The 288,358-nt window shown below is 40.3% G+C and overlaps 3 protein-coding genes and 1 non-coding gene across 6 annotated transcripts; 3 read left to right on the top strand and 1 right to left on the bottom strand.

The window, feature by feature from the left end:
* Positions 1-3,198: 3,198 nt before the first annotated feature.
* On the bottom strand, positions 3,199-3,304 carry LOC118909949 (U6 spliceosomal RNA). Its single transcript, XR_005023783.2, has one exon. It is a non-coding gene; the product is annotated as a U6 spliceosomal RNA (small nuclear RNA).
* Positions 3,305-66,529: 63,225 nt separating this feature from the next.
* Positions 66,530-198,704, top strand: RAB31 (RAB31, member RAS oncogene family). Of its 3 annotated transcripts, none has more exons than XM_036880700.2 (7): positions 66,530-66,856; positions 114,843-114,922; positions 122,475-122,556; positions 143,670-143,741; positions 144,792-144,898; positions 176,980-177,089; positions 195,299-198,704. In XM_036880700.2, the coding sequence occupies exons 1-7, from the start codon at positions 66,818-66,820 to the stop codon at positions 195,394-195,396; spliced, it is 588 nt and encodes a 195-aa protein (XP_036736595.1). In that variant the 5' UTR covers positions 66,530-66,817; the 3' UTR covers positions 195,397-198,704. The 3 variants fall into 3 exon arrangements, with proteins under 3 accessions (XP_036736595.1, XP_057360023.1, XP_057360022.1); XM_057504040.1 differs by lacking the exon at positions 66,530-66,856 and adding an exon at positions 93,643-93,735; XM_057504039.1 differs by lacking the exon at positions 66,530-66,856 and adding an exon at positions 111,936-112,121.
* A 16,510-nt stretch (positions 198,705-215,214) lies between these two features.
* Positions 215,215-215,866, top strand: TXNDC2 (thioredoxin domain containing 2). Its single transcript, XM_036880734.2, has one exon. The coding sequence runs from the start codon at positions 215,270-215,272 to the stop codon at positions 215,864-215,866; it is 597 nt and encodes a 198-aa protein (XP_036736629.2). The 5' UTR covers positions 215,215-215,269.
* A 22,493-nt stretch (positions 215,867-238,359) lies between these two features.
* Positions 238,360-287,488, top strand: VAPA (VAMP associated protein A). The gene is made up of 6 exons (XM_036880680.2): positions 238,360-238,695; positions 261,970-262,122; positions 265,075-265,178; positions 265,553-265,633; positions 277,193-277,366; positions 284,124-287,488. Exons 1-6 carry the CDS (start codon positions 238,617-238,619, stop codon positions 284,280-284,282), a joined length of 750 nt encoding a protein of 249 aa, XP_036736575.1. The 5' UTR covers positions 238,360-238,616; the 3' UTR covers positions 284,283-287,488.
* The last annotated feature ends 870 nt before the right edge of the window (positions 287,489-288,358 follow it).

Raw genomic sequence — 288,358 nt, 5'->3', positions numbered from 1 at the left:
ATTTTGGTGTAATTGTGGAAATGTGAATATAGGCTGAGAATTAGTTGATTAGAGGGAAATTACTGCTAATTAGTTTGATGTGATAATGCTGCTACAGTTACATACAAAACCATTGTTTTTCAGAGATACATTCCAAGAATTTAAGACAAAATGAGATGTCTATAATAGAAAACTTCTCAACAAAAGAAAAGAAAGAGATGAAGCTATGTGTTGTGTATTAATTGTTATATCTAAGTAATGAATAGGTTACATTGTATTCTTCTCTGTACTTTTCTGATGTTCCAAATTTTTCAAAATAGAAGGTTAATAATATATTAGATTTCAAATGTATGTTTTAACAGTTTCCTGGCTTTCTCATTTATTAGCTATATAAACCTATGCAAGTCATTTAAATTCTCTGAGCCTCTGACTCCTCAATTGTAAATTGGTGATAACAATAAACTCAAAGTTGCATGAAGATTTAATAATATGCATGTGAAAATGCTTCATAAACAGGCAAAGCTCACAAGTTCTGCACCTCCTTGTTTAAATGCATGACTTTATAAGGACTTGAAATAACTCAGGATTGCAAAGAGTGTTTTTTTAATTGAAGTATTGAGACAGGGACCATGGGTTTAAGCAGAGTAGGGTGAGGACCTCTGGAGAAAAAGCAGAGCAAGATAATTACAGTCAGAACAATGTAAGATGTGCAAAGGAGTCCCTATCGAAATTCTGTGTTAAGCATTACGCAAAGTCACACTAATTCTCTAGGGTAAAGATACCAGACCAGGAATATAGACATCTTCAGTGAGATCAGTTAAAGCTCAAAAGGCCAGGAGCAACTTGGCCTGGAATGCTTGAGTGTTCTGCAAATAAAGAACGGCATCTCAGCCTAACCAGTGACTTCACTGTATCAATTAGATTATGACAACATAAAATTTACCTTAGCCTGCTAAAAGACCCAGTTTATTTTAATTGTACCTATGTGCTGTTTTCCCTTCTCTAATCCTAATCAAGTAATCTGCAACCTAGGCAAAAGACTAATTTGGTAAGCAATCCCAACTGTAAACAGCTCTAGCAAACAGACAACAACCCAGCCCACCTTGGGGGCAGGGCAGGTGGTACAAATCTGCACCTCTTTACCCACATTCCTGAAAATCCTCAACTGACTATAAATCCCCTAGACAATGCACCACCCTGGACTCTCTTGTGCCCTCCTGGCATGAGCCAGGAGTTCTGTCCTCTCACTTTCTCCCTAAATAAAAGTCTCTACCTGGCTCCTCCTACCTTGAGTGTTTGCAAAGTTCACTCTTCAGGTCCGTGAACAAGAACCCCGGCATCAGTATCATTGATATACAATCTTATATTGGTTTCAAATATACAGCACAATGGTTCAACAGTTACCTATATTATTAAATCCTCACTCCCACTAGTGTAGCTACTATCTGCCAATACAGGAAGATGTTAAAGAATCATTGACTATATTCTCCATGCTGTGCTACATTCCTGTGAACAACCTACATCATGACTGAGAATTTTTGTGCCACTTTACCCCCCTCAACCTTCCCATCTGCCCACCCCAACATCTCCCCCATGTAACCACCAGTCACTTCTCAGTGTCTCTGAGTCTACTGCTGTTTTGTTCATTCTGTTTTGCTTTGTATTTATATTCTACAAATAAGTGAAATCATATGGTATTTTTCTTTCTCCACATGGTTTATTTCACTGAGCATAATACCCTCTACATCCATGTTGTTGCAAATGGCAGGATTTCTTTTTTTATGGCTGAATAATATTCCATTGTGTATATGTACCATATCTTTATGCATTCATCTATTGATGGACACTTAGGTTGCTTCCATGTCTTGGCTATTGTAAATAGTGCATATATTTTACAATAGGGGTGCATATATTTTTTCAAATCAGGGATTTTGTTTTCTTTGGTTGAATTCCTAGAAGTGGATCACTGGGTCAAATGGTATTTCTATTTTTAGTTTTTTAAGAACCCTCCATACTGCTTTCCACAGTGAAGAGTGCAAAGAGTTTAATCATCCCTCAAAATAATGTAGATGCTTGTATTAATCAGAATTCTCCAGAGAAGCAGAACCAGGAGGATACATATATGCACATATGTATATTTTTCATCAGTCCTTCTAAAGTCAAAACCATGTATGTGTGTGCGTGAGTATGTGTGTGGGGTGGGGTATGTATAAAGAGGGAGAGACAGACAAAGAAAGAGATTTTTTTTTAAGGAATCGGCAGTTGTGGAGGCTGGCAAATCCAAAATGTGCAGGGCTGGCAGGCTAGAGGCTCAGCAAAGAGATGCCACTGCAGTTTGAGTTGGAAGACAGTCCGCTGGCAGAATCCCTTCCTCTCCAGAGGACCTCAGTCTGTTCTATAAAGGCCTTTAACTACTTGGATGAGGCCACCCACATTTTGGAGGGTAATCTGCTTTACTCAGGTGTACTGATTTAAATGCTAATCTCATCTAAAAAAACAGTTTCTAAAATAATGCTTGACCAAATATCTGGGTACTGTGACCTAGCCAACTTGACACAGAAAATTAACCATCATGATGTTTAATAAATACATGGTTAATGGATATATAGTGTTTTGCTCTGTAGAATAATGCACAGTTGCACAGAAGTGACCTGCGCCTGGTGCCATTCTGAGTCATTTGATGGCATAGCTTTCCAATCAACAAGACATAATTAGGGTTTCAAAAAAATGTGTCTAAGTTTAACTGGTGTCTTTCCTATCTAAACAGAATATAGTAAATCCCTTATTTTCCATTATAGTAACAGTGTAAGACCATGGGAGCAAGGGGCTTACTATCCCCTTACTGTTGCAGCCATGGGAACTTGGGCGGTCCCTGGCAGAGGCTGAGCACTCCAGGAAATCTTAACAGATGAATCCATGACGATTGAACTGAGCAGATATTAAAACTGCAGTAAGTTAAGTGTGACCAAGCTATTACATGTATATATTCTACAACAAAATTTAGCATCAGTACACATGCATAGGAGAAATTCCATTTCAATTTAATCTGAAACATTATACTTTTTGCTTGAACATTTGGAGAACAGGTTTATTGAAGTAGCCATTGTTAAGTAAAATATGAAGATCATGCCCAATTATATTCTGCATGGAATCTTTCATATGGATGAAATATTGTGTCAAACATTGAAATATTTTTTTTATGACTGCTACCTTGTTTTTAAAAATATGGAATGCTCACGAATTTGTGTGTCATCCTTGTGCAGGGGCCATGCTAATCTTCTCTGTGTCGTTCCAATTTTAGTATATGTGCTGCCGAAGCAAGTACCAAACATTGAAATAATTTAACTTTATGGTGAGACTTCTCAGTGGAGCCAGTCCTAGGGCTTATTGGTGGGTAACCGTACAGGGTGTGGGATTGCCTTTCCCAAAATATCTCCCTAACTGTCATCTCAGGGCATAAAATGCCCAAAGTGTCACCATTTGATCTGTATTCCTTTGTGTACTGAGGGGATTTTAACTTTCCAGCATTCTCAATCAAAACAGTAATACCTCACAAAGGATAATGTTAAAACTATCATTTTATTACTTCAGCGGGGAATCAACTCAATCTATCAATCAATTCATCAATGAATAGGTGTTCCATGTTTCTTTTCCCTATTGATGACTTTTTCCAATTTTGAAAATTCAGAAATATCCATAATCAATTGCACCCTTATAATAGTAGAGGGGTCAAATCCCACAAAAGCCATAGAGTTTATATTTAGTGTCTTTCTCTTTTTCTCCCCTTTCTATATTTAGTTAGCTTTACATTAGAAATAATCTGAGTGTTTCCACATTTACAAAAGGCAAGAGAAATGTTCCAAGCTCCTGATACCGTGGGAGGAGTAATGGCTGTGGGATGCTGTTGGAGGACTTCCTGCTGACATGCTCTTGGTGGTGGCTACGGTACTCACGCATCTGTTCATACACTTACAGAAAGATGACCTACGGGCTGAAGGATGAACAAAAGCACCTCAGTGATTTGGTGATGGTTCTCACAAACTATTAGATTTTTCTTTCATTGGCTTTTCCAAAGTCAAAATCATATATTTAACAGAAAACACCCAAGAAATCTTTTTATAAATTTATAGTTGTACTATTGGATTCTGATAGAATATTATCACTTCAGCAAATAGTATGCTGGGAAATGTCATTTTAAAAATAAGCCAAAAATCTATAGGAATTGTTAAACGCTCCCCAATTGTGTGTGAAGTTCTGTTATGAACATACCTACCTCACAATATCTGTTGTTGAAGTTGTAATTTCAAGATGATACCCAAAAAGTACTAGTTGCTCTGACTTATCCTAAGGGATTTTTAATTTATATATATATAATTTGAAATGTAAAATGATTATATAGATGGAATATTTATGAATCAGGCAAAATTCTGCTATTACAGGTCAAGTAGCTTTCTGTGTTTATATTTTACATCAAAGCCTTTAAAACATTTTCTATGAAGAGACTGAAACCCTTTCCCTCTCTCTTCTAAGAAGGCCAGCCTCTTCTGAGAAAGTACAACCTTGCTGTAGGTATTGCTGCCCAAGATAAAGAATACATTATATACCTCATGTTCAAGGGTGCATCTATAAAGCAAATGAGCTGCTAATCAGTGACAAACATTCGTTAGGTAGAAATACTATTTTCTCTGATACTCAGTTGTTTTGGGAAATGATGCTTTTAGAAGGCAAATAAATCACGCACAGAATTAGGTATCCATCACAAGTCAAGCCAACAAGTTTTCTTTGACAATTAAAACAATTGTAGAGTAGCAGATTTCCTTGTTATATAGTCATACACAAAGCCACAGGTATTTGAGGATATCTCTTGCCCTTTGGAATTCTCTTCTCTTAGTTCTTTTTCTTTTTTTTCTTTTGGTATCATTAATATAAAATCACATGAGCAACATTGTGGTTACTAGATTCCCCCCATTATCAAGTCCCCACTGCACACGCCATTACAGTCACTGTCCATCAGTGTAGTAAGATGCTATAGAGTCACTACTTGTCTTCTCTGTGCTATACTGCCTTCCCCGTGCCCCCCCACCCCCATGGTATTCTTAGTTCTTTTTCTACTACATTTTTGGTGTGGCTCTGTTCTGATGGATGTGTAACCTCATAAAAACCTACTCTGGGTTTCCTAACAATTCCTTTTATGAATTAAAGGTTTGAAACTTTATCAGTCAACATGGTTGGCCTCCTGTTATACAGACATTGAGCCACCCATGCCTTCTTTTTCACAGATGACCATTTTCTCTTGCTAACCAGCCCCCAACCTCTACTTCCAGAATTCAGGCCCAACAATGTCAGAACTGTACTTGCTGGTAGTTACCTAGGTAATTTCAAGATGCCCATCTTTTAGAATGTTCAAAAATGGAAGTTCCCAATGTGAGAGTCTCTCAAATAACAGATAAAGAAAATTAGGCAAGATACCACTGTCTCAATTTCGTTAAGTTAAAACCAAGACACTATCACAGTTGATAGACTGGCACCAAAATGCTGTAACTTGGGACACCAAAAATAAGCCACTTATATCACACTTAAAAAAGAATGTTGACTTTTGTCCATTTAAAACGTGTGATAGTATTTAGCATTCACAATTATCTTTCCTGATTTGTCCTTTGTATTGAATTTTTCCTTTGGCCTATTTATTGCACTGCTAATACATCATCATCTCTTCTAAGAACCTGGTTGATAATGATTCTTTGCACAATTGTATAAGTTTTTGCTGTGCCAGTTACATCAGTAACTCAAGTTTGCAAAAGCCCACCAAGCTTGGGCACCAAGGACAGTTAAGTTGGTGGATATCTCTTGTGCCTCATTTACCCCCTTACATCCAGTACAACATAAATGCTTGGCACTAAGTGTGTTTAGGAAATTTCACTGTGTTAGGAGCAGTACTGAAGGCCATTAGTCTGGGCCATGTGTTGCTGCCCTGTCAAACTGCAAAGTCTAGGGCAAATAATATGAATGAGCATGTTATTGCTCTCTCATCTCTTAACAGAAAGTCAAACTTGAAGCAACTCAGGATTGGCAATGAGCAGTGAGTGAAGCTAAAGGGGCTGCTGGAAAGGGGGTGAAGGGGCTGCTGGAAATGAAGGAGAAGTCACTGCAGATGTTTTCAGTTCCCTCCTTGTCCTCAAATGGCAGCTTTTACAGATGTAAAGGAGGAAGTGATTCTGGGACTGCCCATCACTTCTGATAGCCTGGAACCAAAGATCCTTCAGACTAAAGACTCAATAAGAAATATACAAAGCTGGATATTGGAGAAGGTACTGTGCCATTGTGGAATATGGATATGGAAGAAAAGGAATATATTTACTGAGTGTCTATGAGTAACTCAGATTTTATGCACATTCCATGTAGTGCGCAGAACAATACTGTAAGGAAGTACTATCATCAATGATAGAATGTTGATGAGAAAATTGAATCTTAGAGATTAAATAGCTTGCCCAAGGTTGCTGAATTAACATGAGGCAAAAGTAAGATTCTCACCCAAATCTGCCTGATTCTGAAGTCTTTAATAGTTTTAATCACCAGGAGCATGAAGAGGAAATGAAAAAGGCAGATGACATCCATGGGTAAAATTTCAATATTTCCAGAACCTCTCGCCTGGCCTTAGTGCATCTCCATATCAATGGGTAATTACCTGGGTGAGCAAGGGTATATCTGGACCTGAGAGGCTGGGTGGGGTTTCTTCTTCTGCAGTTAGGTTGAGAGAGACATGGGACGACTGCCTGTTAGAAATAAATGGGTTTCTCCCACTTTATTTCTCCCTTTGACTGATTTCAGTTTCAAAGGTATTTTGCCCTGTATTTCTCCCCCAGAGTTGCAACCTCAAATGGACAGCATGGAGGTGGAGCTCCAAATCCCTCACCCATCTTCCTTCCTTGTTCCCCATTTTTTCTTTCCCCTCCGTAGCATTTACAGTGTTCACACAAGATCTTGAGCTGTCCACTCAGGTCTCCGGGCCTGACTTTCCTCATCTGTGAATAGGGGTGACAAGATGGTGTCACTGGCCCAGTGTCAGCCTGTTGTGACAGGGCCCACGCATAGCTCTGCTTTGCTGTGGACAAGCTTAGTGCTCCCACTCTCTCTGTGACCCTGACTCAGTGTTTCTTGTTCTGATTTGACTTCTTAAAGACCTTCCCTTGAGTCATCAGTTGTAACCCCAGGAACAGCGTACAATACAATCTGAAGTGGCTAGTTGTTTATCTCACTCTTATCATGTCCTTCAAAATGTATGGAATTTCTCCCTTGTTTATCAAGTGTCATTTCATTTCAGACCACTTTAAAGCAAAAAGAATGTTCTTAAAATGGCTTAGAGAGAAAATGACCCAGCCCTGTGGTCAGGAGTCCTGTGGTGCCCTTATCTTGGCATTAAAGTTATCCCTGAGCCACACCTGTCCATACCTAGTAGGAGGGGCCTCAAGCAAGGAGCAGAACTCCCTGTAAGATCTATGGGGATCAAAATTCAGGGTACCCATTCTCTACCAGAGAAGTACCAATTCCCTATGTGAAGTTTCCAGACTAAATAATGACATAGACCAAATACACTGTTCTTTTGGTTTTAGTTTTTTGATATTGGATTTTATCTGATTTTTTTCAGTTTCAATTCATTTTGAAAGTTGAAGGAGTTACTATTTTATTAGCAGTTCAAGGGATTTCAGGGCAACTTTGCTCTAGTCCTGGTAGTAAAGATATTTAAGTAGAATAGGGGTGCTGTCTGTTTGCTGATTAGTATTAAATCTCTAGTAGCTTATTTTTTCCTGAGAGTGAATGAATGACAGATACATCAAGACCTATTTATGTTAAATCACTGAGTGATCCTACATAAAGTGCTTCTACCTGAAGTTTAATCATTCATCCAACCAGTATTTACTAAGCTCCTATTCTGTGCAAGTCCCATTGTTCATTACTATAGAGACTTCTTAAAGACCTTCCCTTGAGTCATCAGTTGTAACCCCAGGAACAGTGTACAATACAATCTGAAGTGGGTAGTTGCCTGATTCAGAAATAAATGTGTTGGAATTTCAGAACACAAAGGCGTAGCTCAGCTTGGAGCCAATCCAGGAAGGTTTGTAAAGAAGATATTGAGACTGAGCCTTGAGAATGGGCAGGATCTGCACATGTGGAGTTGATTAAAATCACTTCCGTCAATGGTACATGGACAATTTCTTTTCAAGTTGCCCACTTGTATCTGGAACTTATTTTGTATATCTGGTCTTTGGTCTTCCTGGTCTGTCCACAAAATCTCACTTAACACACAATGTGCCTGAGGAACATTATAAGTATATTCTTTCAACTACACATAAATATTATGTCAAGGTTCCTATGGGAAAAATTCAGGCTATTGTAGTGTTTGTTACAAATTCCTGCTGCCCCACCTTGGGATCAGGGACCCCCTCCCATCCTCCCTTCCTGGCTGTAGCTGCCTCCGGCCTCAAGCCAACACCCAAGGACAGTGAAGACCTCTGTGGTGGGGGAGACCTGCAAGGGAGGATTGATGTTATGGAACCTGGTGTTCCTAGGACTCTGGGGACTCTAAATAAGAAAAAGAATTTAAAAATCTCTTACTTTTGTCAATTTTACAGAAACATGAGTATATGTGAATAGGTTGCTAGGGTGCCTCCCAGAGCCCTAAGAGAGTCTCAGCAAGTGGAGTTCAAGATTAATTAACTTTCTAGAAAATCAGTCTCTGAGATATGAAATGCTTGGAGACCAGGAATCTGTTCTTCACTGAAATATGGTGAAGTGTTTTGTATTAGGGGAGAGACCAGAGCCCCAGTAGCCAGCTCCCCTGCTGCCCTTGCGGTAGAGGGAAAGGGTGATGACCTGTGAGGGAAGGAGGGGGTGATGCAATGCAGCCTGGTGTAGCCCATCACAGTGCCTGTGTACAAGTCAGACAGACCTGGGCTGGTATGTTCCAGAGCTGACCCTGAACAAGTGACTCCACCTTTCTGGTCCCGAGGTTTCTCATTTGTTAAAATGGGGAAATTGTGGTTATCATTGTGACAGTGCCACTTTCTGAGGACAGTGAAACAACATGTCTGAGATACCTGACCCAATCCCGGACTCTCCACAGGTGTTTGACAATGTGGAGGGACCAGTCATCTGGAATGTGATGCCACCTGCTGCACATAGTGTTGCAAAACTCCACTCCTGCCTATGACTCTAGTTTGTTGTCTCTACACCTGAAATGAAGAAGGGACTGCAGGAAGTGCTGTCACTGCTGGCAGGATGCAAAGCACCTGGAGATGATGGATGTACATATGCCTAAGTCCTTTGTAAATTCTAAAATCCAACGCACCTGGGAAAAAGTGTTGCTAAGAGTTTGGCTGTCAGAGACGGTCCACTGCTTTCCCAGCCACTAGCCAAATACACAGTTTCCAGAGAACAAAGGTAAGTTAGACTAGGAGAACAGACTGGAGAAGCAGGTTGGGCAAGGGAGTCTGTGGAGAAAGTGAAGGTTCCTGTGGCCAGGATGCTCACCTGGCCCTGGTCGGCTCACTTACTACACAGGTGTGGGCAGTAGGTTGTTATTGACTCTATATAAAGAGCTCGGCCCAGTGCTCTGGGCTGCTGCACGGCTGCAGGGCTGCAAGGCTACAGGAGAGCAGAGACTGAGATGGCTGTGGGGGCAGAGAGGCCCAGAGGCTGAGACCGGCTTGGGGCATGCACACAAGCTCTGAGTAAATGGGATTTTAGTGACTGAACTGCCACCTGGAAATAAAGTTGAGTATAACCCTTTCACCCCAAAGAACGTTTTGATGTCAATTTCTTTGGTCACACTGATTCCATAGCGAACTTGCCTGGAGCTGAAACCCATCGGCAAGACAGAGACAAACACTGATATGTTTATAGATGAAGTGATATGATGGCTGGGACTTTCTCCTTAGAGCAAGTAGTTGATGGTGCTGATAAAACTGGCTGTCTGTCTTCCTTGTTGTATGTCTGTGATTTTTCACAGTAAAAAGCTTAAAAAATGACCAGATAAATAAAATCACATGTTCTGTAATTGGGCAGATACCAAAATGTGTCCTTTGCTGTGGTCCCATATTCCCTGCCAGCAAGGCTAACCTAACCAGCATCTCCCTAACATATCCCACCCAGTTCTACCTCTGTGCCTCCAGAATGGCTTCTTGGCTTATCAGGTGCCGGGAGCCATGCTACTCAAGCTGTGTAGCGAAGCTCAGGCTGGAAGAAGACCCCCATAAGGCAGGGGCCTTTGCAGCTGGCTCCCTCTATTACCCACCTTGATTTTGTTATTTTCCATTATACTATTGGCTTTGTTTTTACTTGCATTGTTGCCAAAGATTAAGCTAACCTTTGCTAAGCAGCACAGAAATGATGAGAACATAAACTTCCCAAAAGCTTTTCAGGACAGCACTCCTGAAGAATAGAACATGCAGGGCCAAATAGCGATCTTAGCATAAAGTACAGAAACCTGCTGTTAGTCAAACATTGACCACCCCATTTCCACTGAGAATGCCCCCCTTGTTTACAATGCTAGTGAAACTAGTGATGGAAAGTTTTATAGAAATAGAGTCATGAGAAAATATTAAATAGAATAACCCTGTTGACAATCATCTCATGTTTTCTTCCCTCTACTACTTCTATAGTTTGTTTTTCTTCTTTCCTAATCACAGTGCTTTACTAGAATTTGTGCCTCATATGTGAAATTACCAAGTACCATATTCCAGGAAGTAAAGATACCTCAAAACAAGTGCTGGGCACAGAAGCCACAGAGCATAAATCTGCAAAGAAGTGAAAAACTAACCTTTTCAAAGAATATTCTCTCTCACTTACCAGCTTTACATCTCCCTGTATGGCCCTGTAAGATGGCTGGTTAGCCAGAGACAGGTAAGATTCCTCAAGGGAGGAACAACCTAAGATAGGCACAGTCGCAGGGGGGCCATCAGGTGAGAAAAAGGGGGCCAACAGAGGTGAGGCTTAGAACCTCACCCCCACCCCCAGTTTTGAGAGAAATCTTCTACACCTGTGGATGTTTTGTTGCCCTTGTTCAGCTTGGATTAAGACCTGGTCTGTAGGCACAAACCTGATCATCTACACCTGCCTTCTTACAGTTCTAAATCATGCTTTCTATCTATATCTTGCATTTACCTACTACATTAACATTTTATTAGATTCACATATAAAGCATAAAAATCAAATGAATAATCATACATTATATTTGACGTGATTGTTTATAGTTTAAGGTTTGTAGTTAAAACAGAAACAGTTTCTATGATATGAATGCCCTTGCATTGTTCATCATGTAAGAACTTGTTTAGTCCCTGCAGTAGTGGAGTCATGGAGACCTGTGTAGCATATGTCAAGGAGATTTTGGTATCCACATAGAAGAAAGAGAAATGTAGATAAAAAGGGGAAATTTAGTTTGCTGCCTACTGTGCCCTATAAAGGAGTATAAGATGAAGATATGAGTTTATGATTTTAGATTGATTATAAATTCATTAAAGCCTCTAAGAATATTTTTGTGAGAAAGAATCCTAGCTAACTGTGGCACTAGGTGACCTGTATTACACCCTGAGCTGATAGACTCCATAGTCGCTGCTACATACTGCATGCTCCTATGGTCACATGCACTTCTTAGAAACTGTGTTGCATAGAAACGTAAAACACAATAGAGTACATGTTAATGGGAAAAGTTTTGGTCAAAGAACAGAAAAACAATCACCTAACGCTTGACCAACCATGAATAGATTAGAAAGTAAAAGAAAAAAGCTTGCCTATACTTATTAACCAACTGTGTATTCTAGTTAATCATCAAAATAATAAAAAATAATCATATGCTTGTGCAAAATAGTATAAATAAAGCTGTATTTGGCACTTTGTCGAGAGACCACCTCCATCTGACTCCGTGTCCTGTCTCTCCATACGCCGACTCCGTCCTGCACCTTCGGGCATCCCACCCCTAGGCTGGAGCTGGACTCCCGCAATCAGGGAATGCATAAGTGGCTGATGCAACAGTGCCATATTTTAAAGGTTTCCCTCCTGTGGTGCTGTGTTGGCTGTCTGCATCTTTCTCCTAGCTCTGGCCCTGCCTTGGGCCTCAGTACGCCTGTATGATCTGGTTGCTGGTCTCCCACACCTGAGTGGCCAGCTGCCTTGCCGAGATCTCCAGTACCCAGGGGTTTCCAACCTTCTGATTTCCCTTTTAAATTTGGGACCTGATGTCTGAGCAACTACCAGGTTCAAGCCAGTTTCATACTTGGTGCTTTGTTTCCCGCCTTTCTGTCAGTTTGGGTACCTCACCTTGTCTCTGTGATCAGTTGGTGCTCACAGCCCACAGTGGCGATGAAATATGGAACAATTGTATCTTTTCAATTCAGAAGGATTATGTACATTTCATTTCCTTGTAGTTTTATTCTGGCATGTCTTGCCAATGGTTTTCAGCCCCGGGGAAGTTCGCTATGGATTCAGTGTGACCGAAGAAATTGACAGCAAACCGTTCTTTGGGGTGAAAGTGTTATACCCAGCTTTATTTCCTCTGGGCCTCTGCACAGTCGTCTTGCACAGCTGTCCTCGGTGCTGCCACCACTCCAGCCTCTGTTCTGCTCTCCTGCAGCCTTACAGCCCTGCCACCGTGTTGTGCCCAGAGCACTGGGTGGAGCTCTTTTTATAGAGTCAACAGCCATGTATTGCCCACAGGTGTGCAGTGAGCTAGTCAACCAGGGCCAGGTGAGAATCCTGGCTACAGGAACTCTCATTTTATCCACATGACATTTTTAATTTACTATTTATTTTGTCTTAAATTTATCAACTTTCAGCCATCTTAATGAAATCATCATAGTGAATCTCTGAAGCATTAGAATACATACCACCTGTTAGTTTTCTATTGCTGCTAGTACAAATTACCACAAACTGAGTGGCTTAAAACAACAGGCATTTATTCTCTTACAGTTTTGGAGGTCAGAATTCTGACCCGGTCTTAATGAATTAAAATGAAGGTGTCAGCCGGGCTGCATTCATCCTGAGGCTCTAAGGGAGAATATGTTTCCTTGCATTTTCCAGCTTTTCACAACCACCTGCATTTTTAGCTCTTGGTGCCTTCCTCCAACTTCAAAGTCAGTAGCATAGCATATTCAAGTATCTCTCTGACTCCCACCCCTTCTTCACCACTCTTTCACTTTAAAAGGTTCTTGTGATTACACTGGACCCACCTGGATAACACAGACTACACTCTTTAAGGCCTGTGCTGGTTAGCCATCTTGATTCCATATGTAATCTTAATACCCCATTGCTATGTAACCGAACCTACACACAGGTTCCAGGGATTAGGATGGGGACATCTTTGGGGGAGGCATTATTTTGCCAACCATGTGCCATATTAGAGACTGAATGTCACCTTGAGGAGATCCATGGCAAAAGTTATTCCAATAATGAAGTGGTTGGTTTAATCACAACCGTACAGAGAACCAAGATGCTGTTCAGTTAAAAAACTGGTGACTGACCCACTTGTGTTCCCAACACCATTGGTTTCCAGCTCAGCTTTTCCATAGGCTTTAGATTTCCAGGAAGGACACTTGGTAATTTTAAGTGAACTCCTGATCTTTATGATACTGCCTTTTTGATAACAGAATAAATGACACACACACTTATCATTTATTGCTGTTAACTCAGCATAACCCTGGACTTGTTCTCAGCTCAGCCCCAGGGCAACAGCTGTGCGACATGAGGCCACGTGTCCCAAGGACATGACCTCAATGTCCAACTTGGGTGGCACTGTGATGAGTGCAGGAGACTCACACACAGAGGAGAAAATTCTGAAGCTGGAAGGGAACCTAGAGGTTATCTATTTTTTTTCTTCAGCTTATGTTATAGATGAAGAAAATGAGGTCCAGGATGCCAGGTGACTTGAAAAAGACTTAAGTAGTGTCAGAGACCAGGACCAGAAGCAGATCTTTGAGAGGCCAAACAGAACCAACCCTGTTTTCTTCCCAAATCACCAACAGTAACATCTCTAATTTTTTTAGAAGAATACTTGTGTTTAACAAAATGGTCAATGTCACTTATATGTTATAAGACTAGAACCCTAATAGAAGAATGAATATTCATTGTTCCAAAAGTATAACTGAGATAAGATGTGGTAAAATAAAGTGAAGATAATGGTTAAGCCTGTATTCACAAGTTATTTCCATATGCTCAGGCCAAACTTAGGGAGGTGGAACATCCTCCTAAGAGTTCTGCTGATGTGGTAGTGGAGCCAAAAAGGGGTGTGTCCCTGGTCCTAGATCCTGGTGTGAGGTGGGAGACTCACGCATGGGTCCATGTGCACCCCAGACTCTCCAAGTATGTCTCTCCAGGCCCTTGCTCGTGTGTTCTAAGGTCACTCATTCACGTATTCACGTATTCATTTATTCCCAGTAAACAAATATGTAAGGAGTGGGTTCTCCTGTGATCAGGCATCTAAGCAAGCTGTGTGTTATACAGAGGAATACATTTCCTGCATAAAGGATATTGAGATGATTTACATGTTTTAACGCATAAAAGCATTGTCTAGTTGAACAATGAATCATTTTATATATCAATTCAAAATGAATTCTGACAAGTAGGTGTCAGATTTAAAAAATAGGTAGGCTATTTAATTCACTTTTGTATCACTTCACCTTATATTCTAATCCACATGAATAAAATGAGCATTCATGAGAGGGATTGATTTATTACTATTACTTTTCCTATTTCCTTTTCTGACTTTTCTTTTTTATAGTACTCCTGAAATATGGCTAAATAATTATTTTTAAAAACATGCTTTTTATGTGTGTCTGATCAACAGCAAAATAATTCAGAATTTTAAATAAAGTAAATTTGAGGGTCCTTATAAACCTCACCATGGAGACCAGAGAGTGAATTGTTACCATGGAGAGATTTGTAAGTTCACTATGCCTGGTGTTATGATGAGCACACTTGCAGATATTCACATGAATGGGATATCCCATGTAAAGCATTTTAAGTGAAAGCATGGTAATGAATGAAAGGAATATTAAACAGATTCCAGTGCACTAGAAGTCTCCTGATCCCTGGCACATGCATGGCTCCTAGACATCATCCTTATTCGGTTTGGAGTAGAGGCTGAGCAATTCATATTTTAAAGAAGCTTCTTAGAAGACTTTGAGAATCAGCCCAATGTGAGACTCTCACAAACAGGAGTTTCTGGACAGTTAGTCATCAGGAATGGTGTCTTGGTTTGGTTTTTACTTATCTTTCAGGAGTTTGTTTCGATGTTGAAAATTAATTGCAATTAATTAACATTTGTAAAAACTGAGTTCTTTCTTTTTTTATTTTGGTATCATTAATGTACAATTACATGAGCAACATTATGGTTACTAGACTCCCTGCATTAACAAGTTGCCACCACATATCCCATTACAGTTACTGTCCATCAGCGTAGTAAGATGCTATAGAATCACTACTTGTCTTCTCTGTGTTATACTGCCTTCCCCGTGCCCCCGCCCTACTACCTTATGTGTGCTAATCATAATGCTCCTTTTTCCCCCTTAACCCTTCTTTAAAACCTATCCTCTCCATTCCCTTTCCCTTTGTTAACTGTTAATCCGTTCCTGGGTTCTGTGAGTCTGCTGCTGTTTTGTTCCTTCAGTTTTTTCTTTGTTCTTATACTCCACAGATGAGTGAAATCATTTGATACTTGTCTTTTTCCGCCTGGTTTATTTCACTGAGCATAATACCCTCTAGCTCCATCCATGTTGTTGCAAATGGTAGGATTTGTTTTCTTCTTATGGTTGAATAGTATTCCATTGTGTATATGTACCACATCTTCTTTATCCATTCATCTATACTGATGGACACTTAGGTTGCTTCCATTTCTTGGCTATTGTAAATAGTGCTGAGATAAACATATGGGGGCATATGTATTTTTCAAACAGGGCTGCTGCATTCTTAGGGTAAATTTCTAGGAGTGGAATTCCTGGATCAAATGGTATTTCTATTTTGAGATTTTTGAGGAACCTCCATACTGCTTTCCACAATGGTTGAACTAATTTACATTCCCACCAGCAGTGTAGGAGGGTTCCCCTTTCTCCACATCATTGCCAACATTTTTTGTTGTTTGTCTTTTGGATGGTGGCCCTCCTAACTGGTGTGAGGTGATATCTCATTGTGGTTTTAATTTGCATTTCTCTGATGATTAGCGATGTGGAGCATCTTTTCATGTGCCTGTTGGCCATCTCAAGTTCTTCTTTGGAGAAGTATCTCTTCAGCTTCTCTCTTTATTTTTTAATTGGCTTATTTTTTTCTGTTTGTTGAGATGCACGCGCTCTTTATATAATTTGGATGTCACCCCTTTATCAGATATGTCATTTATGAATATATTCTCCCACACTGTAGGATATCTTTTTGTTCTACTAATGGTGTCCTTTGCTGTACAGAAGCTTTTCAGCTCGATATAGTTCCACTTGTTCATTTTTGCTTTTGTTTCCCTTGCCCGGGGAGATATGTTCATGAAGAAGTTGCTCATGTTTATGTCCAAGAGAGTTTTGCCTGTTTTCTTCCAAGAGTTTTATGGTTTCATGACTTACATTCAGGTCTTAGATCCATTTCGAGTTTACTTTTGTGTATGGGGTTAGACAATGATCCAGTTTCACTCTCTTACATGTAGCTGTCCTGTTTTGCCAACACCAGCTGTTGAAGAGGCTGTCATTTCCCATTGTATATCCATGGTTCCTTTATCGTATATAAATTGATCATATATGTTTGGGTTAATACCTGGACTCTCTATTCTGTTCCACTGGTCTGTGGCTCTGTTCTTGTGCCAGTACCTAATTGTCTTGATTACTGTGGCTTTGTGGTAGAGCTTGAAATTGGGATGCAAGATACCCCCTGCTTTATTCTTCCTTCTCAGGATTGCTTTGGCTATTCAGGGTCTTTTGTGTTACCATATGAATTTTAGAACTATTTGTTTCAGTTCGTTGAAGAATGCTCTTGGTATTTTGATAAGGATTGCATTGAATCTGTAGATTGCTTTAGGCAGGATGGCCATTTTGACAATATTAATTCTTCCTAGCCAAGAGCATGGGATGAGTTTCCGTTTGTTAGTGTCCTCTTTAATTTCTCTTAAGAGTGTCTTGTAGTTTTCAGGATATAGATCTTTCACTTCCTTGGTTAGGTTTATTCCTAGGTATTTTATTCTTTTTGATACAATTGTGAATGGAATTGTTTTCCTGATTTCTCTTTCTGGTAGTTCATTGTTAATTTATAGGAATGCAACAGATTTCTGTATATTAACTTGGTATCCTGCAGCTCTCCTGAATTCAGAGATTAGTTCTAGTAGTTTTGGAGTGGAGTCTTTAGGGTTTATTATGTACAGTATCATGTCATCTGCAAACAGGGACAGTTTGACTTCTTCCTTACCAATCTGGATGCCTTTTATTTCTTTGTTTTTGTCTGATTGCCATGTCTAGGACCTCCAGTACTATGTTGAATAAAAGCGGGGAGAGTGGGCATCCTTGTCTTGTTCCTGATCTTAAAGGAAAAGCTTTCAGCTTCTTGCTGTTAAATATAATGCTGGCTGTGGGTTTGTCATATATGGCCTTTATTATGTTGAGGTACTTGCCCTCTATACCCATTTTGTTGAGAGTTTTTATCATGAATGGATGTTGAATTTTGTCAAATGCTTTTTCTGCATCTACAGAGATGGTCATGTGGTTTTTGTCCTTCTTTGTGTTAATATGGTGGATGATGTTGATGGATTTTCGAATGGCATACCATCCTTGCATCCCTGAGATGAATCCCACTTGATCATGGTGTATGATCTGCTTGATGTATTTTTGAATTCAGTCTGCTAATACTTTGTTGAGTATTTTTGCATCTGTGTTCATCAGGGATATTGGTGTATTGTTATCTTTTTTTTGTGGTGTCTTTTCCTGGTTTTGGTATTAGAGTGATACTGGCTTCACAGAATGAATTTGGGAGATTTTGCTCCTCTCCTATTTTTTGGAAAACTTTAAGGAGAATGGGTATTATATCTTCTCTAAATGTCTGATAAAATTCAGTGGTGAATCCATCTGGATCAGGGATTTTGTTCTTGGGTCATTTTTTGATTACTGATTTAATTTCTTTGCTGGTAATTTGGTCTGTTTAGATTTTCTGTGTCTTCCTTGGTCAGTCTTGGAATGTTGTTTTTTTCTAGAAAGTTGTCCATTTCTTTTAGGTCATCCAGTTTATCAGCACATAGATTTTCATAGTATTCTCTAATAATTCTTTGTAATTCTGTGGTGACCGTCATGATTTTTCCTTTCTCATTTCTGATTTTGTTTATGCGTGTAGATTCTCTTTTTCTCTTAATAAGTCTTGCTCAGAGTTTATCTATTTTGTTTATTTTCTCAAAGAACCAACTCTTGGTTTCATTGATTTTTCTATTGTTTTATTCTTCTCAATTTTATTTATTTCTTCTCTGTCCTTTATTATGCCCCTCCTTCTGCTGACTATGGCTCTCATTTGTTCTTCTTTTTCCAGTTTCAGTAATTGTGACTTCAGAGTATTCATTTGGGATTGTTCTTACTTCTTTAAATAGGACTGGATTGCTATATACTTTCTTCTTAGAATTGCTTTTGCTGCGTTCCGCAGAAGTTGGAGCATTGTGCTGTTATTTTCATTTGTCTCCATATATTGCTCAATCTCTGTTTTACTTTGGTCACTGGTCCATTGATTATTTAGGAGCATGTGTTAAGCCTCCTTTTTGTTTTCTTTGTACAATTTATTTCTAGTTTTATACCTTTGTGAACTGAGAAGTTGGCTGGTAGAATTTCAATGTTCTTGAATTTACTGAGGCTCTTTTTGTGGCCTAGTATGTGGTCTATTCTGGAAAATGTTCCATGTGCACTTGAGAAGAATATGTATGCTGCTGCTTTTGGATATAGAGTTCTGTAGATGTCTATTAGGTCCATCTGTTCTAGTGTGTTGTTCAGTGCCTCTGTTTCCTTACTTATTTTCTGTCTGGTTGATCTGTCCTTTGGAGTGAGTGATGTGTTGAAGTCTCCTAAAATGAGTGCATTTCATTCTATTTCCTCCTTTAATTCTGTTAATATTTGTTTCACATATGTTGTTGCTCCTGTGTTAGGTGCATATATATTTACAATGGTTATATCCTCTTGTTGGACTGACCCCTTTATCATTATGTAATGTCCTTCTTTATCTCTTGTTACTGTCTTTGTTTTGAAGTCTATTTTGTCTGATACAAGAACTGCAACACATACTTTTTTCTCCCTATTGTTTGCATGAAATATTTTTCCATCCCTTCACTTTTTGTCTGAGTGTGTTTTTGAGTTTGAGGTTAGTCTCTTGTAGCCAACACATACATGGGTATTGCTTTTTTAACCATTCTGTTACTCTGTGTCTTTTGATTGGTGCCATCCATCCATTTACATTTAGGGTGATTATCTATAGATATGTACTTATTTCCATTGCAGGCTTTGGATTCATTGTTAGCAAAGGTTCAAGGGGAGCCTCTTTACTATCTAACCATCTAACTTAACTCACTTATTATGCTCTTATAAACACAGTCTGATGATTCTTTTTTTCTCTCCCTTCTTTTTCTTCATCCTCCACTCTTCATATGCAAGGTTTTTTTTCTTTACTCTTTTGTGTTTCTCTTGACTGATTTTTGTGGACAGCTGGTTTTATTTTGCATTTAGTTAGTATTTGGTTGGTCTACTTTTTTTCCTGTGGTTTTATTTTCTCTGGTGACATCTATTTATACTTAGGAGCACTTGCATCTAGAGCAGTTTCTTTAAAATACACTGTGGAGATGGTTTGTGGGTGGTAAATTCCCTCAACTTTTGCTTATTTTGAATTGTTAAATCGCTCCTTCAATTTAAATGATAATCTTGCTGGATACAGTATTCTTGGTTCGAGGCCCTTCTGTTTCATTGCACTGAATATATCATGCTATACTCTTCTGGTCTGTAAGGTTTCTGCAGAGAAATGTGATGATAGCCTAATGGATTTTCTTTTGTAGGTGATTTTTTTTCTCTCTCTGGCTGCTTTTAATACTCTGTCCTTGTCTTTGATCTTTGCCATTTTAATTATTATATGTCTTGGTGTTGTCCTCTTTGGGATCCTTGTGTTGGGAGATCTGTGGACTTCCATGGTCTGAGAGACTATTTCTGTCCCCAGATTGGCAAAGTTTTCAGCAATTATTTCTTCAAAGACACTTTCTATCCCTTTTTCTCTCTCTTCTTCTTCTGGTAACCCTATTGTGTGAATATTGTTCTGTTTTAATTGGTCACATAGTTCTCAATATTCTTTCATTTCTAGAGATCCTTTTATCTCTCTCTGCCTCAGCTTTTCTGTATTCCTGTTTTTATTTCTATTCCGTTAACAGTCTCTTCCACCTTATCTAGTCTGCTCTTAAATCCTTCCATTGTTTGTTTCATTTTTGTTGTCTGCCTCCAGAATTCATCCCTTAGCTCTTGCATATTTCTCTGTAGCTCCATCAGCATGGTTATGACTTTTATTTTGAATTCTTTTTCAGGAAGATTGTTGATTTCAGTCTCACCAGGCCCTCTCTCTGGCATTTGAGGGATTTTGGACTGAACAAGTTTCTTCTGCCTCTTCATGGTGATGGCAGTCATCTCCTGCAAGTGGCACATGTGTCAGCTGGGAGAACAAAGTCCCTTCCTGCTTTCTGGTCACCTTTTCCATTCTCCACTGTCTGTGCCAGTCAACCACACACAGGTAGCAGCCTCTGGGTTGATCCCTTGTGCTGCGGTGGGTGGGGCGGCCATTGGGATGGCCAAGGGCATTGGTGGTGGTTGCAGGAAAGCAGCGCATGTTTGCCATGAGAACAGAGCCCCTATGTGCTTCTCCGACTCTGCTCTGGTTTCCACTGCCTGTGCTGGTCAACCAGGTGCAGGGGCCAGCCCCTGGATTAATCCCATGAGCTGCTGTGGTCAGGGCGGCCCTCAGGATGACCTAGGGCACTGGTGGTTGTTGCAGGCAATCAGTGCATGTTCGCCACAAGAACAGAGTCCCTTTGTGCTTTCTGGACTCCACACTGGTTCCTCTGCCTGTGCCAGTCTGCTGCGCACAAGGGAAGCCTCTGGGTTAATCCCCTGAGCTGCTGTGGGCAGGGCAGCTCTCAGGATGGCATAGGGTTCTGACAGGGGTTGCAGGCAGCAGCAAATGTTTGCCATGAGAATAAAGCCCCTTTGTGCCTTCTGGACTCTGCGCTGGTCTCTTCTGTCTGTATCAGTCAACTGTGGGCAGGGGGCAGCCTCTGGGTCTGGCTCGGGTAGCCACGCTCTGGGAGAAGCCTCTTGTAGTTGCTGTGGGTGGGGCTACTCCCCGGTTGCTCCACAGCAATGGTGGGTCAGCCAGTTCACTTGCAGTGCTGACGGAGGGAATAAACAGCAGGCTGCTTATCGTGCTAGGGGCTTCGGTGTTGCATTGCCACCCAGGGGGTTAGGGCACCTGAAGTTCCTTAAAGTTTCCAGCCTGCTGGGCTGAGTGTGCCAGGATGATTTTATCCACCTGTTAAACCCTTGTCCCTTTTAGACTTTTAAAGTACCCACTTTTCTTTTGTCCCAGGTCAGCTGGCTATGGGAACCTTTTTGCAGTCTTAGTCTCGGATTTTGCCTTTCCATTTCTCTAATATCCAGTAGACCATACAATATGTGTCTGTGCTCCTGATGCAGATTACTAGGGCTGGTTATTTAGCAGTCCTGTGCTTCCACTCCCTCCCCACTCTGATTCTTTTCTTCCCTCTGGTAAGCTGGGGTAGGGGCAGTGCTTGGGTACCGCCAAGTCATGGCTTTGTATCTTACCCTTTTCGTGAGATGCTGAGTTCTCACAGATGTAGATGTAGCCTGGCTAGTGTACTGTATCTTCTGGTCACTCTTTTAGGAATAGTTGTATTTGCTGTATTTTCAAAATATATATGGTTTTAGGAGGAGATTTCCGCCACCCTGCTCACGCCGCCATCTTGAGAATCTTGTCCTGAGTTCTCTCTTAAACATTTCCAATTCACATATCTCACTCTATTTGCTAATTTGACCATTTTAGCCATCACTTTTACAAGGGCTTTTACAACTTGGATTCCCTTAGATATTTCAAACTGTATAATTATAATATACTTGATTTTTTTAAGTACCTCAAACTTTAACGAAACAAAGCTTTCTCAAGTCCTTAAATAGCTGATAAAACTTTAAAAATTAAACTTATATTCTGCTCAGTATTATACTAAAAGCATAATGGGATTTCAACTAAATAATTAAAAATCAAATAGTTACACATTTTAGATTTGAACCACTATGCTTACTTCTCTGACTCTAATAAGCTAAATTATAAAACATTGCAAGTATATGCAATTCAAATTCACAAATTCATAACAAAAATATATTTATTAAACTCCACAGATTTGATTTTGTTAAACATTTTTAGACTTAACTCTAAATATTCTTAGGGAGAAAATTTCCCTCTTGTTTATCAGTCAGAGATTTTGGAAGAGACACTGATGGAGGCATCATACTGGGGATTTAGAATTTTATCTAGAACTCTTTGGCTATTGCTGAAGATGTTGCTATAGAGACTGAGAGCCCAGAACCTGGATACACCAATTAGTGGTAGGGCTATACGTCTGAGCCACCTGATCTAGGCACCAGAGTTAATATGTGGGTAATTTTACCTTTTTATTTTGAAATAATTTTAGATGTAGGGAAGTGGTATTGTAATTTAAAGTCAGAACTCCTTAATATAGTTTTCCATCTGAATGCATGCCTGGGACTGAGATGGGGGAATGCATGAAAAGGGGAAGAAGTGGACAGGATACTAAGGGTCTCACTTGGTAAAGGCATCTTTTAGGAGAGGATAATCATAAAGGATTTCCTTATTGGGAGGACAGGCAACTGAGTCCATGTAATGAGGATCTGGGAAGTGGCTCCCCACTGAGATTGGGTGAAAGAGGGTCTTAAGTTTATGAATTCACCTAATGGTGGTCTTCATTAGTTAAGGTAAAACCTTGGCTGCTATAACAAAGAACCCCCAAATAGAATGGCTCATCAAAAATAGGGTTTATTTTACTCTCACTTTCTCACTTAACAGCCCTGTGGAAAATGGGAAGATTGATTGGGAGGCCCTGGTCCACATGGTCATTCTGTGACCCAGATATCTCCATCCTGTTGATCCACCATGCCACAGGGTTTTTTAACCTTGGTTCTTGGACCTCTAAAGAGTCCATGGTTAGACTTCAGAGGCTGCATAAATTTGAATGGGAAAAAAATTGTATCTCTATTTTATATCTAGCATTTCCTTCAATTGTGAATGTAGGCAACAACTCACAGTACTATTAGCAGTGCCTATGAGTTAATCACCAATACAAATAAATAATAGATATTTTATATCAATTTCAACTGTCTTGAAATATATTTGTATTTAACATTACTTTGAAATTATGGTAATTGTTAGCCCTGCTGTTATTCTTATTATTTGATGCATCACTAAAGAAACATATATATTACTATATCACAAATTTGTTTTTTAAACATTTGTAATATTTTAACAGTGTATTTCTTTGTACTTTTTTACAAATATAATTTCTTTGTAATCTTTAGAATTTTATTTTCTACTTATAGTATCCTACTCTTCCCTGAGTTACAATATGTGCACATTAAGGTGAATAAAATACACACAAATTTTAAGTGTATGGCTAGATGAGATTATACATTTTAATGGTGTCAAAATAGAGAACTTTTTCATCTCCCCAGAAAGTTTCCTTGGGGGCCTTCTCAGTTCTTTTGTAATGCTTTTCTTGCAAAGGTAACTATTATCTGGACTTCTGTTACCATTAATTAGTGTTATCTATTTTTAACATTCATATAAATGGAATCATATAGAATGTACACTTTTTTTTACATAAAAAATTTTAAGAGAGTTTTAGGTTTACAACAAAATGAAGAGGAGGAACAGAGAGTTCCCATTTGCTACCTGTTCCTCCACATGCACAGCCTACCCAATTATCAGTATCATTCTCCAGAATGGTACATTTTTCACCAAGGATGAGCCTACCTGGACACATCATGATCACCCAAAGCCCATAGTTTACATTAGAGTTCACTCTTGGTGTTGTACATTCTATGGATTTGGACAGATGTGTAATGATGTGTATCTTATCACTGTAATATTAACAGTGTTTTCACTGCCCTAAAAGTCATCTGTGCTCTGTCTATTCATCTCTGCCCAGACCCACAATTAAACAAAAAATTTAGATATAATTGACACATAACATTAATTTCAGGTGTACAACATAATGACTTAAAATTTGTATGTATTATGAAATGATCACAATAAGTCCAATTAATATATGTACACACTAACTTCTTTTGTGTTAACTTCTTTTACTCTGCATGTCTACGAGATCCATTCAAGTTTTTATGTGTACTGATAATCCGTTCCCTCTTTGTGTAGTATTTCATTTTAATGAATAGAAATAGTAGATTTAACTATTCTCCTGTGAATGAACATATGAGTTATTTCCTGTTTTTAGGCTATTATAAATAAAGCTACTATGTACATTCTTATATATATAGAATCTTTGGTATGCATATGCACTCATTTCTCTTGGGTATAAATCTATAGGTGGGCTTGCTGGGTCACAGGCTAAACATACATTTAGCTTTAATAGATACAGTGTAACTATTTTTCAAAGGGGTTGAATGAGATTATACTCTTATTAGCAAGCAATGTATAAGAGTTTCAGTTGCTCCACATTCTCATGAGTATCAGAGATGACTAGATTTTAAAACTTTAGCCACTATAGTAGGTATTTTGCGTTGTACTTTATTTTATGCAGTTAAAAATATTTTTCTTAGGAGGGGCCTTAGGTGTCACCAGACTCTCAACAGGGTTCATGGCACAAAACTTCTTAAATTCCTGCATTAGATCACAGTCCTGACCAAACTGTGACCTGGTCAAATGCCAGGTCAAAACTGGGCATTTTGGCTTTCCAGCTAGCTAGAGGGAAGGGCAAAAAGCAAAAGTTCAGGACAAGCAGTTTCCTTTCAAGCAATGAGGAGGAAGTTGCTCAGTACCTAGTCACTACTTAGTCACTCGGCCACACCTCACCCTGCAGGTATCTGGGAAATGTTGTCTATAGATGGGAAGCCATGTGCTCCATCTAAACTCTGTTAATATGGAAGAAGGAGTAAAATGGACTACTAGCAGTCCCCACCACAAGACACTTTGGCAGACCTGGTGATTTTTGTTGGGGGGGTGGGGAGTGTTGGGGTAGACTTTTGCAGCAGCAATAATGGCCCTCCACCCAGGATATGGAGCTGCTGAATCACCTAGCTGCCCTGACCTGCCTTTTAGCAGCCTCCTGGGGAAGCCAGGCAGTGCTCTCAGACCACATGCTGAGCTTGCCCCCCAGACAAACATGTAGGGTGGTTAAGTCAGTGAGCTTCTCCAACAGTGGCTGTATAAGAGATGATATTTTAGATATGTCAGTATGTAACTGCATGACCCAAGGCTGAGGTGGGTAGTTTTATTTGGGTCTTGGAGGAGAATAATGAAGGTGTTAGTGTAAGAGTGGCCTGAGTCACACCTTTGTCAAATACCTTGCCCAGCACTTCACTCTTAACAGAATTGCCAAAAATATGTTGAAATTTTTCCAGGAAGTTGTCATAGTATCTCAGCCAAGGCCTCTTGGGTCATCCATGAGTGTGCTTTTTACCCACTTCTTGGATTTGGTACAGTGGCTACCCAAAGGCATCTGTTGGCCTCTGAGTTAGCTGCCCAACTTCTTTGCTTCACACATTTAAACAGCAGTTAAAGAGGGGAGCAAGTGTTGTGGTGGGGAGATGTGAGAACATGTCTACCTTTGGAAATACATAGCATCAAAAATATGTGGTTGGATTACTCAGGAATTAGGGAATGCCAGATTGAAGGAAGAGGCTTTGCCATGTAATTCAACATCAGAGTGGAACCAATACAGTTTTTCCATAATAAACTCACACATGCCAGCAGGGGTTGGGATGGAGATTTGAGTCCACCTGAAACCCAAAAGAGACAATGATAAAGAGATTAAATCAGTGTGAGCTAAGGGTAATTTTAAAAATATATACTTGGAAACAACCAAAGAAAAGCAAAAGCCAGACTACATCTGGAAGCAGACGCACTCAGACCTCTTCCTCTCCACCCCATCTGTCTCACTGGAGGGTTTCAGCCCCAGGCAAGTTCATTCTGGATTCAGTGAGACCAAATAACAACAATGCAATGTTGGGGATAAAGGGTTTATAACAAGCTTTATTCTCACAGTGGCAGGTTAAGCACTAGAATCACGTCTGCCTCTGTGGCAATCTGCACTCAGCAAGTCCACCTCAGTCTCTGCCTCTGCCTCTGAGGAGAGCACTGGGCAGAGCTCTTTACATAGTACCACCAACAATAATGGCTCATTGCCAATAGGTGTGTAAGCGTGCATAGTAGTAGGCCAATTACATCATCAAGAAGATTAGGGTCAGGTGAGTGTCCTGGCCATGGGTAACTTCCATTTTCCCTACACCATCTAATCTTGGGCTCCTGTATTGGAACCCCTTCAACACACACACACACACACACACACACACACACAATTCACACTATTCAGCAGCAAATACAAGCAGTGATGAGAATAGCTTTGATTTATAACTCAAGGATGGGGCTGGGAAAATTTCTAAGACACCAGAGAAGGTTTGGGATCTGCTCGCCTTGCAGGTGTGTGTGTGTGTGTGTGCAATATGGTATGACCAAGAAATTGCAGAAGCAGGAATTTGAAGAGAGGAAAAGGAATTAAAAAGGCATATAGTACTTGGGGAAGAAAAAGTGGTGCTCCAGGAAGAAAGTGTCTTTTCCCAATGAATTTCTGTTAGGGAAAGCTTGGGAAACAGGGCCAGGCCTTCTAGTACATGCAAAGGGAAGCCTTGGTGAGAATAGGAAGCCCAAAGGGCTGGCTTCATCACCCCTTCCCTAATGCCTCCAAACTCTGTACCTTGTGGGTTTTGATGCTGGCGACCTTGAATTGCTTGAAGTCCTGTACGATGTGTATGAATGACTGGACATCCACCCCTGCACTCCCACCCCCACCCCAACCCAGAAGCACTAAGGACTTATTCTGTGGGTTCCACAGGTAGACACAGTTCCTCAAGGGGGCTTTGTGGAAAAGCACACTCTCTGAATGTTATGGTTCCTCACTTGGTTACAGGGGTTATTTAGACTGCACCTGAACTTTAAACGTGTGAATTCCACTCAGATCTGTTCTGAAATTCTATTTGGGAAAAGTTATAAATAGGTTTCTCAGGAATAGTTATGAGGAAAAAACACACAAGTAAAACATACTTACTGGCGAGGGCTCTGCAGACAGATCTGAATAAACATTTCTTGGTTGGCACAAAATACACTGGGATCTTTTGAAATAAGCCTCATGCCTGCTTGGCAAAAAATGAATGCTGACTGTGTGTTAAAAAGGCATATTATTCTCACTTGGCTGTACATGAAATGTGTCTCCTGGACAATAAAATTCTGACATTAATACTCTCATTTACAATGTCAGTTTAATTGAGAAGTACAATTATGAATGTTTTCATGGCAATTTGGCAATAAACATGGACATCAGTATTGAGTGTTCAATTTGGTAGTTGGGGACAAAGTTACCAAGTCATTCATATATGGGTAAGTTTCTTAAAAAGTGGAGAAGGATCAGTTTGGGATCCAGTCTTTTTAAACATGGCAACCTGCTGGGCTGTGCTGAAGGGGAGTGGAGAGGGGAAGTTGGTCAAAAATCTTCATTCACTGGGCAAGAATGCTTAGAACTCTCATGCACTGGGATGAAATTATTGATAGCTTCAATAATCATTTCCAAACGGTTCATCAGCAGGCTTCTTATAGCTACAGAATATGCTAAGAACACAGTTTCCATTTAAAATGTAGTGGAGACATCACACATAATGAGGGGAGGAGAGGCATAGTTAAATGGCATTTACTCATTTGCTTCAAATCCTTCACTAAAACTAAATTCTTTAGAATTAGAAGTTAAGAATAAAATGAATAGAAGAAAATATAACTGAATTAATCAAGCCTCTGATGTGTGTGGAGGTCTTTTATGTTTAGAAGAAATCACGTAGGAAAAAGATAGATGTGAATGTATGCATTTTGAAATTCAGTATCTACAAAGAACAAAAAAGGCAAAAAAAAAAAAAAAAGAAGAAAAGATGGGGAAATAATATCACAGGTCAGTGAGAAACAATTGTTGCCTTAGATCAGGTTCCCTGGCAATAGGCTCAGATGAAGCTTTGTTAAACAAGAAGTGTTGTGGCTCTAATGTCTGTCAACAGAAAAATGGATCAAGAAAATGTGGTAGTGAAATATTATTCAATCTTAAAAATGAAGGAAATCCTGCCATTTGCAACAACATGGATAAACCTGGAGGGCATTATGTTAAGTGAAATAAACCTCACAGAGAAAGACAAACACTGCGTGGTATCATTTCCATGCGGAATCTAAAAAAAGTGGGACTCATAGAAACAGAGAGTAGAAAAGTGGTGCTGGGGCAGTGGGGTGGAGGAAACAGGGAGAGGGTGGTAGAAAGGTAGAAACTCTCAGTTATAAGAAGAGTAGCATCTGAGGATATAATGTACAACTCGGTGACTATAGCTGATAACATTGTATTGTAAGATGGAAATTTGCTGAGAGTAGAATTTTAGTGTTCTCACCAGAAAAAAAAAAAAGGTAAATACATGAGGTGATGGATGTGTTAATTCAGTGAGGGAAATCCTTTCATAATGTATCCATATATCAGGTGAGGTTAATGTTGTACACATTAAACATCTTACAATTTTATTTGTCAATTATATTTCAATAAAGTTGAACAAGAAAAGGAGTTTATTGGGGAAAGTACTGGAAAATAGCACCCATTGTAAGGAAGGCGGCAGGGCTGGACAGTAGGAGAGGCTGAGCAGCGATGCTGCAGCACCTGAAGTCTCAGGGGACCCTCTGTAACTGTCTCAGATTGATTCAGGGGGGCTGGTCTCCACTGGCCTCCTCTGTGGGTGCCCCCCCGCATCCCCTGGGAGCCTAGTGCTGGGAAATATGCTCCCTTTCATGGACACAATTACCAGAAAGGAAAACAGTTGCAAAACGTCAGCAGTTAGCTTGCCTGGCAGTGGGGGAAATTCTAGGTGGCAAACATGGCCTTCACTACAAAGAGCTAAACACTAAGGAACTCACCATGTTAATAGGAAAGACAATGACTTCAACACATAAATTAATAAGGATGTGAATAGAAAATCCATAGAAGGGGAACATGTCTAGCATCACTAGTAATCAAAGTTCAAGTCAAACAAATAATAGAATGTAATTTTCTGCCAATTAAAATATACAAAATATAATAGGCAGTTCTAGAGGAATGGCAGTGCTCTCTCTATGTTATGGTGGAGAGTGTGAATTGTTATAACCTTTTTGCAAAGCAGTTTGGAATTCTAGTATCAAACTCCTAATAATGCTCCTATTCCTTTGACCCAATAATTTCCATCTCAGAAAAGTTACCCTGGATAGTCCATATTTGAAAATATTATATGCATAAGGGTATTTGTTATAGAATTATTTATAAGCATGAGGAAAAGAAGATATAATTTAAATGTCCAATAATAGAGACAAAATTTAAGTAATATAATTACGAAGCTACGTAGCTATAGGGAAAAAGGTTTTACATATACTATTTAAAAGATGATGAAATTCTATATAGACATTGTTACAATTAGAATTGAGTCCAAGAGAAGAAAAAGAAGGAAGTAGGAATGTGATCAAATAATTCAAAAATTTACAGAAAGAAAAATAGACGAAAATAGTAATGACAATTTTGAAAAACAAAAGTGGCAGGACTACCCAAAAACATAAGGTATTCTGGTGGCCTATTGCTGTATGGTACATTACCCCAAACTCAGTAACTCAAATAACAACCGTCATTTCATTCTCTCTCATAAGACTGGGGGTTGACTGGGCTCAGGTAGGAGGTTCTTGGGGTTCCACATGGTGTTATAGTCAGGTGGCAGCTGGGGCTGCAATGTCTAAATGCACTTGTGCTGGCAAGTCTCGTATTGCTGAGACTGGAACTATGTGGCTTCTGGGCATCCCCAAGTGTTCTCTCCAACATAGTGGCTTCAGGGTGGCTGTGCTTGTACCTGTGGCACAGGACTCTCAAGGCCAGTGTCACTCAGGGTCACCTCCCATTGAATAATATTCCTCAAGGAAGTTACAAGGGTCCACCCAGTTTCAAGGTGAGGGAACAAAACTTCTACATCTTAATGGAGGAGTGCTAAGGTTTTAGAAGACCACGTAGGGTGGGAAATATTGCAGCCATTTTTTTTCTTTTTGCAACATATACTCTGCCACATAAATTGCATTAATTAAATAGGATTGTGGCAATGAAAAACAAAACATCCTGATCAATGGCACAAAACAGGAAGCCAAAAAAACAGATTATTATTTTAACTTCTAATATATGATTAAAGAATCATCTTAACATAATGAGAAAGAAAAACGAGTCAGTTAATTATATTGCAACATCCGGTGAATTAAATAATTAATTTAAAAAATAGAAAAACTGAAAAAATATTAAAACACTGTGGGGGAGGAGAGACTTCCAAAGCATAAAGGTGTGGGAGGAATCCTAAGGAAAATATTTTTCAATGACTACATAGTTATGATAAACTTCTATGTTTCAAAAATTTCCCATTTTTCCAAATAAAAAAGGAAACAAATGATACATTTTGAGATATAGTCTAAATACAAAAGAAAAACAGTTAATATCTTCTAATACATAGAGTTCGTTCAAATAAATAAGCTAGCAATAAAGGACAAGAGACAATTCACAACAGAGAGAATACAAAAAGAACATTAAAAAATTGTAATAAAATGATTGATACATAAAGTACATAACATAAAATATACCTTTTATCATTTCTAAGTATACAGTTCAAGTACTTCAAGCATATTTACATTGTTGAGCAACCATCAACACCACCATCTCCAGAACTTTTTCATATTCCCAAACTGAATCTCTGTCCCCATCAAACACTAACTCCCCATTCACCCTCTCTGGCCCCTGGTGCCCACCACTCTACTTTCTGTCCCTATGAATTTGCCTGCTCTAGGGACCTCATGTAAGTGGAATCATATAGTATTCCTCTTTGGTGATAGTTTACCTCACTTAATATAATGTATTCAAGGTTCATCCATGTTGTAGCATGTGTCATAATTTCCTTCCTTTTCAAAGGCTGAATAATAGTCTATTGCATGTATATACTGTATTTTGCTTATCTGTTCATTGTTTAATGGAGAAACTTCTGTTAAACTGGATGATATGAGGATGCTCATATCAAAGATAACTAACTGCAATCAGGTTAATTCTGGAGTTAGGCAGTGGGTCCTAACCATCACTTGTCCAAATAGAGTGATGTTTGCAGGAGGGACATGATGATGGTTCCTTTGAATTAGAAGATGCAAAAGCCACAGGGCTTTTTCAGGCTCTTTTTATACCCAGGGGTATCATAGGTTTGGCTGAAGAGCTAGATCCTAAGCAAGGTTTAGGCCTCCTCAGCCAAAAAGTAACCCAGTGAGCTAAGGGTGGGCCATAGCCAAGGGAAAGACAGACTATGCTCTAGGAGATGGAAGCAATAAATACCAGCTGTACTAGTTTGCTAGGGCTGCAAAGTACCCTATGCTGAGTGGCTTAGAACAGCAGAAATTTCTTGTCTCATGGTCTGGAGGCCACAAGTCTGAAATCAAGGTGTCAGTCAGGCCGTGCTCTGTCTCAAGGCGTTGGGGAAGGATCTGACAGGCCTCTCACTGGTTTGTTGATGGGCATTTTCCCCTGTGCCCTCACATTGTCTCCCTCTCTGTAAGTCTGTCTCTGTGCCCAAATCTCCCCTTTTTGTAAGGACACCAGTCACATTGGATTTGAACACACTCTGATGACTTCATTTGACAGGCACTTTGATATATCTTTCTGAGGGGACACAGCTCTCAACCCATGACACCAGCTTAAAGCCAGTTGCAGAAAAATAGATGAAATGCTTCTATTTGTATTTTATTGCTTAGTGCCAGAACAAATTACCACCTTTTTCACTTTTTAAGAGAAATTATCATAATTTGCTCATTTTCTTTTATTTCTTCTGCTTGATATTGTTGCCTGAATGGACCAAAGCTTCTAAGTAAAGAACACTGAAACAGGATCTCAGCAGAACTAGAAAAATGTGGGCCTGGCCTGTGATCCTAGCCCCTGGGAATGTGGTTCCATGAAATGACTTTTGCAGGGAGCTGCTGAGTTTAACTTGGGGTTCTGTCCTCTTGGGGCAGGAGGCGTGCATAGGAGGCTAGCTCAGTTGTGTTAGACAGGAGCATCTCAAAGTGAATGGGAAGAGGTGTGTATGTAAGCTACTATAGAAGACTCCTTAAGGTCTTTTTCCAGTGGCTGTGTGTGAACCACATGATTTTATATAAGCTGGACTAGTCAGTTTCTGTTTCTTGTGTAACTTTAAACTTGGAATGGAGAAACCCAATGTGCAGTGAAGAATTAACCTTACCCAAACAGAGGGCTGGCCTTTGTCCTCAGCTACTCAGGAGAGGTGATCTCCTGGCCTTGGAATGTCTTGCCTCATGGGAGTGTCTTTGTTTGCCTGAGCACTTTGGCCCCTGTCACTCTAACACTGTGATTTATGACAGGGGCTTTGGGCTACATAGAACCAGATGTGCTTCTGGAAAGGACTGGAGATGAAAGGTGTCAGCCGGAAGCTCAAGGAGGGGCTAGAGGCTAAAGGCTGGCCATGTGGACAGAACATGATGGAGCCCAGATAATCCTGGACACCAAAGGCTCTGGTCAGCTTCCCTGGTGGGCAGCCCTCCACGTGTAATGTATCCCACCGGGAGGAGTTGACACCACCCATGGCAAATGTGGAGGGTATGATCAGTTAGGAGCGCCATGTCTGGATGCCTCTGGATTCTGCCCTATGTGTCTGCATCAGCTAACTTCAATCTGTTTCTTTTTTCTGTAGTAAACCATAACCATTAGGATTATATAAAACCGAGGGCGGTTTTGGGAACACCTTCTGCCCCAAACTTGCAATTGGTGTCAGAAGAAAAGGAAGCCTTTTGTAGGAACTGTTCTGTCTAATTGGACAGTGTGCTGACCTTCTGCACCTGGATTCTGGGAGTCAGTGTTGCTGCATCACAGAAGTGGTGACTCCTTAAGGAGAAAGTCCACAAATGCCTGCCGCTGGGGTGCTCAGGGCTGGCCTGACTCCTCTTCTTGGATTAGTTCTTCCTTTGAGTCTGCAATAATCAGTATCTTTTCCAACAAATTATATGCTTTTCTCTTAAGCTTTCCCAACTTAGATTGTGTTATTTGCAACCCAAAGAATTCTTAACTGCTATAGAACAGGTAGTGGGTGCTATAAGAACATATGGTAGTGACTTGGCCAACAGGCTTCCCAAGGAGTTCCTCTGAAGGGTAGCCAAAGGTTGGCTTAGGTTAAGAGGGGACAGCAGAGAGAGCACAAGAGGAGGGATGCCCCTAGGTGTGACATGGCACCAATTCCTTATTTTAGAAATTGGGGCATATAGGGAAAGGGTCAAGCATTTATTGTGCCTCTGATGGGTTTTGTTTCAGAGTAAACAACACTGTTGGGAGAAGTTCTTTATAGAAGGATGAAAGTTAATGATTGTCGGGGGAAAGATGGAAATAGAAAATCACAGGTGCCTCCTCTAATGAAATAATAGGTGCAGACAAGGAAGAATGGCCTCTAAAGCCAGGAGGTGGAGAGCGGACGGGAACGTTCCACTGGATGGTCAGGCTGAACCACTTACTGTCTTGATTTGACCAGATCAGACAAAAGGACCTGAGGACATATCCTCATGAGACACAAAAAACAATTTGTTCATTTTTTTCCCAGTAGTATCCAGTGAATTGTTGAGGGCTTTTTGTTTTTGTTTTTTTATTTTAGAGTCGTGATGAATTACTGAGTTTTTAATTAATCAATGTGTTTCAACCGTCCCTTCAAGTTGGTTCCTGTGTCCTTTGACACTAACCTCAGTCTATGATTGCGTCCTTGCTTTCTGAACTAAGTTGTTTGGGGGGCTCATCTTATACTTTTTCTGCCCCAAACATATAAACAGCCATTTATCCAAGAAGCTTTGGTTCCTATTAGTAAGAAATAGTCTTTAGAGACCACAAAATGGATGCCAGGAACACCCATTGTAACTGCGGTGTCATTGCTTCAAGGCCTTTGCAGTTTAGAGTTAGGAAAAGCATATTAATTTATTTTTAAAAAAGAAAAATACATCATGAGTTCATACTTATTTTTCAATTTAAATTAAATATCTCATGGACTTCTTGATTTTGTGTTTCTATCTTTTTCTTCTTATATCAAATAGCTTCGTTCCTAATAAAACTAATATGATGACTTTATATATGTATACATATATACATAAATAGTGTGAGTGTGTGTGTAAGAGTATGGATGTGTATATAGGGGTGGCTTCATAACATGTCATCTCGGCTAAACAGAACCACATTTTCCGGAATTCCCTTCCCAGTAGATCTCTGCTTGGGGTTGGACATAGAGAAATTTGTGACAGATTCTGAAGTAGCCATGTTTGTTCTCTGAAAGTCGGTGTGGGCTATGCCCTGTTAGAGCTTCAGCACATTTTTGTGGATCTTCCAGCTCATCTGTTGGTTTGGACAGAGTCTAGACTCAGAGTCCTCCAGTTCCTGTGGGATCTCTTCTTTCTGCTTCTCCAAATTTCGTGCTGGGTGTGAGAAGAAGAGGGCATCGGGGGTGGGGGATGGGGCACAGTGGGCAGTCCCCATTCTCTACCATCTGACATTCATCTTTCCTGTTCAGCCATCGCCCTGTATCTTCAGGCTTAATACCAGGTGCAGACTAAAAAGCTGAATGGAAACTGTTTAATCATTTCTACAATTGTGTAAGGTCAAATCCCTCTACATGAATCCTTTGTTCTACATCATTTCTTGTGGTTCAGCTTCTCTGATTGATTCCTGACTGATACATTCATATACCACCATACATATATATGTAAGTGTACATGCATATGTGTATACATATATGCATATAGGTATATATAGCCCACTATGTATATGAAATAATTTCAAACCAACACTAACATTATTACTATCAATATCAATTTAGTTTAAGTTATCTTTGTGATTCTTTTTGTCCCTAATATTATGTATTGGACAAAACATCTTTCCTCTATGATTTGAAATGCCACTTGTTTCTTACGCAAATTTTTATATTTCTTTGAGTCCAGTCTGGACTTCATGATGCTCCAGTCTATTGATCTCTCTATTTGAGTGTCAGTACCATACAATTTTAATTGCTGTAGCTTTTTTATATATTTTAATTCTTGATAGGATCATCCTCCTCTTACATTACTTTTTTTTCCAGACTTTTCTTGGCCACTATTGTTTATCTTTCCTATGAAATTTAGAATCAGCTGTTTACTTTTACTTATTTTTTATTGTATAGTTGATACACAATATTATATTGACTTCAAGTATATAACATAGTGATTTGACAGTTATCTACATTATTAAATATTAACCCCAACTAGTGTAGTTACTATTCATCAACATAGAAATATATTACAGTATTATTGACTATATTCTCTATGCTGTACTTTCCTCCCCATGACTAATTTATATTATAATTGAGATTTTGTGCCTTTTTATCCTCTTCACCTATTTCACCCACCTACTCCAGCCCCTCCCCGATGGTAACTACCAGTGTTTTCTCTGTGCCCATGAGTATCTTTTGTTCATTTGTTCTGTTTTGTTTAGATTCCACATATAAGTGAAATTGTATTGTATTTGTCTTTCTCTGCCTGGCTTATTTTATTTAGCATAATACCATCTAGGTCCATCCATGTTGTTCCAAATGACAAGGTTTCTTTCTTTTTTATGGCCAAATAATATTCCATTGTGTATATGTACCACATCTTCCCAATCATCTATTGATGGACATTTTGATTTCCTCCATATCTTGGCTATTGTAAATAATGTGGCAATAAACACAGGAGGGTATATGCCTTTTCAAACCAGTGATTTTTTTTTTTTCCTCTGGGTAAATTTCCAGAAGTGGAATTGCTGTGTCATTAGGTATTTCTATTTTTAGTTTTTTGAGGAACCTCCATACTGCTGTCCACAGTGACTATACCAATTTACATTCTCACTAGCAGTGCATGAGGGTGCTTTTTTCTCCACATCCTCACGAACACTTGTTATTTCTTATCTTCAGGACAGTAGCCATTCAGACTAGTGTAAGGTAACATCTCATTGTGGTTTTGATGTACATTTCCCTGATGATTAGTGATGTTGAACATCTTTTCGTGTGTCTGTTGGCCATCTGTATGCCTTCTTGGAAAAATGTCTATTGCAGTCTTTTGACCATTTTTTAATTAGGATATTTGTTTTTCTGGAGTTGAGTTATATGAGTTCTTTATATATTTTGGGTACTAGCCCCTTATTGGATATATTATTTGCAGAAATGTTCTCCCATACAGTAGGTTGCCTTTTTATTAGTTTACTTTTAAATAATATTTGTATTGGTTTGATCAGTTTTGACCATTTACATTTTCTTAGAAAATTATACCATGTACATTAACATTTTTTTACAAAAATAACATGGCAGTATTTTCTTACTCTTTCCTAATGAACAGGTGTTGAATTGCCCCTTCTTTTCTTGCTTACATTTGTCCACTTTATCTGTTTCTTTCAGAGCTCATGGATTTGTCTATCAAATGTATTATTTTACATTTCTTAATTTACTCATTTTTGTTTTTGACTTTACAATTTCTTTCTCCTTAGAGAAAAAAAATTAGAAGTGATTACATATGAAAAGTAGATTAAAGTAAAAATAATTTTTTATTCATTCACTAAATAATTGTTAATGTCTGCTATGTTCTGAGTTAGATAGTAGACAAGAAGAAAATAAAAGTATCTTTTTTTATGGGAAAGAGAAATATTCCAGCATATAAACACTATCAGATTCACAGGAATGCTTCTCTGGAAATTCTAAACCCGAACTGATGGGCCCTGCCTTTCCTTTGGCTCCATTTATCATCACCTGGGTTTTTCCCCTGGTTAATGGCCTCTCCATCTTTAGTGGAATAACAGAGTTCTTAGACTTGCAGGGGATCATTTACGTGTTTTGTCCTGAGGTACCTTGGTCATACCTGCCTCACACTGGTGTCTGCAGACCCTTGCCACCTCTAAAACCATGCCTTTGTGACACAAGGGGCCTCAGGATCAACAGACCTCGTGGTTCTCTAGCTACCAAGGAAAGGTAATTGGATACTAATTATGGAAACATTTCATCCAAACGGCTGTCTCTTGCTTCTATGTAAGTATCATGCTATTTTAGTATACACTTCCTCAAGCAAATGAACCATTTTCCTTATGTCTAGTAAATGGATATCAACCAGAAAGAAAATTTCCAACCTGAGCAGGTCATAAGGCAGTAAAAGATGTTCCTTTCATCTCTGAGTTTCTGAAACACAGATGCTTCCTTTTCATTCCTTAATAAGAGAATAGGGAACCTACAAGGGTGTGTTAGCTTAGAGTCACTGCCATCTAATGTTAAAGGTTGGAAACCACACACAGGCTAACACAACCCTTTTGCAGAGGGAAAGCCAGTGAACTGCCTGAGGGCATGGGGAATTAGGAGAGGAGTGTGGTTCCAGTCTCAGCTCTCCAAGCCTCTGAGCCATAAAGTCTCATTTCCTCATCTGTAAAACCAAGGCAATCATCGCATTGGTAGAGACTGTTAATTGTAACATTAAAGGAGAAAACACAATAAAGTGCTCAGTGCAGAAACTGGTATATCACATTTTGGAAGAGTAAGCTTAAATTTTTAAAACTTTTAACAGATACCTGGATACTTGGAATCTTCAACACTTCAAAGGTTGGGCTGTTCCTGGGTTCCTAAGAATTAGATGGTAAAGAAAATAGAAGAGTCTGAGATTGCAGAATTTAGGTGCTTTTTAAAATTGAAGTATAGTTGACATAATGTCATATTGGTTTCAGGTATGCAACATGTGACTCAACAATACATACATTACTAAATGCTCACCATGTAAGTGTAGTTACCTTCTGTCACCATATAAAGATATTACAGTATTATTGACTATATTCCCTATGCTGTACTTTTCATTCCTGTGACTAATTTATTTTACAGTTGGAAGTTTGTATCTCTTTATCTCCTTAACCTAAGTACTTTTAACTTATCTCATGAAACCAACTGGCTGGCTGCAGCATTTCTGCATAAGAAATGTTTGGAGGTAGCAATCTGGCTGAAATCAGAGCAATAGTTCATAGTAAACCCACAGTTTTTACTTAGATATCATACGTATCTGCACATTACTTAAGATGGCATAGAGTTTATTCAGTTCATACAATATTGAGAAGAAGGTCAATTTTCCATACAAAAAATATCATTTTGTGGGTTAACTGATGAGGAGACACTATGAAGGTAATAGGGCACTCAAAGTCGCCACTGAATGTCATCTTTGTGAATTCTTTTATAACAATTCAAAGCAGCAAACTTATTTTTAGCCAAAGTTTTAAATAAGTTACACTTTTTTTTTTACTACCAATATTTTTACTCCCCACCCCCAAACATCAGGTTAGCAAGAGAATTTTAAGATCAAGGTGTTAGGGCTTTTACCTTGGGGTATCTATTGGTGATCTTTCCATATTCATTTGGCAGACAGCTTTAAAGCCCCGGCAAGGACAGTGGGATTTTTTGGCCTCAGGGAGTTTTCCTTTCCAAAAATAATAAATTTGCCACAGTCTATTGAAAATATTTGGAGAAAATGAATTTCTGCTGGAAAAGGGTATGTTACGTACTAGGAAGGGATACAAGTCCTATCTTAAAATGATGCGAAGTGGAAGACTGGCCCTGGGGAACTTGAGATAGCTTTTGATTACCAACTTATCCTTAAAATGGTTGCCCAGTGAGGCATACCCTGATGCTGTTTAAATATCCTCTTTTTCCACATAAATGAAACTCCGAAAGGGTTTGCACCTGATTTATGGCATGAGTAGACAGTGCTGTGTGCCTCTGTGATCACATCGGGTGAATAATCAATCTTGGTTGCTTGTATATGAGGTAGGAGGGAGGGGGAAGGGCAGTACATTTGGCAGATACACAAATCACTGGGCACATCTCTACTGCCCCCTTGCACTTCTGCTTGCGGAGTACTTCTGTAGCTCCACACTACTTCACTTCTCAAACTTGTGGCCACCAACTCGGGGGGTGTTTTTCCCACACTAATTCTCTGATACCAGCTGTGTGTCCCACAATTTAACTCGGTTCTGACACTATCCACCTGGAGACAGCATCAGATCCCAGAGGCGAAGGGCTCAGCCCCGTGAGATTGCCTCCACTCAGACACTGATGGCAAGTCCAGGTTTCACCTAAGCTTTTGACCTACCGGTTATAAATCAGAGGTTCCTAGGACCCTGTACTTAGGTTCAATTATTTGCTGGAATGGCACACAAAACTAAGGAAAATACTTTACTTACTATTGTCAATTTATTACAGAGAATATTTCAAGGATACAAATGACCATCCAGATGGGAGGAATGTGTAGGGCAATGTATGGGGGAAGAGGCTAGAGATTCCATGCTCTCTCCAGAAACACTACCCTCCCAGCACCTTGTGTTCATGAGCCCAGAAGCTCCGGGTAATCCTGTCCTTTTGGGGTTTTCATGGAGGTTTCATCACATAGGCATACTTGACTAAATCATTGGTATTGGTGATTAAGTCGACCTCCAGCTCTTCTCCCCACACCGGAAGTGGATTGAGGGTGTGGGTGGGGTAGGGCTGCAAGTTCCAACCCTCTAATCACATGGTTGGTTACCCTGGCAACCAACCTCATCCTGCGATTGGTTATCCAGGGGTTTTCAAAGAATCATCTCACTATCATAAACTCAGATATGGGGCTTGTTATAAATAGCAAAAGACTTCTTTCACCTTTAAAGCTCTTATTACTTAGGAAATTCAAAGGGTTTTAGGACCTAGGAACAGGGATGAAGAGCAAATACATATATCTTATTATAAATAACAACACCACAACCACAAATTGTTTATCCATTCACCTTTTGATGGACTTGGGGTAGTTTCCAGTTTGGGCCAATTACAAATATAGTACTATGGACATATATTTTCATTCCTCTTAGTAAAAACTTAAAAGTGGATGTCTGTGATAGGTAAATGTTAAAAAACTGCAAAACTCTTTTCCAAAGAGTTTTACATTCCCACCAGCAGTGTATGAGGGTTCTGTCTGCTCCACATCTTCACCAACATTTGGAATGATCGGTCTTCATTTCAGTCAGGCTAATAGGTGGGTAGTAGTCTCTTACTGGGGTTTTAATTTGCATTTCCCTGATATGTTATGATGTTGAATATCTCCTCATATGCTAACTTGTTATTCACATCTTCTTTGGTGAATGTTTATTCATATCTTTTTCCCATTCTAAAATTGTTTTATCATTGAACTTTGGGAGATCTTTATATATGCTACATACAAGTCATTTATCAGATACACAATTTGCAAATATCTTTTCCCAGTCTGTGTCTTATCTTTTTATTTGCTTAACAGTGCCTTTTCAAGAAAAGTTTTTAATTTTGAAAAAATCTAATTTACCAATTTTTTCTTTAGTAGGTCATGCTTTTGGTATTGCATCAAAAAAGCTTCAATTAGCCCAAGGTTATGAAAGTTTTCTTCTAATTATTCCTAGAATTTTAATAATTTTAGGTTTTACATTTAGGTCTATGACCCATTTTGAATGGATTTTTATATATGGGGTGAGGTATGAAATGAAGTTAATTTTTTCATATCAGTCCAATTGTTTTGATACCATTTGTTGAAAAGATTATTTTCTTCTCTGAATTGCCTTTCTATCTTTGTCAAAAATCAGCTGTCTATATATGTGGGTCTATTTTTGGACTCTCTTTTTTTTTTTCTATGTGCTGTTTGTCTATATTTATGCCAGTACTATGCTGCTTTGATTGTAGCTATAAAAGAAGTCTTCAAATCAGGTAGTATTAGGCCTCCAACTTTCTTTTTCTTTTTAAAGTTGTTTTGGCTACATAGGCTGTCTGTATTTCCTGTCAATTTTAAAATCATCTTGTCAATTTCTACAAAAATTTCTGTTGGAATTTTGACTTGGATTGATCAAATGTGGAATTGATAAATCAATTTGAGGAGGTTTGACATCTTAACAATATTGTTTCTTTCTTCAGTTAATGAACAAAGTTTATCTCTCCATTTATTCAGGTCTTATTAAGTTTCTCTCAGCAATGTTTTACAGGATCCAGTGCATAGGTCTTACACATCTTTTGTCAGATTTGTCCTTAAGAATTTCATAATTTTTTATTTAATTACAAATGGTATTTTAAAATTTCAACTTCTGATTATTGCTAGCACAATAAAATTTTTAATATCAGTCTTATAGCTTGAAAGTTTGCTAAATTTACTCATTAGTTCTAGTAGATTCTTTCTAATTTTCAACATAGACAAGTCATTTAAAGAAAGAGTTTTACTTGTTGCTTTCCAATTTGGTTATGTTTATTTTTATTTTATACTTTTCCTTTATCACACTGGCTTGACTTTCCATATGCTTGTTGAATAGAAGTTGTAAAATCATAAATTTGTTTTTTGCCCTAATCTTAGTCTTCAGTTTTTGCCCTAAAGTCTTCAGTTTTTCACATTACATACAGTGTTAGTTATAAGTTTTTGTAGATGTCCCTTGTATTCCTAATTTATCAAGAGTTTTTATCAGGAATGGATGTAATATATTATTACTTGAAGGTGACTGTGATGAGTTTAATATGTTGAGTTGGTTGATTGTGTTTTTTAAGTCTTCCATATCCTTACTGATTTTCTATTTACTTGTTCTACCAGTTATTGAGAGATAGTATTGGAATCTCTGACTATAATTGTGGATTTATCTATTTTTCCCCATAAATCTATCAGTTTTTTCTTCATGTACCTTCCAGCTCTGTTGTTAGGCACCTCAGTGTTTAAGAATATTCTGTCCTTTTTATGAACTCATCCCTTTATCATTACAAAAAGAACTTCTTTATCCCTGGTAATATTCTTTGCTCTGAAATCTTCTTTGTTTAATATTAATATAGCCACTCCATCTTTCTTTTGACTAGTATGGGATATCTTTTTCCATTATTTTACTTTTAAATCTTTTTTGTCTTTATATTTTGAGTGTGTTTGTTGTAGGTAGCATATAGTTGAATCTTATTTTTTAAAATATCTCTGCCTTTGAATTAGGGTGTTTAGACCATTTACATTTAATGTGATTATTGAAATGAGTTGACTAAATTTATTGTCATGCTATTTGTTTTCTATTGGACTCATTTTTCTTTGGTCCTTTTCCCTCTCATCTGCCTTCTTTTGAATTGAGTATTTTTTATGATCCCATTTTATCCTCTTTATTGGTTTATTACCTATAATTCTTGTTGTATATTTAAATGATTGCTTTAGGGTTTATGGTATACATTTTTAACTTACCACAATCTACCTAAAAGTGATATTGTACCACTGCGTATATAGTCTTACAAGAGTATACTTCTACTTCCATTTCTCCCCTTTCAACCTTTGTACCATTGCTGTCATACATTTTGTTTTTATATATATTTCCTTCACTACATTTTTCTTAGTTTTGTTTAAATAGTCAATTTTCTTTTGTCCCAGGGGGCCGGTTGTGTGTACCTGTTCTCCACAAGTGGCTATATTCTCAGTCTCACCGAGTATTCTGCCTGTCTTTGCTTTCCAACCCCACTAATCTCCAGAGCACCATGTAATGTGGGTTCATGCTCCTGGAGCAGATCTCCAGGGCTAGGTGTTTAGCAGTCCTGGGCTTCTACTTCCTCCCTGCTCCGTTCATTTCTCTACCTCCTGACTGTGGTCTGGGGTGGGGGAGGACATGGGTCCCACTGGATCATGGCTTTGCTACTTTACCCTTTTCTGTGAGATCTCCTCTTTTCCCCAGATGTAGGCAGTCTGTTCTGCAGTCCTTGTGTCGCTCTTTCAGGATTAGTTGTATTTGCTGTATTTTCGTGTTATATGTGGTTTTGGGAGGAGGTTTCTGTCTCACTTCTCATGCTGCCATCTTTTTGCAATTCTGTCTAGTCAATTATCTTTAAAATATACTTCAATAGTAAAAAAAAATTATATATTTACTCATGTGAGAAACCATATCTGGCACTCTTCATTACTTTGTGTAGATCCAAATTTCTACGTGGTAACAGTTTGAATATATTTTTACCTTAAAAAAACTTTTTATTATGAAAAATTTCATAGTATACAAAAGTAGAAGGAACAGTATACTGAATCCCCCATGTATCATTACCCAGCTGCAATGATTATAATTTCATACTATTTATGTTTTATCAAATGTGCATGAGTTATATATTAAAATAAGTAAATAAAATTATGAAAATAAAATATGCATGTTCAAGCCATACTGCAGAACTATGATGTGGGGATAAAAATCTGTGGGTCAAAGCCTAGGAATCTGCATTTTAAAATACTTCTTGCCTAGATGGTATCATTGAAAGACTTCCTTTAACATTTTGTGTGCTACAAATGTGCTAGTGATGATGTCTTTCAGCCCTTGTCTGTCTGAAGATGTCTTTATTTCATTTTAAAAGCTATTACTGAATATAGCATTCTAGGTTGGCTACTGTTTCTTTATTAGACATTACTCAACTTTCTTCTTGCTCACATTGTTTACCACAATCAATCTCATCTTTGCTGCTCTGTATGGAATGTCTTATTTTTCTTCTGGCTCTTTTTACCAGTATGTATGCTTTTGCACTTTATTTCTGGTTTGACCAATTTGATTATGATGTGCATAATCATAATCTAAACCATTGACTAACACAGAGTCACAAAATATAGGAGTATAGATTTAATCTTACATATTTTTCTAAGAGTTTTGTATTTTTAGCTCTTACGTTTAAGTATATGATACATTTTTTAGTACGTTTGTGAGTATAGTATGAAGAAGGGGCCCAATTTCATTCTTTTGCATATGGATATCCAGTTGTCTCAGGACCATTTGTATTCTTTTTCCATTGAGTTACCTAAGCACCTTTGTTGAAAATCAATTTACCATAAATATGAGAGTTTATTTCTCAACTCTTGATTTCTAACCTATTGATGCACATGTCTATCCTTATGCTAGTCCACACTGTCTTAATTTTTGTAGCATTGTCATAAGTTTTAAAATTAAGAAGTGAGATTGCCCCCAAATTTTTCTTCCCCCACCAAGACTATTTTGGCTATTCAGTATTACTTTGAATTTCTGTATAAATTTTGAAATCACCATGTTAATTTCTACAAAGAAGCCAGCTGGGATTTTGATAGACATCACAACATATCTATAGATCAATTTAAAAAATAATTTCTCTTTATTTATATTATCTATTTGATGAGATATGGTCATCAGACCTTTCTACATCTCTAAACAGAGTTTCCTTTCGTTCTTTAAATATATTTATAATGGCTGCTATAAATTTCATCTATTAAGTCTGACATTTGAACCTCCTTGGGGGTAGTTTTTGTTGTCTGCTTTTTTTCTATGTATGATTTATATTTCACTGTTTCTTTGCATGTGTTATATTTTTTTGCTGAGAAAATGGATTTTTTTTGGATATTATAACAACCCCAGATACTGCTTCCTCCCTTTTCACTTCATAACTTTTATACCACCAGGCTTCCTGCTATTATCTTATTTATTTGTTTAGTGGTTTGATTATATTATTTTACTGAAGTCTATTTCCCATACAGTGAAGTTTATGATGTCATTCTTCAGAGGATGCAGCTTTGGGCATGTACACAGTAACCCTGGAATTACAGTGGTTTTAGCAAAGCTCTCTTTCTTTAGTATTTCTCTTAAGCTGTCTGCTTCTATTGGAATCACAACCAGCTCTTAGGTTCAACTGATCACCATTGATTGCTCTATTGTGGATTAATTTCTCTATTGTCTGATCAAACTGAATTCAGACCTTTTTGCAGGGGGGTAGTTTTTGAGGCCAGTCTTTGAGGTTTGTTCTGATCCTAGGAGGGTTCTTCTTAGCTATCTCTTCTTTTTTAGTCTTCTCTGTAAACTAAATGGTCTATAGTTTAGCTTGCTACTTTTGTAAAGCTACCAGCTTTCTCTTAATTGCTAACCACCAAAATTTCCATTGTTCCTAAGGGTGCTGTTTAGGCTTGAACTTCCTCACACTGTGTTCCAAATAAAGTCAGTTCCTTTAGGAACAGTTTCAGAGTTCTTTATCCTTATGGCTTGCCTTTCCCTCTGAGCAAAATCTCTGAGACCCTGCTCCAGAGCTGGTGCAGGGACAGTGATTGCTTTCCTTATAGCAGGCTTCTGGACAGAGGTGGTAGCTTCGGTGGCAGCCTCTGGTCTTCTCAGCTGGCATCAAAGCTCTGCCCTATGAGCAAATAAAGGAAAGGATCTAGTGTTTTCAGCCTGCCATGCCTATAGTAGAGTCTCTGTCCTATGAGTGGGGATAGGGGAGAGGAAGGGAACCCCTAACCACTTGGCTGCATTCACATGGAATTTTGCCTTTGTAATATGGCACTAGGGGGAAGGGGATGAGAGTGCTGGCAAGCCTCCTCTCCCAGAGAGATACCATAGCCCTTGCCTGGGAGCTCCTTGGCTGTACCTGTTCAGGGCAGAGTATCCATCAGGCTGAGCTGCTGGGAACAGGTTCTCGCTCTAATGCTGCAGGCTCTCACTCTTCTTACTGAGGCTTAGTGGATTTTCTTGAATAAGTAGTTTTTAGTTTGTTGTATGCCCTAAAGACAATTTTCAGAGACTTTAAATGGTCATGGAAAACAATAATTTTCACTCTTGTGATTGTTTCATCAGGAGTAGGTTCATGGAGCAACTCGTGTCGCCATTCTGGGAGTCATCCCACTCTGTTTATTTTCTTAAATTCTTTTCCTCTGTTTTCATTTTTGATGGTTTCTATTGCTATGTTTTCAATTCAGTAATATTTTCTTATGTAATGTCAAACCTGCCTTTAATCCCATTGAGTGAAATGTTTTTGTTTTAGAAATTGCAGCTTTCATCTGTAGAAGATTTATTTGGCTCTTTTTGATATCTTCCTTGTCTCTATTTAATTTTTTGAACATATACAATACAGTTGTAATAGCTATTTTAATGTCCTTGTCTTCTAATTCTAACATCTGGGTCATTTCTGCATCAATTTTAATTGACCGATTTTTCTCCTCATTATAGGTTGTATTTTCCTGGTTCTTTACTTAACTGGTTATTTATTTATTGAAGTACATACAATAAAACACACAATTTTAGTGCACAGCTCAATTAATTTTGATGTATATAAACTTGAATAACCATTACCCTGATCACAATGTCAAGTCTCACTAGATTTTTTTCTCCTCTTTACCTATTTTACCTATTCTCTCATCCTCCTCCCTTATGGCAACCAGCTTAACTGATAATTTTTTATTGGATGTCAGGCTTTATGAATTTTTCCTTATTATTTTTGTATTACCTTGAATATTTTTGAGCTTTGCTCTGGAGCACAGTTAAATTACCTGGAAATAATTTAATCCTTTCAGTTCTTGCTTTTGGGATTAATTACACAGGGCCAGAGTAGTGTTTAGTCTGATTATTCCCCTTTAATAAGTACCCTACCCAGTGTCCCATGAATGAGAAGGTTTTCTGCTCTGGCTGGTGGGAAGAAGTACTATTCCTGGCCCTGAGGGAGCACCAAACACTGTTCCCTCTAATCCTTCCGGGTGGTTCTTCTTCTGGTCTCTGATGATTTCCTCACATGAATGTGCTGGTGTTAAGTTCTGGCATTCAGTCCTATGAACTCCAGCTTCCTTGGTCTCCCAAGACTCTTGTCTCTGTCTCTACAACCCAGGAACCCACCAAGCTTCGCATGTGCTCCCTGCTCTGCACTGCATTCTGGGAACTGCCTCAAGGCTACACGATGGGTCAACATAGGGCTCACCTCATTTGTTTCTTATCTCTTAGGGGTCATTGACCTTTGTTACCTAAATCTAGTGTCTCAGGACACTTTTTTCAAAAGTACAGTTTCTTTTTTCAGGGGGTAGGGGTTGGAGGTGTTTTAGGCAGGAACATTAACCTGATTCCTGTTACTCCATTTCAGCAGAAGCACAAGTCTAGAACTTTCTGTATTTCTATCTGAATCCAGTAAAATGAAACCATATTAATCTACATACTAGTAAGAAATTTCAAAAGTGTACATAGTAAGGGTCTTTTATGTATGAATAGGAAAAATATCTGGACACACACATTATTTAAAGACATTAAAAATTAAATGCAAAGAGCTGCTCCAGATAATTCTAACCTCTCCTAGTAGGTTGCATGCTGAGGAAAGGTCTCCATAGCCAAAGGAAGAAAAGGAATATGGTGATCACTTGGAACCTTTATGTAACCTTCAGTAAGAACACACATAACTGTCTCAAATTTCCTCTTTTGTGGGGTGTTCTTTCTTTTTCTCTCGTCTTCTTTTCCTTTCTTCCCTCCCTTCCTCTAAAACTGTAATATCTGGAAATGGCTTTAGTGAAAAAAGAAAGACTAAAGTGTTTGTTATTAGCTAAAAATTTTGTACCTCTCAAGTTAAAAAATTATATGAAAGTAACATATTGAGTATTTCAAAATGTTCCTGTTTCAAAACCCAAACAAAAGTCTTTAAATCCTTAATGTTCATAGTTCTGTTTTTACCAGACACTGGAAAACATTGAAACCAAATCAGTCCCTCAGAAATGTGTTCCTAACCATAGCTCCATGTAGGCAGGCAAGCAGAATTCATGTTGGTTCCTGGAAAAGAAAGGCTTGAGAGCACATTGAACTGTTTCACACTTCCTTGTGCATTTGTTCTCAGTCTGGCTCCCTTCCTCAGAGGTGGTGAGGCGAGTGGCACACCTGTCAGGTCTCTTCCACCTCTGTTCTGGTTGTGCTGCTGGGCTTTCACTGGGCTGTCCTGGATTTCCTGGGGGCCTTTCTCTCCTTATCCCTTCCCAACTCTGTCTAGAAAAATTGAATCTCCCTAAGTTCTTCTCATGACAACATGATTTAAGCTGAGATAGAGGTTGTGGAGTAGGCACTGTTCCCTTCATGCTGTGTTTTGGGGCTCCTGTCTCATTACTCCCTGTCTTGGTGCCCTGTGCTGTAGGTGCCCCATTATGGAGGATTCCTTCTTCCAGTACAGTCAACTGGCAATTCAGGGGAGGTTGACACCCAACATCTCAGTGTATATGACTTTCATTGTTTCACTTGTAATTTACCTATTACAAGTACATTTCAGGGGTGGTGTGTGGGTCAGGTCCTGCCATGGGGATGGGGTAGGCAGAGAAGCCCAGCCTGCAGAGAGAATTAACAAAGCAGATGGGTCAACAGAAATAAAATGGAAGGTCCAGATGACTTTGCTCTTCCAAGTACAGAGCCTTCCTGAGTCCCATATGTGTTTTCCATCTGGACTTTATGTGATACCTTTGAGGCCATTCAATCAATATCTCTCCCAACTACCAGTTTTCTTCTGGCCTAAGCTAGCTCCAGAAGAGAAGCTTGGTTCTTACTATAGGACACAAAACTGCTCCCAGATCTGTTTCATTTCAGTGTGACCCTGGGTTATTTAAAAACAAAACAAAACAAATAAACCTTGGTAATTGCTCAGGGGATAATGTAGTAATTTTTATATTTTGAAAGTTACAGGCTAGAGAAGTGCTGTCCAATAGCACAATAATGTGAACAATGTATGTAATTTTAAATGACCTAGTAGTTACATTTGAAAAAGGAAAAATTCATTTTAATTATACATTTAACCAACTATATCCAAGGTGTTAGGCTGGAGGAAGGAAAAACAAGGACATACAAACAGAACAGACAGATACCATAAAAGGAGAACAGACCAGACCCCAAGGTCCGTGCCTTATATGGAAAGGGAACAGCTCTTCCTGAATTCCATCCTTCTGATGTGCCAACTAAGACCCGGATGTCAGCCTCCTCCCTCTTGGAAGGAAAAAAGTTTCTAGTTGTCTATTATGTCACCTTTAGCCAATCATACCTCTCCATGCCCCCTAAGATAGCTTGCCCACTCCTCCCCCTCCTAACCCTTTATAAGCCCCCACCTCCCTGACAGGGTGTGACTTCCCATCCTGTAATACCCAGACTGGGGAACATCACCCGGGAATTGTGCTCAAATAAACTGCCTGGCCCTTTGTTGTCTCTCGTCACCTGCTTATTTTGGCTAGAATTTATCTTACACAAGGTATTATCATTTCAACATGCAATAATACAAGAGTCTTCAGAATCTTGTATATTTCACATTTGGAGCAAATTCGGGCTATCCACATTTCACACACTCATCTACCACATGTGATTAGTGGCTACTGAACAGCATAGTCTGGTGGTTTTAACTAACCAGAATGACTTTAATCGTGGCAATCTAAAATGCCATAGTAAACTGATAGACATTATGTAAGGGAAGTGGGATCCTATGGTAACATTCACAGAATACCATACTGCAAAGGCAGGCACCTATCCTCCTTCATAAGAAGAGAAGACTTATCTAAAACTAAGAAGATAACTGAGGATAGCAACAAGGATATTCATTATTGGTTTGAAAAATGTCATTTTCATGTTTATTATCTAGGACCCTGCTGGGAGGTGGAGTTATAAAAACAGAAACATTTTCTGCATTTAGATACCACTGTCTCTGGAGGAAGAGAATATTTAGCAAAATCACACAGATGTGCTGTGTCATGGAGGAAGGCAGTCAGAGTGATGAGAGCAGACCCTGGGACTTGATCTAGTCTGGAATCTGGGTAAGGATGTGTGAGCTGAGATTTGAAAGATGTGTAAGTGTTTATAGGCTAAAAGGAGGGGGCAATCCCAGGAGAAGAAAGGGCATGTGTCAAGGTAGCAGGAAGCATGGCACCTTCAGGAATGTGGAAGAAGACCCTGGGACTGAAGCACAGAATGGGACTGTTCAGCATGGGCAGAGATGCAGGCAATGGCCAAATGACACCCAATGTGCTAGACGAGGTCACAAAGTTGGTCTTTATCCCAAGAGCATTGGGAAAACGTTGGGTTTTAAGCAAGGGAGATGATGTAACCAGGTTTAAGTTTTGAAAATCATACTGATCAGTGTGGAAAATGTCCTGAGGAGGTGAGCAGTGTGTGTGGGAGACCAGTCAGGATGCTAGCGCAGTAAGCTCCACAGACCACAGCAGCCCACATCATCGGGGCAGTGTAGAGATGAGAGAAGCGGATATCTCTGAGAAATGTCAGGAAGGTAAGAGACAGGTCTTGGTCAAGGAGGGCAGGGGGTGATTTCAATGATCGCACCAGAACAAGCAAAAAGAAGACCATGCTTGAAGAGGATGATCATGTAGAGTTCTAGGTGCCCAAGAGACACTCCGTGTGGAAAAGTTCAAACTGAAGATGATTTTGAAATAATCTGTGTACATTCTGTTCTCTGGCCATCTTGGCCTTTTAGTTGCTCAGAGATGTCAAGCTTGAGTGCCTTTGCTTATGTTGCTCCATGTGCCCCAAATCCTTCTCCCTTTCCCCTTTGCCTAGTTTTCCTTTAGTTTCCAGATTAATTGTCATTTTTTTCAGGGCTACCTTTCTTGACCTCCATGCCTATAACAAACCCTCACAACACCATATACCTCACCTTTGTGGTGCTTGGAGAAATTACCAATTGCAGTTCAACATTTATTACATTCTTATTTGATTAGTAACTGTCTCTGTCATTAGAATGCAAGAACAAGAGTAGGCCTTTTCTGTATTAGATTGGCATTATATACATACATTTTTTAGTTTTAAAAAAATTTCTATTAAGGTATTATTGATATATACTTACAAGGTTTCACATGAAAAAACTATGTGGTTACAACATTTTCGCATATTGTCAAGTCCCCACCCATATTCTACTGCAGTCACTGTCCATTAGTGTAGTAGGACGCTACAGATTCACTATTTGAGTTCTCTGTGCTACACTGTTTGACCCATGACCCCCACACCATGTATACTAAACATAATACCCCTCAACCCCCTTTTCCCTCCTTCCCCACCTGTCCTGCCACACCCCTCCCCATTGTTAACCACTAGTCCCTTCTTGGAGTCTGTGAGTCTGCTGCTGTTTTGTTACTTCAGTTTTGCTTCATTGTTATACTCCACTAATGAGGGTAATCATTTGGCATTTGTCTTTTGCCACCTGGCTTATTTCACTGAGCATAATGTCCTCCAGCTCCATCCACGCTGTTGCAAATGGCAGGATTTGTTTCTTTCTTATGGCTGAATAGAATTCCATTCATACTTGTATATGTACCACCTCTTCATCATCCATTCATCTACGATGGACACTTTGGTTGCTTCCGTATCTTGGCTATTGTAAATAGTGCTGTGATAAACATAAGGGTGATATGTCTTCTTGAATCTGAGAACATGCATTTTTTGGGTAAATTCCAAGGAGCGGGACTCCCGGGTCAAATGGTATTTCTATTTTTAGTTTCTTGGGAGGAACCTCCATATTGCTTTCCACAATGGCTGAACTAGCTTACATTCCCACCAGCAGTGTAGGAGGGTGCCCCTTTATCCACATCCTTGCCAAAATTTGTTGTTCTTAGTCTTTTTGATGCTGACCATCCTTAATGGTGTGAGGTGATATCTCATTGTGGTTTTAATTTGCATTTCCCTGATGATTAGTGATGTGGAGCATTTTTTCATGTGTCTGTTGGCCATCTGAGTCTCTTCTTTGAGAATTGTCTCTTCAAATCCTCTGCTCATTTTCTAATCAGGTTATTTGCTTTTTGGGTGTTGAGGCATGTGAGTTCTTTATATATTTTGGATGTTGACCCCTTGTTGGGTATGTCATTTATGAATATATTCTCCCATACTGTAGGATGTCTTTTTATTCTGTTGATAGTGTCATTTGTCATACAGAAGCTTTTTAGTTTGATGTAGTCCCATGTGTTCACTTTTGATTTTGTTTCCTTTGCTAAAGGAGATGTTTTCAGTAAGAAGATGCTCATGTTTATATTCAAGAGATTTTGCCTATGTTGTCTACAAAGAGTTTATGGTTTCATGACTTACATTCAGGCCTTTGATCCATTTCGAGTTTACTTTTGTGTATGGGGTTAGACAATAATCCAGTTTCATTCTCTTACATGTAGCTGTCCAGTTTTGCCAACACCAGTTGTTGAAGAGGCTGTCATTTCCCCATTGTATGTCAGTGGCTCCTTTATCGTATATTAAGTGATCATATATGGTTGGGTTTATATATGGGCTCTCTAGTCTGTTCCATTGGTTTATGGGTCTGTTCTTTTGCCAGTACAGAATTGTCTTGATTACTGTGGCTTTGTAGTAGAGCTTGAAGTGACATGCATAATCCCCTCAGCTTTATTCTTCCCTCTCAGGATTGCTTTGGCTATTCAGGGTCTTTGGTGGTTCCATATGAATTTTGGAATGATTTGTTCTAGTCCACTGAAGAATGCTGTTGGAATTTTGATAGGAATCGTATAGTATCTGTAGATTGCTTTAGGCAGGCTGGCCATTTTGACAATGTTAATTCTTCCTATCAATGAGCATGGGATGCGTTTCCATTAATTGGTGTCTTCTTTAATTTCTCTCATGAGTGTCTTGTAGTGTTCAGGGTATAGGTCTTTCACTTCCTTGGTTAGGTTTATACCTAGGTATTTTATTCTTTTTGATGCAATTGTGAATGGAATTGTTTTCCTGATTTCTCTTTCTGCTAGTTCATCATTATTATATAGGAATGCAACACATTTCTGTGTATTAATTTTGTATCCTGCAACTTTGCTGAATTCAGATATTAGATCTAGTACTTTTGGAGTGGATTCTTTAGCATTTGTTATGTACAATATCATGTCATTTGCAAACAGTGAGAGTTTAATCTCTTCCTTACCAATATGGATGCCCTTTATTTCTTTGTGCTGTCTTATTGTTATGGCAAGGACCTCAAGAACTATGTTGAACAAAAGTGGGGAGAGAGGGCATCCTTATCTTGTTCCCAATCTTAAAGGAAAGGCTTTCAGCTTCTCGCTGTTAAGTATGATGTTGGTTGAGGGTTTCTCATATATGGCCTTTATTATGTTGAGGTTCTTGCCTTCTCTACCCATTTTGTTGAGAGTTTTTATCATGAATGGATGCTAAATTTTGTCAAATGCTTTTTCAGCATCTATGGAGATGATAATGTGGTTTTTGTCATTTTTGTTTATGTGATGGACAATGTTGATGGATTTTCTATTATTGTACCATCCTTGCATCCCTGGAATAAATCTTACTTGATCATGGTGGATGATTATTTTGATGTATCTTTGAACTCGGTTTGCTAATATTTTGTTGAGTATTTTTGCATCCACGTTCATCATGGATATTGGTCTGTAATTTTCTTTCTTTGTGGTGTCTTTGCCTGGTTTTGGTATTAGAGCGATGCTGGCCTCATAGAGTGAGTTGGAAGTATTGCCTCCCCTTCTACTCTTTGGAAAACTTTAAGGAGGATGGGTATTAGGTCTTCACTAAATATTTGATAAAATTCAGCAGTGAAGCTATCTGGTTCAGGAGTTTTGTTCTTAGGTCGTTTTTTGATTACCAATTCAATTTCATTGCTGGTAATTGGTTATGTTCAGATCTTCTGTTTCTTTCTGGGTCAGCCTTGGAAGGTCTTGTTTTTCAAGAAAGTTGTCCATTTCTTCTAAGTTATCCAGTTTATTGCCATAAAAATTTTCATAATATTCTATCATAATTCTTTGTATTTCTGTGGTGTCGATAGTGATTTTTCCTTTCTCCTTTCTGATTCTGTTTATGTGTATAAACTCTCTTTTTTTCTTGATAAGTCTGGCTAGGGGTTTATCTATTTTGTTTATTTTCTCGAAGAATCAGCTCTTGCTTTCATTGATTCTTTCTATTGTTTTATTCTTCTCAATTTTATTTATTTCTGCTCTAATCTTTATTATGTCCCTCCTTCTACTGACTTTGGGCCTCATTTGTTCTTCTTTTTCTTGCTTTGTTAATTGTGAGCTTAGACTGTTCATATGGGATTGTTCTTCTTTCCTGAGGTAGGCCTGTATTGCAATATACTTTCCTATTAGCATGGCCTTCACTGCATCCCACAGATTTTTGCTGTGTTGAATTATTGATTTCATTTGTCTCCATATACTGCTTGATTTCTTTTATTATCTGGTCATTGATGCACTGGTTATTTAGGATTATGTTGTGAAGCCTCCATGTGTTTGGGATTTTTCATTTTCTTTGTGTAATTTATTTCTAGTTTCATACCTTTGTGATCTGAGAAACTGGTTGGTACAATTTCAATCTTATTGAATTTACTGAGGCTCTTTTTGTGGCCTAGTATATGGTCTATTCTTGAAAATGTTCCATGAGCACTTGAGAAGAATGTGTATTCTGCTGCTTTTGGGTGTAAAGTTCTGTAGATGTCTGTTAGGTCCATCTGTTCTAATGTGTTGTTCAGTGCCTCTGTGTCCTTACTTATTTTCTGTCTGGTTGATCTGGCCTTCAGAGTTAGTGGAGTGTTGAAGTCTCCTAGAATGAATGCATTGCATTCTATTTCCCCCTTTAATTCTGTTAGTATTTGTTTCACCTATGTAGGTGCTCCTGTGCTGGGTGCATAGATGTTTTTAATGGTTATGTCTTCTTGTTGGTTTGACCCCTTTATTATTATGTAATGTTCTTCTTTGTCTCTTGTGACTTTCTTTGTTTTGAAGTCTATTTTGTGTGGTACAATTACTACAACTTCTGCATTTTTCTCCCTATTAGTTGCATGAAATATCTTTCTCCATCCCTTTACTTTTAGTATGTGCATGCTTTGGGTTTAAAGTGAGTCTCTTGTAGGCAGCATCTAGATGGGTCTTGTTTTTTTATACATTTAGTTACTCTATATCTTCTGATGGGTGCATTCAGACCATTTACATTTAGGGTGATTATCGATAGGTATGTACTTATTGCCATTGCAGTCTTTAGATTCATGGTTACCAATGGTTCAAGCATAATTCCCTTAATGTTTAACAGTCTAATTTAACTCACTTTGTATGCTATTACAAACACAACCTAAAGATTCTTTTTTGTTTTTATTTTTCCTCCTTCTTCTTCCTCCTCCATTCTTTGTATGTTATGAATGACTTGCGGTGTTAAAATATGTACAGTCCCAAGCAAATTGGGACAGTGAATCATCTAGGTTTGTGTACACACACACACACATCTAATTTAATCTTCCTCCAAAATAAAACAATGACTTTGTTACATCCACCTTTGGCAGAGTATGAAACTGCAAGTCTAGGAGATTTGAAACTTCCTTAAATGCACTCAAATTGGCAATGAAGGGTCGAGATTTGAACTTTGTTCTGTCTGATGTCAGTGCCCTTTCTACTTGACACCCTTGATCTCAGTTATCTGTTGTGCAGATACACTTGCTCTTTCATCCACTTACTCAAACACCAGAGTGCCACATATGTGCTGTGCTAAGGACTGGATTATAGATGATTTACAACAGCCTCTGTCATATTGGTAAATCAAGCAAGTCAATGAATAACAATGGGAGCAATAGTTCAATAATAAGAACCACAACACAACAATAGAAAAAAAATAGCAAGAGTTCTAATATGATTGGAATCTTAAGGCAACTCAGTCAACCATTAAACTAGGTACTTAGATCTTCTGAGACGCACTTGAAATTAGGAGATTGTTAGCATCAGGCTTTTTCTAGACGTGGGCTGTGTTAGGAATCCACATGGAACAAAGATCTCTGTCTATTGTGTCTGTCCATCTGTCACAAATACTTTCAATTCCTGCTTGATTAAGTTCAAACTCCAGCCATCTTGATCATCTTCCCTCACTTGAGGGCTGGGAAGGATTGCAATCAAGGTTTGCTGAGGGTAAAAGTTATACTAATTTTCTTAATTGGAAGAGAGAAAAAAAGTTGATGTACAAAACCTAACACATTTAACAGAACATTATAGTTGCCTGTTTATTTGTACACCTGCTTCCATTGTAGGCTCCATGCCAGTTGGTGTCCTCTTGTCTTGTTTGGTCACACATCCAGTGTTTAGCACATAGTCAGCATCTACTGTTTGATGAATGAGTGTGTAAACTATTAAAACCAGAAATTCCTGTAGATGAGAATTGTTTCTAACATCTAAAATCAGTTTTCTAGTTTGATAACAAATAATGGTAAAGGACAAAAAATGTTAAACACAACCTCTTTTAAGAAAAAAGTATCTCCTAAACTCCCTAGTACTGCTGACAGAACAACTTTGATGGTCGAAGAAATGAAACTGGGTAGGGTTGACTTAGATCGGCATTATTTTAATTTCATTTCACTGTTTTAAAATTAAGCAATAAAAATGAACAGGATTGGCTTGGTTATGAATTGTTTATGACCTTTGGGAGTGGTCTCCTATCTGAATGCATTCATTTACATTTTGTGGGAGGTGGTAGTACTTATCTGGTATCTTCTTTTAACTCAACCCTTTCAGCTCAGCCAGGGATTGGAAAGACAATAGAGGCTGATGGGCACAGTGTCTGTGAAGAGGCCAGTTAGCTGACAGACTGACATGGTGCCCATTGTTGAGACCCAGAAAGGGGTGTTTAGAGAATCTAAAAATTATCACCTGACACCAATCCTTTGTGAGAGCCCAACAGAGGCCTCTCTTGTTTTAGGTGAGGGCAACCCGATTGTTCTTGAACACTTCTGAGTGCTTCCATTCAGGTGGTGATGGGAAAATGAAGACGGTAGGTCCCCACCCTCCTCTGCTCCTGTCCATCTGTTCCCAAGTGCTGACTGTTCACTGACTTCTCGGTGCTGCTCCTGAACTTCTAAGGGATGTCCCTGTCCTTTCCACAAAAAGAAGACAACCAGAGTGGCCAAGGGAGGACAGCCATTCACAAAGATAACCACTTACCTCCCCTGCCTTCCACCTCTCCACCCCATTCTCAGGTGTCTGGGGACCATCTGATCCCCCAGAAATGAAAGTTCCTCTTGTTCTGAGATGTCTCCAGTAACTTGGAATCCCTTATAGGCTGCCTTCTTCTCCAAGTCTGTGGGTGAATTGTGGGGTACATTCACCTCTGCTTTTTTAAATCCTACAAATCCCTCTCTTAGACCTGGCATGTTCAGGATTCAGCCCCTCAAATTTTATTTAAAGGGTCTGAGTTACAAATAAGAGGAGGAGCACATGCTAGGCAGCACATGTCTGAAACTTAAGGAAGAGAGGAGATGATAGAAGGAGAGAAAGGAAAGTAGGGAGGGACGGAGGGAAGGAAGAAAGGAGTTGTTTTAGAAAATGAGAAATATTAAAAGGCTATTTAACTGATATTGCAGACACTAAAGTTACATACAAAAGATATAATTATGAAAAATAAGATTGTGGGTAAAATTGCAATATTTCTAGAATCTCTCGCCTGGCTTTAGTGCATCTCCATATCAACAGGCATTTCCAAGGGTTGAAGAGAAGTAGTTCATCTCCATATCAGTGGATAATTACCTGGGCAAGAGGGCTTATCTGGACCTGAGAAGTTGGTGGGGGGGGGGAAGTATTCACTCACTTTTGCTGCAGCAAGAGAGAGAGAGAGAGATGCCGGATGGCTGTTTGTAAGGAATAAATGGGTTTTAAACTTTATTTCTCCCTTTGACTGATTTCAGTTTCACCTAGGCATTTTGCCCTGGGATTTCCCCTCCCTGGATTTACAAAGATTCATAAACATTTTTATTTTTCTTTAATTGGCCCCTGAGCAGACCAGATGACTCACCATTGGTCTGCTGAGATCAGCCTACAGTCTGGGAGCTGTAACAAATGTGTGGCTTATAGTGTTTAACATGCAGACCCAATTTTGTGTCATATTCTCACAGAAACTTATTTATTACAAGCTTCTCTATAAATCTACATAGTATGCACATTTCATTTAATACGTAAATGACATATACAATGATGCCCTAGCAAGGACACCAGAGTTTGTTTACTCATTCCCCAAACATTAAGAGATTTCAGTTGTTTCAGCCCTTAAATGCTACAGTTAAAGCTGCTCTACTTTATCTCAGGAGAGATGATTTTTTGTTTCTCTAATGTATTTCTTTGTTTCTGTGTGTGCTTGCTTGTTCACAAACAGGCAGCCTTTATATTTATTCCTTTTTTGTGTCTGTTACTATGTTATTGTCCCTCCCCCCAAAATAGTCAGCATTATTGGCATTTCTAGATTTTAAAAGAAGAATGGGGTGGTTTTCCCAGGCACTTTCTAGTTACTTGGTAGGCTTTTACTAAATACCCATTGGTGAATATCTCTTTCCTTTTAAAAGAAATCCCCATACAGAACCTTCTGAGATGAAGTCCAAGGATGAGGAGTATCACAACTCAGGCATCCTATTGTATGGATGGCCCCTGAATCCTGGGCCATATCAGGAAGATGACTCTAGTCTCCCAGATCTAAAGACCCACAACTACATCACCCTCCTTCCTGGGTGGGAGCCTTCTGCAGCACCTTGGGCTGATCATGGGGACCAGGTTTTTCATGAGGCCAGTTTTGAAGCCCCCAAGTGTGACCTGATTGAGGAAGGGATGTAAACCAGCAAAGTGGTCTGGTTGGTAGACCAGGATTGCCTTTATAAAGCTGGGCACTTGGGCTGATCAGCTGAGACACAAATGTGGGGATTTTTAATGTGGTTGGTGGTGGGGAAGAGGATTATCAGACTGGGGTGATTTTCATAGGTGAAAGCCTGGATAACGGACTATTTTGGAAACCTAGGAAGTGCACAAGCATCCTGGACACCTAAACTATTGAGAAGAATCATGAAAAAGGGTAATAGAGAGAGAGATTTTTGCCAGCTCATGTTTTTCTGGGGGATGGATGGTCCTGTCCTCAGTGACCTACTGCAATTTTATGAATTCCCACACAATTCCACAGGTGTAAAAATGGAAATGGCAGAGATTTATGAAGATGGCAGCATGAATAGGGTGGCGGAAATCTCCTCCCAAAAGCATACATATTTTGAAAATACAGCAAATACAACTATTCCTAAAAGAGAGACCAGAAGATACACTACAACAGCCAGGCTACATCTACATCTGTGAGAACTGGGCATCTCATGAAATTTTAAGGAAATTCAGGCGCCCTAATCCCCCAGTGGCAATGCAGCTTTGAAGCCCCTCACAGCAATAAGCAGCCTGCTGTTCATTACCTTCCACACTGCAAGGAAATCAGCTGACCCGCCATTGCTGTGGACCAGCTGGGGAGCAGCCCCACCCACAGCAACCACACAGAGTCTTCTCCCAGTGCACAGCTAACCGGGCCAGACCCAGAGGCTGCCACCTGCATGTAGATGCCCGGAACAGGCAGAGGAAGTTGGCGCAAAGCCCAGAAAGCATGAAGGGGGGCCATTCTAGCTGGAGAACACATGCTGCTTGTCTGTGACCCCTGCAAGTGCCCTAGGCTATCCCGAGGCCCGCCTTGCCCATGGCAGCTCAGGGGATTAACCCAGATACAGCTCCCTGTCTGTAGTTAACCAGCACAGGCAGCAGAGAAGGGCAAGGTGACCAGCAAGCAGGAAGGGACTTTGTTCTCCCAGAAGACATACATGTCACTTGCCAGCAATCACTTCTATTGCAATGAGAAGGCAGAAGAACCTGGTCTAGTCCCAAATCACTCAAACACCAGAGAGGGCCTGGTGAGACAGACATAACCAATCTTTCTGATAAAGAATTCAAAATAAAAGTCATCACCATACTGATGGAGCTGCAGATAAATATGCAAGAGCTAAGGAATGAAGTCTGGAGGGAAATAACAGAAATGAAACAAGCGATGGAAGGGCTTAAGAGCAGACTGGATGAGATGCAAGAGACTGTTAATGGAATAGAAGTCAGAGAACAGGAATACAGAGAAGCTGAGGCAGAGAGAGAAAAAAGGATCTCTAGGAATGAAAGAATATTAAGAGACCTGTGTGACCAATCCAAACAGAAAAATATTCGCATAATAGGGCTACCAGAAGAAGAAGAAGAGAGAAAAAGGGATAGAAAGTGTCTTTGAAGAAATAATTGCTGAAAACTTCCCAAAGCTGGGGAAGGAAATAGTCTCTCAGACTATGGAAGCCCAAATATCTCCCAACACAAGGGACCCAACACCAAGACATATAATAATTAAAATGGCAAAGATCAAAGACAAGGACAGGGTATTAAAAGCAGCCAGAGAGAGAAAAAAGATCACCTGCAAAGGAAAACCCATCAGGCTATCATCAGAAGCCTTACAGGCCAGAAGAGAATGGCATGATATATTTAATGTAATGAAACAGAAAGGCCTTGAACCAAGAATACTGTATCCAGCAAGACTATCATTTAAACTTGAAGGAGGCATTAAACAATTTCTAGATAAGCAAAAGCAAAGGGAATTTACATCCCATAAACCACCTCTACAGGGTATTTTAAAGGGACTGCTCTAGATGGAAGTACTCCTAACGCTAAATAGATGTCACCAGAGAAATAAAATAACAGCAAAGAAAGCAGACCACCCAAATACTAACTAAAGGCAAAAAATAAAATCAGCTATCCACAAAATCAGTCAAGGGAAACACAAAAGAGTACAGAATAAAACACCCAACATATAAAGAATGGAGGAGGAAGGAAAGGAAGGGAGAGAAATAAAGAATCATCAGGCTGTGTTTATAATAGCATAATAAGGGATTTAAAGTTAGAGGGTTAGATAGTAAAGGAGCTCCCCTTGAACCTCTGGTAACCATGAATCCAAAGCTTGCAATGGCAGTAAGTACATATCTATTGATAATCACCCTAATGGAAATGGACTGGATGCACCAATAAAAAGACACAGAGTAACAGAATGCATAAAAAAGCAAGACCCATCTATATGCTGCTTACAAGAGACTCAACTCAAACCCAAAGACATACACAGACTAAAAGTGAAGGGATGGAAAAAGATATTTCATGCAAACAATAGGAAGATAAAAGCAGGAGTTGCAGTACTTGTATCAGACAAAATAGATTTCAAAACAAAGAAAATATGATGAGATAAAGAAGGACAATACATAATGAGAAAGGGGTCAGTCCAACAAGAGGATATAAACATTATAAATATCTATACACCAAACACAGGATTACTGACATATGTGAAACAAATACTAACAGAGTTAAAGGAGGAAACAGAATGCAATGCATTCATTTTAGGAGACTTCAACACATCACTCACTTCAAAGGACAGATCCACCAGACAGAAAATATAAGTAAGGACACAGAGGCACTGAACAACACACTAGAACAGATGGACCTAACAGACATCAACAGAACTCTACACTCAAAAGCAGCAGGATACGCATTCTTCTCTAGTGGATCCTTTTCCAGAATAGACATACTAGGCCACAAAAAGAGCCTTAGTAAATTTAAAAAGTTGGAAATTGTACCAACCAACTTCTCAGCTCACAAAGGTATAAAACTAGAAATAACTTGTACAAAGAAAACAAAAAGGCTCACAAACACATGCAGGCTTAATAACATGCTCCTAAATAATCAATAGCTCAATGACCAAATTAAAACAGAGATTGAGCAATATATGGAGACAAATGAAAACAACAGCACAACACCCCAACTTCTGTGGGACGTAGCGAAAGCAGTTCTAAGAGGAAAGTATATAGCAATCCAGGCATATTTAAAGAAGGAAGAACAATCCCAAATGAATAGTCTAAAGTCACAATTATTGAAACTGGAAAGAGAAGAACAAATGAGACCCAAAGTCAGCAAAAGGAGGGGTATAATAAAGGTCAGAGAAGAAATAAATAAAATTGAGAAGAATAAAACAATAGAAAAATTAATGAAACCAAGAGCTGGTTCTTTGGGAAAATAAACAAAATAGATAAACCCCTACCTAGCCTTATTAAGAGAAAAATAGAATCTACACACATAAACAGAATCAGAAATGAGAAAGGAAAATTCACTATGGACACCAGAGAAATACAAAGAATTATTAGAGAATACTGTGAAAATCTATATGCTAACAAGCTGGATAACCTAGAAGAAATGGACAACTTTCTAGAAAAATACAACCTTCCAAGACTGACCATGGAAGAAACAGAGAATCTAACCAGACCAATTATCAGCAACAAAATTGAATCGGTAATCAAAAAACTATCCAAGAACAAAATCCTGAGGTCAGAAGGATTCCCTGCTGAATTTTATCAGTCATAGACAAGACGTAATACCCATTCTCCTTAAAGTTTTCAAAAAATAGCAGAAGAGGGAGTACTTCCAAACTCATTCTCTGAAGCCAGCATCACTCTAATACCAAAACCAGGCAAAGACACCCCAAAAAAGAAAATTACAGAGCAATATCCCTTATAAACATAGATGTGAAAATACACAACAAAATCTTAGCAAACTGAGTTCAAAAATACATCAAGAGGATCATACACCATGATCAAGTGGGATTCATCTCAGGGATGCAAGGATGGTACAACATTAAAAAATCCACCAACATCATCCACCACATCAACAAAAAGGATGAAAACCACATGATCATCTCTATAGATGCTGAGAAAGCGTTTGACAAAATTCAACATCCATTCATGATAAAATCTCTCAACAAAATGCATATAGAGGGGAAGTACCTCAACATAATAAAGACCATATACAACAAACCCACAGCCAACATCATACTTAACAGCGGGAAGCTGAAAGCTTTTCCCCTAAGATTGGGAACAAGATAGGGATGCCCACTCTCCCCACTGTTATTCAACATAGTACTGGAGGTCCTAGCCATGGCAATCAGGCAAAACAAAAGAAATAAAAGGCATCCAGATTGGCAAAGAAGAAGTCAAACTGTACCTGTTTGCAGATGACATGATATTGTACATAACAAACCCTAAAGAATCCACTCCAAAACTACCAAATCTAATATCTGAATTCAGAAAAGTTGCAGGATACAAAATTAATACACAGAAATCTGTTGCTTTCCTATACACTAACAATGAACTAGCAGGAAGAGAAATCATGAAAACAATTCCATTCATAATTGCATCAAAAAGAATAGAACTTCACCTAGGAATAAACCTAACCAAGGAAGCGAAAGACCTATATCCTGAAAACTACAAGACACTCTTAAGAGAAATTGAAGAGGACACTAACAAATGGAAACTCATCCCATACTCTTGGGTGGGAAGAATTAATATTGTCAAAATGGCCATCCTGCCTAAAGCAATCTACAGATTCAATGCAATCCCTATCAAAATACCACCACATTCTTCAACGAACTGGAACAAATAGTTCTAAAATTCGTATGGAACCACAAAAGACCCTGAATAGACAAAGCAATCCTGAGAAGGAAGAATAAAGCAAGGAGGATCTCACTTCTCAACTTCAAGCTCTACTACAAAGCCACAGTAATCAAGACAATTTGGTACTGGCACAAGAACAGACCCATAGACCAGTGGAACAGAATAGAGAGTCCAGATTTAAACCCAAGCATATTTGGGCAATTAATATATGATAAAGGAGCCATGGATATACAATGGGAAATGACAGCCTCTTCAACAGCTGGTGTTGGCAAAACTGGACAGCTACATGTAAGAGAATGAAACTGGATCATTGTCTAACCCCATACACAAAAGTAAATTCAAAATGGATCAAAGACCTGAATGTAAGTCATGAAACCATAAAACTCTTAGAAAAAAACATAGGCAAAAATCTCTTGGACATAAACATGAGTGACTTCTTCATGAACATATCTCCTCAGGCAAGGGAAACAAAAGCAAAAATGAACAAGTGGGATTATATCAACCTGAAAAGCTTCTGTACAGCAAAGAACACCATCAACAGAACAAAAAGACATTGTATAATATGAGAAAATATATTCATAAATGACTTATCCAATGAGGGGTTGACATCCAAAATATATAAAGAGCTCACACACTCAACAAACAAAGAAAAATAATGCAATTAAAAAATGGGCAGAGGAGCTGAACAGACAGTTCTCCAAAGAAGAAATTCAGACAGCCAACAGACACATGAAAAGATGCTCCACATTGCTAGTCATCAGAGAAATGCAAATTAAAACCACAATGAGATATCACCTCACTCCAGTAAGGAACACCACCATCCAAAAGACAAACAACAACAAATGTTGGCGAGGATGTGAGGAAGGGGGAACCCTCTTACACTGCTGGTGGGAATGTAAATTAGGTCAACCATTGTGGAAAGCAGTATGGAGGTTCCTTAAAGACTCAAAACAGAAATGCCATTTGACCCAGGAATTCCACTCCCAGGAATTTACCCTAAGAATGCAGCAGCCCTGTTTGAAAAAGAAATATGCACCCTTATGTTTATCACAGCACTATTTACAATAGCCAAGAAATGGAAGCAAACTAAGTGTCCATCAGTAGATGAATGGATAAAGAAGAGGTGGTACATATACACTATGGAATATTATTCAGCCATAAGAAGAAAACAAATCCTTCTATTTGCAACAACATGGATGGAGCTCAGTGAAATAAGGCAGGCAGAAAAAGACAACTATCAAATGATTTCACTCATCTGTGGAGTATAAGAACAAAGAAAAAACTGAAGGAACAAAACAGCATCAGACTCACAGAACCCAAGAATGGATTAACAGTTACCAAAGGGAAAGGACTGGGGAGGATGGGTGGGAAGGGAGAGATAAGTGTGAAAAAGGGGCATAGCAATTAGCACACATAATGTAGTGGGGGGGGGGGATGGGGAAAGCAGTGCAACACAGAGAAGACAACTAGTGATTCTGTAGCCTCTTACTATGCTGATAGACAGTGACTGTAATGGGGTATGAGGTGGGGACTTGATAATGGGGTGAGTCTAGTAACCATAATGTTGCTCATGTAATTTTACATTAATGATGCCAAAAGAAAAAAAAATAAGAAAAAGTGGCAACGGCTTCCACTCTGGTTTGACCAGCTTTGGGGAAGTAAGAAGAAAGGCCAAAGGTAAACAGTTGTACGTGAAGAGTCAAGTCATACTGCTGGCGACAGCCTGGGGTCTGGGGAAGGCCACTGAAGGCCTTGGTCAAGAAGCTGCTTTACCATGATGTGTCTGCAACTGTGTAGCAGTTGTCTTTGCTCAGCAAATCTGAGGACAGTATGGTGTTGTGATCAGGGCTGGGTAAGTCTGGGCAGGTTTCTTTTTATCCCGTCCACATAGAAGACTGTCCTCACTTTAGATACTAAACCAAGGACAGATACTGATACAATAATTTCCATGTTGAACAGGACCTGTATCCTTTCCATGGTCACTGTGGAATGATTTAATCCAGAATTTTGTAAATGCTTAACAATCTACAAGTCTGCACCTAGCCAGAGAGGACCCCCTGCTGCTCTGGGAAACTTAATTGAATTGCCAGTTGTCTGTTTTGGGGCCTTTTTGACTCTGGCGTTCTAGGATTTTCTTCTCTGGAGGTCTTGATTTGGAAGTCCCCTTTGAATGGGACTACTTCGGTCCTGGGTTCCTTCCACAGGGGTTTCAATAGGAACAAAGCCAGATAATCAAAATGGGTTGGCTGGAGGAATAGAAATGTTATTGATTAATATTGGCAAGTCAGGAGACAGGCCTGAGCGTATGAAATAGGGGATGACACTAAAAAGAAGGACAAAAATAACCCATACTATTTCCAGTCTGAAATGCCAGTGAATGATTCAGGGTGGATGTGTCCAGAAAGCTGACATTTCTATAGCAGCAGCAAATGAAGTTGTCTGAGGGATGAGGGTGAGGTATACAGGGACCGTGTACAGAGAAAGGCAGTTCCCACCAGCTTCCCTTGACTGTGTCAAGCCAGAGCCTCTTTTGATGTCCTGGTTAAGGAAGGATGCAGGTTGCCCAGAGCTGCACATTTCTAGCCATAGCTCTGAGAGCTGCGTGTCTCTGCCCAGGCAAGTCGTAGCATTTTCTATACCGAGCCAGGCAGCTTCCTCTGTAGAATGCTGCTTCCTTTCCCAGAAGGACACACGTGTTTTGGAGGGAGGAATATACTTGCCTCCTAGAACCATTTTCAAAGACGTAGAAAAATGAACTCAGGGCCGAGAGTGAAGCCCAGGTTTTAGGAACTGCAGAAGACCCCTCAAGGCTAACCCCTGCCTCTCTTCCTCACGGCTCTCTCTCCTGGTTTCTGTCAGGAACCTAGAGTGTCATTCAAAGAGGGGACTGCCCACAGACTTCGAAGTGTTCCCATATATATGACCTCAGTTGCGGGCACAGCTTTTCAGATGAGGAACGGAGTCCTCAGCGATGCAGCCGGCGGTGGGCCGGTCTCCCACGGCGGACCGAGTACTCCTCGCAGCCCACGGGGCCTTCGCCAGGCGGGGCTGGAGGGGCAGACACCCGCGGGGCTCCGGAAGCCCAGTCCGCCTGCCGCGCTCGTCGGAGGGAGGAGACCGTCTGCCAGGTCCGGGGAAGACCAGGGGCTGACGCCACCCTGGGGCGGTTCTGGGAGCCGGGGGCCGACGGGGTTAGGCCCGAGGTCCCGGGAGGAGCGGCCAGCGGCCACGTGACCGAGGGCGGCAGGGCCCGCAGCCCAGGAACAGCAGCAGCCGCGGTTCCGCCCTGGGCTGCGGCGGGGGGGGAAGGCGGGGACTGGAGACGCCGGCTGGGCGCGGCGCGGGTCGGTCCTGGAGGATGCTGAGCCCCTGCGCGGCCCGGCCCCGAGCACATGATGGCGATACGCGAGCTCAAAGTGTGTCTTCTCGGGGTGAGTCCTGCGCCGCCATCTACCGGTGACTGCCCTGTTGCCCCTTGTCCCTGCACCCCCTGATCCGCACGTCCCCTGGTATGTGTGCCCCCTCGTCCTCGTGCCTCCCTGGTCCCGCGCCCCCAGTGCCTGGGCGCCCCTGGTCCGTGCACTCCCCTGATCTGTACGTCTGCAAGTCCCCGCACCGCCGGTTCTGTGCGTCTGCTAGTCCCCCTGTCCGTGGGGCGCGTCGCCCGTCTCAGCCCTGCTGGGCCCGGGTCCGAGCCTGCCGAGGATCAACCCCGCCTGGCTTCCCCCAGGCATTTTCAAGGGATACGCGCGGGCCTCGCAGCGCCCCGGGCAGGGCCGGGGTCCGGCGCCCGGGACTCCTGGGCGCGGAGGGCAGAGCGGCGGCGGGTGCTGTTGGGGCCGCGGTTCCTCCGAGGGCTTTCTCCTTCGCCTTTGATAATTTCCTTCCGGAGGAAATTTTAAGTTACTCTGTCAAGGCGCTGAATCCCTTCTGCCTTCCTGGGGCACTTGGTTTATTTACTTGGAAAAAAAAAAAAGAAAGCAAGCCCAATCCATGGTGAGAAAACGCGAGGGATGAAACGGGTGGAAGGTGACAGAAGAAGGTATTGTGCCTAGAAAACTGGTGCTCTGGACAAAGGCAGGATGAGAAAGCCCTCCCCGCCCCCACTTCCTCTCCCAGAGTGGGTCTTTCTGAGCCTGAAGAAACGTGAAAGAAACAGAAACAAACACCGCGGTGGGCGGCTGGGCAGACCTGTCAGATGACTCCTGAAAACCTATCTGGAGTTCAGATAATGCTAAGGGTCATTTCCTTTGGGGTCCACGTCAAATTCCAGAATTACTTACGAAAGGGCTGGTTTTAGGCCGTGTCTTCAGCAGCCCTTGACATCCTTGTCTGGGGAACAGCGTTTGGCAAGTCTCTCCCAAGAAAACCATTTCCTAAAAAAAGTGCAGTGGTAAGGCAGATCCATTCTTACTTGTCTCAAAGAAATGCCAACTGGTCTGTCCAGATGGATGTACAAGAAGTGCGTAAAGAGGAAATGCTGCTGGGTTAGAATTGTATGGTACTAGAGCAAGGGGGTGCCCAGGCTCCACCGAGGCTCTTCTGGAACTTTGGCAGGACAATGCCCTTGACTGTTTCCCATCACTGCCCTTTGCCAGAGCTCCCATTTGCAGCAGGTTGTCTGGTTGGCCTGAATTCCAGGGGATCTGGCAAAGGCCCTTCCTGCCCTGTATGTTCCTGCCCTCCTGGCTCGCTGAGCCACAGTGGGCTGTAGATGGGATGCTGTTCTGGTCTACTTCTAATCACCCTTATTAGTGTTGCAGGGGTGGGTTTCACTGTCTGCCAGGCTCTGTAACATAGCCCAGACGTAAATTCTAGGAACCCCATGTTTTTCTTGTGAGGAGTCACTTCAGCCTCACGCAAGGCCTTCAAAGACTTAGAAGGAATGTTGTGTCCCAAGGAATCAGGAGGCAACTTTGCCATGCATTGTGGGGGTCAGGACCGGCTTTGGGAATTAACAAAGTAGGAAATGTTCTGCCATTTTCTCCCCCTCCCCCCCATGCTTTGTCCCTTGCCATCTGTGCCAGGTGGCACAAGCTCTGACCATCCCATGAATTATTTGCAATTTCACTATTTAGGGATGAGTCTTTGTATCCTGCAAGGAGAGAGATCAGGTGGGGAGCCCTCCCTCAGGGGGCAGCAAACCTGGGTTCCTGTTCTTTACCACTCACTGGCTGTGTACTTTTGGACAGACACCTCAGTCACTTCATCTGTAAAATGAACACGATAGCATCTTCCCTTTTAAGGGAGAGGGTTGTACCAGATGATCTCCTGAGATATATGGCACCATTTCCTCTTAACCTGTGATTCCAGGGTGAAAATTAACAAGGCTGGGCGGTGAGAAAGCTGGAGGAAATCCCTTTGCTGCTTCTCTTATCTCTAAGAATGAAACATTCCTTCAGTGACTTCCTGAAGGCAACACCTCATGCTTGTCTGCTAGTTTTTTGCAGTGGTTCTGATGTAGAAGTTTGGGCTTGGAAGGGAAGAGCGGTGCCAAAGCAGAGCAAGAAGATATTTCTGGGCAGATGGGGGCTTTGAAGCATCAATCGTGTCATACCATGTTTGTGGCCTTCTGTTTTGGAAAGTGGATATAGGTTGTAGTCTTACTTAGGTCAGAAGATACCTTGTTTGAAAGGGCCAATGATCTTATTAGCTACACTGAGTAGTATTTTTTATTTTGGACCAGTTTGGCTGGTCCTGTCCTGGGCAAGATGTGTGTGACAGGCTGTGTTCTGAGCTGCTCAGCCAAACAGGGCTTTTTTCTGGCTGAGACAGCATTTGGCTGAGGTCAAAGCCATTTTAACTACCGTGGGTTTACTCTGTTGATTTGAGAGTGAACCCCGTGGGTCAGTGGCTGGAAGGGTCAATGCCAAGCCCAAAAGTCCTCTCCAAATTTTCCCAGAGTCCTGAGCTCCTTTGTTCCTTTGTCAGGAGGTTTAACTTTGCTAGATGAAGCCTTGCCTGTGGCGGGCACTCAACTTCCTGTTTTTTTCAGCCACACCTTCCTGATGCCTCAGTGTGACCAAGACCCTAGCAGCTCCACCCACTGTTGGGATCACTTTCTGTTGAGCCCCCTCTAGAAGGCGATAGAGAATTTGGACTTCCTACCTCAAGTCTTGCCATCTCAGTAGAGAGGCTGAGGGGCTAGTAGTCTGTGTCTGGTCGTTTGCCTTAATTGCTCAGTGATTACCTGGGGACCTGCTGCCCATTTAAGGCATACAGTTGTTCTGGCACCAGCAGGTCAGACTTTTATCCTTCTTGGGAGGTACTATTCAGCATCCTCTCTGGGGTCGGAGGTTCCCCATAGGAGGGTCATTTGCAACAGGTGGAAGTGAGAGGGTAATTTGATGTCTTCTGTCCCTGTCCCTGTGCCTTTCAGAGCCCTGAGGTTAGGCATGTCAGATCTTAGTTCTTTTGGTGAATGCGTCTACGTGGAACTGACTAGTCCCTGGAGCCTTCTCTGAATACTTGTGCTCTTGGAAAAACCAAGGACTCAAGAGCTTTGGGTTTACTTAGGCTACCTGTTATAAATTCTTGGCTGTTGTTATTTTCATGACTGGACTTTCTCATGTTTATCCCAAGCCTTTGTGAATGCCCTTCCCTGGGATAAGAGGGCCATCCTTGGAAACTAGCCATTTAGGAGGGTGTGTTTGACAGGGGTATAGACTGGGAAGGGGTCCTTGTGGGACAACTGGGACCCCATGAGTCTGGTTCTTGCCAATAAAGTGCCACTGTGTAATCTCAACTAGTATTATGAAACATGTAGCTTAAAAACAACTAGCTTGAAAACAGCAAAGTATGTTAAAAAAAAAAAAAAAACAATATTGAGGCAGCAGCTGTTCTAACCCCAAAGGTGGAAAGTTTCCCAGTATGCATTTTTAGCACACATCACCACGTGGCAGAGAGCAAGAGGAGAGAGGGGGGAGGGGGAGGAGGGGGAGCTTTGGGGCAGCGGGGAGGAGCGATCTTTCTTTTATTATTTTCTCTGGGTGTGTACACTTAAAAACTGCTTCCTGATAGAATCCCAAAGAGATTTGTATTTGGACTTTGGTTGTCTTGACAGCAGTTTAGAGATTTCTGCCACTTCCTCAATGGCCAAGTGGCATGGTTAAAAGTCTGCTTCTGGTAGGAAGCTTGGTGAGCCCCTCCTCTTGGCCTTTGTTAGAATCCGCATGGTGGTTCATCACAGAGCGGGCAAATACCAGGGATTCGGTGTGCTATCTGGTCAGTGGGGACTTGAGATTGTACAGTGCCTTCCCATGAAAGGGTTGTGTGGTCCCCAAGAGTCTATGACCCAAAAGAGCAACAGATTTCTGCTCACAATAAAGCAGATCAGAATCAGTCAGGGCTGTGGGACCTCAAATAGACTTCTTTGAGCCATAGGGAATGCTCCCTTATGGAAAGTATTCAATAAGTTTTATGATCTTTTAGAGTCATTATGGAAGGATTGAATACATAGGATAGGGTGGAGTGGGCTAGGCAACCATGAAAATGGATTTCCGAGTCTGAAATTCAGTTACCATACAGGCAGACCTTGGAGGTATTGTGGGTTTAGTTCCAGTCCACTGAAATAAAGCAAATATCACAACAAAGTGAGTCAAATGAATATTTTGGTTGCCCGGTGCATATTGCATGTGCAAGGTCCCTATTCACAGTAAGGGCCCACTCACAGGTACCAGGAGTTAGAACAGCAATACATCTTCAGGGAGACACAGTTTCACCTACAGCAAGAGCTTCACGCCAGTCAGAAGAGGTGAACCTGAGTGCGGGAGGCCATAAATTAATGAGGTAGTTGTGGAAACCAGAGCCCCCTGCTGTGGGCTCATGGTCTCCCTGGTGTATGTGTGTTGGCTGTTTGATAAAATTACCAAATATTGGGTATTTGGGTAAAAGTTATGTTTATACTGTAATCTATTAAGTATACTATGGCATTATATCTAAAAAAAACATGTACTCCCCTTCATTAAAAAATATTGCTAAAATGCTAGCCACCATCTGAGCTTCAGTGAGGCATAATCTTTTTTTGCTGTTGGAGGGTTTTGCTGTGATGTTGAGGCTACTGATTGATCAGGATAGTGGTCGCTGAAGTTTGGGGTGGCTGTGGCAATTTCTTAAAATAAGACAAGATGAAGCTTGTCATGTCAGTTGGCTCTTCCTTTCGTGAGTGATTTCTCAGTGGTATGTGATGCTGTTTGAAACTATTCTACCCATAGTAGAACATCTTTCAGAATTGGAGTCAATCCTCTAAAACCCTGCTGCTGCTTTATCAACTAAGTTTATGTAATATTCTGAACCTTTATTATCATTTCAACATTCTTCACTGCATCTTCCCCAGGAGTAGATTCCATTGCAAGAAACTACCTTCCTCATCCATTAAAGTTTTATCATGAGATTGCAGCAATTCAGTCACGTCTTCAGATTCCACTTCTAAATCTAGTTCTCTTGCCATTTCCATCACATTGCAGTGGCTTCTTCCATGGAAGTCTTGACCCCCCTCAAAGTCATCCAGGAGGATTGGAATCAACTTCTTCCAGATTCCTGTTAATGTTGCTATTTAGACCTCTTTGTATGAATCACAGATGTTCTTAATGGCATCTAGAAGGGTGAATCCTTTACAGAAGGTTTTCAATTTCCTTTGCCCAGATCCATCAAACGGATCACTATCCATGGCAGCATAGCCTTGTGAAATGTATTTCTTAAATAATAAGACATGAAAGTTGAAATTACTCCTTCATCCATGGGTTGCAGAATGGATGCTGTGTTAGGAGGCACGAAAGCAGCGTGAATCTCAGTGTCCATCTCCATCACAGCTCTTGGTGACCAGGTACATCATCAATGAGCAGTGATATTTTGAAAAGAATCTTTTTTCTGAGCAGTAGGTCTCAACAGTGGGCTTAAAATATTTAGTAAACCATGTTGTAATCAGATGTACTGTCATCTAGGCTTTGTTGTTCATTTACAGAGCATTGGTGGGGTAGATAAAGCATAATTCTTAAGGGCCCTAAGTTTTTCAGAAAGGTAAGTAAGCCTTGGCCTCAGCTTAATGTCACCAGCTGCATTAGCCCCCGATGGGAGAGTCAGCCTGTCCTTTGAAGCTTTGAAGTCAGGCATTGATTTCTTCTCTCTAACTATGAAAGTCCTAGATTCTTCCAATACAAGGCTGTTTCATCTACATTGAAAATCTCTTGTTTAGTATAACCACCTTCATTAAAGATCTTAGGTGGATCTTCTGGATAACTTGGAGCAGCTTCTACATCAGCACTAGCTGTCCACTTTGCACTTTTATGTCACGGAGATGGTTTCTTTCCTTAAACCTCATGAACCGACCTCTGCTGACTTCCCATTTTCCTTCTGCGGCTTCCTCACCTCTCTCGGCCTTCATAGAATTGAAGAGAGTGAGGGCCTTGCTCTGGGTTAGGCTTTGGCTTCAGGGAATGTTGTGGCTGGCTTGATCTTCTAGCCAGATCCCTGAAGCTTTCTCCATATCAGCAGTAAGGCTGTTTTGCTGTCTTATCATTTGTGTGTTCTCTGGAGAAGCACTTTAAATTTACTTAAAGAACTTTTGCTTTGCATTCACACTTGGCTGACCACTTGATGCCAGGGGCCCAGCTTTGGCTTGGCTTTTGACATGCCTTCCTAACTAAGCTTAGTCATTTCTAGTTTTTGATTTAAAGTCAAAGATGCTTCTTTGCACTTGAACAGTTAGGGCCATTGTAGGGTTATTAATTGGCCCAATTTCAGTATTGTTGTGTCACAGGGAATAGGGAGGCCAGAGAGGGAAAGAAATGGGGAACGGCTGGTCGGTGGAGCAGGCAGAACACACACATTTATCGATTAAGTTCACTGTCTTAAGTGGGCGGAGTTCGTGGTATCCCCAAAACACAATAGTAACATCAAAGATCACTGATTGACATAACAAATATACATAATGAAAAAAGTTAGAAATACTCTGAGAGTTACCAAAGTGTGACACAGAAACACAAAGTGAGCAAATGCTGTTGAGAAAATGCTGCCGACAGACGTGCGCAGTGCAGGGTTGTCACAATCACAAGCCTTCAATTTGTTAGAAACACAGTATCTGGGAAACACAATAAAATGAGTTATGCCTATACTCATTTTTTTTCTTTCCCCAAAACTAACATTTCTCTTGGGGTGGAGGAGGATGCAGAGAGGCTAGGAACATAATTCACTTCTTACCTAACCTAACCTGATCTATTAAATTGAACCCCTTGTGGAAAGTGTGGTTCAACACTGGTGACTCTGGGTTTAGATTAAATATGAATGATAGAGTGTGATGCCTTCCCAGAAGTGCCTGGCATAGCGACACTGAGCTCCTGGGCCAGCCTGTTGGAATCCGCCAGGGTCCCTTGTTCCCCTTTTGTTCTGGGTCAGGGTAGCTGCATCCCTCTCTCAGCTTTCAGAGCTCAGGTCCCTCTGGTGTGTACATCAGAATCATTTCAAAATTCTTGGGTCCCTTCCCACCCCCGGTCTATAGCTTCCAGGTGTGTGGCCCCCCACCGCTGCCCCAGTGTGACTGTTTTAGTAAGTGTGTTGCACCCCTGAGGACCATTGCCATTGGAAAATGGAAAACTTCATGGTGCTAGGACACAGAAAGATTTTGAGCTCATGAATTAGATAAGATCTTCAAATTTAACTGTGTCTGGCAGGTTAGACTAATTTTGGTGCTTGCATATCTATGAATATGTTACAGTTTCATTTGTCTTAGTTCTTATCATTTGTAGTATGTGTTTGAAAATGGAATAGGCATTCATTCACTCAACCTCTCACCATTTATTAAGTACTTCTTTTGTGCCAGAAGCTGTGGGTGGCTGCAGATAGATAGGACAGCCCCACAATCCCTGTCTTCAAAGAGTGTAATGCCTTTCCTTCTGTGTGGACACACCAGCAGTGAACTAAATGACAACCCTGTGTTCCTGGGACAGCACCTACAAGAACCACGCACAACAGAGTAATAGAATATGATGATGCAAAGTATTGACTGTCGTCCCTTATATTAGACATGAGGATAAGTGAAAGAGAGAAGATTTGTGCTCAAGGCCTGCGGATGTCATGGTGGTATTTTCTGGAGGGCTGAGATGGTTGGCTGGTGTGGAAGGTGAGGAGCCCAGCCCTTCCCATCCCAGGCTGAAGCTCTCCGGTTGACTCCACTGTCTCTTAGGCACGGGGTCTTTTATTTTTAACCTCTTTTCCCCTATGTTTTATTCTGAACGATTTCTAACCAGTTGAACAAAACAATGGCACGAGTAGTACAGTGAATGTCTGTAAACCTCCCACCTAGATTCAGAGGGGAAAGCATTTTGCCGCTCCTGTTTTATCTGTCTTTTTCTTGTTCTAATGTGCATAAAGGACACTAATTTTTTTTCTGAAACATCTGAAAGTACATTGCAGACATCATGACACTTTACCCCTAAAGAATCCATACACATCTTTTTGGGAGAAAGGACATTCTCCTGGTCCACCATAATACCATTATCTCACCCCCAAAATTGAACACAGGTATTACATTAGTATCAAGCATTTAATTCATATTCAGATTTCCCAATTGTCCCCAAATGTCCTTTGTAGCAGTTTAAACGTTCAGGATCCAGATATCGTGCATGGCATTTACTTGTCCTGTCGTCATCTAAAGCAGTAACCCCCCCTTTTTTCCACTGTGGCATCAGCATTTTTGAAGAATCCAGGCCAAGTTGTCCTGTAGAAAGTTCCAAGATCTCAATTTGTCTGATTATTTCCTCATTGCTTCTTCCGGGTTAAGCTTTTTGGCAAGAAGACAACATTTAAAAAAACAACAACAGAGTAATAGAATATGATGATGCAAAGTATGTCTTTTTTTATGTCTTTTTTAAAAAATGTCTTTGTATAATATTAAAATATTCTTTCTCATTTACCTCTATGGCACTCATTCAAAAAACATCTCTTAGCTTCTACAAGTTCCAGGCAGTGGTGTGTCTCGACACAACAGACAAAGAAAGGGCTTTAACCTTGTGGGGCTTACATGGAAGGTAGCAGGAAATTGGGAAAAACAAAATACAGTGCCCGCTAGAAGGTGGTAAGTGCTGCATGGGAAACATGCATGAGCCAGAGCCAAGCGAGGGAGGGGTGCAGGGACCTGGGACGTGGGGAGCCTGTGGGTCAGGACCGGGTGGGGGCATCCACCTCTCCTTTGCCTGGGGTTGACTTTGGTGCTGCAGCTTCAGTCCCATGGTATGGCCGCTGCGCTGCTCAGGATCACTAGGTCCTGAGGAGCCAGAGTCGTCTTTCTTATTGCCTAACTTTGTCAGCAGAAATAAGTAACAGAGAAGTGGGACTGAACATCCGGGTGATTGAATTGAGGTTCTCTCTGTGGAACCCTCACTCTGACCCGTCTTTTTCCGAGGCATTTCCTTGCTCTTGCTGCCTTAGACCTGCTCTGATTTCTCTGCAGGTCGTGAATGTGGCTTCTGCTTGCTCAGGATTCAGCCCAGAAGGTGGCCTGGGTTAGTCCCAGTTCCCCCAGTGGCGCCTAGAGGACTTGGGTTATCGGAAAATGGAATGGGCCTGAAGGAGAACAAGCAGAACCTCAGGGAAATCATTTCCCTCCTATTTTATTTTCTTTGAACAAGATATTAGAATGCTGGATCCCTTTGCTTAACAGTCTTTGTTTTTCCAGAAGAAAAGATACCTGCATTTTTCAGTAAACTTCCTTTCTGCTCTCATGGAGCCACTGTTCTAACCAGGATCCTCAAATAGAAGGCATATTCCTAAAAAGTGACTCTTCCAAAGATTCCCCTGGAAGGGAAGGAGTGAGGGAGAGGGAAGTGGGGGTGGGCAACTCTGAGGTTATTGTATAAAACTTGCCCTCTACTGGCAAGGGAAAAGAGAGAGGTGTTCCTGACTGTTTATTTGTTTATTTATTTCCTAGTCAAACTGTCAGCCAGGGCATTTACATTTATGGCAAACGTAATAAAGAAAAAAATTTTTTAAGAACATCTCAAGGCATCAATACCTCATACTTCGTATCTTTCATTTCAGGAGCTAAAACTTTTTCATACAAACTTCTGAAAAGCTGTTTTTAAATTATAAAGTAACATATGCTGATCTTAATTAAATTTTCAATCTAGATTATATGGTAGGAGCTATGATTAAGTAGTGAAATGATAAATGCTGATTGTAGCTTGAGACGGCAAAGGTGAAGGAGGGCTACAGAGTGACGCCTGTGAACTGTATTTCTTTATAATGACATCCAGCTGTCGGAACTTGCTGAAGTCTTGTTCCCTCGAGTTATTTGGAAATCCTGCAGGTGTGAAGAAATCATCCTGTCTGCCCTCCTCTGCCTTGTGGCTCACCTTCCTGTAGCTCTTCTTTTCCTGTATTTTGTTTTACATTCTGATGACTGCTTTTTAATTTTATGATCAGCATCAAGTTCTCTATCCTGCTCCATATTTCTCCTGTTATATTCTTTTCTGTCATCATTTTAATTTGTTTTCTTATTCTCTCTGCTTCTCATCGATGAATCATCAGGCTGTCCTCTAAACAGGCATCCAGGGCTTATCTCCTAGAGGAAAATGTTTCTAGCCCAGAAGGTCTCTTGTTCCCCCAACAGTCCCTCGAGGGGGAGTGACGTTTCCTTCTGCCCCGGGGTAGACCAGAAAACCCGGGAAGCTTGGCCAGGCTTACCCAGTGGGAAATGATACAGGCATTTCCTGAGTCTTGTTTTGTTTCAGAAATAACAAAAAGGGGTCTGTATAAAGTAAGTGAGACTTTAACTAATAGGTTGTGTGCTGTGAGAGAGGAACAGAGATGCTTACCGGAGACGTGTTGTGTGGCTGCTAGTTTCTGTAGAGAAAAGGTCTCTGTCTAGCGGTTTACAATCCAGCAGTGTGGTGCCTGGTCTGATAGGGCATCAATGGCGAAGGTCAAGTAGCAATACCAGACACCCTGGGGGATGTCACAGGAGGCTCCACTGCCAGATGCTCTCAAGGTAAGGACTGGGGAGTGTGGCAGTGACCATAGGCTGGGGGCAGAGGAGGGAATGTTTGGGAGGAGCAGGAGTGGCTTTGTTTACATTATGCCCACCCAGACAGGAAGGAGCTCTGAAAAAGTCCAAGTGGTTATATCCTTGGGCAGGGGCTGATTTGCACTTATAAATAATGTATTCTTTCTCTTGGGCTTCTCTGCTTTGGTTTATTTAATGGGCACGCATTACTTGTGTAATTAATTAAAAACCTATACAAATTTGCTATAGGACCAAGGAGATGTTTGTTGGACAGTAGAGATCCATTTGGTTGTTACTAGAAATAACTGATAAACTAATTAACAGAATTGGAAAGTAAATTTGGGTCAGACTGTAAAAGGTCTTGAACTGTGACAGTTTGTGCCTTCGGGCAGTGAAATGAGCATCTGTCATCTATGGACTAGAGTCTGAGTGGCTTTTCAGGGAGTGCTGGTCTTTCCTGGTGCAGGCCCTTGCTTGGCCTCCCCATTCCACCAGAGTGGGGGGCCTCTGTTCAGGGCGTGGTGAGTGACCTCTTTACTGAGAATACCTTGGTCTCCCCACCATCCTCTCTTCTAGTGCTTCTCAAAATGGAATTTGGGAAAGTCATGGTCCGTCAGTCCCTCCTGTGGGGTCCCTCTTCATGTTGATGCTGTTCTTTAAAAAATAAAGAAAACTACATCCTGGATCTTCCAGGTGATAATCACAACAAAACTTGGTGTCACAGCTTTAATTCTCATTAAAACTGGCTAATGAGAAAAGAACCCAGACAGAATTCATACAGAAACAATGTCCTGGGGCCGCATGGAGACCATGTGAATACACAGCCCAGGCCATGGAGAGACTCAGGCTGTTCCAGGGGCTGGGCACCCAGCAGGTAGGAAGACAGACCATGGTCCCTGTCCGTGTGGAGCCAATGTTCCCATAGGAGTGGCCGAGGGCACACAGTATCTAGTGTGACAGATGGTGACTTGTGCTGTGGAGGGAAAGAACGCAAGGAGGGGGCCGTGCTTGTGGGGAGGGCGTAGTTCAAGTAGGGCCCTGACAGAAGCCTCACGGAGAGGGTGAGTGAGTGAAGACGGGGAGGTGATGTCCACGGCTGCAGTGGGAGGGGGCCCCACGGCTGCAGTGGGAGGGGCATGCCTGGTGAGTCTGAGGCCCGGGGTGGCTGGGAGAGAGACCATGGGGAAGAGGGCAGGAGGAGCTTGGGGGCCTGACCATGCTGGGGACACTGGGTTTCCTTTGAATCCAGTGGCGGAGCCGTTGAAGGTTTTGTGCAGAGCAGTGACAATGATCTGACTCACTTTTTATAAAAATTGCTCTAGCAGCCACGTGGAGGGTGGCCTGTGACCCCGGGAGGATGTGTGCAAGGGGGCTGGTGGGAGGTGAGGTACGAGACTCCAACCAAGGCCAGCAGCCTAGGTGGTGCGTGGGGTCCCAGCCAGCAGATTTGAAGGTGGAACTGAAAACTTTGCTGACAGACTGTGTGTGGAGTACAAGGGAATCAAACTGTCACATGGCACACGGGCACAGCCTGACCTCAGTCCAACCAGAGCCCTGGGCTGTTTCAGTGCAGCCAAGCAACGTTATCCATCACGTTAGACTAATGTTCATTTGAATGTTATTGGTTTTATAGTTTAATCTGTGCTTAATTAATACATTTGTCTTTATTTTCAGTTTTAGAATAGCATAAGCAGTTCATGTGTTATTTACATGATAATGTCTACATTGGGGTTCCTGGGATTGCTTTTTCCCCTAAAAAAGCCTGTAGAGTTTTAAAAGGGTCTGAAAAACACTGCTCTAATCACTACAGCTGGCCTGGGGCTGCTGAAAGCTTTTGTTCCCTATGAAGTGTCGGAGTGTTGGCAGTACTCCGGGAAAGGAAGACTGCTGGCCGGTGACCACCGGCCCCTGGGCACCACCAGGTGGAATGCGGAGGTATGGTCCAAGGCCTGCTCAGTGTTGGCCTAGGATGCTGTTGCCAGAGTAGCAGACCTCCAGCCTCCAGTCTTACTTTTTCTGATGAGGCACAACTAATGGACGTCTTTGGAAATCCTAGCTCCTCCCCTGGGTTTACACAGATTCTGCTGAAACTTCAAAGTGTGTGTGACAAAATAAAACAAATAATGCTTTAGGCTTTTTAAGAATGCTCTTCTTATAAAGACATTATATAAGCATGTGAATCATAACTCAGTCATTTAAAGATCTTCCACAATAACAGAATTTAAAGGGAACTATTAATAAATATATCAGTTTTTAAAAGAAAGACCTCTATTTAAAAGATGAGTTGTATTATCTCTAGACTGTCACCTTATATGTTAATCTTAGTAAGATGACTTAGTATGTAACATTATACAATAAAAATAGAAATATTTTTAAAAATTATTGTTAATATTTTAATTGATACAATTTACTGATTTGAATATGTTGCTGCTATTAATGTGAATAGCACCATTGCACATTTCACTGGCATGAACCCTGTGCTGCTGATTTGCTAATCATAACCTTTGTGTTGCAATTAACCAAATGTACACATCTGTGCTCTTGCTTATGGACCATGTAGGTAGGGACAGCCACTGTGCTTGTGTCTTTTTTTATATGTCCTTGACTTCTTCCTTGTTAAAAATATCCATGGGTAAAAGAAAAACAGTAATTATAAGATCACAAGCACTGTTAGTTTGTAATTGCCCCAACCCCAGTCACAGCAGCATCAATAATAGTTGAGAAAGATTGGTGCCTGAATTTACTCCTTCCTTTCCCAGTCAGGGAGGCACTTCCGAGTGACTTTGATTAAGAGTGATGTGGCTGTGTGGGTGAGCTTAACATTGCCCTAGTTTATGAATATCACCACAATCACAACAGCTGACATGTACCGAGTATATCAAACGTGCCCCACACTCTACTGAGTGTTTCAGTTATCCATTGCTGTGTAACAAACCACCCGAACCTCAGTGGCTTAAAAGAAAAACTTCTGATTCTTTCTCCCTGCTCTGTCGGTTGACTGGGCTCAGATGGGCGGTGCTTGCTTAGGATTTCTAGTTTCAGTGAGACGGCAGCTGGGGCTGGAGACATCTGCAGGCTTGTTCACTCACATGTCTGGGGCTGCAGCTGGGCTAACAGGCACCTCTCTCCACGTGGCCTCTGCAGGCAGTTAACTTGGGCTCCCTCACAGCACAGAGCCTTGGGGTAGTCAGACTTGTTACATAGTGGCTTCAGGTGGAAGTTTAAAGGCTTCCTGTGACCTAGCCTCACTGATCACAGAATATCATTTCTGCCACATTTTATTGATTGAACCAGTCACTAAAGGCCAGCCCAGGAGCAAAGGGAAGAGAATTAGACTCCACCTATTAATAGGAGGAATAGCAAGAATTTGTGGCTATCTTTAATCTCCCCTACTGAGTAAGTGCTTTACACAAATTATGGCATTAAAGGGCTGTGCGAGTGGTCTTGTTCTTATCCCCATCTTACTGATGAGGAAACTCAAGCCCAGGAAACTGATGTGCACAGACTCATTGCTAATGAATGAGTTTTCGTGGATTGGAGCCAGCCTTGTGTGACTGACTCCAGGACCCCATGCACGTAGCTACTTTGCTGAGCTGCAGATTTTATTAGTCACCAATCACTTGTTTACAACTGTTACGTAGTAGGGAGAGCACACTGGTTCCATAGGATGGAGTTGAAAAATAATGCTTCCTGAAAATGGCACTTCCTGGGCTCAGAGCTGTCCCATTCCTCAGTATCCACAGCGACTGTAGGGGCATGGGTTTTGCTCCATTCTGAGTGCTCAGCCTAGCATTCTGATTGCTACTGTCTGCCTGGGGTTCCATCCAAACCCCAAGGCCCACCCTGTTTTCCTGGGCCCTCATTACCTCCAAGAGTCTGCCAAGTGGGGTGGGCAAGACTCCTGGGACCACAGGCTGCTGCCTGTGCCCAGCCCCTGCCTGTTTGCCGCTCCTTTGGTCGCACTCACATGCCCTCAAGTATGGCTTGAAGCCCTTCTGTGCCCGGCTTCCCCTTATCTTTAGACTCTGACCCACCATCCCTCACAGACCAAGAGCCTCAGACCACAGTCGTCCTGTGTTCCTCTAGAGAAGTTAGGTCCTGAGGTTTGAGGTGGGAGCTACTAGAAGGAAGAGACTAGAGTAGCATATTTTTGGGGGTTAAGGAGGGAACAGTTGGTAAAATGAAGTTATTATTTTTAAAAACGTGTAAATTGTTAAAAAATAAATTTGTTTCATATACCTCTGCTGACAAAAATAGGTGAATTTTGCTGGCATGGATCTAGTTCTTCCTAATGAAAAGAGTGGCATGTCTAAAAATGTGGAGGGGAAGGACTGTTCTGGCTTATGTGGCAGGATTGTCTGTAGCAAGAGCTCTGGAGCCAGTTCACTGGTACAGACAGGGAAGGAGGGTGGGTGGGAAGTGGGGCACAGCCCCTGGGTCTCTCAGGATGTGTAAGAATTAATGACAGTGTGTGTCTGACTCTGTGGGCTGAGTCAGCCCAGGGAGGGCTGGGTGTCCAGTTGAAGTGGAGCCTAGAGGAGTTAAAACTGTGCTCAGGGTCCCACAGCCAGACAGCAGCAGACCTGTGTGCTCTCCAGGCTTGTAACTCCAGTTACTGTGCACATTGCCTGCTGTAAAGGGCAGGAAGAGGTGACCCTCTGACCAGGAGTGGTCAGAGCTTGAGGTTGAGGTTTAAGATGAGAGTGGCTGAGGCTGATCTGCCCTCGGGTTTGGTGTGGGAGTGCTTGGGTGCCAACACGGAAGGGGTCACCGTCACCCCTGCCACCAGGTTTAGCCAGAGGGCAGGGCTCACTCTGGGGTCTGTAGTGTTGTGTGGGATGGAGCCTGTTCAGATGAGGGTGGTGGCCGTGGTGACATGAGGAATGGCTGAAGGAGTTTAGAGGACAGCCTCTGAATTCTTTGTCCTAGGAGGTGTTTGAACAGAGCTGGTGACCATGCTGTAGGGGCACGGACATGCTCACGAAGTATTTTCTGAAGCCCAGGAGAGCATTTTGTACAGGCAGATTTCTGGTCAGTGGTGCAGAGCAGAGGACCACGGTTCTGGCCTGAGAGGTCTGCCAGGAGCCTTCTAGAAGCTGCTGAGGAGGAAGCTGTCCTCCTCGTGGCCTTCCCATGCAAACTGGAGCAGTCATTGTTCTGTCTTTCCATTGTTGACCCCTTTTACGAGTTAGTTTATTGGGCTTGGAAATGTGATGCTGAAGGTATTTTGAAGCATTCTTTTTTGAGTATATAGAAACTGCATACATTTGTTCAAATTTCTTGGAAGGAATTGTTCAAAATAGCCATTTAAAAAAATGTGAGTCAGTTTAAGGCTAAGTGTTTGTAATTGGAAAGATAAATCAGAAGGGTCTGGCCTAAAAGCTCTTTTACAACAGGCTCAAGCCTGCTGCAGTAAGGGCTTGGGTTGGGGTCTTTTCTTTCAGCCTTAGTGGCTCAGTTATTTATCAAGAAGGTAACTTTATATTTGCTGTGGGACTCTCTTGTGTAAGTGGAGGGGAAGTGGACTCACAGTGTTCTTGGACATGTGTGACTCTGTGCCCAGAATGCCACATTTCGCCATTCAGTTTCATCACCCACACATGTGGATTCACAGGAATGGTGACATTTCATATACATGACATGTGCTCAGTGCTCTCTAATTGGCAGAACTTAGGTAAAATGTTGATGTTCTCATAGCCTGTAACCCTCAGAGATCATGGAATGGGAGATCTCCTTGTTCATTTCCAGATCAAGTGTAGAGCATGCATGTCAGAGAACCTAAAAAGTGTCCGAGCAAAGAGCTGCTTATCCTTTTGAACTAAACTGCATTTTGCTGGGGTTGGGAGCAGTACCAGGCGCAAGTTGTACAAACCACACAATTAGACGAAAGGAACATGGTAGATGTTTGTCTTTTATTTTTGGAAATCCCTTACAGCATTAATTTTGGAGGCCAGCTGATCTTGCCTTCTGAATAGAAGCTGAAAGGTCAAATACCTCTTGGCAGCTCGGTTGTGGGCACATGACTTGGTTCGAGGAGCGGGAGGCACATGCCCTGGACATTGCTCCAGAGCCGGGCCTTTAGGAGCTGGGACAGGTAGTGACCGAGGCAGGCAGGCCGTGGTGCACATGTCTGCAAGACTTACCTGGCCAGCCTGACATCGTGCTGTGACTTTGCCTGTGGTCACCATCTGTTTTCCCAGTCCAACCCTCCAATTCCCAGAAATCCTGTGCGGTAGCCCAGGTTTTGGTTTCACCGCACCCACGTGTGTTCTTCAGGTGTGGAGATTCCTCATCATCCCAGGCCCATGCACACCCTGCTCTCTACTAAATTTGTTGCTGTCTCTTTGCTTCACTCCCGGCCCTCTACCCAGGTCAGACCACTGTTGTGTTTGTTGTGTGTCTTTGTTTCTGTGCCAGTATCTTTTCAGCAAATTCCCTTCTGCTTAAGTCTCCAGCCTAACTTGTTGGTGTGGCAAGGGTGCCGGGCCAGGTGGGAAGTGCAGCAAAAGGCTTGAAAACTGCAGCCAGACACCAGGTGGCAGCTGGCGCATGTGCAGGGATGTCACATTACCTGGAGTTCATGAGCAGCGGAAAGGAGAGGTAGGTGGGGGTGGAGAAAGGACCACAGATAGGATGTATGAGGGAGGCTCAGACAGCCATCCCCATGCAGGAGGTGTTCATGAAAGCCTTGACCACATGGCACCTCCAGATGCCATGGTTCCCAGCCAGCTCTGTGGGCCCCGCCAGCTCACATAGGGGTATGCAGTGTGCAAGGTGAACACATGCAGGGCTTAGGGCCCGAAAGCCATGCAGCCCTCTGCAGACTGGCTTCTGTGACTGATGCAGAAGACACAGTGTACACAGTGTGGGATGCCAGAGTTCTTAGGTTAGATGGGCACGGGGAGGCAGCCCTTGGCTTTGGTGACCGAAAGTTCCTGGGATGGCAGCTGCTCGCCGTGCTTGGCTCTAGGACTAGGTCACCATGTCTGTGAGCTGCATGCAGGGAAGGACGTGATTGAAAAGCTGTTTCTTTTGCCTCAGCATTGTGTGTTGTGTATGATTCTATTTTCTCAATATCTGTTCTTCTTTTAAAAAATGTTTTTTTTTTCCTCACCCTTTACCGTCTTGCTGTAGAAAGTAAATTATATCTTCTTTGCCATTATTAGAACAGTGAATTTTGATTCAAGATGCTAAACTGAGAGCTGATGCTCTAGAAGCACTCTGCCACTGTTGCTACTGATCCTTCTCCCTGTCGGGACTGGACAGGACCTGAGCTGACTCCGGGTCTCCTTCTAGGTGGCACCCAGTGATGCTGGAGGCTGCAGTGGGGAGCCTTCTTGGTTACGGAGGGGGGACCTCCTGGTTTCCTCTTGCTCATTTGTTGATTGGCAGTGCTGAAATCCCCCAATGTGAGGGGAGTTGTATCTGTTCATTTATAAATTCCTTGATGACTCAGAACATCAAAATAGTGACATTCATTGTGGTAATTCTCTGTAAATATTTGCTGATTGGGTTAATGTGATATCATGCATCCAAAGCCAATTCAGTAAATGTTTATAAATAATAATATTTGCCAGGAAACAATTGCATTCACAATTGCTTCAAAAAGAATAAAATACCAAGGAATAAACCTAACCAAGGAAGTGAAAGACCTATATCCAGAAAACTACAAGCACTCTTAAGAGAACTTAAAGAGGACACTAACAAATGGAAACTCATCCCATGCTCTTGGGTGGGAAGAATTAATATAGTCAAAATGGCCATCCTGCCCAAAGCAATATACAGATTCAGTGCACTCCCTGTCAAAATACCACTAGTGTTCTTCAACGAACTGGAACAAATAGTTCTAAAATTCATATGGGACCACAAAAGACCTCAAATAGTTAAAGTAATCCTGAGAAGGAAGAATAAAGCAGGGGGGATCTCACTTCCCAACTTCAAGCTCTACTGCAAAGCCACAGTAATCAAGACAATTTGGTACTGGCACAAGAACAGACCCACAGACCAGTGGAACAGAATAAAGAGTCCAGATATTAACCCAAACATGTATGGTCAATTAATATATGATAAAGGAGCCATGGATATACAATGGAGAAATGACAGCCACTTCAACAGCTGGTGTTGGCAAAACTGGACAGCTACATGTAAGAATGAAACTGGATCATTGTCTAACTCCACACACAGAAGTAAATTAAAAATGGATCAAAGACCTGAATGTAAGGCATGAAACCATAAAACTCTTTGAAAAAAACATAAGCAAAAATCTCTTGGACATAAACATGAGCAACTTCTTCATGAACATATCTCCTTGGGCAAAAGAAACAAAAGCAAAAATGAACAAATGGGACTATATCAAGCTGAAAAGCTTCTGTACAGCAAAGGACACCATCAATAGAACAAAAAGGCATCCTACAGTATGGGAGAATATGTTCATAAATGACATATCCGATAAAGGGTTGACATCCAAAATATGTAAAGAGCTCATACACCTCAACAAATAAAAAATAATCCAATTAAAAATGGGCAGGGGATCTGAACAGACACTTCTTAAAGAAGAAATTCAGATGGCCAACAGGCACATGAAAAGATGCTCCACATCACTAATCATCAGAGAAATCCAAATTAAAACCACAGTGAGATATCACCTCATACCAGTTAGTATGGCCACCATCCAAAAGACAAACAACAAAAAATGTTGGCAAGGATGTGGAGAAAGGGGAACCCTTCTACACTGTATGTGAGAATGCAAATTAGTTCAACCATTGTGGAAAGCAGTATGGAGGTTCCTCAAAAAACTCAAAATAGAAATACCATTTGACCCAGGAATTCCACTCCCAGGCATTTACCCTAATAATGTGGCAGCCCAGTTTCAAAAAGACATGTGCACCCCTATGTTTATCGCTGCACTATTTACAATAGCCAAGAAATGGAAGCAACCTAAGTGTCCATCAGTAGATGAATAGATAAAGCAGAGGTGGTACATATATATAATGGAATATTATTCAGCCATAAGAAGAAAACAGATCCTTCCATTTGCAACAACATGGATGGAGCTAGAGAGTATTATCCTCAGTGAAATAAGCCAGGCGGAAAAGGACAAGTAACAAATGATTTCACTCATCTGTGGAGTATAAGAACAGAGAAAAAACTGAAGGAACAAAACAGCATCAGACTCACAGAACCCAAGAATGGACTAACAGTTACCAAAGGGAAGGAGACTGGGGAGGATGGGTGGGAAGGGAGGGAATGGGGGAAAGGGGGCATTAGGATTAGCAGACATAATGTGGTGGGGGGGCACAGGGAGGGCTGTACAACACAGAGAAGACAAGGAGTGGTTCTATAGCATCTTACTATGCTGATGGACAGTGACTTTAATGGGGTATGTGGTGGGGACTTGATGATGGGGGTAGTCTAGTAACCATAATGTTGCTCATGTAACTGTAGATTAATGATACCAAAAAAAAAAATTTGCCAAATGCAAGAGAAGTCTTACGTGGGTCATGCTTTCACTTTCTAAAAAGCCTTCAGACTATGGTGGTAATACATTTACTTTGAAAATTGTGTAAAATTTGTGTTAGAATACACTACTTTATTTTGAAGCAAAGCACCCTTAGAGGTGAACTATGAAGTTTTTCCCAGTGCTGAAAAGGTTTTGGTGCCAGTGTTTTGAGGTCTTGTTGGATGAGAGGGACAAAGGCTCATAATTTTTGTTTTTAAATCTGCAGTGGCTCTGGCTTACTTTTCCAAATAACTATTAAAATGTATTCTCTATTTGCATATATAAATGTTTTATATACCAATTTTAAGAGTGGATCAATGGATTTATGAGTCTAGCAGAAGATCAGTTAATTAGTTTTGAAAAGTGTGCCAAGATGACACTCAGTTTTTGACTTTCCATAGATGATGGATTTTACTACTGCAACAAGGTCAAGCATATAAGATTTCCAACCAAATGCCATACATAGCATAGTTTCATATATCAATTTAATTCTGTAGCAGTCTTTCTGTCAGCATAGCTGGTGATTCCATCTGTTTCAATTTAAGATTAGTCCTAGTCATGTTTCTTTAGCAGGTGATCACACACACACAGTTTCCTTATGTAATATTTGTACTATAAACATATAGCACATATAATATAAATATGTTATATGTAATGTAAATAAATAATCTATTTATTAGGTTGTAGTAGAGGCTTTGTGGGTGGTAGAGTATAGCATTCATAATTTAGTATATAGAGAATGATGCTGTTTTCTCTTTGTGAAACAATTTGTTTTCTGAATACTGCTTGGTATGGGGTGGCTAAATAATCCTGTTAATTATGTGCTACTGTTAATGGGCAGGCATATGTCATCCCTACTGCAGCTCTTCACAGATGTAGTGGCCTAAGTGAATTGCTTATGTTTATTATTCTAGTCATGGAATAGCAACAGGTGTCACAGCAGATCAGTCTTGGGTTGCTTATATAAGTTGTCATGAAGGCAGAAAATGGAAGACTAGAGCAGATTGACCTGTATGCATTATATTATCAAAAGAAAATATGTTGGTTGGTGATATGTGGAGGGGCTGAAATGCCACATTGCATAAGACATTCAATCTAGGGTCTCTAAAAGGGTCAGAGAGCTCTAACAGATGCCCCACCCGCTTCTGCTTCTTCTGAAAGCTCTTCTTACTGACTGGTCATAAATGGAATTTTGTCCACCCTAATGCTAACCAACAGGACAGGATTACCAACAAGTAGGTCCTGGCAGGCAGCCAGCCTGCCAGCATTTAAATGATGCTCGCTGCCGTGGCAACCCCACTGGGCCTTACACATGTGAAAGCAGAGGCAGCTGCTGAAGAAGGCAAGTGCGTCCTGGCAGAGCAGTGAGCACAGCCCTGGTTCACATGACATAATGTCCACCTGGGCCACTGGGAAACCATGGTGGCAGACAGACCACCTGCCTGATAGCTAAATATGGGTGGGTGGCATTTTCCAAATAAGGACATTGGGAAAAATATGGGTTTAAAGGAATGGATTGTAATACCTGGTATAGTGTCATACTGTCCAAGTAAATCTCATAAACTAGCATTTAGAATGTGTGAGAATTCAGATACAGGGCCCAGGATGAATTTTCTTTGTTGTATCCCTCCTAAAGAAGTGGTGTGCTAAGCAAATGAATAGGTATAACAAGCTATAAGGATAATGCCTAGCCTATTTACAGGAAGTGGGTTTTTCATAGATGTACTGTGTTGATTAGGATACAGGCTAAGCTGCCTAAGCAAGGTATCCCAAACTAGTGACTTCAGCAGGATGAAATAATTTCTTCTTTATCAGTCCTGGTAGCTGGTTCAGGGCTGGTTTGATAGCTTATGTGGTCAAAACATTGCTTCTGCTCCCATCCTGTTTGCCAAAACCCAGTCCCATGGCCTCTTCTACCAGCAAGGGTGTCCAAGTGCCAGCTAAAATTCAGGATTCTTTCCCTAATGGATGAAGGGGAGAGTGGCTATCACAGACTCCCGCCTCCCCCATTTTCTCCCATAAACACATTTTATATTTCAACAAGGTCACTTCCAGAATATGAGTTTATGTACTGACTGAGGCTTTGAGTGGATTCTTCTCTTAGACTCTGGTCTCTAAGGAGGGAGAAGCAAGATGGGGTCGTGGATAAGCATGAAGATTCTAGTTAGACCAAACTGACTGAATCCTGGCTTTGTCACTTGCTATGAATTTGGCCTTAAGTTGGGTTGTTGTAAGATCCCTGGCTTGTAAAATGTTGCTAACACTATCTCACAGAGTTGCAACAGTTGATAGCATGATTAATACAAGAAAATTCAGGATCATGCTTGCCATATGATAGGCTCTCAGTAAAAGCTAGTTTATTGTTCCCCTCTACAAAGAGTTGTACAAGTCACCTACTTCCCTAATGCTTCTAGAAAAGCAAGTTGATCTGCTCAGAAACTTGATTTAATTTGCATGATTGCACCAGAATTACACCACTTTACAGTAAAGGTATTTTTACTTCTCTAAATGCAAATTGTAAAATTCTATTGATGACCTGATGTTCACCAGGCAACTAATGCTATCGTGACACATCTTCTGGTCTTGCCATACCAGTGCAACAATAAAGGGGGTTAACAAAACGCAGGCTTCCTTGGGAATGATGTGTGCATGCTGCCTCACTGCCTCACAGGTCTGCAGTGGCAGCATGTGGCCTTGAAGGAGGCTTGAGGCTGTCTTGAGTGGCAACGCTCACCTCGGTGCAGGCATGCCTCCTGGCTTATAGCCTGTGGAGCCTGTGTCGTAAACCCAGACCCTGTCAGGCAAGATGATGGACTTGGGCAAGTCCCTGGCAGGTGATGCTTCAAAGCAGGTGAGACTCCTGTTGGGGCATTGTGTGCTGTGAAGTGTGAGAGGTGGTTAATGGCACTCCTGAGATGTGGCAAATGAGGTCCCTAGGGAGGCAGCTCTAGGATTGGATTCCTGTGCTAAGTGACGAATATGTACTCTGAGGACTGGAGTGTCTGAGTCAGAATGTTTTTTGCTTTGCTTTGTTTTGATGAGAGCTCTACTGAGACATAATTCACAGACCATACAACTCACTTATTTAAAGTATACAGTTCAGTTCAGAGTTGTGCAATCATCATGTCAACTTTAGAACATTTTCATCACCCCCCAAAGAAACCCAGTACCCATTAGCAGTCACTCCCCTTTTCCCTCAGCCACCAGACTTAAGGTACCACTAATTTTTCTGTCTCTATAGATATGCCTTATTCTTGAATTTCATGTTAAGTATATGGTTTTTGTAATTGGATTCTGTCACCTATTATGATGTTTTCAAACATCATCCACATTATAGTATCTATCAGCACTTTTTATTCCTTTTTCATTGCTGAATAATACTCCATGTATGGATATACTACATTTTGTTTATACATTCATCACTTAATGGTCATTTGAGCTATTTCCACTTGTTGACTGTTATGAATAATGCTGTTTTCTACATTCATGTACAAGTTTTTGGTGTGGATGTAAGTTTTCAGTTCTCTTGGGTATATACCTAAGAGTGTAATTGATGGGGTATATGGTAACTATACATTTAACCTTTTGAGGAACTGTCTAACTTATTTCCAAAGCTTCTGCACCATTGTACATTCCCACCAGCAGTGTGTGAGAGGTCCTTATTTTCTTGCATCTTCACTAACACTTGTTATTATCTTTTTTATTATAGCCAACCTAGTGGGTGTGAAATGGTATTTCACTGAGGCTTTGATTTGCATTCCCCTAATGCTGACTCCTGATGCATTCTTTTTAAATTACAAAATAATTTTTATTTCACTTTTAAATTGTTAATAAAAAATTTTTATCTTGAGGTGCATACAGTAATATGCACAAATCTTCATGTACAGCTTGATGAATTTTGACATGTGTATACATTTTTGTAATAATCATCTAGATCAAGATAGTAAACATTTTCATTAATTTGTTTTTCCCTTTCACCCATTCCCCTATCCTCCTCCCTATGGCAATTACCAGTCTGTTCTCTGTTCTTATGAGTCTATTTCAGTTTTGTTTGTTTTTCAGAATCACTGTATAAGTAAACTCATATGGTATTTGTCTTTCTCCTCCTGGCTTATTTCACTTAGCATAATACCCTCTGGGTCCATCCATGTTGTCACGAATGCCAAGATCTCATTCTTTTTTATGACTGACATCTTTTACATCCATTCATCTATCAATGGACATTTAAGTTGTTTCCAGTGGTAGAGTCAGAATTGATGAGGCTTTACTTGTGTTAAAAAAAGAGGTAACAGGCCCAAAATGGAGTTACTTGTGCTAAGCCCCAAGTCAGCAAACCAAGGCTTACTGCCTAAACTGATTGCAGTTTCATCCTCTCCCTTTAACTGTCAATCCGGAATTACCTAGTCAGCACTAGTGAGGTAATCTGCCCCATAGACCTCCTTCTGCCCTCCATAGGAAGGTGACCTTGCTTGAAACAATCCATAATTAGTTAGGAAGTTCCTTTTCCAGCCCCATTCAGCTTATAAAAGCCTTTCATTTTTTTCAACTCTTTGGAGCTCCTTTCTGTCTGCTGGGTGCGATGCTGCCCAATTCATGAATCCTTGAATAAAGCCAGTAAGATCTTTAAAATGTACTCAGTTGATTTTGTTTTTTAACACTGGGAACAGCACACTGTTTGTCCAGTGGGTCTGCTTTCTCCAGTCCTGGGCTGCAGCCCAGTAGGGATTCGTGCCCCCTCAGGCAGCCCTTGGGGCAAGCCACATTCTTGCTCATCAGTGCTGTTCTGGAGGGGAGCCGGCACCTCTCCCCAGGTGGGCTCGCTCACATGCATGCACAGGCAGCTAGCTCTCCGGGGCACTTTGTTGGCTCTTGAGGGGCTGTTAGAGGCAGTGGAGGTTACTCTGCCCTGGCCTGGGTTTCCAGCTGTGGCAACTTGTGGTTTCATCATCTGCCTCACTGCACACTGGCAGCCCCTTGGGAAGCAGCAGGGGCCTATTAGCTCCCTCTGGTGTGGTTACTTTTCATTTGAACCCTGAAGTTGCCATTGAGGGGAATTTCATTTGGAAATACTTGCCTCGTTTTCCCACATGGCTCCTTCATCTTTTATGCACCAAACCTAATCCTTATGCAAAGCCCACAGGCTTCCTGAGGCTACAGGGGTCCTCAGTGCAGGTAGGGAAAGTGAGTCAGTGACCTCAACAAGTGGCTCCCAGGCTTGTGGTGTTGTGGGGGCCTCTGTCCTGTCAAAACCTGTCCCCAGATTTTGCCAACGGCTTGCTGATAAGACAGAGCTGAGTTCTTTGTTGACCACCTAGCAAAGTCAAATCTCGGCAGCGGCCCAGAGCAAGAAGGCAAGATATGATGATTGAGAAATACAAGTTTGATTTTAGGTGGTCTTTCAAAAGAGGAACTTGGGTGGGATTTGGGTAAGAATCATGCCATCCTGGTGCAGGATTGGTGTAAACAGTAAGGTGAGATTTTTGAGGGGTTCAAAGAATCCAAGAGTGCAGTCTGTTGAGGTTGCCCATTGGAGAGTTCATGCGCCTTCTGGGACGTTCTCATCATGAACAATCGTCCCATTCCAGCAGGAAGAGTAAAGAAATGCTAATGATTCAGGGGAACAGCCAAGTCCTGTTAAAGCAGCCGGCAGGGGAGTGTGGGCCAAGTCTTTGCTCTGCAAGTTTACATGCTAAGGACATTCTCGGTGTTTCTCTGAGAACTTTTTGTCTTCTATAAAAAGATAACTTTTATTCATAAATGTAGACGGGATAAATGACCATTTGCAAAGCAGTTGTAAACAGGCTTTGACATGCTTATGAGTGAAATGAGGACCTGTGACAAGGCTTTAATAATATTCAGCCTCTAAACCTACTTTTGATAGATGTGGTTTTCTTTGAAGTCATTTTTTTGCCTTGAATTTTACTATTTTTTTTTCCAGTTCTGTGTGCTAACTTTTCCTATATACAGGCATTACTGGCATATGAGGAGAATGATTAACAGATTTAAAAGTAACTTTCATATGCTTGAAAGCTATAAAACAATATGTTTGTTACAAAAAATAAGCAGGATAGATGCCTTGATCACTTGAAAATGAAATATTGCCTTAAGTTAAATAATAGAATCTGAATGTTTATGTAATGCCTATCGGAAAAGTATTTGAAAGTTACTATTTTTTTCTTAATTTCTATTAGGGCTGACTGGTTAGGAAGGCAGCCCCAACCCATTGGATGGATGTCCTGTGAGACCCTGGGTGGCTTTGGGAAAACTTACGGGTTTCTGTGCTCATTGCTGACACTCTCTGAGACACCCTTCAGCTCCCTCTGGGAAGAAGTGATGGACCTCACTGGCACTGCAGCGCCAGGTTTACTGCTTTGCAACGCAGAGCAGTTTATCTATCCTGTATCCAGTGCCTTTGGGCCCTGCTCTTTTAGGCCTGGGCCTCATTTTGCACAGAGATCTCGACATTAGCCTACCACTTGTGGACTCCTAAAGTATTGCATGGCCCATGCCAGTGGGGCATCAGACTTACTTCACTGTCAGGGCCTGGGGCTCCCCCATTCCCAGATGGTCACCTCCCCCATTCACTGAAGGTTTGGACCTCATGGTTTACGTAAGCTCACTAATGTTTTTCCGCTTTAGTTCTAATTTTTCTTTATTGATGAAGTTGCCTTGGCTAAGTCCTTTTCTCTTCCACACCTTTAGCTCTTCTCTCTTTATTTTCTATGTCATATGGTCATATGAGGAACTATGGAAGAAGCAAAAATTGGGTGTCTGCAGTGGAAAAGTATGCACTGTGGAGAGAATGGAATTCCAAGGTACCTGATTGTAGCCTTTTCTTGCCTTTGATGTGTTTCATACGTCTGTAACTTGTAGATAACTGGTAGCAATGCAAAATCACTGCTGTCTATAGACAGGGAAAAATCTATTTTTTTTTAATGTTAAAATAACCTCCTACTCCCTCATTAAAAAAGTCAGTGTGTTGTCTATTTGTAAATTATTTTAACCTTTAATTCAATCATTTCTTTAATCCATATACATTTATGCTCCTCTGACTTCTTTTAACTGGTTGTAACATCTTATTAATACCTTCCTTAATAATGAGGTCAATAAAATCTTTAACCACATGTTCATTTTATATCTTATGAAAGTCATGATTTAACCTTCAGTAATTATTCTTTAACATAACATTTTATGATCCCATCCCTATTAAACATAACAGAGGTGTTGTGCTTTCTGTAGTCAGTGACAGGAATGGACCCTTGTAAGTAAGAGGAACTTGGATCCAAAAAGCTAAAGGACTAGTTAATCCTAAGGGATTAAAGACACTGGAAGATTTTCTCTTAGTATTGTAAAAATGCATGGAGATACATAACCAATGGGTTGAATTTGGAATTGCAGTGGAATTTAGAAAATAAGTTGAGACAAATGAAAATGAAAACACAACATGCAAAAATTTTGGTATGCTGTCAAAGCAATGCTCAGAGGGAAATTTATAGCTGTAAATGCCTATATGAAAGAAGGAGATTTTAAATCAATAACTTAACTTCAGTGAAATAGAGACTAGATAAACAATAGGGAAAATCAATGAAACCAAAAATTGGTTCTTTAAAGATAAACAAAATTGACAAATCTTTAGCTAGGTTATTAAAAAAAAGAATAAGCAAATAAATAAAAAAATGGAAGTGAGGACCTTACTACCAACTTTACAGAGATGGAAAGGATTGTAAGAGAATACCATGAGCAGTTTTATGGCAAGAAACGATAATCTAAAATAAATGGACAGATTCCTAGAAACACCCTAACTACCAAAACTATATCCCTAAAAGAAATAGACAATCTGAACAACTAAAGAGATTGAGTCAATTATTGAAAACCTCCCAACAAAGGAAAGTTCAGGACCAGATGGCTTTATTGGTAAATTCTACCAAACATTAAAAACATTATCAATCTCTCTCAAACTCTTGATCATCTCAATCAGTGCAGAAAAGGCATTTGCAAATACCAACACCTTTTCATGACAACATTCAACACATGAAAACACTCAAAATACTAGAAATCAGAGAGAACTGCCTCCACATAATAAGATGCATTTATGAAAAACTAGTAACATTATACTCAAAGATGAAAGATTGAGAGCTTTCACGTGAGATCAGGAACAAATTTAATGCATACTTGAATTCCAGGGTTCAAGATAAACACAGAAAAGTCAGTTGCATTTCTATATAGCAGCAGTGGAAATTCTGAAAAGAAAATTAATGAAACAATCTATTTATAAGAGCATCCAAAAGAATAAAATGCATAGGAATAAATTTAACCAAGGAGGTTAAAGACTTTAATACTGAAAACTAAAAATATTGCTGAAAGAAATCAAAGAAGACCTAAGTAAATGGAGATATACACCATGTTTATGGACTGGAAGACTTACTATTGTTTAGATGGCAATTCTACCCAGAGTGATCAACAGAGTCAAAGCAATTCCTATTAAAATTCCAATGGTTTGTTTTGCAGAAGTAGAAAAGTCAGTTTTCGAATACACATAAAATAGCAAGGGACACCAAATAGCCAAAATAATCTTGAAAAAGAAAAAAAAAGTGGAGGACCCATACTTTCTGATTTCAAAACTTATTACAAAGCTATTAATAATCCAAACAGTGTTGTCAGTAGACATACTGACCAATAGAATAGAACTGAGATTCCAGGAATAAACTCATTCATCTGTGGTTCATTGATTTTTGACAAGAGTGCCAACATCAGTGGGGGAAAATAGTTTCTTCAACAAATGATGCTGGGACAACTGGATATCCACATGGTTAATCAGACCCTTATTTCATACCATATACAAAAATTAACTCAAAATGGATTATGGATGGCATGCTCTAGAAGTTCCCAGGATCATGTGCAATTTCCAGTGAGTTTCTTGGAATTCTACTTAATCAGCCTTGTTACATTAACTCTGATTAATACAAATTACTCTTGGCATACATCACAGAGGCAAGAATCTGTGATTTGGGCAATGGTCATTTAAAATCTTTATCATATGAAGGTAGGGGGACAGGAGTGTGGAGAGGAAGTGTTAGTGTCAAATGTTATATTTATATAGAGAAGCTCAAAGAAGAATACAAAATTTATATCCTAATCCCTCCACCTAGATCATATTTAAAAATAAATACAAGGAATACTTTGTATAGGATTATGAAATTCAAGTGATACGAAAGTATTGAATGGAAAGGAAAGGCTTCTCTACCTTGGGCAATCACTGTTAATCTGTTCTTGTGATTTTTTTTTTTAAGGAAGTGTTTTCATTCTTGTGTTTGTGCCCACATATGCTTTTTTTTTAAATGAAAAAGTCATTACAGACTTGCATATGACTTTTTACTTTTTTTTCATTGGACTATAATTGACATACAGCACTGTAATAGTTTTAGGTGTACAATGTAGTGATTTGCTATATGTATATATTATGAAATGATCACCACAATAAGTCTGGTTAACATCCATCACCACACATAGTTACAAATTTCTCTTTCATGTGATGAGAACTTTTAAGATCTATTCTTTTAGCAACTTTCAAATATATAATACAATATTAATTGTAGTCACTATGCTGTACATTATATCCCCTGGACTTATTTATTCTATAATAACTGGAAGTTGTACTTTGTGACCCCTTTCACCCACCCCCCCTTCCCCACCACCTCTGACAAATGTCAGTCTGTTCTGGTTTTCATTCAATCAGTGTATCTTGGAGCTCTTCCCATGCATATCAGCACCTATAGGAGTAGTTTTTACTTTAAAATGGCTGAATAAACACCATGATAATAATTAGCATATTTCAGACATTTGCAGTCTGCTAGCACTTGTCTAAGTGCTGTAGATGTATCATCTCATTTAATCAAAAATCCTATGAGATAGGCCCTCCTGTAGCCCTTCTTTTAGAGATGAGGGAACTGAGGCACTGACTCAGTAAGATATTAAAATTCCTTGCAATTGATCCCAGATCCACAAAATTCTGCTCCCCTGCAGTTCGTTTGTGGAGTGCTAGGGTTTATCATTATTTACAGTTTCCATACACCCTGCTCCTTGCCTCCTGTTTTCTGCTCCCACTTGGTCAGTGTTCCCTAGGAAGCATGCACGGAATCTCACACTCCATGACCTCTTGGGATCTCTGTTTTTCTTTGGCTCTCTTAATGCTGTCTTTCTCCAGTTTAAAGAGGGAAGAGTTAAGAAAGTAATGCTTATCGTTTGTAAAATTGTTTCCAAGAACGGCTACCTGATCCTCATCAATTAGCCAGGAAAAGAGAGTGTCTATAATTTTCATAGCTTAGTGGGCACAGAAAAGAAATATTTAGAGATGCTTGCTGTCTCCTGTGTGGGAGGCAAGTCCTAGGCATTCCTCTGGGGTGCCACAGGGAAACACTCTCAGACTTGTGGGTCTCCTCTGCTGGCCTGCCGTGCTGGGCCAGGCTGGGCCGAGGAAGCTCTTGACCCTTGGGCTAGTGGGCTCTGCTGTTCCTTTCTTTCTTGTCTTCACACTAGGTCACTGTTTCTCCCCAAACTGAGCTCCAGATTGAAATGTAGCTGGGAACCCAGCTAACAGAAAGCATGACTTGAACAGGTCAGAGGGTAGGGGGTAAGGATGCTCTTTGAATTTGTGGCGTGTTATCCAATGAGGGGATATTTTGAGATGTGTGTGGGTGAGAGCAGTTGTATGCTGGGGATTTGTGTTCTTGCTTTTGTGGAGAAGGAATGGTAGCTCGATAATACCAGCTGACCTTGTTGCTACTGCTTTGAGGGAGCGTAACAGCTAGGTGGTTTGGATCTAGAATCAAGAGTAAATGTCAGAAACTTAAAGCTCCCCAGTTTTTCCCTCTGGTCAGCAGAACGGCAGGAGGCGGCTGCCGTCTGTGTCCTGGCTGAGCCTGTGTTCCTGGCCGCCTGAGATACAGTTCACCATTTAGATTCATTTAACAGAAAATGATCCTGTCTTCTGGTAAAAATGCAGGCTTGGCATGTTCTGGGACTCTGGGAAGTCATTCTGAAATACATTAATTCTTTCTTGGGAGCCGGGCAGGCACACAAAATAGGGGACTCTGTAGGCAGATTTACCAGCAAGTGTTCATATGGGTCAGACACTTGGGAAAGTCCATTTTGTGCCAGTTTGGGTAAGACACCAGATTTATGGATAGGAAGCCAAAGTTTAAAATTAGCTGCTAAAGTCGTATGGTCAGACCGTGGCAGAGCAGAAGCCTGTACTGAGTTCAGAGAAGGTCTGCAGTATCTTTCTTGGCCTCTGAGGTTAATCCAAACCACTAAGTGAAGAAACATACTTCCTTCGGTTCATCTGACCAAATTATTATCTGGAAACATTTGGCCTGGTTGCCTCAGTCTAACTGCAATCTTCCTGCATACTTGAGAGAGACTTTGGTGGAGGAAGAGGGAGCAGTGTATCGTTGCTCCACAGAGTCAAAACATGGACAGCCCAAAGAGTCCTAATTGAAACCAGAATGATGATTTCACTCCTGGAGCAAGTAATCATCTTTCCTAGCACATTTATTTTTCTTTTGTCTTTCTTCTTTTTTTAAAAAAAATAAAATCAGTCAGTTGTATTTTTTTAAAGCTAGATTATAGAAATAAACATTCTCTGACAAATTAGAGGATGCACATGGCTCTCTGTAACTTAAATTCTGAGTGCATGCATAGCAATACGTGACTAGGGCCCACAATGCAGATGAAATATGCTCGAGCATAAAATGTAGCTGAATGAATGCTCCTGATGCTTTGGCCAGACACACATGGATTTTACTGTTGGCAAGGCCTGGACATCAGGCAGTGGAGATCTTTTACAGGCTCTGCAGGTCGATTTTTTTCTAGGTGGGAGAAACTGTTATTTTGATGTGTCACTCTCCAGCCACAGTGGTAGAGCAGCACATATTAAGCTATGGTTTGGATGTAGTAAATGATACTTGTAGCTGAAACCAGCCTGAGCTAGTGCCTATAAAACAAATGGCATGAGGATGTGATGGCCAAGCAAAGGGGCCTGGCGATGATGTAAAACGCCCAGGGCTCAGCTGTAAGTCCTTTTGAGTGTTTCCTTCTGGGGAGTCAGGCTTCTGCTGGGCCAGCCTGCCACTCTGCTTCTGGTGGGTGTCAGGGGGCCCAGCAGGCCCCATGGCCCAGCGGGGGCCAAGGAAACCCAAAGGTGGGAATGCAGCTGGGCCTCAGACAGAGGGGGAGTGGACCCAGCCATTTGTGGTCCTGGGAGTGCTCTCTCAGGCTGCTTGGCTGAATCTCTCCTCTTCCCCTCGGATGGAGTTGAAAGATGGCTGCCTCCAGCCTGTGCATCCTGTGTTACGTTCTAGCTTCAGGGAGCTTTGTCCCTGTGTGTGTGTTTCCCAGCCCCTGTGTGGAAGGGCACATTGAGCATCCTCCCTCCAGGGCTGGCATGGATTTATTACCAGTCTGTTTGTGGCACCAGCAAAGCCTTTTGATGAACAGAAATGTGAAATCTAGAGGCATTGGTAGTATTAAGTATTGAAAAGACCCTGACCGACACAGCGTTCTTTTAAATTTTCTTTTCTATTTTTGTACATGTTTTATTGTATAATACCTTAGCACAATAATACATGTATACAGTTTATAAATAAATATGCACATAGTAAAGGATGCACACAAACTTTTTTGTGTGTGTAATCAAAGCAGTATTGAGACCCTTACTTTTTGGAATATTTACACTGCAAATGGGATGTTTACCCAAAATCTCTCTGAGAGTATTCAGTGATTAATACCAGGGACAATTCATTTTTGAGAAGCATAAACTACACATTTTTTCCACCCTAAAATAAACTCCTTAAAGAGATGTATATTCACAGATTTTGAAGTATCTCAAAGCAGAATTTCATGATGTTAGTACGTGAAGTTCAGACACATACTGATACCTTTACCTTATCATAAGGACAAAGGTGGCCAGCACTGTAGTATTGTTATCAAGTTGCCTATACTTATTTGCATACAATTATTTCTTATTATTAAAATAACCAAAGGTGTTCATTTACAAGTTACAAACTGCCTGTTTTGTCACTTTTAGGTTTCTTAGCTCTGGCCTCTATCTTCCCCAGCTTTTAGGGCCCCTCCTGGTCCCACATGCTGAAGTTCTATAAGGTTTTGTTGGCAACTTAGAGTCAAGATGTGCACTGAAGATCATTTAGTGATGAGGAAAGAACAGACTAGGAGATGGAGGTCTGCAGTTGACTCTTCCCCATTTCCATGAGCAGTGTGACTGACGTGCACTGGGCCTTAAGTTGTCCATCTATAAAGTGGAATAATGAGACCTCAGAGTCACCCTGAAGACCAAATACAATAAGGAATGTGAGTGTGCTCTGTAAGACATAAAGCCTTTAGAACATAAATTAAAGACTGGCCATTGTTTTCATGTCTCATGAATGTTTGGTGAAGGGCATGTTCTAGCATATCTTGTAAGGAGAATTGCAGGATACCAAGGAGATCCCTGGGCCTGAGCCCTCAGGGAGGGAGGGAATTTGTTCCTGGGTGTGGTGCATGACTGCTCATCCTTCTGTGTCATGAAGATGAATTCAAGACTGAACTCCACTTCTCTGGGTTGTTAAAACCTTGAGGCCTGGCTGCTCACTTGTTCCTGTGTGTGTATCTTAATGCATTTACGGGATAAGAGAGATCCTATTCACACTGTGGTGTCTAACCCAGTGCCTGGTATGGCTCACACACGCAGGATGTGTTTGGGTAGTAAAAGATAAATGCATCACCACACCTGTTCATATCTCCAGGACTTTGTTTCAAAATGAGGGGCCCAGGCCTTGTCCATCCAAGAGGCAATAGGCATAGGATGGAGCTCAACAGCTTGACCTTCTTAGGCCAGACCACGTTCAATTGCTGATGCTCCCTGAGCCTGTGTTCCCAACAATGAGGGGTAATAATAGGATGTCTCTCATAGAATTTGGTTGCAGATAAAATGAGATGATGCCAGTTAACCCAGAGTCTAGATTAACAAGATGTTAGGTGTCATCATCATTGTGAATAACATGATTAGCATAATTTAATAGCTCATTGATAATTGTGATTTGGAACTTGGAAACTCAGAAGCAACATTTGGCCTTGACATCTTTTTTTTATCACTATCTAATTCCAGAACATTTCATCACCCCCCTCAAATAACCCTGATTCCCATATCCATTAGCAGTCTCTCCCTATTCCCCTCCCCCAGCCCCTGACAACTGCTAACCTCTTTTCTGTCTCTGTGTATCTGCCCATTCTGGATTCATAGAAACGGAGTCATACAATATGTGGCCTTCTGTGTCTGGCTTCTTTCACTTAGCATGTTTTTAACATTCATCCACAGTGTAGCATGTATCAGTACTTCATTTCTTTTTATGTTTATCCATTTGTCCGCTCATGGACATTTAGATTCCACTTTTTGGCTATTATGAATAATGCTGCTTTGAACATTCATGTAAAAGTTTTTATATGAACATAGGTTTTCTAGATATGTATATCTAGGGGGGAGATTGCTGGGTTATATGGTAACTTCTATGTTTAACTTTGTGAGGAACTGCCAGCCTGTTTTTCAAAGAGGCTATACCACTTTCCTTTCCCACCAACAGTGTATGAGAAATTGGTCTCCATATCCTGGCCAATGTGTGTCACTATCTTGTTGATTGTACCATCTTGGGGAGCGAGAAGTGCTACTGCGTTGTGATGTTGGTTTGCGTTTCCTTGCTGGTCAGTGAGGCTGAACACCTTCTCATATGCTTGTTGGTCTTCCATCCATCTTGCCTTGCTGTGTTTTTAACTGCCTTCTCTTTAATTTTCCTTAGTCACCGGCTTTGCTGCCGTTCAGCCTAACTGGCCACATGCACTTACTTTTTACGCCAGGCTGACCTCAGTGCCCTTGATTTTAACCTCTGCCAGCAGGAGCTTCTTACTTTCTGGCAAGGTTTCAGATTAGTTTTCCATGCTGGAGGGGCTGGTTGCAGGTAATTTTTTGGACCAGGATTGCCCCTTGGCATGAATGACATGAGGTTGGCTCTACATTTGAAATCCATCCCAGGCATGAAGAGCAGATCTGCCGCAACTTCCTTTCCTCTTTGACCGTCAGTGGGTCTTTGGCTGGGGAGCAGTTTAGGACACTGTATAGAAATCAGAGAGTGTATTTCCATGGCTTTACTGCTTCATCTGCAGCACCAGCAGCCACACCCTTTGGACAATGCTGGAACAAGGATGCCTTGTCTTTGACCCTGGAGGCTTGGGTGGTGGAGGTCAGGTGGGGGCTTCTGTTGACATCTGCCCAGAGGCTGCAATGTGGGGTAGCTTCTTCAGGTAGCTGGAATGTAGGCAGCTTCTGTTTCCTGGTCAAATTTCTTAAACTAAGTAATATATTAGCATTTATTTGTAGAGATTAGAAGTGAAAAGTGATGGTGGTAGAAATTTTCCTCAAGTTGGAAATTCATTGATGACTATATTTTGTAAAGCCTCTTAAATGCTTGCAGAAGTGCCAGACAGCCATAACTACTCTAACCCAGGAGAGTCAGGTTTGCATGGTCACTGGGGGGATGTCTTTTCCCTCACTCTGCAGGCCCCCTTCCTCAGACACACTTCCTCCCTTTCTTATAAGTGCCTTTCCTGGTGCTAATGTGATCATCAAGTCTAGGCCTTGTGATACAGTTGACCTTCATAATTATAGGGTGATTCCTAATATATCATGTGTCAGAACTATTATTATTTACTGGAACAATGATCGAGTAAGAGAGGTGGATAAATTGTGAGCTTACTGAAATATCCCCAACTTACAAATGATGTGAGACTGTCACAACTGCCTGCTCTTCTCTGTGTGGTCTGCAGTGTGCACATGTCTCATTTAACTCACATTTGCTGTAATCCAGCATCTTGAATAGAGGATTACAACAGTTATGATACCACTGTGGACAGCTGGGGAAGGGTAAGTCTGGAAGGAGGAGCTGGAAGATCAGAGGAAATGCCTCAAACCAGAGAAGCACCAGCATGGTGGGGGGGGCTTTCACGGAAGCCCTGAGAAGCTGGCTTTGCTCGCAGCTAGTGGCCCATAGAGGGGCTGGGGTAGTTGACCGGGGACGGCTACTGCTTCTGCCTCTCACCTACATCTGGAGGGGGGCCTGACCCACTATGGGGAGAAGAGGACACAGAAGTGGGCTCTCATCCTACCTGCCTACTGAAGACCTTCATTGTAATAGCTCTACTTCTTGCAAGTTCCTCTTTCAGTCAACTCTAACCCAGAACTCTGTGGAGAAGGGGCTCCTGGGAAATGTACCTGCTTTAGCCAAGCTGATGATAGGATAATCCAAAACAGTGCATAGCTGGCCAGTGTAGCTGTGTCCATGAGGGGTGTGTGCACGTGTGCGCACATGTATGTGTATGCATGCACCACATGTGTGTTTATGTGAACATGTATGTGTGCGTGTGTATGCATGCACAAATGTGCATGTGTGTTAATGGGCATGCATGTGTGTCTGTGCATGTATGTGTGGTGCATGCGTGCATGTGTACACATGTGCTTCAGATCCCCTGCAGGGAAGTGTGCAGGAACATCAGCAGTGGGGAGAGACAGCCTGTGGGTGAGAGAGCCTCTTTTAATGCCAGTTTGTGCCAGTCAGAGTGGGATCTCAGGAGGGGGCGGAAGGGGTAGATACCAGCCCCGGTCCATCCATCCATGTTCATATGGAGCTGCTGGCATTTTTGCCTTGAACTTCCACTGAACTGAACTCTTGGACACACTTTCCCCCTTGGCCTCTGCTCAAGTTGCTGGCATTCACTTCTCCTTCCCTTCCCTCCCTCTCCAATCCTGCTTCCCGTCCCGGAGCTAATGTGTCCTTTTGGTTTCAGATTTAATGCCCTGGCCCTCAGAAAGCCTTCCTGACCTGAGATGTGGGTCAGATGTCCTTTGTTTCCCCTCATAGCACTTAGCTCAGTATATGATACCCTCCAGTTTACTTCTCTGTTCTTCTCTGGACCAGGCATTCTGTGGGCTTGGGGATGTATGATCTTGCTGGCCGTTTACTTCCCTTCCTGAAGTCATACAAGTGAAGAGCAGTCTGGCCTTTCTGATTCCAGTCTCCAAGCTGTGTGTGCGCGTGCGCGTGCATGCATGTGCGTTGATGGTTCACCCATCCCTCCTCCCAGGTCTGAGGGTCCAGATGACCACCACTGCTGGGACCTGCTCTGAAGGAGCCACTGGAGGTTTGACCCTCAGGACAGTGTATCTTATAACATGGATGGGAACGGGAAATAGGGGGTGGATCTGAGACAGGTAAGCAGTAGTAGCTTGTGGCCTTGAACATGTCAGTCAGAGAGGGCGTCCGCGTGCTCATTGGATCTTACAAATAATGTCAGGGTGACACTGAAAATCTGATGAGGGACGTTCTCATCAGAAAAATGTACCCATCCAGCAAGGTTATGTATGATTTGGGGCCATTATTAGATGCCTGATATCTGTGATCTATTTCCGACCCCTCTTAACAGACGTGGCCACGGGACCAAAGAGATGCCCTCGCCTGCGGCCCAACGGCTGTTGCCGGCCCAGGGAGGTTGGAGGGAATGGTGTCTCCCCGCCCTACCTCGGAACTCTTTGAGTTCATAGCCGCACGTTTCGCTTGAATGGGAAGTTTGCTTTGTTCATGGCTATGGGAGAAACAGTGGCAAAGCAGACCAATTCCAGTAAGGGTCCCAGCGCCCAGAACGGCCTGTGGGAGCCGGGCCGCGGCGGCGCGCGGTGACGGAGGGGCCACGGCCCGAGCCGTTACGCGGGGAGCGCGTTCGCGGGCGTCCCGGCCGCAGACCGCTGGGCCCGCCTCTGCCGCACTGCCTTTCATCCAAGACTGTGCTGGCAACATTTTCTCCGCAGAGATTTAGGATCGATGCAATGAGCTGTTCTTTAGCACAGGCTCCTGAGGTGGGATAATAGGATTACCTAAGGCCGAGAGAGGAGGAGGCGAAGCCGGGCCGGCCCTTCCCGCTCGTCTCCCGGCTCTGAGCACCTGCCGTCGCGGCTGCGCCCGGGCGCCGCGAGGGACATTCCTGCTTGGCCTCTGGCCGCCCGCTGCTTCCTGAGGCCAGGAGTGTGGGTGGAGGGAAGAGGGGAGAGAGGGGCCAAAGCAGCCCCGTCGCGTGTGGATTCCCTGGGGACGCAGCAAGTGGAAATGATACCGAAGAAGGAGAGTGCGTCTAGTGAGATGAAAATGCACCTAATCAAACGGCGCTACTTCACAGGGGGCTGCCTGAACAGTGACTCAAAGCCGAGCTGAAATGCCCAGGAGCAAATTCTGAAATCTCCATTTCGCTGCTTTCTGATCTCCAATGCTGTGATGTCTTCCCTAGAGGTTTACCCTTAGGATTGAATTATTGCTTTGCTTTGCAGCTTTTTATCTGTGATAACTACATTTGCTGACTTTAGTGCTTAAAGCACTGTAAGTCAGCTTTGTCAGTTAAAGGAATGGAGTATCTTTTCTTTTTCACGGCATGGCCCTAAGAGTGGAATCCTGGAGGGATAGTCAGAATCACCCCTAAGTCCTGTACAACTTTGCCTCCATCATCCGCCTAGGGCCAACCTCTCACACCCCAGAGCTGCCCTCACTCTACTTCCTACTCTGCAAAATGGGGAGAGCCCTACTTTATTAGGGTAGCTGCACGGATTAAATAAAATGGGTTCAGGGTCAGTACTTAATAAATGTTGTTCACTACATCTGTATTAGTTATCCATTGCTGTATTAACAAGTTGCCCAAAATTTAATTTTACTGTCTCATGGTTTTGTGGGTCAGGAATCTGGGCACAGCTTCATGGGTTCTCTGACCTAGGGTCTCTTACAAGACTGTAGTCAGGTGCCAGCTGGGGTTGCAGACACCCTCAATGGAACTGGGACAGGTCTGCCTTCAAGCTCCCCAGTGGTTTCTGGCAGGATGCAGTTGCTGGGATTCTGTTGTAGACGTACCCTGAGACCTGGGTGGCTGTTGGCCTGAGCCCTTTTCATGAGCCTCATGGCCTCCGTGCATGTCGGCTTGCTTCGTGAGAGCAAGCAGGTGAGAGGGCAAGCAGATGTGTGAGAAAGAAGTCATTCCTGGTGTTTTACAGCCTAACCTTGGGGGTGACATCCATCACTTTTACCAAAAGATCTTTTTTAGGAACAAGTTGTTAGGTCCAAGCCACACACAGGCAGCCAAATACCAGGGGGTAGGGATTATTGGAAACCATTTTAGAAGCTGCCTACTGCAATTAGTCATTATTATTATGACATTAATTGCTAGATCTGCAACTTGGCAACAGTACAGGTTGAGTGTTTTGTAAAAAAAATAATACAACAATAAAATCCCACGTTTGGTGCTCAGTGCCCACATAGGCCAGATATTTCATTGAATCAGTTATTTTCCCTCTAGGATGAGGGGAGCCTGTGTCTCTTGTCATTTGTGGAGTGACACTCTTGCGCAACCAAGAGTCCACACTCATGTTGCTTGTACTGAAAGAAAGGTGGCAAAAGAACGGTTGGTTCCTTTGGCAGGAAGTGTGACTTAAGTAAAAAACTGTTATATTTTTTAAAAAACAGTTAAGGTCACACCTTCCAAGAGTCACTGGATAAACTGAAATTTCTGCCTAGCTGCAGAGTCTGCACTTCCGGACAAACTGGTCTCTGAAAATGCCATGGAGCAGTGGGGCTATTATAAGAATAACGGAAGTGAGGAGTTCAGGAACTTGTTCTTCCCCATTTACAAATTGTCTTCCTTCTTCTTTTCCATCTTCAAGAGATCTGAGACCTAAGGCAGGAGGAGAGATGGTGGCCAATGGGACCTTTTTTTTTTAAAGAGCTAGGGCAAGGAGAGGGACTGGGCACTCATCTTTTACCACTCCCGATATGTCGGGGTCTTTGGCTTCCCTAGAATTCCTGGGACATTCCTTTGCCATCAGCAGGGTCGAGAAGCCACTCTGCCACCAAGGGCCAAAGCCCTCCATGACTGAAAGATTGCTGAACTTTGGAATCAAACAGATCTGCCAACTTTGGAATGACAAGAGGCAAATATATTTAGCAACAGTAGGAAGAGACAGTGTTTTTTAATATTATAAATATTTTCTTACTAGCATCAGTTTCTTTGAGGATGATGTCTTAGAAACAAGACCATCTCTTCTTTATAAACACTCATGTAAAAGTCAGAGAACACCTAGGGTGGAGTCTCAGCTTTGACCCCCATGTCTTGGGACAAGTTGCTCTGGTTTCCTCCTCTCAAATAATGATGCTAAGACTTGAGCAAACATGACCAGAGATATGAGGAGTAAGGCAGTTTGACTAAAAACCTTTCCACAGACAATAAAAACAGAGCCACAGAGGATGCAGATAATGGACTTATCAGACAAGGACTTTAAAATATGTTTAATATGTTCAGGGAAATAGAGGTCATGATTTCAAAAACTGGCAAGCAACTGAAAACTATAAAATGAAAAGTTTACAACAAAAAATATAATAATTGATATTAGGTAATCAATAAATGGGATTACCATCACATTAAATGCATCTGTAGGAAGAACTAGAAGATGGTTCAGAAGATCTCCAAGCTGAAACTAAAACAAAAAGATGGAAAATAATGGAAAGAATATAGAAATATGTATGATAAGGTACATAAGTTTAATACAGGCATAATTGTGGTCCCAGAAGGATAGAGATATAATGGAGCAGAAGATATACTTGAAGAGATAGTAGCGGATACTTTTTCATATAAAATGCCTAGCTTGCTGCCTGGAACTCTGCGTGCTCATTAAACGTCAGCTTTTGTCATTGCCCATGTTACCGTTTTGCTCACTCCTGCTTCTCTGAAAAAATCTGTGCTATTGGCAATATTCCTGGAGTCCAAACCTGCTAGACCATTTGTTCACCAAAGATCTCCTTACTCCCCCAGGGTGTTTAGCTTGTACTGAAGGCCTGGGCAGTTCCCACTGGCTGAAGTCCCCAGTTTGAGATTGGAGTAAGTTTTTCTGTGGAAACAACCAGTCATCCCATGGATATAAATAGACATTGGGTTCTTCTGTTGGACAGTGCTGTAGTTCAGTGGGAAACTTGGGAAGTAATCAGTGGTTTACAGCATTATTCTAACAGAAAAATGTGCATCTGAATTTCAAATGATGAGCCAACAAATGCACTCTGGGAACACGGCTGTGAGCCTTTCAGTTGATTTGCTGGGGATTTTCCGTGCAAAGGTCTCAATCGCAATCACTCTGACCTCCTGTCTTGGATCTCTTGGTAAAGTTTATGTCTGATGTGTAAGTGTCCTAACTGCAGGAGTCAGGATTAATCTCCTCATCGCCTGTCCTTGCATGTTGCTGACATCACAGGAACTGGGTAAGTGGATGAACGTGTGGGTGGACACCAACCTTTTGGAGAGAGAGATTTTGATCAGTGAGTGGAGCCTGGATATGGGGAAGAGAGGCCTGCATCGTGATGAGGCTTGAACTAGATACAGGACTACAGGCGATTCACATAAACTGTTAGCCCATGGTTTCCTTACATGGGAAATGGGGTCAGTGCTGTCTGTCTTCCCTTTCACAAAGGGTTGTTGTGAGGACCATGTGGGATAAAGTAAGTGATGACATGTCCCTCTCTTCCCTTTGGAACCACCTAGTCATCTCTTCCTTGTGGCTTTCATGCTCCTCATTTCTGTTTATTTCTTCATATTTCTTAGTAGGATTTTTTTACATCTCTCCTGGTCATTTTTTGCAACTAAATCATGTCACTTTGTTCTTTGAATATTTTAATATACATCTAGAGGATTGTGGACATTTCCAAACTATGTTCATTAGTGCCCACGGGGCACAGATCTAAATGCATAAACTCACTCATGCTATTTAGTACTTAAAATCTGGTCTGTATGCAATTTTTTCCCCTGTGAGGTAGAGAAAACAGTTTAGTAACTCTCAGATGCAGGCCAGAAACCCACCTTTTCAATATGAGATAATTCAGTCCCATTTTTATCATATTTTTAGCTAGTGCCTCTTTGTGAATGGTTGTTAAGACATTTGACATAATATGCACCTTTGACATGTTTCCCATCACAGAAGGAATGGCAGAGTTGTTTCTGGGAATGCTCGATAGCTTCTTATTTATATTGTGTTTTCCAGAATAATTTTGTGGTATAGTATGGTTTCCTAAATACAGTAAGATGCCTGGAATTGGATTTTCTTACATTGCCACCTCAGTTTCCCTAAAACATAGTGTGAAGGCTGATGGTAACTGTGCTTGGACAGAGGTTGCACCACCACCAAAGGAAATCTTGTAGATTGTGTAGTAATTGAAAAAGCATATTATGGACTTGAGTTTAATGATTTTTTTGCTTTTATGGCACAATTTTTGGGGTAGTGTTTACTGTGATTTATAAATATTGAACCCTTTTCAGTGCCAAAGAATCTGGTAAAAAGTGCTTAGGATATATAGGAGTTATTTGATAACAGAAGATATTATTTAGGGTTCAGGGGTGGACAGGCCTATTAAGTCTGTAATTCCAGTAAGTCTTTGAATGTCATCCAGGAACAAGGTACTTCAGTTCTCCTTTGGAAAGGGAGTTGTAGACACAGAATCAGCGTTGGAGATCTCCGGAGAGCTCAGTGGGCACTCTGGAATGATGCACTGTTTGACCCTGAGTCCTTAGTTTGGCCCATTTAGGTTCTTCATAAGCAGTGACCTACCACTCTCACAAGGGGTGTGTGTGATTGGGGTTCTGTAGGTTGTTTTGTCATAAATCCTGTACAGAGGAGCAAATGGGGTGTGTATCCTCTCCCCCTTAGCCAAAGCTTTAAAAAACACTTAGTAGGTTCCTAATTGTGGTGCATTTCTGTGGGGGCTTGGGAATCTCTAAGTGAAGCTGCAAGGCCCCTGGATTGGGCTATGCTTGGTATGGGTGGACCCCTTTGTGTGGCTCCTGTTCTATTTTCTATTCGGTGTGGATGCAGGGTGGTGGGAGGGCACGTGGTGCCACCAAGAGGCCCTGGCCCAGATGGCTGGGACCTGGCCATGGTGAGGAAGCTCGGGCCGGCACCCTCCAGCCAGAGGGACTGGAAACTCTTCCTTCCTGACCTCACCTCTCTAGCATAAGCACACACTTCCTCCAGACATTTCTCCCCCATCCTCCCCAAAGTGGACTGAGAACCAGGCATGCGGCATGCGCAACACTGCCCCAAATTACCGGCCACTGCTCTCAGCGTCTGCCTGCATTTTGGCTCCACACAAGGCTGTTGTGTGCAGGGCAGGGGTGCATGTGTCCCGTGTCTTGGACCAGACCTTTACTCCACTGCGTCAGACTCCCCCGTGCTCTGGCCTTCCCACACCCTTGGGGTCAGGAGAGCAAACCATTGGCCATCCCACTGCTCTGCCTGTTTCTCTCCACCCACAAGATCTGGCTGGCCCTGCAGTCCTCCCAAATCACTAACTGAACTCCTTATCAGTGGGAAACACACTTAAGACTCTTTAGTATGTAAGGCCCAAAGTTTAAACACTTAAATACATGAATGACCTAATGAAACAAAGAAGTAAATTCAAAAATCCTGGCCGTATGGGTGCTCCCTGATTCCTAGAACATAGAAGATGCTGGAATGATCATTTCCTTTGTCTGCAGTATGGGCAAATCATATTCTGCCTCTTTGACATTTTGGTAGTCATAAAATTAGAACTTAAGAAGTTACTGTCTATGCCGTACTTGTTTAACTTGTATTTTTTAGGCCACTTATAATTTTTATAAATACTAGTTCAGTGATCTTTTTTTTTGCTCATTTTCTCCTTTTAACTGTATTCTTAGGAATGGGATTCCTGAGTCTTGTTATATAGTTTGTAATTTCCTTTTCATGAAAGGCATATTGATTTGTAAAGTTATCAACAATCTCTACTCCTATTAGTTTCCTAAAAATCCTTACCACCTGTGAGCAGGATTAGGGGTAGTGATATGTTTGCCTAGGATTTACTGTTCTTTATCTTGAGAGGTAAGAATGCCCTGCTTGCGGCCCGTTGTAATAGTCCAGGAGTGAGTCAAGTGATGCTTCAAGGTTTACATGACAGCAGCTGAAACTCTGTGGTTCGTGATTTCATAATTACAGATTTACATGCCATTAATAAATTTGACAGTGATTGTCATGTCCGAGGAATGACTATTTTCAGAGAACTGTATCATTAGCTCCAAATAAGAACCTGCATGGGAAGAATATCAGGAGGGATCCACTTCACAGTAACTAGGTAGAGCTGAAGTCTGGGCCTCAGCCTGTGTCTGGGATCAGCCCCAGGAATGAGCTACAGGGAAACACTCTTCAGTCCCCAGGGAGGATTTTACCCGACTTCATTCTTGCTTTGTGGAATCAGAACCAGTTTTTTTCTAATGTCTCCCTGGTCATTGGTACTATCCCTCTCTTTCATCACCAGTGAAAGTTGATCAAGTGTAACGTGAGGACACATGATCCTGCTGTGGACAGTGGGGTGGAAAGCAGTAATCAAGGCAACCCTGTGAGTTCTAGGAGATAGGCTTTGCTCTTATTGCAGGAAGTTTACATTGGGCAGAGAGGTCGATTTAGCATGGTAAGAGCCTGAGGAGGATTTCCCTGGGACTCAGAAAATTTGGTTCTGATTCTCCCAGCCCAGCAGCTGTGTGGCCTTGAGGAAGTCATACAGCTTCCTCTTTTGCAAAACTAGGAGAGTGGACAAGATGGACTATGATCTTCTCAGAATCGTGTGAAATGCAACAGTACATGCACAGAGGAGCTTCCTTCCACCCGTGTGAATCCACCACACTGAAGTGCAGAATGGCGAGGCAGCCCCCAGCCCCCTCACCCATCCTTTCTCTTGCTTCACAGGCTCCTTTATTCATCCAGATGCTTTCTTTTCTCTTCCTGTTTTAAACCTTTAAGTTTTCCTGTGCGATAGTCATGACTCACTGGTGTTTTCCTCTTGTGGCTGTGTGTCACCGTCCGAATGAGGTTCCTGCAGGAAAAGGAAATCACAGAGCCAAGTGATTCATGAAAACCTCCCTAGTGCTGGCGCCTGGCTGCGGCTCTCCCCAGCAGTCCTTGGGCAGGCCTTTCCCCTCGTGGCCGGCGGGGCAACTGCAGCCGTCTGCGAGCAGGAGGCCCCGGGTCGCTCTGAGCTGTCACAAGGCCGCGGCCAGAGATCATTTGAGGCAGTCCTCTGTAAGAGTATTTTCTTTTCTAAGGCAAACTGAACTGTTTACTGTCTTTTTGTTCTGTTATTTCTTTCCTATCAAATACGTCAGAGAGAGAAGTGTTGAGAATGAAATTGTAAAAAGGAAAGAAACCCTGAGTGTATTTAACTAAAGAACTAACTGTTAAGTCTCTGCGTGGGCCGGCCTGTTGCCTTCACCACTCAGACAGCCGGGGTGCGAGCTGGCGTGATCTGCAGGAGTTGATAAGTAGCGATGGATGATTTCAAGACGGCTTTTGAACTGTTTATCTTCCAAAACATTTGGAGGGTCAGCCTTGCAGGATCCATGGGACTCTCTGTTTCTGAGGTTTGGAGCCAGTTGTTTTGAGCAGATTGAGGATTGCTTGCTGGACCAGGGAAGAATGGATGAGAGGAGAGCCCTGAGAAAGATCATTCCTCAACTGCGCCCCCCAGAGAGGGACAGGACAGGCGCTTGCGCTGTCTTCCCATGATGGGAATGGCTTCAGTGGGTGCAGAAAGGGCGGAGAGGAATCATTTAGTATTTCCTATGGGATGATAAATTTGAATATGTTATTTACAGGAGGGGGGCGTTGCACCCCATGAATCTGTGCCATAAAAACAAAACTTAGTATGGCCCCCACCTGGCAGTTCGCAGAGAGCAGTCCACCTGATGCAGGTGTGCGGTTCCCTCGGCCTCAAGGGCAGGGCTGCACAGTTCAGCTTTCAGTTTCTCTGGGGTTGCGTGTACTAAAGGATGGCGAGGATGTACTCACGCATGAGGAGTTTTAAAAGCAACTGAGATGAAAATAACTGAGCTGTAGTCTGGGAGCCATGGGGAACATTAGCCTCAATCCACACTGCAGGTGCCATGCAGAAGTAGCAGCGGCAATGATTGGGAATCTTTTCAGCTGACGATTTAATGATTTAATTCTGCCGTTACCACATCAGTTTGCGCACTGTGGGTAAGCGGCTCTTGGTGCTTTTGTTCTGTTATGGCTCAGAACAGTGGTGGCCACCCTCACTGGGAGAGGAGACCTGGAGAATGACTTCTGATGAGCATCACAAGCCGGGGCCCCTCCAGCCCCTGATTTGCTGGAATTGTCCCCTAAACACATAGTAAAAATTACTCAGATTACTAGTTGGTATTTCAAATCTCATTTCATATTTCAGTGTCTAAAGAAAAACACTTTTCTCTGTATTTCAACATTTTCTCCCAGATCCTTAGGTTTTTAAAATGCCTTAATATAAGAAAGCTATTTTTCTTCCTTCTTGGGCTAAATAGGGCTAGTTTCCTGTTCACTTACAGATCTCAGCATGCCTCGCTGGCTCTCTCAGATGAGCAGTAGCTGGCAGCTCAGGGCGGATGCTTTGTGCTACTTTGTTCTACTTTGTGGGCAATCTCCTGTCTTTACTTTATAACTCTTCCTTTGAAATTTCCATTTCTACCATCTTATTTTTAATTTCCAAAAGGTCAGTATTATTTTCTGAATGATCTTCTAAAACAGCATCCTGCTCTTTTTATGAAGGTATAAAATCTGGTATTTCTTAACTCAGTGTTTTTTTTCAGAAGATTAAAATGTGTCCTGAAAGCTGTCTTTGTGCTGGGGCTTGTTGACTGGTGCACATGGGGCCCATAGCTGCGGGATTCCAAACAGCACTGTCTGCAGGTTTTTCCCTCTTACCCAGAGAGGGATCCTTGCCTTTTCTGTCTCGGCTTATGCAGGGCAGGGAGTACCACTGGGTGCCCAGCCCCTGAATGATACAGTTTTTCAGGAGAGTCAACCTCCATCTCTCCCTGGAAGGCGGGAGGGTCTATGCTCTGGTTGTATGGTCTGAGCATCGAAGTGTATGTTTTGTGCAGCTTTTCAGCTGATGGTGATCTCAGCCGTGTCTTCCACTTCATGACATGTTCATGGCACCATGGCGTGGATTGACTCGCTTCTCCTTGGTTCTCTTAAGGCAGCCCTTAAGGCTCCAGCACCTTCTTTCTCAGTGTCCACTCAGCCAACTACTTTCTACTGACATCATCTGTCAGGTGTTGTCTCCCATCTCTCTGTCCTTGTGAATTTGTGTCTTTTATTTCTTAAGCTATTTGACAATGGTTTAGGAAGGGAGAGGGTAGAAACACATATATTTATTTCATTTCCAGTATGTAACTGGACCTCTATTCTAATCATCTTTAAAAAATTATTTAACAGAGAAAGAGCTTAGATGAGACCTTTGTATAATTAGGCAAAAATGGAGGTTGTTATGCAGCTGTCAGATTCTAAAGAGAAAATGTAAGAAATGCAGAAGTTAGAATTCATTATGGTCTTACAGGGTGATACGTAGAAACATAGATGATACATTTTTTGAGTGCTAAGGTTTGCAGTAAAGTCACTTCTAGGTCTATTAAAGCAATGCAGTTTGTCACCAAACTTCTCCTCTAGACCCCTCCAGAACTTTCCAAATTTCTGGAAATATGTATATTGTGAGCATGCCTATGCTAGGTTAAGTATGATGTATATGTGGGACATGGCTCTAAAGCTTATTTCTACCATACTTTTCTTTCCATGAAGGCTACACTTTCATTGTAGAAAGCACTGATGAGAGATAGAAAGAGGTATTCTCCTCTGCCTCCCTGACTCCCATCACACAGAAATAACCCCTCCAGTCCTCTGGTTCTATGTTTATACTAGGTCAAAATTGGCATCCTTGATCTTCATGGCTGTGTCCTCTTTCCTTTCCAGGACACCGGTGTTGGGAAATCGAGCATTGTGTGTCGATTCGTCCAGGATCACTTTGACCACAACATCAGCCCGACCATTGGGTAAGTCCCTTATGTTCTTTTCCTTTACATTTCTTGCTTTAAAGCCCTCAGAGAGGTCACTTTGTGGCTGAGTCTTAAGTGGTTTTCATTCCAGCCAGGGAGAATCAATTGCAAACTGTAAGGATTTTGACAGAACTTCAGGGACTTTCAAGCATTATGTCTGGGATTACTGTCCCTGCCAATAATTTTTTTCCTAGCCAACTGTCCGCATGTCATAGCCTAAAGCCATTTCCTTGATCTCCAAGAGCATTATTCGGCAAATCATGCCAGCTTTATTTCCAGATGAAAGATGAGACCCAGGACAAATTCCTGAAGGCTCTGCTTTAACTTGCCTGCCAGTAAACCTGGAAATGCTGTCTACTCACACAGCATAGCTGTCTGCAAGGAAGATTGATTTTCCTTTTCTGGATTAATCGAATGTCAGCCTTTCCATTCTTACCCTGAGGAGGGGAGGGGTGGGTGTTTCACTTCTAAGCCCCTGACTTTGGATGTAGCAGCATTTTCTTATTCTGTTTTCCTCTTTCCTAGTGATACTTTCTCCAGATGTGCTTTAGCCCTGCTGTGCCTTGCAGATGCTTGCTTCTTTACTTTCTCAGAACTTGGACTTACTAATTTTTTCTCCTGAAGAGATCATGCTCTTTGTAGAGAATTAGGTTTTGCTTTCTTCAGAAGGGAAACAGTGTGCACATTTTGGGAGCCCTGTAGGACTGCTGAGGACAGGGGCAGTTGTTTCCATCAGGGGTTGGTGGAGAAGAGTCACGGCAGGACCTAAGTAGGTGCTCCAGCAGTTGGTTAGAGGTCAGTGGTTGGAGTGGTGTAGGTGAGAAAATCCACCACATTTTGTAGTTTAAAAATGGCTTAAAGAAACAGGCTGACAAAATGTGTCAAGAACTGTGAAGGGTCTACAGGCTACTGAGTCAGCTGTGCCCAATTCATAGATGCTAGCAAAGGATGTGCAACTCCTGGGTCAGAGACAGAGGAAATAGCAGTTGTTGGAGTATTACTGTTTTTGACTGGTTTCCTGAGACCTAATTTTCCATAGTATGACTTGAAAAGGGTCAGATGACACCCCAAATGCAGTGGGTTGTGTTACTGGATTATAGGAGAGGAACCCTGAGCTTAGGGAACCAAATCTTTTATAATGGGCAGTTACCATGTCTGCGCTTTGCTCCAAAGGGAGACTTATTTCTCCCTTCCAAGGCTGTTTGCTATACAAACATCCTTAAAAACAGTCTGGGAAAAAAACACTGCTTCTGCTTCTGTGCACAATGTTAGAGACCTGTGGAGAGCTGTCTCCCCACACAGGCACTGCCATCTACTAGGAACAATTGTATAGAGGAAATGTACTTTCTTTCCTCCTGAATTTTCTTCTTTGTGTGTTTAATAAAAGCAAAACACATAAATGTGATTAACTGTACTGTGTGGTTCTGTAAGATGGAGGAGAATTTCACCATCAACTTTCAACTAAAAAAATGTTTTAATAACAAATTTGTATTCCTTTTGTAAAATAAAAAGGCAGTGCATGTTCCTATTACAAATTACGGTAAATACATAAAAGTGTTAATCATAACTGTCACGCATAGGTATAAGCCTCAGTATGCCTCTAATAGGTATATCGTTTTGGTCACAACCTCTTGGGCAAAACAAGTGGCAATGCCAGCCCGGACTGAAGGGAGGGGAAGTAACTCCACCTCATGGTGGGAGGGGCAGCATTTGGAAGGGGGTCCGTGTGGATCACTGGGAGCCATTTTGGAGATGACCAATCCGACACTGTCAACAGTACTCTGCTAGTAAATGCCTTGTGGTGGTTTTCAGTTTTTAAAATTTATGTATTATATGGGGACTCTGTACTTTCTGCTCAGTTTTTCTGTCCACCTGAAACTTCTCTAAAAAATAACCTATTATAACTTTTAAAATCATGCATTCTTTAAATTATAATGCTCATTATGAAAGCCTCAGACCACACAAAAATGTATAAAGTAAAAAGTGAAGTCGGAGGATTTTACTAGCTCTTCAATCCTGTATTCTTCTATTTATATTACCGATATTTTAGAAGCCAAAGTGTGTTTCATGTATTTCTCATAAGTATCCTCTGTTTATATGCAGGTATACAAATACATAATTCCTAAAAACAAAAACAGTATTACACTCTACCCAATATGCTACAGCACACTCCCCATCTATGTGGATCTTCCTTGTTCTTCATGAATACAGGTTTCTTGGAATATGGCATAAACAGAATACTTTAAAGGCTGTGTGTGCATTTCTTTGACAAAGTCAAGACTAAAGTCTAATTTTTCTGATTACAAAAGTTCATGTTCATTCTAAAGAAGGTACAAAAGCACAATTTATAAAAATAGAAATCAAAGTATACATACAATTTTTGTCCCATTTTCTACTTAATATATTTTGAATGTCTTCTTATATAATCTTCAGAAAATATGATGGATATAATATTTTCTCTGATTATGAGTATTATATGCTCATTATAAAACTTGAAAATGAAAAAAACCCTGAATAAAAATTTAAAAATTACCCACCCACAATCTACCTCCTGTGGCAGCTACTATAAACATTTGGTATATTTTGTTCAAGTTTTTTTGCTAAGTATATATAAAACCTTTTTTTCTTTTTTGGTATGACATTATATTGTGAATTTCATGCTGTTACATGGTCTTTAAAAACAATAATTTTTCCCCCAGTTTTGTTGTGTTGTAATTGACTTCCAGTGCTTTTTAATGGCTATCTTTTCCATTTAAGGCATTAGGTCTTTGAAAAATATTTTTACTATTTTAAATAACATATGATATATGTCCTGGGGCATAAATACTTCCATGTAGCTCTTATTTCATAGCAATGGTATAATTTAGTCAAAGAATAATAACATAGTTAAGGTTCTTGATGGATATTGCCAAATTGTTTTTTGGAAAGGTTGTCCTCATTTTTCTGTATGCTCATGAGCTTTAGGAGTTATTAAAAAATTTTTGTATATGATTTTGAATTCTGTTCTTTTTCTCTAAACTGCAAATGTAAGAATTTTCTCATGCTTTAAAATTTCTTTATAAGCACAATTTTAAGTGATTGTAGCATTAAATTACATCCTGTTCTGCTTTCCACCAACTTCATTCCTCACTTGTCTTCTGGAGTCACGATTAAGCTTAACTCTATCCATTCTTATCTGTTCTTTTCCTGATCTAGCTTAATTATCCAGTTTTAAAATCACTCAAAATGTTTCCTCTCTTCCGGGATTTTGAGAAAATGTTTCCAAACTCCAGCTTCAGAAAGATAAAGCTAGTAGGAACATACAGATTTCTCAAAAGATAGCATAAATGGACTAGAATAATTATCCCTCAGCTGGTAGATTTTGTAGGCTGGAAATCTGCCTTAGAGATGTGTTTTTATTTAGCCTTCTCAGTGCTTTGAAAATTTAAGGCAATAATGAAGAATCAGGAGATTTTTACATAATGTGCATTTCTGGCTTCTCTTTTAAAATCAATAGACTTGAAGCATTAGATACACATGCCCCATGGCAGAAGTTGGCTGGACCTGGGCACAGATGATCCATGTGGGTAGGCAGGCTCTCTCCACTCCACATTGCCCCTAGTGTTATTACTAGTATTATTTTTATCAGTACTACTTTTATACCCAGCCCACTTGCCTCATTTATATGTTCTGTCTGGTCCCATAGATGTCTCAATTCATATCCCTGGCCCAAGAGTAAACACTTGGTATATTTTCAGAGTTAACATGCTGGCCATAAGGGTCAGAGCAGTTAGGTGACTTGTTTAGGCACACACAGCCAGGGAGCAGGAAACTTACAACTTAGACCAAGTGAGTCCACTTGCAATTTCCACCCTGTTCTTCCAACTGTGATCACACTATCACTGGGGAAAGGCCATATACTGTAAAATATCATTGTTTCAGCATTGAAAGAGTTCATTCTTATCATCTCCTGTGACTCATGATGAAAAATCTTGGCTCTGCCCTTCAGGCAGAGTGTGTCAGCATCTTCAATATCTTTGTCTGTGTGCATGTGTGTGCCTCCCTTTCTATTTTGACTTTTACAAGGAAACTGTGTTGCTTCTTTGCCAGAATTTGGTTCCCACAGATAATGAAGTCAACTCAACATTGCTGATGTAACCCTCCCCACTCCCCACCCACCTCTCTGGAAGGTAATTGAAGGAGAAGAAAAGATGCCTGAGATTTTTAAGATTAAAATATGGTAAAGAGACTCTAAAAAAAACTTCAACAACCAAAAGAGCAATGATTGTCAGTCCTCATTTCGAATACTGGCAGTCTTTCTCCTAGTGGTAAGAAATAGGGAGCAGAGAGGGCGTGTGTGTTTGTGTGTGCATGTGCACACACATGTGTGTATTTTATGCATCACCACTGTTCCTGAAGCTTTTCCTCATGGGCTCACTGTCTGTCAAGGCCTTTGCAGGTGTCATTTCCTCATTTGGTCCTCCAGCAGCCCTCTAGATAATGCAGAGTGGATATTGGTTCTGTTTTACAGATGAGACTGAGGGGCTTTCTAAGCACTCACCCACCTAGGCTGGCAGTGAAGGCCTCTGAATTCTCTTCCTCACTGTGCCGCTGGACTTGACCACAACCAAGGAAGTCTTTCGGGTGTCATAATTTTTTCTCTCTTATCTGTAAAATGAAGGGGTTGGCCTGGATATTTTATGTCTTTTTCCTGTGCTGAAAGTCTATAATTTTAAGATTTTAAAGGTATGGGCTTAGTTTTTTAAGCTTGGGAACTTTTTAAGGGCAGGGTTGATTTATTATTTATCCCAGGACTTAGAATATATTGAGGAGTGAATGAAAATCTGGCTTACATCAAAGTAACAGAAAAAAAGTAAAAACCAAAAATGAAATATTGATATAGTTGTCTGCATAAAATTTTAAACAGCTTCTATGGAAAAAATTCCTAAGTTAAAGGCAAAGATTAAACTGGAAAAATATTATTTAAAAAATACTATTACAGAGGTTAGTATAAAATCCTCAAAAAGTAAATAGGGAAAAGATGAACACCTCCAGGAAAAAGTGGGGAAAGTTCATGAACTAAGAAGTTAGAAAAGAAAAATACAAATGTAACAATAAATGATGACCAAACTTATAGTAAGCATAAGAAAAATAGGAATAATATATCATTACCTATGTACTGGAAAAAAAGTTGGAAGATCAGTATTGGTTGGGGAAAGTGTTATGTCACACATTGTCATGGGCATGTAGGTTGGTATAGCCCACAGTTTGGCAAATGTAGTGATTAAGGAACATGTCTACATCTAAGAATAAGTTTAAGGAAATAGTTGTACAAGGACACAATGGTTTAAGTACAAAGGTATTCATTTAATCCTTGTCATAATGGTGAAAAATAGGTGACCAAAATGTCTATCAATGGGGTAGTGAATAAATCCATAACATCGTGTTTAATATTCAGTCATTTCAGATAATGTTGATCTATATTTATAAAAATGGAAAGATGTCTGTAGTATATGAAGTGGAGGAAAAACAAAAATTATGCAGAGTATGATCATTTTTGGAGATAAAAGTTGTGTAAAAATAATTTGGAAGGACCCAAACCAACAAGCAGTGACCAGGGCTAGGAGGTGAAGTTGCAACTGATTTCCATTTCCTTCCTCATTTTCATTTTTTGTATTTCTTTTTTTTGTAAAGTATATATATATTGTTTTTATAATGGGAAAAATAATAAAGATATTTCCATTTTTGGAAGGTATTTACTTTTATCAGTAGTCTGGGACACATATTTTAAGCACTTTAATATCATGTGATTTCATTTATTCGTGGGATATAAAAACAAAGCAAAACAGAAGGAAAAAAACAGCATTAGACTCATAGACACTGAGAAGTGACTGGTGGTTACCAAGGGGAAGTAGTTGGGGCCTGGGCGGTGGGGAGAGGGAGGGAGATAAAAGGGCAAAGTAATTCGCAATCACAGTGTAAGTTTATCACGGGGACTGTTGAACCATTGTGATGTACATTTGCAACCAACCTGAGATTGTATAGTAATGATACTTTACTTTTTTTAAAAAGTAAGTTTTCCCAACAACTTAATTCAAAGCAAATATTTTTGAAAACAACTTTAAAAAGAAGAAAAAATAAACTAAAAGTTTACCTTTCTTCTCAGTCTAAAAGATAAATGAGACAGGTATGGTTTTGATAATATTGGGCTCCATCACTTAGAAAAATTTTTTAGAGTTTCCATTTAGTACAATTGTAGGCTGAGTGTTAGAACTCCCTATTAACCTTTGGGGTGTGTATGTCTGTGGTGTGGGAGTGAAGAAACTGATGGGACATACACTTTTCCACCTGGGACTTCAGTAGTTTGCCTCTTAGTCTTGGGGAGAAGTAGTAGAAATTGAACAGGTGAGGGCTGGACCCTACTGGGTGGGTGGGCCGGCTGGGCCGTGTGAAAGTGAGGAAACACATCTGGACACTTTACCCCTCCCTAAACACTGAGTGTGCATCTCCTAACTATAGAAACATGACGAGGCCACCATTATCATACCGTGAAAATTAATTTTGATTCAATGATGTCTGCTATTTAGCCTAAATTTAAATTTCTCCAGTTGTCTTCAAAATGTCTTTTAAAGCTGTTGTCCTCCTAATCCCATATCCAGTTCAAATAATGCATTGGTTGTTTTATCTCTTTCTTCTCTTAATCTAGATTCTAGAACAATCTTGCCTTTTGTTTTGTTTGCTTTTCATGACATGGACTTATTTGAACCCTTCAGGCCAGTTGTGATGTCAGGAGGCTGTCATGGCTGGTTGTCCCACTACCTTGCTGTATTTTAATGAATGGGAAGCTTTATCTCACAGGGAAAAAAAAGTCAAGGGTGCAAGCATTACTTGTATTGGATTTTTATATCTTTCATGAGCACAAAGAGAAAGCTTATTAAGAGGAAATATACAAAAAATAAAATACCAAGTGTTTCATTATCCACTGAGAATTTCAAATTCTTCCTTTTTTAATGGAGAAAATAGAAATATGTGTTAAGCACCAGCCCTTATCCCGACATGTGTGCAGGCAGGATGGGGATTAGACAGAGTGAGTGCCCTGTCAGTTGCTACTAGTGTTGGGTTCGTAGCACAAGTGAGTATGTCAGGCAATTTGTATCTGTGCCATTGCAAGTGCTAATCGTAAAATGCCCAATACTAGCTTCCCTTGCCACTCTTAATTGTCATAATAAGAAGTTTTTTAAACTGTATTTTCTTTCCTGAGATTCGGAGGCAAATTATTTAGAACAATTGAACATGTTGTATTAGAACAATGTGTTTTGGAAACAGTGTTTGGAATGCATTTTTGGATTTTTTTGTCGCCTTAAAAAAGTTTCCTCCAGTTGTACTAAGAGAGAATGCAGCATATTGTCTTTTGGGTGACAGGACCCTCACAACCTTGCCTGTTAGTGGCCCCCCAGGAGGGAGCTTGTGGAGTCCTGCTGAGGTATAATGTGAACTTCTTTGAAGCAGGAGTCTTTGTGAAGGTTGAAAGGGCAATTGGTAATGTGAAGATGCTGATTCTCTTTTTCAGGGCATCTTTTATGACCAAAACTGTACCTTGTGGAAATGAACTTCATAAGTTCCTCATCTGGGACACTGCTGGCCAGGAACGGGTAAGTGTACACTGCAGTTGGCTTTCTGGGGGAAAACACTGAGATCTGTTGCTGAAAGTTTCTTTGTATTTGGCAAGACTCTTATTGGTTGCAAGTGACAGAAATCCAGCTTGCAATGATTTAAGCAATGAAGGTAATATACTCTTCCGCTATGTAAAATATGTAAAGGGGTGGCTATCTTAAGGCAGGGCTGAGTTCGAGTCCTCCAAATGTATTATCAAATGCACCCATCTCTATTCCTTTCTCTGCTTGCTGACCTTTAGATTGGCTTCATTTTTAGGCAGCCCACTTCCTTCCTTTTCCCAAGATGGTCCAGATGGCCCCAGAAGCAACTCCAGGACTACAGTCTCCCTTTAGCCACCTCGCGAAGAAGAGCATTCTTTACCACGAGGCCCACCTCACATCTCAGTGCCCATGGTTCTTAGTGGCCTGGTTTGGGTCTCATGTTACATGCCTGAATGTCATGCTGTCTAGTGTTCAAGGGGGATTTGGTGCTCGTACTGTAGGGCCAAGTGATACGCTTACCCCCAGAGGTAGGGCTGCTTCTGCCCCACCTGAGCCACAATGGCTGGAAGTCCAGTAGGCTTAGTTCCCCGAGGAAAATCTGGGTTCTCAGCTAGAATATGAGGGAGTGGACGTTGGGTTACCAGAAACAGCTGATGACTTCTCTCTGACTGATAATGCTTTTTATTTGCTGAAAATATTTATTGAGAAGGTTATTCAAGAACTGTGTCTTTAGATTTTAAAAGTGAAATAATACCAACACAGACTGTGTCTATAACAGGATATTTGTATGATAACTAGAGTATGTGTTACCAACACTGAAAGGGGTGGCCAGGATAAATGATGCACAGGGATCACCGGCACCTTGTTTTAACCAAGAACTTCAATCTGCTCGCAACTGTCATCAAAGATGAAAGATGGATTGAACTTCCCTTGTCTGATTCAAGCTCACATGTCACTTTCTCTACCCACCTATTTAAGTATCAGCATGTCCTCTTTTTCCTCTCTACTCCACTCACATCATTTTTCTCCATAGCTCTTATCACTTTCTGATATACAGTTCATTTCACTTACTGATCCTGTTTGTTGTCTCTCTCTTTCTCTCAAGGGAAAAAAATCCAGGGTCCAGGGTAATCCATAATTTTCATTATCATCTCCTAACAAATCAAGTGTGTGCTTATATAATTTTCATTTTATATAAATCCCCTTTTACAATGAATGTTCCAGGGTTTGTAGGTTAAGGCATTTTAAAGATTTCTTTTCTTTTTTAAATGGGACAAATCTTTGGCCAACAAATGCCAACCTCATTAGACTGTCTTCTATCTTGATGTTCAATTGAAAGCACAGACTTGCACGCATGAAGCCATTGCCAGGAGCACCTCTAACTGTGAGGCAGCTGTGCATGCTCACTCCCGAGATGAGGTGATAGGTCCAGGGAAAAAGTGTCTACTTAGGGACCTCTTCTTTACATATCTTCTCTACATACTTACAGTATCTCTTCCTTACATACTACATATGTATGTATGTAGTGAACAGATCTGCTAGGTTTTTGTTTTTAATTGTTATTTAAACTTAGGCAGAGAGGTTTCCTCCTTTCCCTTTTTACATTTAGCCATGAAGTAGTTGCTTTTGCAGTGCTTTCAATGAGCACAGTAACTCTCTTTTACAAAGAGCTGGCTTAGGATTCACAGTACCACTGACATGTTTTACGAGAGCTTGCTCTGTTCCATGCATGCATTGTTCTGAGTGCCTTCAGCATGCTATGCATTGGGTTCTCTCACAGCACTCTGAGGAAGGGCCTATTTTTATTGCCATTTACGGGTGAAGCCACCAAGGCACAGAGAGGTTGGGTCACTTGCTCAAGATCACACAGCCAATAAAATATAAAGCTGAAAGTTGAATCCAGCAGTCTGAGTCCTGAGCTTTATAGTTCTGTTCTGCTAGAAAAATTACATAAAAGCCATAAATTTGAGAGTAAAATGATCCAGAAATCCTGCCACCAAGATATTTCCACTGTTAAAATTTTTTTTTATTGAAGTATAACTGATGGACAATATCCCGTTAGTGTCAGGTGTACATATAGTGATTTGATGCTTTAATCCATGAGATGGTCCCTATGTTAAGTCTCATTTCTGCTATTGATATAAAGTATCTGCTGTTGATACCATTCTTCAGTTATTTTACTCTGTATATTAATAATTTCATATCAGTGGGATCATGATTCTTTATACCCTGCTATTTTCACTTGATACTTGATAATATCATGTTCCTAAGGGGAGATTTCTATCTGATCTAAACAGAGTATTTGACATTTACTTGTATGTTTTAATAAAATATTCATGGGGTTGACTGCTTTTGATGGAATTTGATACCCCAAAGTGACTATTGTAGTTTGTAGCTTGGCCCACTTACCTTCTCAAAGCAAAATAGTAATAGAAAAATTTTCAAAGGACCATATTTCTAAGTATTCAAATTGTTTTTCTTAAAATTTCACTAGTAGAGGTTATGGACATCTGTGACTATATTGCTATGTCTGCTTTAAAAGCATAGTATATATATATTATATAGTATTATTATAATAGTGTAATATATATTACATATATGTATTGTATATTATTGTGACTATTAGCATCATGTGTGCAAGGCATGACTCCATGGTAGTGCTTCAGGGAGGAGGGGTTGAGTTTTCAATGATAATTTCAGGTGAATGCTCTTTGGAATTTAGATGTGTGAGGTGTGTGAAAAATATCTGGACAGCCTTTGTGGTCATCCTATCCTAACTCTCAAAGGCCTGATTTTGTTATTCTCAGGCTGTCCTTGTCTGGTGTTCCCCTGTGCAGTCTCACATCTCTCTAGTGATAGTAATTTTTCAGTCATTTTGGCAGCTTGTTGCTGGACTTAATTGTGCTTGTAATGACGTTGCCTAATGTTTGAGCTAAAAATAAATTCCCTGCTGTTGCTTGTGCCGATTGCTATTTGTTCTGTCTCATTAATCACTGGAGTCCAGTGCATTTTATTACCCTCCTTATTGTTGTAAGAATCTGTTACTGCTCTTTTCTTTTTCATAGTTTTAAACAAAGTTTGTTTGGATTTATGATTTGACAATAAAAAGACATAAATTTCTGCATCCCCAAATGGGGCTCATGCTCAACTTACAGGTGTTAATTACTCAATATTTGTTTATTTGTGGAACTGTTGAGCCAAGTTCTGCTTAGCATACGCAGCATTATAGTTAATGCCTTACTTACTGCCCAGTATTAATTACGTATTAATTTTGTAACAAATTCATGATCTTAAAGGATTATTTTCCCTCTGAGCACTGGAATATAAAAGGATCCTCTCCTCTTCCCTCTGTGTATAACAGAATATTCATTCTTGATATGCTGTCTTAATTGTGCTTTTCATTCAGCTAGATCGGATGGACGTCTTTTGATTCTTTTTGATTGCAAATGTTAATCCATAGAGTGCCTCTTGTAAAAAAGAGAGCTTTAAGAAACTTAACCATTTTCCAACCGATTGTTGAATCCATTTTGTTAGAAGCTTAACCTTTCCAAGATCACTGTGTCGCTTCCGAGAGGAGTGTTGAGGGGGTGCCGTTGGAGTGCCCACGTTGGAGCGTCACGTGGGTTTGTGGCAGTTTGTATCCCGTCCTCTTCAGGCAAGCTGTGCTAGTTTCTGCTTCATGCCCAGCTGGGAGAACGCAGCAGTATGTCAGCAGACACCTCTGGGAGGATGTATGCAGGAGCTTGGAGTGGTCTCCAGAGGGGAGAAAGGAATTTATCTACTCAGCTCCGTCCTCCTGTTTCCCGTTGGTCAGGATTTGTGATGGGAGATGAGATTTCTGCTCTAATGCGTCCACTTGTTATTCTTTTCCATTGAGTTTCCTTTTCATTTCCTTCTTTGTTTTTCTTCTTAAACTGGGGACTGGAATGTCCTCACTGCTATTAAAAATGTCCCATCAATAGGAAACGCAAATTTCATGTCTTTCTAGATGTGCGCTTCCAAATCATTGTTTCTGCTTTAAAACAGTCACAGTCCATGGGATGACTCAATTAAAATGTCAGTATCTAGGAAGAATTTCAGCCTTCATTCTCTTGGTCTGACCCATCAGAGCAACGTTATTCCAAGAATCTAACATGAAAAAATGTTATTGTCACCTTATTCTTTTGTTTTGCTTTGACTGGTGTCTGTCATAGCCGCCTGTCTTTCCTACTGCCTGAGTTGTAATGATTGTGTTTATAAAATTTGGGTTTCAAATGAACCACAGTCACAAACCCCACATGGTTATTTTATTAGAATAAAAACTCTCTACTACTTACTAACACTTCTGAAGTTGAGTAGATTGACTTGAATGAATAACTCCTTGAGGAAAAAAAGAGAACAGGAGAAAGCAAAAGCAGCCCCCCGTTTTCTCCCCAAGGACCCAGCCTAGACTGCATTCTGCCTCTAGATTTGCCTAATCTGGACATTTCATGAAAGTGGAATCAGACAGTCTGTGGTCTTTTGTGACTGACTTCCTTTATTTAGCACAATGTTATCAATATTCATCTGTATTGTAACATGGGTCTGTGCCTCCTTACTTTTTATGGCTAATTTCGATTGTATGGATGTACCAGATTTTATTTACCCTTTCATCACTGTATGGACATTTGGGTTGTTTCTTCTTTTTGGCTCTTATGAATAATGGTGCTATGGACTTGCATGTAAAAGATTTTGTACAGATTTAGTTTTTTTTTGTTGATGTTTAATCTCTTAGGTGTACATATCTAGGGTGAAACTGATGGGTCATATGATCTGTGTTTAGCATTTGAGGACCCACCAAACTGTTTTCTAAATTGGCTGCACCGTTTTTTATTTCTACCAGCAATATATGAGATTCCAATTTCTCAACATCTTCACCAACACATGTCTGTCTAATTCAAGGCCACAAAGATTTACTCCTATATGTTCTTCAAAGAACTTTATAGTTTTAGTTCTTTCTTTAATTTTTGTGATTCTTGTAAGGGAAGGATTCAACGTCATTCTTTATTTCTTGATATCATACAAAATCAGTTGTCCCAACATGATTTGTTGAAAGGATTATTCTTTGCCCAATTAGTTGTCTTGGCACCTTTGTTGAAAATCAGTTGACCACAGGTGTGAGGGTTTAATTCTGGACTCTCAGTTCTATTCCTCTGTTCTAAATTTTTATCCATATGCCAGTTCCATAATACCTTGATTGCTGTAGCTTTGTAGTGGTAACGTTTGAAATTGGGATATATGAACCCTCTTTGTTCTTCTTTTTCAAGATTATTTTGGCTGTTCTGGGTCCCTTGCATTCCATGTGAATTTTGGGATCAGCGTGTACATTTTACAAAAACATCCAGCTAGGTTAGGGATTGTGCTGGATCTGCAGATGAATTTGAGGTTATATACTCTTTAAACCTTTAAATTACAAGTGATAAGCAGAATGTCTCTTTGGAGATTACTCATATATTGGAAATGCAGCCTTGACCTCAGAATGGTACCTAAAGAAAAATTCTGAATAAAGTATTAAAATCTCTTAAATGTTAAAATGTGTTCCCAGGGAACTATAGAAACAATATTATAGTTGTGAAGTCATCACTTAGAATTTACCAAGTCATTATTAGACTTTAAACTTATGATATTTGACAAAATTATGTTTTTAAAAGAAGGAACCTATCTTCAAAATAGTATTATTTACAGCTGATTTCATTTTTTCAGCACAATTATCTAACCCAGAGCCAGACATTATTACCTAAATACACATACTGCTAAAGATAATGTGATAATACTCTGAAACCCATTGATTCAAAAGGCTTACAGTTTCCTAGTGAGTACACAAACCTTTTTTTTCAATTGTGATATATTTCAAACATTCCGCATAGTAATAAAATAAACATCTATACTTGCATCACCCAGGTTTGTTTAAACTTTACTTGTTCCTTATGTCAGGAGTTTTCTTTGAGCCCTGGGTGCCAGAATAAGGAAAAGTTAAGCCTATGCCCCCAGGAGCTGACAGTTTAATGGAGGCAGTCATGAAATTTGTGCACCCTGTGCTGTTTAGTCATACTGCTGGGTCACCTAGTTAGTCCTAATTTTGCAAGTGTTTACCCATTCACCATGATCTGGAAAGTTAGCTGACTGGGGAATGTGTGCTAAGAGCACTCAAATTTAACCGAGCAAAGCTGTGGCCTAAGAGCTTGGGTACATGGTCCTTGAGAAGGAAGGGAATGGGAGTTGGCCTATATCAAAGGTCAAATTCATGCTGGGCAAACATCAAAGAAACTTTTTTGCTCTTTCCTTCTTTCTTCAGAACCCTGGAGTCTATGGTCTAGACAGTGGTTCACTTTTCATAGACTGTTGCTGAAGTCAGAGGAAGTTTTGACCTTTGGAAGTCCTTGAAGAATGGGGTCTCTTTCAAGCTCAGAATGAGCTGTTCTTTGTTTTCTCCTCTGCTTTTTGTGGAGCCTACAGCCACTGGAAATACAGACCCCACTTCTCCAAACACCACCAACAAATAGCAGATACTCAGAAACTACTCCTACCCCCATTGGAGGGGAATTACACCTTCCCCCAAGCCCACTGGAGAACTGTTTCCATAGGAATTTCCCTTTAGTGGGAGAGGGTAGAGTAAATACATGGTTTTGCTCCCTGCCCTTCAAAAAGAAACAGTGCTTTTTATTAGTGCAAATTGAGATCCTGATAAGGGAAATAGTCCCTCTCTTCACTGACCCCCTCCCCACACTCCCCCAAGGAAAACTGAATGAAGATGTGTGGTAAGGAGCCAGATCAGCAGAGTGCAGATCTGGTATTGCTATTAAAAATGCGATAAATAGCTGCTGATGGGTCTGTGCCACCCTGTCTCCTTTTAGAAGATGCCCCCAGGAATCGGCATGAGTTTAAAGTGGTACAGCTGAGGAGACTCCATGATATTTAAAAACTGGTGACAGAAACTACAGAGGGTGAGGGTGACAGTGTATATGAGGAGGGGTCTCTAATGGCAGCCATGTGTGCAAAAGCAAAGCTAGGGCCACTATTGCTGGCCGACCTGGTTCCCAGAGTTATTCTGTTTGGGGTCATTGGTGTCATTTAGGAAATTAGTACTTTAGGATGCAGGATTGCCCTCGTGCGCGTTCTAATGCCACCAACTGGAGAGAAAGAGGAAGGACATGTGCATATATTAAAATAGATATACTGAGTCCTCAGGGAAACACTGTGAACATTTCTGCCCTCAGTGAGTAAAGGCCAAGCTGGCAGTGAGGGGAAGGGAATGGGAAGTGCGCAGGCAGGAGCAGCAGAGAGGAATGTCTGGCTGTGAATTAATCTTAAAAAGCAAGGCTCAGCTTCTGCTGCCTGAGAGCAGCCCCAGCCCAGGGCCCCTGTACATTCTCTCGGTCACAACAGACCCCACGGTCCTTGCCCCCACGCACCTCCCCACTCTGTGGGCCTCCAGGCCTGCCTGCAGCATGCTTCTCGGGAACAGGCGTGCTCTGGGAGGGATGGTGACTCCTCACGATGGAGATTCTTCACAGGGGATGCAGCAGCACCTGCCTGCTGTGCGTTTTGGTCAGGAACCCCTAAGTAACTTCTAACTATGATGCATTGTCTGTGCCTCTTTGGTTAAGGCCAGTTTCCCTTCTACCGTTCTCAGAGGGTAAGGATTACAGGTGTTTGGGGTGCTGCGCTGCATTTAATCAGAGTTGAAGAAACACTTTATGTGACTGAGTTTCCTCCTGTCCCTTTGCTCTCCTCTCCTCTCCTCTCTCTTGATCGTCTGTGCAGCTAATTCCCTAAGTCTGGTTAAAATACAGACCAAAGGGCCTGTGAAGCCCATGAAGGTCATTCTTGATGAGGAAATTATGTACAGGGCCTCCATTTAATAACAGAAGGGTGTGTCCAAGGCACTGAAGGGCCTGTCTAGTGGGAACAGCTGAAGTGTCCTCAGAGCACCGACCTCACTCTTGAGAGGCACTGACTCCCACAGTGGCCCCTGAGGGTGGCCTGATTCCCCCTTCCCGAGGCAGTGTACTCTTTGAGGGCAGGCATCTTGTTTGCCTTCTTTCTATTTGTTTCCTATGGCTTCTGTGACACATTACCCCCCAGTTAGTAGCCCAGAACAACCCAAGTTCACTGTCACAGTCCTGAAAGTCAGAAGTCTAAAATGGGTCTCACCAGACCAAAACCAAAGTGAAGGCAGGCTGCATTCCTTGCTGGAGGGCAGAATCCCTTTCCTGACCTTTTCCAGAGATGCCCTTGTTCCTTAGCTTCTGCGGATTAGACTCTCTTGCCTCTGTCATCCTAGTAATGGCACTGGGGCCCCTTGAACAATCCAGAGTAACCTTCCCATCTCAAGGTCCACTGGTGAGGAACCTTATCCCATCCACAGTCTTAATCCCCCCTTGGCGTGTACACGTTCACAGGCTCCAGGGATTGGGATGTGGACATCATTGGGGCTGTTATTCTCTCTGGCAACTCCTGTGCTCAGTACCGTCATGTGTCAAGTGTTCAGTAGATACTTGCTGAGTGAATGAATACATTTAGAGTAACCCTGTATCTTATATCTCAAGCAAGGTTTCATTTCAGAGAAGCAACGGAGTGCAAAGAGCATGGAATTGTGAGTCAGAAAACCTACATCGAAGGTCTAGGTCCACCATTTAAAAGCTGTGCGTCTGTGGCCACCAATATATGTAACAATTCGGAGCCCATTTTCTCATCTGTGAAATAGGAACAATCCCATCTGCACCTGCCCTTACAGGGTTATTGATTCGTCACATGTGTTCAGTCATAAAGTATTTGTGGCCGTGATAGGGGGTCAGGGAAGGGTTCTTGGATGAGGTGGTAGTTGAGAAAGGGTGTGAATGAGGTGAGGGAGAGCCTTGTGGATGTCTAGTGAAGGAGGGTCCCAGGCAGGGGGGAGGTGCATGGGAAGGCCTGGTGGCTCCAGATGGCTGCATGGTTAGGGAGCAGCGAGGAGGCCAGGTGCTGGGGCGAGAGAGACCTAGTGCCCGAGCTACTAGAGCCTAAGACACCTCTGTACAGGGTTGAGATTTTCTGCTTGGTAAGCTACAAGGATTTTGAACAAGAAAGTAGCACAATTTGACTTAAGTTAGAAGAAAAAAAATTACTCTCCTTTACAGTTAACATAATATGACATTAAGTGTTTGCTTCGGAAGACTGCAGTGGGGGTGTGGGGGGGGGTTGGAACACACTAGGGGGCCTGTGTGAGGGCTGGTCCTGAGGCCAGGGGGTGGGAACCCAGAAGTGTGTACTCTACCATGTGTTTTTCTTGTGCATATGTTTGAAGATTTCCATAATAAAAAGTTAAAAATAGATTCGATGATATATGTATGTAAGTATCATAATCCAGCGATTAAACAGAGGATCCTTCTGTCTGCTCTGTGGCTAGTTAGTAGAAAAATGATGGAATTGGGAGTGCAATATCCAAATGCTCTGATGGAAACAACCAGTCAAGGGATGGTGACCTGGCTCAGGAAAGGAGGTGGAGTGGCCGAGGCTGCACACTGGCTGGAGGCACCTGGGGAACCCAGCGCAGATGCCTGAGCACCTGACATGCTGGGGGTGAATGAAGGCACATGCTGGCAAGTGTTTTTATGTGATTCTGATCCCTTCCTACATGGGCCTGTCACAGCTGTGGGCAGGCGGTTCCTGGTGGCTGCCTGGTGGGGTGGGCCTCCCCAGAGAGGGAATTAGAGCTCAGGTTCCCCGCAGTGTGGTATTTCCCCGGGTGGGGATGTGTATTTCTGCGGTGTTTGCAAATTGTGACTTCTGTTTATGCATTATTTTAGGGATCAGCATATGCCAGTTCATTACCATATCTTGTAAAAAACACTTATCCATGCCCTCCTTCCAACATCTCTTCTGTGGTTTGTGTGGTATAATTTTCTGCGAAAGAAGGTTTGCACCTTGTCAGAAAGGAGTCAGCTTCCTCCTGGTATTTTTGCTTCAACCCTGAATGCTGAAGGAAGCTCTTTGACTTAGACTGGCACATTAAAAGAAAAAAAAGAAAAATGGAAGGGGAAAAAAGATCCCTTCTCATTGCAGAAATAATGTATGCTGTTAAGCATTTTCAAAAAATAATTCAGAAAGATTGAAACAAATGGTGGTCTGCCCACAGTGACATTATTGAGAAACAACCATTGTTAATAATTTGATATAGTCTTCTAGCCCCTTTTCTATTCAACTTTACATACTATTGGGTTTTAGGCTCTCTGAGTAGGCATGTTAAATAGGCCCTCTGCTTTCCTGCAGAGAGAAAGAGTCTGTGTAAAAATCAGAAACATTCTTCTGAATGATACAGAAAGAACATTCAGTAATAGTTTTTCCATTCAGTTTTTGCCAGCTGAGAATGTTTGGAATGTCAAGAATTTTCCTCTACCACTTGCCTCTTTGTTTGAATCCAAATGGGCCTCTGGATATGTTTTGGCTTCTGCTCTTGACAGTCCATACAGGGGTTCTGTGGGAGGGCGAGAATTTCTCACTGTGTGCTGGCACCTGAGACAGACCAGCATTGGTCTGCGCTGAAGTAACTCACCAGGGACAGAGCGTTCTGTGAAAATCGTAATACATAACCAATCCCTGCAAGTTCCTGGGGCTGATGCCAGAGCATTCTGGCTTGGATAATTCTCACCAGGAGAGGCAGAGCCCAGCTGGAGCCTGTCCTTGTTTGGAAACTTCGTGTATTTGCCACCACTGCTCATTCTTGACTTGTAGAATTTTTGCTGCTAGGAAATTTATGATGCCACAAACCTGCATTTAAAGAATTTTTGCGTGAAGCAGACTGGGTGGTCTGAAGGATTAGGAGATTTCCTGGAGTAATACTTTCCACTGCGTGCTGAGTGGTGTGCTAGTGCGTGCGAGCATACACACACACGCACGCACACATGTGCAAACACACACATGATAGGAAGAGGAGGTTTGTGCTGCAAGTAGGGAACTCAGAGGAATCAAGAACAGGGCAAGGGAAGGAGGTTCCATCCAGAGCCTGTCTTACCTAGGCCGCGAGTGTCTTACTCTGTGTCATCACAGAGCTGGAAAGACCTTAGCCATCACCACTGACCCCACAGAATATAAAATACAAAAACCAGAACAGAGCCAGGCTCAGCTTTCCAGACTTTATTAAATCTAGAGCTCTTCATGGTCCTCAGGTGAGTTCTGAGCATACTAGGTCCCTAAATATTAATAAATACAGCTTGAAAATATGGAAAAAATATTTGGGAATTCTGCAACTAAAATAAGTAGGTTTCTGTACTATAGAAATTTTCAGACCTTCAGTGTGCTAATAATACTTTGTAAGCCTCTAGGGAATTATTATTATATGCAATGTCCCTTGAACTTATTTGGCCAAGAAACCTTTTTTAATTTTTAGTATTATTAATGTACAATTACATGAGCAACATTCTGCTTACTAGACTCCCCCTATTATCAAGTCCCCCCCACATACCCCATTACAGTCACTGTCCATCAGTGTAGTATGATGCTATAGAATCGTCACTTATCTTCTCTGTGTTATACTGCCTTCCCCATGTCCCCCAGACTACATTATGTGTGCTAATCATAATACCCCTTTATCCCCCTTATCCCTCCCTTCCCACCCATCTTCCCCAGTCCCTTTCCCTTTGGTAACTGTTAGTCCATTCTTGGGTTCTGTGAGTCTGATGCTGTTTTGTTCCTTCAGTTTTTTCTTTGTTCTTGTACTCCACATATGAGTGAAATCATTTGGTACTTGTCTTTCTTCGCCTGGTTTATTTCACTGAGCATAATACCCTCTAGCTCCATCCATGTTGTTGCAAATGGTAGGATTTGTTTTCTTCTTATGGCTGAGTAATATTCCATTGTGTATATGTACCACATCTTCTTTATCCATTCATCTACTGATGGACACTTAGGTTGCTTCCATTTCTTGGCTATTGTAAATAGCGCTGCAATAAACATAGGGGTGCATCTGTCTTTTTCAAACTGGGCTACTGCATTCTTATGGTAAATTCCTAGGAGTGAAATTCCTGGGTCAAATGGTATTTCTTATTTTGAGTTTTTTGAGGAACCTCCGTACTGCTTTCCACAATGGTTGAACTAATTTACATTCCCACCAACAGTGTAGGAGGGTTCTCCTTTCTCCACATCCTCACCAACATTTGTTGTTGTTTGTCTTTTGGATGTTGGCCATCCTTACTGGTATGAGGTGATATCTCATTGTGGTTTTAATTTGCATTTCTCTGATGATTAGCTATGTGGAGCATCTTTTCATGTGCCTGTTGGCCATCTGAATTTCTTCTTTGGAGAAGTGTCTCTTCAGCTTCTCTCCTTATTTTTTAATTGGCTTATTTGCTTTCTGTTTGTTGAGGTGCGTGAGCTCTTTATATAATTTGGATGTCAAGCCCTTATCTGATATGTCATTTATGAATATATTCTCCCACACTGTAGGATGTCTTTTTGTTCTACTGATGGTGTCCGTTGCTGTACAGAAGCTTTTTAGTTTGATATAGTCCCACTTGTTCATTTTTGCTTTTGTTTCCCTTGCCCGGAGAGATATGTTCATGAAGAAGTTGCTCATGTTTATGTCCAAGAGAGTTTTGCCTATGCTTTTTTCTAAGAGTTTTATGGTTTCATGACTTACATTCAGATCTTTGATCCATTCTGAGTTTCCATTTGTGTATGGGGTTAGACAATAATACAGTTTCATTCTCTCACATGTAGCTTTCCAGTTTTGCCAACACCAGCTGTTGAAGAGGCTGTCCTTTCCCCATTGTATATTCATGGCTCTTTAATTGTATATTAATTGACCATATATGCTTGGGTTTATATTTGGGCTCTCTAGTCTGTTCCATTGGTCTATGGGTCTGTTCTTGTGCCAGTACCAAATTGTCTTGATTACCGTGGCTTTGTAGTAGAGCTTAAAGTCAGGGAGCTTAATGCCCCCCACTTTATTCTTCCTTCTCTGGATTGCTTTGGCTATTCGGGGTCTTTTGTCATTCTATAGGAATTTTAGAACTATTTGCTCTAGTTCATTGAAGAATGCTGTTGGTATTTTGATGGGGATTGCATTGAATCTGTAGATTGCTTTAGGCAGAATGGCCATTTTGACAATATTCTTCCTATCCATGAGCACAGGATGTGTTTCCATTTATTGGTATCTTCTTTAATTTCTCTCATGAGTGTCCTGTAGTTTTCAGAGTATGTCTTTCACTTCCTTGGTTAGGTTTATTCCTAGGTATTTTATTCTTTTTGACGCAACTGTGAATGGAATTGTTTTCCTGATTTCTCTTTCTGCTAGTTCATCATTACTGTATAGGAATGCAACACATTTCCAGGTATTAATTTTGTATCTGGCAACTTTACTGAATTCAGATATTTGATCTAGTAGTTTGGAGTGGATTCTTTAGGGTTTGTTATGTACAGTATCATGTCATTTGCAAACAGTGACAGTTTAATCTCTTCCTTCCAATCTGGATGCCCTTTAGTTCTTTGTGCTGTCTAATTGCTGTGGCAAGGACCTCCAGAACTATGTTGAATAAAAGTGGGGAGAGTGGGCATCCTTATCTTGTTCCTGATCTTAAAGGAAAGGCTTTCAGCTTCTTGCTGTTAACTATGATGTTAGCTGTGGGTTTATCATATATGGCCTTTATTATGTTGATGTACTTGCCCTCTATACCCATATTGTTGAGAGTTTTTTTCATGAGTGGATGTTGAATTTTGTCGAATGCTTTTTCAGCATCGATGGAGATGATCATGTGGTTTTTGTCCTTCTTTTTGTCAATGTAATGGATGATGTTGATGGATTTTCGAATGTTGTACCATCTTTGCATCCCTGGGATGAATCCCACTTGATCATGATGAACGATCTTTTTGATATATTTTTTTTTGAATTCAGTTTGCCAATATTTTGTTGAGTATTTTTGCATCTATGTTCATCAGGTCTGTAATTTTCTTCTTTTGTGGGGTCTTTGCCTGGTTTTGGTATTAGACTGATTTTGGCCTTGTAGAATGAGTTTGGAAGTATTCCCTCCTCTTCTACTTTTTGGAAAACTTTAAGGAGGATGGGTATTAGGTCTTCAGTAAATGTTTCATAAAATTCAGCAGTGAAACCATCTGGTTCAGGCGTTTGGTTCTTAGGTAGTTTTTTGATTACCAGTTCAATTTCTTTGCTGGTGATTGGTCTATTCAGATTTTCTGTTTCTTCTTGGTCAGCCTTGGAAGGTTGTATTTTTCTAGGAAGTTGTCCATTTCTTCTAAGTTATCCATTTTGATAGCATATAATTTTTCACAGTATTTTCTCATAACGCTTTGTGTTTCTGTGGTATCCATAGTGATTTTTCCTTTCTCATTTCTGATTCTTTTTATGTGTGTAGACTCTCTTTTTTTCTTGATAAGTCTGGCTAGAGGTTTATCTATTTTGTTTATTTTCTTGAAGAACCACTCCTGCTTTCATTGATTCTTTCTGTTGTTTTATCCTTCTCAATTTTATTTATTTCTGCTTTAGTCTTTATTATGTCCTTCCTTCTACTGACTTTGGTCCTCATTTGTTCTTTATTTTCTAGTTTCATTAATTGTGAGTTTAGACTATTCATTTGGGATTTTTCTTCTTTCCTGAGATAGGCCTGTATTGCAATATATGTCCCTCTTAGAATGGCCTTCGCTGCTTCCCATAGATTTTTGCAGTGTTGAATTATTGTTATCATTTGTCTCCATATATTGCCTGTTTTTTTTTATTTGGTTATTGATCCATTGATTATTTAGGAGCATGTTATTAAGCCTCCATGTGTTTGTGGGCTTTTCATTTTCTTTGTATAATTTATTTCTTGTTTCATACCTTTGTGATCTGAGAAGCTGGTTGCTACAATTTCAGTCTTTTTGAATTTACTGAGGTTCTTTTTGTGGCCTAGTATCTGATCTATTCTTGAAAATGTTCTGTGTGCACTTGAGAAGAATGTGTATCCTGTTGCTTTTGAATGGAGTGTTCTGTAGATGTCTGTTAGGTCCATCTGTTCTAATACATTGTTCAGTGCCTGTCTCTTTGCTTATTTTCTGTCTGGTTGATCTGTCCTTTGGATTGAGTGATGTGTTGAAGTCTCCTAAAATGAATGCATTTGCATTCTGTTTCCTCTTTTAATTCTGTTAGTATTTGTTTCACATATGTAGCTGATCCTGTGTTGGGTGCATGGATATTTATAATAGTTATATCCTCTTTTTGGACTGACCCCTTTATCCTTATGTAATGTCCTTCTTTGTCTCTTGTTACTTTCTTTGTTTTGAAGTCTATTTTGTCTCATACAAGTACTGCAACTCCTGCTTTTTTCTCTCTGTTGTTTGCATGAAATATCTTTTTCCATCCCATTCTGTGTATTTCTTTGGGTTTGAAGTGAGTCTCTTGTAGGCAGCATATATAGATGGGTTTTGTTTTTTTATCCATTCAGTGACTCTCCATCTTTGGATTGGTAATTCAGACCATTTACATTTAGGGTGATTATCAATAGGTATGTACTTATTGCCATTGCAGGCTTTAGATTCGTGTTTCCCAAAGGTTCAAGCATAATTCCCTTACTATCTAACAGTGTAATTTAACTCACTTCGTTTGCTATTACAAACACAACCTAAAGATTCTTTTTTGTTTTTTTTCCTCCTTTTTCTTCCTCCTCCATTCTTTGTATGTTATGAATCATATTCTGTACTCTTTGTCTATCCCTTGGGTGACATTTATTTAGACTTAGGAATACTTCCATCTATGGGAGTCCCTCTAAAATTCACTGTAGAGGTGGTTTGTGGGAGGTAAATCCTCTCAGCTTTTGCTTATCTGAAAATTGTTTAATCCCTCCTTCAAATTTAAATGATAACCTTTCCAGGTGGAGTATTCTTGGTTCAAGTCCCTTCTGCTTTATTGCACTAAATATATCATGCCACTCCCTTCTGCCCTGTAAGGTTTCTGTTGAGAAATCTGATGATAGCCTGATGGGTTTTCCTTTGTAGGTGATCTTTTTTCTCTCTCTAGCTGCTTTCAAAAGTCTTTCTTTATCCTTGATATTTGCCGTTTTAATTATTATATGTCTTGATGTTGTCTTCCTTGGGTCCCTTTTGTTGGGAGATCTGTGTACCTCCATGGCCTGAGAGACTTATCTCCTTCCCCAGATTGGGGAAATTCTCAGCAATTACCTCCTCAATGACACTTTCTATCCCTTTTTCTTCTTTTTCTGGTACCCCTATAATGTGAATATTGTTCCGTTTGGATTGGTCACACAGTTCTCTCAATATTCTTTCATTCTTAGAGATTCTTTTTTCTCTCTGTGCCTCAGCTTCTTTGTATTCCTCTTCTCTAATTTCTGTTCCATTTACCATCTCTTCTACTACATCTTGTCTGATTTTACATCCCTCATTTATATGTTTCATTTCAGATATGGAATTTCTTAACGATTGAATCTCCTTCTTAAATTCATTCCTGAGTTCTTGAATATTTTTCTGTATCTCCATACGCATGTTTATGATTTTTATTTTGATCTCTCTTTCAGGAAGAGTGGTGAGTACAGTTTCATTTGGCCCTTTTTTCTGGGGTTTGTGAGATTTTGGTCTGAACCAGGTTCTTTTGACATTTCATATTTTTGTGTGGTGCCCTCTAGTGCCTAGACGCTCCAGTCTCTGGAGCTGCTCAGCCCCTAGAGTGAGGTTTGGGGTCATAGGGGAGCAGAGCTGGTGCCTGGGGGGAGGAAATATCTCTTTCCTGACTCCCGTCTGCCATGCCTGTCTCCAGTATCAGAGCCACTGGGCCAATCACACAGGTGTAAGCCTCTGTGCTTTGCATCTCTAGCTGTTGTAGGCTGGGCCTCCCTCTGACTGCCCTGATGCCAGTGCAGTGACTGCCAGTTTGCGAGCTGGTGCTGTCAGGCCAGGAGAAAGGCTCAGCAGACTGCGTATCACAGTGAGGGGCCTCAGAGCTGAGTAGCCAGCCAGGGGGATGGAGCACCTGAAGCTCCTGAAAGTTCCCAACCTGCTGGGCAGAGCGCACCCAGACAACCTTGTCCCCCTATCCCTTCTCCCGCGCAGCAAGCTCCTTGCAAACCCTGCCCCTTCAGCAGCCCTCTTGTCGCTAGGAAGCCTCTCAGACCGCCTGCATTTCCCTTGTCCCAGAGCGGCTGGGTGTGGATCTCATCCTCCACAAACAGCCGGTATCTGTCTCTCAAGCACTCTGTCTGTCCCAGCTCCCCATCCTCCAGAGCACCACACAATGTAGGTCTGTGTTCCAAAGCAGATCTCCAGGGCTAGGTGTTAAGCAGTCCCAGGCTTCCACCCTCTCCCCACTCCATTTCTTTTCCTCCTGCCAGTGAGCTGGGGTGGGGGAAGGTCCTGGGTCCCGCTGGATCAAGGCTTTGGTATGTTGCCCTGTTTTGTGAGGTCTGCTCTGTTCATGATGTCTGTATGCAGTCTGGTTCAGCCTTCATTCCTGTTGCTCTTTTAGGGTTAGTTGTATTAACTATATTTTCACACTATCTGTGGTTTTGGGAGGAGTTCTCTGTCTCACCTCTCATGCCACCATCTTGAATCTTCAGCACTGCCTCCCAAGAAACCTTTTTTCTAAAACCACTTCAAGGGCACAGGGCTCTGCAGAAGGGACTTGGGAAATACTTAACTATGCCATCTTGCCTCATGTGGCATTGTTTATATTTTCAGAAACTTGAGTTTAATTGCTGCCCATTAGATGGTTAAGCCAAATTTGTGTTTCCTGTCTTCAGTGGTTAGATATTGAGGTTGGTTCCAATTTTTCAGCCTTACTGATAATTCTAGAATGCATTCTGGTTACTTTGTGACCATCTCTGATTATTCGTTTCAGAGGTGGAATTATTGAGTCAAAATGTCTAAACATTTTCAGAACTCTCCATATACATGGTCCAGTTGCTTTCCAGAAAGGTTGTGCCCACTTATCCTTCTGCTGGTTGCTGAAAGTGGAGGTAGGGTTAGTATCCATCTGTGGAAGGTGAGAAATCTGAGAAGCTTGAAGACCATTCCCTTCCCTCTTATCCTGTGCACAGCCAGCAATTAAAAAACAGAGTCACACACACTAATGACTTACACAGCCATTTATTTTGAGGGGACATACTGACTTTTCACAAATCCCTATGCTTCTTCTAAATAATTAAATGTCACCTGAGCATTATCTGAATACTTTAATTTGGTATTCTAGATGCTTTGTTGGATAGTTAGGGAAGAAGAGGTTTTCAGTTGGTTTCTGTTGTGCTGATTTTCAAAGAGCCTTGCAAGATGAGATTTTTAAAAGTTGTGTCAACCTCCTGGGATTGTGCACTTTGTTTTTAGAAGAATCTTATATGTGAATTTTTCATCAGTCTTATTTCTGACCCCACGGGAAATGAGTTATGTAGCTTTGAGTATTGAGGCCAATTGTGCTGCTTTGTTTTATATTTATATGGGGAAAAGTATGCACATTGTAGGTTAGAAGTGATTTACCTTTATGTCCTCCACAAATATTATCCTTTGGTCAATGCATTATTGGGTTTTGGAACTGAGATGTGAACTTCTAACTCATTAAAACTCCCAAGTCCCCGGCAATGAAGTCATTAAATGGTTTCACCAACAGATTTATTTCAAAATGATTCCATTTGGAGGAAGGAAAGAACAAGTAATGCATTATATACAAAGGTCTATTCAATAATTAATGAGACCTGTACTCCAGTGATCATTTTAAATTCAGTTCATGGTGTTACAGCTAAAAATGAACTCTGTCTTAGATGTCCACAATTTGCTCTTCTTTGTGCTAGGTCCACAAGTATCTTGATTTTTGAGATATAAATTTTGTATCTGCTTGATGTGTTTAAGTGGACCTTTCTAATATGGAGGCGATTTTGAAAAGAATGGGTCTTTTATGTAATTGGGACAAAAGGACACTTTATATGCATTCCTTACCCTTTGCAAAGCAGGAATGTTTCAAAATACATTGCATTTTCCTCCCTTTGGGCAGGAATTCTGATTTTGTTTTCTGCATGTGGAGGGAATTGCCAAAGGATGGATTAAAAATAGATTTATTGATGCCTGACAATTACAGCAAGCCCTGTTAGGCAGTTGGTGGATATGGAAAGGCTCACATGGTAAATGGCTTGCTGTCCTCCAGTGAGTCCTGGCGAGCGACCAGGGCCCTTCAGGGGGAACTCCTGGGTTCATCCTGAGTTCCATTCAACGCATTCCCTTTTCTGGAAGCCGCAGAGGCACCAGAGCCATTTTTCTTTAAGGCGGAGGCATGCACACAGACCCTGAGCTGGTGAAGAGCAGACCCCTTCCTTCCACACCCCTTTGCTGTGCCTGATTCTTCAGTGCTCTGGAAGGGAGAGCTCAGGAGTGATGTGCTTCAGATTTCCAAACAGGCTCCTTTCAATTTGGCAAGCATTTATTCAATGATAAGTACTGGGCAGGAAATAAAAATGAATGAGTGATGGCTTTTTTGTTTGCTGAAAAAGCTTCAGAATCCATCCTTCCTGCCTTGCTCACCCCTCCTCCACTCCCCAGTAAAAATGGCTGCTTTTCTAAAACTTAAAGGCCATTTTATTTACAAAAATCACTGAAAAAGTTAAACATACAGGCTCTTATCATATATAAGTATCATAAGGAAAGTGTACACATCACTAAAAATTTCACTGTTAACATTTTGAGAAACATGTTTTACTGACACAGACACATTTTACCCTGAATAATATGCTCTTCTGAGGCTAATTTTTTCATTTAACAGAATGTCAACGATACCTTCTCTTATAAATAAAAGTCCTCACTATCATTTTAATGGTTGCAGAATATACCACTATATGTATAATTTCTTTATCCATTCATTGATGGACACTGAGGTTGTTTCCATGTCTTGTCTGTGGATAATGCTTCAGTGAACATGGGAATGCAAACATCTCTTTGAGGTACTGATTTCATTTCATTTGGGTATATACCCCAAAGGGGAATTGCTAGATCATATGGTAGTTATATTTTTAGTTTTTTGAGGAACCTCCATACTGTTTTCCATGGTGGCTGCACCAATTTCGATTCCTACCAATAGTGCACAAGGGTTCCCCTTTTCTCCACATCCTCACCAGCACTCACTGCCTTTTATTTACTTATTTTTGGATAACAGCCATCCTGTCAGGTGTGAGGTGACATCTCTTGTGGTTTTGATTTGCATTTCCCTGATGATTAGTGACACTGATATCTTTTTTTGAAGTTTTAGAATACATTCCCACATGGTGTATGAGAGTGCCTCCCTTCCCAAATACACACCAACACTGGACATGAGAAATCTTTTTGATATTTAAAAATTAATACATACCTTATCATTGATTTTATTTTCATTTATTTTACCATTGTTGAGCATGTCTAAAATTATTTATTGGCAATTTATAACTCTCCCTCTGTGATTTATTTACGTATATCCTTTGTCTGTGTTTCTATTGAACTTTTTCTGATTTTCAAAACCCTTCCATGATGTATTCTTCAAATATATTCAAAGATATACTCTTCAAAATATACAAAAAATGTGTACGTATCAGAGTAATTATCTATCCTGCTTAGGGATAAATGATTCTAGAGACCAGTGAGATCTGCTTTGTTTACATTTGGGAGTGAAGCTCGCCTATCTCCCCATGTGTTGTGACCAGAGGGACAGCAGCCACCCAGACCTGAGGGTGGGTTGTCGAGGTGCCCGTGCTCTGGTGTCCCTCCTTAATGGCTCAGCCAGGGTCATGTGATCTCTGCTAGTCTCCTGTTATTCTCCCCTTGGCAAACATCTTTTTTTACCACTGTGTAATTCTAATGAGATTGCCCTGGGTTAGTCATATTTGATAAGTGATGAGCAGTAGAGGAAAGAAAATTCACAGGAGAGCAACATTTAAAATAAAATTTAGTTTGGCCTTCGCCCAAGAGTGAGTTTCATGGTCTGTCAACCACAAGTGTATGTGCAGTCAAGGAGGAAATTTTATTGCCTAATATGAACCCTGGGAAAATTCTAGGGGAATTCAGGAATCCTATAAGGATAATGTAGGATAAAAATTTTATATTTAATTTGGGGTTGCATTAAATATGTTCACTTTGGCTTCAAACTATTCATTGTCCAACAGTTTCATTCACTGGCTCCCATGTACTACCGTGGATCTGCTGCAGCTGTCATAGTATATGATATTACCAAACAGGTAAGAATGTTTGTTCCCTTTATACTTAGAAGTAGATGCCCTATATGGTGATTCTTTGCATTAGAAAGACAAAAGCAGAGACTTTACTGCTCCAGTCTTGACAATAGCCTGGAAGGAGATTTCACTGTATGGTGGTCAGGAATAATGAATACTATATATTGAATTTATTTCACCTATATGTAGAAAAGCATTTCAAATTTATCTGCTAAGTTAAATAAGCAACAATGATCATTCATATTTAAAATTGACTATCTATAGGGACAAGTTTATGCCTGCTAGTGCTATTCTCCAGAATATCAGCTTTTTTAGGAAAGGAAAATTATTTTTAAGTTCTGTACATTTTATAATTATGGAATATTTATTTCCTATTCATGTTTCAACCACAGTCCTTAAAATGCCAAGGATAATGTTTCTGCATGTACAGCGTGTTTGCCCGAATATAATAAACATATTTTTAGTTACCACGATGAGGATCTAGGACATCTGTCAGCATGTCGCTGCAGTGGTTTGCTGACATTTTTCTTTCCACTCCTGGAGTGCTGACTCAGGGTGTGGAACTACTAGTTTAATGATCCATCACTTACTATCCATGTATTCCTGATGATTTCTGTGCTGACTGTCTTGGCTTGCTTCCTGGAGAATGGCTCTAAGTCAAGGGCATAAAGGAAAACAGGACTCTGAAGTGTGTGTGTTTATTTTTTTTCTCTTTTTCTTTCCTGAAGTAAGCATGGATATTGTCTTAGTCCTGTGACTTGGTCCGTTTTTGTGTTGAGTCAGGCTATAATTTTAAGTTAATGTTGTTTATAGAAGAAAATGACCAGTATGATTTTCTTAGCTTCAAAAAATTTTTAGTTTTAGGAAAGGAACTTCTATGGCTATCTAAGTATAATTAGCTAATATTAAATTTTGTGCCCAGATAGGGGTAATATGTTAAACTATGTGAGTCTCCTGAAAAATGTTTTCCTTTTTTAAATATGTTGGTTTTGTTCTTCTACTTGAAATATTATATTGGTGGATCTCTCCAATGATTGATTTACACTTTTGGTTTAGGATTCATTTCATACCTTGAAGAAATGGGTGAAAGAACTGAAAGAACATGGTCCAGAAAACATTGTAATGGCTATTGCTGGAAATAAGTGTGATCTCTCAGATATCAGGTAAGAAGCATGAAATATTTTGTGGTTAATATCCTCCATCGCTGAATGCCCATGTGTAAAAAGCTGTCATGCCTATGTTATGTGTGCTCTGAGTGTAATTGAATCAATGATCATTCTCTTGTGGTTAAGGTGGTATTATACAACCACAGTAGAGGTAAGGGAAAAGAATAGGGAAATGCAAGTTTTATGGACCACTGAGCAATGACTATTAAAACCAAATCTCCTATACAGGGCACAGTAACATTCTGACTCTAGATGTCTTTCCGTTGAATAGTTTTATTATTTTTATTGTTGCCTTTCCATTATTGTTGTCATTACTACTATCACCATTTTAGTAACATTTTCATATGGAAAGGCAGATTAGAATTCTTAACATTCTCCATAGCATCCCTGTTTGTTTTAGTTCTAGACTTTAGCTTCAGGGTGAAGTCAAATCTATGTAATCTCACACTTTTGGTCTAAGATCTGTATGTGATGCATCATACATGAACACTTTGGTTTCTCCCAGAGACAGATTGTTGAACTTCCTTTACCTGGAGAGAGGTCTGTAGGGACCTAGGCCACATGGGCTAGAGATTTGATGACAGCTTTATATAGCTTGATCAGCTAGCTGTTTTTACTAAATAAAAATGTTGCAAAAAAGGAAATAGTGAATTTATGTTGTCCCCATTCCCATGGTTAATTATCAGCAATTCCAGTAGTTAATTTTCGTAAAGATGACACCATGCTTCAAGTTCTGCTAATCCAAATGTGATTAAGCCAAAGTTTAATGAACAATGAAAATAGATCTTTCAAAAGCTCTTAACATGGCCTTTGACAACTTGCTCTGTTTCTTTGGGCTTTCAGAAGTTTTATATCACGTTACATCAGGTTGGTTTATAATAACAGCCATAAACACCACTTAGTCTTTTGTTTTTCTGGGGGCTCGACAAATCTTTACGTTTCCTGGACTTAGTTCAGATCTCTACCTTCTTTACTGTAATCCTCAAACAGCTTGCTCGTCTAGTATTGCTAGCAGAATCCCTTTAACCTTTGTCATGGGAGGGTGGGGGTGGGGAGAGAGTCTTTGATGAGAGAAGGTGCTATCATCTGACACCATGGAATTACCGCAAAGGTGCGACTTTGGGTGAAACTAAGCCTTGTATGTCGTGGGAGAGCTGGTGGACTAGAATTTAAGCAGAAAATGATTTAAAGGTGAATGGAATTAGTCAGGACTCTTGGTGACATGGAACTGACACTTAATTGAAATTAATTTCAGGAAAAAGGGGAATTTGTTGGAAGGTACTGGTAAAACCTTTTTTTTACCACATGGTTAAAAAAACAGGGCTTCCTTTAGCTCTGGTATTTGATATGTTCTGTCTTTAGTCTCTGGAAAGATGTTGGCTTGGCATTCTCTTTGTTTCTAGTCTTAATTGCCATGAAAGGACTTCCCCACATCATCACAAGGCATTTGTGGCCAAGGCTGGGGATCTGAATGGTACAAAATGATTTTTGCCACTATAACCATAGGAGAAGGAGGGTGGGTGGTCTTGAAGAGAGAAAGTGCCTAGGAAAGTACAGCCTGGCCAGACAAAACATGTATGCACCATGTGGGTTTAGCTGCCAGCACCTGAAGACATACCATTTCTCAGGGTAGAGTTCACCTGTTATACACTGGTGTGGCATTCTCCTTAGCATGCGTTCTGATTTGTGCCCAGCCAATTCCTATATATACAGTTTCCAAATGCCCCAGCTAACACAATTTATCCATCTCACTTCAACTAAATTCACTCACTGCTGCTCCTTTCCCAATGGGAGACAATCCAAGACACCTGGTGGTGACATCATTGGACCACTGTCCCACGAGTCCAAGTTCTTTGGTTAATACCCTTTCCCCTCTAGGTTGGTCTCTGTGAAGTCTGCATGTGGCTTCCTGAGATCTTGCAGCTGTGATTTAAAGAGTGGGATATATACATTTTGTTACACACGAAGTTATTTTAGATGGTACTTGTTACTGTATCTTGCAGCAAGGAAATAATTCCCTTTGCAATTTTTCTTTGAATGTCTGATTAAGTTAGAGAGAAAGACTACTTTGATTAAGTTAGAGAGAAAGACTAGTTTGATGCTAGTAAATTTTTAATTTTAAAGCATTTATTCTATAATTCAAAATTTCACTGTATTTGTAAATATATTCTACTGAGATAATTTTGCATACTGTAAAATCCACCTGTTTTAAGTGTATAGGGCAATGAACTTTAGTATATTTATAGAGTGGTACAGTCATCATCACATCTAATTTTAGAACATTTCCGTCACTGTACAAAGAAACATCATGCCAATTTACAGTCATTCCCAATCTCTGTCCCCTTCTAACCCTGGCAACCACTAGTCTACCTTTTTGTTTTTACAAATTTACTTTTTTGGACATTTTGTATAAATGGAATCATGCAATATGTGTGGTCTTTTGTGACTGGCTTCTTTCACTTAGCATGATGCTCATCCATGTTGTAGCATGAAGTAGTAAGTACTTCATTCATTTTTATGGCTGAATCTTTTTCCATGTGGATATCTAATTTTCAGCATCATTTTGAAAAGATAATTTTTCCAATTGAATTTTCTTGGCATTTTTGTAAAAAAATTAATTGACCATAAATGTAGTCTTATTTTGGGGCTCTTAATTCTTTTCAGTTGATCTATTCATCCTATGTCAACACCACATTATTTTGATTGCTATAGAGTTATAGTTTGAAATTGGGAATTGTTAATCTTCCAATTTACTTCTTTTTCAGGATTGTCTGACCATTCTGGGTCCATTAGATTTCCATATGAATTTTAGGATCCACTTCTCAATTTCTGCAAAAAAAGGCAGCTGGAATTTTAATAGGGACTGTTGAATCTTTGGAGCAATTTGGAGATTATTTCCAATTTAACAATGTCAAGTCTTCTAATCCATAAATACGATTCTTTCCATTTTAGTTATTCTTTAATTTCTTTTAGCAATGTTTTATAATTTTCAGTATACTAGTCTTACATTTCTTTTATTATCTATTCCTAAGTATTTGACTTTTTCTTGATATTATTGTGATTGGGATTGTTTGGTAATTTCATTTATGTCATGTTCATTGCCAGTGTATTCACGATTATGTTGTCTGTGGATAGAGACAGTTTTACTTCTTCCTTTCCAATCTGGGCGCCTTTTATTTCTTTTTCTTTTCTAGTTATTCTTCCTGGATCCTACAATACAATGTTGAATAGAAATGTTGAGAGCAGACATTGTTGTATTCTTTCTGATCTCAGGGCCAAAGCATTTAGTCATTCTCAGTAACTGTGATGTTAGCTATATGCTTTTTTATATAGATCTGCTTTATCAGCTTGAGGAATTTCCCTTTTATTCCTTGTTTACTGAGTTGTTTTTTAAATCATGAATGAATTTTGGATATTGTCGAATGCTTTATCTGCATATTTTGAGATGATCATGTGGGTTTTATCATTTATTCTGTTAATATAATATATTACATCTGTTGATTTTTGGATGTTAAACTAGCCTTGCATTCCTGGGATTCCATGATGCACAATCCTTATTATATGTTGGTGAGTTCATTTTGCCAGTATTTTGTTGAGGATTTGTATGTCTTTATTCATAAGGGATATTAGTCTGTAGTTTTCCTTTGTCTGGTAATGTCTTTGGTGTTAGTATCAAGGCAATTCGACCTTACAGAATGAGTTGATGAGTGTTCCCTCCCCTTTGTTTTCTAGAAGAGTTTATGAAGCACTGGTGTTAATTCTTCTTTAAGTGTTTGATAAAATCACCATTGAAGCCATCTGGACTCAGGCTTTTCTTTCTGGAAGACTTTAAACTACTAATCAGATCTCTTTACTTGCTATGCATATACTCTGGTTTTCTATTATTTCTTGAGTTTGAGTAATTTATGTATTTTTAGGAATTCATCCATTTCATCTAAGTTATCAGATTTGTTTGTGTGGCTCATAGTATTTGCTTATAGTTCTTTTCATTTCTGTAAGATTAGTAATGACATCTACTCTTTCATTCCTGATTTTAGAAATTTTAGTCTTCTTTCTATTTCCCTGTAGAATTTGTTGATTTTTTCAAAGAATCAAAATTTAGTTCCACTGATTTATTTCTATTGTTTTTCTGTTTTCATCTATGTCCTCTCTGTTCATTATTTCCTTCCTTCTGTTTGGTTTAGGTTTACATTGCTCCTCTTTCTCTAATTTTTTAAAGTAGAAGGTTAGCATATTTATTTAGGAGAGAGAGAGAGAGTGCAGGCCGAAGGTTAAGGACCTTCTGCAGACAACTGTATATAGCTAGAATTTAACTCTATTTTGTCTTTATTATATTATTTTTTATAATTACATTCTTTTTATGACAACTGGCACTAGTGTTACATTTGTTATAGGGATATAAAATTATTTCAAAATATTTAAAAAGTTGATTTATGCACATGACATGATTGTCTACAAAGAAAATCCCAAGGAATATACCAAAAAACTCCTAAAACTAATAAGTAGGTTCAACAAAGTTGCAGGATACCAGATCAACACAGAAAAATAAGTGACATTTCTATATACTAAAAATGAATGTGCAGAAACTGAAATTAAAAACACAATACACTTTATAATTGCTCCAAAGAAAATGAAATACTTGAGTATCTACTTACCAAAACATATACAAGATCTGTATGCTGAAAATTATAAGATCTTTATGAAAGAAATCAAATAAGACTTGAATAAGTGGAGGGACATACTGTGTTCATGAATTAGAAGTCTTAACATAGTAAAGAAGTCAGTTTTCCCCAAATTGATCTGTAGGTTTAATGCGGTGCCTATTACCAATTTAGCAAGGCTTTTTGTAAATATAAATAAGCTTATCCTAAAGCTTATATGGAAAGATGTAGGCAGTAGAATAGTGAAAACAGTATTGACAAAGAAGAATATAGTGGAAGAGTTCACTCTGTCCTATATTAAGACTTACTAGATAGCTACAGAACTCAAGACAGTATGGTATTAGAGTAAGATGGACACACAGGTCAATGAAACAGAACAGAGAACCCAGAAATAAATCCACACAAATATGTTCAACTGATTTTTGACAAAGATGAAAAAGCAGTTCAATGGAGAAAGAAGATATCACCCAAGAGAATATCAAGATGGTGAGCAAAGGAATGAAAAGATGTCCAATCATGATCAGATTGGTCAGAGTGGCTAAAATAAAAAAGAGTAATAACCCCTATGCTGACGAGGATGTTGAAAAACTAGATCACTCATCCATTGCTGGCATGGATGTAAAATGGTTCAGTTACTCTGGAAAACAGTTTTACAATTTTGTTTAAAGCTAAATATGCAATTACCATAAGCCCAGTGGTCACACTCTTGGGTATTTTTGCTAGAGAAATGAAAACTAACACCAAACCTGCACATGAATCTTCATAGAAGCTTTATTTGTAATAGCTCCAAACAGGGATCAGCCCAGATGTCCTTCAAAAGGTGAATGTCTAAACAAGCTATGCTGCAGCCACACCAGGGAATACTACACAGCAATAAAAAGAAACAACTTCTGATACATGCAACTTGGATGAGCCTCTGAGGGAATTATGCTGAGTGGATAAAGCCAATCCCAGAAGTTTCATAGTTCTGATTCCATTTACATGATATTTTGAAGTGAAAACATTTTAGAAAGAGAGGACATATTAGTGGTTTCCAGGGGCTTATGTAAAGGGTGATGTGGGCAGGGGACAGGGAGGAAGTGGGCATGGCTATAAAAGGGGCAGCCAGGGATGCTTGTGGTGTTGGAACTGTTCAGTGTCTTTTTGGTGGGGGTATAAATGCAAACCTACACAGGTGCTAAAATTGTGTACAACCTGACTACACACATATACACTCTCTCATACACACAATGTGTACCAGTAAAACAGGGTAAACCTAAGTAAGATAGAGTGTATCAATATCCATATCCTATTGTGATATACTGTATTTTCATAAAATGCTACAATTCAGGGGACCTGGGCAAAGTGTACAAGGAACCTCTTGGTATCATTTCTTACAGCTACACATGGATCTGTAATGATCTCAATAAAGATTTTAATTAACAAAAAGTTGGTTTAGATAAAAATAAGTAAATATTATATGGGTATATATGTATATCTATACATATCCCTCAACCCTTACATATATTATATCTGATTGACAAAGGTTTTATAAACACAGTAGGCCAATTGATGAATTTAATGCTCTTCAGCACACACAATATACAAAAGAAAAACAGGATAACTTACAAAACTCTCTTTTAGGAAAGCAGGGGAGGGGAAGCCTAATGTATTGGTCCTTGCCCAAGAGTATCAACTGTCCCGCACTAGACAGGAATAGTCTGGTAAATGACAGGGGCTGTGAGCCTCATGGGCATTTGCTGTTGCCCCCTTTCCATGGCAGTGGAATCAGGTCGTTGGTCAGCCAGTCTGGCTGCTCCAGATTCTGCCTGCTGGTACAATTTTTCTGGGGAGTTAGCCAAATCTCTACACCCAGACCTTATTTAGAGCTTGACCTTCTTTTACTCTAATCTTAAAACACTTGGCTCCTCTGTAATTGCCAGAAGACTATATTTTATTTTTCACTGGGGCTAGAGAGGGACAATATGTAGATTTGGCACGTGTGTTTGTGTGTGTGTGTGTGTGTGTGTGTGTGTGTGTGTGTGTGTGTGTGTGTAGGTGGAACCAATCTCATCTAACAGACTTTGGTTGTGTAAACTTGTAATCCTTAAGAAGAGCTATACCTGGTATACTTTGAGGGTGTCCTGGAATTTATGTGAAATTAACTCCCTGAAGTGTGCATCAGAGTGTAGAAGAGCTTTATAGAGGATATGCCATCAGGTTAGCATGTTTCATATCTACACACGTTCCAGAAGATGGCATGAAGAGTGAAGAGTCCCCAGAGTGAAGGCATTCCAAGGTGTCTGGTCAGGTGAAGGCAGGACTTCTAGTTTGGACTTGCATTAGGACCCTCATTTTGGTGAGAGATTTTCCTAAATGTCTTGAAGAATTCTAGACAGAATCTCCTTGTGCTCAGGTTATTGTGAAATTGAGTAACATGTCGTGTCTCTGAGTCTGAGGCAGGGAAACTAACTGGAACTGGCAATGTTGAGTTTGCACACAGTAGGTGCCCAGTGGACGTCATTTCTTTCCTGCCACTTGTGTCTGTCTCCAGTGAAGATGTGCCTTGGAGAGAAGTTCTGATCACAGCTTCCAAGGAGGACAGTGTGCAGTTCCTGAGAGGCCTGGGAAATGTCCCTGCCGTGTGCTGATGCTGAGGTTGGAATGGCCCGGCTGGGGTCATTTAGGGACATACAGGATGGAAAGAAAATATGAGAACCTCCACTGAGCTGATCATGCAGGACTTGATACAGCCGATTTGAAGCATGTGGACGGCTCAGAGCAGAGAGCGTAAATGGTGAGGTGTGGCCAACCCAGGGGGAGGAGCTGATGTGAGGGCTGAGCTGCCGAGGGGCCTGACTGAATGAGTAATGTGTGGTATGGGACTCATTCCCCGTGGTTCTGAGGAGGGCAGATTTGGCCTGGGGTCTGGCTAGAAAAGAAACCTCCGAAAGTCTGGGAACCCACAGAGACTACATGGCCTGTCCTGGGCTTGGCAGGGAACTGGGGCAAACAGCTTTGTGAAAAAGGAAATGGGTCACCTAGCTTCCGTGACTTTAAAAATTCTATGAACATAAGAATCACAGAGGTCACTTGTTAAAAATGCAGATTCCAGGATCTGGCTCCTGAGATTCTGGTTCCATAGGCAGGAGCCCATGGGGATATATGCGCTTTTAAAAAGTGATTCCTTTACAAGTGGTCCAAGGGCCATGCTTGGCAAAGCTCTGCTGTAGGTGATGGGAGTGGATGGCAAGGAAGAATGAAGACATCCTGGAACCAGCTGGGCATCTGCCCAGGTCTCTGACTGCAGGGCACGCCTGTGGGGCCTTCCCTCTCATCCTGAGTTCATGGAGAAGGGAAACCCTGGCTCACCACCTTTCAGGATCCAGGAGTAGTGTCCCTCACCACGTGAGCCTTCAGAAGCACTTTGAGCCTCCTCAGCCCCTCTCTCTAGCATCTCACACTGATCGTTATCAGGAGAAAAGATGCAGTTGGGTTGGTTTGTCTGCATCTATCTGGCTCCCCTTGGGGCCAGCCAGCCCCCTGTATTCAGCTACCTCCTGGAAAGGGGACTCCCTCAGATCTGTCCTGTGCTTGGGGGCCTTAGCTGGACAAGGGATTAAGGTCACCTGGCAGTGGTGATTCCGTGAGAGGGGCTGCAGGTATTTCAGGAACCATCTACTTTAATCAGCAATGGGGCAGGATCCCCCAGATGTCAAGGACAGAGGAAGAAGCTATCTTATTGAGACAGGGACCATAGATGTAGTCAGAGTAGGGTGAGGGCCTCCAGAGGGGGCAGGGCAGGATATCTGCAGTCAGAGCAATGTAACTACATGCAAGGAAACCCCCCCTGCTAAAACTCTATGTTAAACATTGAGCTCTGGAATCATTCTTCAGTGAGATCAGTTAATGTTCCCCAGATAAAGAAGAGTAGCACATGTTTTGTTATGCTAATCATTTGTAACCATGTGTAAGATTCACTTTAGCATGCTAAAAGGCCCAGGCCTATGTGCTGTCTTTCCTCCTTCAGATCTGACAAGGTGATTTTGCAAACTGAGCAACTAACTTAGCATGCAGACCCAGCTGTAGACGGCATGGTAAAAGGCAGGAAGAATTCCATCTTAAAGACAAGATTGCATTTTAACACCCAGGAAGTTCAAGAGGCAAGATTCTTTAGCAAGTAGACAACACCTCAGCCCATCTTGGGGGCTGGGCAGGCAGCCTTTTGATATGCTCCCAGACCAAGGCGCCAGTGTCCCAGAGAGAAATCAAGGCAGGAAATTCCTTACAGTTAAGTTAATTTTTAATATTCAGGGACCACTTAACAAGTCCCCACCCCTAAGTTTTTTCATGTTCTCGAAAAATCCTCAACTGCCTATAAAACCCCCTAGACAACACACCACTACGGACTCTCTTGTCCCCTCCTGGTGTGAGCCGGGAGCTCTGTCCTTTCACTTTATCTCTAAATAAAATCCTGTACCTTGCTCTCCTACCTTGACTGTTTGTGAAGCTCATTCTTCGGCTCCGCAAACAAGAACCCCAGCATCACTATCTTGCCCTGACCCTTATGCCAGAACTACCCCGTTCACATTTCCCCATCAGCCTTGCAAGTGGGCTTGACCGGTAGCCGTTATCATAAGTATTTTCTTGGGAGGACTCACTCCCACCTTACCGTTCCTTCATAGCAGGTGCCAGTTCTGTTTCTTTTGCTGAATCTGCTTTTCCTGATTTTGAACTCCTGACACTGTACACATATCCCCTTTGACCTCGCCAAATTTGGGACTCTTCCTGCCTCTCTTAATTATTCGGACATTGGCCTTCCTCTGATGGCTTCTAACTGGACCTGCTCTTCAAGCTCAGGGCTCTCCTTTGGGCTTGGCCTGGAGTGCTACCCTTCCACTGGTCTGTTGGGGCTGTCAGAAGATCAGAAAGGGTGAGGGAGGGATTGTGTAGAAGTGCTATAGGAGAAGGCCCCTCAGGCTGAACTGATTTTATCTTGCAAGAGGTAGCAGCAGGAAGGGACCAACAAAAGTGATAATGGGGAGGAGGGGTCGGAGGGGCTGGGGCCCCCTACTCAGGGGTGGCTTGGGAATGGCTGTTCTCTAGCTGGCCCCTCCAGGGTTCCTCCCATCCCCCATACAAGCAGCCCAGGAGAGGTCAGGGACTATGAGTGCTTCCTGCCTGCCTGAGGGAAGGGTCGCAGTCTCTGAGGTGTGACATCCCAAAGAGGAATGCAGAGAGAGAGGTTGGGAGGGCTGCTGCCCAGGGGTCAATAACTTTTTCCTGAAGTAGAGGTTGTGCTCCAAGAAAAGAACATCCCGGAGTAGAAGGGAAACTCAGTGTGGTGGAGGAAGGACATTTGCCCTGTTAGTTTTTAGTCATTTGATTAACAAATAATTGTTGGTAATTCTTTTGTGGGCAGCAAAGTACCACGGGAAGGATAAGAATAGAGAAGAAAGTATTTTTCTCAGAGCTGTTTACTTCTGTTTAGGGAGTCAAGAGTAGTATACAGAGGAGGAAACTACCTAGTGAGCCATACAGGACTGTATTTAGTAAAGCTACTGGTGTCACAGTGCAGAAAGGATAAATGAATTCTAGAAAGGGAAGTCAGGATCATCTAGAGTGATCTGGAAAAGCCCAGGGATAAAATGTGTCATAGGCGGGGCTGTTCAGGATCAGTCTGTTGGAGGAAATTCCTGGAAGGGAAGACAATGGACAAAGGCCTGGGGGTGGAAGGGAGTTTGGTGCGGTTCCAGGAGAGAGCAGCGGAGCAGCTACCTGGGGAGTTTGCCCTGGGGAATGTTGGAAAAGAGTGGAGTTTTTGGGTGGCTTAGAAGTCCACAGTCCACAGCAGCTTGGGCTCGATGTGCTGGGCCAGGATGGCAAACACTTGGGGCCCCTGCCTCCCAGGCCCTGCTCTCTTACCCAGGGCACCACTGCTAAAGTCACAGCACTGCCGCCTGAGCCTTATTGGGGGCTCAGGCTCCTTCCTAACACAGTGCTTCCTGTAGTCACCCCCAGTTAAAGAGATGCAGCTCATTCGCCAACCTCATGGTAGGCTAGGGGAACCATTCTAGATTCTTGAAGTGAGTGATTCATTCAATTTCCTGTGCAATCTAGAGCTAGAAACTGGAGAGGGAGCTGGATTTTGCAACGTATGTGCCCCTTCTACAGCTTCCCAAAATACACACTGACCAAGTCAGAGGACCAGGAATCACTTGTTTCAAATTTTTGGATAAAGTGGAGGTCTGTAACAGGTTAAAAGTATATTTAGCAATAAATATTTTTTTAGTAATTCTGAAATGAAAAGTTGCTTTCTTTCTTACATTGACTCCAAAATTCATTCCATTCTTGATAGTGAGCTGAAAATGAGTATAGGTGTTTCTTTAAAGTTATACAAACCAAATAGAACACAATATTGAAATGCTGGATAATAACAATCCAGCTTATTCCAAACACTAAAAGCACAAAAGCCAACATACATCAAAAGCCACCAGAACGGTCCAGAAATATGCAAATGCACAGAGCGTTTTCTCTACATGAGATGAGGAGGCAGAGAAGAGTCTGTGCTGTGAGGCTGTGTTTTGTGCTCTGAGATGCACGTTCCCATGTTTCTACCTTCTGGTGCTGATGGGGGGCTGAGCGAGCTTCATGGGCTGTTATCCAGGCGGGAAGGAAGGGATTCGATTGCGCTCCCCAGGGAGCCAAGTGAGGGCATCTGGACTCTCTTTCTTTTTCAATTGTAACATTTTCTTAATGAAGAATATATAAAACATTTATGTACTTTTAAAAAATAACAGGAACTTTAAAGAATAAAATGAGCCATGTAACTGTGAGTGAGCCTTCCTCCCTGGAGATGTCCCCTTCTCCCCACCCAGAAGTCAACCATACCCTGACTTTTGTGATTATCATTTCTGTTACTATCCATGTTTGCATTTCTAAACAAATAGAATTAGGTTTGCCTGTTTTTGAACTTTATACAAATGGGATATCACTGTATGTATTATATGATGACTTGTCTCTTGCAGTCAGCCAGGGACAACCTTGGAGATTCATCCCAAGGAATATTCACTGGACTTTGTCCACTGCCCTTGATGTATACTGTTTTGATTTGTGAGTATAGCACAGTTTACCTAGCTACCCTACCGTGGATGGATATTTGAGTTATTTCTGGCTTGGTGGTATTGTGCGCCTGGCTCCTAGAGCGTTCTTGTGTACCTCGTAGTGCCATGGTAAGCCTGTCCTTAGATTTGGGCATGTTAGAGTTTAATTGCTGAGTCACAGGGTGTGTGCAGTTTTCATAGGTAAAACCAGCATTTCCCAAAGTTGAAACCAGTGGCATGTGAGGCTGCCCGTTGCTCTGTGCCCTGCCCAGTCCTCATCCTGTAGGGCATTAGGGTGTGGGGTGATATCAGAGTGCGTTCAGATTGCATTTCCCCATTTACCAATAAAGTTGGTATTTTTTTACATATTTATTGGCCATTCAAGTTTCCTGTTACGGGAGGAGTCTATTCAAATCTTCACCACTTTTTGTATTGGGTTGTTTCCCTTAATCTTGTTTATTCATAAGATTTGAAAGATGTATATATTTGATGTTATTCCTTTGTTACATGTATGTGTTAAAATGCCCTCTGCAAATGTATGTCTTACCTTTCCACTCTTCATGCTGTCTTTTCGTTATCAGAAATCCTTAATTACATGTAATAGAACTTGTGATTTTTTTTCTTTGTGCTTTGTTTTTGGGGAGATGGTAGTGGTCGGGGGAAGGTGAGACTTTAAGAATTCTTTCCACACCCTGCAGATAATGAAGATATCCCCTATGTTGATTATCTTTAAAAAAAAAAAAAAACCCTGCAGTTTTTTCCTCCTATCTCTAAATCCTTTGAATTTATTTTTATATATGCTGCCTAATTTTTCCCAGCTAGGTATCCAGTTGTCTCAGCTGTGCTGGTTGTAAAGCCCATTCTCTCCACACTGACATATAGTGCCATCTGACTCATAAACACGTGTCATAGGTGCTTGGGTCTGTTTCTGGGGCTCTCTATTCTGTTCCATTGGCTGCCTAATCCATCCATACACCAGTGCTACACTGACTGAGTGATTACTCCTTTATCACAAGTCTTGATAAACGGTCCTGACTTACAGTCTTTAACCAATATCTGTTGGTCCCAGAAGAGATTTCATGAAGTGTAATGGTGTGGATGTAGATGTACGATGGTCTGGTGGCAGTGAGGGGAGAGTTGTGGGCATGTGTGCTGGGGGTTGTGTGTTTATTTTCATGGCTGATTTAAAAAATATATTTAAATAACCTTTTTATTTTTTAACAGTTTTGTATTTATAGAAAAGTTGCAAAGACAGTACAGGCAGTTCCCATATATTCCACACCCAGTTTCCCCTATTGTTAACTCCTTCTAGTACATCTACTATGGTATGTTTATAACAGCTGAGAAACCAATGTTGATACTTCATTTTAAAAAATTATTTATATATTTAATTGAAGTTTAGTTGATGTACAATATTATAATGGTTTCAAGTATACAACACAGGATTCAACAGTTACACCCATTATTGAATCCTCACCCCAACAAGTGCAGTTACTATCTATCAACATAGAAAGATGTTATAGAACCATTGGCTATATTCTCCATGCTGCCCTACTACCCCTGTGACCAACTTATATTATGATTGAGATGTTGTGCCTCTTTATCTCTCTCACCCTCCCCACTCACCCACCTCAACCCTTCCCCCATAGTAACCACCAGTCACTTCTCAGTGTCTGTGAGTCTACTGCTGTTTTGTTCATGTTGTTTTGTTTTGTTTGAGATTCCACATGTAAGTGAAGTTATATGGTTTATTTCACTGCCTGGCTTATTTCACTTAGCATAATATACCCTCTAGGTACATCTATGTTGTTGCAAATGGCAGGATTCCTTTTTTATGGCTGAATAATATTTCATTGTGTATATGTACATTTTCTTTATCCACTCACATATTGATGAACACTGATTTCTTCCATATCTTGGCTATTGGAAATAATGTGGCAATAAACATATCTTGATACTTCATTGTTAACTAAAGTCCGTGCCTTACTCATATTTCATTAGTTTTCCCCTATGTCCTTTCTAGGATTTTTTTGTTTTAGGATCCCACCCAGAATATCCTATTACATTTAGTTCTTAAGGCATTTGAGGCTTCCCTGGGCTGTGACAGTTTCTGATACTTCCTTTGTTTTTTATGGCCTTGACAGCTTTGAGGAAGACTGGTCAGGTGTTTTGCAGGATATCCCTCAGTTTGGGTTTGTGTGATATTGTTCTCATGATTAGACTGGCTTATATGTTTTGGGAGGAAGACCACAGAAGTAAAGGGTTATTTTCATCATTTAATTATTAATTAAACATAGCAAGGGACAATGCATCAAGGATTCATGCTGTCAAAATGACTTCCCATTGGTGATCTTGACTCAGATCACCTGGCAGAGGGAGTGATTGTTAGTTTTCTGCACTGCAGTCTCACTCCCTCTTGCCTTACGGTACTCTTTGGAAGGAAGTACTGTGCACAGCCCACACTCCAGATGTGGGGATTGTACTCTACCTCCTTGGGGGAGGGGTATCTACATAATTATTTAGAATTTTTCTTCACATGAAATGTGTCTCTTTTATGCCCTCTATTTATATATTCAATCCTTGATTTATATCAGTATGGGGACATGGACATCTATTGTATACTTTGGGTTATAGTGTAATACTGTATTATTTAATTTATTGCTCAGATCGTTCCAGCTGTGGCCACTGGGAGCTCTTTCTATTGGCTCCTGTGCACCTTTAACACATGCTTATCATTTTAGTTTTTGAGTACTTTCTTACTTTCTGGTGCAACAAGATATTCCAGGCTTTTCTTGTATATTTTAGGCTCCAGCCCTAGAATCTGCCATTTTTCCAAGAAGCTCTCATTCCTTTCATTGAAGAGAGGTATTTAGAAACCAAGACATGGCCTGGTTGTGCTTCTTGCTACTGGAGTGTCATTGGTTCTAGGAACTTTCAGTGAACAGAGCTAGGAATTATATGTATGCACACTAACTTGAATATACACACATATTTGTAATTATTTCTATATCTTTCCATCTATCTGTATCTATATTAAGATAAGCGTAAGTTCAATGCTGACTCTAATCCAGAATTACATGGTTCATTCTAACCTTCTTTAGTGGATGGGGGGGAGGGATGTTTTAAAAAGTCATTAACTAGGGTATGATCAAGCAGGATGGTAAGCTTTTTGTTCCTGAAGATTTTCTTAGAAGATATAATAATCCTTTCCCTTTCACTTTACATTTTGCCCAGTTTCAGAGTTTCAAAATGTAACTTTTACTAAGAATTACAGCTGTCTTGGTGATCACTTTCAAATGGCGTGGCATTTGCTCTTATGTAAACACTGTTCACATAATCAGTGGACTGAAATAAGTTAATCATCATCATTGCCAACCTGAATTGAATGCTTACTATGTGCCACATGCTATTATAAGTCTTTTATATTATTCCACACAATTGTCAAAGAATTCTCCTGTCTTATTGAAAAGGAAACCGAAGCACAGAAGTGAAGAAGCTAGTCCCAGGTCCTATAGTTTAGAAGGTGTAGGGCCAGCTTTAAACTTGGGGAGTCTGCCCCAGAGCTGATGTTTTTGGCCATCATGTTATATTGCATCTCTTAAGAAGTGCACACAAGATCCACAGGGGAGAATAATTTCCAAACTACCAAGCAAAACTGGCAGCTGATTTGATTATAGTTCAGAGGCTTTGGAGGCAATGACTCCTTCCAGTGATTCTCTCTGGCCTCTTCAGAACTAGCCTAAATTTGCAGAAGGGGTATTAAGAGGCAAAGGAATGGCCTAGTTCCCTCAAGACAAATTATGTTTTCTACCTAGTCCTCATTTGATTCAAATTCTGATGTTTCCCATGAGAAACAATCCGTTTAAGTCCCTGGTGAGAACCTGACACTGCTTGTTTGAACTTGACACAGGAATTTAGCCCCAGGTGAATAGCAGTTAGGGACACACATTAATAAGTAAGCAAGGCCCCATGGGAACAGAAATTCTTCTCAGGGTACACTTGTTAAGGGCTTTAACCATAAGTGCTTAGATCATTATAAAGTGTTGTCCAATCAGATAGTTACTACAAAGGTGGTCTTTATTCTTAATTTCTTTTAAAAAAGTTCATTTTAGTTTTAGTTCCATCTCACAGGTAAGCCAGTTGAGTGTTTAAAGGAATTAGCATTTTAGACAGATTTTGCCGCTTGGATTATTGCTAAAATGGTTGCTTCATCTGTGTGTTACACAAATATCTTGGATATTTAGAGAAAATATGAGCTAATGGGAGTACAACAAGCCCTGATGATTCATTGCAGTGGGTGCCTGAGGGAGTGGGGAGGACCACGACTGCCTCATGGCACACAACAGCCTTTGCAAACAGCCTACAGTCTCCCTCAGCTGGATTTTGATGGAATGTTGTGAATGATTTCCACTGCTTTTGGCTAGAATACCTTAAACACATGCGATGGTTTTGACAAAAAATAATTCCACCAGACATTTAACAGCTGTCTCCTACTCACTGTTGCTTTGCTACTTACTCACAGCCTGCTTAGATGGTCTTTAAAGCTTGACCTGGGAAGGGAGCTGTGGCTAGTGAAAAGAGCAAAGATACAGAACAAAACTTTTTACATGAAATGTTAACTTCTATTCCAGAGGTTTAGCAGAATATAAAATGCTTTGTTTTTGCTGTTATGCTGCTTTAGAAATATAATATACACATTGGAATACACCTAAACCACCAGAAAATTTTGGGGGGATGAACTTCTGGGGTCACTATTTCTTTATCACTTGTAAAATGGTGCCTGAGTCATGTATATTTTGTTATGCCCTAGGTATAGTCATTTTAATACAGGTTTCCAAACTCTTGACCTTCAAAGTGTCAGATTATGAATAGGATAGACTGAAAAAATATCAGACTCAATATTTTACAGCCCATCCCCTAAAAGAGTTATTCTCAAGCTATGGAATGCATAAGAAGCTGTTCAGAAGTTGCTAAAATGCATATTTCTAGGGCTTGCCTACTAGATATTGTGGTTCAGTAGGTCTGAGGCACAGGGACCTTCATTTCTAGTAAGCCCCAATAATGAAAGAGGTGGTCTATAGAACACACCTCAGAAATGGGGCTTTAAAAGATTCAAGGGTGTCCGCTGAAGACACCTAGAGAAGGCTTAGTTAAGACTATCATGTGACAGAGAAGGGTGCAGGAATCTTGGAGATTTGTCCTCACTTAATCTCTTTGTTTTTACCAACAATGTGTTCTTTTTTTTTTTTAACTCATATGTTTTACTTTTTGGGATAGTGAGAACTTTTCGCACCTACTCTAAGATGCCTGAAAACTTCTTAGAAGATGTAGTGTTTTTGCAGTTAAATTTCCATGAATTCTTTGGAATCATATGGTTAGCCCACCAACAGTGCGTGGGCATTACTCTGTCTCTATACTCGAACGCTGCAGATATTAAACTTCTCCATCTTAGTCAATCTGATATATGAATAATATGATTCTCATTTTCATGGAAATTTCTTTCATTGCTAGCAGGATAAGGAAAACCAAGATTACCTACCTAATAACTGTTCTTCACCTATGTACAAATAATAACCCCAATGATAAATTCAAGTAGAAGTTAAAACTGTTTATAATAACAATTCAGATTTAAATACCATCATAAACTTTTTGGTCATGTGTGTAATTTTTCAAGTGTTGAAATATTTTAAATCATAAGAATGAATTTAGCAAAAAATGAGCAAGACCTACATGACTAAAACTTACAACTCTATATTAAGATATAAAAAAAGATTTAAGTAAATGAAAATGTGTGCTTTTTCCTTGGATAGGAAAACTCAGTATTGTAAAAATTTCAATTTGCTCTAAATTAAACCATGAATTCACCGAGATTTCACTCAGATTACCAAGATGACATTTTTTTTTTTTAATAATTATTTTTTATTGAAGGGTAGTTGACGCACAGTATTACATTACATTAGTTTCAAGTGTACAATACAGTGGTAGAACATTTATATACATAATTCTAGGTACCAGCTATCACCCTACCAAGCTGTTACAATATCTTGACTATATTCCTTATGCTATACATTACATCCCGGTTACTTATTTTACCATTGGAAGTCTGTCCTTTTTTTTTTTTTTTTTTTTTTTTGTGAGGGCATCTCTCATATTTATTGATCAAATGGTTGTTAACGACAATAAAATTCTGTATAGGGGAGTCAATGCTCAATGCACAATCATTAATCCACCCCAAGCCTAATTTTCGTCAGTCTCCAATCTTCTGAGGCATAACAAACAAGTTCTTACATGTAGAACAAATTCTTACATAATGAATAAGTTACATAGTGAACAGTACAAGGGCAGTCATCACAGAAACTTTCAGTTTTGCTCATGCATTATGAACTATAAACAGTCAGTTCAAATATGAATACTCATTTGGTTTTTATACTTGATTTATATGTGGATACCACATTTCTCTCTTTATTATTATTATTTTTAATAAAATGCTGAAGTGGTAGGTAGATACAAGATAAAGGTAGAAAACATAGTTTAGTGTTGTAAGAGAGCAAATGTAGATGATCAGGTGTGTGCCTGTAGACTATGTGTTAATCCAAGCTAGACCAGGGCAATAAAACATCCACATATGCAGAAGATTTCTCTCAGAACAGGGGGGGTGAGGTTCTAAGCCTCACCTCTGTTGATCCCCAATTTCTCACCTGATGGCCCCCCTGCAACTGTGCCTGTCTTAGGTTGTTCCTCCCTTGAGGAATCTTACCCGTCTCTGGCTAACCAGTCATCTTCCGGGGCCATACAGGGAAATGTGAAGTTGGTAAGTGAGAGGGAAGCCTTATTGTTTGAAAAGGTTAGCTTTTTACTTCTTTGCATATTTATGCCCTGTGGCTTCTATGCCCAGCATTTGTCTTGAGGTATCTTTACCACTTGGAAGAATTATGATACTCGGTAAATTTGATATGAGGCACGAATTCTATTTAAGGGTTGTAATTAGGAAGGAAGAAGAAAAGCTATAGAAGTAGCAGGCGGAAGAAAACATGGGAAGATTGATTATTTCTTTGACATATCTTCTTGTAGAGTAACTTCAGCATATATAGGTTTTAAGCTACTACTTAAATTGCGCACACACATTAACATAATAGGAGTATAGTTACATAACCAAAGCATATCTGTAATTACCAGCCATCTCCAGTGAAACCAAGAAAACCATTAAGGCACCTTAGGCATTTGTGAAAACTTATCTATGATATGGTGGATATTGTCCAACTGAACTTGAACAGTCTGAGAGAAATCAGACAAATTAAAACAACCCATTCCTGGGGACTGTTCACATGCCATATGTTCTTTTAACAGTAAATAGTCTGTAGTTGTAAGACTTTGGAGCGCTACAATTTGCACTTCTCCAAATTCTTGGTTGAGTTCCAACAGTATAGATCCAGTCAAATTTGTTGTTTTACTGTATGCATAGGCCAGCTTAGATATCTCCTTCCTCATTCCCATGGCAAGTCCAGGAACGGGTGGGATGAGCGCATCTACTGCTGTAGCAGTGCATGGATCTTTGTTGGGGTTTTTTGATGATCATCTTCTGGCATGAGTCTTCCAGAGAGTGCAGATGTTGGAAGTTCTTTTTCATATCGTATCTTAGTTCATTTTCGGGGTAGCCCAATTAGGCTTTGATCCCCTGTATAAACACAAACAGACCCTTTGCCTACACTTTTATATGCCCTTTATACCCTTGTGTAGAACTCGTTGGAGGTTACCACACAGGAACTGCCCTTTTTTTTTTTTTTTTTGCTTTGTTTTTGGTATCACTAATCTACACTTACATGACGAATATTATATTTACTAGGCTCTCCCCTATACCAGGTCTCCCCTATAAACCCCTTTACAGTCACTGTCCATCAGCATAGCAAAATGTTGTAGAATCACTACTTGCCTTCTCTGTGTTGTACAGCCCTCCCTTTTCTCCTACCCCCCCATGCATGTTAATCTTAATACCCCCCTACTTCTCCCCCCCTTATCCCTCCCTACCCACCCATCCTCCCCAGTCCCTTTCCCTTTGGTACCTGTTAGTCCATTCTTGAGTTCTGTGATTCTGGTGCTGTTTTGTTCCTTCAGTTTTTCCTTTGTTCTTATATTCCACAGGTAAGTGAAATCATTTGGTATTTCTCTTTCTCCGCTTGGCTTGTTTCACTGAGCATAATACCCTCCAGCTCCATCCATGTTGCTGCAAATGATTGGATTTGCCCTTTTCTTATGGCTGAGTAGTATTCCATTGTGTATATGTACCACATCTTCTTTATCCATTCATCTATTGATGGACATTTAGGTTGCTTCCAATTCTTGGCTATTGTAAATAGTGCTGCAATAAACATAGGGGTGCATCTGTCTTTCTCAAACTTGATTGCTGCATTCTTAGGGTAAATTCCTAGGAGTGGAATTCCTGGGTCAAATGGTAAGTCTGTTTTGAGCATTTTGATGTACCTCCATACTGCTTTCCACAATGGTTGAACTAACTTACATTCCCACCAGCAGTGTAGGAGGGTTCCCCTTTCTCCACAGCCTCGCCAACATTTGTTGTTGTTTGTCTTTTGGATGGCAGCCATCCTTACTGGTGTGAGGTGATACCTCATTGTAGTTTTAATTTGCATTTCTCTGATAATTAGCGATGTGGAGCATCTTTTCATGTGTCTGTTGGCCATCTGTATTTCTTTTTTGGAGAACTGTCTGTTCAGTTCCTCTGCCCATTTTTTAATTGGGTTATCTGTTTTTTGTTTGTTGAGGCGTGTGAGCTCCTTATATATTCTGGACGTCAAGCCTTTATCGGATGTGCCATTTTCAAATATATTCTCCCATACTGTAGGGATCCTTCTTGTTCTATTGATGGTGTCTTTTGCTGTACAGAAGCTTTTCAGCTTAATATAGTCCCACTTACTCATTTTTGCTGTTGTTTTCCTTGCCTGGGGAGATATGTTCAAGAAGAGGTCACTCATGTTTATGTCTAAGAGGTTTTTGCCTATGTTTTCTTCCAAGAGTTTAATGGTTTCATGGCTTACATTCAGGTCTTTGATCCATTTTGAGTTTACTTTTGTATATGGGGTTAGACAATGGTCCAGTTTCATTCTCCTACATGTAGCTGTCCAGTTTTGCCAGCACCACCTGTTGAAGAGACTGTCATTTCGCCATTGTATGTCCATGGCTCCTCTATCAAATATTAATTGACCATATATGTCTGGGTTAATGTCTGGATTGTCTAGTCTGTTCCATTGGTCTGTGGCTCTGCTCTTGTGCCAGTACCAAATTGTCTTGATTACTATGGCTTTATAGTAGAGCTTGAAGTTGGGGAGTGAGATCCCCCCTACTTTATTCTTCTTTCTCAGGATTGCTTTGGCTATTCGGGGTCTTTGGTGTTTCCATATGAATTTTTGAATTATTTGTTCCAGTTCATTGAAGAATGTTGCTGGTAGTTTCATAGGGATTGCATCAAATCTGTATATTGCTTTGGGCAGGATGGCCATTTTGACGATATTAATTCTTCCTAGCCACGAGCATGGGATGAGTTTCCATCTGTTAGTGTCCCCTTTAATTTCTCTTACGAGTGACTTGTAGTTTTCAGAGTATAAGTCTTTCACTTCTTTGGTTAGGTTTATTCCTAGGTATTTTATTTTTTTTGATGCAATTGTGAATGGAGTTGTTTTCCTGATTTCTCTTTCTGTTGGTTCATTGTTAGTATATAGGAAAGCCACAGATTTCTGTGTGTTGATTTTGTATCCTGCAACTTTGCTGTATTCCGATATCAGTTCTAGTAGTTTTGGGGTGGAGTCTTTAGGGTTTTTTATGTACAGTATCATGTCATCTGCAAATAGTGACAGTTTAACTTCTTCTTTACCAATCTGGATTCCTTGTATTTCTTTATTTTGTCTGATTGCCGTGGCTAGGACCTCCAGTACTATGTTAAATAACAGTGGAGAGAGTGGGCATCCCTGTCTAGTTCCCGATCTTAGCGGAAATGCTTTCAGCTTCTCGCTCTTCAATATAATGTTGGCTGTGGGTTTATCATAGATGGCCTTTATTATGTTGAGGTACTTGCCCTCTATTCCCATTTTGCTGAGAGTTTTTAACATGAATGGATGTTGAACTTTGTCAAATGCTTTTTCAGCATCTATGGAGATGATCATGTGGTTTTTGTCTTTCTTTTTATTGATGTGGTGGATGATGTTGATGGACTTTTAAATGTTGTACCATCCTTGCATCCCTGGGATGAATCCCACTTGGTCATGGTGTATGATCCTTTTGATGTATTTTTGAATTCGGTTTGCTAATATTTTGTTGAGTATTTTTGCATCTACGTTCATCAGGGATATTGGTCTGTAGTTTTCTTTTTTGGTGGGGTCTTTGCCTGGTTTTGGTATTAGGGTGATGTTAGCTTCATAGAATGAGTTTGGGAGTATCCCCTCCTCCTCTATTTTTTGGAAAACTTTAAGGAGAATGGGTATTATGTCTTCCCTGTATGTCTGATAAAATTCCGAGGTAAATCCATCTGGCCCGGGGGTTTTGTTCTTTGGTAGTTTTTTGATTACCGCTTCAATTTCGTTGCTGGTAATTGGTCTGTTTAGATTTTCTGTTTCTTCCTGGGTCAATCTTGGAAGGTTATATTTTTCTAGGAAGTTGTCCATTTCTCCTAGGTTTCCCAGCTTGTTAGCATATAGGTTTTCATAGTATTCTCCAATAATTCTTTGCATTTCCGTGGGGTCCGTCGTGATTTTTCCTTTCTCGTTTCTGATACTGTTGATTTGTGTTGACTCTCTTTTCCTCTTAATAAGTCTGGCTAGAGGCTTATCTATTTTGTTTATTTTCTCGAAGAACCAGCTCTTGGTTTCATTGATTTTTGCTATTGTTTTATTCTTCTCAATTTTATTTATTTCTTCTCTGATGTTTATTATGTCCCTCCTTCTGCTGACCTTAGGCCTCATTTGTTCTTCTTTTTCCAATTTCGATAGTTGTGACATTAGACCATTCATTTGGGATTGCTCTTCCTTTTTGAAATATGCTTGGATTGCTATATACTTTCCTCTTAAGACTGCTTTTGCTGTTTCCCACAGAAGTTGGGGCTTAGTGTTGTTGTTGTCATTTGTTTCCATATATTGCTGGATCTCCATTTTGATTTGGTCATTGATCCATTGATTATTTAGGAGCGTGTTGTTAAGCCTCCATGTGTTTGTGAGCCTCTTTGCTTTCTTTGTACAGTTTATTTCTAGTTTTATGTCTTTGTGGTCTGAAAAGTTGGTTGGTAGGATTTCAATCTTTTGGAATTTTCTGAGGCTCTTTTTGTGGCCTAGTATGTGGTCTATTCTGGAGAATGTTCCATGTGCACTTTAGAAGAATGTATATCCCGCTGCTTTTGGATGTAGAGTTCTATAGATGTCTATTAGGTCCATCTGCTCTACTGTGTTGTTCAGTGCTTCCGTGTCCTTACTTATTTTCTGCCCAATGGATCTATCCTTTGGGGTGAGTGGTGTGTTGAAGTCTCCTAGAATGAATGCATTGCAGTCTATATCCCCCTTTAGTTCTGTTAGTATTTGTTTCACATATGCTGGTGCTCCTGTGTTGGGTGCATATATATTTAGAATGGTTATATCCTCTTGTTTGACTGAGCCCTTTATCATTATGTAGTGTCCTTCTGTATCTCTTGTTACTTTCTTTGTTTTGAAGTCTATTTTGTCTGATATTAGTACTGCAACCCCTGCTTTCTTCTCACTGTTGTTTGCTTGAAATATGTTTTTCCATCCCTTGACTTTTAGTCTGTACATGTCTTTGGGTTTGAGGTGAGTTTCTTGTAAGCAGCATATAGATGGGTCTTGCTTTTTTATCCATTCTGTTACTCTGTGTCTTTTGATTGGTGCATTCTACCCATTAACATTTAGGGTGACTATTGAAAGATATGTACTTATTGCCATTGCAGGCTTTAAATTTGTGGTTACCAAAGGTTCAAGGTTAGCCTCTTTAGTATCTTACTGCCTAACTTAGCTCGCTTATTGAGCTTTTACATACACTGTCTGGAGATTCTTTTCTTCTCTCCCTTCTTGTTCCTCCTCCTCGATTCTTCATATGTTGGGTGTTTTGTGCTGTGCTCTTTCTAGGAGTGCTCCCATCTAGAGCAGTCCCTGTAAGATGTTCTGTAGAGGTGGTTTGTGGAAAGCAAATTCCCTCAGCTTTTGTTTGTCTGGGAATTGTTTAATCCCACCGTCATATTTGAATGATAGTCGTGCTGCATACAGTATCCTTGGTTCAAGGCCCTTCTGTTTCATTGTATTAAATATATCATGCCATTCTCTTCTGGCCTGTAGGGTTTCTGTTGAGAAATCTGACGTTAGCCTGATGGGTTTCCCTTTATAGGTGACCTTTTTCTCTCTAGCTGCCTTTAACACTCTTTCCTTGTCCTTGATCTTTGCCATTTTAATTATTATGTGTCTTGGTGTTGCCCTTCTTGGATCCTTTCTGTTGGGAGTTCTGTGTATTTCCTTGGTCTGTTCGATTACTTCCTCCCCCAGTGTGGGGAAATTTTCAGCAATTATTTCTTCTAAGATACTTTCCATCTCTTTTCCTCTCTCTTCTTCTTCTGGGACCCCTATAATACGGATATTGTTCCTTTTGGATTGGTCACACAGTTCTCTTAATATTGTTTCATTCCTGGAGATCCTTTTGTCTCTCTCTATGTCAGCTTCTATGCGTTCCTGTTCTCTGATTTCAATTCCATCAATGGCCTCTTGCATTCTATCCATTCTGCTTATAAACCCTTCCAGAGTTTGTTTCATTTCTGCGATCTCCTTTCTGGCATCTGTGATCTCCTTCCAGACTTCATCCCATTTCTCTTGTGTATTTCTCTGCATCTCTGTCAGCATGTTTATGATTCTTATTTTGAATTCTTTTTCAGGGAGACTGGTTAGGTCTGTCTCCTTCTCTGGTGTTGTCTCTGTGATCTTTGTCTGCCTGTAGCTTTGCCTTTTCATGGTGATAGGAATAGTCTGCAGAACTGGGACGAGTGACGGCTGGAAAAACTTCCCTTCTTGTTGGTTTGTGCCCTTCCTCTCCTGGGAGAACAGCGACCTCTAGTGGCTTGTGCTGCGCAGCTGCGCGCAGACAGGGTTTCTGCTTCCTGCCTGGCTGCTATGAAGTTAATCTCCGCTGTTGCTGTGGGCGTAGCCTGGCTCGGGCAGCTACTCCAAAATGGTGGAGTCGCGTTGGAGCAGGAGCTGCTGGGAGGCTATTTATCTCCGTAAGGGGCCTCCCTGCTCCCTGCAGCCCCGGGGTTAGGGTGCCCAGAGATCCCGGATTCCCTACCTCTGGATTAAGTGACCCGCCCTGCCCCTTTAAGACTTCCAAAAAGCACCCGCCAAAACAAAACAACGCCCACCAAAAAAAAAAAGAAAAAAAAAAGTTTTTAATTTAAAAAAAAAAAAGTTTTTAATTAAAAAAAAAAAAAAAAAAAAGGTGGTCGTTCGTTTTTCTTTATTCTCCCGTGCCAGCCTCAGGCCTCTGCTCACCGGTCTTTCTGCCCCGTTTCCCTAGTATTGGGGTCCCTATCCCTTTAAGACTTCCAAAAAGCGCTCGCCAAAACGAAACAGCAAAAAAGCAAAAAAAAAATGGTCGCGCGCTTTTCTTATGTCCTCTGTCGCCCAGCCTCCAGTGCCCGCTCACTGTTCTTGCTGCCCTGTTTTCCTAGTATCGAGGGCCCTGCACTCTGGCCCGGATGGCGGGGGCTGGGTGCTCGGCAGTCCTGGGCTCCGTCTCCCTCCCGCTCTGCCTGCTCTTCTCCCGCCGGGAGCTGGGGGGAGGGGCGCTCGGCTCCCTCCGGGTCAGGGCTTGTATCTTACCCCCTTCGCCAGTCGCTGAGTTCTCTCAGGTGCGGATGTGGTCTGGATATTTTCCTGTGTCCTCTGGTCTTTATTCTAGGAAGGGTTGTCTTTGTTATATTTTCATAATATATGTTGTTTTGGGAGGAGATTTCCGCTGCTCTACTCACGCCGCCATCTTCCACCAAGATGACATTTTAAAAGAGGTTTTATACAGAAATAGTCTCATAAACACAAAGAATGTGAGTGAGAGTGGTGGGGGACTGGGCAAAATAGTAAATGGGATAAAGAGGTAAAAATTCAGTTACAAGACAAGTTAGTCATGGGGATGAAAGTAAAGTAGAGGAATATAGTCAATAATATTGTAATATCTTTGTATGTTGATGTGATAGCTGTGCTTACTGTGGCGAGATTTAGTGATGTATATGATTTTGAAATCACTGTGTTATACACCTGAAACCAATATAACATTGTATATCAACTATATTTCAATTTAAAAAAATAAAAAAGAGGTTTTACAAAATGATCCTAAAATTCATCTAGAAAAATAAACAAACAAAAATAGTATTAGAGGGACTAATGCCAACAAATATTGACACATATTTTAATGTTCCAGGAGTAAAACAATATTGCATTCACATAACTAGGCAGAAAAATCAGCAAACAGATAATCAAGAAGTAAGGTGAAATATATAGGGAGATTTAATATATGATATAGATGATATTTAAATAAGTATAAAAAGATTAAGTGGTTCTGGGATAATTAGCTAGTCATAGGAGAAAATGAGAGAAAATAAATTCAGAATGGAACAAAGATTTAGATGTAAAATAATAAAACCATAAAGAGAAAGAAGATGAATTTTTAAAATAATCTTGGAATTGGAATGAACTGTTTAATCATGGTACAAAACCATAGAAGCCATAGAAGAAAATGATCAATAAGTCTGAGTATATAAGTATTTCTGTGTGGCAAAAATGCCACAAACAAGATCTAAATACAAATTATAAATTGAAAGAATGTGGAAAGTATGTTATAAAGGGCTAGGTTCCTTAGTATGCAAAGAGCACTTACAAATAAATAAATCCAAACAACCCAAACCAAAGTGGGCAGAGAACATGCAAAAGAAAGTCACAGAACAAGAAATATTCATGGCTTATGAAAATTCTGAAAGATTCAGACCTAAAACTCATGGCCAGAGCAGTATGCTTCAGTTGCTCACTATCTTTGAAAAAGTTATTGAGAATTAATATCAGATTTTTCTCATGGACAAAAGACTTCAAAATATGATTCAATTTTACTCCTGGGGTGATTTATCAAAATTAATGTATTTAATGATTTGGCTAAAATAGGCTGTATTCCCCCATTCTTCTATGGGATAGTGATGACTGGACTGGGCATGTTCCCAGGCCATGAAGTGAAAGGGTTGGGTCAAACTGTCCTTCAAGCTCTGAAGTAGTTTGAGCCTTCTCATTACATGTTTCCTCCATTTGCATCATTTCCTCAATCTTTCTGGCATTCTGTATGAAAATGGTGTCATGCCATCATCCTGGCTGTTACAAATTTGTAAAGATTTATTAAAGACACACTGATTTATTTAGCACTTACTATATGCCAGGTATTGTTCTGAGCACTTTATAATATCAGATTTCTGAACATTGAAAATTGTTGTAAAGCATTCATCCCATCTGGTAGAATGTGGGGTGTAAGACCTGAGGGAAGTGGACATTTAGGGGTTGTTTATTAAAGAAGAAAATACTTTACTTTCATGAACAGCATGCTTGAGCTCCCCCTCTCACATCAGGTATTCACTAGGCCACCTGTGAAAGAGTAAGAACTAAAACTCATGGCCAGAACAGTATGCTTCAGCTCAGGTGTGTGTGTATGGAGGGCTCAGTGGGTGTCATTTCTCTCTCCATGGACTTTTCAGAAGGAACCCTTTCCAATGAACCCCTACTGGGGATAGACTGTTGCTCTGCTTGAGCCTGCTGATTTGATTCTCCTCCATCAGAGGTATAGGGCTTCAGGAACTCCCTGTTGGTGTACTTACCCTCCTCTGTCCCTGCCATTGATGGAGGAGGATCATGGAGAATTAAATAACTCTGAGATTAGAATGAGTCAGCTGCCATGTTGCTGGGTTAAACCTACAAACAACAAAACAAGGGCCCTTATTGGGCAGCACAGCCTGTTGAAAACTCTGCCACCCACAAGAATGTTGTCCTGACCACCCTCCCTGCTCAGGCCCCTGCTGAGTCCAAGGCACAATGCAAGTGGTGTCTGGACCAGGCTGAAATATAAGCTTATTAACGTCAGACCTGGGTCTGGAGGGAGATTCCCCCTTTCGAGTTTTCTCCCCTAAGCCTGACCAGTATTGCTGTCACTCCCTATCACTCAACCCTAGACTCTGCCTCTGATTTTGTTTGCTCCCTGGACTTTAGTGTGTCCATGCTGAGGGGACTGTGGCCTTTCCTATGGTCTCCAGCTTTCCTGCTTCTGTTCTTCATGTCTCATTGGCTCCAGAGGGAACCCAGCCCTGGCTCTGGATCCCGACCTCCACCTGACCACTTGGCCTGCTTGTGGATGCTTTGAGCTGGGGTAGAGCTTCAGATAGTCAACAAGATACCCTGGGTAATGCAGACATATAAGGGTCATGCAGAATGTGATCAATTTGAGAAAGAGGGTGAAGGAACCATGGTGGGAGGGGAGCAGAGGGAGAAGGGCCCCAAATATGCCCATCCCAGCTAGTTTGCAGTAACTCTTCTCGGTGATTTCTGGGAGTTCTGACTTTTGGCACACAGGTTGGTCTAGAAAATCTAAAAATGGGTTTTCCCATCAAAATTGACTAGCTTAGTGTTTATACTGTGGCTTGAGTGAACTAGTTTCAGTTTACCTGTTTTATTGCCTAGTATGATGCCCAGCACATGTCAGACACTTGATAAACATTTGTTGGAAACAATGAACAAGCGTCCTGGCCACCACAGTCCCCTTCTGCACTCACAATGCAGAAGGCCGGTGACGGCAGTCTCCAGCCTCACGGCCATGCAGGGGACCTCTCCTGAAATGCAGCTGGAGGAGTTCCCAGTGGTCACTATTTTATTTGTCTGCCCAAGCCTCCCAAGAGAAAAGTCCCACCTTGCTAACATTCTTTCAGATTGTAGCTGAACCATTTGTTTCAACAACAATTCAATTAAATTCTGACGCTAACTACTTGGAGTTAGCACAGACCCCACAAAGCAAGGACTCAGTCCCACAATACTGTCCCCTACTTCAGATGCCAGAGGCAAGTTACCCTCACTTCTGTCCAGCAGACTATAAATTTGGGGGTTCCCAAGCTCCCAACCCCAGGTTTGATAAGTCACTAGAACTGACTCAGATAACTCAGGAAAGCACTAGACTTACAATTAGAGTTTTCCTATAAAGGGTACAGCTCAGGGCCAGCCAAACTAAAGAGATGCTCAGGGCAAGGCATGGGCTGCCTCTCCCAGCACCTCCATGTATGCACTGGCCTAAAGCTCACCAAGTCTGTGCCCAAGGGTTTTTACTGAGGCTCCATCACTTAGGTGTGATTGACTCAAGCTCCAGCCCTCCTCCCTTTGCCAGAAGTCGGAGAAATAGGGCTGAGGGTCCCAATCCTCAGTCACGGCGTTGGTTCCTCAGGCCAGCAGGCCCCTCCTGAAGCTACCTAGGGGCCCCTTCCTATCAGAGATGCAGGTGTGGTCTAAGGGAGCTGTTTATGAATAACAAAAGACATACTGATCACCTGAACAACCCCATGGTTTTAGGAGTTGTGTGCCACAAAGTGGACAAACCAAATTTGTACTTCTTACTATATCACAGTAGTGGAAACATTTTGGCAAATCCAAGAGTGGTTGTCCTACTAATCTCAGTTCACATTGGAAGGACTTTTCATGGCCTCCCAGACTTCACTAGCAAGAGCCTGTTCTTTAGGGGGATGGGATGTGCCCTCCCCACTCCAGTGTATTATTGTCAGAGGACATTTTGAACCCCACATATTCTTTGTCTATAAAGATTGAAAGAAGGACCTCTGGAGTGTGGGTGCTATTTGGGTGGTGCTTTTTCAAAGTCTGACAGGAGCAAAGTGGGCAGAGCCACAGAGCCTTGGTTAGACCCTGCCTCTGCTCCTAATTTTTTTTGTCACCTTGGGCAAGTCATTTATTTAACGAGAATGCTTCTAAACATGGGAGAAGTCTAAGGACTCTTTTCTTATCTCTCCATTTCAAGGTCCAGTGTTGCAAACTGAAATAATTAGTGCATCTCAGCTTACTGCTATCCTCAAGATGGGTATTTGGGATTGTGTTACAAGTGACTTTGTTGTCACCATAATCCTGGCAAAACCTATTCTATGCCACTGTCCCCCAGTGGGACTGACAAGAGAGTAGCTAAGGAAGAGTTTTACTGTACCTGTAATCTCCCACCTGAGGGTCCCTGAAGCTTTCTTCCTGGCGAGATGTGCCACCCCCACCCAGGTAGAGATGAGCAGGCCCTAGCCTGTCTTATCTGCCTGACATATGGGCAGAGATGAGTGCCACCCTTCTGTCTGTGGTTTGATAAAAATTTCCAGGAAGAAAAATACCAGGTAACATGCCAAACTGAATATAAAAGAGTCCTTTTCTGGAATGCTTCAAATGTAAAATTCATTGCTTCCAGAAAATTAAGTTTGTTTGTTTTTAAAAATCCCTGTGAGAAGCCTGTCTGCTAGAAACAATAAAGAGGGTAGATTTGGTTACATAGTTTTCCCCAGTAGGGCTTTAGTAAGAAAGATTATGGAAGTACATAGTCCAACTGATGCTCAGGAGCCTCTTCCCTGTTTGGAATCCTGGGGCCACTGCCTTTCTATGGCCAACTCTTGTGGGGCCCTTTTCTACCTGGCATCTGAAAATCCCATCTCTAGCATGATTTGGGGTCCTGAAGAATTTACATGCCAAGGTAGAATTTTTGCAATAACTTTATAAGCCAGTAAAGCCATTTCTGAGGCCTGAGAAGGCATGAGGAACCGGAAGACAAGGGGTTGGGGGTGGGAGTGGGGCTGTCTCTCTGCTCCCCACCAGTGTTGCTTCTCTGTCCACATTTTTTTTCTTTCCTTCTAGCCCTCCACCCGGGCCTGCATTGCATTCTCTCCACGTGCAGGTGTAGGGGAGTGTCCAGATTCCTCTCTTCACTGCCCACCGGTTTCCTCTAGAACATGGAGCGGGCCTTGTGGCCCTCATGTTCTGTGGAGGCTCAATGCGCCTTCTAGCTCACGTGCCACTGTCCCAAGCCCATGTGCCACATCCCCAGCCCACGTGCCATGGTCCCAGCCCATGTGCCACGACCCCAGCCTGTGTGCCAGGGTCCCTGCAGGGCCCTCCCTCTCCCAGCTCAGTCTTAGTAACCTTGTCTTCATTCAGACACCACATCCTGCGTTTGTAAACCTTTCTCCCAGGCACTGTTGAGTGCTGAGTTGACTTATAATAGTATCTGGGGGTGAGGGCATCCCCCTACCCAGGGGGTTGCCTTATCACAAATCCTCACCCTTGTTCTCATTTCATGGCCACACTTCAATTGACAGCCAGGCATCTACCCAAGTTCCATTGATCGAAATGCATCACTTCCCACCCCTGTACCCCTAAAGTGCTTTGCTGTGCCTTTATTATCCACATACTGCAGATGTTACAGTGCTGTGGAATAGAGTGACTCTGAATGTTTTTCTTTGCCCTCAACTGTAGATTCCAGAAGGCAGGCTAGTGTTTGCTCTAGCACCTACAAGAGGACTGGCATAGAGTAGCTGCTCAATAAATATTTATTGAATAAAATAAAAACTTTATGGAGAATAAGAACCATGTATTTCTTTTCTTTGGATTCATCAAATCATCTTCACATTAAAAATAGATCAATGAATTCTTTCTAGAATATTCACTCAAATAGAGTTCATGTCCTAAGACCTTTGCAAGACCAGCCGTTTAAATGTGGAAGGCTAGTTGTGCCACATTGATCACAGCCATTGTAGCTATAGCCAGGTTCATTTCCCAACCTTCAGGTCAGCTCACATATTTTCTCTGATTTGTTAAAGATGGTGTAAGAAAAGTCCTACAGAAGCATATGTGTGTGCACTCATGCATACACATACACAGAATTTTTTAAAGAATCATTATGTGAAAAAAATTGAAGTCAACTATAACTCTGAAAGCTGGAATATATACGGCCATATTCATAATGGTTTTTCCTACTGTTCTGGAATGCTTTCCTTCTGTGGGAGTGAGGACGGTATTTCATATGTGTACTTCTTATCTCCATGGATGCCGGAGACAAGGTTTTAAACTTTAAAATGTGTCACCCTCACCAGGTTTTCAATACTTCCTGAGTAACTGAGTTGTTATTCTACAGGAAAATAAAGGCACTGTTTTCATGTGAGCCCTTTGTTTGGTCTGTTGGGTTAATTATCTATTACAAATAGGCATTAATTTCTGTCTTGGTTTGACCTCTTTCCCAGGGAGGTTCCCTTGAAGGATGCTAAGGAATATGCTGAGTCCATAGGTGCCATTGTGGTTGAAACAAGTGCAAAAAATGCTATTAATATCGAAGAGCTCTTTCAAGGAATCAGTAAGTATCTGAAATTGTGTTTTCAGCTTAGCTTCCATTTTTGTGCTTCTGAGAGTCAAAGGATAACATCACTGAGCTCTGATGTAGAGCTTTTCTTCTGTGTGAATTTGTGTGATGCTGCGGATGTAACATCTACAACCACTCACTTGTTAATCCTGACCTATATTGTGCCTCCCACTTCTCAATTTCCAAAATTCTGTGCTTTAACCTGCTAATTCTGTGTTTTGAGAATTGAAATTAATTAGCCCTTTTGCAAAATGAATCATTTTAATTAAAAATTATTTAATTTAAAAAGTATTCAATAGCATTTTATGTTAGTATGTTATGGGGAGGAGAGGGAAAATAGCAATAAAGTATAGAAAGCTGAAGTCACACATTACACTGAATGGCTTTAGGCAAACAAAATAAGGAGAATTCTTGGTCATTTCTTTTGCCTGGTGATCATCAACAAAAAATAGTGTCTCCATCCCACATGACCAGAAGGTAGGAATTGGGTGGGGAGTCAATTTGTGAAGGTTTTGCTCAATTCTTATTAACTAATCAATGGAATGTGACGGCCCCCTCTTTGTCCCCAGAGCTGGGTTGTTTTCTGTTTCCCTTTCTTCTTGCGGTTCCCCAGGAATACCCTTTATCTGAGATCTTTCTCCCAGCTGATGGCCAGATTTCACTTTCACAACTTCTCTGCTAATGACGCTCTGTTCTGTCCTACCTGCTGATAGCTGCCTTAGGAAACTGCATGCCAAGGTGCCCTCATAGCATGACCAGGCACTTTTTGCAAGAAGTATGTTTTGTGAGGTGTGGGACTGAGTCCTGGAAGACCCCTTAGGAAGAGTTGAACCCCTGAACAGCTGGCAGCTGTTCTCAAATACCTTATCTTGGCTCTGGACAGTTCTAGAAGGGAATCCCAGAGGGGAAACAGGTGGTTTGATCTCTCTTCTGCCCGGGGCTCTCAAAGTCAGGGCCGTGGCTTCCCAGAACAGATCTGACTTCCTTTTAACTGGTTTTGGTTCATTACTTTAGACTCTCAGAACCCACAGCAGGGAGTATTTTGTTTGCTTCTCTTGGCTTGATGGAGAATTCACTGGAGATGGGGGCTCTGACCTGGCTTACTGACACAGCACAGAAATGCACAAGAAAGCAGCCAAGCCCTGAGCAGCCACCCTGTTTTTTTACTGGGGTCCAAGTCACCTTCCCTTCCTTCTTCAGCAGGACTCATTTTCCTGCTATTATCTCACACCCTCAACAGAATAGAGTTCTCCAAGCTCCTCAACCTGAGTGGTGGAACCCTAGAGTACTAGAGCTGCAATTTATGCTGAAAGCCTGCACCCTCAGCCCCCTCCTGCTCCTCCTCAAAGTGGGCAATGGGGATAGTCCTCCACTGTGAGGAAGCTGCCCTGCTGCCCTATGTAGCTGTGTAACTGGGGGCAGTGAAGAGAACCAGGCTTGGACTCATTCCATTAACCTCATATTTGCTCAGATCAAACTCATTTCTCTCTGGTGGAGTTCAGCTTTTCTGGAACATTAGGCTACTTGTGCAGCTATTAGACATTTCATTTTTATTAAGGGCTTTAATTAATGAAGTGGTCTTAATTCATGAAGCTAGGCAGCTCCTGGTGACTCTGACAGCCACACCTTTGATTGCGCAGCTCCTTTTTGCCTCTGAAGCCCAACTCCCAGCATAGCCCTGGGAAGGCAGATGAGCAGATGGTTATGCTTCATGTCTTGCCAATGGATTTCAGCCCCAGGCAAATTCACTAGGGATTCAGTGCCACCAAAGAAATGACAGTAGAATGTTTTTGGGGCAAAAGGGTTGATTACCCAGCTTGTTCTCCCGGCGGTAGGTCAAGCACTAGCATCTCTGCCTCCACCCAGAGCACTGGGCCGAGCTCTTTATATAGTACTTATTCCTATAGGTGTGGAAGCAGTAGCCTAGCAACAGGCCAGTTACATCATCAGGTGGTTTAAGTTCAGTGGGGATCCTGACCATAGGAACCCCAACTTCCCCACACTCCACCCCTCCAGGATTCCCGCCTTACAGTCTACATGCTTTCAATCTTCCGCAGTGGTCCCTCTGCAAGAAAGCTGGAGCACTGTAACCAGATTCCACAATAGCAACAGAGGATAACAACAACTTAGAGATAATAACAAAAATTAAGATACAACAAGATTTTGATACAGGTAACGAAAATTATAATAATCCTCAAGCCAGAGGAGGTTCCTAATCCACAAAGACCTTAGGGGCAATAGGACATATGTTTTAATGACACCAACATAGACAAATCTTGTCCATCAAGTAGGATGCATGGAAGAGAATGGTCCTGTGTTAGGACTGTACCAAGAAGCAGGTCCAATCCAGGCCTAGTATACCATACATTTACTTCTCTCCCCATGGGGGTTACTGAAGGGTCTATATATAGTGCTTCTAGAGGTGCATGCACTGGCCATAATGATAAAACAAAACTCCCCAGTAAGATGCTCCTACCTTCTGGCCATTCAGGATATACTACTGTGATCTTTGGGGGCCACTCTGCTGTTATTCCAGGACTACACAGGAGGCCAGCTTCCAGGACTTGTCCCCAAGGTGCCAGGAGAGCTAACCATCATTTGTCCATGTGTTGAAAGGTCCAAGGCCACGTCCACTCAAAGGAGTCTCCTGGGTTTAGTGAAGTTGGTGCTAGCAGCAAGATATTATTCTGGTGGCTGAACCTCAGCTTCAACGATTCTTTCTTGGTTTGTATTTGCAGCTGTATAGGGGAGGCAGCAACATGTGTTACCATGTCTACAGGGCTAAGGGTTCCCTTTCAGGGTTTCTTGTTCAAATGCCATAGCAAGGTCCATAAGCAGACTGACCATCCCTGCAGACAATTGGTATCTGACTTTAGTCTGGATTTTAATAAGCCATTGTGCCTCTCTATCATGGCTGCTGCAGTAGGATTGTATATGACACTTCCCTTTGATACCCAACTGTTGCACCCATTCTTGCAGTGCATGTCCAGAAAAATGGGTACCCTGATCACTCTGTTACCTGTGGTCAGCCATAGGTGGCAAAGAGACACTCCAGGCCTCTTTTGGTTGTCTGCTGGTCTGCACAAGGTGTAGGAAAAGCAACCAGAAGTCCAGTAGCTCTGTCCACACAAGTTATGGCATAGGTCCTTCTGACATAGGTAGAGGCCCAATATAGTCTATCTGCCACTTGATGAGGGGTATCAGCCCCTTAGCTATTGTCCCATGTTGCTGTGGAACTTGGTGTAAGTCCCTTTTAGAGGATACAACGCACTCCTGCTGGGCTCTACTAACTTCTCCAAAGGTCAAAGGCAAGCCCTACTGATGGGCTATAGCCCATATTGTCTTTTGCCCCACATGCAACAAATGCTGATGTAACCATTGGGCTATATCAGAGGCAGGCTTTCCTTCTAACCAACGTATCTGGGCCAATTTATCTGCTTCATCATTTCCTGGGGATGCCAGTGGCAAATGACCTGTCATATGATATACTGTAATTGTTTTAGTCTGATGCAGGCCCATAAGTCTGGCCATAATTCTTGCCCCCAAAGTGGTTGGTGACCAACCAGCCAGTTGGCATGGTACCAGGTTGGTAGCCACAGGGTCAAGCCCTGATAGACAGCTTAGCTGTCAGTGCAGACAACTACTGGGGAGAGCTCCTGGCTGATCACAAACCACACGGCCTGCAACTCTGCCCATTGACTGCTCTTCCCCTCACCATCTTCCATCCATATTGTCTCAGTCTTAGGATGGAAAGCTATGGCCCTCCATTGTGGGGGCTTCCCATGGCTGGAGCCATCTGTGTACCATGCATCTTCAGGTATAGGGGCTCTTCCCTCCCTATAGGGACTCTCTGGTACTAATGGTTCTAAAGTAAATTATTTCTGCTTCTCACTAGTATATGTCACCAGCCCCAATAAGTGTTGCAGTTCTTTACTCAAGGAGCTACTATAGAGGGCACTACACTGCTGTAGATAAGCACCCTACTTGGCCAGTGTGGGCGTTTGTGCCCCACCACTCCTTGGCTTTTGGGTACAATCTGGTACCCACCCCAAGATAGGATAGGTAGTTATTACCTTTATTGGGGCCATTTCAGTGATGGGTCCTGTAACCAGCAAAGCATGATACACGGCAGCCAGTTCTTTTTCTATCAAAGTGTATTTTACCTCTGCCCCTTTCCAGAGTTGAGACCAGAAACCAATAGGTTGGTGAGTTTGGTCAAGCCACTGCCAGAGACCCTAGTCATAACCATCTTCAGTCACATGAACATCCAGCTCACAGGGCCATAATGGGTCTATCACACTCAAGGCCTACACAGCCTTGACTGCCCGTTTTGCTGTAGTAAAGGCAGATGCACATGTCTCATCCCAGTCCCACCTAACGCCCTTTCATACCAACTGGTATAAGGGCTTCAGAATTTGTGCCAAGTGCAGGATAAATACTCTCCAGTAGACTAGAAGACCCAAAAACTCCTGTAACAATGCTATAGTTGTAGGGCTAGGAAAGGCCTGGACTTTATCTATGACTGCTTCTAGTGTAACTTTGGTCTTACCTGACCAGACAACCCCCAAAAATTTGACTGACAAACCAGGTCCTTGAACCTTGGTACTATTCACAGCCCATCCTTTCTCCTGTAGATGTTATGGCAGTCTAGGTACTGCACCTTCTAGATCTGAAAGAGAATCAGACGTGAGCATGACATTATCAATATAATGGTACAGCGGCATCATTGGCCATTTCTCCCATGTAGCCAAGTCCTGGGCTACAAGTCCATGACATATGGTGGAGTTGTGGAGGTATCCCTGTGGAAGGAAAGTGAAAGTCCATTACCATCCTTCCCATGTGAAGGCAAACTGTTCCTATCTTTCTTGCTCAATGTCAATGGAAAACAAGGCATTTGCAAGATCTACCACATAATGGTATGTTCCTAGTTCATGGCTGAGGGTATCCATCAAGACTGCAATAGAGGGGACAGCAGCATGCATAGTGAGTATGACTTTATTCAATTCTCTGTAATCCACAGTTATACACCAGGTGTGAAGTGGCTTTTTTACTGGCCACACTGGGGAATTGAAAGGACTATGGGTGGGCTTTGTAATACCCACGTTTTCCAGTTCCTGGAGGATTTCTCCTATTTCTTTATGCCCTCAAGGCAGTTTGTACTGTTTGGTATTAGTCACCCGCTGAGGCACAGGCAAAGCTATGGGCAGGTGCCTAGCATGTCCCCTCAGAACTGCCTTCACCACACGTACTCTCAGTCTCAGCTCACCTGCAGTGGTCTGCAACCATAGACCCTGCCGTATATCAATCCCTAAAATACACTTAGGGATGGGAGAGATATACACAGTATACTCTTTTGGGGGTAGACACCCTATTCTCAAAGGTATTTGGGCTTTTTTCACTCTGATAGCCTTACCCCCATATCCACCTATGATAGTGGGGGTCCCAGGGAACCGCTCAGGTTAACTGTGAACCAGTGAACATTCAGCCGCTGTGTCCACCAGAGCCAGGACACATTGTATGTCCACAGGGGACCAATGGATAGCTATTTCAACATGTGGCCTCCAGTCCCCCCTGGTCCCTCAGGGCAGGTACCTCCACCTTCCCCTCAGTCGAACCATGTTCCCCAATCATCTTCCTGTGTGGGCTCAAGTGAGGTTGGCTCACTTTCCAGCAGGATGTCTTGCAAACACACAGGCCGAACTTGTGGCTCTGTCTCTGACCTCTGCCTCTTTAGTCTTAATGGCTTGAACTGCTGCTCTGGTTTCAGTTGTTGCTATTTCTCCAGTAAGATCCTATTTGACTTCTCATCTAATTTCCTTCCATCTGCTCCTGCCCGTATTAAATCAACCCACATCTGGGTCCTCGTAACCTTCATGGGGCCCTTTAAATTCTTCTTGTAAGTAGCAGACCATATTTCTTTCCAGGTTCTCATGGCTTCAGCCTCTCCTAAGTCTGCTACTGTACGTGAAACCTTGCTTATGGGCTGCCCTAAGTGAGGGGAAAGAATGGCCACTAAAGACCCAAAGAGGGATGTGAGAACCATTTGAAGCACAGTATTTCTCATCCCTGTAGTAAAAGGCTCTTCATCTTGGCCATGATTCTTTGGACTATAGATGGCATTTCTTATGCCTAGCTCCTGTAACACCTGTTGGAGCTCAGCATACATCTGCCATCTAACAGGAGAGGATGGTAGATCACCCTGATTGGACCACACAGCACAAAGTGCAGCCATAAGCCAATTGAGGAGGGAGTGATTTCCCAGCATGTGATGTGCACTTTGTAACTGCTGCCTCAAGGCATGCTGAACTGTCAGGGAAGCCAGCTTTCCCATCTCGATTCAGACAGAACAATTCCATTCACCCCTAAGCCCCACAGATGCAGGAGCCAAGCTGATATTGACTCCGAGGGCTTCTGCGAAAACAAGGAGCCCAAATCCACCAGTTCAGCCTGAGTATAGGGGCGGACCATAGAGTGCTCCATGACCTGGGGAGGGGACTGCACCTCTCCTAGGGGAACCCTGGGCTGCTGTGTCTTTATTTTCTTTACAACCACTGGGCATGCTTTCAGTAGAGGAGGGGTCAGTGCCCCTTGCACCACCCCTTCATCCTTCCCCAGCTACTCCATTTCTGGGGCTGATGGCACCTTTCTCTCCCCTCCCCTGAGTGCCTCCTGTGCTACACCCTTTACCCTTTCTACTGTGCCTCACTGCAATGCTAGCTCAGTCTTCAGCAGCTCTCTTACCTTCACCTCAATGCTTCGCAGCTGATGTTCTCATGCCACCTCCACCTGTGCTTCCCTCGGGAGTTCGTCTTTTTCCTTTATGGCCTTTTCCTCCTTCAGAGCACCTGGCAGCACTGCTGTCTCATTCTGTAAGGAATCTTTTACCTCTTCAGTGGCACCTTGCTGCCAGCTTCTCGTGCTGCCTCCTCTCGCATCAATGCCATTTCATCCTTCAGTGAATCCACAGCAGTTTGCAGCTCGTGTTCTCATGCCGCCATTTCTTGTGTCTTTTTCAGGATCATGTTCTTCTCATCTCTAGACTTGTTTGATACTGTGACAAGCAGGCAACCCACAGTCTCTGCTGCCTCTTGGGCACTCTGTCTCTCAAAAGACCTACTTACCATACCAAGGGCCACCCCTTCTGCCTCAGGTGTCACCTCCACTTGCCTCCAGTCCTGGGGTGGGGCCCAGTCCTCTAGGAGGCAAGCCACCTCAGACCACATACCCATTGTAGGACAATCCACTGTCTCCCCATTCACAGGGGCGGCCCTCTGAAGCACCCCACCCGTAAGGGCAGCTTGTCTTTTTTCTTGGTCAACAATGAATCCTGCCAACTTTTGCCAATTGTCTTGCCAATGGGTTTCAGCCCCCAGCTAGTTTACTATGGGTTTAATGTGACCAGTAGAACACTCTTGGGGTGAAAGGGTTATACCCAACTTTATTTCCACGGTGGCAGGTCAATCACTAGAATCCTGTCCACTCAGAGCAAGTCTGCATGCAGCAAGCCTCTCTGCCCACACAGCTGTCCTTTGGGCTTCTATCCTCTGCTCTGCTCTCCTGCAGCCTTGCAGCCATACCACCATGTTGCCCAGAGCACTGGGCAGAGCTCTTTATATAGAGTCCATAACAATGTATTGCCCACACGTGTGTAGTCAGCTAGCCAGCCAGGGCCAGGTGAGAATCCTGGCCACAGGAACCTTCATTTCATCCACACTCCGCCAAGGAAGCGTGGTGTCCATATACTAGAAACTCAGCTTTTGGTTTCTATGTGAGCTGGGAGACTTTCCAAGCTTCATGCAGGTCACTGTTAAAATAAAAATCAAATAAGGACCTCCGAGAAGATAAGTATTAGTGTCTTAACTTGGAAAATATTTCTTTTTGTGGTTTAGCCAGTTCACAGCCTTTCACTCATATGAGGTCTTCATGGCTCCAAGTGAAGGGGGCTTTGAATAAGTAATTAAGTAATTATAGAGATCCTGGTGGACATCAACATTTAAGAAAAAAACAAGTGTTTTGCTTCAAGCAGCAGGTAATTATGGCTTCAAATTATTAATTCCATGTAAGCTGTAGAGCATCACCTTATCTTCCATGTCCAATAAGCAACTGTTTCTGTTTTCTTACACTTTGGTTCAAATTGCCTTAGCAAAGCCACCTGTAGATACACAGCGTGGGGCAAGTTCTCTATCTGTGTACACACTACAGGTGCCAGTGTCTTCCAGATTTTTTACTCCTTCAGGTGAATTTCTTCAGATTAGGGTGTTGTAGCCTAATTGCAGTTTAATTTAAAACAGTACCAAAATGACAAGCAGCTAGTAATGTACCTCTGAAACCAATATGATATAGTATATCAACTTTATTCCAGTAAAAGTTAAAATAAAGAAATATCTGATAAAGAAAAATAAATAAATAAAACACAGCACCAAGCACCTCTATAAACATTGCAGCAGACATCTCATTTATTTTCCTTTTCCCCCTTCCTTACTTGTGTTATGTGTGCTCCTCCCTGATCTCAAAATAGAAGCAAGATACTGCTGACACCTATGCTTCCCAAAGCTGTGCTGCAGAGATAATGCTTGGGAGAAAAAAACAATAAAAAATCAGGAATAGGTAGTGAGAATAAAAGCCCTTTAAAGAGGTGTGCTTAAACAAAATGAATTCATCCTGACTTGGATGAAGAGACAACTGTTTGTCTTTTACATTCCCAGTGTTCATAAACTAGAAATGAGACTGTTGTGTTTTCTGAACATGAGTTGCTATATTTTCTAACTGGAAATTGTTGAGCAAGATGATGCCTATTTTCAAAGACTGAAGCTACCCTCCAAAGGAATTAGGTGCTGCCTAAATTTTTGGGTGGTCTGTGCACAGCCTATCCTCAGCGTAGCGTCCTCTGATTGGCAGATTCCTCCTGGTGCACTTTTCTGCCTTACATTTTTGGATCTGCTTCACCCAACTGCACGTGGCTGATTCTCTTCCATGTATTTCACCCAGAGTTGGTCATTTTTCTCTCTTGGCTTCTTCTATCTTTAATTTGAACATTAAAGGTTTCCCCCTTTGAGTTAAAATATAATAGTAATTCTTGGCCAACACAGTGATTGTACATTTGAGTTTTTTAACTGGCATCTGAAAACACAAAAAATATTCTGTTGCTGTTTACTTATTCCAGTGTTAAAAATTAAAACCAAAAATACTGGTCTTCCTTATGAAACTTCTCTCTTCCTATCTCTGTAATCTCGTAAGGCAGGGGATGGATCTCTGATGTCACCCTTTGCTCCTCAGCAGGCCTGGCCTTCATTCCCTCCTTGCATTTGCTCTCTGGCCTCGAAGGTGATATGCCTCCCTTCCTCCCTGCAAACCATAGTTTCTTAAAGGGCCAGTTCAAATCTTCTTCTTTGTGATGCCTTCATTGGCCCCAACTCTCACAGATGGTTCCTGACTCTAATTTGAGGTCATTTATGGTTGGCTCCATCATTTTATATTTGAACATGTTCTCTCTTTAAATGATTGTCCAAGTGTTTTAGGCATATATCTACTCTTCTGGCCAGACTGCAAGTTCTCTGGGAGCAGACCTTATTCTGTCACACTTCCCATAAAGTTGAGACTAGTAAACAGGATAGTGCCAATTCAGTGGATCTTCAACCTCATCTCATGATGTCCCAGGAGATAATATTTCAGTTGGTTCACTAGGTCAAGTGAAATGTAATCACTTTTCTGTAGAGACTTAAGGTTGGATAACCCCAGCCAACTGAACAGGCCTAGTATCTCTTCGTTCATTTATTCAACAAATATATCCTGGGCTGTTTTGCAGGTCAGGGGCCTTGTAGACACCGGGGACATCATGATGAATAAAACCAACTGACATCGAGTGGGGAGACAGGCCGTGGCAGAGTCAAATAGGTGTATATTGACATTTCGTAACAAATGCTGCGAAGCAAAAGAACAAAGACTGTGGGGATTGTGACAGGTGGGGACTTAAGATTTATTTAGAAGGTCTCCCCAAGGAAATGATTTTAAGCTGGATCTGAAAAATGAGAAGAGGAGAAGAGCTATCAGGCTGAGGGAACACTGCGAGCTGAGTTCTTGAGGCAGGAAGTGGTGTGGCGCAGTTGAGGAAGGGAAAGGGGGGGGGCCTGTGGGCTGCAGGGTGCCGCTCATGTAGGGGGTTGGGAGGTGAGCTTGGAGCTGCGCCAGGACCTTGCTTGACCTTGTCATGGGGAGGAGGGGTGACATTCTAAATGCAACTGGAAGCGCCTCAGGTGTTCTTAGCAGGGATGAGGCACGTCCAGTTTACATCCATAGAAAGATCCCCCTGGAGAACGTGTGGGGAGGAAGGAAGCTTGGAACTGGCTCACCCAGTTAGGACACTGCTGTAGGAGTCAGGGGAGGGGGCTGGGACGGGGGTGGAGGAAGTGGGTGGGAATTTCAGGAACCTTTTGGAAGTAGAGCCAATAACACTGGGTAACATGTTGGAAATAGGACAAGAGAGTGGTAGGTACCAAGACACACTCCCAGGGTCCCTGTCCTGGAATGAGGAAGACTGGCTTGGGAGCAAGTTCTCTGGGGCTGGATTCCTAGCAACCTGGATTCTGGAGTGCGAGGAACACAGGTTTGGTTTTGTGGATTTTAATTATTCAACTCAAATAACTTTTTTTTTTTTAACTCTCCCTGATGGCAAAAAGAGGTGGGGCTGCAGGCTCACCAGAAAAATGCCTGGATTGGGGTGGGTCCTCAGCCAGGCAGCTGTGCTTTTGCTCCAGTTAATTTGAATGCTGACTGTGAAGAGGGAACATAATAAGGTTTCTCCTGAAAACACTTCTGGAGATATTCTAGATATTGAACGAGGCTTTTGTTTTTGTTGGTTTGAGAACAATGTGGGAAATATTTGTGTTTTAAAGTGAACATAATTAGAGGTACAAGCATATTAGGTTTGGGAAATTAGAATAGGGTGTTAATATGAAAGACAGAAAGTTAAGACTTGGGGGCATTAGTCATGTCTGTTCTGTAGTTATTTGTTGCCCAGAGGGCTTGCTATTTTATGTCCACTAGATTTTTTAAATTCCCTAGGTAGTTACCTTTGGTTTGGAGCAGATAAAAGCAATTTAAAAACAGAACAAAATATTTGTGAATTTTATAACATGCACTATTACAGCTGTCAAATGAAGGTAACTAGCCATTAGGGATAATAAAGAACAAAGACAAAACCTAATTTTAAGTTAATTTAGCAAATGCCGTAATAGGAGATGGCTTTGAAGTAATATAATTTCAGAATATGGGCAAATTGTATATCAAAAGCCCTAAAGGTGTATAATTTCATCCAGAGATTCTAAAGAAGTAATTGATCAATTGCATAAAATGCAGCAATAATGTTTAACATACAGCAAGTTCGTATTCTATGCCTTTATTGCAATTGCTCAAATATATATTAACTCATTAATGTACTGTTGATGTTGTGAGATAGGCACTATTATCATCCCTATTTTACATATGGGGAAATTGAGGCATGGAGAGGTTTGTAACTTGCTCTAGGTCACATAGCTAGTAAGTGAGAGGGCCAGTATTAGAAGGTAGGTAGCTGGCCCCAGAGCCCCTGCTAACTTCTGGGCTGTATCACTTCTCGCTGGTACGGTGGTTTATTGTAACATTATTCATGATGGTGTAAAACAGGAAATGACTTAACTGTCCAAGAGTTGGGACATCATTTTTAAAAAAATCATGGTATCCAATATAAACTAGTGACTAAAAATAATGATGTAAATCTGTATTTACTGACATAAAAAGATAGATTGTTGAGTTTGAAATGGAAGTTACAGAGTGGTTTGTGTAGTATCCTGATTTCATGAACTATGAACCATATAACATGTAATAGGAAATAATATATCCTTCTGGGTAGAGATTCGAAGAATACATACATATTTCAACATTAACTGTGGTTGTTTCATGGTGTTGAGATTCCAGGGAACTTAACTGTGGAAACTTTTAAACCTATATGCCAGTAAACCAAACAATCTAGTGTACCCTCATGTACTCATTAACTAAGCTGATTTCACCTCTACTGCACAAGCCCCCCACTCCCACTCATATTATTTTGAAGGGAATCCAGGTATCATTTCATCTGTAAATATTTTTAGTATATAGACTTTTTTTACTTAACAACAATTATATTATCACATTAAGAGTCATAATTCTATAGTCAAAATATTGTAACAATTTGGTATGGTGATACCTGGTACCTAGAATTATCATGTATATAAATGTTGAATCACTGTGTTGTACACCTGAAACTAATGTAATGCAATACTGTTGTCAACTACCCTTCAATTAAAAAAAAAAAAAAAAGTCATAATTCTATTATCATACTAATATCAAATATCCAGCATTCAAATTCCCAAATAGCTCATAATTGTCATAAATGGTTTCTTTGTTTGCATTTTACAGTTTGAATCCAGATGCAAATAAGTCTCACACACAGTCATTAACTGATAGGACTGGTAAGCCTCTCTTAAGCAACAGGTTCCCTCTCCATCTTCTTTTCCCCCCTCATGCAATTTCTTCATTCAAGAAATTAGATCAGTTGTCCTACAGAGTTTACCACTGTGTGGATTTTGCTGAGTTCCTTTTCATTGCTGAGTGACATTCCATTGTACGAGTAAAAATTTAGTGATTCATTCTCCTAACATTTGGCTCATTTCAGTTTTGGGCAATATATGCACAAGTCTTCGTGTGGGTAAATACCTAAGGAGTGGAATGACTGGCTTATGTGGTGGGTAATGTTTAACTTTTTAAGAGACTGCCGAGCTGTATTCCAAAGTGGTTTTAGCATTTTACTTTCCCACCACCCATGTCGGAGAGCTCCAGTGGTTCCACATCCTCACCAACACTTAGTATAGTCAATTGATAAAATTTCAATTATGCTAATGGAGTATAGGGTATCTTCTTACAGTTTTACTGTCCATCTTCCTAATGATCAACAATATCGAGTGCCTTTTCATGTGCTTATCTGTAGTCCTGTGTCTTCTTTGGTCAAGTGTCTGTTTAAATTTTGCCTATTTGTATTGTTTCTCTTCTTTTGTTGAGTTCTAAAGATTATTTAGATATTTTGGATACATGTTCTTTATCACATATTTGTCTTTCAAGTATTTTCTTCCAGGCTGTGTTTGTGTGTTTTCATTTTCTTGACAATGTCTTTAGATGAACAGAATTTTTCATTTTGATGAAATCTAGTTTATTAGATTTTTCCTTTGTGGCTTGTATTTTTTTGTGTCTCCCAATTTTTTAATGTTAAAAAATTAAAGATCTCTATATCCATGTAGTGGAATATAATCCAGCTATTAAAATAAATGAGCTATAGGCCATGGAAAGACATGGAAGAAACTTCAACACATAGTGCTAAGTGAAAGAAGCCAATGTGAGAAGCCTATACACTGTATGATTCTAACTGTATGACATTATGGAAAAGGCCAAACTTGTGGAGACAGTAAAAAGATCGGTGGGTACCAGCAGCTGGGGAGGAAGGAGGGAGGGATGAATAGATGGAGCACAGGGGATGTTTCGGGCAGTGACACCCTTCTGCACCATATTGTGATGGTGGATACGTGTCATGATACATTCATCAAAATTCATAGAATGTATACCACCAAGAGCAAACCATAGCGTCTACTATGGACTTCAGTTCATAATGATCAGTAATGGCTCCTCAATTGTAATAAATGTTTCATACTCATGCAAGATGTTAAAATAGGGGAAACTGGGGATAAGGGGGAAGAATATATGGGACTCTGTGTATTTTATGCTCAATTTTTTCATGAACCCAGCACTGCTCCCCAAAAAAGCCTTTTAATTAAAAATAATAATAAAAGGAAAAAATACCTTGAAAGATAAGGAAGCTTAATGGTTTGGAATAATTCAAGCCCCTCCATGTTGCAGACATTAGTGTTTTGAACAAATACTAGGCAGTGGTACCTCCCTTTACTTCCCTCTCTGTTGGGGCATCACAGTGTTCCTTCAGCAGCCGAGACTTGTCACCCAGGGTTTCACCCTCTCACATCCTGCCAAATGTCTTCCTACAGTTCCTTTTCCATCTTTGTTTCCCATCTTCTCTCAACTGCCAATTCAGGCTCTCATTATTCCAGACCTGGGCTTTCTGCCAGCCTCCTTGCTAAATCCACTCCTGTCTCTTAAGACATTCTGGTCCTATATGTAGACCATTTATATAGAATGCCAGCTCATTCCTCAGGTCTAGATTCTTTACTCTAATATTCAAAGTCATTGAGTTCCAGTGCTGTCTTATTTATGGCAGCAAAAGGACAACCCAAGAACAACCTCAAGTGTTATGAATGTCTCCCCGGCCCCTAATCTGTATTCTTCGGGTGCCATTCCATGATTGTGAGTCACTGCAGTGTCCCATAGAGACCCCCTCTCTGAATGGAGAGGCTTGAAGGTCATTATCAGAAGTAAACACTACCAAGCCCTAGTAAACTTGGTCTATTTACTAATCTGGATGATTTAGAAAATAAAGGTCAAGAACTGGAAAATACACAGCAACTACCAGCACCTCTAACACCCAGCAAAAGATAGTCGAGCCAAGTAAATACTGGAACTGGAATGAAATAGAGAAGAATATAAACAGCAAAATTGTCTGGGTGGACTCTACGCCAGCACAGGAAGTGGCCGGTCTGCCACACGAGGTGAACAGCTGCCACTAAGCATGCTGTCCTGTCTTCATTGTGTGGAAAAGCATGACACTCCCAGCTAAGAGTTGCAAGTTGTAGGTGTGGGGTTTGTTTTTTCAGTATTGCATTACTGAGGAATCATTTATAAAACTGGCTTTTTTGTCTAGGCTATCAACTTTCAGGAAAGCTGAACTTCAAAAAAAAAAAGTCTTTTAATTTTTCCCAAGGAGAATCTTACACAATCCAACCCTTACTAAAATAAACACCTTGGTTGAGGATTTATATCAAGGTTGACTTGTTATGGAGAGTGTATACTCAGAGGACATTTTGTAAGAGTGGAGACGTGCCGGTGGTGCTCAGACATGTGTTTGTCCTATTCTGTGCTCATGTGAGTAATACTGATGCAGTGTGTTCCAAGGGGATTGCCTTCGTAGAAAAACGCTATGGCCATGTGCCAAAATTGTTCTTTCATCTAAGCACATTTAACCTTTTGGTAAGTTCCAAATAAACTTAGACCGCAACATCAGAGCTCTTGTGTTTTCACAGCGCTGTTGGCTTCCTTCTCTTTTTAGGTTGCTTCATTCATTGTTAGACCTGGCCTTCCTCTGTCTCTGCCTTAAAGTGGAAGCACTTCCTGTCCTCTCAACTGGTTGACATGGGAATTGTGAAACCCTTCCTAGGTTGAGTGTTTGGTGGAAGAGGAGGATGCTCCCCACCTTAGTAGCTGAACCCTTTGGGTCCACATGATGAGCCACAGCAGGGGTTTCTCCCCAGCAAGCTCCACTTGAGCTGTGCCCAGAAACTGGAGCCCAGCGGGACCTTGTTTGTGGCCACTGGGTCCTTCCATAGTTGAACAGCCGTATATCTCTATATGTCTATACTGCATGCTGGTTTGTCAAATTACTTCCTCATATTCCTTTGATAGTTGAGTAGGGCATGTCTTGGACATTTTATATAACTTGTCCAAGTTCACATAACTGGACACTGACTCTCAAGATGTCGAAAGTCTTTCCTCCAGATGAGAATGACAACATCTGAGGAAACTGCAGTCCTTCTGTCTTTGAGAAATATTTTGTTGTAATAAGAGATTTTGAATATTCTGAAGATAAACAGAACCTGGCACTCCTAAAGAAGCCAGACTCAACAGCTGATTCAAAAACATTGCCAACAGTTTTAAACAAATAAGAGGCGAGTCTCCTTGAGGCGTGACCCGGGTCTTCCCCTTGCATCCCAAGCTTGAGATTGCTTATTATCTGCTGAAGAGAGAAGTGAGAGGTGGGAAAAAGGGAGGAGAGGAGAGCAGGGAAGCAGGCATATGGGCTGCCCTAGCATTCCCATTTTGCTTTCTAGATGTTCTTTGTTTTCTCTCTACTTTCCACTCTGCTTTTGTGACTTTAGTGAGTATCTTATGTATAAGCTTTTCCTATATTTGGGGTCCTTCTCAAGAGGAAAAAAATTTATGAAAACTTATGACATGGGGCATGAAGAATAAGTCGTATATAGAAGAACTAAAAGTGTAATGCAACTTGAGCATTAACAATGTATGAATGGCATGAAGTTGACATTAGCATAAGTTATTGCTTTTGATACTATCAAAAATTCTGATCAGTAAACAGTACATGTCTTAGTTAACTAGGGCAGGAGCTTGCCTAATCAGAATTATCATTTTGTCTGAAAATATTTCAGGTACAAAAGCAAAAGTTCCTACTGCAATACCTAAAACATCAGGAAGCACATGGGATATTATTACTTTAAATAACATGAGTACCGATATAACTTGACACTGTCATTCCTTGATTGGCAAAATCTGACCTAGGTGAATCATTGGTAACTTTCCCCCTTTTTTTATCACTTATGATTGATGAAGTAGAAGAGATGTTAGTCTACTTCCTTTTAATTATGAGTAATTAAAACAACACAGCATGTCCAGAAGATGAAAATATGTTCTCATTTGCTTCTGGATTTGACTAGGCTGTTTAGGGAACGGCCTGCAGAAGGTTTGCATAACTTTGTGTGCATTTTGTACACAAAATGGCAGATGCAATAGCTGCAGAAATTATTACCACCTTCCCATCTGCTCCATTATCTGATTGTGAATTTTGGATAACTGCCAGTGATGTCTGTCTTGTTATGTGAGCTTTGATGCATGGCCATACCACCCTTTCTACACAATGCATTGGTACCTTTGACAGTTACCATTTCTGCCCCTTGTGACAAGGCACCTACCTCCACCAGGGTATGTTGACTTCCTTTGTTATCCTTAGGTAACATCCACTTGAAGTGAAGGACTTTGTCTTTGGAACTAATTTCCCTTCCATTTCTAATTACTAACTTACTTAGTAAACTGTTTTATTAAATCACTGATTTTAAAAATCCTGATTTTAGAGGTAGTGTTTCTTACCTTTTCATGGGAGATGGAAAAGTAGCATAGAGAGCTAATGGGGTAGAGTGGAAAGAACACAGGCTTTGGGATCTGTCAGAAAGGAAGACGGAAGTCATGATCACAGAGCCACCAGTGCCACTTATCACTGATGTAACCTTCAGCATATAACCTAAGTTCTCTGAGGAATAATAAAATGGAGATAACAACAGCATTACACCAACTTCACAGGATTAAGTGGAGATAGTGCCTATGAACATCTTTGAAAACTGTGAAGCTCTAAACAAGTATTTATTTGCAGATTCCATTGCTTTTCTTCAAAGACAGCCTTGTTGATATAAAACTCACTACTATACATTTCACCAATCTAAAGTGTACAATTTAATAGTTTTTAGTATATCCACCAACATGTGCTGCCATCAGCATTCAGTTTTAGAATATCTTTATCATCTCAAATACGAGCCACATCCCTTTAGCTATCATCTCCCTACCCCTTCCATTGGCTTTTTAATTTTTACTCTGTGTTTATTTATAGAGACTCTGGAATAATTTATTACATTAAGTACAGTTGAAATTACTTGTGGATGACACGAAAATACTGTTTCCTGTGAAAAATGTCTCTTAGGACTTTTCCAGTTAACGTGCCAAGTACATTGGCAGGATGAGGGGTGGGGAGCTAAGTGTTAATACATGATATTTCCAGGAAGATTACAATCCCAGCCCAGTTCTATTTTAAGCAGAAAAGATGAGTACTCACTGTTACTGCTGAAGTCCTAGTGCCATGAATCCACTCATGCCAGTGGGATAGATCCCAGGGGAAGGCTGGGGAGGAACTGGTGGGCTGAAGTTTGTGTAGAGGAGGAGGGTGGGGACTTTCTCCCTTACTCAGGAGCACGGGTGGGGTTCCAGTCCAGGGAAGTGCATATTCTCAGGAATCTGCTTTTCCTTTTCCTTAACTTCTAAACATGATTTTAACTTCATGCAACACAGCGAGGAAAGAAGGAATGAGGGAAGAAGGGGACAAGAGCTACTCCTGTAGACCTGCCACTTTCTGTACAACCCAGGCATTTCGTGGAGATGTTGAGGCAGGATTACAGTCTGTTTGTGGTGTCAACTGGGAAAAAAGGAATTCAGCCTTGGCCTCCATTTTATTCCAGGTCGCCAGATCCCACCCTTGGACCCCCATGAAAATGCAAACAATGGAGCAATCAAACTTCTGAAACCACCCACACCAGGCACCCGGCGGTGCTGCTGACCCCTGGGCCGCATCCACCGCATGTGAAGATGCCAGCGCCCACCTCCCTGTGCACTGCTGAAGGGCCTCCCATACCTGGTGGTCTGGCGCCTTACCTAGAGAGAAGTGAGTGCGCCAGCTTGGCATCCTGAAGATCTGCAGGGTGGGAAATGTCCCTGGAAAAGGATTTTTTAAACTCTGAAAAAATCCACCACACCACCAAAGATGGCCTTCAGTGTGTGAAATGCACATGGGATGGAATGGATGTTAGGTGAAAAGTACAGTTGAGATTTTTTGTTAAAAACCTTAAAATATTCTTACATTTGTACAAAAGTCTTACTGGCTTGTAATGTGTTGTGTTCCACTGTGATTTCCTGGGCTCCCTAGCCAAAGTTTTGGAATTTCTTCCACTCAGTTGCCTTTGTTATTTAACCAGCCCTCGCCAAAAGGCTACTTTACCTTTCAGTGGAGTGTGACTGGACCATCGCTCAAGCTGTAGACTTCAGCTCTTATCAAAGTGTAGAAAGATGTATTAGCAATTTTTGTCTACATCTCTTTTACTTGGTGAACATTTTTCTAAATTTTGTCATATGTAAACAAACCAAAACTGACTAAAAATTACATTGCATATATTTTTTAATTACATAAAAGTTACATTGGGGATTGGGTGGCCTGGTTTGAAAGGGTCATTTAAGTAGTTACTGTGTAAGCAGTGACAGATGTAGGGTATAAATATGACTCCAGAGGCCACCTGGTATGCATCACCTCCACAGTAATGAATTCCTACTCTCTTAGAGAAGCTTAACAGACAGTATTATTTTACTAAGAGGATATGTCATAGCATCACATCTAAGGGGAAGGGATTAACTGGAGGATATTTGGGTCTAAATCATAGGACAAATTTCTAAGCATATGAATTAATAATACGTTACAAGAAAGCGAGCCAGAAGAAGCATCAGCACCTTAACATTGTAGACCCCAAAACTAGAAAATTGGAGAAAGCATTTGAGAAGGTGCCAAGCTGGGGAGGTGGGATTAGGGCTAACCAGAGGTCCGGCCCTGCGGTGCCAATTAGCTGAGAATAGGCTTCAATAAAACCTTCCTTTTCAGCTTCCCTGTCTGTTCAGTTAATTAAGGATGCCTGAATCCAATGAAGTAAAGGGAAAGAAGGCATGGAAATGAAGAGAAGCTGTTCCCATGGAAAATTCAAATCCTACTACCATTGTAACTTTCATAAAAACCTGGAACCAAGGAGCAGTCAGTTTCCTAGTAGGGGTTGTACTGAGGTGATTCTTAAAGGATATTCAGATCAGTGACTTTTGCAGGAGGAACTTCAGAAGGACAGCCTCAGAAGTGGGTGATCATGCAGTGTGGTAGTGGGGCCAGCTGGAACCTTCTCTGCCAGGAATATTCAAGGCCCAGCAAACATTAATTGAAAACCTATAACGTAAAAGCCAGGAAAGAGATAGTAAGCTGATTAAAGACCATGAGCTTTCAGTATGAGCTGGTGCTTCAGGGTCCTGTCATGGCTGTGCCCACCATGCTTTCAACAGGGAGAGAGACTCTGAGGCTGCCATCAACAAAACACAAGAGTCCTTGAGAGACCAGGGCCAAGTTTATACTTCTTTATGTGGACTGCAAACGCAAACAGGTGGAAATCACAGACTCAGGTTTTTTTAACTCAAGAATATGCTGTCAATTTGATATTCTTACTGCTTCACCCAACTTACAAGAGTAATTGACAATCTAAGGATATGAGGGCTAACAACACTTATTTTTGGTCCAAAAGTGCCTCTTAGCTCTCCCAGACAGGTACCCCCAAAACTATAAGCAAGTGGCATTTGGATGTCATGGCTGGGCCTTTTTAGGGAGTCTTAGGGTTTTCTCCACATTGTCAACATTGCTGACATGATACTGCTTGCAGGCCAAGTGGTTATCATGCCTCTTTCCAAAGTTAAAAAATTTAGGTTGCAAATTAAATGACATTTTTCCAGGTGACATGCAGGCTTTTTCTGGAATGTTCCCTCACCTAGCTGTCTCTGAGAACCTGGTCTGATCTCTAGCCAGCCAATCAGGTTGCCCAGCTGAGATGGCACACACCCCAGCAAGGTTCACAGCTTTGGGCTGGGTATTCGGTGGCTGCATGAAATAGCTGGTCTTAACCACATGTAGCAAGCTACCCAAAATGAGCCCACGGGTTTATTTCAGAAGCATAAGAAGGTGAACAACTCTTTTACCTTTCTGTGCTGCCTCAACTATTCAAGACAGTATGTATATATAATCACTACTCAGAGCAACTGGTGAAAAGAGCAGATGGCTTTTGAGCACACAAGTGTTCGCATAAACAAGGACTCTTCTCTGAGGATAGATTCTCAAGCCTTGTCCACAATGAGGCTTTCTTATCTTCCTTTATTTTGCTTTGAAATTACTTTGGCTGTTCTAATAATTGAACTATAACCACATAATATTATGTAAAGGCCTGGAAATTACTATTGCTCCAGAATGTCAAGTAGTTTCATGTGATGTAACATCCTTCACTTAACTTTCCAAAATATACTCCTTTTCCTCTTCTTTCCTTTCACGAGCAGTGTATGTGTATATATATGTAAATAGGATTTCATATTTGTTATGTTGACATGTAATCCATGTCACTGGCCGAGTCTGGGTCATGACTGTGTGTTATATGGTGTAGACATGGGTTCTCATAGGGATTATTTCCCAGTGAACATCCCTAAGATGGGAATGGCATCATGAGACATTTTACATAGGTACACATTTGACTTGCCATTTTGTAGTTGAAAATGGTACATTAAGGTGCTGACTCTGACATTACCTTGCAGACTATAGAAGGTTGAAGACCTAAAACTAACTGTTAGCCAACAAATGGGCTGTGCCCCAGTGAGAATTCAATTCAGGAATATGGCATGTAATGGCTGAAACTGAGCTCCCTCTAGGGCACTCCACTTCTCATTGCTCTGTAATGCTCACGGCAAGCTGAGTAATGAGCTAGCTTATAACCTAAAGGGCTCTGAGCTGTATTCAGACCTATTAGGTATCTAGTTTATTCTTTCAACCAACATTGTTGAAACCAGACCCAGTGATCCAATTTCAGTGCTCTGTTGTATAAACTGCTTCTTTTTCCTGTGTTTTTATAAAGGCTTCTGTCTGGGCTGGACCCAGTTCTTTCATATAGAAGATGCCACTGCAGACAATTAAGACCTTTCCACCTTGTATTCTACAGTACTGCCTTGCCCTCAAAATTGCCTACTTCTATCTGTTATTTTGGGTTTAACACACACGGATTCATACTAATAAATATTTTAAGTTTTGCCATGTTTGTCTTTTTTGTATTCTAATGCTCAGTAGAATAATTTTTAATTATAGCCACCTCAGAATAAAGAACAGTGCTTCCCCAAAGAAACTTGTGTACCTGGCCATATGAAGACATGTATAAGGATGTTCACTGGCATGGTTCACAGTAGCAAAATATTGTCTTCCCCTAAGGAAATCAATAAATAAAATGTGGCACAGTCATATGATGCAAACTATGCAGTAGTTAAGATGAATATAAAATCTATCATGTGTCAACATGTATCTCAAAACAATGTGGAATGCAGGGCTGCCATACTGCCGACTCCCAATGAAGCCACTTTCCCAGTGGTCTGTGTGAATCGGGCCTCAGGAGCTGTTCAGTGCACAGCCTGAGCAATGGAGCTGTGACTGAGTGAACAAAGCAAATTGAAGAAGTAAAAAAGCATATAAACTTACACAAAACAATAATGTATGTTGTTTATGAGTGAGTATGTATAAAAATAAAGGAAGAGTTAGAAGGAAAAACATCAACTCCATGATACTGTTACCTCTGGGTAAGGAGGGGAGTAAACAAGATCAGAGAAGAGAACAAAGGGCATTTAACTCTCCGTCATTTCTTTTTATTTCATGACATAAAAATCCTAAGCCAATATGACAAAATTATAGCATTTGGTGACTTCAGGGTATGTGTTTTATTAATCTCTATATTTTTCTGTATTAATTTTTCTGAAAGAGATGGAATATGGAGACAAGAAACAATGAAGGATTTCTTGAGTGTAATCGCCAACTTAATTTACTCCATCAGTTTTCTGAGGCTCACTAATTTCCATCCCTTCATCATCTTGGCTACCCCTACCTGTCCATTGGTGCACACATGCTTCCTCATACTTGTGAGTCCCACACTTTCTACCCAGAGCCTCATCCAATGCAGATGAACACATAAAAAGGGTGTGAAGAGGGAGAAAGCACTACCTTGCATTCTGGGCATGTGAGCCCCTCCTCAGGCATGTGCCTCAAAACTGCTTTTAATATATAATCAAACAAGAAAAATATCACACAACCCACCGTCACCAAGAGACCCACTGCTCTGATTTTGTAAGAGAACAAGCATTTCTTTGGCATTTACTATTTGTCAGTTTGGGGAGATATTTTCAGAAAGAATCCCATGAGCACATTTAGCCAGCAGATTCTGTGCAGTTCAGCTTCTTTGTCAATAGCATTCTGCACGGGGATTCCCACCTCCCCTTCATCCAGTCCTGCTCTGTCCCTCTTTGTGGCTTTATACAATGGGACACAGGGTCTGAGGAGTTGTGCTCTGAGGCACTTGGCACAGTTTTACAAAACAATTGTTTGATAAACAAGGACAAGCAGCCCTATACTTGGCCTGACCCCTGAGCACTGCCTGTGGCTGCTCGAAATAGGCCTTAGACATTTCCTTGGCAGCTTGTCCTTCGCAGAGGTACAGAATGTACCCATTTCTTTTTTCTGTAACAACTTCTACCTTGAGCCCCAACTCTGTCTAAAGTAGAAAGCTGAATTTTGTTACACCTACTTTTTCCTACTCAATTCAGTGGATTCTATCATTTTAGGCCTAAGCTTATTATCAGGATTTAACCCTTCTCATTTTCTCCTAGGGCTGTGTGGGAGGGATATTTCCAAACTTCTGGAGGGCTTACGTGGCGTTCCTGGGTCTAACTGTCTAGTCACCAGGCCCACATAGAGGTCTCTCTCTCTATCCCCCTTGTCATGACACCTGGCTCCCTCAAGTCTGCTTCTGCACCCCACTTGAGGCTCCTGGGAAGGTTTTGGATGGGAACACTAGCTTATCTGGGGTCCTCAGAGATTGGTAGGGCAGCAGCCTAGGGCTGGGTGGGGGCGTGTCAAGCAGGTTCTGCCGGCATCCCTGCCCTATTGTTGGGGTCCCTTTATGACAGCCTGGGGTGGGCCCAGTACCAGGCGCCCTTTCTGGGAGGGTGGTGGGCAGCTGGTGCCACCTTCCCCAGACCATGTCTGCATGTAAGCTGCCTCCACATCTCCAGTGCTCCCTTCTCAGAGCCCAGGGTGGTAGGAGGGGACAGGGACAGGACATCATTTATACTAGCTTTGTGGGGGCTTGCCCTTTTGAGTTCCAAAATCCTCTGCTTATGTGCCAAGGACTTTACTGCCCCAGTGGGGACACTTCTGAGAATGAGGGGTGCTATTGACATCAAAATGGAACAACAGGAGTATAATGGATGGTCAAAGACAATCTGGGACACGCGGTCGTTCCAGTCTGGCATGTTACACAACTGGCAAGGCGGGAGGTGGGGCAGGAAACTCAGGAGTTCCCGGGTCAGTTCCTGATCACAGCTGTCCCCCTAACGTCCTTCCACCCACCAAGTATTTGTCGAGGGCTACAGTGAGCAAGTGCTGAGCTAGCCCTCCACGGCCCATCAAATGTGTGCTATTTCCACACTTACAAAGCAGAAAACAAAGATAAGGGAAAAAACGAGAGAACCAAGGACACACCGTCAAGGGCAGAGACGGTGGCTTGACTCGGGGAGGCCCTGTGACCACTGGGGTAGGAATGGGGGCTTGGGAATCAGCTCATCCCTTACTTATTATAAGATCCTGAACAACTTAGTTTCTCTGAGCCTCAGTTTCCTTCCCATAAAACGAGGATAGGGCCCACATCACAGAACTGATGTCAAAATGCAGTGAAATAGGTATGTGAGGCACTTTGCACAGAGAACCTATGGCTATGCTTATGCCAAAGGCTTTGACCTTCGCCCTGGACCTGGGAGTAGTTTTTTCTCCTGTCCTCATCACTTTCTTACTTTTGTTCCTTTCCTCGAGAAGCAATGTGGTGTAGAGATTAAGATCAAGAAATCCAGTGTCAGGCCACCGGAGTCTGACTACCAGCTCTGTAGTTTGCTGGTGGTGGGATGTTTTGCATCTTAATCTCTCTAAACGTCAGTTTCCTCATCTGCAAAATACAGAAAATAATTCACCTACACATTTATACACAGATCTGGAATCTAAAAGGTTTCATAAGTGGCGAGATTTTTGCTAAATTTGATACAAACTCATTTGGCTGTAAAACCAGACCTGAATTGATGTGATGCTATTTATAGTCATTATTTATCCAACTGGGGTGAATGTCTGCACATTTACTTGCAGAAATACCACTGTGTTTGCTTATAGGATCCTGTGCCTGACTCTGCTGGCCAGTCTGTGATAGATGCCCTATATTATTTCTATAAAATCCAAACACAATTCTGAATTTTGAAAAGATCTGTCCCCAAGGTGTTGTATGAGGTTTTGTGGGCCCCTAATACCTACCTGGCAGGTGTGCCATGAGGATTAGATAACACGTGTATAAAGAGGCCTTCCTATCAGGGGCCTTCGGGCAGCCACAGGGGGTGTTATTGACACAGGGCCCCTAAGTTGGAGCTCCATGGGTTCCACTCTACAGAAAGCACTTCTCACCCGCCTGGCTCCTAGCAAATGCCCCAAACCAGTAATAGCTAACAGGAAGATAGCGACTTGCTGTGTGCTGGGTCCTGTCTCCTGTCCTGGTGTTTTATATCATGTTACCTCTCTTTACTTTCACAGCCTTCATCATGATGTGGTATTATTATTATTATCTCCATTCTACACGTGAGGAAATAAGCACAGGAAGTTAAATTGCCCAAGACCATATACTAGGAAGAGAGATAGAAGTCAAATGTTAGCTACTTTTATTTTTTCTTTTTCTTATATTTTTTTAATTTAAAATATTAAAACATTTTTTTATTAAGGTATAATTGACATGTTGGTTTCAGGTGTACCCTATGATGATTTGATATTTGTACATATTGGGAAATGATCAGCCCAGTAAATTAACATCCCTCACCTCCCATAATTACAAATATTTTTTCTTGTGATGAGAACTTTTAAGATCTCTTAGCAACTTTCAAAGCTATAACACAGTGCTATAAACTCACCACCATGCTGTACATTACAGGACTTGCTTATAACTGGAGTTTTGTAACTTTAGATCCCCTTCTATTTTCTCTTCTCTTTACTCATTGTATGTAAAAATAAAGGCACAAGGGAAGGGAAATCCACATACATTGAATACTTCCCAGGAGCTAAATACTTTCAAATTGTATCTCATTTTATCCACAAAACAAATCTGAGGAGGATGCACAATTGTTCTCATTTGTGTGGAAGAGTCATGAAGACCTTCCCAACCGTCTTCCTGCTTCCTCGGTTTTATACAGATAGTGAGCAGGGTGCCCCCATTCACGCCGAATCCCACGCATCATGCTTGCATCTTGGGAGGAAAGGCTGGCTGGGGCCTTAAGGGTTAACCAGTTCAGGCCAGAAGAGGTGAACCACTCCACTAAACATGAGATTTGCTGGTTTCACTGAAGTATTATCTGATCCCAAATGCTGGTGAGTCTCCTTGACCCCACGCTCCTGCGGCTAGGCTTTATCTTTCCCGTATACATGACCTCAGCATTGACACCATTGCTCAGCCCTGACTGAAGTTCTTCACTGCCTTTTTGAAACAGCTTCTGCATCAGCATCTCACAGTTTTGAGAACTCACTTCTGAGGGCCCAGAGCCGAGACTGGTATCCTCAAGGGAACAGTTTTCTCTGCTTTCCACCCACATATTCTCTGGATTTGCACCTAATCTCTCCTTTCCTGATCCTTTGGGAAAAAAAATCCAAATCACGTCTAAAGCACATCCAAAGTTCATTGCTGTTGTTGTTTTTAGCTTCCACCTTGAGATTCCCCATTGCAGGGTTTTCCCTCTCATCAGCTGTCATATACACATAAATCTTCTCATTTTGATCAACTGCCATGGGTCTCCTTTTCCCTATCAAGCCTCTCTCTCCTTCACATTAATGAAAGTCATACAAGAGAAACTTTATCTCCTATTCACTTGATCTATCCACTCCTCAGCTGAACTGGGCAGCTATGCCCCATTCTTCGCCGTCAGAGACTACCCAGGACTTACCTAATTGCCCCTGCTGGCCTTTCTCTCCTAACTCTCCCCACCTCCCTGGGGCATGTGAAGCTGTTGACTTTTCCTCCTGATGCTCCTCCTCTGGCCTCTGGTCCTGGGCTCCATGGTTCCCCTAGCTTCTTTTGGCGCCTTTTCATTCTCCTTTGCTGCCTCTTCTCAGACCTCCCATGTGCTTAAATGCAGGTACATCTGGCAAATTCATGCTCTGATCCTGCTTACTTTATACCCTTTCTTTAGGATGTCATCTGATCTTAGGATTTCAACCACTGCCTCTACATGTTTGATTTCCAAACTGTGGTCTCTCCTGACTTCTTTCCAGAGGTCAGACCTTGATTTCCAGCTGCCCGGTGGGTGTGGTGCGCGACCTGGGGGTCGTGCTTCAGGTACCATGCCCCGCTCGCAGGCCCTGCTCTACCTGTCACCTGGAGCTCTGCCCAGTGCATCCTCTCCAATTCTGAGAGAATAGGAAGCACACAGCTTCCATTTGAGAGTCAATTTCTGCATCTCCCAAGAATTTGTCAAACAATGTAAATTCTATTTTTAGAATTTCTTGAACCTTAAAACCCTCTTTCTAATGTTCTATTTTAGGCTCCCAGTATGTTCTCTCTCAACTATTGGGATAGTTTCCTGAAAGATTTCTCTGAAGTCTGTCTTTGGCCCTCAATCCAATATTGAATATGCTAACAGTGAATCTGTTAAAATACACATCTGATCATGTCATTTCTTCAAAACTATCTGTGACACCCCATGGCAAATTAAATAAAATTCCAACTCTGTAACCTGTGCTGAGGTATCTCCTCACCTGGGCCAGCCTCTCTCTACAGCCCAGGCTAGGGCCCCCACTGCTGCCCACGTTCACCACGGGGTTGGTCTCACCTCTGCTCAGAAGGCCATCCTGGTCTGCTCCCTGTTTGTACCACCTGGCTTAGGAGGCCAGAAAGCACTTCCAGAAACTTCCCTAGATCTCCCTGGGGGTATTACAGCCCCTTTTCCACTATAGGGTTTAGGGTGGCAGGTGAGTCTATCAATTAAGGACAAATAGTGTTTATCAGAGACAGTACATTTTTCATACTAAACACCATGAATCTAGTATCACACTGTCATTTCTATTCTCTACACTCAGTGTTGCATCAGAGGACCAGGAAGTTAACTAGGATTACCTTGGAAGGTCAGGAAAGAAGAGAAACTCACATGGCATTTCAATCCTACAGTGCAAGTTTAGCTTGTGTGTCTGGCATATTGCATGTTGAGCTAAAGCTGAAGCCAAGACAGTATCTGTTATCCTCAAGAAACTTGTAGTAGGGCTCAGGAGGAAAGATTTATGCCATGTGACCTCATTTCACTAAATGGGTTGTGCTGACCAGAGGGGACGGTGGCTATGCTTAAGTGTGGGTATGTGACAGTTCACTATTTTTGGATGAAATACTTTATCAATATTCTGACTTTGAACTTGGTATGAATGGTTGGAAAAGTCTTATGGGAATCGTTTCTTTTACCTATTTCCTATTTCTTTTTCCAGAGAATATGGTGGGGATGGTGGTCTACCAGATGCTAATAAAGATAATTGTGGAAAAAATATATTTTAAATTCAGTGTTTTAATGTAAACCTTCAACGGTTACTCATAACACCAGCTGTAATCCCTTCATGTCTTTATGTACCCGAAGTAACCACTGAATGCCACCTGCTCTTATGGTGAGAATGAGCTTGAGCCCTTCCCAAGGAAGTACAGTGTTGTGACTCTGAACATCGAAGCTACAATTAACGTACCGAGGGATATGCAATGGGACCAGTTGCTTTGCTCTACTCTTGGTGGGTGCCATTGGTTTTGGAGGCAGGATACACTCTGTAGTCTGCTAATGTGCTTGCCTGGCTTCCCTTAAGAGGCGGGCATTGGGAGACTTGCGTAGAAAGCAGGGTCCCTGCACTAGGAATGGTGACCTTGGGTCATGTGCATTTTTGAAGACTTTAAAACTTACAACTAATCCGAATTTTACCAAAGCACCTCCAAACAGAATTTCCAGTAAATATTCACACAGCAGAGCTTTCAACGTGATAGCAGAAGTCTTTCCAACCACAAAAATGTTGGGGGTTGCATGTCAGAACAAAGGAGCTGAGTAAGTCAATAATCCACCCTCCCTTGAGCAAAATATAGATACCATTGTCTCCAGACTGATGGAGAGTGAATGGGTAATGAACTCAGTGAGCCAGGTACTAACACACAAGAGCTGCCCCTTAGGTAGAACACTGAATGTTCCTGACAAATCCCTGCATGATGGGTCCTTTGGAGGTAGAAAGGAAGAGCACTCACTTTGCATTTTTATAAATAATGTTCCTTCACATTATGTCTTTTCTTGAAATCTTGGAAAATCCAGAAAAATGGAAGGAATAGTAAGCAATTTAACAATCCACCTTGACATTCAAAGCACCAAGAATGTTTTAGGAGTGTTATTATGACACTGAGAAACTAGGCAAAAAATGATCCTCTAACAGATGTTGTCTAAATGGATCTACAGCTTTATTTATTCTGTGTGAGCCCATAACATCTTTCCAATTTGGGGAATGTTCCACAGGAAAGGAGGTTATGGGGGGTGAACCAAATAAAATCCAAGGGAAACGAAATCCAGTCATGTGCACTGATTTACACGATGGATTGCTTTCTGACCTCTTTAGCTAAAAATACTTAAACAGCAGTCGCGTCAATGAGAAAAAATAGGATGGGGATATGAAATGTAGATAACTTTACATTTAGAACAATCAGTACTGAAATGAAAGCTTTTATTGATGATCAGCATTCTTACATTCCAGTGGCAAGCATACAACAACCATGCTATGTTGATCTGATTACAAAAAAATTCCTTAATGAAGACTGAGTCCCTGTGATACATGCTTCTCTATTCAAGCAATATTCTCCATCAGTTAACAAATCTATGATTTGAACCACAAAGAACTGTCATTGAACCTTCCGGTTAAATTCCTTCAGAGGGCCAGTCCTCAAGGAGCTGACGTGTCACTGCAACATGAGTCACCTACAGGAGAGACATCATCCCCACCACCCGGCTTGGCCCTGGTCCAATTGCTTATCACTCTGCAGCAGGAGAGCAAAATAACATCCTGCTGGTAGCCTGCCTCTTTGATGTGAAGTCTTACAAACACAGAACATGCCAAAGATTAATGCAAGGAACCCATGAACGTGTGGCTACCACCCCAAATTAACAAATGTGAATATTTTATTTCTAACTATGTATGGTATACATATTTAATGAAGTAAATGAAGCATATTTAATGAAAGCACATACATATTTAATGAAGCAAAAGGAAATTGCATATAATAAAGTTGAAGTCCCTTTTGATCTTCTTTTCAGGCCCATTTCCCCTCCTCCTTCACCTGCTTACAGCATCTAGTAGAATGCATGTTGTGTATATCCTTCCAAGCCAAGTTCTTCCTTTATTTTATAATTTATGTATAGAAGTAAATATATATACACACATACACATATATGTGTGTGTGAAAAAGTGGATTCCCTTATATTTCTGGACATAAATAAATAGAACCAACATTTTGTGGTGTCTGCTTTTCCTCATTGTAAAAAAGCCCTAAGAGGTAGACACAGGACCCACTCATCTTTTAATCCCTGGCCTGTAACCTCATTTGTATCTTATTTAAATGTTCAACAAATGTTGTGGAACTAACAATGTCTGTCAGTATATTATACAATATTATGAAGTGGTATTAATTGGTGTTGCCACCATACACCACCATAGGTGTTGGCACACGCACACACATGCACCCTTGGATGCCAAGAACAGTCCACATATCTCTTCTCTGGCCATGGGCTCCATCTACGTCTGCATCCCCTCCGTGTGTGCCCCCTGCCACATGCCTGTCTAGCCTCTCTCTCCCGTGTCCTGCTCTAGCCCTCTCTGGCCATCTGAGCCCAGACCCCTGAGGCCCTTGGGGATCTGCCAAGGTGGCAGTGGTTTCAGGAAGCAGTTGCAAAACTGCCTCACACCTCTGCTGCCACCAAAGGCACTGTGGCAACACCATCCAGCTGATTCTTTCTAAGTGCCAACTGCTGGCACTGCCAATTTGGGCCCATTTTCTGGAGATTTGGATGCTCAGAAGAGACGCCAGGCACCCCACTGAGAAGGGAAACCTCATTTGCCTTCCGCCTTCTGTCACTCCTGAGTCACAGCTGCCTTGCGCAGGGCCACCTTCCAGCTGTACAAGATGCCCAGGAGGTGTCTTTCCTTCTGCCTCCCTCCTCCTGAGTGCTGGTTCTTTCTTGTAGGACAGTCATGTGGTCAGAGTGGACCACTGCTTCTGGCTCCATCTGGCAGGGTGCCCAGGGGTCTTTGGTCAGGTTTTCAGACTCTACAAAGAAAACTTTCTTCTGCTCATACCTATCACCTCTAGTAACAGACACTGCCAACACCCTGCTCCAGGCACAGCCTGTTAGCACACACCTCTGTTCTCAAATGATTGCTTACTGCAAACACCTGTGATTCTCTCAGGTGGCGGCAGGGACAGGTGGAATGTGTGCACAGGGCAAGAGGGAGTGGCAGACTTAATGCCCATGGAAAGAGCGCTCATGAGAGGAAGGAAGGGTCATTCTAAGGTGCGTTCTGCACTCAAATTCTTGTTTTAGGATCTCCTTCTCATAGCTTAGTCAAAACTAATTATTATCTATTAGTGATCAAAAGAAACAAACTACTGATACACAAAACAACCTGGGAAACCTTACATGCATACTGCTCTGTGAAAGAAGTCAATCTGAGAAGGCTGCATACTATATGATTCCATTTATCTGACATTCTGGAAAAGACAAACTATAGAGACAGAGAACAAATCAGTGGCTGCCATGGATTTGCAAAAGATGATGATTGACTAAAGGAAGCACAGAAGCTTTTAGGGCCATGAAACTTCTGTACAGTGCTGTAGTGGTGAATACTACTACCTATTTGATAAAGCCTATAGTACTCCGCAGCACAAAGGGTGAAGCTTAAAATATGCAAATTTGGAAAAAAATCAACCAGGAAGAGGGGGATCCCAGAATGATATGCAGAATGTGACAAAAGCTTTTGTCTATTACAAATGTATGATGTCACTTCACTGAAGGGGTAGGAAACAGTGAGGCTGGCCTAAGCAACTTTGGCAACAACTAGAACTGTGAGACTAAGGAACTAAAGACACAAGGAACCATGCGTAAGCACTGTGTTCTAGTGGATAACATTGTTACAGGTTAACTATTCTGAAAGCACACTACATGTATATGGAATTGAACAAATATGTAATGGGTGGCAGACAGTGGGAACTAAGTCACTTTGGGGACAGAAGGTTACATACAAGCACAGAGGAAGTCTACAGTGAACCATATGGTACTGAATTAGAGTCAAGGATATAAACATGAATTCATATTTAGCTTAATACAGATACTGATATAGAAGTAATTATCAATTTGTGTATATGTACTGGTTAGTATAAATATACAGGCTTCCTAGTTATTTTCACTGAGATTCTAGAGGTGGTGACACCCAGTATCAAGGAGCACACCGAGCCCAGATCTTGTTTTCTAATATACCACTTTCCAATAAAAGGAAGCAGGGCTCCTTAAAGAAATGAATGACTCTAGGGCTGGGGCACTGAATCTGCAGATGAGCCTGGAGCAGCTAGTGTCAGAAAGTAAGGAAGTGCTCAAAATACAGAAACTGCAGGTATATATATGTCAAAAGGACACAGGAGCCATCTGAAAAATGTTCTTGATGGCCAAGCTGGAACAATTTGAGCAATAAATAAATTACATAGCATTGGATTATAGCCCAAAGTACAAGTCAATGTCCATGAGTCCACACCGATGTCAATAAATTGTTAAATAAATAAATAAATGGGGGAAGGGAGAGACAAATCTCCCAAATAGAAAAATTCTAAATAATTTATGTAGATGCTCCTCCTCCAAGGAGGTGGAGCATGATCCCCACCTCTGGAGTGTGGACTGTGCAAAGTACTTCCTTCCAGAGTACAGTAAGGAAAGGGCAAGAGGGACATGACAGTACAGAAACCTGACAATCCCTTCCTCAGCCAGGGAGTCAAGGTCAACATCACCAGTGGGAAGTCATGATGACAGCATGAATCCCTGATGCATTGTGCCTTGAGATGTTTAATTAATAGTAAAGTGATTGAAATGGTACTTTATCTCTGTGGTCTTCTTCCCAAAACACATAACCCTGGTCTAACTATGAGAAAAACAACAGACAAACCCAATTGAGGGACATTGTCTAAAATACCTGATCAGTCCTCCTCAAAGCTGTCCGGGTCATGAAAAAAAAGAAAGTCTGAGAAACAGTTACAGCCCAGAGTTGCAAAGGAGATGTGCCAACTCAATGTGATGTGGGATCCTGGAGCAGAGGAAGGAATGCTGGGAAGCACCAAGAATGTCTGAATTGAGCATGGCCTTCATGTGGTAATAGTGTGTCGGTCCTGGTTCCTGAGGTGAGACAAAGGTACCATAGCAAAGTAGGAAGTTAGTGAGGGAACCTGGAGCTCTCTGTATTACCTTTGCAACTTTTCTGTAAATACAAATATATTCTAAAATTTAAAATGTACATAAAAATGCACTGTTATGCTATAAGATCTCCTCTCCTGGAGCAAAGGTTGGAAGGGGTAAAGGGGCAGAGGACCCTCTCCTGCCTCAGCTTTTACTGTGATTAGTACTGATAATGTGGGCTCAAGATCCTTTCGAGTCCAAATCTTAAACTGGAAATAGGATTTCTAGCAAGGCTCTTACAAAATCCCACAAAATACACCTATTTTGTATCTTATTTGTGTTTTAGTGTTTAATAATGCTAAAATTTCCCCCTTCCCACCTCCCCTCTGTTGTGATAGTGGCTAAAATAGTCTGTACATTTATAGGGAAAATGTTTTTATTATTCCATATTAAATTGGTGAGCACTTTGATACATGTAGTATATAAAAAAAGTAAAAGCCCTAAGTGTATATATACATGATCCCTTTAGCTATCTCTGAGATGGCTAACTCTTCAATAAGATAGCAAAAGGAATGGCTTATACACTGACTCCACTTTAAGTTGTTTCCTCATTGTATTTGAATCCTCATTGAATTAAATCTTTTAATTTTGCTGTTGTTATTATTATTATTGATTTGGGGTTGTGGAGGAAGTTGTGGAGGAAGCAGTCTCAGACTCAGAAATTCAATTTGTACACAAATGTATCACAGGAGTGAAAATCACATGAAACAAAATTAATGGATTCAACTACACAAAAAATGGAAGCATCTGTATATTGCTCCAAAAATATCAAACAAAATTAAAAGACAAACTGAGAAGAAAGTATGACAATAACTAGTAAAAGGTTAGGGAAATTAAAATAGTTATTTGAAAATGCCTCCCCCTCAAGAACTATCAAGCAAAGGCCACGATATAACAATTTGCAAAGGAAGAAAGATACATTGATGATAAATATGCCAAAAACGAACTAAATAAAGAAATGCAAAATAAGATACTAATGACATAACTTCTTTTGACAATCAAATTGCACTTTGATACGTTCTTGATGCAAATTGCAACAGAATAGTTTTTAAAATTCTACCAAGTGATCTAGGGATTCCATTTCTTGAATTGTTTTCTAAGAAAATAGGAGCATGTGAAAGATTTACCCATAAATATTTATTACTACATTGCTTATAATAGGAATAATAAAAAATAACCTTTATGTCCATCAACAGAAAATTATTTAAATAAATTGTAGTTTGTCCATTCAAATGAACATTAATCAGTCATTAAAAATGATTATTTAGTTCAGAGATCAGGCAACTATGGCCGCTGGTCAGCTGCCTGACTTTGTAAATAAAGTTTCATTAGGACACCGCATGCTCATTTGTATGGCTGCTCTGCTAGTTTGCTGGGGCTGCTATAACAAAGCACTGCAGACCGGGCGGCTTAAACAACAGACATGGATTGTCTCAGTTCCGGAGGAGAAAAATCCAAAATCAAGGTGTCAGCAGGATTGGTACCTTCCAAGGACGGTGAGGGAGGATCTGGTTCAGGCCTCTTTCCTCAGCCTATAGGTTTCCCTTCTTCCTGTGTTTTTAAACGTCTTTGCTCGATATGTCTGTGTCCAACTGTCTCCTTTTTATAAGGATGCCAGTCCTGTTGGATTAGGGGTCTGCCTTACTCCAGTGTGACCTCATCTGTAGTACTAACTTCCTCTGCAGTATCTATGCAGAGCAGGGAAGCACCTGAGAAGTTGGAATAAACACTGAGCTCATTTCTACCCCAAGCTTACAATGACAACATGACAGTCTGGTTTTTTAATACATTAGGCCGTCATAATCTTTTGGTTTTATAATTATAAAAATAATATGTATTCATAATAGGAAAATTAAGTAACACAGGTAAGTAAAAAAATAAAAATTAGTCCTGGTGCTATTCTTCAGGAATTACCACTATTAATATTGTGATGTGTATCTTTTGTTTTCTTCTATTCATATGTAGATATTTTCAAAGGAGATAATTTTCCAAAAGATATTATTTTATAATCTGTTTCACTTAAGAATATTTTGAATATTTCCCATGTCAAAACATGTTCACCTGTAGCAGGGGTCGGCAAACTTTCAGTAAAGGACTGAAGAACTGCTATTTCTCTAATTATAAAACCAAAAAATTATGCCAGCATAATGTATTAAAAAACGAGACCATCATGTTGTCATTGTATGCATGGGGTAGAAATGAACTCAGTGTTTATCCAAGACTTCTCTAAAGATCACATTTTCTTGACTCCCTTGCAGCTGAGGTTCTGGATACAAATTAGATTCTACCAATAGATGAGCCGGCATGGAAAGGAAACCATCATCTTTCAGGTGTGAGCTCTCAGCTGGGTTTCAGCTATTGCACAAAGTCTTCGAAATCAACAGCTTTTGCAGTACTTTCCAATTCCCTACCTTCCCAATACCATGGTGGTCACAGCTCCCCTGGCAGGCCAGTTCTGTGTTGTTCATTTTTCTAGGAATCATCTATGGACATATAGCCCAAAAGCAGCCTTTCCAGCTATTTTTTTAACTAGATAAATCTTTCTGTGCCTCAAATAGATGACTGTTGCCCTGACAGAACCATGACTGCATAAGGGTTCATGAGCAATTTATGAATTTGTGCTGGAGAAAAATACATCTTATGACATGTTGAATGAACATTGTTCAGAGGTGTCAACATTTCAAGTTGCTTGGAATCCATCTGAATTGTGGAATGAAGAGTAGAAATAATTGGAACAACTCTGCCAAATCTAGAACACAAACCAGGTCTCCAAGTATAAATGTAATGGGGTCACCAACTCCTCACTTTTGCTAAGATGTGAAGATGTAATGTGGCTTTAAAATTGTTCTATAACAGATTTACTCTTTTCCCTTAAGTCTTATCTCAAAGGGATTTGGGGAATGATGCTGAGGAGCAGGGACATGGAATTAAAACAGCCTGTTTGTGGAATTTCAGCCTAAAGAACACTTGTCCATTCTGGTACCAGCTCAGTCTTTCCAATTCCTCCGTTTCTCCATAATCTCTGGGTGCACAGGGCTGTGTGGATTAGTTGGGGTGGGCCCTCTGCCTTTCACTGGTTTCCCATGTGAAGTGGGTGGTCTAGCCTGGTCCCTAGACTGAGCACTCTTGAGAACCACTGATCCCATCAAGGGGCTGGGGCAGGTGCTGTGACCTACTGGTGTTGAGAATCTCCCCCAACAGAGGCTTCTTTGTTCTTCCTGGAGCTGGCTGCTGACTGGCTGGTCTCACAGCCCTGCTCCGGGGTGTGCAGGACTTCCGGATCCCTGGCATGGTGCAGCAGGCTGTGGGGCCTGGAACCTGTCCCAGGCCCAAGCATCAGGTCACGCCCTCGGCCAGGGGCCCATGCTGCAGTGCTGATGAGAAGTACATGCGATGTGGCCTTCCAGACGGAGTGTGAAGCAAATACTCATCTGCTTTCGGCTTTCCTCTGAACACATTGAATCTGCATCAACGCTTAGATTTCAGAAGGAGAGGGGTGGCCAGGGTATATGTACCTGTTCTCTTGGTTTCCTCATCTACTGGGATGAAAGGGGTGATGTTTCACTTCTTCTCAGGAAATTTCTCTGGGTCACAGGCTACTTACTCCCTTCCAAATAGCTTGAACAGGACATTTGACAATTCAGCAGAGCTTTGTGGGGGAGGGTAATGTGGTTAGGAGGAGACACTTAGTGTGTGGTTAGGTGGGTGAGTCCTGAAGAGAAAGCAGAAGCTGGAGGATCCTAGAGGGAGACTGTAGGAAAGCAGTATCTGGTTACCTCCCTGCACAAGCGCTTGGCAACACAGCACAGTGAGGTATTCAGAGTGCCAGCTTGGAACCTGCCTCACATGCTGGCTTTGTGACCTTGAGCGAGTTACATAACTTCTCTAGGGCTCAATTTTCTCATTTGTAAAGTGGGGATCATAATGGCACTTACCTCAGTGGTTTGTTGTGTCAGAGGAAATAGTGCCCACGACTGCTCACCAGGTAGTGTGCCCAGCCTCATGCACAGCATGGCCACCATACCCAAGGCTGTCATGAAACTCTCCAATATGACTGTTGTGAGTACAGAGAGGGAAAAGCAGCTGTAAGTACCACCTGAATGTAAGCTGTTGCTCATTTTATGATGTTAGGTTGGAGAGGTTGAAAAAAGCTGGAGGGTACAGCCTCATCTCCACTATAAGACATCTGTGAAGTAGGAGTGGATATCGACAAGAAACTGGAAATGGAAAGTGATAAAGCTGGAGCCCCAGGAGAACTGGAAGTGGGACCATACAAACAAGAAGAAACAAGTAGAGCTGATGCTAACGGTAAGGGGGGAAGAGCTCACCTTAGAGACCTGTGTGCTTAGGGAGCAGGCAGCAGTGTCAAACTAAGCAGAGAAAGTTGTAGTTAAAAAAAAAAAGCCTACCTAAAGGATACACATAATCACATGCTGCTTAGCCTTCTGTTGAAAGTGGTTATTCAAATTAATACATCATTCAAAAGACTATATTCATGAGCTCTAAGAATGACACCAGTCTTCCTTTGAGTATATGATCAGAATTTTTTTTGTTTCTTCTTTTGCATTTTTATTTATTTACTTTTTTGTTCAGAAAGTCCATTATTACAGGTTATGTCCAGCCATGTGACTCCTGGGGTCCCAGAGCTCTTGGACCCAGCACACCCCCAGAAGAAGGCCTCTGCTCATGAGGTCAACAACATACAGCACATGCCTGCAGAGCAGCACACGCCTGCAGCGCAGTCTGAAGTCCTACAGCCCAAGGACATCACCACACCTGAGCAGGGTAGTGACATCTCCAATTCCACAGCACAAACCATCCCGCCCAAGCAGGGTGGCATCTTCAATTTCTCAGAAAAAAACATACTGCCCAAGCACGATGGCACCCCCGATTCTTCAGCAAAAAGAATCCTGTTCAAGCAGGCTGACATCCTCAATTTCCCAGCCAAAACCATTCTGCCAAAGAAGAGTAACATCTTGAATTTCTCGGAAAAAGCCATCCCACTAAAGCAGAGGGACATCCCCAAGTCCCCAGCCAAAACCATGTTGCCCAAGCAGGACACCCCAGCAAAAAACATCCCACCCAAGCAGGGGGACAGTCCCAGTTCCTCAACAAAACCTGTGCTGCCCAAGCTGGGCAACATCCTTAAGGTGTCAGCAAAAACCATTCTGCCTAAGTGGAGCAACATCCCCAAGTCGTCAGAAGAAACTGTGCAGCCCAAAGAAGGTGGCACCCCCAAGTCCTCAGAAGAAGCTATACAGCCCATAGAAGGCAATATCCCAAAGCTGGCAGAAGAAGCAATGGAGCTCCTAGATGTGGACATGATAAAAGTGATCCTGAGCAAGGAGGACTTTGAACTGGCACTCAAGGAGGCTGGGGAGAAGCTGGTGGTTGTGGATGTCTCAGCCACATGGTGTGGGCCTTGCGGGACCATCAAGCCCCTTTTCCGTTCCCTGTCTGTGAAGCATGAGGATGTGGTGTTCCTGGAGGTAGACGTGGATGATTGCGAGGAGCTGGTGAAAGACCTTGAGATCATCTGCATCCCAACCTTTCAGTTTTATAAAAAAGAAGAAAAGGTGGGTGAAATTTGTGGTGCCCTTAAGGAAAAACTTGAAGCAATCATTGCAGAATTAAAGTAATCATGTATTCTGAAAGCATTATCAACAGTCAGCTGTTTATAGCTTGTGATTTTTATTTACAAAAAAAGATGAGGTGTAACAAAAGTGTATGTCCAAATGGAATCTGAGTGCGAATTATGAATATTAACCCTGCCCTTTCAAAATGTAGCCATATCACTGAAGCACATTGTGACCATGTTTTTGTTGATAGGAAAGTGTGAGATTAGAATTTCCTTTGGTAGAGATTGGATAGCCAGCTGTCCCCTATTTTTCAATCTTGATTTTTTTTTTTTTTACTCACCTTTGAAAATGCAGCTCATTTAGTGTTAGTGGCAACAATTGGAAATTTAGACAATTTTTCTGTGGAAGTGCATGACTCAAAGTTGGGTGGAAACTCCTTTTCTCATGCTCATATACTTTTGGGGTTTCTGATAAGATAATTTGGAAATAAAGAATTTGAGAGATTCAGCAATACCTCTAAATTTCTTGAGGTGGGGAGTGCCGTGGAGGTCGCCGGACATTCCATGGGCCTGTATCCGCGGGATGGGTCTCTGTGGCAGAGCGGAGCCCAAGGCCATGTTTCCAGGTCTGAAGTCCAGGCCTCTTTCTACTAATCCATGCTCCCAAAATCTGAGCTCAAAACTCTCATTTCTCAGACCAAGAGCTTCTTTACTCAAGTTTAAGTCAATGTGATCCTCATTGCCATTATGACATCAGCTTCCTGTGGCAAAGTTCCTCTTTGTTCCCTGGTAACTTGTTTTCTGATACCTGCTCCCCAACGTCTTAGAGCCTAAAAGCCCAGGTCTGGGCTACAGATAATGGCTTGATCCAGAGTTTTTGTGTGTATACACACACACAAACACAGCCACAAATAACTGCATATATTTAATGTATACAATTTGATGAGATTGGACATATGTGTATACCCATGATATCATTACCACAATCAAGGTAATAAACATAGTCATCCCCTTCAGAAGTTTCCTGTGTGTCCTCTCTTGTTGTTGGTAAGAGCGCTTAGCATGTGATCTAACCTCTTAACAAATTTTTAAGTGCACAGTACTGTACTGTTAACTACAGGTACAGCAACTCCCTAAACTTCACCATTTAACTGTAATTCTATACCCACTGAACAACTCCCCATTTCTCCCCTTATTCCCTGTCACCCAGCATCCTATCTTCTGCTAGTCCAGAGTGTTTTAAAGCACTTGACCTAATTGTCAACATTTCAAACACCAGGATTCCCTCAAAAATCTTGAAGTCTAGCTTTTCTTGAAATATTGTAAAATCTGGCAATCTTTGCATTACTAGCAGCTTGCATTACTTCAAGAAACCGATCTAGTCTTAGAGGCTGGGTGGCATCTACCTCCATTAGACGGGGCATGCATTTGCCAGTCCCCTGACGAGGAACCTGGCTAGCTTCTCCAGTTATCCAGTTGAGTTGCTATCCCTATCTTAAGTTAATTGAAGGAGTGCTCTAGCACTTCCATCATGTGCCTACCCTGACTCTCACATCTCTGTCATAAACCTCATGCGAACCATTAAAAACATCCATCTGATAACAGCAAACAAAATACCATACATAGTTGGCCTTTTTCCAAAAAGATTTAAAATGATCTACAAGAAGTATTAATGATAAGTCTAATAAACTAGTAAGGGGAAATTAGAAAGTTAAAAATGAATAATATGTCAACTCCAAGGACTCATATATTTTGTTTTGAGCTTCTTAGCAACTTTGAAGAGGGTGGGGGCAGGAAAGGGAAAGTCCATACCCAGGTGTCATTCCCTGAGGGCAGCAAATAATGGAATTTGAAAAAGGAGTCAAAGGTTTCCTGTAACTAATTTCCTGAATGGAATTTTTCATCAGAGACCTTAAGTTTGAGACATGGAATGATGGATGATGATGTTCTTCATAATATTTCTATGATAAATTCAGGAACAGTTTTCGTATGGCTATTCTGGGTTATAATCTTTTGTAGAAGCCAAAACTGTAATTGTAAAGCACTTTTCAATGAGAAGAGTTCTGATTCAAGGTATACAAGCATGTAGTTTTTATATTATCATATAAATGGACTTCTACTAATGAACCATATATCTGTTCTTTTCCACTGGCAGAGAGACCTTCCCCTGACTTTTCCACTGAGATTTGTTCCCAATTTCCCTACTGAACAAGCCTGGTTTTAATATGACTCTATCTACTTAGATATTTAGCCCAGAACTTCAGTGAATTAATCCAACCTGTCTGCTACCAGAATGCATCTAGACAATGTTGTGAGCCCCACAGCACTTCAGACTGTATAATTTGGAGGACCAGGGACCCTGAGATCTAACAGCAGCGAGTCACACCAACTGCTTCTTCTGAGACTATGGTATTGAAGACATTTCTATCACAGGTCTCTATAGGTCTTTCTTTCTTATTTAAGTTTCTATGTGATGACATGGACAATGACCTTGAAAAATCCTTTAAGATGATTGTGTTACTTTATATGATTATTGATGTAAGTCAGGGGAGGAAGGCAGAGCACAGCACTGCAGAGGCAGTTTTGCAGAGCCAGGACAATGCAGAATGCAAGTGGGGCTCCTGGACAATCTAGTTTGATCCAGGGATAAAATCTAAACTACCAGAGAATTGATTCATGTCCTTCAAACCACCTACTGTAAGCACCATGTATTTTACTTGTTTGGATAATAGTCAAACAATAGCCAGGTCAAAGTTATGTTTTTTGGTGGAAAGCTTGAGTACTGACATTATATTTTGCTAATTAAGAAAGAACCATACACTTAAGAAAAATATCCCAAACAATTATTATCACCTTTAATATTTAACATGAGGGAGAAACAAGGATTTCTTATGAGAGTAAGATTCCAGATAATTATACTGGCTGTGAATGATGATAATCTAACTAGACTTTAATAAAAATCAGTGGAAAACATGTTTGAATTAATAAGAGAACTCGACAAAATGTCAGTATTCAGAGTAATATCCAAAAATCAATAGCTTCCTTTTGATTCAGCATTAATTGAGAATCACTATGGAAAAAGGTCTCAGTTATAGCAGTGACCAAAAGTAAAATATCTAGCAACAGCTCTAATAAGAACAGTAAGGATTATTAAGACTAAATCTAAAAGTTTTGTAAATCTAAATAAAGTGAGACACAGTCCATTGTCCCCATTGGAGAGAAAGACTGAAAGATGTTGATTCTTTCCACTTATTAGTAGACTTAATGTAATTGTAACCACTATCTCAGTGAGATGGCTGGGAGAACTTGATAAAAAAAACTTAAAAATTCACTGAGAATTGTAGCCAGGAGTAGATAGGAAAAAGTCTTACATGAGAAGTAATGAAGAGAAATTTACTCTATCAGAAAGTAAAATGTATGATCAGTATAGTAATTGTAAAGCAAATGCAGTGATACCAGTGTTGGTATTGATGAGAGATAAACAACAGCAATGAAATACAACAACACGCAAAAATCAGATTTCAGTAAGTGAGTAGAAATATTTTTTAAAAGTAGGCATTTCAGTTTGAGGAATATAAGTGACTTATTTCTTTTTTAATTGTTAAACATTCAGATTTCTAGACCTCTCTACTTAAAAAGCAGATTCATCAGCTGTGGTCTGGGACCCAAGAATCTCTCTTGAGAGTCTGAAGGAAGGTCATCCAGCAGGCTCAGCCTCACAGGCTCCCATCCTGTGCCTGAATGTGCCTCGTGGTTCTCAGGATGGTTACTCTCTGGCACAGTATCACCAGGATCTAATGTCTGTCCATCCTCCCAGAATCCCACATTCCTAGCCCACAAGATGTCTTATTCTAGAACTGGTCATCTTCCTGGTGGGTTTTCCTTCCTAAGTCTCAGTCATTCAGTTTGGAATACCACCACCAGCAAGATAGGGCCACTCTGTCTATGGGGGTCTCTGTGGTCCAAGATCCACAGAAGAGGCTAGGGCTTGGGTGGCTTGGTCTCAGGAGAGATCTCCCCACTAGTCTGATCCCCACTAACATTTTTTCGATAATCCAGAGTGTAATGGTGGAACAAACACACCTCCACAACAGAATCACCCCTAGTGACTGGCTTGCCTAACCCCAAAAGGACCCTTGCTCCCACAAGAACATCCTCCTAACTGTTCCCATAATTTGCATGGTTGCTTCTTTTCCAATGGAGTTAGGACTTCACATTATTACAGGGAGCATCCTTACCTCATCCTCTCTCAAATTTGCCTGGCAGGCCTAACAGGAATAAGGAAATGGGTTCATTGCTGAGTCTCATTTACAGGGTGTTAAAGGATAAACTGAGACATATAAAATTTTAAGAGTTCATTTGAGCAAAAATTGATTCCAATCTGGCAGTTCCAAACTGGAAATAGTTAGAAGCACTCTGTGGACAAGAGCCAGGGAAAGACTCATACACAGAAGGTATACAAGCAAATTAAGGAAATTATTTGATTGGCTGTAGCTTGAAGTTTAACTGGCTGTTTGGAATTGGTTGTTCTTAGGTTTCAGCCTCCTAATCTTGAGGCATTTACAGCTGTGATTGGGTTTGCTTACGAAGGCTGTCATGATATTAGAGACACCTCAGCCTAAGGGCCTTGTTTAATTAATTTAACAAGGGCTAGAGCCAACTGAATTCTCCTTGAGTGGAGGTGTAGGGGGTCTCAGTTAAATGCTTCTTAACAGTCAGGCCAGATGTCTGAATTTCATTTATTAATGGAGGGCCTTCCTTCTCCCAGGCAATAGAGGAGGGTTGGGAATCAGGAGAAGAATGGTTTGCTCTTCCAGATTTACTGAGAAATGAAAAAAGGAATAAAAAGATCAAAATATTAAAAACAGGATGATCCCTATTTCATTTAAAACTTGAATAAAAGACAAAATATTATCATTGACTGTCTCCATGTATGGAAATTTTTTTCATTCTTTCTTTTCTGTTTACGTGTATAATGAAAAGAAAAAAGCACTGGAAAGCATAGTTCGGAGGCCCCAATTGCTTAGAAACTGCTAGGAAATATAAAATTTGTCAGGACTGAAGCAAGGGTGAGCGGGCATGATGGCCCAAGGTCAAGAACGTGCTGGTAGAGTCTTCCAAAGCCGAACTTAACTTGAGGATCTGTGTTCCATTGTGCATTCTGGGCCTTCCCAGCTTTATATTACATATAGGCTTAGAGAATAAATCAGTTGTTCTTCTGTTTGGAGATGAAATGCCTAAGTGATCATGGATGTTGTGGTGTGGGTGATAAATCCATTCTTTGGTGGCAAGTGACAGAAACCCACTTCAAACCTACTCCAACAAAAATGGAGAGTGTATTAGATCTTGAAACTGGAAATTCTAAGGGGAAAAACTGCTTCAGGTGGATGTGGGCGATCAAACAACACCATCAGGACACTAATATTTTCCACCTCTCAGCTCTGATGCCCATCTTGATTTTATCATGGATTGTTTCTGCAGCTCACGATCGCAGATAAAAAACAGGACTGTTTCCTAATAACTGCAACAAAACTCCCTGGAAAGACTTTCTCTAATTGACTAGGACAGGTGCCAATCCTGGATCCAGTCTGGTATTGGAGGGAGATGAAGAACTCTGATCAGGCCTGGGCACTGGACAGGGCCAGTGCCAATAAAGCATAAAAGCTTAGCAGGATTACATGGAAAGTGGGGGATCAAGACATGCTTTGCAGACAAGCATGTCTCCTGCAGGGGGTGGCATTCCACACAGCTCCAGTAGACCAAGAGTCACACTAAGAACATGATCAGAATCACCCTTATCCCCATTTATAAATTCCCATGAAAAACCCAACTGGATGAGAAGAGGCCGTGTACCCATCAAATTTCTTCTAAACAACTTTTCTCATTTAATTTAATCCACTCTGATTTCCTTACATCTGTAACTGTAAGGCCTCAGAACTAAACAATACTCTGTGACTTAATTCAACTGACAAATTATCTTATGATAACAAGTTTTGCCAAAAATGGCATATGGAATATGAGTCACGAAAGAATACAGAACACTTATGCAGTAGATGCTCAGAAAGATGCAGAGGTTGAGAACAGGGTGGGGAAGTTTTGGGGTCTACTTCTCTAAGTGAGGCTTTTGAAATTTATTTTTCTTGAAGTATGAGCAATTTTATGTAATAGTGGTGGCTCTACATAGAGTACTCCTCAGATGCTCATCGATTCTGCCTTTTTGAGGCAGAAATGTTTATTTCAAATAAATTATATTCAGTAAATATTTAAAAGTTATGGTACATTGTTGCCGAGAGATTCCACTTCGATATTTGGCAAATTTTTAAGTTTCCCAGATCTTGTAAGGGAAATGTAGAGTGGTCCATTCTATGGAGGGCAAAGTTAACTGAAAAACAAAATAAGCCAAAAGGTACAAGAAGAAGATAGACTTCAAATTTTGAAATAATAGTGGCATTTTAATCAGGAGATCTTTTAACATCCACTACGAAAATAGTTGCCCAGTGCAAAGGACAAATATTACTATCAAGATAGCAGGGAACCAGAGAAAGCCCAAAAGCTTCAAGGTTTAGGAATTCAAATTCCAGAATGGAATGAAACTGTGTTTGAATGTGAAGAAGCTAACATTAGGAAATGATAAACATGAAGAAGTTAAGGTTAGTATAGAGAGGCTCTGATTGAAATGAAAAAGGGTGAATTGTGAAAACAAAGATAATATGATTTCTCTATTACATATTGATTGGGCATGTTAATTACTTTTATGCACACAAGTTGAGAGTCATCTTCTGTTAGGTTAAGATGGCGATTTTGAGTAAGAGGCAGATCTGGCTTGGGGGAGACCTGAGAAAAGTAGGATTGTTCTCACACAGAACATTTCTGCAGGCCTTTATTGCTTTTTCCACTAACCGCCCCTGAAGGGTCTCTGGCCTCTGGGGAGCCATCTCACTGTAGGGCTTGAGGAAGTTGGAAAACAGGGCTGCTAGTCTCTCTGGAACTCCAGCAAGGCCACAGAGCCTTGGGGTTTGGAAGGCACAGCTAAATGCAAGTCTAATGCCTCTTAGGTCAATATCTTTCACTGACATTAGGAAGATTCAGGAGGAAGTTGCTAGTTAGCTAATGATTCTTAGTTTAGAAATGGCAGTTGAGGCTAGCTGCCTCCCAGAGAAAGCTTTTAAGATTTTCTTTAAATCATGCCAGTTAACAATGCCTAGACTGTAGTGTGTTGTCATGCTATCAGAAACAGCCAAATAACTGGAATGAGAACAGCAGCTCACTGTGCCAATTCAACATTGGTGGATTTTGATGGTCTGTTCCCTGCATTCATTCCTCTAATAAATTTGATCTCTTTCTAAATTACTCATATAATGAAGATACTTACTTTCAAATAATTTTTTTTTGGCCTCTGAGATTTTTTAAAAAGTATTTATAAATCCAAATTGTAATCCCACTTCATTTTGGATTGCTATTTTCATATAAGTATATCAACATAACAGTGCTAAAATAAAATTGGTAGTTATATAGGTTGGATACCAACTATCATCATTCATCCTTATCAGGCCACATCTATGATACAGACCTTTCCTTGTAGTGTTTTTTTTTAAAAAAAGGACCAAGATTTATTATGTGAGGTGCAGGCGCTACACATATTTAATTATTGATATTCAGGTTGAAGGCAGAAAGATAGCTATGTATGTCAGGAATGAGCTCTGTTCACAGTCAGTAGATAAACTGTTTTGAATAAAGTGGACATTCAGGGCACTTAGGCTATGCTCTAGGAAAACTGTTTAAAGGTACATATGAAACTGAAAATATTTCTTTTTTAATTAGTCAATAAATTGATTTCTAATTCTTAGGATTCTTTTTATATTTTATTGACTTGCTTAAATATGAGATCTTGATAACCCTCGTTTATCTTCTGGATGGAGATTAGATGCTTTTTCAACATTTCAAGTGAAAGGTCCAAATGTCTCCTGTGCAGAAGGAATGGCGTTGAGCTGCCCAGCAGGGGCATGGGGAGCTCCTGAAGGTCAAGGGCTGAGAGTGGGGGTCTCCCTCATCTCAGGCAATGGAGAAGTCAGCCAAACTGAAAATGAAGCACTGAGAACAAGACCCAGGAAACCAGGGGAGGACTGCATGAGTTGCCAAAACCATAGGGGGTGTGGACAGAATGGGCTCAGCTGAGAGGACATGGTAAGGTACAAGAAATGGACAAGGTCGTCATCTGGGAGAATGGGTGAATGGGGCAGAGGAATGGTGCAGAACTGGGTTACCCTGGCTTCAAGGTCGGAGTGGACAAGATTACACCTTTGAGGGCCACCCTAGCAATACACTTCCTATCTCCTTTCTATGTAGATCATTTGGGCTTCACTAGAAACCTAAAATTATATTGTTTATGGAATTTTTAGAAATTGGATAGCTCTAAGTAGATTATGCTTACCAGTCTCACTGTCAATTAAGTAATAGGATTGGTGGCCAAAATCCATCTGAAATACAGGATATTTAATCCCATAATAGGGTTTGCTGTCCCTTGATGAAAGACGAAGAAAGTTTACTAATAAGTTGGGGAAAAATTGAGCTTTTAGATCCAAGTCTGCCATTGGCATCCTTTATACTTCGACTGTTGATAAATTTCAAACCTCTTATTAAAAAGAAAGAGAGATCCAGATTTGTAATTACTGGCAAATTTACACATAATTTAGGTAAGTATTATTTTTCACAATGCCTCAGTAGTTTTTACAAGAGAATTAGAAACAGGAAAATTATTTTCACTTTAACAGATACACAATCTGTCAATCAAATGTTTTTGTATTTTTAATTAGTGATCATTATATTGGCATCTCTTTATATTACTACATGTCTCTATTATTTTTTTTGTCAGAGACAATCTTAACCAAATTCTTAAGCTGATGTGCAGCTTATTTGTACACTGGTATGTCAGGAATATAGGAATAGAGGAGCAATGAGCATAGGGGAGTTGCCCCAATAAAGAGTCACGTTCCCTTGCTCAGTTCCCAGACCTAAGCCAATGTTCACATTCAGAACCCGTTGACTGAAGAGATGGCTAAGTCCCCGGGAGGAAGGATGCAGCAGCCCCACAGCAAACGCACACCGTGGCAATCCCACCAGGCCTGCCCACAGGGGCCCATGGCCATTCACCGGGACCACCACACACCGGGGAAAAGGAAGCACACCCGGACTTTTCAAGGATTGTTGGGGTCCTAGTTGACACCGATACCCAGAGTTCTGAAATGTCATTTTGATGTGTCTCCCTCTTGCTGCACTAACCTTAGAGAAAGAGGCTAAAGTCTGGTTTACAGTTCCACCAAAATGGTGGCCATTTTCTTGGGCCTTCAGTGTGCACTTGGCAGCTTTGGGTCCTTGGCTTGTGGAGTAAGTTATCATAGTGGGGAAGGCTAGGTATGAGCCTCTGACATGGCCCCACTCCCCAGGTGAGACTAGTAAATCAGTGCAGTATTGCATCACAGACATTGGTACCCCTGTTAAAGCCTGACAAGATACAGGGTGGTGGTCTTGCCTCTCATATCTCTGTTTGATTAGCCAGCCCGGCACCTGCAGAAAATGGATAGTAGAATAGCAGAAACTAAGCCAAACTATGGTTCCTTTGCAGCTGCTGAACAGAGCAGTAATTTTATAAAATTTTTTATTAAGGTATTATTGATATACACTTTTATGAAGGTTTCACATGAAAAAACAACGTGGTTACTACATTTACCCATATTATCAAGTCCCCACCCATACCCCAATGCAGTCACTGTCCATCAGTGTAGTAAGATGCCACAGATTCACTGTTTGCCTTCTCTGTGCTACACTATTTGCCCTGTGACCCGCAAAACCATGTGTACTAAACATAATACCCCTGAATCCCCATCTCCCTCCCTCCCAATCTGCCCTCCTTCACCCCTTCCCTTTGGTAACCACTAGTCCCTTCTTGGAGTCTGTGAGTCTGCTGCCATTTTGTTCCTTCAGTTTTGTTTTGTTGTTACACTCCACAAATGAGGGAAATCATTTGGGACTTGTCTTTCTCCGCCTAGCTTATTTCACTGAGCGTAAGATCCTCCAGCTCCATCCAGGTTGTTGCAAATGGTAGGATTTGTTTCTTTCTTATGGCTGAATAGTATTCCATTGTGTATATGTACCACCTCTTCTTTATCCATTCATCTACTGATGGACACTTAGCTTGCTTCCATATCTTGGCTATTGTAAATAGTGCTGCGATAAACATAGGGATGCATATGTCTTTTTGAGTCTGAGAAGTTGTATTCTTTGGGTAAATTCCAAGGAGTGGGATTCCTGGTCAAATGGCATTTCAATTTTTAGATTTTTGAGGAATTTCCATATTGCTTTCCACAATAGTTGAACTAGCCTACATTCCCACCAGCAGTGTAGGAGGGGTTCCCCTTTCTCCGCATCCTTACCAGCATTTGTTGTTCTTAGTCTTTTCGATGCTGGCCATCCTTACTGGTGTGAGGTGATATCTCATTGTGGTTTTAATTTGCATTTCCCTGATGATGAGTGATGTGGAGCATCTTTTCATGTGTCTGTTGGTCATCTGAATTTCTTCTTAGGAGAACTGTCTCTTCATATCCTCTGCCCATTTGTTAATCCGGTTATTTGCTTTTTAGGTGTTGAGCCATGTAAGTTCTTTATATATTTTGGATGTTAACCCCTTGTCGGATATGTCATTTAAAAAAATATTCTCCCATTCTGTAGGATGCCTTTTTGTTCTATTGACAGTGTCCTTTGCTGTGCAGAAATTTTTTAGTTTGGTGCAGTCCCATGAGTTCATTTTTGCTTTTGTTTCCCTTGCTTGAGGAGATGTGTTCAGGAAGAAGTTGCTCATACTTATATTCAGGAGATTTTTGCCTATGCTGTCTTCTAAGAATTTTATGGTTTCATGACTTACATTCAGGTCTTTGATACATTTCAAGTTTACTTTTGTGTATGGGGTTAAACAATAATCCAGTTTCATTCTCTTGTGTGCAGCTGTCCAGTTTTGCCAACACCAGCTGTTGAAGAGGCTGTCATTTCCCCATTGTATGTCCATGGCTCCTTTATTGTATATTAATTGACCATATATGGTTGGGTTTATATCAAGGCTCTCTAGTCTTGGACAGAGCAGTATTAGTGCTAAAGCAGGTTAATAAGGCCTCAGGTACATGTTATGTGGCCAGTGATTTTGCCAATGGGTTCTTTTCTGTTCTAAAGAGAAATAATTTGTATTCATGTGGAATGGACTACAACATACACTTACTGTTCTGCTCCAGGACATTGTGAACTCTTCCATCCCCTGTTATAATATAGTATGAAGAAATCAGGATTGTCCAAACATCCTGTGTAATGTCACAGGGGTCCAGTACATTGGTAACATCATGCTGATTGAGCAGGACAGCAAGAGGGGCTACTTGGTAGGATGGTGGAGATTCAGGGATCTGACACTTCAGGAAAGCTTTTAGGGGTCCAGTGATCAGAGGTGTGCTGAGATACCTCCTCCAAATTGAAAGATGAATTCTTGCTTTTGCATCCCCCATCTCAGGAAAGAAGCACAGCACCTGGTAGGTTTCTTTGGCTTCTGGATGCAACACATTCTGCACTGGGAATACTCCTCTGGGTTAGAGAACACAAAAAGAAGGTTTTCAGCTTTGAGGGAGGGGCCCCGAGCCTTGCCACAGGGCCCAACAGATCCAGCAGAGCCCACGGTGCCGGAAGTGTTGGTGGTGGGACAGAGTTAATGGCAGTAACACAGTTACTGGCAAGCTCTGTGTCTGGAGCATGATCAGTTCTTTGCAGCAGAGAATTAGACACCTTTTGAAAACAGCTCTTGGTGTGTTGCTGATGCACCAAGTGACTATATCTGGGACTGCTCCCCCTAAGGCTTTCTGTCAGCTCCACTAAGGCATAAAGCCAGATAGACCCAGCAGTGGTCCTTCATGAGAAGGACATGATACATTTGGGATTGAGCCCAGGTAGGAAAGAAAACACAGTCAAACTGCATGAGCAGGTAGCCCACCCATATCACCCATGGTGGGTGTCCCAGTGCCCCTCCCCCAGCTCACATCTGTAGCCATATGGAGATTCTGTATACCACCAGCTGAGAGAGAAAGAAAGGGCTCAAACTTGGTTTACAGATTGGTCAGCTTTGTATATGGGTTGATCTAAACCCACTGCCAAAAAACCAGGCCCGCCCTAAGTCTAAACCTAGTAAAATAGGGTGTGGGGGTTCAGAGCATGGACTACAGACAAGAGAATTAAAAATATGTTTGTTTTGGAGAAATAGTCTATGAAACAAAACTTCTGGGGGAGGAAAAAAAAAAGCAAAAGGAAGGGAATTAGTTGATGCCTAAAACTACACATACACTTCACTTTTGATCTAAAACTCCCACTTGCAGGAATCTACCCTGCACATATACCTCCAACAATATGAAAAGACATGTGTATATGGTTACTCACTGAAACCTTAGTTGCTCATAGGAAAATATTGGAAATCAGCCTAAATACTCATACATAGGAAAATAGTTGAAAAAATCCATGCAATGAAGTCCTGTGCACCTGTGAAAAAGAATGAGGAAGCCCTCTCTGAACTGATATGGAGTGATTTTCAGGATATATTAAATGAAAAAAACTAAGTGCAAAAAAGTATATAATATTCTACCCTTCAACAGAATGGGAGTCAGAAGAGAAAATATACATGTAACCTGCTTACTTGTGCCAAGGTTAAAAATAAATTTTATTTCTGACTCTAAGAACCATGTTAATGCTCTACATACCTCAAACACAAATAATTAAAGCAAAGGGGAAGGGCAAAATGGGATACCAACAGTAAAAAATGAACTTAGTTGTATTACAAGTGGCTAGCATAACCCTGGTGAAGGGGGTGGGAAAAAAAAGCACTTAACTAATCAACTTTGGAAACCAGTATTTTGACTGTATATTGTTAAGTAAAAGACAAAAATGAACCATAAAGAAATATTGTGCTCTAGTCAGTAAATCTGTCAGTAAATCTGTTTTTCACAGGGGTATGGGTTAGCAATTCTGAGATTACTCTATCTACATTCTAGGATTGAGCAAATAAGTCAGTTCATTGTGGATGATGAGAGTTAGGTCTCCTACTATTGGAGAGAGGAGTAACAGATAAGGAAAGGGGAAGGCTAGCATGAATTCTGTGATGCTGGATTGGAATGGAAGGTATTAGCTCATGGTTATAACACATATATACATGGATATAGAACTAAATGTACATAAGTGTGTATTTTAGTATATGTATTTCCTAGCTTTGTCCACTGAAAGAGCCTCAAGGCAATGACACTCCAGGAGCATGAGCACATCGAGTGGCCAATCTTAGTTCCTATATACCATTACCAATAAAAAGGACTTTTGAGATCTGGTAAGGAAAATATAGGATGATCCTGAAACATCATGTGGTACCTTGAAGTAAGGAAGTGCTCAGTAATTAATGGAGGTAAACAGAAACACACACACATGCCAACCTGAAGGAGCTTCCAATGGCCAAATATAGGAGAAAGTGAGGAACAACACTAATAATAATACTGGATGATAACAAGTTTCCAGGAGTCCATACTTGTACAAATAAATAGATAAAAAAATAAATGGTGAAGGGACAGCTGTTCCTTACAGTAGATTCTGATGAATAAACAGCAGGAACAACAGAAATAGACAATCACTATTAGGCAAACACCTCAGTAATAATTGTTACAGGCAAGAATCATTGGTGGATGCTAAAATTAATGCGAATCTGATTAGAAACAGAGTATTTACATAGTCTCAAAGTACCTTGTCATAACATACTTACTACAAAGGGAAAAATAGTAACATACAGGAGAAAGCTGGAAGTCACCACCTTAACCACATGAGCACAGTCATCGTGAGCAGCAATAAATTGCATCATATACATATCATAGGATGCGGTTGACGAGCGCCAGACATTACTGGTGTTGCATCCTTGTTAAAAATGCATAATCTCGATCCATTCAGGAGAAAACATGAGACAAACCCCAAATGTGGGACAGCGTGTAAAATAAATGGCTAATACCCTACCTAAATACTGAGGTCATGAAAGACAAAAAAGAATGAGGAGCTGTCACACATTGGATGAGGCTATGGAGATATAACAACTAAATGCAAGGTGGGGGCTTGAATTGTGTCTTGGACAGGTCAAAGAACATTAGGAAAAACTGGAGAAATTCTAAGAAGGTCTATGGTTAATGATATTGAATCAGTATTATTTTCCTGTTTTCAGTAATTGTTCTATGATTATTTAAGATGTTAACTCTCAGGGAAGCTGGGGCAAGCATATAAGGAGAACTCTCTGAACTCCTTTTGCAACTTTTCTGTAAGTCTAAAATTAATTTCAAAATAAAAATGTATTGATTTTGTTTATTTGATATCTTTCGTATTCCACCCCTGTACTAAATGCTGGCGATACAACAGTGAACATGAGGTCCTGCTCCCAGTGGGTTTACATTGTTATAGGGCTCATGTTAAACACTGACCATTTGTAATAAGGACAGTAAGAATGCGATTCGTTAGAGACTGAATTATTCTGACTCAAGGTTTACGTAATTTATAGTGACACTCAGCTCCCATCTCAAAAGTTTTCATAAAAGAGAATGTACAATCAGGGACCAAGCATCGTTTACTACATTGCCGAACAGTTCTGGAATGTATATACTCATTTAAAAAATTGCATTACTGAGTCTTCTTGGTGGGCATAGTCTAATTTCAGCTTAGTGTGTTTCTTCTGAAACTGAACCATGCTGATAAGATTGACCTGGGATAAGCCACACATTATCTGAATTGCACTTTATATGTAACTATGGACACTTAAGGAACAATTCATACACATTAAAATCCGAGGCTTGCATTTGAATTGTAAGTTCATTTCCATTCTTTAGCTTTATAGTTCTTCAAAATCCAAGATTCTGTTGATCTTTGACAAGATTAAAAATAGAAATAATTATATCCCAGTTACAATGCGCTCAGTTTATTCATTGGAACTGTATCAAATCAGCCTCCCTTGGTGAGGAAACTGGACGAGGCACAGCCTGGCAGGCCAATCCTAATGCTGACTCCTGTCCCTAACCACACAGTGCAGTTGCTGATGGGTTGAAGAAATCCTGGCAGGTGAAAAGGGCCAAAGGAGATGCTCAGTACTGTAATTCTGGAGGCAGAGCCCCTATGTTTGTGGAACTTTTACTCTTTGCTGGCCTGTTCCCATACTGGATAAGTTGTAACAAGGTAAGCGTACTGTAAAGTATGCTTGGATAAATCAGAGCATAGCTTAAATAAAGTCATGTAAATGGAGCTGAGAGGAGATAAACAGAATAAAGAAAGTAGGTAATGTGTATGTTTTTTCAAGGACGCAAGCATTAATCATCACTTCCTCAAGGAAGTAAAATCTTGTGATCCACTGAGGCTATGATAAATAATTTCTCATAGGCTTTTAACTCCAAAGAAAGTTCTCAGTCAGAGGAAGCATCTCAGTGAATTTCTGCAACAAGTTTCCATGACATGGCCCTGTAATTGCAGTGAAATTAAATTAAACCTATATACTTGGCTTCAACTTCTTTCAAACACATTACAAACTGCCAACAGCTAAAGTGATTTATAACACATATAGCTGTAGCATAGTTATTTCATGCTATGTAAATTCTAGAAAGGGAGCAAAAAAACGGACATTCATGCCTGCCTATGAATGAGCAATTACAAAATAAGTAACAATAATGGTAACATTTACTGAGCACTTCCAAGTGCCAAGTATTATGCTCAAATATTTACAAATAGTATCTCAATTAATTTTCATAACAACCCTGTGAGGTAAATAATTGTACTATTCCTGTATAATTGATAGAGTCAGGGATTGAACTCAGGTTTGAGAGAGTTTAAGCTCTGATCCCTAAACTATTGCTTAAAACGGCCAGGATAAGTGAGGTAAGAGGAGCCATTGCAATGGAAGCAGACAGCAAGGACACTGTTACAGAGTGACATAATTAGCCATTTGTGTTGCAAAGGGTTTTATTCTGGTAAAAACAATGTAACATTAATTTTCCCATTTTAACCATTTTTAAGTCTACAACTCAGTGGCACTAAGTACATGCACAATATTGTACAGCCATCACCACCATCCATCCACAGAACTTTTTTCAGCTTCCTAAACTCATTAAACACTCACTCCTCAATCCCCCTCCTCCCAGTCCCTGGCAACCTCCATTCTACTTTCTGTCTCTGAGTTCGACTACTTTAGGAATGTCATGTAAGTGGAACCATACAGTATTTGTCCTTTTGTGATTGGCTTGTTTCACTTAGCATAAAGTCTTCAAGATTCATTCCTATTGTAGCATGTGTCAGAATTCCCTTCCTTTTTTAAGACTGAATGCTATTCCATTGTGTTTCGTCATGTTCTGCTTATCCATGCATCTACTGATGGACACCTGGGTTGCTTCCAGCTTTTGGCTCTTGTGAATAATGCTGCTATGAACATCAAATGTTTTTGATTTTAACAAAAAAACAAAACAAAAAAAACCCTCCAGGAAAAAAATTGAAATGTTCTAGCACAAAATTTTAGAAAGGTGTGTGTGTGTGTGTGTGTGTGTGTGTGTGTACATGTTTACCTGGACCAAAAAAATGCCATGATCTTGAAATGGTTAGCATCTGCAAACTCTGCATCATTCCTAATTCTGCCTGAGTTAATCACTCCTGTTCCTAATCTTCCATAATTCTTTTCAATTCTTTTTCTACAGAAAGTCATACATTGGATTACGCTTAAGTCCATTTAGACCATCAATTTTTTCAGGACTGAAATTAGGTATTAGTCCTCTTTGTGTTTGCCCTAACTTGTACCATAAGACTTGGTCCCAAACAAATCATCAACCAACAATTGGAATAAATGAAAACAAAAACCCAATCCTCATGATTTTCAGAAAACCCTAGAAAATTACTTTATGTTATGAGGTATCACATTAAGAAGATAACATTTGGTTGTATATTTAAATGTCTAACAACTTACATATATACATGGCTTATATTTCAAAGGAGATATAAAATTTTGTGAACAATCATATAACAACCACATATTAAAAGACTACTATTTGCCCTTTATACACATTACATCACCTAGTACTCCTAAGCAATATTAAATATAGGTTGTATTGTTGCCATTTTATAGATAAGGCCATAGAGTTTAATTGCACAACAGGGAAAAGGGTGACAGAGCCCGGATTCTACTCTGCCTGATGTTCAAATTCTTGCCCCAACATCCACTTTAGTTTTTGTTAGCTCTATAAAAAGAAGCCTGTGTGTTCAGAGACTGTGAGAGGTCAGTTAAAGAGTCAAATGTGGATTCAGTATTCATCTTTTGATTTCTTGTTTGATTTCCTTTAAGAATAGCTGTATTTATGGGAGAAACATTAATAGCTGCAGAGAATCTGGTTGCTCACAGGTCTCCAACCTTTGCAATTCAGAGAAAAAAAATAGAATGAGCAAGAGGAGAGGAAGGATTCAATGAACAAGGGTGGAGTCAATGAAAATACACAATTTTAGAGGTCAAAACTATTCACTCGAAACAATCCAAAGATACTTATATACACCCCTTGTTCAGCTGCAAGGAGTGGGATTTAGCATCTGGTGAGGATTGGGGAGATGGACACTGTCATAACTTCCTGACAGAAATATGAGCTGCTACAACCCTTTGGATAAAAAGTATGCAATACGTATTGAATAAGAAATGTCTTTGATTTCCACCACTGGGAATCTCCCTGTGAATATAAAAGCATCCTATGATGAGGATATGTGTATAAGGATGTTTACTGCAGTACTATTTGTTGTGAAAGCCTAGATCAACTTACATGTTCACTAACAAGGCAGCAAATGGTACCATAGTAGGGTAATCTCTTCTATGGATTTAGCTATTAGTGGAATGAGTTAGATGTATGCTAATCGACCTGGTCAGATATCCATACCGTATTTTTAGGGGAATAAAGCAATTGCATGGTAATATGTTAAGAATTCTTTTAAAAAACACAAAAATAACAAATAAAATAACAATCCAAACAAAGTATGGATAAAGTTGGTGAGTGATATACAACCAAGCAGTTTACATTGGTTATCCCAAGTGGAGGTAGAGGGGGAAACTTATTTAGATGCTTTTAGATTGTGTCATTTGTTACAATAAGTGCATATGGTTTTAACAGTATAAAAGATTAATTGAAGAAACATATTCTTCAAATTTCTCATAAGCAAAGATTATTATTCTTATAGTTTTAACTGACTTAAATGTCATACAAAGAAAAATCCCCAGGATGAATCTTTTTTTCTGCCTCTTCTTCCAGCTTGATTTTATCTGTTGAAATCTCCATCTGTCTTCTCTTGGAATCTGTATTTCTTACCAAATATGCTACAAGAAGCATCACCAACATATTCACATTTACATAAGCATTACACTCCTGTGATACCTCCTGCCTTTGTACGTTTCAGTTAGCTATCACCTCTGTCGTATCTGTTTTAGAAAGAGCTCTTGTGTGCAGTGCCCTTGTTTCATTCGTGTTTTGCCCCTGCATCTCCGTCACTCTGTCAGGTGGATGGTTTTCCAGTCCTCACCTTATAGGGCAGCACAGCCGATTTCCACACTATTAACTCTTTCTAGACCCACTCTTGAATTCCCTGACATTTCACTGCAGCACATTTGTATCATAATCTGGAAGCAACACAGTACAGGGAATTAGGTGCTCATAAAATCTTGGGGAGTGGTAGGAGCAAGCTCTAGACTAGGCTCTCTGGGAATGACTGCAGGGCAAGTCTTAGTTGCTCCACTGGGCCAGCTGCCACGTGGGTTGCACCTCTGACCTCTGACCCAGGGATCAGGAAGCTGGACCCAAGAAGGGACCACTGTTTCTGCTGCCCCTGCAGCAACTACTTGGGTCTTAATATCCAGGAAGCTAGTAAATGGACGCTGGAATGCCACTGCAGAAAGCCTCAAGTCTCTGTGCTCTTGCCTCAGTAGAAAAAAAGCCAGAGGGGCAGAAGCAGGCCTCAGTCTCACTTCTAACTTTCAAATACCACGTGAGTGTATCTCACTGCTCAAACTCATTTCAAGAACAGAATTCTAGCTGTGAAGGAGCTATTTCATGTTTCTCCTGCTTTATTGTAAGCCTGCATGGATAAAGTGAAGGTTCCTGTGGTCAGGATTCTCACCTGGCCCTGGTTGGCTAGCTCACTACACACATGTGGGCAATGCATCGTTATTATCTCTCTATAAAAAGCCCTGGCCAGCGCTCTGGGCAACACGGTGGCATGTCTGCAAGGCTGTGGGAGGGCAGAGCAGAGGCTGGAGTGGTGGCAGCGCTGAGGATAGAGACTGGGATGGCTGTGTGGGCCAAGAGGCCCAGAGGCAGAGACAGGCTTGCTGCATGCAGATTCACTCTCAGTGGATGAGATTCTAGTGACTAACCAGCTACCATGAAAATAAAGTTGGGTATAACCCTTTCACCCCAATAACGTTCTACTGTCATTTCTTTGGTCACATTGAATCCATAGTGAACTTGCCTGGGGCTGAAACCCATTGGTAAGGCAGCCTGTAAGAGCAGAGACTATGTTTATTGGCTCACCGCTGTATCACCAATGCTGTGTGCAGAGCAATAATTTAACGTTTCACAGTAATAAGGTAATAGTGCTGGAACCAGGCCCTATCCTAAGTGCTTCATGTGTATTAGTTCATTTAATTCTCATAACAAACCTCAGATGTAGGTATTATTACTCTCCCCAACTTACAGATGTAGAACAGGCATGGAGAGGTGAAGTAAGCTGCTAAGACCACACAGTGGGAAATGGGACTGGAACTCAGCAGTTCAGACCCAAAGCCTGTACTCTTACTCATACACTCTACTGCCTCAATGTTTATCGAAAGTATGCCTATTTAAATGTTAACAGAATTGAATCATGCAGAGAACTGATCATAAACAAATTCATAATTATAGAGTACTTCTATAGTAAAGTTTAACATATTTAACGATGGAGAAGATGTTTATACTTTGTTAGTATCTGTGCAGGAAACATTTTTTTTAGTCCTTGGCAAACCCATGAGATAATTTGTCCAAAAGGGAATACTATTTGTGATTCAGTTAGGTTGAAGTAATATTCAAGAACTTCGTACTTCTTAGACTCATGAAAACTTGGTAGCTAGAGAAATATGCTTGAGTATTTTTTTGCTAATACCTTGAGACCTTTATGTGCTTCATTAATCAATATAAAAAGAGCAAACAACAAACACTAGGGTCCATGCTTCTCCATTCTAAGTTTAAATGTTAAACAATAGATTAGTCAATTATGTTTTAAATTGCTGCCTTAATCAGTTTCAGGTATCATTTTATTGGGGGCTTTGGGGAAACAAAAATGCACAGAATGGAGAAATAGGCAACCCTCCTCCTCAACAGTTTCACTCCATTAAGAATATGAGATACTCTAATCTGTGGTTTCATTTCCATACTTAACAAGAAAAGTAACACTTGCTAACTGTTACAAGGTTGTTCTGAGTTGCCTGTGATGATGTTTGCAAAGTTCTTTGAACTGCTAGAAGAAAGGTATTAATAAATAACCAAAGCACAAAAATCTTAAACTGCACAATTTAATGAGGGGTAGATAATTCAGGAGGACTCTGAGTCATTATTAATGCAATGCTCTGAAATAGTAATAGGGTAATTATTCCAAAGATGCTTCATGTATTCTTAGACTACCAGATATTTAAATTCTTACAGATTTTAAGACTATAGCTATATGATTTTTGAAGCAATACTAAGACAAAAACAGTTGATTCAAAGGTGATGATTTAAATGGGTGGAGGTTTCTTAATGATTTAGACTGGGAAACTGGAATACATTCAATCCAGGATTCCCATTGAATTCGTGGTGAAAAGTCAGCCATTGTCCCATAGGGGAGTGACTGGGAACTTCCTCAGCATGCTATACCTGCTAATTGGCTGTTTGCACACTGGGGATTCCCAAATGGTTTTGGTCAGAGAAATGTCCATTTAGCTGTGGAGGAGCCAGTTCAGCTAAGGCTAACTTGTCAGTTCACCACTAAACATATGTGGGACACCATTCTATGCAGTGATTGTCAAGCTCACCTTTTTTTTCTTTTTAACTTTAAGCCCCTTTTTGATAAACATAGTTTCTGTATTCTCCTTTAATGATAACTGAATTTTCAAAATAATTTTGTGAATAAAAATAAATCAAAGGAAAGGTAAATTTAGAATATGCTCTTCAAACTATTTGAGCACTCCTATCTTCTGAAGTTTTTCATGGCTTAGATACGTTCCTCTAGAACTGTGCAGTCTTCTACAAATGATAGGCCAGCTGTTCTGGAGAGCTATTCCCAGATGGGCTCTGATACCTGGATTACACTGGAAAACTTGGACTTTGTGCCTGTGCCTAGAGTACTGTTCATTCATCTCCTTTATTTTCTAGATAAACTGGGCTGTTCCTTCATGACGGCAGCACCAATATGTCCTCCGTTTTGTGGTGCTTCCCAGGGATTTACATTAAGTAGTACTATACAGGTTTATTTACAGCACATTCATTTGATGTTCCTGTCCCCGATTACCCTGGCGATCGGTTAAAGATTTGTCAGTAATTTTGCTCTTGGGATTTTTCTCGTTTGATTCAGTTTCCTATAGGCTACCGTAAATGATGCAGATGGAATTCATTTCCAACATGTGAACGTGACAACTGTTTTGGTTTGGGTCTCATTCATCAAAACTGTACAGTCTACAGCACTGAACTGTAGATTTTAACTTGTATTTCTAGCTTAATACATTTGCATCGTCAGAGTTCCCCAAAGACGCACTTGCTTCTTAAACGAGGTGTTTCTTCATTTGCTTTTGGAGAGAATTCAGGAAACGGGAGAGTTTGGGTTGGAATGAGACAGAATGGAGCTTTACCAATTGAGGGATACATAGAATTAGCAAACTGGCAAGTCACGTTTTCCACAGGGTATATGTTTCTCACCAGGGCATCTCGGGTCAATCTCCAAAAGTTATTTTCTTTTTTGGCGCAGACGGAACGCTCTCTGAGAGTAAGAGTGAGCGGCAAAGAGCTCCAGCCCATTTGTTTCCAAAGGACCCCATTCTCCTCCCCGCCCACCTACAGTCTTTACTACAATTCCCAGCAAGGATCGCGCAGAGCCGCAAAGGGACCCATGGAGCATGCTGGGAGTTGTAGTGCATAAGCCCCATTACTTCTTCGTTCCATTAGGCAGTCCCACTTGGAAAATGGTGACGCACTGTTATAGAGGGTTCTTCAGTTTCTTAATAAGAGCTAAAGGCGAAGGAGGATAGAGCCCTTCGACCCTGCAAGTTTCTGTCCCACCGAGTTTAGTTCCCCCCCGCCGCGCCCACACCCGTTCCCTAGACAGCAATTCCGAGCGCCGCCAGGCCCGAAGCGCGCAGGCGCAGCAGCCCGCGCGGCGTAGGGCAGGACCGGAGGGCGGGACGAGCGCTTAGGCGCTGGGCCGCCGGGGCGCGCACGTAGGCACGCAGAAACCGTCACGTGTGGCGCCGAGGATCGCAGTGCGCGTGGCCGCGGCGGCTGGTGTAGGGTAGTCGGTTGTGAGGCCCGGAGCTGCTGACCCAGCGGGCGGCCCACCGACCCGGCAACACAGCGGCAGGCGTAGGGGTTCGGGAGCCGAGGTCTGGTCCCATCAAAGAGCTCGGCCCAGCCGGCGCCGCCGTCGTCCCCGCCCCCAGCCAGTAAACCGCCGTCGCGGGCGCGCCCCCGCTCTACGCTGTCTCTCCGATGGCGTCCGCCTCCGGGGCCATGGCGAAGCACGAGCAGATCTTGGTTCTCGACCCACCCACAGACCTCAAATTCAAAGGTAAGCAGCGAGAGGGCAGCGCCCGTTCGGGGTGGGGTGGGGTGGCGCGGGCGGGCGGTGGTAGTGGGTTGGTCGGCGGCGGGCCCCAGCGGGCATCCCCTCCCCCACACCGGCACGCCATTCTCCGGCGGCGCCTCGCTCCGGCCCTGGCCCGCCGGCCCGCTCGCGTCCCGGGGCGCGCGCCGCCTGGGTGAGGCGGCGGCCTCGGCCTGCGCCGTCGCCGCCATCTTGCGGTCCCGCGGGGGCGCCTCCCGGGTGGTGCCCGCGCCGCTAGCTCGTCCTTGGCCCCCGAGGGCCGGCGGGCGTTGTCTGCGAGGGTGTGGGTGGGTGGTGACCTCAGAGCGTGCGCTTCGCTCTGCGGCGGGCCGGGGGCCGGGGTGGCGCTAGAGCGGGGCGCGCCCGCTGTCAGCCGCGGTGGGAGGCGAAGCGAGGCGAGGCCCGGCGGCTCTGGCTCCGTTCCGAGGGACAACCGCCCGGCGGCTCTGCTGCCTTGGTCCATTTCGGAGGAGAGGCTGGGTGGAGCCGCCTGCGGCCCTCAGGCCCGCAGAGGGTGTTGCTCCCCACTTTCTTACCCCTTTTACTGCTCGGGTGTGAGGTACATCGAGCGCTAGGGAGGCGGGGAAGCCTGGGGACGTCTAGTTATGACTTACCCGGTTGTGTTGGCGGAGACCCAAGCGCGTGCGGGTAGGAAAGCGATGCGTCAGCTCGAGAATTGATAGTAGTAGGTCAATAGTAGACGTCTTTCTGGGCTTCTGATAGGACGTTTCAGCTTGCCTTCCTAGTAGGGCAGGCCTAGGGTTTGTGTACCCTAGCCCTTTGACTTAGCCCTTTTGCTGAGGAATCTTCGGTGTTTGTGACTTTTGCCTTTAGGTTTGCGGTTTACGAGAAGGCTGATACCTTACCACTGAGCTCCGGAGCGCCGTTGGTTTATTTTGTAGCATTGCCTGTGATTATAGTGTGACGGGGAGCTTTGAGGAGTCCAAGGGCCCCTTTAACCCATTTGCTTTTCAGTATATAGAGAAGAGAATTAAACAGAACAGGTTTCTTTTTAGAAATACTGAAAGTGTGTGAAGATCCTAAATAGAAACAGATTCTTTCCTGTCTTCAGTTAAGTGTGAAGTGAATCGCGTTTTGGAAGATTAAATGTCTTGTATTTAAGTTTCAGTAGTTATGATAGTTTTTTGAGATGTGTAGTCATTCCAATGCTTGAAACAAATTCAGTCTAAATCCTTCATTGTAAAAGATTGAGTACAAAAGAAAAACAATTAGATTGTTTTTGATAGGAAAAGTTTTAAGTAGTTTTAGGAATTTTGAAATGCTGTTTCTTTGGTGTTAGGAGAGTAATATCGTATAACTCCTTTGCACGCTTATTAGTGCATTTGAAAATTTCTTTGAATGGAAATGTGAATTGCTAGGTGAGGATTTGGTTTAAGACGACAAATATTTTTGAGAGGCACTAAGATGTTTTATTTAACAGATTATGTGTATGCAAGATTTTACATAGTTTTAGTTGAAAGGAAGAAAATCTTTGGAGGTATCATGAAATTAGCTAACAAATAGCCGTTGTCTGAGGTTGGAGGAATTTAATGTAAACCTGTATGGTGTAAATTCTTTACAGAATTTAAGTATTTTGCTTTTCCTTTTGACAGGCTGAGTTTACAGAGGTCATTTCATTTACTGGATAACCTTGTGTGTATTGCCATTAGGGACTTAAAATCCTTCAAAACCAGTTTTAGGTCAGGAAATACCCACAGAGTTTGAAGCTTTCTCCCTAGAGAATTAGTAATGTTGCCATAGTAAGAAACTAATAGTAGTGGAGTTTTAAAGTTTAAAAAAAAACCCCAAAAACCTTACACAACGACTTACCATATATCACACTTATTGTAGGTATGAAAGAATTATTAGCTATGATTATAGAACACATTCTTGTGTTATGGATTGAAGTAATTCATAAGGCCCATTTTTAGAAATTTGGGCATAAGTGACCACCTTTTAAAATTGACTTAAAAGTGTTTCATGGAAAAATTTATGGGGACATATTCATTTGGGCCATTTATTTAGCAAACAATTATCAAAAGCTTTGTGCCATCGCTGTATTTGATTAAAAGACTCAACAATGAATATATTTCAGCAAGTACCAGCTTATATTTGTGGAATTATGCTATGCAAGATGGAGAAAAGATGCATATTTAGTTGTAGTTAGTGGGGAAAGCACAATAAAGCAACAGTAAAACCTGTTAGGTTTTATCTTTGTCCTTGAAGAACTCGGAGACTAGTGAGGGAGACAGAAAAGACAGAAAAGGGGCATGGTTGGGCAAGGGAGTGGTTGTTTACTCAGCCAATGATGTTAGAGAATGTGTGGCTTACACTTAAATACCCAGTGGCTTGCAGTGGCATTACCCCCAAGTTGGGTAATGGGGAGGTTTGGGAAGCAGGAGGGTTTGGATGAATTAGAAGGTAACATTTGATTCCTTCCTCCTCAGTGTTACTCTACTAGTCAAAGGTAAATTGTTTTGATAGGAAACTCTGTCAGAGCACAGCTCAACACAGTGGGAGACTGTTAGAATCTAATCTTATGCTTTGGTGATGATACGAAAACTCATTTAATTTTGACTTGCCTTGAACCATTTATAACTTTTAGTTTAAATAAGTGTGTTAAATCATAGTTTGCAAAATTGTTATCTTCTAATATGTTTATATGAATTATTTTGACATTTGACTAAGTTGTTTTCTCCAAGAGCGACTCATGTAATCAATCATTCTCAGAATGAGTGGTAAGTTTTTGTTATGTGCATACCATAATCATCTTGATATGAATTACCAATACTTTGCACAGTTGTGGAGAAGCAGATACCAGTTTAATACATTTTTACATACCTCGGTGTTTCATTAAAAAAATTTGTTTAATACAGGGAAGTGCTTTGATAGTGACATAATGAATTCCGAAGTAGCTCTTTTGTTGCATTAGTAAACAACAAAAAAAATACGTATTTTCAGATTTTTTTTTAAACCCTGACAGTATTTTGACCTAAAATTCAGACTTGAAATTCACCCTTACAGAAGAGAATTTTATTATTGTAAAATTTTGTCCTTTGTGTTACACATTTTATTTTTCCTAGCTACTAGTAGTATGGAGGAAAGTTTGAAGAAGAAAGTTTAGAAAATGCTAAAATAAATCATAAATATATTCTTCCTCCTAATGATCAGAGCAGGAGGAAAATAGACCAAAACCACTGTGTTGAAAGTGACTACATCAAATCCCAGGGGTGATTACACATCCCCCTTAGCCCGCCACATTGCCATTTTATTACTCCATTCCTTAAAGGCTTTCAAGTAACTCTTGACTGCCCACTGTATAAGAGTATATATAATTTTTTTAGTATGGCATATAAGCCCCCCTATGAATGTGCTGATGTGATCTCTGCCCTTGTAATACCTGTTCATCTGCACACATCCACGCTTTCTTCCCTGAGAAAGAAAAACCCTTCTCATATGTTTGTTTGTTCTGCTGTTTTTGCTGGTTAAGGTAAAAATCCCTGGTGACTCATACTTAGACCATATTCCATCAAATATTTTCCCTCTTAGGTTTTCCACCACTGGAATAGGTTTTCCACCACTGGCTTCTTCCTTTAATGTATAAATACACCTAAGTCTTTCATTTTAAAAACAAAATACTTCCTTGACCCTCAACTCCTGTTACATGTCCCTCCTAGTCCTTCATTTCCTTTGCAGTCAGACTTATTGGAAAAATAGCCCGTGTTCACTGTCTCTCCAGTTCCTCACCTTCTGTATTCTGTCCACTGTAGTATTCTCTCTGTCCTCACTGCCTACTGATAGCCAGCTGCATCCAATTTTTCTCTCACCTCTCCTTGGCACTTGACATTATTGACAGCTCCTCTTCAAAAACTCAATTCTTCTGACTTCTGATACAATTGTCTTCTCATTTTCTTTGCTCCCTTTACTGTGTCATTTGTGACCCTCCTTTTTCTTAAATGCTAATATGTGAGATTCTGATTTGTTTTTAGTTTTACCTCTGTGAACTTTCCTTGTCTGCACATGTTTTTACCCAAATTTGTATATTAATTCAGACTTTACAGTCAGTTTTAGATTGAATTACTATCTGGATTTGAATGTTAGACATACCATCTCAAATTCAGCATGTCCCTAACTGGTTTTTTACTACCCAAGCTTACTCTTCTTCCCATGTTTTAAATTTTTTAGTGGCATGATTACTCACACAATAAATACTCTGCACATCTAATAATTAAAATCTGTACTTCTACATCTCAGAGATAACTCTTAAATCTAGCCCCTTTAATGCATTTCTACTCTTAAATTCACCTGTTTTATTTAGTTCATTTAATTATACAATACAAAGATGTGAGTTTCTGCTGTGTGTAACATGGGCTAAGTGTTGGAACTACAGTTTTGAGTAAAACACAATCTCTGTTCTCATGAAGCAGTATTAATGGAAGAGACACCAATCAGCTAATCAGAAGAAGGAACTGTAGCTGAAGAGGTGTGTAGTGCCATAAGAATGTAGAAGAAAGGGGCTTTGATCAGGGAAGACTGTCACAGTTGGGCTAAGATTTTCAAAGAATGAGTAGGCATTATCTAGGTGATGAAGAAAGGAAAATGCAGTAGGAACTGCATGTATGTACAAACATCCTGTGGCAGGATGGAACATGAAGCATTTACTACTGTTTAACATGTTAAATATCTCATGTTATTTACAAGGCTGAAAGTTGTAAATGTACAAGTTACAGCAGTGGCAATAGCCAAGGTGAGTGTGGTGCTGGTTTAGTAGGTCAAGTAGGGAGTTTTGTTTTTATCCTAACCCACTGAGGGATGTTAAGGGTCAGGAAAGGTAGAGCTTGAGGGAATGAGTGACATCACATTTACATTAAAAAATATGTAATTCTGGTAGCAACGTGAAGTTAATATTAGAGGGGAGATTGAATTAGGCCACTGCCACAGTCCAGGCAAGAGGTGACATTTGGACTGAGATGGTGTTGGAGATGGTGAAAATTTTCAGAGGGTAAAACCAACAAGACTTTTGACTATTATATTTCTGTACTGGGAGAATAGATGTATCTTGGATGTCTTTCAGAGTTCTGCCTTACCTAACTGGGGGAATGGTGGTGTCATGTACTGACTAGGAAAAAGAAACACTGGATATTCTGTATGAATGAGGACCAAATGCATTTTACTTGGGGTGTGGGGAGAGTGGTAGGAGGAAGGTAATGATCTCATTAGAAATGTTACCTATGGTTAGGTCCTTTGAAGATACTGGTGAAGAGGTGACTAATAGACATTTGGTTGTATTATGAATGTGTTTAATAGGGGCCAGGACTGGGTTTTGGATGATTTCTTTTTACTTCAGGTGGTGGTTTTCTCTTTTCTCTACTAGTCAGCAGATGTCTCCTTTTTTTCTACTATCCCTCACTCTTCAGCCTGTCTTCCACACTGCTGCTAGAATTACCTTTGAAAAATGAAACCTGGTATTGCTGATCCCATGGTGAAGGAATCCACAATATTTGCCCATTATGTTCTTGAAAAAGCCCAAAATCTACTGCTTACCTCTCCATTTATCTTCTATACATAGCTTTGGGTTATATGAATCTATTTTCCTAAACATTTGAGGCTGTTGCAAGGCTTCACATGCTCTATTTACAATATTGTTCTCCTTCTTTGTCAGGCAGTCTCCAGTTCAAGGATAACTTGTGAAGTCTTTGATTCTCTCAGTCCAAGTTGGTCACTGCCTTCTTCCTGCCACTATTGAAGCTTCTGCTTACCTGTAATAGCAACACTTAACATACTGTATAGTACTTAGACTTACATATTTTTCTCTCCCAAGTACTGTATGAACTACTTAAGGGTATACTCGCTTATTCTGTTTTTATATCCATAGTAACAAGATCTGGCAAGGGTGATGCCCAATGAATGTTGATTACATTAATGAGACTCAGATGATTTCTCCTGTAATTCCCATGTTTTTAGTCTTGGATCTTTTTTTAAATAGGGTTTTTCACTGCCTTTGCAAGTAATGGTGATTTCAAAGTTTTGTAGTTCCAGAAAAGGAGTAGTAGGGTATTTTGATAAAAACAGACTAACAGTATGTTGTTTCATCTTTATACTTCACCTTTTTCATTTATGAAGTAAGAGGCAGGGTTAGATGATTTCTTGGGTGTTGTTTTGCCTCTAAAGTTTGTGAATATATGTGATGCTGAGTTTAGAAAAGAAGGCACACATTTTTTTCTATGAAGTGGCAAAACATAGATGAAGAGTTGGGAAATCTTGATTGATTTGTTCTTCAAAGTTTGATATTTTGTGATCGTTAGAGTTGGTGATTTTGTTGTTTTACTGTATGTATCAGTTACCTTTCAGTTTCTTTAAGACCTCCATCTGTGAAGAGAGTCTGTCAGTGGACACCCTTTTATTTTCTCAGAGACCCTTATCCTGACCTACCTTTTCCTTGTTGCTTTTGTATCTTACCATGACTGACTGTTCTGTGCTTATCTAACTTTGAGAGGAGTTATGTAGGAGCTTTCCTTGAACCATAAAAAGTTGTTTTTAAAAGAAAATTAAACGTTGGGGCAGTTATTATTTGCAAATGCTTGTTTACTGAGTTTATTGTAACTGAAATGTGATGAAAATTACTCAAAAAGCTTGAAACTTATGAAAACTCAAAATTCATAAAACATAATAAACCTCTATACACTTAAATGTAATAACTTCATGTACTTAAGTTTAATAATGGTTAGCATTTTAACCAATGGCTTTTTTCTTTGAAGAAAAATAGTTCCAGAGTATCATCTCATTTAATGTATTTACTAATTTACCTAATTGTACTCCTGTTTCTTAATTGGTTTGTTGAATCTAGGTACTGCATTTGGTTGTCATCTTAAACAGTGTCTCTGTGACCTTTTTTTTCCTCATGCCATTTAGTTGTTGAAAAGACAAGTCATTGTTCAGTAGAATGTCCCATATTCCAGATATGTCTGATATGTAGTTCTTGTAAATTTGGCATTAGATATAAGGGCTTGATTAGTATTAGGCTTCAATATTTTTTGATAAAAATACTTCACAGATGGAATTATGTCACATCAGGTGTAGATAGCATCTGGTTGTCCCACTTTTAGTGATATTTAGTTGGTTGGTGGTGACAGCCTTATCCTCATTGAAAAGTTGCATAAATATGAAAAAAGTTGGAAAAAAATTACCATTTTTGGTAATATTTGGGAAAAAAAATTTGGAAGAAAAAGTCAGCATTCATTAGCTCTACTTTAGGATTAGGGTATTTTTTGTGTTTTATGTTTTTACCTGCCTGTGTTTTCCAAGATTTCTACAATGAACATTCTACATTTCTACAATGCTTTTGATAATAAGAAAGAAAAACTTTTGCTATTGATACCTTTGAGAGGGGATCAAAGTTTCATTTGTCCTTCCTGTTTTAGTTTTAATAACTTAAGCCTTTTACACAGTATGAAGGTTTTTTTAAATAATAAGGCAAGTTATATAAAGGCAGATAGAAAAACAAGTCTAATGTTTGTAACCATCCAGTAGCAGCTCACAAATTAAGACATATAAAGACAAATAGTAAACCACATTTATCTGAAAGTAAATCTGATTTATAACTGTCGTGTTAACAGTTCAGAAATAATTAACTGTACATAAAGGTGTTAAGTTCGAGCTCATATTGTTGGCATCAGTTAGCTAATGGTGTCTTGTGAGAAGTGTGGTAGATTTGTTCAGAAGTAATTATTTCTCTGAGAATGGCTCCTGCTGATAGACTGTATGGGCAGGTAGTTATAAGTGGCAGATAAATTTATAGGACCCCACTTGCCCGAAACAGTGCTCATTGATTGGTTCAGCAGTGGGCACCTAACTCAAGGCCATTCAGTATTTGTGTTGATGACCAACCAAAGTTATGATGCCTCTTCTTTAAGCCCAGCTATGGTGAGATGGTGATGGGCTTTAGACTTTTAAGGTCACACAAACCTAGAGGCAGTGGCTGATTTGGACCGTGTGCAAGCAGAAGCAACTAGTTGAGAGGGAAGAGGGAGAGAAAAACTGGCAGGAGATCTTGTGGTTCCAGGAATCAGTTTTTCTTGTGAGGCCAGCTATACTTCATTTCCTGTGTCTTGAAGATTGTTTATACCTTTGTAATAAACTCAGATATAATTTTGTTCAAAATAAAAAATCCCTTGCTGTAAATTGGACTTCAGAATTTGTGAAAATATGTTCAATTTTATGATTGGGCCACGTATTTCAATTTAGAAAAATAATCTAGATCAGTGTCTTACACGTTCTAGAGAAGAAACATCCACATAGATACCATTTTTGATGACTTACGAGTTGTTACTATACCATAGTTTGCTTCTCTGCTGTCCTCTGGCATTTGGAATGTTCTCTTTAACTAGAGTTATCATGAACGTTTGGCACTGTCTTTAAAATTCAGGTTTAAATGAATGAGAAGTTTAGTTATGTGTATTTTAGTATTTTAAGGATATAATTCGATTTGTTACCATTTAAAAAAATAGGTATTTAATTAAAAAACTGTTAATATGAGAGGATTTTACTATATTAGTTTGCACAGAATGAACAAAACAGCAGTAGACCATAGACCCTGAGAAGGGACAGGTGGTTACAATGAGGGAAGGGGTTGGGGTGAGTGGGAGAGGAGGGTGAGGAGGATAAAGGGCACAAAAACTCTCAATCATAATGTAGGTCAGTCATGGGAATAGTGGTACAGCATGGAGAATACAACCAATGATTTTGTTAACATCTTTCTATGTTGACAGTAGCTGTATTGGTGTGGGTGAGGGTTTAATAATATGGCTAATTCATGAACCACTGTGTTGTATACTTGAAACTAAAATAAGATTGTGTATCAATTTGCAAAATGTTAAAACAATTTGCAATATAGTTTGACAGGTTTTTTATAGGCCTATATTTTGATTGTTTTATTTTGTAACTATATGCTTCATATATATATATATATATATACATATATATATATATGCTTTTATTTTTACTTTAGTACTTGGATAATGAATTGGAGTGACTGCCACACTGTTAAAGGTTTAGGTGTAGGGTACCTTTTATGTCATAGAGTGTGTTTCTTGTTCATTTTGTTTTCATTTTGAGAAAATTTTACCTTTATACCTTAATGGAGAAGATGAATCCCTGGGTCTTGTTTTCTGAGTATGGTTCCTGGTGCAAAATATCTCAATAACAACAAAATCCACAAAAGTTATGTTTTCTGAATCTTTTTAGCTTTTTCCCCTAAGACTTTACAAATAAAAGGTTTTATGAACAAATAAGCTAATACATAAACACGTGTAAGTGTCCCTTCTGCTTATAAAATAAACTCTTAATGTAGAAAGAAAACTGATAAAACGATATAAAGCAAATAAAAATCAATTATACCACCTATAAATAACTACTGTTAACATTTTATATATTTCTGTTTTCTGAATAAGTCTGCTTATTAACATTAATATCCTATACTTTTTAAGTTAATATTGTTGTGATCATTTTCTCAGGTTACCAGTATTTTGCTTCTCATCTAATGAGCTTTAGATCTATAAATGTATAAATGGTAGTTGTAGAAACATTTTAAGTTCTCCCAAATACCCATTTTTCTTTTTTTTCCTTGCATCGTACTCCCATTTAGATTAAAAAAAAAAAATCTAAACTCTTCAGATAGGGAGCACTTATTCAGATAGGGAGCTCTGTTTTAATAAAGATGTTAAATTAAGTAACATGCACATTTAATGTTAAAGTTGAAAGCATTTTCAATTTTTATGTGTAGTGTGTGTACATATTTTTTCTTATAAGATCACACAGTGGAAGGACATAATTTATATAAAGATGTTACAAATCAGAATGCTCTACTTCTGTGTAAGGACACTTTATCATTTATTCTTTCCCTCTTGTTTTCAAGACTGTCACCTGGATTGTTTGGGTCATTGTGAGCTGCCTATGTATCAAAAGGTCTGAAAAAGTCCTAAAATGTTTATAGTAGCTTTATAGAAAATGTCAGTAAGGCTGTGATAGTTAGGATTGAATTACCTGCCATTTTACTGTAGAGTAGAAGATATTCTTAATTAAGGCAGTAAGTAAGTTAAAATGTCACATAATTTTGGAGCTGAGAGGAGTCTTAGAGGTCATTTTTGTCTATTGCTGCTAAGATGAGGGAGTTAGAATGTCCTAGAGAAGTTAAGTAATTTGCTCAAGGTCAGTCACCTAGTTGATAGTTCTAAATATTAAGACTTTTAATTTAGCACAAATTACACTTTTTATAAAAATCATAATATAACATCAGTAACACATATTAGTCTCCCCTCCCCGAAAGGCTTACAAAAGAATGAGGAGAAGTGTTTTGACTTTTGACCTAGGTATTTTTTCTAAAGGTGATGGATAGTGTATAACTGTATGCTCAGAACACTACTACCTTACTACATTATTTGAAAGTGTTACAAAAGAAATAGAAGACATCCTGCGTATTTGTAACCTCTGACTGTAAATCCTTGGAGTGGGAAAACTCACTTTTTAAATGACAGCACACTACTGTATTAAGGGGATTTGGGAGATTTTTCAAGATACATTCTGAAATTGTTGATATGTACTATGGGAAGGGTTTAAGTAAAGCTTACCTCAAATATTAGAGATTTAAGTAAAATAGTGAAGTCTGGTTTTTATTAATCTCAAGATCCATACTTTACTAATTAATGGTTGTGAAACCTTATAAAAAGATGTTTAGTACTTTTAAAATCTTGAATGGAATTGACTCATTTTGTTTTCCAGAAAGTGGAACTCTGTTTATTTGTGCAATGATATTTGTACAGTATAATACTTGGTGCCTACTATGTCAGAGATGGTTATAGTTGCTGGAGATAGCAGCAAACAGAACACATACTCAGTCTTCAAGGAACTTACATTTAAGTCTGAGATTTCAATGTGTTTGAAAAAAAAAATACAGAAGGGGTAAATGTCATTTCAAAATTTATTGATGACAATTGTTTAGGGCTTTCTTGGATGTAAAAACATTTTCTCCATGTTTGGTACTTGTTTCAGGACATACTCAATTGTTGACCTATGAGACCAAAAGAAAGACAAGATATATCCATTTAAAAATCCTTCCTATATATTACTGATTTGACTGCAGTTTCATGCTTTAGTGTTGCAAAAATTACCCGGAACACTTATAAATTATGAAACAGCTATAGCTAGGTAGTTTGCATAAAATATATGTAGAATTTTTGAGAGTTTAGGAATCAGACAGACTTGGTTTGACTTCCCACTTCCATTGCTTTGTAGTTGTATGACCTTGGATGAGTGCTTTAACTTAGTCTGAGTCAGTTAACTCCTCTTAAAGTGGGTTAATAAATAATAAAAGTATCTACCTCATAGGCTTGTTATGATAGTTAAATGATGTAACTCATGCAAAGTTCTTGCTACATGAAGAGTGTCCAATAAAGACTAGCTATTGTAAAATCTTGTTAGCACTATGTTTACCATTTCTACTGCTGCCATGCTGTTATTGTAGAAATTCTGTATAGTAATTAATTCTGTAGGTATTATCTCTATTATACAGTATATGTTTCACTTGCAGCAGTATTACCCTAATGTAAATAGAAAATTGTTTATAATCATTGATATAGTGGTTAATGTGCCAAAACTTCTGGAGACATTGAAGTAATCATCACCTACATTGCTACAGATAAATTACTTGTGTATTTAAACTGAGCATCCAGCCTTCATCATTAGGATTTTTACCTATTTTATTTCAGTAAAGGTATGAGGGAGTAAAAATATAATGGTTGAAATGGATTATTTATGAAGACCTAGAGTGCTAACATTTGAAGCAAAACATGTGTACTTCTAATGTTTTTTGTTGTGTGTTGATTAAAAAGAATCTCTGCCTATTTGACCTTACTTCCAGTGCCTGTTTATTCACAAATACGCACTAAGCAGTTATTATTTCTTAAGACCTGTGCTGATTTCTCCAGTTCATTCAGGGATGAATTGAATATTTCTTCTCAAGGAGTTTATAGTTGGGTGAGATGGGGACATGTACATAAATAATAAAAGAAAGCAAGAACTTCTGGGGGACTGGGATAGATAATGTGCTGTGTGCATTGTGTGGTCAGAAATCTTTCTCCTTCTAAGATTTATGCTTTGGTTCCTTGCACTTTGTGGTATTATCTTCCAGAGGGCACTGACTCAGTCTGTACCTCATACCCAAGAACTCAGAAACAACTCGTTAAGAACTGAAGGGTCTGAAAATTTAGCCTTCTGCAATCTTCTGGGTGTTGGTAGAAGACATGAGATTCCTGGGTTTAGAGAGAAAAAGGACTTTATTATTCACGGCACTGTAGGTAGCCTGAGCTTCATGTTCGTGTTGATTTCCCATGCCCCCTCAGGTTCCATGGGGACAACACAGAGAGGTTCAGTTCAGGCAGATGCTACCCGCACAATGTAGGTTTGTGTAAAGCTGAGAAACCTAGATTGTAGGGAACCAGAATCTTTCTTAATGGGCTGCTTGGAAGCCTGCCTGATCTTTTTTCCAGGAAACACCTTATCTTTATCATACTGGACAATTGACAAAACTGTTCTCTCCTCAGGAGAGAGAGATTATTTACCAAGACTGTTCACTGTTCTGTACATCCCTTAAAAAAAAACTGTCTGGATAAAAGTTCCCAGTGCGCCCGCTTGCAAATCATGCAGAAATGCTAGAGACCCAGGGAAAATTATCTCCAAACCAGCCTCTGAGTAGCTAGCCTTAATGGATGTCACAGACTTCATGAAGTTCATGTACATTGCCTGTATTCTTAAGCTGCCTCTCAGAGGCCTTTTCTGTTTCTGAAATGCTCCATGCTATATACTACTGCTCATCTTGTATTACAATTTGATTCTCTTTAGAGTAAGGAAATACTGAACTTAAGTTGATATGCATGCTGAGGTGTTAAGGAGTGAGCATACTGATAATCTTTAATTTACTTTGGATTGTATTGAAAGGATGGATGGACAGATAGATGTATAAATAGATTGATATGTCTCAAAGAAAATATAGTAAATGCTAAGTGTAGAATCTAGGTAATGGATATATGATTGTTCACTGTATACTTATTTGAATTTTTCTGTATGAAGTTTTTCAAAATAAAATACTGGGGGAAAAGCCAGCTGCTCTCTCCGCTTCTCTTTCCCAGTTCAATTTTCCTTGCAACTGAACTCAGCTTGGCATTTCAAGACAACTTTAATGGCAGTTCATATCAAAATATGGATGAAGATAACCATTAAAAATTTTTTAGTCAGACTTGTCCTACCTTTAACTTTTTAGCTTAATGGGGTAATGGGGTTCCTTTTAAGATTGGGGGGCATGGAGAATAAAAGTCCCACTATTTAAAAGGAAATTGTTTCTCTCTCTCAGTGCTAGCATTTTAGGTATGCAGCCTGAATATAAAGGGTGTTTTCATGCTGGAAAAATACTTTAGGCAAAAGAAGCAGGCCATTTCCACTTGGGACATCCTTCTGGGTGAGCTTCCCTAAACTTTTCCTGCATTTTTGAAATTCAGATTCTAAGCTTTTTCAAACTTAAGTCAAGATTTTTTTACACAGAGGCCATATTTATATATGTTACATTTCTGAATGTTAGAATTTGGGGTGGGGATTAAAATTTTGGCTTAGTGGCAATGACAGCTTCAGTGAAGTTGGGACAGACTTCTTAGTAACAGGAAATGTAGCTATTTAAAAGGGAGACTAAAGGAGGACAACCCAAATATAATTAATAGGTAGTTTATTTTAATTGCAGTTCCCTCCCCACCCCTGGAAAAGAAGTGCAAGTAAATGTAACCTGTGTTGTGTGGAATTTTCTTGCTTTATATGGGATATAGAAACAAATTTTGCTCTTAACATAGATAGTCTATCAGATGGCACTTATAATCAGTGACTGTACACTTAACTAAAAGTTAATCTTAAAATGGACCATTTCAGTAATTGTTTCTAAATACTAAACTAAGCATGTATATTGGACAGATAATAGGATTTTCCTCAGTTAAGAGGGTTTGTTAGAAATCCTCAAAACATGAGTATTTGTTTTCTACATAAATTACTTCAAACTTCACTTTTTCATCAAAACTGCTTTTCACTGTTGTTTCAGTTTTTTTAGGTTATACCAAGGTTCAACCTTTCTTTAAAAAAAAGAGAAAGCTTGTATTGTTTGGCATAAAAGAAAAATATGTGCAGTTTAAAGAATTATCAAAAGGTTATTAGATACCCATGTAGTCACTCCCCAGAAAAAGAAGTAGAACATAACTAACCTTCCTTATAGAAAGCTTCCTTGTACCCTCTCTCTCCAGTTATTATCTTCTTCTTTCCCTGCAAAGTTAACCTGTATCCTGACTTAAGGTAACCATTTCCTTGTTTCTGCTGTTTAGCCACCTAATTTTGCAAGGGTAAGTTTGCAATTAGTAAAGCAGGAGATTTTGATATATTACAGTGGTTTTTAACCCTATGTGATACAGTACTCCACTTTTATATTTTGTAATGCTCCTTTTCATCATCCTGAAATGAAATTCAAATGCTGTGTAAAATTACCTACCAACATACATAATTCCATTTTTAATGCCCTAACTGTAACACAAAGGAGAAATAAAAAGAAAGTACATTTGTAATGAAATATTATTTCAGTGTGTAAGTGCTGGGCATGACTATACTGAAGACAATGAAGTAGTCAGATGCTGTGGCCTCACAACAAGTAATTTTGGGTTTAAGAGAAAACGAGTTATCTGAATAGGGTTGACTGGTTTTAACATTTTGAAATAAGGACAAAGTAAAATATCCATGTAGGTAGAATCTGAATGTGCACCTTCGATTGCTTGTTGATCAGTACAGACGTAGTAGTGATTCAAGTATTAGGAGTGACACTGGTGTTGGTAGAATACTTTTATGTAATGGTAACTTACTTTTTAAAGTTTTAGAGGGAAGAGAACAAATTTTTCCTGTTTCCTACAGTAGATGAATTTCTGGAAAAGAGATTTTTCACCAGCATGAATTGGAGGGGTAGTTGAAAACTTGGTAGGATAGGGGCATAGTACTTCATTGTATGGGTCTGCCCTGGTATTTGCAGAAAGGTCCAACATTCTTTTGTTCATCTTTTCCCCCCTATAATAGAACCACCCAATCATAGTGTCAGAGAAAAATTCTTTTTAGGGGCATATTACCCTGGAATTTCGATTTTGTTGTAGCACCTTCAGTAAATTATTTTCTGTTCATTTTTGAAGGTCTGTAAAAGTAAATTTCATTAGGTCTTTTCTAACTCGCAAGCTTCAGGGCTCCATGATACACCTCCTCTTGCCCCAACATAAACTGCCGTCTGACCCCTAATCCTCAAAAAAATTCAGTATAGAACTTTTGTAAGTATCTGCCTATGTATGTTTTTCTGGTTGTAGTGTTTAACTTCCACTGGATCCTTAAAGGATTCTGTGACCCATAAAATCAACCAGATGTTTCTTCCCAAAATTTCTTATAGGTAATTAAAAAAATCTGGTTATTCTTATGCTAATGTCATTAGTACTTGCTGTTTTTCCATTTTAATCAGGAAAATGGGCTCAGACTGAACTGTTGCTGGGAGCAACCCCTTTTGAGAGGTTTGGTTTGAACGGCACAAATGGAGCAGAAAATCTCAAATTCATTTATTAGATGGGTTTATTATAGGTAATTTTACATTTTATTGAAAAGGTTAACATACCCAGTTAAGAATTTTGTTTTAAATTGGTGGACTTAATTTCTTTTGACATATTGTCTTCTTTAGATGGTTTGCATTTTTATTTCATGAAAGACTACAATCTGTTATTGAAGATTTAAAAGCCCTACTGGGCAACTTAAAATTTAAATACTATTTCAGAATTCATGTTGATGAAAATTGAGTCATTTTCTAAATCAATTTACCTTATTTTGTGTAATTGGTATTTACTTTTAAAAATGAGGTTAATTTAAAAAACTGAATTTAAGTGGGGTTAATTTAAAAAACTGAATTTAAAACTTAAAAAGTCTTACATAATTTTTATAAAAATATAGGATTGTTCAAAATCCTCTATTTTGTGAAATGTTTCTTTTGTCATGTTAGCATGACACTTAAAAAATTCATTCTTGTTGCTAATGTTGAAGTTCTAGTTGAAATAGTCTTACAAAAACGTACACAATTTCGATTACTTTTAGCAATTTATGGACTTTGAAAATGTTAAGAAACGGAATCTGTGTCTTTAGGACTCCCTAGTTTTATAACGAAAGGGTATCTCGCCGCGACCCTCCTTACCCAGAATGACTCAGGAGACACGGGCCCACGCAAGAGACTTTATTATCTGAAAGAGAGAGTGGCTGCCCCAGAGGGAGGGGGGTGGAGAAAGAGAGAGAGAGGGAGCAGCGGGGCAGAGAGAGAGAGCAGCAGAGAGACAGATGGTGGTGGGGGGAGCAGCAGAGAGAGCAGTGGGACAGAGAGAGCAGCAGAGAGACAGAGTGGGCAGCAGCGTGGTGCCTTTTATTGTGGCGGATCCACTGGGCCTGTTGCTTTGGGAGAGGGTCGGGATGTTTAGAGATAAGGTGGAGTAAGCCCCAGGCAAGCCCAGGCATAATTCTCACTGGCTTATGTGCTTGGGACCATGGGACAAATGGAGGATAAATTACTATATTCTTACATTCCTCCCTTTTCTGTTTTATAAGTGGTAGAGGATTTGGGAAGGGGTGAAGGTTAGTCTTCAGTAACTGCTTCCTGCTGATTAGGGGCGATGAAGTCTATTTTGTATTGATGGGGGGTGTCCCTCAGATGAGCCCTTGGTCTGCAGTGGCGATTGCATTTTCCAGGTTCAATAAGGATCATCCTCTTTAGAGAGGGGTTGGTAATCCTGTAATATAAGCTGGTTAAAGGTTTGGTTAGAAATTTTTTGCATTTGGGCTGATTGCTATGTTTATATAGGGTGGCTGAATTAATAGCATTTTTTGGGACATATGTGTAGGCAGCAAAGCAACCTGTAGGGCAAAGGGAATCCTTGGTGGTGCACTCTTTTGGACAGTCTGAAAGAGAAGAAAGGGCTGGCATTGGGAAGTTAGGTCTGGTGAGAGAGTAAGTGTTGAGACCAGGGTTAATAATCTTGAAGCATGACGCATGCGGTTGTAAGGGAGGTCTTAGGACTCTGTGCTGGCAGGAACTTCTTCAGTGATGGGTAGAAGTGGAGATGAGCAGCGCGAAATGCCGGGAGTAAAAGGTCCCGTCAGGGTGGAGTAGGAACTTCTGAGAGATTTGGTGGGAGGGGAATAAGTTGAGACAAACGGTTTAAGGTGGGAGTTGTGTATCTAATGGGGAAGACCCTGGAGTTTAACTGCAGTTGCCGTGGAAATGATTACTGTGTATGGTCTTTGCCATTTGGGAGTCAGGGATGGTGTTGTTTGGTGTTTGGAATGGGCATGGTTTGGAGAAGTTTTTTCTTGTCTATGGTAATGGCTTTGTAGCCTGGGGAGAGCTGAACTCCCAGGTATGTGACTTGAGCGGCAGACAGCTGAACTTTGGAGGGTGAAACTCGATAGCCGTGTTCTGAGAGAAAGTTTACAAGGAGAATAGTATCCTGTTGAGAGGTTTGTAGGGAGGGACTGCACGGGAGGAGATCATCTACATATTGAAGAAGGGTGGAGCTTGAGACAGTAGGGGATTTGAGGTCTTGTGTTAGAGCCTGTCCAAAAAAGGTGGGGACTATCTCTAAAGCCTTGGGGAAGGACTTGTTAAGTGTTCTCTGAATATTAAAAATTAACTTAACATAAGGAATTTCCTGCCTTGATTTTTCTCTGGAATACTGGTGTCTTGGTCTGGGAGCATATCAGAAGGCTGCCTGCTCAGCTCCCAAGGTGGGCTGAGGTATTGTCTATTTGCTAAAGAATCCTGCCTTTTACTATGCCGTCTACAGCTGGGTCTGCATGCTAAGTTAGTTGCTCAGTTTGCAAAATTACCTCGTCAGATCTGAAGGAGGAAAGACATAGGCCTGGGCCTTTTAGTATGCTAAAGTGAATCTTATACATGATTACAAATGATTAGCATAATAAAACGTGCTACTCTTCTTTATCTGGGGAACATTAACTGATCTCACTGAAGAATGATTCTAGAACTTAAGGTTCAAACAGTTTTAGTAGGTGGATTTCCTAGCATGTGGTTACATTGCTCTGACTGTAAATATCCTGCCTTGCTTTCTCCAGAGGCTCTCACCTTATTCTAAGCATATGGTACCTGTCTCATTCCCCCCTCTACAGATAGAGACTGTGGCTGCTGCTAGGGAAAGGGGGCAACGACCGCTCTGGCTGCTTCATGCTGAGAGGGGGCGCAGTAAAGGGTGCAGCTAGGTCTCCATCACTGGTCAGTTGAGGGCCTCGGAAGGTTGGCGCTTCTATTCTGAGTTTCATTTCTATTACTATTTGCAGTTTTGTGGCTTCTAGGCAAGATAGAACAAATTCTTATTTGGTTAAGTTGCAACATCTGGAGTTGGATTTTCCATTCTGGAAGGACAAACTTGATGAGATTAAGAATGCATGGCTGAATATGAGAACTAGAAATATGAAGAGTCTAATTGAGAATCATAGCCAGGTATCATGGGGAAACTAGAATTCTGGATTGAGTTTACATCTCAATGACTAGTATTAGGATTTAGTATAGATAAGACTGTATTATTGAAACAATACTTTTCTCTAAAATCACCCTCATTTTATTAGAAGTAGCCAGATTAAGAAAATAATTAACAGTTGGCTTGATTATTTGCATAAGTGCAGCAAGAAGAGTAATTGATTACATGGGATCTTTTAAATGTGCTTTGCTGGAACTTTTTGTAAGGAATTTCAGATTGAACTTTTAAGGGCTTCTTGAGGCCAGAAAGCCAAGCCAGACTTGCCATCAGGTTGTGCCTGCAGTACCTGTAGATTTGGGTGAATTCCTCTCTTCTTGAGGTTCCCAAGACATTCCTGAGGTTCCTGCACTTGCCTGGAAGTGACCTTCCTTACTCACCTGGTAAGGCTGCTGGGAACTCTGTAAGCAAGGTACCAGGCTAGTTCTTCTAAGGGGCTTTGTTGGCTTTATAAAGTCAGTCTTAGTTCCTTAAAGCTGTTTGTTCATATCTGAGCTTACACACGTGTCCCTCAGGTATGACGTTCCAGTCAAAGCCTTGGTAATATAACCAGTGTTTTTAATTAGTCCTTTTACAAGGAAAGCAGATTCTTATTGAACTTGTGCAAATAAACATACTGCCATGAAATATAAAAATAGTCACTGAGAGTTTTAAAATTCTGGAGGGATCAGGTAGAAAGATAAAGTTTCAATTCTGCTTATAAAGGCAGTCATTTACTAAACTGTTGTCAGCTTAAGAGAAAAAGCTTAAAACACTTTATCAACAACATTTGAAACAAAAAGCCACAAAATTACCTTTTTTAGTTTACTTAATCCTATGTAACTAATACTTGCTCTGCTGAAATCTATTTTACTAGTTTAGGAGTAATAAAACAGTGAGTATAGATGACAAAAGACTTAGAAATGACAATGGTTAAAGATCTGATGAGAGCTTACTGTAAGACAGTTAGTTGTCATAGGGAAATTTGGAATCCAAACAGTCTAACAAAGTTTAGCATCATTCCCTGTGACAGTGCCTTCTAGGTAATTAAGCAGGTAAATAAGCCAAATTAACCAAATATGTTCTCCAATGAGAAAAAATTCCTCTGACATGTTCCAGGGGCCTTCTGGAAAATACCAGAGTGAACTAGAGGCAAAAAGCACCTTTTTGAATTTGATTTTGGGAAGCTGTTAAAAGTTTTAAGACACTTGCTTAAACAGTTACTCACATTTGACAAAGCTAAACTTCAGTTTAAGCACTTTTCTTTGAAAGATTTAACATACTGTCAACTTAAATGACTAGGTAAACTTAGGCAGCTGATAACCATAAGGACATGTCTGTTTCAGTTTAACTTAAATTAGCATTAATGCTTAATATCTTCTATTAGAATTTTCTGGAAATTTTAGAATGCCCAATTTTTACAAGCACTTGTCTTTAAATCAATTTTTATTAATACCACCCGGAGGTAGAAAAATATTTTTCATTTACACACTTAGACACAAACATACAGATTGAGATGTAATGATACAGTGAGAGGACAGACAGAGCTCCTGCCATGAGCCAGTAGGGGACAAGAGAGCCCGTGGTGGTACATTGTCTAGGAGTTTTATAGGCAGTTGAGGATATTTGGGAACATGAAAAAAGCTTAGGGGTGTGGACTTTAAGGCAAGTAGTAGGTGTTTAGGATTGCACGGGGGACAGAGAGAGGGCTTAGTTCAGAGGTAGGAGAAAGCCTGGATATATGGGATCCCTTTCTATTTGCCCGTACGCTCACAGAAGTTGTATAAGTTGCGGAGAATTTTAGGATCTAAAGAGCCATTGGGGGCCATTTAGACTGATTGTCTAAGGGATATTGTGGCCAGATCTCATTACAGTAACGAACAGGTTTGAGGTCTGGAGTTAGGTGGAGGGGCTTTAGATTAGTGAGTAAGCACCCTAGCGGTGAATCTGCGGGAATGGAGGGGCCAGATCCCATGGTGAGAACAAGACCGTTCAGAAGTCGCTGAGATGTCCCTGAGCGATTGAGAAGGTCGCGGAGAAGACCAGGCACAGTTAGGGGGTCGTCACCACCTCTAACTGTGGGGTCAAGGCGAAAACGCCGGGGAGGCTCGGTACCTGGTACCAGGAGTTTTTGAGTCGAGTACATATGTAGATAAAGGGAGACCGGGCCTCAGTGGATGAGGATTCTCACCATGGGGAGGCAGAGAAAGGTTGACTATGGGGATCAATCGTGACTCTGAAAGTCGTGGTTGGGGGTGCCCCTGTCCCAGAGGAGCCCTTGGGGGTGCCGGACACTCAGTGGTCACTTCCGAGGTTCCAAAGGGACATTTAAGTCGACCATGAAGGGGAGACTCACCAAATCGAAGGCCAGTGTTGGGCGAGAAGACGAGCGACCGGGGAAATGGACAGTGAGCCCGTGGAGGAGGATCGGGCAGTGAGGGTTCCCAAAGCAGCTCAGGTTCCCGGAGGAAGAGCAAAGTCAATGGGAGAACCTCATCCGAGTCACGGCACCAATGAAAGGGTATCTCTCCGCGACCCTCCTTACCCAGAATGACTCAGGAGACATGGGCCCACGCAAGAGACTTTATTATCTGAAAGAGAGAGTGGCTGCCCCAGAGGTGGGGGGTGGAGAAAGAGAGAGAGAGAGGGAGCAGCGGGACAGAGAGCAGAGAGCAGGGAGAAAGCAGCAGAGAGAGACAGAGACAGCGCAGCAGAGAGACAGACGGCGGTGGGGGGGAGAGCAGCAGAGAGAGCAGTGGGACAGAGAGAGCAGAGACAGAGAGAGTGGGCAGCAGCGTGGTGCCTTTTATTGTGGCGGATCCGCTGGGCCTGTTGCTTTGGGGGAGGGTCAGGATGTTTAGAAATAAGGTGGAGTAAGCCCCAGGCAAGCCCGGGCATAATTCTCACTGGCTTATGTGCTTGGGACCATAGGACAAATGGAAGATAAATTACTATATTCTTACAATTACTAGTTTAAAATGGATCTCTAGCCATTCATTTTGTGTATTCTGTAGCAAAATGGACAGAATGGAGTTTGCTCCTTTACTCCTCTGTGCCACCATGTGGTGGCATTGTTAACCAGCTGCTTGTAAAAAAAAAAAATGCAGGCAGTTGGGGTTGAAGTAGCAACAAAGGGTGTAAAATAATATACAAGTTGAATAATTACATCATAAATTTAAACAGGCTGTTCAAAAGATCATACTTCACATATATTTCTATATGTACTTTTGTTTCCCAAAAAACATGCATGCCTCTTTATTCAAATGACTATTTTAAATTAAATTTCTTCTCTGTAACTGGTTCTCTGACTTTATATTTTCTTCTAATATGCTCTCATTTCTGTCTCCTTCCTCTCATCTTACTTTCAAATCTTTGTTAGAAAATATTTTACAGCTCACAGACTTTAAGCATAAGATAAAATCATTTCACTTCTTAGGCCTTAAAATAAGTACCTTTTAATGGCCTTGCCTTTGAAGTCTGTTTCTTTTTCTCTGGTTGCCTTAAGCAGATCTGTATGTTTTCATCTCCACTCTTCTTCCTAACGCCTGTTTTTTCGTTTGTGTTTGTTCTCCTTCAAGCCTTTCTCTTAGATAATATCCAGTGTTCAACAAAATGGGAAGCTTTATCTGACAGAAGTGGAGAATTTTCTGAATCTGGGCTCCATATTTTAAGTATTTTTAAGTTTTAAAGGCATGCTATTCTCGTTTATTTAAATACAGTCTTTTTATAGTAGTTGTTTTTGATACCAACCTTCCTTTTTAAAAATACAACTTAAAACTGACTTTTGAAAACCATTTAAAATTGCTTTTGGACTAGTTAGGAGTATGTGGTTATTGCTTCTCTTTGGGACTAATTTTTAGGTTTATTTTCTCCAAAGTAATAGGTATTAATTTTATTGTCTGAATTAATTTGCATAATGTCTCACAGGCTTTTCTATAGCCAAGAGAAAAAATGACTGTAATCTTTCTTTCTCTTACCTTTAAAAAAAGTGAGGTATACTCGTTTAGGACTTAATTCAGCAGGACTGGATCCTTTCTGGTTATTTTGCAGTTTTATGTTGTTTGGGTGTATCACCAAAGCTCAAAAACTTTGTTATCTAGAGCATTTGACACAGTGCTTATATAATAAACACTTAACAAATATGTGAATAAATGAATGAATGAATCAATCAAATTTAATTGAGGTGAAGCAAGAGCATTATCGTTATTGTGTACAGTACCTTCATATAGAGAGATTTTTGCAGTTGCCTTAGTAAAATGAATTTGAAGATTGGCACTGGTTTGCTGATCACCAGAAAATCCTGATCTTTTCAGGCAAGAGCATACTGTAAATATAATTGTGGGCGTATTTCATAAATTGAAACTTTCAAAATAATTTCAATATTGTAGAAATAATAAATGTTTATGTAAAAATTCTGTTAAATATGTTAAGGAAGGAAAAAGAAAACTCACTTGATAAGTCTACCATGTGGAGAGAAGTTCTGTCATTTGGTATGTTTATGTACATAGACTTCAATACATATTTTAAACAGGTTCATTGAGGTTATATACATTGTTATTAATTCTTTTTATGTGTATGTGAATCCAGTTAAAATTTTTTCCCTGTTTCTGGTTTTTAAACCTTACAGGCCCCTTCACAGATGTAGTCACTACAAATCTTAAGTTGCGAAATCCATCGGATAGAAAAGTGTGTTTCAAAGTGAAGACTACAGCACCTCGTCGGTACTGTGTGAGGCCCAACAGTGGAATTATTGACCCAGGGTTGACTGTGACTGTTTCAGGTAGCAGATCATGTCCTGAATTTACACAATTTTGAATTTTGCCGTTTTATGATTATGTTTAATTTGGTTGTAATTGATAGGATTTCATCTGGAGGGAGAGTTTTTGAGTTATTTTGGCTTTAGCTTTAGTGATGTCCTTCTGTTATCTTACAGTATACAAACTATTGCAGAAAATTTCTCACCCTTGTGGTGGGGTATATTTGGTCAGTTTCTAAGCAGTTATTGTCAATTAAAACTTGTATTTTTATTCTTTATTTTTACAGCTCCCTACCACAGTCTTTGCCCTTATTATTTTATCTTTGAGATATTACATTATTTTTGTGATTGATTATTCTCATTCAGAGCTCTAGCTATTGTGTTAGATATTGCATGCAACTGCGGAAGAATTCTAAATCTTACACTTAAAAATGTACAATGACTTTTTTGCTGATTGTATCAGATTAGAATATTTCTTCCTTACATTGTAAATGCCAACAGTGGTCTGCACTTCAGTTTTATTATTTTTTGTGTTTACTTTGAGTTCAAGGTATATGCTTGGTTCCTTCCATATATGGATAGCTTCCTTCTGCTGTGGAGTCTGTGCTGGTGCCATGGTTAATGCCCTCTATACTTCCTTTCTTCCCTCAGACTTTACAAGACAGTACTCCTTAACAATGTCATCTAACATAGCTGAGAAATAGGAATCAAATGTGAGAGTGTATCTTACAGGAGAACCTCTCAGACTTAACAAAAGACCATTAACTCTCTCTACTTTCTAGCAGTAGTTCTCACCTCCCACTATGTGTCATAGTAACACGGGAGCAGGATCACATATGGGCCTCAGGTCTTAATCTCTAGAGGCATGGCATAGACATGTGTATGCTTTAAAAAAGCAAAGCATGTCTGGGTGATCCTGAAAAGTATTCCTAAAATGATGATAATTCTGTGTCAGTTCTCTGGTTTTCAAGTCCACAACAGATAAAAAAAATAACAAAATTATACAAAGAATGAGGGCCCAGACTCCATTAAGAGTATTGAGAAGTGGAACCTGACTGTACAGGAAGTAAAGGACAGACCTTATTCAGAGTTCTTGGTGACACTGAATTCTCCCTCAGGAGGAACAGCCCAAAACTCAGAGGTAGGAAGCCCTAGAAAAAGATGTTTTTAGTGAGTCTTGTAGTATTGTGGCCAGAGAGAAATGCTTTCATGTTTGTCCAAATTGTCAGTTCATTGGCAAGATCAGTGAAAATAAGACAATAAGGCAATGACTATGTGCATTCTGGTTGTTGAAACAAGACAATTAAGCAATGAGTGTATGTGTGTTCTGGAAGTTGCTCTCTAAATCTTTAAGTCTGTAGCTAAATTGGAAGAAGATAGAATTACTTCTATCCACATAGTTAAAATTTTTATCACTAGGAACCCCTAAAAATATTCAGAATGACTTTTGCCTTGCGGGTTCTAGATGGCTGAAGCATTTTACTGTATTAATGTTTCTAAAGAGAATTTGTATTTTTCAAAGTACCTCCTCACATAGGAAACGCCAGACACTAGTTACTATTTGCATTGCATGCCCTCAGATTCCTGTCTTCCAGTTAGAACTTATTGGCTCTTCAGTTTTTAGCACAGCACCCACCTTTCCATGTAAGGAGTCACTCCAAATGCACTTTCTCCAGCAATTTCCCCTGGTTGAGTCTGTGTTACATGCTTATTTCTTTTTTTCCTTTCTTCCTTTAGCGCTTGGTTTTGAGGATTTATTCTTTTAATTTGACATATTTATACATATATTTTAAGATTGTGTTCCTCTTGGTATATAGTCTGCAGCCTTAGAGTATGACTGTCATGTCACAACGACATTTTAAGTTTTCTTTTTATCTAGTTTCTAGTGATTATGATTAGCCTACAGTGATTACTCAGTAAAGGGTGTTAATGGAAATTTAGTGTGTTTTGTCTGAATTTTGAGGCATTTATCCTGTGCATTTTCTGTTGCTATGTATCTGGTCCTTTAAAACATTATTTTTAAGCATGATGGGAGTTAGTGACCTTTCAGACATACCTTAGAAATAAGATTTTCTTATGTAATTGGTATTTCTTGCATTTATTTAATTGCACTTGTCTTTTTGAAAGTGTTGACATACATATATGTAAGATATATATAGCATAGAAATCTATGAGGGGAATAATTTATATAGTACCATGTATGTATTTTGTATAATTTTTTATCTTTTTATAGTTTGTTAATAGATTTATATTACATAATTTAGCATGACTTACAATCACATGGGGTTTCTTAAACCCTCTTACAGGCTACTGAAAATCACAAATGTTTAGGAAATAATTTGAGTATAATAGGATGCTAGAAGAGTTGTAGAAATCACAGGGCTGTATATACTGTTTCCTCATATACTTTCTTAGAATCAGATTTAAACAAATTGATAAACTCTTCCTGAATAGGTGTTTACTTAAAGTCTTATTTTTGAAAATTAGAACACTAATGTATGATATTGAGTTTTTAAGCTACTTTAGAATTTCTCCTTTAAATATCCCAGTTGTCATCTAATTTTGAGACATTATCACTAAATACTAACATGAAACCTAACTTTAAAACTTGTTTTAATAGGCATTTTACTAGATTTAATCTGAGTTTATATACATGTATTATAATAATGTTGGCAAAGTTTTGAAAAATTCCCCAAACTTAAGTTTAGAGGGGACAATCACAGACTCATATATTTATTTTTTTGAATAGCCATTTGTTTATTTTGTGGGTTAAGGCTTTAGCAAATTAGGTGGATAATTTAAAAATAACTGGAAACTGTAAAGTTTGTTCTGGATCCTTAAAATAAATAATCCAGTGTTAGACTTCTTGAATCCATCCTGGTTTTCTTCAAATTTGTATATTAGTGACTGAGATAATAGGAATAGGAAGCAAGCAAATGCAGAAGACAAAGTAATGTGTCCTTTCTTCTTCTTTAGTAATGCTACAGCCATTTGACTATGATCCCAATGAGAAGAGTAAACACAAGTTTATGGTACAGACAATTTTTGCTCCACCAAACACTTCAGATATGGAAGCTGTGGTAAGTATAGAAGTTGAACAGTATTTATTTTGGGGAATTTTTTTTTGAACTTTGGGTTTTGTTTAGTTCTCATTTGAGAAACCTAATTTTTAAGATTAAAAAGAATCTTCATTATAGATAATCCTGACTTAATTTCAAGAATGAAAGAAATTTAAAATAGTATTTCTTAGAAACAATTTAGAAGTGCTCTAAGAAGAAAGTCCTGTTGTCTCTAGATACATTGGTGTGATTTTAACAGATGGTGATGGCAACTTTTTTCAGGTTTATATAAAAAAAGTTCTGTGGCATTGCCAGATAACGATAGCTGGGTAATCAGTATGTATTTGTCAAGATCATACCGCCTATGTTTCATGTTTGGTTTTGTTTGTTTTTAGTGGAAAGAGGCAAAACCTGATGAATTAATGGATTCTAAATTGAGATGTGTATTTGAAATGCCCAATGAAAATGATAAATTGGTAAGTAAGAAAATTAGAAGCCGTCTCAGTTACTTTGAGATTAATTTTGCTTCTGTTTTTGGCCTTTGTTGGGTGTGTGATTAATACTATTCTACTTTATAAGACTAAGAACTTATTTGTGTTTAAAAAAACTTGGTCTGTTTTCATTTTATAACATTTTGTTCATTCAAGGAGAAATATTTTAAGATACAAGGTGCATGATGGAGAAGAAAGAACCGTTGAATTCTACCTTATTTTTGCCACTGAAACACTTCAGGTCCTTTTTTAAAATGAGACATGTATACATTATTATAATTAAATAAAAGGCATAAACTACTTTTCAACAGTTGCATACCAGTAGTCTGGGGATAAAAGATTTAATTTACATTGACAAGCAGCTTATTCTAGGCTTGCTGTTCTAGGTATTTTGCTCACTATTGATTTTGGTCAAAATCCATCTGTTTTTTTTCATTAGTAAATAATTGTTGCTTTTTGACTAGTGGACAAATACAGTTTTGGGGGACAGGGATGTATGTATGCAGTTTAAAAAGTAGTCTCTGACTATAAAATGGGGTGTGATCACTTTCCCTATTGCCTTTCTGAAATGTAAATTTGAATCTTTGTGGTATGTAGGAGGGACGTGAAAGGTAAATAGGTTTTTTGTGATACATAATAATAGGGATAAATCGGATTGTTTAACACAATTAGGTTACAGTCTGATATGACTATTGCAATGATCTGAAGGCCATTTGCCCTACTGAAAAGTAAACTTTCAAATTAAATACACAGGCTCAGTTAGGATAAGCTCGAATGAAAAAGTCCGTGAATGGTAATTAGGTGTTGGCTGAATGATTTATTGTATTTTTTAATGCCTTTTTAAAGGGATTTTGAGACCAGAAACAGCACATGTGATGAATGCACATATTTTTACTGGAAAATTAGAGTTCAATGGCATGTTTTTGCTTCCCAGTTGAAATTTACTTTCTCTTTTGCCTAGGCTGTCAGGAAGCTAATAGCTTGTATAGCTCTTATTATTGGAACCAAGAAAACAGAATAGCACATTGTCTGGGTCAACTAATTTTTTTCTTTCAAGTTTTATTGAAACATAATTGAGATGGCACTATATATGTTTAAAGGTGTACAACATAATGACTTGAGTTACCTATATTGTGAAATGATTACCACAATAAGTTTAGTTTAAATAGTTTTTTTCCATGTGCTGAAAACTTTTCAGAATTTATTGCCTTAATTGCTTTCAAGTACATCATACAACCATGTTAATTATAGTCATTGTGCTACACATTACATCTCCAGGACTTACTTATCCTGTAATTGGAAGTTTAAACCTTTTAACCACCTTCATCCAGTTCTCCACCTCACTACCCATCTCTTCTGATAACCACAAATCTGATCTCTTTCTCTGAGTTTTGTTCTTAAAGAGTTAACATACAAGTGAGATCATATGGTGTTTGTCTTTCTCTGTCTGACTTACTTTACTTAGCATAATGCCCTCAAGGTCCATCCATGTTGTCACAAACAGCTGGGATATTCTTCCTTTTTTATGGCCGAATAATATTCCACAGTATATGCCACTTATATATTCCGTATATACCACAACTTCTTTATTCATCCGTTGATGGACACTTAGGTTGTTCCATGTCTTGGCTATCATAAATAATGGTGCAGTGAGCATGGGGGTACAGATACCTTTTTAAGTTTTGTTACCTTTGGATATATTCCCAGAATTGGTGTTGAGTGGAATAAGGGTTGACTTATTTTAAAAACACATTTGGGTATTTTCTCACTTAGAGTCTTAAATCATTTTTTACAATTATTCAGTAAACACAGAGCTGACTGCCTTTCATCTGGGCTTCTATTATGTTATAGATAGCATATAATTTGACATTATAATCTGAAGAAGACTGGAACTGAAACATTTGATACTGCAAAGAGTGGCTCCCATTCCTGTGGAAACTAAACCAGAAATTGATGGAAATGATATGGCTATGATAGTTGAGCCTAGCCATTTTAAGACCTAGAGGAGAGTAGCTGGTATAACTACATATAGGTATATATATAGCCCATAGTAATCCAAAAAATGGTTTTGGATCTGCTAAAGGCTTGAACAAATACTGAAAGTAGTTTCCACAGAGTTCCACATCATGGAGCTACTAGCAGAAGCCACTAGCAAAAAGCCCTGGAACTTTTTCATAGCAGGTATTGGTAAACCAAAGTCTGTTCATTAATTACAAAGTACTCAAGTGAGTATCTGATTTTGAGCCTAGGTGAACTAGCTGTGGAATGTATTTCCTCTAACTGAGTTATTTGGACTTGTGGTATAGTTACTATTGACCAATTGTAAGGAATATTAGTCAGATAATTAATGACTTCTGACATTTTATTTTGAAAACGTTAAACACTTAGAAAAGTAGACAATACAACAAACCCCTGTAAACCCAGGACCAGCTTTAACAATGACCAGTTTGTGGTTCATCTTAACTCATCTAAACCCCACCACTTCCCATCTCACATATTGTTTTAAAGCAAATCCCAGACATAGTATAATTTCATCTGTGACTATTAATGTATATATCATTCAAAGGTAAGTACTTTTTAAAAAGGGAGAAAAAGAGCTTAAGGGTAGTACTATCATTAAATCTTTAAGACCTTAAGACCTTATATCATTAACATCAAACAATATGGGCAGCTTTCAAATTTGTCTCACAGATGTCATTTAAAATTTTTTTGCAGTTTGAATTAAGATGAAAATAAAGTAGTCCAATTACTGCTGTTGGATGATATGTTTCTTAAAACTCTTAATTTTTAGATCCCTCTCTGTTTTTCTTTTGCCAGTTATTTATGAAAGAAGGGGTTTGTCCTGTAGACTTTTATCCCCAGACTAGATTGTATCCTTGTTGTGTCAGTTAACTTTTCTTCTCTCTGCTACACCCTAAGGGGCTTGATTAAATTTTGATTTATTTTTGCTGGTGGGATAGAGACAAGATTGTTTTGTTAGGTGGTGATAAATTCTCTAAAGGAGGCACATAATGTCTGGTTGTTTTTTTGTGAAGTTAGCAACCATTGGTGTGCAATATACAGATGAGTGGTTCCCAGCCAGGGGTAATTTTGTCCCCAGAAGACCTTTGTTAATCTCTGGAGATGTGTTTGGCCTTCACAGCCAGGGAGGGATGCTACAGTATCTAGTGGGTAGAGACCAGGGATGCTGCTCAGCTTCCTACTATGCACAGGATAGCCCCCCACAAGAAAGAATTATCCGGCCCAAAGTGTCAATAAAGTTGAAATGGAGAACATATGGTTTAAGTCCATTGATTCATTTGAAGTTGCACAATGGTGACCTTGTGTCATTCTTACAATGGGCTCAGCTAGTGTTTGGCTGTTCATTTAATGGTGGAGTTTATAAAGAACGGATGTCTTTCTCTCTAGTTACAGGCTTTCAAAAAATGAGTTTTACACAAATATCCCTCTGATACTACATAAAATTAACCAGCCTCTCTCTCCCTCCCTTCTTCCTCTTTCCCTATCTCTCTCCCTTTTCTGCATTGTTATAAACCTGTGGACTTAATCATATTTGTTTTTCAGCTGCTCAGATTGGCTAGTAGGAGCCTCTTCAAGTTGGTTCCTTAGTTCTTTTACCTTAGTCTTAAGTCATTTTCTTGATGTCTATTATAGCAGGATATATCTAGGTGCAGACTTGGAGTCAGCCATTTATTTCAAGAAGCTATGGGTTTTTTCAGTGGGAGATAGTAATTCAAGACCACAGTCTGGGCACTGGGGTTAGAAAATGATTTTTAGTTTTGTCAGAATTTCCATCAAATTATTCTTTTGGCCAAGATTAGAATGGAGTCCTGATTGTTACTTGAAGGTACTTCTTCAAATGGTTAAGTATGGATGGCACAATGATGTTAGCAGCCCATAGGATGATGCATATAGTTTTATTTCTGATGGAAGTGATAGCATTTTATGGTTGGGTCTGTTCTTGAAGATCTTGGATGACTCAAAATATGTAAAATCCAACACTGACCTTGAGAAGAATGGGCAGGTATTCTGAACCAGCTGAAGTGCTGTTTCGATACAGCCACTCATATGGCTCACTAGCTTTGCCATTGTTTGTTGATGGATATTTTTAAGTGTTTGGAATTCGTATTTCAGGTTTTGCACATAAAATGAGATTTCTAATATTTTAATATGTCAGTATTTCAAATTTATAATTCACAAGTACAAAAAATTGTGTCTATATATATAGCCTAGAGGTGGGCTTACTTGATTAATGTGCATGTTAAAGAGGTGGCCTGGAACACGGTGTATTTTTATGAGGCAGTATTTCCCCAAGTGTTTGAAGGGTTCTGTGGTCAAAGGAGTTTGGAAAAATGCTACATGTAGATGCTGTGTCTACCAATAAACATGCTGCACGTTTGCATATTAAGGGCCCTGAATAAAGGAAATATGTTTAACCCAGTGTTTCTTCCTTATTTAATATAACGTGATATATTTCTCATGGAATAGTTGGTGTTCTGTGAAATACACTTTTGGAAACACTGTTATTACTGCTTAACTCATTCTTGTGCTACTAACCTACAGTTTCTACAAGAAATCTTAATTACTGAGAGATGTATTTAAATTGAGTGCAATCTGGCATAGACCCAGTTTCATCAGAGTCCTTTATAGAAAATATGAAATCTCAAAGTGTTAACTTGGTTAATAATAGTACAAAATATGTAAAAAAAACTTTTATTGTAACAATAATGAAGCCTTTATTTATATGCATATAGAACACCTCATTTTTAACACTTAAGTCATGTGGTAATAGGACTCTGTTGATACTTGTATTTTGAGCTATTTCCAGTTCAGTGTTGTTTGCAGATGGAGTTGATAAAATTGGTTAAAAAACGTAGTATCTTTGACATTTAGTTTCTTTCTAATATCCATAGATAAAATTACTTACCAATGTTTTTCTGTATGTTTACTTTCAATTTAGTATGAAACTTGTCTGGTAGGAAATCAGGGCATTATTGGGTAGTGTATGCCTAGATAAAGTTTTATTTGTTTACTGTGGCTAAATTGATAAAATGCTGCATGAAGCTGAATCCTGGCTTACACTAATAGATTAAAGATGACACTTCCTTATTCAAGGAGAATATATTTCTAATGTACAAGATTAGCAAAAATATTATGAAAACTTACATTTGTAATGTATATTTTAAAAAGTACAGAGTGCAAGATATGTTTTTTGGGTTATAGTTGTGATGTATAGTGAATTTGAGATCACTTGATCCTTTATTCTTTTTTTAGTTTGTTAATATGTTATAAAAAAGCATGTCAGTGTAAGCAAAATTTAGTTTTTGAAGTTGCTGGTGACATTTTCAAATTTAATGAACAGCTCTCTTCAGATGGCGTATATACTTTGTATCAGTGTACAGGGCAGTGGAGAAGTCCATGTTCAGTTGGTCCCTGTACATTTACTTTAAAGAATTGATCATCAGAATTTGTGATCTTTAGTAGGCAACTTAGAAGAATTTGGGTTGTTATTACCCAAAGCAATAGATACCACAGTAGCTATTATAGTTGATACTTTTGAAGTTGGTGTAGACAGCAGGTCTTAAACTTTGTGATGTTAATTAAGTTTTTCTTATGTTAACCACCCCATCTCACTCTGTAACTCCTCCCAGCTCCTCATCCACCTTCCTGTACCTCCCAGAGAGAAGTGGACACATTTAATTTAAGTACATTATGTAAGCACACCTCACATGTTCTTGAGGATCTGGGTCTTTTTAGGTATGTTGTTCTTGGGCATTCACATTTTTAAAAGCAGTGGGAAAAAATGGTATGTTGTTATTGTGTTGATTTCTTTTTTAGGACCTTGATACTGAATATGTAAGTAAGAAAATTAAAGTTCTGTGGTCATCTTATATGATAAAAAAGGTGCCTAGAAATCTAGTAGTTGAGTTTATGTTTTTTTTATTGTAATTTAAAGAAATCTTTTTTTGTAGGATAGATAATTCTGATATATTTGGACCATCATAAGTGTGTGGGGCATCTTTTTGGGAAATGGTCCTCTGATTAGGATTATAGAGAGGCCTGAGAATCTAGGAACCCTTTTATTTTAGAATAAATAGAGGTACTGCTATAATAGTTATTCCTGGACAAGAAGCATTAACTAATACTGTCCTTAAGCATGCTAAAATGTGTGGTCACCCAGTCCTAGGGAACAGCAGGTCTTCTACTGAATATATTTCAGTAAGTTAATGGCCCATAGAGTCTTCAGTTGAGTTCTTTTCAGTGCTCATACTGGAACCATTCAGCATGTTCCTTGGGTTGTTGATAGTTGGAAGCAGATAATGCTAAAACATTGACTGTATTTTACAAAGTAGGGTTCTCTGAATTATTAGCTCTTTTTATTAACTCTTTATTAGGAAATCTAATGTCCAGTTAGTGATAGTGTTTTTTCAGGATTGAATGCAGTATTAATTAACTTGTTATTTATGATGTTTTATCACTTATTCAGTACTTTGTGTTCAGTTAAAAAATTTTTTTGGTTTGAGGCTTCCCAACTCTTACCCCCTTCATCTAACATCTGTTAACATATTACCTTGCAAAAAATTCTGATTTGTCTTAATGAATGAAGACTGATGGGCTGCCAAGAACAGGGAATTTGGGAGTCTTATGTATAAAAACATTTTATGATTAAATGTACATTATTTTCTGTTGAGACAACAGATTGGGGACAGGTGCATTATTAAAGTAAGATGGAGTTCTCTTGGTTATATGACCTAATATCAATAAGTATTATTTCAGAGTGTTTCAACTTTTTTATTGTAATACATTTTTATCTGTATTAAAGGGATTTTAGAAGATTGCAACTCTGGAGATAATGATATATGAGAATGTAGTATACGTCATTAAGTTTATTGCTGCTGGAAGGTGTGTGTGTGTGTTTTGCGCAGAGTGTTGTTGAGTGCAGGAGAAGTTTATAAATCATTGCGATTTTTGAACCTCGGGGAAAAAATTACTTTAAAGTTGTTCAGGTTGAGTGTTATCAAAGGTAAAAAAAAATGAAGTGCTTATTGTTCAGATATTGCTAAGTATTGATTAGTAACAAAAATGAAGAGTCAAAAAGAAGATACTAATTTTATGACAATATGAGGCTAACAAATTTAATAATGTTTATACATTTAATTAGTGAACATGCAAGTTGATCATAGCTAATTTTGGGGAATACTGTAAAACTAGTTCAGAAATCTTTGTAATTTAATCATATTTCTTCAACATAGCTATTATTATTACTCTTATAATGTTATGCATAACACATTTTTATAGAATAAAATGTGTGTTTTAGAGCCTAATGATTTCTGTTAGTCATTCCCATTCTCCTACCATGCAGGAGAAATCAGCTTGAAGCGAATCTGAGACTGTTTCCCATGCCACCTCAGGGTGTAATTCCACCAGGGATTGCTCTGCCTGTCACTTCAGTGAGGAGCAACAATAATAGCACAGTTCCAACACCTGCCAGTTGAGTCCCAGGGGACTCAATGTGTTGAAACAGGAAAAGCAGGTTTGTTTTAGGGAGCTAGTAGCCTTAGGAGTCTATACTAGTGTTACTGGTGGTCGTAATGTAGTTACCTAACACATACATAATGTGAGTATGTTATGTGAGGTATAGAATCGCAGTTTACAGTTGTGTTTAAAATTACAGTAGAACCACAAATTACTTAAAAACAATGTGCACAAACTAGTCTCCGTTTTATAAAAACAAATTCAACACTTACTAAAATCTCAGTAGTGAGCAGGACAAATGTAAGTCTGAACATATTATGAAGTTGGTATAATATTTTATATCACTGAGATTTTGGGACCATGCTCTAAAAACAGAGTTAAGAGATTATTTGAATCAACTAGCAGCATACCAGTAAACGTAGGACCTGGTAAACATTGCTGTTCAGACAAGGATTTGTGTATAAAAAAGAAAGATTACTCTTTTTATGTTACGTTATCAAATAAGTATAAATAATAGCAACCCCCCTTTAACTGTCATTGTTAGTTATTTACAGTGCCCTAGGGTAGGCGAATTTGTGGTGAAAGCTCTAAAGATGTTAGGTCATAGTTGAACTTAATAAAATTTTAATGGTGTGTGTGTGTACTTAACATTCACTCAAGTAAAATGACAGCGCACCAATAAGATAACAGTAACATTCTGGTGGTATAATGGTATAATGGTTGCTGTATGATTCCCTTTACTATTTCTTGCTTACTGGAGACTTCAGGAACCCCACAGTTGAATCGGTTGTTTATACCTTGATTTGGCTTTGCAGAGAATGTGTATTCTAAAGTTTAAAAAAAATCTAATATTTTATTTAAATATCTAATACTGTTTTGATTATCTGATTTTAGGCATTTACTTCTGGGAATCATGATCTTAGAGAAACAGTAAATAGGTTGATTAGAGTGAAAATAAATCTTTGGTAACTTTGTTACTCAAATACTCTCTCTTACTTCCCGGGTTAAAACCTTAATTATTCCTCTTATTTCATGCCATAGCTCTTAGCTTTAGCCTTTTGAGTCCCTTTATATACATTTATACCCCTTACTCAAATAGTCAAAAGAATGTAGCCCCATATTTATGTTCTTTAGCACCTTTTTCTTTCCCAAGGCTTCCTTGTAGAAACCTTCTTTGCCTTATATTTTACCTTTTCCCTTTATTTTCAGTCCCTAGCTCTCTCTTTCTAATTACTCCTTTAGGAAATAACTTAGAACATTGGCACTGAAATTCTAAAGGTTGTTAAAAAGGAATACAGAAGTAAATTCAACTTCAGATGTAGAGGGATTGCTGCAGATAGGCTAAATAAAATAGTAGAAAATGTACAAGAGATTTTCTTAATAGATATTGTGGCCTTGACCTTTCAGTTTCTTCTCGGTTTATAGTGTTAAGTATAATGTTAATGTAATTACTATTCATCAATCTCCTAAGAGTCACAGCATGTTGAATCCCTCTAGTTTGCTTGTTTCATGGTTCTCAGAACCACCCATCTCCTCTTTCTGGACCAGTCTGAAACAACTCTCAGGAACGAGCTGTTTTCCTGGAGCCAGACCTCACTAATGGAGCTGCTGACTTTAGCATATGCTTAGAGTCACAGCAGCCAATAGTGTTTCCCATCAAGCTCTTCAGATGGTTACTGCAAAAAAGACTAATACCATCTTTCCACTTTTTTAACCCCCAGCTAAGTTAGATTATATATGCTTATACTTTAAATATGCATAAATAAGATATCTTTGCATCTGCTATGTATGTTGGCTGGTTTGTAGGGGGCCTAAATAGTATGTGAGTGATAGAAGTACTCCATGTAATGTATTTTAGGATTACTTGGCTCACTTCTGAAATGTGTTTAATGTTGTTTTATCTTTTTAATTGTAGTTTTATGTTTATGTTCCACAAATTGGTTATGACATTTCTTCTCCTTTTTGCTACAAAAGCAACATAACAATGTTAAGAAAAGTTTTAATAAAAAAGAAAAATCTAATTCTTCCATCATAAGAATATACTCATTGACATGTTATTTAAAATTCCAGAGTGGGAAGCTACCCATCAAATGTTTAACAGGAGTGAAATGTTTAATTTTGGTAAGGCACAGAGTAGAATATTTGATGATGTTGTGTCATTGAAAATGATAATTAAGAGATCTATATATAAATGAATAAAGAAAAATGTTACATGCATGTTGATTTTAGAAAAATGTGCATATAAAAATATTGGAAGATAATATATAATAAGTAATAGGTGTGTTGAGTCGATGAGATATTGGGGGGTAGTTCCTCTCCTCCCCTCATACCAATTTTCTGGAATTTCAAGAATATTTAAAAAGCCAACTATGAAGAGTTTGGTAATTATTTTAATTTTTGTCTCTTACTGGCTTCATGTATCTCCTCTTAATTTCTTAGTCAGCTTTTTGGTATGAGTATGATATTTTTTCCCCAGTTCTTAACTCAAACTAAAGATTCCTCAGTTACAGTATTGTTGATTGTTGCCTTTGTCTTTACAGAGCAAGGCAGCATGCTTCCCTCACCTTCAGAATCTGGACTTGTTCTAGGTTGGAATTTGAGCACACTTGAAAAACCATTTTGAAATGAATTCTAATTACTGTTAAGGAAAAGAGTAAGAAAAGAATAGTGGCAGAGAGCAAAATATGTCTGAAACAGATTTTTAATAGTAGGTAGAATTGATGGGGGACAGGGGAGGATAGGGTGAAGAATAAGAAAGCTAGCAAGACAAAAACTCAGAAGGAAGTTGAGTTAGGCCTCCTAAAAACCCCCTCACAACTGTGAAGCTTATGAAGAAAAATGGGATCGACAAGCAAAATATATAGTGTACGCTAGAATCTCATTATAACATTAGTTTTTTATATGGATTTAGGCATAGTAATCAAATCACATCCTCTTCCTGAGAAGTACTAGTTTTGCCCCTTGAACAAAAAAATTATCTACACTTAAACATAAATTTGGAAGCTGGGATGGTGTGGTAGGTGTGTAACCTATAATATTAATGGGTACTGTGGAATGCCATAAAGCTGATCTTAAAATGTTTTTATTAAAAGTTTATATCTGAATAAAGCAAGTTTTATCTTTTTATGTAAAATTAAATTCCTAACAAAAAATTTTAATTAGAACGACGACTTGTTGCACTAATGCTGTTACAGTGTATGATGGTATAAATGATATTAGGATGAAGGATATTGAGGCACTTCAGAACACAGGCTCAGGAATACTTAGGCATGACCCTGGTATTTATATTGGTAAGTAGTGTCTAACTACTACTGTGATTCTGTATTGACTTTTATGTATTAAGGTAATAGCATTCCTAGTGACTTGAAGGAATCATTTATGTTTGAGTTTAAGATCATGGAATTGGCTCCCTTCCCTCTGATTTGTTTTTTTTTTTTTTTGGCCATGATACGTTCATTATCTCCTTTAATGTTTATGTCCTTCAGTTATTTTTTTCCATTAATAGAAGTTAGGTTTTCTTTTGTTATTCTTATGTAATCTCCTAATTTCATTTGAATTATTACAGTAATATCCCCCATACTTCCCCTCCCTCCAAGAACCTCATTTAAATTGCAGATTCAGAGCACTGAAAATGACCTTTGTATTTGGATTATAGTTGGTGTCAGTCATTCAGTATACTTACACTGAATAACTGCTGTTGGCCAAAGAGCTGGGTTTAGGGGTAAATACAAAGATAAATGACTTGCTCTCCCATCCTTTGAAGTATTGTGGAATATATGACACATGCTATGGTAGATGTAAGTACAAAGGGTTATGGGAGTAGAGGAGGGGAGTGGGTTGCTTATTTTTGTCTTACCTAACTGCTAACATGTACTGATACAGCCCTTGTCAAGTTAACAGATGAGCATAATATTTGGTATTTTTAATTCTTACTAATAAAATGAAACTTTCAAAATTTTTTATTTAAATAAATTTTTGGAAAAGAAGGATATGGTGTTTGAATTTTTATTTGTTTAAAACCTGAATGGAGGTTCGGTCAGGTAAAAAATTCCTATCTTTGAAATACAGAATGATATGGAACCTAGCAAAGCTGTTCCACTGAACGCATCCAAACAAGATGGACCCGTGCCAAAACCACATAGTGTTTCACTCAATGATACCGAGACAAGGAAACTCATGGAAGAATGTAAAAGACTACAGGGAGAAATAATGAAGCTATCAGAAGAAAACCGACACCTGAGAGTAAGTTGTTGAAAATAAGTTGATGTAAATGAAGGCATAGAGTATGTGAATATTATAAGGCCATTTTATCTATCAGTTTTTTAAGTTCCCTTGTGTGAGTACACCCTGACTTTTGCTTCCCACTGTCACCCTTTTTTTAGAGTCTTAACCATGGTTTCTGGTTGCCTGCAAGTTCCTTTCCTAGTAGATGTCCTAGTTGTTTGTCATCTGCCCTGTGGCATTGCTAACTTCCTCTATCGTTTGTACTGTCCTTCATATTCTGTGTCCTAGTCATGTGAACTGTCTAGACTGGTGATGGGCCAAATAGTAGTAGCCACTAGTCAGTCACAGAGGACTGTTGAGTACTGGAAATGTGGGTTGAATTGAGATGTGTAGTGAGTGTTAAAATATACACTAATTTCTTAGACTTAGTACAAAAAAAGTATAAAGTATCTCTTTTTCTGTGTTGTTAAATAGTGAAGTAATATTTTGGTTATACAGGATTAAATAAAATATATTATTAAAATTAATTTTATCAGTTTCTTTTTACCTTTTTAGTGTGCAATTAGAACATTTAAAAGTATGTTTGTGGTTTATATTCTGTTGGCAGACAGGGTTGGGCTAGAGTGTCCTGACAGAGCCTGTTTTATCACCCCCCCTTGTTTTTGCTTTAGCTTAAGCACTTTGTTCTGACTGGAATCCCCTAAGATCCTGTCCTTGCCCTCACAACACATCTGTACACCCACATTTGTCTCTTGGTACTCAGTTCTTGTTTTTTTCAGTATAAGCTTTTCTAGGACTCACTCCCCCGAGAAGAGAAGAAAAATTGTTTTGGAATGCCTGTTGCCTTGGTTTCCACCATACCTCTTCGTTTTGTTGCTATTTGTTGGAAGTCTTTCTCCCTCTAGTGGGCAGTAGTTTCTTTGGATGCGAGGTCTGCGTTCATCCTTGCAGTCTTAGCACATGCATATAGTCAGTAGTCATACATGTATTTGAATGAATAAATGGATTGACTGGCAAAAGAGGACTAATTTGAATATGTGTGGAGTTTATTAATAAGTTACCTTTGACAAATTTATTTCAAGACATGAATACCTTTACATTGCTTCTTAAGGCTTTATTAGGTTTTCCTATTAATGTAGCTGATACAAAAATATAAGTAAATAAGCTAAATCATGAGACTTAATCTACATTTGATTATTCTGTTAAATTTATTTAGTAACTACACTAAGTCAAAGGTACTGTGTCTTGAATCGATCCATGCTGAAATAATTTCTTTGGCTATTTGTACATATTCCATAGTGTACTCCCTTAGGGCCCCCTTCTCCCAGCATCATCCCAGATGGTGGGAAGATTATCTCCATTTCATATGCACACCATGGATTTTTACGGATGCTGTTGTTACTTTTATCTGCCAGGACTTCCACAGTTCTGTTCTTTGATGAAAATTGCTCCTTAGCATGCTCTACAGATTTGTTCAAAAAGTCAGTTCGTCTCTTGGCAGGAAGGAAAGAAGTAGAAGTAGTAGGAATGGCACAGGTAGGGCAGGGCTGGGAAATGCAAGAGTGAATAGGGTGTGAGGGGAGTGGGACTAGATTCCTGATCTATACTCTATAGGCTGATGTTCTGTTTATAGGAGATGCTACTTGAAAAAGCATTCTGCTGTTTAAAAGACAACACGAGACAACCATAAAGACCACTGGTTTATAGATCAGTTTCAAGCCCTTTAATATTTCATTCATAAGGCTCATCATAATTTGTTGCCAGATTAACTTTCTTAAGCATGTCTGATCATTACCCCTTTTTATTCCTCTAGCCCTGTCATCCTTAGTCCATAGTGTGCATCTGATTCCCCTGGTGAACTTTTTTTTTTGGTGTTGCTGTGAACTGCCCTTTGCAGGTGTTATAATTTTTTTTTTATTAAGGCATTACTGATATACACTCTTAATGAATGTTTCCCATGAAAAACAATGTGGTTACTACATTCACCCATATTATCAAGTCCCCACCCATGCCCCATTGCAGTCACTGTCCATCAGTGTGTAAGATGCCACAGATTCACTATTTCCCTTCTCTATGCTACACTGTCTTCCTCGTGATCTCCCACACCATGTGTACTAAACATAATACCCGTCAATGCCCTTTTTTCTCCTTCCCCACATGCCCTCCCACACCCCTCCCATTTGGTAACTACTAGTCCCTTCTTGGAGTCTGTGAGTCTGCTGCCTTTTTCTTCCTTCAGTTTTGCTTCGTTCTTATACTCCACAAATGAGGGAAATTATTTGGCACTTGTCTTTCTTCACGTGGCTTATTTCACTGAGCATAATATCCTCCAGCTCCATACATGTTGCAAATGGTAGGATTTGTTTCTTTCTTATGGCTGAATAGTATTCCATTGTGTATATGTACAACCTCTTCTTTATCCATTCATCTACTGATGGACACTTAGCTTTCCATATCTTGGCTATTGTAAATAGTGCTGCAATAAACATAGGGGTGCATATGTCTTTTGAGTCTGAAAACTTGTATTCTTTGGGTAAATTCCAAGGAGTGGGATTCCCAGGTCAAATGGTTTTCTATTAGTTTTTTGAGGAACCTCCATATTGCTTTCCACAATGGTTGAACTAGCTTACATTCCCATCAGCAGTGTAGGAGGGTTCCCCTTTCCCCGCATCCTTGCCAGCATTTGTTGTTCTTAGTCTTTTCAGTGCTGGCCATCCTTACTGCTGTGAGGTGATATCTCATTGTGGTTTTAATTTGCATTTCCCTGATGATGAGTGGTGTGGAGTATCTTTTCATGTGTCTGTTGGCTAGGTGAATTTCTTCTTTGGAGAACTGTCTCTTCATATCCTCCACCCATTTTTTAATAGGGTTATTTGCTTTTTGGGTGTTGAGGCGTGTGAGTTTTTTATATATTTTGGATGTTAACCCCTTGTCAGATATGTCATTTACAAATATATTCTCCCATATTGTAGGATGCCTTTTTGTTCTGTTGATGGTGTCCTTTGCTGTACAGAAACTTTTTAGTTTGATGTAGTCCCATGAGTTCATTTTTGCTTTTGTTTCCCTTGCTCGAGGACATGCATTCAGGAAGAAGTTGCTCATACTAATATTCAGGAAATTTTTGCCTATGTTGTTTTCTAAAAGTTTTATGGTTTCATGACTTACATTCAGGTCTTTGATCCATTTTGAGTTTACTTTTGTGTATGGGGTTAAACAGTAATCCATTTTCATTCTCTGACATGTAGTTGTACAGTTTTGCCAACACCAGTTGTTGAAGAGGCTGTCATTTCCTCATTGTATGTCCAGAGGTCCTTTATTGTATATTAATTGACCACATATGGTTGGGTTTATATCAGGGCTCTCTAGTCTGTTCCATTGGTCTGTTATGTTCTTGTGCCAGTACCAAATTGTCTTGATTACTGTGGCTTTGTAGTAGAGCTTCAAGTTGGGGAGTCTAATCCCCCCAGCTTTATTCTTCCTTCACAGGATTGCTTTGTCTATTGGGGGTCTTTTTTGGTTCAATATGAATTTTAGAATGATTTGCTCTAGTTCATTGAAGAATGCTGTTGTTATTTTCATAGGAATTGCATGGACTCTGTAGATTGCTTTAGGCAGGATGACCATTTTAACAATATTAAGTCTTCCTATTCATGAGCATGGGATGTGTTTCCATTTATTGGTATCTTCTTTAATTTCTCTCATGAGTGTCTTGTAGTTTTCAGAGTAAAGGTCTTTCACTTTCTTGGTTAGGTTTATTCCTAGGTATTTTATTCTTTTTGATGCAATTGTGAATGGATTTGTTTTTCTGATTTCTCTTTCTGCTAGTTCATCATTATTATATAGGAATGCAACAGATTTCTGTGTATTCATTTTGTATCCTGCAACTTTGTGGAATTCAGATATTAGATCTAGTAGTTTTGTAGTGGATTCTTTAGGGTTTTTTATGTACAATATCATGTCATCTGCAAACAGTGACAGTTTAACTTCTTCCTTACCAATCTGGATGCCCTTTATTTCTTTGTGTTGTCTAATTGCTGTGACGAGGACCTCCAGAACTATGTTGAATAAAAGTGGAGAGAGTGGGCATCCTTGTCTTGTTCCCAATCTTAAAGGAAAGGTTTCAGCTTCTCGCTGTTCAGTATGATGTTGGCTGTGGGTTTGTCATATATGGCCTTTATTACGTTGAGGTACTTGCCCTCTATAGCCATTTTGTTGAGAATTTTTATCATGAATGGATGTTAAATTTTGTCACATGCTTTTTCAGAATCTATGGAGATGGTCATGTGGTTTTTGTCCTTCTTTTAGTTGATGTGGTGGATGATGTTGATGGATTTTCGAATGTTGTACCATCCTTGCATCCCTGGGATGAATCCCACTTGAGCATGGTGTATGATCCTTGATGTATTTTTGAATTTGGTTTGCTAATATTTTGTTGAGTATTTTTGCATCTATGTTTATCAGGGATATTGGTTTGTAATTTTCTTTTTTTCTTTGTCTTTGCCTGGTTTTGGTAATAGAGTGATGCTGGCTTCATAGAATGAGTTTGGAGGTATTCCCTCTTCTACTTTTTGGAGAACTTTAAGGAAGATGAGTATTAGGTCTTCACTAAATGTTTGATAAAATTCAGCAGTGAATCCATCTGGTCTGGAAGTTTTGTTCTTGGGTAGTTTTTTGATTACCACTTCAATTTAATTGCTGGCAATTGGTATGTTCAGATTTTCTATTCGTTTCTGGGTCAGCCTTGGAAGGTTGTATTTTTCTAGAAAATTGTCCATTTCTTCTAGGTTATCCAGTTTGTTAGCATATAATTTTTCATAGTATTCTCTAATAATTCTTTGTATTTCTGTGGTGTCCATAGTGATTTTTCCTTTCTCATTTCTGGTTCTGTTTATGTGTGTAGACTTTTTTTCTTGGTAAGTCTGGCTAGGGATTTATGTGTTTTGTTTCATTCTTCTTTACTTATTTGTGCTCTAATCTTTATTATGTCCCTCCTTCTACTGACTTTGGGCCTCATTTGTTCTTCTTTTTCTAGTTTCTGTTTACCAGTTTCTAGTTTCGATTAATTGTGAGTTTAGACTGTTCATATGTGACTGTTCTTCTTTCCTGAGGTAGGCCTGTATTGCAGTATACATCCCTCTTAGCACGGCCTTTACTGCGTCCCACAGATTTTGCGGTGTTGAATTATTGTCATTTGTCTCCATATATTGCTTGATCTCTGTTTTTATTTGGTCATTGATCCATTGGTTATTTAGGAGCATGTTGTGAAGCCTCCATGTGTTTGTGGGATTTTTTGTTTTCTTTGAGTAATTTATTTCTAGTATATCTTTGTTGTCTGAGAAGTTGGTTGGTACAATTTCAATCTTGTTGAATTTACCGAGGCTCTTTTTTTGGCCTAGTATATAATCTATTCTTGAAAATGTTTCATGTGCACTTGAGAATAATGTGTTTTCTGCTGCTTTTGGGTGTAGAGTTCTGTAGATGTCTGTTAGGTCCCTGGTGAACTTTTTAAAAATAGATATTAGGCCGTCCCCAGACTTAGTGAACCAGAATAATTAGGAGTATATTTGAAATCTCTTGCTGGAATCAAGAGACATTGCTCTCAACCCGGGACTAAATAGCTAAAGAACAGAAAAACCCACAAACCCTCCGAAAACCCAGTAATGCAAATACAGTAATATGACATCAGGTAGAATCTTGTAGTTGGTATTAGTAAAGCCCACTAGAGGGATCAGTGTGAGGAAAGAAAAATTAGCTTGCACTGAGGAAGTAAAAATCTGCCCTGTCACTCATGTTGGTGGGATGGTGGACACTGATAAAGCCAACTACATAGGTAACAGGGTTATCAGTAATTTTCCCCAAGGTCAGGGTCACACTGCAGCTGATGAAGTGTTTATTAACAACCTCCTGCTTAGCTAGAGTGACTAGGGCTTTCTTACTGAGAAACCTTGTCCCCTAAGATCATAGACTGTCAGAAACCTTTGCTGTGTGAAACCTATCAGTAAGAGAAGCAGCCCACTCTTGTCTGGAGGATCTGAGCAGCCTCCCTTTCCAGTAAAGGTGCAGAGCTTCAGATGGGGGGTTTTGTATACATCATTCCACATCTGTTGTAATGGATTCTATGTCTACTCTGAATTCAGACCCAGTGCTAACCCTGCTACAGCCCTCATGCTTCACTTTGAGCATATCAAAATAGTGTATTTTTGTCATCCTGAAATTACCCTTCTACCCAAATCCTATAAAATCCTGTCTCTTCCTTTGGTCAGATACTTGCCTGGTTATAGTGAAATCTAAACTTCAGACTACAGGTTTGTTTCTGGTGGTCTTTGGCTGATGGGACCTAGGACAGGTATAACTGAGCTAAGATTACTGTGGGCCACCTTGGAAATAAGTGCATGCCCAAAACTCTTCTTTTTTAGAGGGATTTGCCTTCTATGTAATACCTGATTTTTCCGTTTCTAGGAGTAAAACTCAGCTCCAGTTAAAAAAATCAGCATTATTGAGGTATGATTTATATCCCATAAAGACATCCATTGTGAGTGTACAATTCAGTGATTTTTAGTAAATTTATAGAATTGTGCATCTGTCACTAGAATCTGGTTTTAGAGTATTTGTATCACCCTGTACAGTTTTCTTATGCTGGTTAACAGTTAATCCCTGTTCCCATCACCAGCCGTATGTATACTGATCTGCTTTCTGCCTATGGATTTCTATCTCTATAGTTTTATTGTGTGCATATTTGTTTTTAAAACCTTTTTGTGCATATATTTTTTTCTAGGATGAAGGCTTAAGGCTCAGAAAGGTAGCACATTCGGATAAACCTGGATCAACCTCAACTGCATCCTTCAGAGATAATGTCACCAGTCCTCTTCCTTCACTTCTTGTTGTAATTGCAGCCATTTTCATTGGATTCTTTCTAGGGAAATTCATCTTGTAGAGTGAAGCATGCAGAGTGCTGTTTCTTTTTTTTTTTTTTCTCTCTTGACCAGAAAAAGATTTGTTTACCTACCATTTCATTGGTAGTATGGCCCACGGTGACCATTTTTTTTGTGTGTACAGCGTCATACAGGCTTTGCCTTTAATGATCTCTTACGGTTAGAAAACACAATAAAAAAAAACTGTTCGGCTACTGGACAAATTGTATATTACCAGATCATCACTAGCAGATGTCAGTTGCACATTCACTCCTTTATGAAATTCATAAATAAAGAATTGTTCTTTCTTTGTGGTTTTAATAAGAGTTCAAGAATTGTTCAGAGTCTTGTAAATGTTATTTTAATAATCCCTTTAAATTTTATCTGTTGCTGTTACCTCTTGAAATATGATTTATTTAGATTGCTAATTCCACTCATTCAGGAAATGCCAAGAGGTATTCTGTGGGAAAATGGTGCCTCTTACAGTGTAAATTCTCTCCTTTACCTTTGCTAATATCATGGCAGAATTTTTCTTATCCCTTGTGAGGCAGTTGACTGAGTTTTTCATCCTTACAATCCTTTCCCATGGTATTTAACATAAAAAAAAATAAAACTGTTAACATATTTCCTGCTCGGTAGCTTGTTTGTGTCTGTTGTGTCATTAGATGGGGATACTAGGGAGCCCACTGTTGGTAATCTGAAATACATAATGCACAATTTTATCTTTCATTGATACCTTTTTAGATATTATAGTATGTGTTGCTAAAAGTCTTCATCTGTTAAGGAAAGGAATTGATACTATTTCAAGCTGTTATAGGTGTTTTGGAAGATCAAAACTAGTTTTATATATTCACGATAACATAAGCAAATGGCATGAGAATGAAAGTGCTGTAATTTTAGTCAGTTCATATGCATGCCTGTGGCTCTGCTGCGTTTACCTGATTCTTAACAGATTCTTTTGGTATCTCCTCAAGGAAGACTAATCTTTCTTAGTGGTTCTAGTCAAGTGCTTTTTAGCCAGCCTAATAATTCCTTTTATTTTTATAACATTTCGTAGTAATATTTAAAAGCAGGTGTTTTTTTCCTGTCCAATTTGATTTTCAAAGTAAATTTCCACTGTGGAAATTTGACATATCTGAGCAAGCCTTGGGAATTTTGTGAAAAACGACTTTATCCTTTGCAAATCTACCTGTTACCATGTGAAGCACATTGGTTATAGATATGAATTACAGGGCCTGATACTTCCGACACTTAGTCTTATGTCTTCATGTATTTCACTTACACTATCATAGAAAGTTTTGGAACCAGAGAAAATACATTCAATTTTTCTATTGAGTACAATGTAATAATACAAGTAAGTTTTGAGTCCTCCTGGAAAATAGGTGTTGGTTTTGTAAAAGATGCACTTGTCTCTGAAAAGAATATTGGACTTTGGGACTTGATGTGGTGCAGTTAAGTACGTTAGACCCAGGTCTGTTTTGTACATTTATAAACGAATGAAATGTTCTAAAGTATTATGGTTGCCTTTTTTATTTTAAGTATGTTTTGAACTTGTCAGATCACATGTATTGTGTCCTTGAGCTCTGTCGTATCTTTTATAAAACCTCTTGCCTGTGTACAAAAGTTACTAAAAACAAGCACACGTAATAGCATGCTACTGCAGGTAATGTTTCTATTGTATGCTTTACAGTCATGGTGAGATTTCCCTCTCTTTCTGATAACTGGAAAAACATGCTAACAAAAAAGTCTTGTATTTTTGTCCCATAAAGCAGAAATAGTATTTTCTTGGCTTAAAGCTTTTTATATAGTCAACATTATTCGTGATGAGTATCAAACTTGGTATTTCATAGCTATCATTTTTTAGAAGAATGAAGTTGTAAAAAATTTAGCAAAATCCCGTTTTATGGGAATGCTCCTTAGAATTCATTTCAACCCCTTTGTTTTATAATTGAGAAATCTGAGGCCTTTATGTGAGATAATTTTCCCCATGTCTCACAGGTAGGTAGAGGTAGAGTTGGAACTAGAAATCTGCTCTTCTGACTCAAGCTCAGTGTCTTTTCTGGTAACTTTGTAGAGGAATATTGTCCTAATTTGACATGACTGAAATGATGAACATAAGATGCTGTTTGACTAGTGTATGTGAAATTTCCTATCATAAGATTGTGTAACAGGCTACTGTTGAATAGTCTCATGTATGTGTTTGGTTTAAGTGTTTAGGCTAGAAATGCCTGCCCCTGATAATGGTAATAAATATTATGAAATACAATGTATTTTTAGATAGGCATTTTACAAAATGCATTATGCAATGGTTTTGAAATAGATTATAGTCTGGATAGCATCTGAAAAGTATATATGAGCTTAACTGCTTTACATATCAGGAGATGCTCTGATTTTGTATAGGAGACTTAATTTCTCTTTTTAATTGCTGTATGAAATGTGATCAGATTATTTTACTACCAATGGTTACTTTGAAAGAGTCCAGCTATATTAATTGATAATATATATAGAGATTAAATTGTTTGTCTTTATTTCTTACATGTTTAGAAATTTTTGCTTTGCCTGCTTACTTGTGTATGTAAGCATGAGAGGAATATACCATGGCTAATACTGAAATCACAAGTAATTAAGGCCTTAAGTTCATATGTGATGCTAAATGCACTACCTTTATTCTTTCTGTAACTAGTGGACCTTAACTTTCCCCATTCTTGTATTTACAAGAGACAGATTTAAGGACTGTATTTTTGAGTGTGTGGTATGTTATCTTTAAAGAAAGAAGGAACTAACACTTGGAAAAAATATATATATCAAATTCAAAAACTGGTCAACTGAAAATAATATTCTTAATTTCTCCTTCAAGTATCTTAGCTAAAAAATTATCCTAAAATTGATACTGATACAGGAATTCGTTTTGGATTGTAATCATTCAAGATACACCACTTTGAAAACTAGTTGCATCAATATGGTAAAAAAAAAAAAAACATCATTTAGGGTATATCCCCAAATTGTGATATTCTGCCACTTTAAAAACCATTCAAGTAATAGTTTTCCTAGAACTTTGCACATTCCTAGTCAGCGATTTTGGTGTGTGCATAAATGTTAAAAGGTTGAAGAGGGAAAGATCACTGTTTACCAAATGAAAAAACAACAAAATAAGGTAAATGATCTTTATTTTCTAGCTTTCAAAGGAAATTAAACTACTGCGTGAATAAATAAACTGTTTAAAAATGTGGTGAAGTGTCATTTTCCTTTCCAAAAAAGAAAAAAAGGAATTTTATTTCAATAGATTATGATGGTTTGTGTATTTATGTTTCATCAGGGGACTTGAGTTCTGATGGCAGATAGTCTTGCATAGTGACCTAGAGGTGATACCTGACCTTTCTAGTGAAAAATGGGTAAAGCTGCTTTTTTCAGTTCAACTTTAGATGGCCCACTCTTAGAAGCCAGGCTTCTGGAGAGTTCTGTACAGGAACAGTGGCCTCTTGGGAATGCCTGGCCTGATAGGGGTTGGTGCAAAGAAGTTTCAACAGCCATCCTTAAAGAAAATTTATCTTACTACATTTCTGATTGTAAAAATGTGTAGAAATAATTTCAGGGAATTTGGAAAACAAATTGTAGAAATGTAATGCTGAATGTTGCTATCCAGCAGCATCAGTTTGTATGAACATTTATTTTCCTATAATGATGCTCTTTTAAGCATAATTATAAATTACATACAACTTTGTGTTCTATTTTTAAATTTTAATCACTTCTCTGATTTAGCAACTACAAAATAGTTTGCTTTTTTTTGTGATCACTTGCTTGGCCATAAGGTTATGAATATTTTATATATAATGTAAAGCTTGACTGGCTAGGTAATTCCCTACCTATGCATACTCTCCTATTAATAACCACATTTGTTTTAAAACTGAGTTGCTTGTTTTCTAGTCGTTCCTCCAAATGACACCCACTTTGAAAGAAGGTGCAGGGAACTAGTTTTTGTTTTTAGCAGTGGTATTCAACTACAACACTACATTAACTCATATGATGAGCTCAAAAAATAAAGATACTGTTGCTTGAACATTACCTCTGGAGATACTGACTTAATTCGTATGGAGGCCTG

Source organism: Manis pentadactyla, chromosome 6 (genome assembly GCF_030020395.1).
Source record: "Manis pentadactyla isolate mManPen7 chromosome 6, mManPen7.hap1, whole genome shotgun sequence".
Lineage (NCBI taxonomy): Eukaryota > Metazoa > Chordata > Mammalia > Pholidota > Manidae > Manis > Manis pentadactyla.
The sequence above is the reverse complement of the archived record's forward strand: the minus strand, read 5'-3'. Positions and strand labels throughout refer to the sequence as shown.

Excerpts from the sequence above, each read along its gene's own strand:
- RAB31 (XM_057504039.1), top strand. The coding sequence starts at position 111,951 with ATGAAAACCTCCCTAGTGCTGGCGCCTGGCTGCGGCTCTCCCCAGCAG. Across the intron at positions 114,923-122,474 it reads AACATCAGCCCGACCATTGG|GGCATCTTTTATGACCAAAA; the intron begins GTAAGTCCCTTA and ends TCTCTTTTTCAG. Across the intron at positions 143,742-144,791 it reads TATATGATATTACCAAACAG|GATTCATTTCATACCTTGAA; the intron begins GTAAGAATGTTT and ends CTTTTGGTTTAG.
- TXNDC2 (XM_036880734.2), top strand. The coding sequence starts at position 215,270 with ATGTTGCCCAAGCAGGACACCCCAGCAAAAAACATCCCACCCAAGCAG.
- VAPA (XM_036880680.2), top strand. The coding sequence starts at position 238,617 with ATGGCGTCCGCCTCCGGGGCCATGGCGAAGCACGAGCAGATCTTGGTT. Across the intron at positions 265,179-265,552 it reads CTTCAGATATGGAAGCTGTG|TGGAAAGAGGCAAAACCTGA; the intron begins GTAAGTATAGAA and ends GTTTGTTTTTAG. Across the intron at positions 277,367-284,123 it reads AAGAAAACCGACACCTGAGA|GATGAAGGCTTAAGGCTCAG; the intron begins GTAAGTTGTTGA and ends ATTTTTTTCTAG.